Source organism: Scardinius erythrophthalmus, assembly GCF_964197995.2.
Source record: "Scardinius erythrophthalmus genome assembly, chromosome: 12".
In the NCBI taxonomy this organism is placed as follows: Eukaryota; Metazoa; Chordata; class Actinopteri; order Cypriniformes; family Leuciscidae; genus Scardinius; species Scardinius erythrophthalmus.
In genome coordinates, this window is record NC_138232.1 from 14,564,783 (window position 1) to 14,808,813 (window position 244,031).

General features: G+C 36.5%; 9 protein-coding genes across 16 annotated transcripts in view; 5 read left to right on the forward strand and 4 right to left on the reverse strand.

Moving 5' to 3' along the window:
• Positions 1-8,986, reverse strand: part of rgs4 (regulator of G protein signaling 4) — a 17,912-nt gene extending 8,926 nt beyond the window's left edge. Inside the window, exon 1 of the mRNA XM_081380574.1 lies at positions 8,706-8,986. The gene's annotated coding sequence lies outside the window, so the exon portion shown is untranslated. The remainder of the gene's footprint in view (positions 1-8,705) is intronic.
• Positions 8,987-16,208: 7,222 nt separating this feature from the next.
• On the forward strand, positions 16,209-118,483 carry LOC308700265 (carboxyl-terminal PDZ ligand of neuronal nitric oxide synthase protein-like). Its single transcript, XM_081381827.1, has 12 exons — positions 16,209-17,236; positions 17,461-17,532; positions 48,169-48,261; positions 49,932-49,990; positions 69,564-69,672; positions 75,280-75,421; positions 78,033-78,190; positions 92,636-92,797; positions 100,858-101,023; positions 103,569-103,718; positions 113,110-113,398; positions 115,797-118,483. Exons 1-12 carry the CDS (start codon positions 17,132-17,134, stop codon positions 116,356-116,358), a joined length of 2,067 nt encoding a protein of 688 aa, XP_081237953.1. The 5' UTR covers positions 16,209-17,131; the 3' UTR covers positions 116,359-118,483.
• A 16,873-nt stretch (positions 118,484-135,356) lies between these two features.
• uhmk1 (U2AF homology motif (UHM) kinase 1) lies at positions 135,357-142,370 on the reverse strand. The gene is made up of 8 exons (XM_081380142.1): positions 141,710-142,370; positions 140,358-140,650; positions 139,016-139,207; positions 138,786-138,880; positions 138,629-138,705; positions 138,451-138,549; positions 138,277-138,365; positions 135,357-136,725 (listed from the first exon to the last, which is right to left on the reverse strand). Exons 1-8 carry the CDS (start codon positions 142,008-142,010, stop codon positions 136,579-136,581), a joined length of 1,293 nt encoding a protein of 430 aa, XP_081236268.1. The 5' UTR covers positions 142,011-142,370; the 3' UTR covers positions 135,357-136,578.
• A 632-nt stretch (positions 142,371-143,002) lies between these two features.
• On the forward strand, positions 143,003-156,379 carry uap1 (UDP-N-acetylglucosamine pyrophosphorylase 1). Of its 2 annotated transcripts, XM_081381087.1 has the most exons (11): positions 143,011-143,136; positions 143,720-144,012; positions 145,036-145,240; positions 147,369-147,544; positions 149,015-149,187; positions 151,991-152,184; positions 152,659-152,799; positions 154,063-154,251; positions 154,559-154,600; positions 155,163-155,229; positions 155,368-156,128. In XM_081381087.1, the coding sequence occupies exons 2-11, from the start codon at positions 143,736-143,738 to the stop codon at positions 155,458-155,460; spliced, it is 1,557 nt and encodes a 518-aa protein (XP_081237213.1). In that variant the 5' UTR covers positions 143,011-143,136; positions 143,720-143,735; the 3' UTR covers positions 155,461-156,128. The 2 variants fall into 2 exon arrangements, with proteins under 2 accessions (XP_081237214.1, XP_081237213.1); XM_081381088.1 differs by lacking the exon at positions 154,559-154,600 and having other exon boundaries at positions 143,003-143,136; positions 155,368-156,379.
• A 2,073-nt stretch (positions 156,380-158,452) lies between these two features.
• ddr2a (discoidin domain receptor tyrosine kinase 2a) lies at positions 158,453-193,520 on the forward strand. 2 transcript variants are annotated; one of them, XM_081381780.1, is made up of 17 exons: positions 158,453-158,595; positions 173,544-173,651; positions 179,209-179,311; positions 179,610-179,838; positions 182,383-182,530; positions 184,177-184,279; positions 185,626-185,809; positions 186,058-186,298; positions 186,397-186,462; positions 186,813-186,949; positions 187,797-188,019; positions 188,103-188,329; positions 188,759-188,886; positions 189,246-189,443; positions 189,672-189,906; positions 190,083-190,232; positions 191,813-193,520. In XM_081381780.1, exons 2-17 carry the CDS (start codon positions 173,546-173,548, stop codon positions 191,942-191,944), a joined length of 2,610 nt encoding a protein of 869 aa, XP_081237906.1. In that variant the 5' UTR covers positions 158,453-158,595; positions 173,544-173,545; the 3' UTR covers positions 191,945-193,520. The 2 variants fall into 2 exon arrangements, with proteins under 2 accessions (XP_081237906.1, XP_081237907.1); XM_081381781.1 differs by having other exon boundaries at positions 187,848-188,019.
• Positions 193,521-194,138: 618 nt separating this feature from the next.
• hsd17b7 (hydroxysteroid (17-beta) dehydrogenase 7) lies at positions 194,139-202,181 on the forward strand. 2 transcript variants are annotated; one of them, XM_081380597.1, is made up of 9 exons: positions 194,139-194,349; positions 194,674-194,877; positions 196,817-196,909; positions 197,789-197,903; positions 199,042-199,236; positions 199,391-199,495; positions 199,602-199,658; positions 201,091-201,189; positions 201,441-202,181. In XM_081380597.1, exons 1-9 carry the CDS (start codon positions 194,315-194,317, stop codon positions 201,552-201,554), a joined length of 1,017 nt encoding a protein of 338 aa, XP_081236723.1. In that variant the 5' UTR covers positions 194,139-194,314; the 3' UTR covers positions 201,555-202,181. The 2 variants fall into 2 exon arrangements, with proteins under 2 accessions (XP_081236723.1, XP_081236724.1); XM_081380598.1 differs by having other exon boundaries at positions 194,158-194,278.
• A 2,819-nt stretch (positions 202,182-205,000) lies between these two features.
• serbp1a (SERPINE1 mRNA binding protein 1a) lies at positions 205,001-210,972 on the forward strand. Of its 2 annotated transcripts, none has more exons than XM_081380832.1 (8): positions 205,001-205,389; positions 206,602-206,785; positions 207,384-207,524; positions 207,615-207,683; positions 207,821-207,895; positions 208,177-208,348; positions 209,264-209,449; positions 209,882-210,972. In XM_081380832.1, exons 1-8 carry the CDS (start codon positions 205,137-205,139, stop codon positions 209,939-209,941), a joined length of 1,140 nt encoding a protein of 379 aa, XP_081236958.1. In that variant the 5' UTR covers positions 205,001-205,136; the 3' UTR covers positions 209,942-210,972. The 2 variants fall into 2 exon arrangements, with proteins under 2 accessions (XP_081236958.1, XP_081236957.1); XM_081380831.1 differs by having other exon boundaries at positions 205,007-205,389; positions 207,612-207,683.
• Positions 210,973-211,466: 494 nt separating this feature from the next.
• Positions 211,467-225,161, reverse strand: il12rb2 (interleukin 12 receptor, beta 2a). Of its 4 annotated transcripts, none has more exons than XM_081380827.1 (16): positions 225,024-225,161; positions 224,647-224,754; positions 223,677-223,919; positions 223,132-223,246; positions 222,823-222,998; positions 221,622-221,755; positions 220,594-220,735; positions 219,832-219,917; positions 219,213-219,411; positions 218,870-219,046; positions 218,663-218,761; positions 216,149-216,304; positions 215,847-215,984; positions 215,622-215,721; positions 215,459-215,546; positions 211,467-212,991 (listed from the first exon to the last, which is right to left on the reverse strand). In XM_081380827.1, the coding sequence occupies exons 2-16, from the start codon at positions 224,714-224,716 to the stop codon at positions 212,626-212,628; spliced, it is 2,289 nt and encodes a 762-aa protein (XP_081236953.1). In that variant the 5' UTR covers positions 224,717-224,754; positions 225,024-225,161; the 3' UTR covers positions 211,467-212,625. The 4 variants fall into 4 exon arrangements, with proteins under 4 accessions (XP_081236953.1, XP_081236955.1, XP_081236954.1 ...); XM_081380829.1 differs by having other exon boundaries at positions 224,647-224,864; positions 225,024-225,131; XM_081380828.1 differs by having other exon boundaries at positions 224,647-225,139.
• Positions 225,162-231,920: 6,759 nt separating this feature from the next.
• On the reverse strand, positions 231,921-243,523 carry il23r (interleukin 23 receptor; the record flags this gene model as incomplete). Its single annotated transcript, XM_081380586.1, has 15 exons — positions 231,921-232,539; positions 233,352-233,442; positions 233,702-233,789; positions 234,926-235,102; positions 237,258-237,413; positions 238,094-238,192; positions 238,355-238,537; positions 238,647-238,845; positions 241,164-241,246; positions 241,353-241,509; positions 241,598-241,734; positions 241,910-242,073; positions 242,221-242,338; positions 243,102-243,374; positions 243,460-243,523. The coding sequence occupies 15 exons, from the start codon at positions 243,521-243,523 to the stop codon at positions 231,949-231,951; spliced, it is 2,580 nt and encodes an 859-aa protein (XP_081236712.1). The 3' UTR covers positions 231,921-231,948.
• Positions 243,524-244,031: the final 508 nt, after the last annotated feature.

Below are 244,031 nucleotides of genomic sequence, written 5' to 3' on the forward strand. Positions count from 1 at the left end.
ATTCTCCTTCAAGCTCAATATGTTATACATCACCTCACAAAACCTTCTAAGTTCATACTTCAGTTGATGCACAGGCATATTGATCAAAGAACCAGACTCCAGATGAGAAACAAGCTTGTGAGGTGAGATCACCGCTCTTGGCTCAACAGTGTTTAATGTTGTTCTATCTCTCAGTCTATCAAATCATGAGGGAACAAAACTGAATGGTTCACCCAGAGTAATGTCATAACAAATCAGTTCCAGCTGCTACGTTTACACAGGAAATAGAGTCATGGTGGCCTTAGGTTATCCAGGTAATTTTTCATCATAAAACATTGGGGTTAATCAGGTTAATCAGAATACATAAATAAAAACTAAATAAAACAAGTAGATTTGTTCACCTGCTCCATTCCAAACCAGTGAGCTGCCTACAGAGGCAACATTTTTAAGGGATTATGAACACATTCAAAAGGGTAGTCATCTTATTTATAATTTAGCCAATTTGAAATTATGAGTCAGGATCACATCTACAGTATCTCCTTGTTAATCATACGTCACGCGTCACAGTTTCCGGGTCCAATCAGATGCCAAAAGCAAACAACAAACTGTATAAATATAACGGTGTTCTGCAATATTATTGAAAAATCATGATCCTGTAACCTTTATATCCATATGTCAGATGGACATATAGCCTAGTGATTAATCTTTCATGAATTGCTAAAATATTGGTGCCCGGGATGCTGTGAGGCCGGAGACTGTAATGCACACTGTGAGTTTTTAAAAGCTTATAGCATACATGTGTGATATGAAAAAATAGTGATCATAAACAGCTGTTGAGTATTCTCAGCTGAAGCAGTAGAAAAGAAAAAGTATTTATTACATCATGACTTTACAATGTGTAGAAGGCAATGCCAGAATGCATTGCGATATCAGAGAAAAAATCAATTTAAGATGGCGATATTTTGTTAGACTGAAAAGTGTAGTATAAATAAATAAAATAGTTTAATATACCACGGGTCTTTGGTGGCCTGCAGGGACATCATTCACTACCCTCGTCCTCATAAGTTTTTTAAAGTTAGACATAGCATAAACAATATAACAAGAATAAAATATCAAAATTATAAAAGCATGCCTGTTTTCCCATTCACTTTTTGTAAAAATTCTATGGGGTCGCTAACGACCTGAGGTGTGTAACAGTGTAAGTATATTTTTTTCTGCACAACAATAATTTAATATTTGATGACTGAATAAATGGACCTATAAATTCACCTTTATTCCACTAGGTGGCAATGTTTGATAGACAATGATGACATGACGTTTCACTCATAGTCGCTGCAGGCAGAAAACAAAAGAATAGGAAGTATCATTAGCAAAACGCAATCAAATATTAGTGTAACTGTCACTTAATGGTGGATCTGGTGAAGAAGCTGTCAGCAATCAAAATATTTTTTTTGATGATGTTGAAAATTATATTTTTGAGAATATGTTTGAGATCGCGAATATGAGCCAGATGCTGAATGTACTGTGAAATGAGCTCTGACTGTAATGTGCTGGAGAAAGCAGGCGAAGGCGAGGATCTATCTGCAGGGTTTTAATGAAATAACACATAGAACAAATAATAAAGAACTCCAGGGATAAAGAAACAAAACCACGAGAATGACCGAACTAGAAGCAACCATACATGTACAGCAACAGATAAAGTAACAAGTGAAACACAAGGGCTATAAATACACAGGGGCAAACAAGCTTAACTAGGAAATGAGGAAACAAGATACACCTGGGGAGACTAATCAACATGAAAAACTACATAGGACTACAAGACTTAGCACAAGACAGGAAATGACAAAAGTACACACAAAACAAGTGGAACACAAGACAGGAATCACGACACTGAGGAGGACAGTGAAGATGGTATAAAACATCTGCTCAAACTGAACCCTCTCAAGCTCCAAATGTAACAAAATGTGCTTTATTTTAGTTGTTACTTTAATATCAGGAGAGTTGTATATTATCGAGACAGGTAGAGATCCATCCGTGTTAGATATAGATCCGGGTAGCTAAAGATAAGAATATGTAATAATGATTGGCGAAACATTCATACATTTAAGAGTTAATGTATTGTGTTTCTTGTGTTAAAGATTTCCCCATGCAGACTTTGCACTGGCTCAAGTTGGTCACACAGATTCGCTGCACTGACCAACAGAAAGCTGCTTGATTTTAAAGTGAGTTTGTGTGTCACACACTACTGATTATAGACAATGGACCTTTTCTGCCTTCTAAATTTGGCTGAAATTCTGCTAATGTAACCGCACCTTGTGAATTCAATTCTCTATGTAGGTAGAAGGCAGCTTATAGCTTTTTAAAAATAACCATTTAGAAACAATAAAACATTTAGACAACACATTAGGTACCTGCCTTTACTTATATCACATCCTCCTTTGTTATGCTAGAGTTAGTCCATCAACGCCGCTTTTACGCACTACCTTCAGTACACATTTCTGCTTGAATGAGAGACAGGTGCTATTCGGGGTTTAGTCTTATCGGCCTCAGATAAAGAGAGTGAAAAACACAGTGCTCAACACTCAATCAACATCAGACTGAACTAGCTCAATGCTGCCATGGCCAGACAACATAATAACAGTCTTTCGTTGTCGGTTCAGAAATTTCATTGAACAGTCCATGAAAAGCTGCAGTGAAGAAACGTGTTTGCCAGAAGTTAATAAGTACTGGCTTCACAGATTGTTCTGACTTTATGCTGTGTCCAAGCCACTTTTTTTTTTTTTTTCTTTTTTTGTTATGTCTGTAGTTGACTGGACAGTTTTGTTCCAAAAGTAGTTTTAGAATAAGGTTGTAATTTAATAAGAAACTGTGATGTTTTTCTTACACTTATCAGATGTTAATGCCATATTGTGTGATCACACACAAATACACAAAGATCAGCAAGGACGTGATTATGTTCTTATGAGTAATGTAAAAGCACCCATGCCCCTTTGCTTTTATGAAAACAGAAACTATGAATAGTACATGTCAGGAATAGTAGAAAAAAACTGCTCAAAACCAATATTCTTCATTGTTCAAAACCAATATGACAGACTTTCTTCCATTCTTTTTTTTTTTCTTTTTTAAGAATATCTTGGCCAGTCTTTTAACATAATGAAAATAAATGAGGGCTGGAACTGTCAAGCTCCACAATAACATATAAACACCATAAAAAGTCAAATTCATACCATAGCTTTGTGGGAGAACAGACAGCAGTTTAAGAGCTGTTCATGAGAGAAAACAATACACATGTTCTGAGTTAAATCTTTTGAATCAGTTCACTGAATCTGATTCTTTCTAGAATCTAATCCACTTCTCGAGTGATTCACTAACTCAATGATCAAAGTTAACAGCACATTGGAGTGGAAGATTATGAGTGAATAATGACAGTTTTTTTTTCAGTGCACTATTCCTTTAAGACAGACACATCTTCAGCATACAACTGATTAAAAAAGGACATCCCATCTAAGCGTTTTCGAGTCTAAAGTTCAGCTTTTGGTTATCTGTTGTATTTCAAAGACTGATGACGTAACTCAAGACAGATGATAAATGTATATTGTAAAACAGGTGCCATTACTATATCGTTCCCAGGACTGGGACGTTTATGGCCATTTACAACCCTGTTTCTGAATGGAAAATGGCTTGTAAAATGAACGGTGACAGGAAGGTGACCTCTATTTATTTAAATTTTCTTTAAAATATTGAATTGATATTGATTTAAAGATTTTTTCAGAGTGAAATTCTGTCAAACTGTTAATGTAAGTTGTTTAATACTGTTGACGTGAATGGATTGTGTACTGATATACTTTTCCAGTAAGCATATCATCAGCTGATTCATGACACACTTAAATAATGACAAACAAACAAACTCCTTTGTCCCCCAACTGTCTAAGAGAGTGAGAAAGTGTTTGACCCATGCGAGGGAGCATGTGCGAGGAATTAATGTGGCCGTGTCTGTTAGCGGGAACATAAATAAACGTGGAGCTACGTGCCAAGCAGCACAGAAAGAGGTGAATATTTGGCCAGATGGCGTTCAAGGGCCCATTGCTCCTTTCAGCAGAGACCTGGACTGTTTATGTGTGTGTGTATGTGTTTGAAACCCACGCATGCTATCCGCTTTGTGTACTGTAAGACCAAAGAGATTGTTCCCTTAAATCAGAACATCTTCAGCACGCTTCAAAGCGCTGAGAAAGAATGAGGTTACGACAGGTTCAGTCTTCATCACTGCTTGATGCTGATTAGGCCTGTTGACAGAGTGAACTTCAACCTCAGCGTTACGAAATCATGTGATTTGAAAGTCCACAGTGTGTTTCTCCACACCACATTGTCTCATCAACACACTGCACACTGTATATGAGGGAGAGTAAAATTTGATTTAAATGTCTGTGATTAATGTTTTCTCCGAACGAGCATCTGTTTTTCAGTGAAATCAAGACTGACAAGATAATGGAATTGTTTTTCAACAACGAGGCAGTCCATTTGATGAATCAGTCCATTTCTACAGGTTAGAGGTGTGGATTCATTTATTGGTTTGAAATGATCAGAGGCTCTCTGTTATGCAGCATGTATTTTAGTGCATCATCTTTCAGGCCCCCCTGGCACTCCCTCCATTTCATAGTAATGTGGTCCTTTCAGGGCACATCTGCGTTATTAGCAGAGTGAATTGAAATGGCAGCAAATGCATCAGATAGTGAATGATTCGAGGCGGGAATGACCCCCTTTTATACTCGTCCTGAATTTTCTGTAGGAGATACATTAGAGTGACAACAATCACAAAGTTAGTTTTAGGTAGTAAGTCATATGACGCTCATAAAGTAAAGTTTTCAAATTTGTAAACAGAAGTGCTGAAAAGCCATTAATTTTAGTTTATCTGGTTTTGGTTGAGGAGGTTTTAAACTTCTTGTGCATCACGTAACTGTCAACGATAATAAATTCAGTCTAAATTCAATCTATTACAGTTATTATAGTATAATTACATATAGGATGTTATAGTATATTATAGTATATATATATATACTATAAATCATGTTATGAATGGCGTATTTAAATATGTAAATAAGTATCCAAGATTCTTATATTCTTTGAGTTTTCCGCGTACAGACGACACCATTGTCAAAACGACCCCCATTCACACGGATCCACGAAAACGATTTTAAAATGCTGTATTCTGCAGCCAAGCCATTAGATGGCGATAAAACGCTATAGACTGAACACGTAATACACACGTGCATGACGTCATCGTCTTTAGAGATTCGCGTTTTTTTGTTGTTTACACATACCGTTTTCAAAAACTTGCACCCATTTTTAAAAGTTAGCGTTTTCAGGCACCCAAAAATGAATGGCCAAATGCATGAAAAGTTTTCGTTTTTAGTTGAAAACGGTGTCGTGTAAACAGCCCCTGTTGTGTTGCATGTATTTCAGTCTCTCATATAGGCCTACATCTTTTCCACTCGGTACTGCCCATCTTTAACACTCAATGTATTCTTCAAGCTTGTGTATGTCCTAATTTAATCCAGTTATATAAAAAGAGCATTGCAGCTACTGTACATGTCACATGTCCCATATGGAACAGGACACATGGAGCACTGGATTCTTGACCCACAGTGGAGGTCTATGGGGGATCTGCAGTATAATCAAGCTTTGGCTGTGGGAGAGGGGCTGGGAAAGCTCTCTGGGCGGAAAGAGGAACATCAGGCTGGAACATGCTCAATTACAACGTGAAACCCGTGGATGACGCCAGCAGCACTACTATCATCCTGTAAATGTCAAAAAGACATGCATAGCCTCAGGTCATCGGCCAGAGTATTGTAAGTAATCAAGGTTACGGTAAAGATGTGTCATGGATCACGTAAAAACGTGAGATTGGTGTGCATGAGTGCATCCTATCAAGACACCAGAGGAGGAAGTCTCATTACCTAAAAGACTGGCCAATTCAGGTGCTGGTGGCTAAGCTTTCTGGGACAAAACAGAGAAAGTGTGAACATGAACAAAGATTTGACATAGGGCAATAAACAAACAAACACAGCTAATTTAGGCTAACAGAGAGAGAGAACTTCGAGTTATTAAACTTGTCATGACTTAAACAGCTAGAGTTTGTTTCTGCACCATTAACATTCAAGTAAATAGAGGAGAACCACAAACATAGACAGTTTGACAACATTGCAGTGTTTTAGCAATAAGGGCACCATCCCAAGAAATGTTGATATATTGTGGAAACTGTCATTACATCACTGTAAAAAAGTGTTTGTCATTGTTTAGAGAGTTTAAACCCAATTTTCTTCATCAGTGACTCCATTTAAAGTGGTTTAAAAAGTGAAACGAACCAATTAATTGCTACTTAAAGGCCCACTGAAGTTCCTTGAAACACGCAGCGTTTTTCGATGTGGTAAAGTGATTTCCACTGAAACAGGAAGACAGGGTAGGACATATCGAGCACCCCCTCCCCTTTTTTAAAATGGCAAATAGCGTTTCACTTATATCACAGCTTGGCCAGAGCCTCTGAGGTCGGCAAAGCCGCATTTGACAGCTTGTGACAGCCACAGTCTAATTGGGTGATTCCCAATTATTATAAGATCCCCCTTTAGATTTAATATGAAACTCAGTGTAGTTTGAAAAATATATAGTTTGTGTAGATGTGTCGTTTTGAAATTTACTGTATGTTGGTGCATGCATGGCACTGGTGTTATCTCTTACACTTGTCACTGCTGTTTCTTGTCGAGTCTGTTTAAACGTTTCTCCCCCTAATCCCCCCCATTTCACTATAATATCTGAGTAGAGTTCAAATGGGTCCAATATGTTTTGTGACCTGCACCAACTCACTCATATGATCTGCTCTGTGCTATCGTGTTTTGGATCGGAGCTGATTGTGTGCACGCAGTGGCGGTTCGCATGACATTAACGCAAAACAGACTTCATTCGCCCCAATGGAAAGCATATTTGCACAGTCTGAATGGTTTCCTATCTATCCCCTATTGTGCGCTTTATGTGCCATTCACCATAAAATAGTAAATGTGTGAACAAGTGACCAATTTAAGACACATATTGAGCATGTAGGGGTTGGGACGCTTCAGATTCTAGAGAGCATTTGATTAAACAGAAAATCTGATGAGAAGCTGAAGTGCAGGGTGATGTCATCAAAATCGTTGAATCATATTGGCGAAAGTGACTATAAGTTTTAAATGCTTATATCTTCTAAATGCGAATTCTGTCATTGTTTTGGAGCAGTTTAGCTTACAACATTTAGACAGATAGATAGATAACATTTGGGCTAACATAGGCCTATTCATAAAAGCCAAAAGCAATTCAATTTTGATTTTATGGGGACCATTTATCCATGCACTTATAGGCTACTAGTTATGTGCAACAAACTTCTGTATTCAGTAAAACCGATTGCATTGTTTCTGGTTCAGTTCTTATGTACATGTTACGTTAAATATGGAGCTGTTTTCCTCAAGATGACTTTAAAGGAGATGAGAATAACTGATATCCATCACATGTGCAGGTTGACATACAAGTTTTTTCTTCTTCTCGCCAACATTCGGATATTAAAATCAAATAAAACGGCAACAATAAAAAATAACTAGTTAGGTGTGCTGATTAGCCTACCTCAAAAGTCCATAGCTATCGCTGACAGTTCATTCATACTGTTGTTAACACTTTCTCAGACAAGCAGATTCGATGAAACCATTATGGTTCGGTTGAGCCTTCAAAAATGCCCTTTCGAGATGTAAAATAAATTTAACAATAGAACAACAGTGACACTATGTGGCCAAACATGCAAACACAGCCTTTCCCTGCAGAAATTTGGTATAGAATGCATAACTCAAATACACCATTAAATCATGAAGACTGTTTAGACATTTGGCATTGGCAACAATAAACCATCTGGTTTATTAAGGTCAAGTTAATAAAGCATGTCATTGCCTTGGATACTTATCTGATCTAGTGAAACCAAGCTATCTACTAGTGACCAAAAGCAATGACAAGGTCAACAATGTCATTATTTGATGGTTGAATATGGTTTATTACAGAGGGAAATTAGCCTTGATATGGCAAACCATTAATGACTTAATGACAGATTAATGACTGTTTTTGTGGTGTTTGACATTCCTGTTAGGCTATAAAAACCTGTTCAACCACCTTTACCTTGAGCTTGACCTAGCTAATTAACAGAGAAGCCTTCAGCATGCATAGAAGTCCAGAAAGTTTAATAGCCCAACGGTGACCTCAAAAAACATTTTTTGGCATAAACTTGGTGACTGATCTAATTGATTACAATCTGACACATTACTGTAATGTAGGTTAAGAGGAACAACGAACAGCTTTCACCATTAGCCTTTTTCATGTCCCCCAATATGAATAAATAAATAAATATTTGTTAGTGTTCAGAGTTGGTGTCTATATGCAATACACTGTACTGTATAACTAGGTAATAAATAACTAAACATCTCAAATCTGGTTTTCATTGCTGACAATAGTGATAACAATACTGTCTGAAAAGTTAAAGTCAAACAATAGACTGTTATTTTTGTAATTTGCTTTTCCAGCTGCTTTCTTGCACTGCTCTGCCCCTCTGTGGTTTATTATCGTATTGGAGTAATGCTAGAAATGACTTAAAGGGATACTCCACTTTTTTCGGAAATATGCTCATTTTACAACTCCCCCAGAGTTAAACAGTTGAGTTTTACCGTTTTAGAATCCATTCAGCCGAACTCCGGGTCTGACGGTACCACTTTTAGCATAGCTTAGCATAGATCATTGATTCAGATGAGTCCAGTAGCATTTCTTTCAAAATGACCAAAGAGTTTCAATATTTTTCCTATTTAAAACTTGACTCTTTTGTAGTTAAACCGTGTACTAAGATCGACGGAAAATGAAAAGTTGCGATTTTCTAAGCCTATATGGCTAGGAACTACTCTCATTCCGGCGTAATAATCAAGGAACTGTGCGGCCGTACCATGGGTGCAGCAGGCGTAGTGATATGACGCAGCGCCTAAAAATAGTCCCCAGCTCGGTAACTTCTTCCAACGTGACCGGGACTAAGTTTGTCTAACCTATTAGACCTATTTTCAGGCGCTGCGTCATATCACTACGCCTGCTGCACCCATGTTACGGCCGCACAGTTCCTTGATTATTACGCTGGAATGAGAGTAGTTCCTAGCCATATAGGCTTAGAAAATCGCAACTTTTCATTTTCCGTCGATCTTAGTACACGGTTTAACTACAGAAGAGTCAAGTTTTAAATAGGAAAAATCTTGAAACTCTTTGGTCATTTTGAAAGAAATGCTACTGGACTCATCTGAATCAATGATCTATGCTAAGCTATGCTAAAAGTGGTACCGTCAGACCCGGATTTCGGCTGAATGGATTCTAAAACGGTAAAACTCATCTGTTTAACTCTGGGGGAGTTGTAAAATGAGCATATTTCCGAAAAAAGTGGAGTATCCCTTTAAAGGTGCTGTATGTAGGATCCAGCGGCCTCTAGCGGTGATGTTTCAGATTGCAACAACAGTGCTCGTGCGCGTGCTCAAACTCAAGAGCGCGAACTCACTACCGGCGGCCACACTTTTCAACACAACGGAGAAAGCATCACACAACATGCTGGAAACTCATGTAAACTCCCACTGCAACATTACCATAATAGGATGTGGTGTTATCTAGCATTATTTTACTAACTATTTGTGTATCTTTCACAATCAGCAATGTCAATATAAGGTCAATGAATGAAAACGAAAACGGTTAGTCAACTAGACTGGACAATTTCAGTGTAACAATAAGACAGTAAGTAATATTACTGTACTGAACATGTCTGGAAATGTGTATTATAAACAATATGATAGTAGTGGGATGAGTGACGTTAGACAGTAGATCTAGAACATAAAATAAAAGTTACATCCTAAAGCACCTGCTTTTTGTTATCATGGAACAGTCTTTTGTATTCATTTCATGTCTTATGTATGTTATATTTTACCTTGCTATTTCAAAACGGAGGTCTCTCCACAATTCAAACGCTCTGCCGATGTTGATCCGTGTTTTCGTCCTGAGTCGATCCGATTGACGTTTGGCCTGACGAGCTTCAGCAGATATATATATATATATATATATATATATATATATATATATATATATATATATATATATATATATATATATATATTTTTTTTTTTTTTTTTTTTTTTTTTTTTTTGGAGTTTGTGTTGGAGTCTGTGTTGTGCTGGAGGCAGGTCGTTTTTTGGTGTTATCAGACTCCATGTCGTTAGCTGCAGTGCAGTTGCAATAGACTGTAGGCTCGGGAGCGCGCTTGCACGTCACATCTGGTGGATTTCGCAGAAAATCCGACCCGGAGACTTCACATAAAAATAGGAATACTGGCCTTCAGAGGTAATAGCAAAACACGAAAAGTGGATCAATGTAATGTGTGATTACAACCCCTTCACAGACGGGCAATAAAAAAAGGATTCATTTTATAAAAAAAGTTACATACAGCACCTTTAATATGATGTGTTAAATATCTTGAATTATCATTTATTTCAATATTAGTAGTTTTTTTATTTTTTATTCTACTTTCATTCATTTTCATATTTAAGCAGAATTAATGCGGTTGGCACTGTTTTAGTGTTGTCAGAACCAGTACATATGTGGCCTACATAAAAATGTTACTTTATCCTTGTAAAAACAACCTTCTGAGGAGCCAGCAGGCATGAACCAACAAATATGTCCTCGGCTGCTTTGCTCTTTGTACAAGAGTGTTTACAGTCCTTGTGTTTGGGCTGTTTCTGCTGCTCACGTGCCCCATATTCCTAGGGAGGCTTTATTATGAATTCAGATTAAGCATTTAAACATCCAGGCATTAAGATGCATCTTAACTGCTGACCTTTTGAACACCCACTGACTTGGCTACACAGAGACTAAAATATGATTTTCATTGACATCATAAAGTGGCATAGTAACTTGCCCAGTTGTTTTGTGATTGTAGCGCATATTGTGTTACAGTTGCAGGTAATCATTACATCTTTTACATAAATTACATGTCATTACGTCTATTTTCAGCCACAGTTCAAGGAGTTCAGGTAGTTCAAGTCCAGACTCAACCAAAGTCTTCATCAATTATTATTTGACATCCCTTTATGTAAGGATCTCAAAAGGTGCTCTGCTATTTGCGGGGTCATCTTTAACACTTTCCTAACTCTTGAAAATAAGGAGCCTCCAGCACAGACTGCAGCTCAAACGGAGCAAAGTAAAAAGACCAGAGAAATATCATCCCTTAATCGGTCTTAAAAAGAAACAAAACTATAAATTCTAAAATAGTTATCTTTGTCTTAATCTTTTTCTCTCTCATCTTCTTCTACAACATCTCATTTTCCCCCTATAACCTTCACTCTCTCAATAATCACACTCATTCCTTCAAGATACAATATCACACACCCTTATTTCACACAAAATCTCCTTCTTTCTCCTCTGGGCAAGCACAAATTGAGAGGCTGCATCCGAAATCGCATACTCTCGATTAGGTACTTTGAATAAGTAGGCCTAAAAAAGTATGTTCTATATAGTATGATCATGTGTATTAGGCTACCTAATTCCTAAATACCTAACATTCACCATGTTGTCACTGTCACGTCACGTGTGATCTACTACCAGCGTCAGTTGTGTTGCTTTCCTGCCATTCACAAATCCTCTCCCGTGGCCTTATGGGAAAGTAAAGTGTCCATCGCATGCACACTTACGAAAAGTAGCCTATTACTGTCATGTCCCTGGGCTGATCTGTCCAATCTCTGTTGTGTGTTTGTGTTTGTTTGGAGCATGTGGGTTCGGTTTGACAGTTCACCATGTGCTTCACTGTCATTGCAGTGTCTCCTCCCACTCCCTTGTTATCCCATTCATTACCTCGTTATTATTTGACTCACCTCACCTGATCCAATATCAATTAATTCCTTCTATCTCCTATTTAGTCTCCTCGTGTGTGTTGTCTGGTGGCAGATTGTTGTTTGAGTGATAGTTCCAGTTGCTTTGTCTTGTGTTCTGCTGTGTTGGATCTGTGCCAGTTTTTGTTTCTTTTTTAGTTTTATTTTCTCTACCTCCTCCTGATTTTCCCAGGCAGTTCTGCTGCATTCAGCCCTGGTCTCTGTCTCCTGTCATGGATTGGCTTTTTCTCTGCCCTGCTTCACATGCTACCTGAGAGCCGCCAGCCTCCCGCCTCTTCAGCCTGTCCCTCTGTGCTACACCGCTTTGTTCTGGCTCTTCAGACGTTGCGTCAATCTATTGAGGACGCTACTCTAAGTTCCTCTGAAATTCAGTCGGTTTTGAGTTCCTGTCTGGATTATTGACCGGCTTTTGTGTTTCCTATTTTGAAGAGAAATAAACCTTTTGTTGCCTGCAATTTGAGTCCGTATCCTAACCTGACAATTACATCATCCTGGTTCTTATTTGCCTGCTTTTTAATGACTACTGTGGATTCACACCTCTTTTGTCACAGTTTTTTTTTTTTTTTTCGCCTACTACAGGGATGGACAACGTCAGTCCCACTCTGCCGCTGTCCTGCTGAGTCTGAAAATTAAATGCTGTCTTCTGAGGATGCATTCTGAGATCCCTTCATCTGATGGATTTTTGAAAGCAGCATAGATATATCCTTCACTGCCTTTGATATCCCACAATCATGTGCTTTCCATTTTGTGACAGTTGAGCTAGAAAAATAAAGATAGCATCTGAAAGTTGTGGTTGCTGGTCCAGCTTGTGTGTACTTAAATGGGGTTTTTTACCAATGTTTTCCACTTCTGATTTTATTTCTAGTGAGAAATTACTATTGTAGTAATTAAATATTTGCCTCGCTCTATTTTGCTGTAGATCAATAACAGTTACGCTGTTAATCAGTTTCGTGAGGTACTTTCGTGCGCAAACACTGCCTACAAAGTCGTTGCCTAAGGCAGCGAGGCAACAAGTCAGCTGCCTTAATTTTTCGGACGCAAAGCCACTTAAGACAAGCCTGCATGGTAAGCAAAAAAAAAAAAAAAAAAAAAAAACCGTAACAACTGCTAACGCTGTGGTATGCAGGGAATGAGATCAGAGCCTGTTAATGGATATCAATGGAGGAGAGGCCTCAATACTTTTGTGGGAAAATGTCGTCTTATTTAATGAAACGACAGCCCAAACATTTTTGGATTGATCTATTTTAACTTTATTTCTGTAGCTGCGTCCCAATTCAGAGACTGCATCCTTCGAAGACCGCATTCAAAGGTCGATTGCGTCACCACTGCGCGACGAAGGCTCCTTCAAATGCGGCCTCCAAATGCGTCCTTCAAAGAATCCAACAGATCTTTCGCATCCTACCCCAGAATTCACTGTGCACCAATGACGACAGGATTTTTTTGAGAAATTCACAAATTACACTTTTAAACCTAAGTATTGGGTTTCAACTTACTCAAATATCTGATAGAAATGTAAAAAAAAAAAAAAACCTTAAACCAGTTCAAATGTTGATCTTACCAAGATGCGATTTTATACAGTTTATATATTTATTAAGTATCTAAATGGACTAAGGTGAACCTATTTAGACATAGTTAGTGAACCCTGTTTTGTTTTGTTTTTAGGCAGTTGAGGTCCAGTGCAAACACTGCCTCGGCACAGTCGGCAGCTGTCATAGTTGCTAGGCGACAAGAACAGTCCTCCATAGAGAGCCTAAGTCCCTCCCCTTCCGGTCGACCACCATGGGACCTTATTTCGGGAAAAATATTGTATGGTAGTTAATGGCGAGAGACAACAAATATTTTGATCTCGTTTGAATTGTGCCCTGAATTACACATATGATGTTTGTCAATTTAAAAGATACATTTTCAAGTCAAGAAAGTCGCAGTTTGATGTAAAACTGCTGAGGTATAAGACTGTGAAAATACGTAATTACAAAGACTACAAACCCAAAAGGCGCACATGTGACGTCATACCTTTTCTCTCAATGAATGAAGCTAACTTTACTGAAGCTAACGTCTGTCATTTTTTCTATAGTCTTACGTTATAATCGTAACGTTACGCCGTCATGCCTGAGTGTTTTGTACCAGACTGCACACATACGAGCAATAGATCTTGCTCGTTGTTTCGCTTCCCGGGTGATGACGAGAGATGTAGTTCATTGAGCGATTTTCACATAAAACTAAATGTTACTCTTCTGTTTTATGACAAACTGCGACTTTCTTGACTTTCATAATTATCTTTTAAATTGACAAATATCATATGTGTAATTCAGGGCACAGTTCAGACGGAATAAAAAGATAAGTTGTCTCTCGCCATTGACTATGACTACCATACATATTTTTTTCCGAAATAAGGTCCCATGAGCCGGAAGCGGAGGGGAGGGACTTAGGCTCTCTATAGGCAAGACCGTCCCATTTAACAGCGTTCAGTCCTTCGAAGGATGCAGCCTCTGAATTGGGACACAGCCTATGGTAAACAGTGATTGTCTGTCGCACAACTCTGAAAGAAATTCAATGATGTCAAGGCTGTAATGTGATTGGTTATCAAGGCACGCGTGATCCAAGTTAGCCATTATGCTTTCTCCAATTGACATTCACAGCAGCGCCATCTTTAAAGGGAATGAAAGCGAGGCTGAGAGGGATAGACATACTGTGAAAAATATCTTTCAGAGAAATTCAATTGACCAAAAAAAAAAAAGACCTGTGGAAAATTATAACTTGTGATCTAGGAGCTTTATACTGCTTTTTACAGCGGATGCCATTGAAAACACAGTAATTTTAATAAATAGTAGGGAAGTATGTGATCTCGGATGCTGCCAGTGATTAATTATTATTTTTATTTTTTTTATCCTTGCAGTAACCTGTGCTCATTAATTAGCACAACCCACATCAATTCAACCCCATAAGTGACCACCAGGAGAGGGTGAAATAGGATATTCTGAAATGGATTCTGTTCTAATCTATTCTATTTATTTTAACACAATCGTGTATTTGCTAACAACTTAATAACTTCCAGCATGCACTACCTCACAAAAACAAATATTTGTATTTCCATGCAACTGGGGGATACAGAAAAGGTGCCAGCCCAGAATGTCACTTCATAGTGCTCCTCACAACCTACATTGTCAGTCTTTTGTTAAATAAACAGAGCTAAAGATAATGCTGTACTGGAAATGAGTCCTTTTCTGTCTCCAATGGTTACTTTGTAACACCAGCATGGTTTCCAACCACGGTTTAAACTCTACAATACATTTAATGTTTAAAGGTTTGAAATGTTGCTGCAGCATTAGAAGCATGCTGTGGATTATGTTAATGTGCATAATAGCCTATGCATTTAGATATGATAACAAATTTGGGAAACATCCCTGGCATAAAGTGTTAGGTCTCTTAAAAAATAGAAAAATAACTATTTTAAAATTTAAAATAACTAAAGCACTACAACATTTCCCTTAGACGTTTCTCCTCTCTGCTTTGGATAAGGGAAACTAGAACTGCAATGTTTATATTGGCTGAGGATTCAGGAAAGCAAGTCGTGAACTAGTTGAGCAACTATATCACAATAATTACGAGATGAGAACCATCATATAAAGAAGGAATTATTATTATTATTCTTATTAAAGAACATAACACAATCATACTAATAAAAGAACAGCATCAAAAGGATCACTTTATGTTAGTGCATCAATGAACAATCCTGATACTACAGCAATATTGATGTGTTGCTCTAATCATCTATCAATTGGTTAAATGTCATTCAATATTGTGTTCATTCTATTGAAATAGCTTTTCTGACCTTCCTTGTGCTTATATAAAAACATATACTTAAAACCAATTAGTAACTTGACTACATGCATTCTATTTTACCACAAACAATCTGGGAAAATCCGTCCATTAACAATAAATCAAAAACAATACTTCAGAAAATACATAATTCATACATAAAAGTAATTCAAAAAGTAGTTTTGAAGTAAAAAAAGTGGTAAAAGTAGTAAAAACAGTGATTATCAATAACAAAAAGAAGAAATGTAAAGGAAAGTGTTCAATTTGAAGAAATAAAGTTTGAACTCTTTAAAACGGGTTTAACAGTTACGCCGAAAAAGTAGCATAGTGATATTGCTTAGTCAACTTTATCTTGGCCTGGTTTCACAGACAAGGCTTAGATTAAGCCAGGATTGGGCCTTAATTCAATTAGGACATTTAAAGGTAGGCTACGTTCACACTACACGCGACCAAGCGACGCGATACCATTAAATTTCAATGGGGAGCGGGCGACTTCCGGCGACATGCGCGGTTGCGACCGTTGGCGACTGAATGGGGCGTGTCTGGCGACGCGACAAAGTTGAGAAACGTTTAACTTTATGCAAATGAAGAGCGATAATAATAAACGTGCCTTAGAAAAAAAACATTAATGGTGTGCATTTTGAGACAAAACAATGTCAGTGACATAGGATATGCCCATGCAAGTTGCGTTCAGTTAAAACATCTCAAAAATGCATTTTAGTCTGAGACTAGGCTTAAACCTTGTCTGTGAAATCAGGGGGTTATGTATATTTTCAAGTTCTCTTGAAGCAACATTGCCAACTCGTCTCAGCTATATCCACAGTGTACCGAACTCTGCCACTAGAGGCCAGGCTCCGCTCTCCTTTGAACACTATTGTTGGGTGTTGAATGCGAAGCGAGGTGTTTTTCTCCTCCTCCTCCAAACCTGAAGCCGTGTTCCAATGAAAGCAGGTGGAATTCCCCCTTTCAACCAATGGCGCTCTGCCCTCGCAACAATCCCTTCGAAAAGGATGTGTGGGCTCGGTTATGGCGCTGCTGGCGTGAAGTTGTTGGGAACGGACAAGCCCAGGAAGCAGGATTTTGGCACTACTACACCAGCTAAAGCTTAGGGCTGCCCGCTTGAATGGGAACAAGTGAGCGGATCATTCATATTTGGTCAAACGTACACATTGGAAAGCCACTTCGGCGACGTCGGATTGAAGAAGATAGTGATTTCTACAAAAGTTGCTCTGTCAAAAGCGAGCACGCATGAGAAATAAGAGTGACCTCTGGCTAAAAAAAAGGCATGGATCGCAAGAGTTAGACTAAGTTCTGACTCCCCTCGAGCTGTTTGTTTTTTCAACTCTGGAGAAGGACGTAACACGGTAACCATGCCTGCCAAAACAAAATACAATTTAGTCGATGATGGACACGATTTGCGGATTCCTTTACATAACGAGGAAGCATTCCAACATGGGATTAATTTCGAAGCAAAGGTGAGTTTCTTTTGACATGAAGATGTTTTTCAGCAGCATGTTTTATTTACATCCTGTTGCAAATCCTGTTTCCAGTCTGTAGGATACATAAAGTTGTTTTGCCTTTGTTTACATTCCGTATTGTCAATTTAATTGAGCTCATGAGTTCTGATATCTAGTTTTACTAAGCCCAACTTGTCGACGGGAGATCTAATAGATTTCATCTCGTTGGCTTTGATTTCCAGTATATCGGTAGTCTGGATGTGGCTCGACCCAATAGCCGTGTGGAGATTGTTGCGGCCATGAGGCGGATAAGGGTGAGTTTTTATGGTTCCAGTTTACTTTTACTGCTTCCTAAAGTCGAGTTAGCTTACAAAGTTTACAAATGTCAGTCATTAGATGTATATAACTGCCTTCTTGGTATTCCAATAAAGCGCTACGACGAAATGACTCAGTCTCTGTTCCGCACGGGTGGTCTTCATGCCTCGAGCAACAATCAAAATACAAAAGCAGGACAGATCAATGAGCAAATTGCCTACAAAATGAAATGATGGGATATTGATAGCCCTGTCAAAGTTGCTTTGATAAACATACACCAGTCCTGTAAGTTATGTCGCATTTTGCTACCACAGTGTTTTGGGATTTCCATGTGTGTAAACAGAGAAGGGCTCTTTGAAGTGGGGGTCTTCTAAGTAAAGCTCAGTTTTGGCGCCCACCTATCACGGGCGATGAGAATGCAGTGGCTTCCAATGTAGACCCCCTTGATACAGAAATCTTACGTTTTGCTTTATTTTTGTTGTAATTGTGTTTAAACACATTTTTCCCAATTTAAAATCTTCACATTTAGGCTACATGTAGTAACTAACGTCTAACTAACGTCTACAAGCTACGTTCTGAATCTCAGGGTCCCTATAGTGTTCACTGCTTCAGTTCCTTCACTCAGTAGGTGATATCTGTATAAGTTCACTTTACTAGGCACAATTTGCTAATCGAAATGCCCTGAAACGTTTAAGAAAATATATGATGAAGATGAATGTATTATAAATTGTTTGTAGCTCATCACATTTGAAACCCCAAACCTTTTTTTTTTACTTTATTTGACTATATTTATTTATTTATTAACTTAATGACAGTATGCTCTCAAGTATGAAAGTAGAGGTAAAAATAGTATGGGATTAATAACTTTTTATTCCCTACCCTCAAGTCTGATCTTCAGGGCAACCTGTTTTTGTCAGTTAGCTGTAATGGCAGGTTCTCAAACATCCACTACTGTATTGCTGTCAGGGAGGTTTTACCTGAACATACTTCCTTTTCCTGGTATACTTTGCATTCTATGGCCCAGATTTCGCTATTACAGTGAAACTTATTTCAGGGAAGCGTGATAAGAGGTGATTTGAATGTAACCATTGTAAGGCATTTTTAGTTTGTTTTTGCAACATCCTGGTTTCCAGCATGGCAGCAGACACCAGTTGCAAACGATCCTATTAACCTTTTCAGTGCGCTGGACCCCCTGCAATGGTCTGCTGGCTAAGGGACAAACCATGCTTTTACAGCAGGGAAATATTGTGTGAACACAAAAGTTGCACAAAACCAATCATCCTGTTGAGTAGTTTTAAGTTCAAGCAGTGACAGCATTGTTTGAGCTTGCAGTAGACTGCCCTATAAAGACAGCATATACAGTAACTTATACAACACTGATTCTAATAAATGTTTCTAATTGGTGTTAATGCTCTTTTCTATAAATGTGAGCACAGTTAAGCCAATCCTTTCCATCACTGGATGGATTTTGCTAACTGTTGATTACTTAAAATTTGTAGTTACTGCATTTTGTTGTTGCACTGCAGAATATTGTGTGTGATAATTAGCCTACTTATCAGACCATGCATAAATATTTTGCATACAAAACATTGCATTTTGAGGAGAAATTGTATGCAATATAATGCTGCCAAAAGAGATCCTACTTGTTTGACTTTAAGTCCCATTCACCGTAATTTATTTGGCTAGCAGTTTCTCTGTTTTGTCTATTGTTTATTGCTCGCTGTTTGTTGCTATTGCGTACTTTAACAAAATGCACGCCATGGCATATGATTTGTTCCAACATACAGTAGGACATTTATTTTTTCAAGGAGTCATGTAACTACAGAATGCATTAATGCAGTTTGAAACTATAGATTGGTAATTTCAATGTGAAAGAGAGTAGTGCATAAGTAGTTAAATGTTTCAGTATAGTGCTTTCTGTTCTGTGGTATTTCACTTTGTAGGATCTTATGATGTGGTGTCTATGAAGGAATGGAGAACATTTCAATGGCTGTCGGAAATAATTTCCGTTTAATCTGCCTTTTGATCTTAATTGCCATCACCCTGACAAAGGAACTTGGGTCGAAGAGATCCGGTGAATATATTGGTTTCACTTCAAATCAGATAATGTAGGAGTGGAAATATTGAGGTGAGATCAGGAGCCTCAGACATTTTGGTCAATAGTTATGTTAAAAATTACAGACTCTGTTTGTGCAGGAAGAGGTGATTTAGAATTCATTGGGGAATTAAAAGGTTGAAGCCTATAATCATTGGTCATTTTCACCACACCCAGATTCAGTTTACCCAGTATAATGAGCTGGAGTCTGAAGTGTTTATAGGCTGTTGTCATGCTTTATTTGGTGCAAAAAAATGTTTGTTAAACACCAACTAATAGAAATAAAAGTGTAAATGAATGTCTTGATCCCCTATACAAGCTTATCTTGTTCCCTTCGCTGTCTGAACAGCAGTCAAGTATTGTAGTGGTTGATTGTGCTGTCAGTTTCTTAAGCTTCACTTTACTTCCACATGATCTCTCCCAATTAGCCTTTTTTATTTTTATTATTGAGCATCACAATATATGGCATCAAATCCACTTAAGCCTCAAACCTTCCTTGACTTCAAGCCTTTTTAGTGTCAAGCAGCAGAAGTGGTTTGTTTGACGCACATGTGTGACACAAACCCAAACCCAATGTGTGACCAGTGGACTAAATTATAGGCCTACCTTAATGTTTACTCTAGCTTCACTGATTACGAGATACCTCAGACACCTTGTATGCAAGAACCTGATCGTGACATTATTTTTGTGGAGATGATTAGCATTGAGTAGATGTTGCTGTCAGATTTGGAAAGGGAAAAATTTACAGTCTTGCAGTCCTCTTGTAAAAGCTTTTAGACTCTTTTGCATAGCCCAGCATACTTTGCTCTTATTGCTGTGTCTCAAATTTATTGCATTATATATTGTTAGCTTTAAGATGGTCAAACCTCACTCTTTGGAAAAATTGATGACCTGCACTTTAAAACAGCACCTTAATTAACTGACTGATTAAGTGATGTCGGAATGAATTCCTTCACATTGAGGTCTCTCCACTAACACTGTGCAAGTGGAAATGTTGACAACTAACTTAGTTATTTAATATAATTTTTAGGAATTTTCTTCCTTTTTAAGAATTGATTCAAGCTAAAATTAGGTGATATTTCCTTGTTGTGATTCACTGCTGTTGTAACTGGTGGATTCCAGTCCCAGCTGAACCCTGTCTGAAAAATGAATAGCCTTATGTTCATATGCTATTAAAGACATTCTCTGCATCCGAATGTGAAGACCATAGCTCCCTTTTCCCTTGATGTTATGAAAGTATGGTTCACAACGGATTTCTATTCTATTGGGGTTAGGAAGAGGGCTAGGGGCAACATTTGGGACATGAAACCTCTGAAGTTGTCACAGATGATTTTCTGTTCTCCTTTGGCTATGTTGAATGAAAGCAGAAAGGTCATGAAGAGTGTCACTAATGCCGCTTATTGATTCTTCCTTTCGGTCCCTTCATCAAACCCATTTGGACGTAACACTTAGTTTAGTTTAACTGTTCCCATTGGTTCATGTAACTTTGTTGTTTGAGTTTAAAGTCATGATGGAACAGAAGTAGCGACAGATCTTTTGTTCTGTATTGTGACATACAATTGTATGGAAGCTTGTTTCCGCCACTGAATAAAACATTTTAAAAGATAATTGCGACTTTTTATCTCACAATTGCGAGTTTACATCTCGCAATTCTGACTTTATTTCTCAGAATTGCGAGATATAAAGTCAGAATTGCGTGAAATAAAGTCAGAATTCTGAGATATAAAGTCAGAATTCTGAGATATAAAGTCAGAATTCTGAGATATAAAGTCAGAATTCTGAGATATAAAGTCAGAATTCTGAGATATAAAGTCAGAATTCTGAGATATAAAGTCAGAATTGCGAGATATAAAGTTGCAATTGCGTCTTATAAAGTCAGAATTCTGACTTTTTTTCCTCGCAATTGCGACTTTATATCACGCAATTCTGACTTTATATCTCAGAATTCTGACTTTATATCACGCAATTCTGACTTTATAACACATAATTGCGAGTTTATATCTCGCAATTCTGACATCTTTTCTCAGAATTGTGAGATATAATGTCCAATTCTTAGGGGAAAAAAAAGACGGACTTTTTTTTTTTTACCTTAGAATAGTTTATATCTCACAATTCTGACTTTATAGCACGCAATTGCGACTTTATATATCATGCAATTCTGACTTTATATCTCCCAATTGCGTGATATAAAGTCAGAATTCTGAGATATAAAGTCAGAATTCTGAGATATAAAGTCAGAATTCTGAGATATAAAGTCAGAATTCTGAGATATAAAGTCAGAATTCTGAGATATAAAGTCAGAATTCTGAGATATAAAGTCAGAATTCTGAGATATAAAGTCGCAATTGTGAGAAAAAAAGTCAGAATTCTGACTTTATAACACGCAATTGTGACTTTATTTCACGCAATTCTGACTTTATATCTCGCAATTCTGACTTTAAAACACGCAATTGCGACTTTAAAACACGCAATTCTGACTTTATATCTCGCAATTCTGAGAAATAAAGTCAGAATTGCGAGATGTAAACTCGCAATTGTGAGATAAAAAGTCGCAATTATCTTTGATTTTTTTTCTTGTGGCGGAAACAAGCTTCCATACAATTGAGTTAAACAGATTATCAGGAAAAAAAAAAGTAGAGCTAGAATAGTTGGTTCTATTCATCAGTTACGGATTGGATTTTGAGATGTGGGCTCAAAAAGTGGAGCCAGATGAACATGCACTTGATGTCCGTCATACTTCACAAGAGAGAAAGGTCACGGATGAATTGTTCACATTAATCTATATGCATTTAGAAAGTAGATGGGGTGAATTTTTGGCCAAAATAAAGCAAAAAAACAAAAACAAAAAAAAAACAGCATGGTTGCCAATTGTGTGTTTGGAATAAAACCTTGCCAGTTTTGTTTTATTTTGGCTGATCTCTGTTCCGGACTTGGACACAAACTGCATTGCAATAATTTCCCAAAATGTCATTTGTGTGGAAATATTAAGAAATCCGTAAACAGGACACACTGAAGACGGACAAAAGGAGGAGTGAAAATTCTGTGGCACAGCAAGTTCACGGTTCACAATGCCCTAAATATTGAATTGGGGTTTACATGTATTCTCTAAAGGGAACTGACTGTCTTTAGAAAAGTTTCGATGGCATTTTAATTTCCTCTTACCTCCATGTAATGACTAATAAAGTAGTGTTTATAAGTGAAGCGCTGCATTGTTTACAGCTGTGAATTTGCTTCTTTTTTTTTTTTCTTCAGCCTATCTGCGGTTTTTGTTTTGCACATGTATGTTTTATGTAGTATAATTTCACAAACCTAAAGTCAGACCATTCTGTAATGTTTTTGCTTTAAGTCTTGGAATTATACAATCTCATATATATCAAAAACAACTGTATTTGTGTAGCATCTTTGTTTGATCGTGATTAAAATGCAGTTGTTGCCTCGGGTACATTTTGTTTAAGGTCAAAGGCAACCCGTATCAGAATTGGGCCATTTGCTTGTAAAATCAGCAATCACAATCGACCGTTAAAAATATGATTGGTGCATCCCTAGTTAATTTTCATTTCATTCTGACTTCAGAAGAAAAAAAGAGGCTTTTTTTGTTACAACAGGCCAGTATTTGCCTATTTTCCTTTCTTTTAATCAAATGAGTAAAAATGGATATCCTCACCAATATTCACACTTTTTCATCTGAATTAAACTGGATGACATTTGACAGTGTCATACAAAATCCAGCCGTAAGAAAGACTTTTGGCCAGGATCCATTCTGTTGACGTGCCCCTCATTTTGTCTCCAAAGAGCCTCTTTAGATTTAGAAAAGCTCTCTATCCCCTCAAGAACTGAACATCCTCTGTGTAACATTGACTAGCGTCAGAACAACAAAGCCATAGGATACTCGAGCCCGTCCCCTTCTTAACCATAGTAACGGAGAACAGTAAATTGACTCATAACTCTCTCCTTTCTCCTTGGAGTGTCTTTGCCTTGCGATCTGTTATACGGGTTGTTTTCACCCCCATCAAGCACAGAGCTAAATTTCATCTTAAAAACATGTTTTGTGTGTGCGTGGTGTTTTTTTTGTTTTTTTTTAAATATACCTCCTTTTCTGAGACCTTTCATTGTAACAAATTAATATTCTGGCCTAATTTGATCCTCCTTTTTAATTAACGTCTCCAGTGGCTCAGAGGTATAACTCATTCCTTGTGATTTTCTTTCTGTGAGGGTAAAAAAAGGTCATTAAGCATCTCTGAGAAAAATCCAGCAACCCGGTTCTGTCGCATATTGAATTAAATTTTTTTTTTTAAAGCCAGGGCAAGCGTGATTAATAATGTCCTTGATGCTAAGAAAACTTGATCGCTTGATAAATTAAAGATTCAAGAAAACACCTCCATTTGATGCGGTTTATATAATTTTAATGGCCCCAGCGCATCACTCACTGTAATCCATCAATAAACACCACATCTGTTGATCTGTGGCTCTTTTTTTTTTTTTTTTTTTTTTTTTAATACTAAAATGTGACCCTGGACCACAAAACCAGTCACATGTCGCACAGGTATATTTGTGGCAAAAGCCAACATTGTATGGGTCAAAATTATCGATTTTTCTTTTATGCCAAAAATCATTTCATCATTTCAAATTTTTGTAAATTTCCTACCATAAATATATAAAACATTTATTTTTGTGAGTGAATGCAGCACAATCGTGAACATAGATGAACAACTTTAAAAGCGATTTTCTCAATGTTTAGATTTTTTTTGCACCTCAGATTCCAGATTTTCAAATTGTTGTATCTCTGCCAATTATTGTCATATCCTAACAAACCATTCATCAATGGAAGATTTATTCGGCTTTCAGATTATGTATAACTCTCAATTTCCAAAAAATTGACCCAAGTGACTGGTTTTGTGGTCCAGGGTCACAAATGAGTTTATCACATAAGTTATGTCCCGCCCGCACAATGAAGACTCTTCTTTTGGAGTGGTTCAGTCACTGTCTGTATATCGTGATTTAGTGCTTCTCTTTACAGCTCTCATTCTAGTGTTGTGTTTAACCCACTTCATACCCTGGGGTGATTTACTGTCTAGTTGTGTTTATTTGAATCTTCATAGCTCGAGCATTCTTTGGTTTCTGATCGAAGACATGGGTTGCCTCATCAGGACGTTAGAGCTGCCATTTTAAGATTGATAGAAAAAATATCAGCAGTTATATTACCATAATTGTGAGATTTTCAGTTTCAAAACATTTTTATGGCCTATTTAACCTTCTGTTTTCCAACGCAATATATAAAGCCCCTCACCACAACCCTTGGTTGTGACCAGAACCCTTTTATAGCCTACCTTTAGCTTTTTACTTCTGGTGACTGCATTCAAGCTTCAAAATTCATAAAAGTTGTGTTCATCTGTGATAATTATCTTGATGGACAAAATGGGCATGTATCATAAACTTTTGTTGATCACAGAGCTTGTTTTTTGCGATAATCCAAAAGCCAATGGGAAAATCCTATAGGGTTTTTGTCGAGGGAACCAGCGTGATGCTAACAGCCGGTTGGCCTACAAAGTGACGTCATACCTGCGCCACTCTATTGTGCTGGGTTAGATCCTACTCTGAAGTAGGAGATAATATAGTTCCCCCAAAAGGCATTCCTAGAACTTTGAAAAGGTTCTTCTGGTGCAAAAGCCCTAATGTTGGCTAAAGGCATACTGCATTAATATGCATTATTTGTAAAAGGCAAATTAATTGCCTTTCTTCACTTGACAGATGTTTATTTATTAATCAGAATTAAATAATTATCAGAAATTTGCCAAATATGTAAATGGATTTTTGCCAAGTGTTCATTGGTATTATCATTACACTTTTTTTTTTGCATTAAGTCCTGACAAGCTGTCATTAAATCAGGGGAAAGCCTTCTTTATGCTGCCGAAGTAATGAGCCTGTATGTGAACAATCATAACGGTGCACATTGTCTTCTGTCTAAAGTCTTTCCAGACCTGTCATGTCAGACTCTGTGATGCAAATTATTTGCACTTGCTTTAAAAATAATCTTTTGAAACATTAGTTGTCTGCATTGCAAACTCTGTTTTAATAATTAGCCTGAAGCATTTGTTTTTCTTATCCTTTAGTCCTTTCTCCATATTCACAGCTACTGTGGTCCCATGTTTTACCTTTGATTGTTCTCCTAACAAACTTTCATCTTCACTATTTGAAAAAGTCATGCAAAGAGAAAAACGGGAAGAGCGTTCCAAAATACAGTGATTTTGCACTTTAAAACAAGTTAACATTCAGAATGTGCCTTGCCTTTTTTGCTGTCATGTGATCTTTCTTACCAGGTTTATCATTGTGACGGCTCAAATCGTGGCATGTAGATGGAAATAGTCATGGAAAGAAAGAAACCAAGAACATGATTTGGGGAGTCTTTTAAGATATATATATATATATATATATATATATATATATATATATATATATATATATATATATATATATATATATATATATATATATATATATATATATATATATATATATATATATATATATATATATATATATATATATATATATTTGGTGAAATTAATTCAGGTCAGTAAGTTTTGCAGTATTCATGCATTTTTACAGAGATTTATCTTATTTACCTTAAAAATAGACAGATCTCTTGTTTGCCCTTGTGAACGGCAAGATCCAAAGTGATTACAAAACTACTGTTCAAGTATAAGAGTGGCAGAATGTTCAAGTATGAAATTAATCATTTATAACTGCAGCTGTACTGCTTATTGCAACGGCTCAAACCGTGGAATGTAGATGGAGTCATTCAATTTCAGAGAAAGAAAAAGAAAACATTTTCAGATATACAGTGATTTTTCCAGAATTAAATATTTATGCTCTTCACAGTTGATACAGGTTTTTGATGATGTCACATGATAATTTTTTATTTTATTTAAACCATGTCATGTAGTTGGGAAAAGTCATGCAAAAAAAGTTTGATTTATTCATATAGGCTACAAAAAAATCATATTGGATTTACCTTTTGTTGCTGTCAGATGATCTATCTTATATTGTTGTGTTAGCTCAAACAGTGGCATTTAGATGGAAAGAGTCATGCAAAGAAATAAATAAAATAACATGTTCAGAAAGTGATAAAATACTCATTTTGCACTTTAACACCAGTTAATGCAGCTTTTTGATGTATTCATATACAAAACATTCAGATTTGTCTTGCCTTTTATTTCTGTCACATGCTGTTTCTTTCCAGGTTTACCACTGTAATGGCTAAACTGTGGCATGTAGATGGAAAGAGTCATACAAAGAAAAAAACTGAAGATGTTCAGAAAATTTTTCATGTCATGTCTTTTTTTTTTCATGCTCATGTCATGCTCTTATCAAATTTAACATTTTGGCAGCTCAAGTCGTGGCATGTAGATAGAAAGATTAATGCAAAGAAAGAAAAAGAGAAGAATATGTTCAGAAATGCAGTGATTCTATTTCTGCTGTTCCTAAACCCAACCATCCCGTTGTTCTTTTCCTAAACCGAACCGTCATGTTCTTCTTTTCCTAAACCGAACCGTCATGTTCTTCTTTTCCTAAACCCAACTGTCCCATTGTTGTCCCGCGTATCATGGAAACGTAAGCCCACCCACAACCTTTTCCTTAACTTAAGGGGCCGTGTTCATTTCACGGAATTCTTCCATGGGCCTAACCTACTGTTAGAGAGTGGATTAGAGAATGTCTACATACAAGTTTAGTTTTGTATGTTTTCACAGGAACTTTCTTACCACATTTACCATTGTGACGACTCAAACCGTGGCATGTAGATGGGGAAAAAGTCATTCAGAAAAAGAAAAGGAGAAAAACATGTTTAGATAACATGAGTTGAGAGCACTGTTAGAGAGTGGATTTACATTTCCAAGCAGCCTGTCTGCCGTTTTTGTTCAGACCAATGCAACATTCTGACTGATTTGTTTATGCATTTGCATAAACATCTGTTCTACATTGGATCTGTTCTACATTTTAACCAGTTGATGAAAAATAAGCTAATGTGAGTTCTAAAAATAAACAGTTTGGATAAGTTATCCAGAATTGGTCACAGAGCACCTATAATCATTTATAGTTTTGACCTTTTAAAAAAAAAAATTTTTAAAGGCTGAAATGTGAGGTTTATAATTTTATTTAAAAAAAAATGTTTGTTCATGTTAGTGTCAGGTTTTGTAAGGGAAGGATGAGGCGAGGACTGCAGAGTTTTAACAGGCTTCTTTATTAATAATAAAATAAAACAAAAACTATCCTATGGGGGAAAACATGACCAACAGCTGGTCTGGGCAGGAACAAGCAAAGCATATAGGCAACACACCATGGGGACATTTGACAACGAACTGGGACAGGACTAAGAATAAATAGGAGAGGAAATGAGGTGGGTAACAACTGGAGAGCAGGTGGGGAAAATAAACCAATAATCAGGTAACAAGAAGGGCGGTGTTAAGACAATATATGACATCGGAGCACATAAACAAACAAAACAGAGCCATGTGCTCGCAAAGACAAAGACACAGCCAATGAGAGCTCTCACAGACTGCGTGTCCACGCAAAACAGGACAACACGTACCAGTGCTCTCAGGAGGACTTTTCATTTATTGCATTTCTCCCTATCTGTCATGGCAACCTGACATTTTTTATTCATCTCCTCATTGTCCTGGTTTTATATGAGTGGACTAAAGCTTTTAATGTGGAAGGGTTAAACTGAGGCAATTGATTTGATGGTTGTTCATCAGCTGAATAACGATCCTCATTATGGTTCATGTGGAGTTGTGGAGTTATGCAGTGCTGGGACTGACATGCAGTTTATGCTGAAGTAGACCTATGGAGAGGAGCTGTTGGGATTGTTGTATTCAAGCCAGTTGGGGAAATTCTTAATTTGCTTTTTGCTTAATTTAACCTTGAAAGGGTTGACAAGCATCTGTTATAGTAAATCATAATTGCATATGTTTAAGACACCAGCAGTTTTGAGACACCTATTTTGTTTTCCATATTTTACAACAATCGTAAAGTCGTCAAAAATAAGAATGATACACATAAGTATATAAGTATAGATATATGTAGTAACAAAAACAATCTATTATATATTTTATATTATTCAAAGTACCGCCTTGTACTATCTGGTCCAACTCATTCAATTAAAAGTATAATAAAATATTTATTTATGATAAACATTTAAGACCACTCAAACAGTTCTTTATGAAGACATCTGTAATAAGTTGTATTTATAACTTTTGATATTCATAAGTTCATATTCATGTGCCTAATTCTTTGTCCTGGAGTAGATAAGCCATAAATCCACTTATGATTTCAGTTATTAAATAAACTTGTCATAAGTACTTTTAAGTATTAATTATAGATAAATTGGTTTGAAATTGTCTTCTGTTCTTCATTCAGTTTTTGTAGTTACCTGAGCCTATTACATTTAAAGGGATGGTTCACTCAAAAAAAACATTCTGTTATTTTACTCATCATAAGGTACTTCCAAACCAGTATGACTTCTGTGAAACACGAAAGGTTATTCTTTTAAAAAAAATGTTGGTAACCAAACTTTCAAAAAAAAAAAAAATAATTCTCAAAAGAATTCTTTGTTTTCCACAGAAGTTATACAGGTTTGGAACTTCATTAGGGTAAGCTAATTAATTGTATTTATTTATTTTTCGGTGTGTGGTGTCTGGTGTCCCTAAATAGGGTTGGGAATTGTAAGAAATTTTCCGGTTCCGCCAAACGATTCTGGTTCCCATTCAATAAAAATTATTAAAACAACCAATCAAAATTAGTAGTAAGGGAAAACTGAGCAATCCTTTTTGTGATTATTTCTTATACTTGTCAAATGAGTTTAACAGACTGGTAATGTCAACAAAATTCAACATTATTTAGCAATTTTTGCAAAAAAAAAAAAAAAATGATCACCAGCCATGTCAATGAAACGAATTAATGAATATTAGCTTATCAATGCAATCTAAATTCACGCCTACGGTATCTTTGTAGAACTTCAAAAAAATGAAACAAAAAAGATGCTGCAGCCAATGAGCAGCCGGCGGGGGCTTGGCTGCAGGATGACTCAACCTCCACGGACAGTTTTTAATGTTTTATCAGACAATAACTACTCAATATTTTGCTTTAGTATAATTTTCGGGATAATTAGGGACGGATTCTGGATTTGCAACAGCTTAGATTTCGGGGATGTCCCGAAGTAAAGCTGTTTCATATTGACAACTGCTCTCTCTGGGTCAGCGACAGTGCAAACAGATTTGAATGTTCCGGTGTGAAGTTTTTGTTATTTAGGAATAAGATGCAATTTCTTTAAAATAAAATATCTCCCTTTGCTTTGAACTTTGAGTATTGTAACTTTGCAGATGTTGTTTATGCTCAAACAGCAACATTACACACTAACTAAAGTTAGAATAGTGAAATCATAATCAACCACCCCTTTAAAAGATAAGCTCCCAGCACTTCGCCCACACATCGCACCAGAACTGTTTTCGGAACCGAAACTTAGGAATTTTGCACGGTTCCGGTATTTTCAAAAACGCTGACGGTTCTGGATAAGAACCGATTATTGGTTCACAACCCTGGCCTTAAATAATAAACTTTGAATTCCATTGAAGCCAGAGTAGCAGTATGAACACCCTTTGTGTCTGAGCAGGTAATGACATTGGCAGATGCTCTGTGATTTATCACATACTGTTGGAATGAAACCGTAACCACCCTCCATTTACGCTACCCAGCCCCCAAACCATATGCTCATACAGCGTTCGTGGAAAACTGGAGTGTATGAGCAGGAAAGCTGGACGGGAGAAAGGAAGTTAAAGAACAATGAGACCAAGCTCACTGAGATGAGGGATGGTGTGTACATACCTACAGCAGTGGCCTGGGATGGTTATATCAGTGCTTTGGCCAAAATATCAGGCCTGTCAGGAAGGAAGGAAGGGGATCCACAGTTGGTCCACGCTTCGCTTGTGTATAGTTACACCAACAATAGCGACTGTACTAAAGACCACACCTATGTCAAATACCAGGGACAATGAAGTGGTTTGGTTGGTGTACAAAAGATTATAATGTTGATAGTTACCATTTGGAATTATTGAGCTATCACTTATATTTTAACCTCTTATTCTGTTTCATCTGTATCCATAACTTGCATTCCAGAAAAGTCTACAGGCTGTGTGTGTCTTTCCAGTTATATACTGAGACTGTACCAAGTACAGTGCTCACCGAAGCTGAAACAATTTGCCCTCAGAGTAATTGGTTGAAATGAGGGATTACTGCCCTGCCAGAACCTATTGCATGTCATCTGGGCAGGTAGACAGCCTTGCTGACCCCTCAAGGCATGTTTCTGCATTTAAGCGTCTCAATAGGCAAGGAAATTACAGGCGCCTCTGCCAGTTCAGGAAATAATGCGACCTATACATTTTAATGATGAGAAGCTCCTCAGTTCTGTGACTCTATGAGGGCCAGTGGTTAGCCAGTAATTGGTGTCATTTGCACAGCCTTAAATAAAAATCTGCCCAAAATGAAAATATCATCATTTACTCAACTTCATGCAATTTTATGCCATTTTTATTTTATATAGCCTATATATTTTTTTATTATTCATTTATTCCTGTGTTGTCAAAGCTGGATTTTCAGCAGCCATTACTCACAGTCTTCAGTGTCATACAATTCTTGAGAAATCATTCTAATATGCTGATTTGCTGCTCTGGACACATTTCTTTTTCAGTGTTTACAACAGTTATGCTGCTTAATATTTTTGTGAAAACAGTGGTACATTTCTTCAGGATTCTTTGATGAATGGAAAGTTCTATAGAACTTAATTGAAACATTTTTTGTAACAATGCAAACAAGTCTACTGTCACTTTTAATTAATTTCATGCATCCTTGCTGAATGATTTAAAAGGAGTAGTATTATAAGTATTAATAAAAGTATTAATTTCTTTAAAAATATATATTATTGATTCCATACTCATTTGTTTAAGGTTCCTGACAGAACAAAAAAAACATTTAAAGTAGTTCATATACAACTTAAATTTGAGTCTATTCCTAACACAAAGATACGACTTTAGAAGACTTTGAATATAGCACACAAGTTGCTTAGACTACTTGTTGATGATTTAATGGCCTTTTTTTGTTGTATTTATTGGAGTTTGGCCTTATCTGCGTGGACATGGACATTCTGCCCAATATCTCCATTTTTGTTAAAAATAAGAAAATATGTGAGCATATTTTTGTGAGCATATAATCTGAAATAGTAATGAAATCATCCTGTTACACTTGGTCTCATTCTTATAATTGCTGTTTTTTGTGCTGTGTGTGGTGACTATTTTCCTCCCATAAGTGAGCAGAGAAGGTAGTTTTTGCAAGCAGTGTAACTAAACGAACACAAGCCGAATATAGGCTCTTTTATGGCACTAGCTGATTCAATTTCTACGCGCCTTCTGGTGTCCCTCAAATGCTAATCGATTAGATGCACCAATGAAAGTCTCTAAGCCACAATAACTTTCCAGTGTAATGTCCTGCTGTGGCCACAATATTACAATGACATGGGCTTGGTGTTTACCATTGATCTTAAGTTGATTGGGGATAATGGCAATGTGACCTATGACTTTCAACCATCGCTATGATTAATGCCTTCATATTCTCCCACTGGCATATGCTTTCTGCACCAATAGTCCCATTTACTTATAATTATTTACACTTTCCTCATACTTGACTTGAATTGATGATACAATCAGTAAACGCAAATCTTGACACAATTTTTTTTGTAACGCACTGTGGTTGTATTTGAAACTATTATACTCGTTTATTATACTTTTCAAATTGAAACAAGGGCTCTAAGGTCTCTAACTAGATTTCAGAGCTATGCAATTAAACTTGATGAAATTTTATTTTTTGGTGAAAATTATTCCTATTCTGGGAAGACGGAAATATTTTGTGGCTTGAAGAAAAAAGGTATTTTTTTCCGCCTCATGGAGCCATAAATGTTTCTTGGAAGACTCTTACGACTTCCACCAGAATGGTTGCGTATCCCGGTGTTTGTACAGGCAGTGCACACAGTAAACTACCGCTACTCTTATCTGTCCTTTTCGGAGATAAATTGAAAATGAAACCGTTGAATTACTCGTTCTTTCACGCGCATAGTTTTATATCTTTAGATATTAAGGGCATTATAGTGTAATGTCATTAGATTGCTCAACAGGACGGCGGCAGCATTTGTTTCCGGCCCGGAACCATCTTTTCTGCAGTGGAAATGTGTGGAATGGTTCAGATACAGGCCAGGAACCTGCACTGGAACAGTGTCGGTGGAAAAGGGGTATCTGAAGGCAATGTTTGCTCATTGGCTAACAGATAAGATTAATTAAGCAGTGGCCTAGGCTGTCTTTGAACTTTCCATCAGTGCAGATTAAGCTGGATAGTTATTTTATTAAAAACTTCAAACTCAGACAATCTTAAACATTAATTGGGTAAATGACAATCTACATAGTTCTGAGAGCCAAAATTAAAGCAAGTTTTCTGAGTTTTGTATTGCTTATGCATTTTTGATGAGGCCACAGATGTAACAATTGTCAGGCATTGTTTTGGTTATCATTCTCTCTCTTTTTGTTGAAAGTACTGTAACAGTGTATTTGAAAATAGCTTGAAAAGAGAAGCCTGTTTTTGAATTTGGCCATTTTTAACAGTTGATTTCTAACTCCTGATGAGCCTCTGTATGATTTGCAACCAAATGTTTGCAGTCTGAAGGATTTCAATTGGATGGTCACTTAGGTCTTTATGGAGTTCACAGCATAGACATTACAGCATCTCAAGAGTAAACTAGCCAGGAACAGAATATTAATTTATCTGTCAAAATTATTTAAACACTGTTATGGATGTTTTAGCTGACAACATTGACATTGCCTAATAGTTAGTTTATAGTAATAGTTGATTTATTGCTGACTCATACTCTGTTTGAATTTTAAATTCTGTATAGAGAAGTTTGTTTATGAAAAATTATTTATGGCTTTGTGGTCCTTTTTACATGCTGGAAGTGCATCGCAGTAGTCTGTTATTTTCTGTTTAAACTAAACTATTTCAGTTTTTTTTTTTAAACTGGATTCATAAACTTTTTGCATTAGTCTTTATTCTCTTGTAACTTTGCTGTGTTCACTTCTTGTGTTTTTCAGCTATGTACATAGTGACCATTTATGAAGACCCACAAATGCGTTCTTATGAACCTTATACAAGTAGAAAATTTCCTCTTTATAAAGGTTTCTGTGTTTGATATCATGTGACTACAAGGCTCAGGAGGTATATTGAAATCTAGAAGATGATTATAATGGGAAATGGGGAGTAACCATGGAAACCTCACAAAAGTCTGTAGAATAACAGTAGGAGTTACAGAGAACAGTGTGGAACAGCTCAAGCCTCTTTTGATTTACTCTCAAGGCAGAGATACATCATAACACTCGAGGAGAGCATTTATTCAGTAAATCTGAATGGTTTCTTCTGAAAGGGCCTTCATTCAACCGCAAAGGACATTCCAGTCATGGTGAAGTCTCTTGATCTTGAATTACATTTTACAATGTTTGCTTTCCGATTAAAGCTTCTCACTTGTTACAGCCACACATTTAGTATCGGTATTATTAAAACTTAATTTTTGCTCATTTAGTATAAAGGCTTTGCTCGTTTGTTCATAAATGTCTGTTTCAGTGCCTTTCGAAGGAAATTGAGCTGAGCACTGAGCCTTACAGAAAATGTGCATATATTTAACATTCAGATAGCCTTGGCTCTTAACACAGGCTCAGTGTCAAGAGAGCTGCTTCATCCGTTTGCAGCAGGGTAAATCCTGCCTGCTGACTTCTTTGATACATTTACTCACTCACAGCATCGGGGGCATTGAAATGCACTCCAATTACATGCCTTCCATTCAAAGGCTTGCATATCTTCATGCTTCGTCTGTTGTGCCGTGTCAGGGCTCCGTTTAGGGAGAGGAAGACAAGGAGGACTGGATGATGGTATAACGCCACAGGGTAATGTCTTTGTCAACTGGTAGCCTCTCAAAGGAGTTTATGGCATCTCAGGGTTTTGCCAATGAAAGTTTGTTGTTCTATAGTCAATACAACAAGGTCCAGTTAAAGAAGCTATATGCAACCTTTTCCCCAAAATAAACGTAACAATAGCCTTTTTATTTGACCATTTATGACTCAAACCTCTCCTGATGAGCATACTGACACCTTGTCAGCTCACAGTGGGTGCACCTATAAGCCTGTATCCTATTTTTCCTATTTTCTGTCGGGTCGGATTTTTCGCACGCTGTCTGCGGATGTGACGTCAAGCGCGTTCATGTTAAACGTTTCACATCACTCTGCCACCACCGCTAGTCAGCAAACAAACTTAGTTTCTCAAACAATATATGTATTTGACTGTTCTTACCTCTGTAAACATAATGTTGACTTCTTTGCAGCGGATGACTTGTGAAGTGTGCATGTACGAGTTTAAATTTCAGAAAATCGCATGTAGGCTCTTTAAGTGAAATAATGTGAACCAATCATTGGCGTAACTTTGTTTCAAAAAGTATGTGTGGCGGGAGTTGCTAATACAATGTTATATCAGATATACAACAATTCCTATGAGAGAGCGTTTCACCACTGATAACAGTGGCAACAAACACATGATTTCAAAATAACACCACATTCCAGCACCAGATCGCCTTATTTAACACAAACAACTATCAACTATCGTTTCATTTGCCAATTGTTAAATGTTATAGTGATTAGTCGATCAGTTTCAAATGTAGCCTAAATGTATTCAATTTAGGCTGAAATTTTTAACCCATTTTATTTGTCTGGTATAAGTAGTGGAGTCTGTATATATCCTTTGTAAGAAAATATTTAGTTAGTGGATTAAATTAATAAATAATTGAATACATTTATTTTGTAGAACTAGGCCTACTGCTGAGTGACCTTACAAGTCATACTTTCTTCTTTTTTCTTGTCTGAAATAAAATGATTTTATGTACAAATCATATGAATACATTTATTAAAATATTGTTTTGTATTATATAACATCCTCTTTCCATTGCATCACAACTAGCCTATGATGTTTCTGGTATAAACATCTAAGGTGGTAGTTCACACAAAAATGGAAATGATGTCATTTATGCACCCGTGAGGTATTCCAAACCCATAAGACTTTCATTCTGTGGATATTTTTTTATTATTCACTTAACCTTTTCCTTCATCCATTGAATGTCCACATATTTGGATCAACATGGAACATATTTTATGCATCAAAAAATACAAAAAAAGTCTTCTGAAGAGACACCATCATAAAGAAAAATTATCATATATTAAATATATAATTTGTGTGTGCCAAAAATGAACAAAAATCTTATTGGTTTGGACTGACATAAGGATGAGTAAATGATGACGGAAAAAACTATCTCTTTAAATCGTCTTTTGTTTCTAATTATATGCAGTTGTAGTGGGTTTCTGTTATAAAATGTAATATGGTTATTTTCCAGAATATTTTCATTTCGAGTCATCAAGTTTACAGCTAATCGTGTTACTGCACATTATATGATGGCATGAATGCAGATTTGATGCTTTCACTTTAGATAGAGAACAAATTCAAGTGCATACACACCTGAGCTTAGAACCTTTTCTGCGTGCATGCGTACAGAACTTGCATGTAGCCATTTGTGAATGCGGCTCATTTGTTACATCCTTATATTTCTCTTATATCTGTATCCGAGTGGAGCGATTGGAGGTTAGGCTCCTTCTCAATTACAAACTAATTCTCTTGACTGTGTTTCTGATGAGGTTTTCAGTCTGCTATTATTGGCCTGCTATTAACCAAGAGTGAAATGTGAAGATTGCGTGCACCAAGATTAAATTGTATGGGGATAAATATTCATTAGCTTTTTCCCCTAATTTATTTTTTCCCAAGTAAAGAAAATTAAGCACCACCTGGTCACCACCACATTGCACACTTTTTTTTTTTTAGTTCAGTGTTTTATAATTATTTCGGGCTGTAATTCATAAGAACAGTATAAAGCCTAGCATTCACAGCATTTCTCCGATTTGCACCAACTGCAATCTATTTGCATTGTGAAATTGCTAAATTGTATACTCAATTCATCACCCTTAACGCCATTTGAATTTCTGTATGTACGTTGCTAAGCCACATGATGATGGCACCTGAATGTTAGATACTCTTCATCTCTTTATATTTCATACAGAAATGAAACCTCTTTACAGATGTCTGTTGCAGACTCTTTACTAAAATATTTAACAAGGCACTTTATCAGAAATCGTTCTCCATCCATTCTAAATGACACCATTTGATGTCAGCTCACATAGCCAGGAGTGATGTGGAGGGGAGAAAAGATAAAAGTTTTGACCAAAAATCTCTTTAATACATCCATCGGTGTCTGATGGGAAAGTTATTTGATTTGACTGCCTTTTTTTCTTCTTCTTCTTTTATATTATTAATATTTGACTTCATTCCATTATTGATTTTGAAATGATGAATAATAACATTATTTTTAGGAAACTCTTCAGTCTTTCAGCAGCAATTTACATAATTACATTGAGATTTATGTAGTTGTTAACTCTATTATCAAAGACCAATAAACACAAACTGTAGAATTTCTTTGTGTAACAACATATTGATTGTTTTCATTTTCTGTTTGATCCAGGTGTCATTTGGATTCTAGAAGCCAAAGCCTTAACATAAGAGAAAGATTTCATCAAGGATTTTGTCCTGCCTTCATTCTGTTTCCTCTGAGACCCTTTTGCTATATGTGACCCTGGACGACAAAACCAGTCACATGGGTCAATTTTTCGAAATTGAGATTTATTATGATTATTATCATTATGTTATGATAGGAAATATTTGGCCGAGATGCAACTATTTGAAAATCTGGAATCTGACTAGGGTGCAATAAAAAAAATTCAAAACATTGAGAAAATCGCCTTTAAAGTTGTCAATTTAGCGCGATTTTGCTGCATTCACTCACAAATATAAATGTTTTATATATTTATGGTTGGAAATTTACAAAATATCTTCATGGAACATGATCTTTACTTAATATCCTAACGACTTTTGGCATAAAAGAAAAATCTATATTTTTGACCCATACAATGTATTGTTGGCTATTGCCACAAATATACCCGTGCGACTTATGACTGGTTTTGTGATCCAGGGTCACATATCTCTCTAGAGATAAGCTTGCGAATAAGGCAGGTCAACTTCAATCATAAAAAACGCCAGTTTCTCAGAGGGACGGGGAATGCTGTGGTCATCATTTTTATTCCCACAGCAGATCCCTGTGGCTTTCGTGGTTTTAAGTGTTGGATTTGATTTCACAGCAGAAACGTGGTGCTGTAGTGTTGAAAGGGCCCTCGCTAACTTTATGAATTGCAGCAAGCAGATTGCCAATAGCCATCCAGGCTCCAAACTAATAATGGCTGTGGAGACACTCACAACATTTGTGCCAAAGGATAGATTTATTTATCCTGCCTTTTACCACTCAGCTCAGCGACCACACAGCCATTGTCGCAATACCAATATTTCAAATTAATAAACTTTTATTAATTTATTTTTTAAATGCATTTCATTTTTAAAAATATGATATAACATTATTGTAGCATAAAAACAGGAAGGCAGTACATAGCAAGAAATATGTCGCTAGATTATGGGGTGTATAAAGCTGAAAGTGGGCACTTTACAGAAGTGATACTTTATTGCATAGCAATTTTAAAATGCATAACAATAGAACCTTATCGGTTCTGTCTCCCAAATAACACTTCATCTCTCTTACAGTGGAAATTGAAGACATTATATATTCATAGCAGCTCAAAATGAGAAACTCATTCAGCTGAGAGGGCCATCAGAAGGAAGGATGATGGCCATAATGGCCATTCTGTTTATATAGATAGCAGATGTGAGAGTAAGGTCAGAAAATGGTAAGATTTCATAACTTTTAAGGGAGAAAGCATTTAAGAGATTATGCCTAGAGCAAGATTGTGTTTGCTCTGCGCAACCCTGGTCAAAATCTGGTGTGCATTACGACTCCCACACGAGGAGAAATTTCCCAAGCAGCTTTTAATTGGCTATGCCATGAAGGGCTGTTATCCTGATCTTAAACAATAAAGGCTCCATCTTTATTTATAAGAGGGATTTCATCCAGATTAGTCTTATGTAAAATCAGAAAAATGATTAGGACCGCCACTTATGAATTTATTTTGAGAGTGTTGTGAGTAAGCATGATGCAAACAGAAGTTGTGCAGTCTTTCAGTGTGAAGTGAACAGAAATGTTCTGTTCTGTTTATCATTGGAATATTGTCATGTCATGCCTGTTTGGATTATGTTGTCCTAGTTGTGGTGTTGGTGATTATTTTAAATTGAATTAATTTATTTGGTTCTTTGTTTTTCTGCATTGCTTTCTGAAATTAAGGTTATACTTGATGGACTTGTTTTGGGATGCACTGATATTTAAATTCTGTCTGTTACTAATAAGTAGGGCTAGGTTAAAAATATTGATTTCTCGATTCTAATCGATTTTCATTTTGATGAATCGATATCGATTCTTAAATCACAAGAATTGATCTTTTAGCTTGGTGTTTTTTAGTTGATGAATGAACAAAACTTTGTAGCGTGCATCACTGCCTCTCATCCAATAAATCGCAATAATCTTTGCGCTGTGAGTCTCAGCTTTCAAATTCTGCCAGTTTTTAAACCATAAATACTGCTTTGACGCTCTTTAATGTGGCGTGACTGATCACTGTAGTGCCTCAGTTCAAGCAAAACGGCAGCATTATTAATATTATTATTATTATAAAAATGTCCTTATCTGTCATTTGAATGAATAGGTAGCCTATACAAATCAGTTCATTTTAGCTTTTAATATTAGTTTACAGCATTATTTGAGAGAGATTGTTTTTCCTTGAGAAAATTTGCCATGTGCTGTACCTGATACATTACCCCTATTAATCGATATCAAAACAAATCGAAATCAGAATTGAATCGAAAGCTTATTAATCGATTTAAATCGTGAAATTTGTGTCAATACCCAGTCCCATAAAAAGCTGAAATTATTTTTGTGTTATTACCAGTAACTGATAAACCATTATGAAAGGGTCAAGCAAGTATGTTTGAGATCTTATATTTGATGTGCTGCATATATGTGTGTTGAGAGTAAATGATGACTGAATTTTCATTTTAGGGTGAACTATTCCTTTAAAATTAGATTCTGTTTAGCACTAAAAACTAAAATCAGCCGTTTAAGTGATTTTAGGCATTACAACATTATGTAAATAATGAAAAAATTATATTCATTTTGAGATTTGCTTACATTTATATTATAAGTGTTTTTAAAGAATTACTTCAAAGGGTTTAGATTATCTATATGTAAAAATTGTTTAAATGAATATGCACAATTACATATTCATTATTGGCTGATAAATAAATAAAAGGGCCAATAACTCATGGTACAGAGTATAATGTGCATAGTTTTGCTTTTCACCGTTTCACATTTATTGGCCTTGCTATTTGTTTCAAGACCCTCACTCTTGTGTCATTAATATTTTTTCATATTCAGAATTAGTGGGGAACTTGACTCAGTCATATCTCACTGTACAGTCATTTCAGTTTCCTGTGGTCTTGGGAGATTCATCTTGTTTTTCTTAGAGAAGTAGTGATTCACAGCACAGCGGTTAAATGTAATCCCTGCGTACCTGTCAGAGACTGTTTCTCTGATTTTCCTTTGAAAGGAAGGGGTGTGAGGGCTGTGGTTCATTCTTCCTCTTTCTGTTTTTAAGCCACATATTCAACTTTTTCCCCACCATAGGTTTCTTGAGAGGTTTGTCTTTTGTTTTCACAATGTTTGTTAGTTGTCTTAAATGTTAAAGACTGAAGGGTCAAGCTGTATCACTCCTCATTTACAGCACACCAAATTTTGATTCATTTTTCCAGCACAAAACATTGCACAAAGTCCCATTCAGTTTAGTTTATTTGCACATGATGCTTCTATGCATTTTTGGCTTAATTGTTTAACTAAAGACATAACCCTCGTGATGCCAACATATTTGTGTGCATGGCATTTAGTGTTTGCTTTCAACCCATGCTCATTATGAGACTTGTTTACTCTCAATAATAACATCCCATCCACGCAAATACACGCTCACAGTCTGTTCTTTATTTTTCTATTTACCGCAGTTGACTCACTGCTATATTGAAAGAAATGGCAACAAATGCATCATTCAGAAAGCCATGTTTTGAAGAATGCTGAGATCAAATGATCAGTGAGATCAAATGTTATCAGTGTAAATATTTTACAAATATTATAATGCAATAGGTGATGCTCCCAAAGATTTTTTACCTAAAGTTTCAGTAATTGAACTTATGTTCGTGGTGGCATGTTCTTAGGAGATAAATTTTAAAATGTTCGTAGTAAAGTTCTTCAACAACAACTTTTATGTATTGCTACTTTAGCATTGCATTTTTTTGTCACAGTGAAGTGTTCACACTGATTATATGTTGTGTGCACTAAATAGACACTGACGTGGTCAAAACGAGTCATCAGAAAAATTATTACGGCCATCCAAAATTTGTTTTGGCCGAAATGAATTTCATTATTTTCTTCTTTTCTCTCTCCCTGTTTTGACCAAATATTAGGTTGTCAATTTTGGCTCTGTGGTGCTTTCAAAACATTACATTTATGTGGAGCATTTCAACACAGTGACATTGGCTTGACCAATGGTGTGAGTTTGGGGCGGGACTATCTGTTTGCTTGACCAATAAGAGATGAGGGATGGTGTTGGAGAAAGCTGTTTGAATATTACTTGCACAATTTAATTTGGTAATGTGCGTTTCTCACTTTCAGCTTTAAATTGAAGTGTAGCTTTGTGTTAATTCCAGAACATGTGCATGAAGATAATTTTAATACTTAATAACCCTCTGGATTTTTACATATTAGTGCAGTAACAAGTCCAAACTGTTTTGGATTACTACTTAAACAGCATTTCCTTAGAGTGATGAAATGTGCAAGATGAAATGAGAGTGAGGTATTTTCCACCCGGCAACGGTTTGAGAAATGGTCTTATGTTTGTAGGTCAGCCTGCCATTGCTTCTGTAATGAAACAAGCCATTACCTGTAAGTTACAGCTGTGTCACAAGGCTCATCATCTTCAGGGGTCTCTGACGGTGGTGAGAAAGAGAGAAAAAGAAAAGTATGAATGTGAAGACGCTGTATTCCCCAGTGGGCTTTTTATACTGAGAGGCTCTTCACAGCCAGCCTAATTATAATGTTCAGAGTCATTGTGTCATTGTGCCTCCTTTTTTTTAGGGAAAAGCAGCTATGAGCCAGAAGCTAGTGTTTCCTAATGTGTTTTTTTATTTTTTTTTATAGAAGACTGTAGAATAGATCATGGTTTATACAATTATTATTATTATTATTATTATTATTTTTTTTTTTTTATTTTTTTTTATTTTTTTTATGTGTGTGTGTGTTAGTGTTACGTTTATTTATTTTTTATATAGGGACCTGAGTGTCATAGGCCCTGTTTACCCCTGGTATTAAGGTGTTATTTATTTGTTCAGCCTAGGCTCTGAGATCTGCACACAAAAACAAATGGTTTAGCCAAACACTCAAAACCAAAACAAATAGTGTTCCAACCAATCACCAAATCAAAAAGCTGGCTCAAAACCTCACAACACCCTCCCCCTGTCGGTGATTGGTTGGAACACTATTTGTTTTGGTTTTGAGTGTTTGGCTAAACCATTTGTTTTTGTGTGCAGATCTCAGAGCCTAGGCTGCCTACAGAGACGCGTTTTTTGACGGCATGCTTATGGGGCGGGCAGCTAGCGGATCGTTAGGAAAGATTAGATGAATGTGATAAAAATATTTTTGGGCCTGAAATCACTGATACCACCTTTAAGTGCAAGTGGAAATATAACACAAAAGATAAAAAATGTTTATGGATATATGGATTAAGAAATGTTTCTTAATCAATATCAAGAAAGTATACTATAGCTAAAATATTCAAGACTTCACTGGTATTACAAGAGTGTCAGTTGAAGACCCAAGTTTGGTGAGCTTTTTTTGTCCATTTGATCGAAATATCAAAAAAAAAAAAAGCCCATATGTTTTCCCACCCATAGACCCTCATTTCTAAGAAATCAGGACCGAATTTGTTGAAATTGGACAAAAGAGATTGATTAAAACACCAGGTGCACGGAAATATCTCCCTCATCTACTTGTGATCCGATTGACCAAAACGCATCTTAATACCAGGTGTAAACAGGGCCATAGAGACTAGTGCACTCTTTTTAGTTGAGCTAGGAAACAGCCACCTTAGCTATCATTCACAATACCCTAGTAACCACCCTAAACCACTTAGCAACCACAACCCATCCTTAAAATTGTTGCAGCATTTTTTTTTTTTTTTTTTTGTGGCACGGAAATGTAATAATTATTCGAAAGAGATTCAGTGTATCACTTTCTGCTTTTCATTTTGCTTAGACGTTATTGTCTATTAAGAAAAAATTGTTTTTTATGACATTCAGAATTGTTTTGTTTTTTGTTTTTTGTTTTTTTTTTAAGCAATGAAACTTGGTTTACTCCATACAGATTCAATAAACTGATTTTGTTTCCTGTATCTCACTGAAAGTTAATGCTAGACTAAAGATTGGTTATTCTGGAATAATATTTCAAAACGATTTGCCAGTCATTTTATCAGAACTTATCAGTCCATCAATTTATTTTCAACAATTTGGTTGTCCTTGGGCGCCTTGAGGACATCTTTATAGGTTGCTATGGGAACGCCATTCTTGATAGTATCTTGTGTGGCCTGGACACTGAACGAATCTAAATGTTGTTTCAGAGCATGTCTGTGTCTTTCGGTATCATGGAAAAAAGACTTGTTGACAAAGTCAAAGTTGACTTACTGCTGTGCCAGAGTAAAATGTTGGTGTCATATATCGTCTGGATATAGATTTCAGATTTTCTTTTTCTTTTTTCTTTTTTTTTTTTTTGTCTGCGTAAACTTGCAAGACAGATGTGCTTCTACCCTGCAAGAAATGTCTGATCAGAGACCTTTTTCTCCGCTTGCACCTCGACTTTTTGATAAGCTGCAGAAATTGTCATCAAGATCCTCCATGTCTGATGATTAATGCTGACACATTGTCTGTCCCATTGTGCTGCTCGAGGACTGTACGGACAGCTATGTGACTCATTTGCTGTCTAGAATGCAAAACTCTTTCAAAAGAGGTGTGGTAAAAGAGCCATGAGACAGAATGTCGTGACTTCTTTTACCCTGGAATGTACAGATCGCATTGATTTCTATCCCTTTCTTCCAAGAACTGTCAGAATGCCCTTGGTGGGAAAGTTATAATGTAGCCCACTGTCTGATTTAGCCTTTATCTCACACAATAGCTTGTTTTAGGCATCTGTAACATCTTTGAAAATCCGTTAAAAATATTATATTTTAGATATCAAAGCTCTAAACACAAATTCATCTCCTTGACATTCAGCATGGCTGTAAATTGCAGCTAACAAGTATAGTTATATTTTTCTTTTTATTAGATAATCCACAAATTATTTATCTTTATATAATAGATATACTGTCCTTGTGTTATTCATTCCTTTATATTTTTAGTTTATTTGTTTTTTTTTTTACAAAAGGCGGCAGCAGGTTTCCTTGAACTTTAGTACTTTTAAACTGAAAGTAATAATTTCTGAGTCTGATGTTAATTCAGAAACTGCTCTGACAGATTCACTATGGATTCATCAGACCAGAAAACCTGAGTTTGAGTCGTTTTGAATGATTCATTAAAAGAATCGACTTCAAGGATTAATTTGTTTCATGAATGGGATCAAACTGATTGTACTGTAAAATATGATTCATTTTGTCCTGCTGCTGTAGATTTTTTGGTCTTTCATGAAACATAAGCTAAATACATTTGTGTAAGTTGTATAAACAAAAAACTAAACAAAATTGCTAGGGAAATTGCTTATTGATTTGTGCAACAATTGTTTTATGTATGGATTTATGAAAGCAGGTTGCATACTTCTGTGTTGTCCGAATAACTTTCTCCAGATGGGTTGCATGTGCAGTGCAAACCCAACTAATCAATTATGTAATTCATTATTGAATTTTTCATGGTCAAATTGTATTGATTAGTTTAGCTTATTTTAATTCTTACCCACCTCCATGATCAGACTATCAAGTCTGCTGTGTAAGTGATGTTGTCTTGGGACAATACAAAATAAAGTGTCGCCTATGATGGAGGATGACATTATGATGGATCACTCTACCTCTCTGGGTTGTTCAATAATCAACCCATAGGCCTAATCTTACATGCTAAGATAGAATTAATGTTGGAAGTAGGAAGTCATTGCCCCAGCCTGTGTATGTGCATGTAGCTGTCACGAGTAACCCAGGATTTGATTTGTAGATTGCTGGCATTGAACGATTTAACCCACTGAATCTCCTGCTCCCAGGAGGATTACTAAAATCCTAATCTAGCCTCAACAGCGCGTGAATGTCACTCTGTTGAAAGATGCCATTTCTCAAAAGTGACCGATATTGTGAATGCTGTTGCAATGAGCAAAACGAGCTTGTCATTTTAAAGGTGTGCTGTAGATCAAATGAATGGCTTATGCTCTGTTACTTTGCTCTGTGCATTATTATAGCTGAGCAATATCGTCCTTGCCGTCTATGAAGTTTATAATAGATAATAGCAATTGTTATCCTCTAATTTTTATAGCAGAATAAACATGACTTTAGGGATCCATTGGGATTGGTTAATATGGTGCCTGCCTTATTATTAGTAAAGAGTGTTCATAGTTGTCATAAGCTGGAAGATTTTATGCATTCCAGAGCTAAAGCTATAACATAATGAACATCAGCTTCTTGAGTCAAATTTGTATTTTTATTTTTTTATCTAAAGAATAATATGATGTCGAGAAGAATAAAGTGATTACAGGATGTTGTTTTTGCAGCAGATTCCAAGAGTTAAATGTAACCTTCAGTTCAGTATTCATTAAAGGAGTTAGTTGTCTGATCTATTCATTCCCAGATCCAGACCAGTGTTTCAGATATACACTACTGTTCGTGTGTGTGTGTGTGTGTATGTGTGTGTGTATATGTGTATTTACAGTGCTATGCATAAGTTTAGACACCCATGCTAAAGTTGACTAAAAAGAGGAATAAAAAATCATCTTTTGGAAATTGAACTTAATGCCTTAATTTAAAAAATTAGGAAAATCCAACCTTTAAGGACACCAATTTTCTTTGTGAATGAATAATGTATCGTAAATAAATAAATGTTCTTCCTTAAAATACAGGGTGCATAAGTTTGGACACCCCTATGTTAAATTCCCATAGAGGCAGGCAGATTTTTATTTTTAAAGGCCAGTTACTTCATGGATCCAGGATACTATGCATCCTGATAAAGTTCCCTTGGCCTTTGGAATTAAAATAGCCCCACATCATCACATAGCCTTCACCATACCTAGAGATTGGCATGGTTTTATTTCAGTTAGCCTAATTGCTGGTTTAATTTGCATTGAGAGATGAGCTTATGGAAAATACTCCATGGATACTTAAATACTTATGGAAAAGCTGTAATGATGTCCAATTTGTAAGTGAATAATTATTATTATTTTTTTAATGAAAAGAGGTTGGTTTACAAATCTGTCTAAATGATTCCTTTGCGGATGTTTATAAAGTAATCACAATTGCTGTATCTGCAACTACATAACTGTAACTACATGTCATGTGAACAAATTGCTTCATTTTGATAAGTACTGATAACTTGCAGTTCAACAAGCGAGTCAGATTTGTTAAAAAAAAAACATCTGAGCAATTCAATGAGTCTGTTCAGTGATAGATTCATCAAACCGATAATTTGTGAGTTTGAACAATTTATTAAAATAACCGGTTCACAAGTCATGTTCATAAATCGGACTAAACTGGTGGGGCTATGCTTGTTTTTGCATATCTCTATAGTTTCAGGATTTGTTTATTTTTAGTAAATAGTCTTTTGGTCTCATCATATTCAATTCAACTCATCTTTGCCAAAGGTTTATCTGTAATTCAGTGCAGGAATGATGTTTTATCCCATTACGTGTGCTATAGAGTATTTTCTCAGTTTGCCTTGTAAAATATTTGTCTCTGAAAGCACTGCTAGTTTTCTGGTCTGGTTGTTTGAACTTTCCTGTGACCTTGCAGGTTCAGCTCAGAGAGGAATTCAAGATAAGCTCAATGCTCCTCATTGTTATATGATTATGCAGGTCTTAACTTCGCTCATATTTTAACACTGGTGTAAAATTTTGCCAGGCCTGTAATGTGCATCTTGAACAAATCCCACGATGCTGTGTCTATAGGCTACACCTTTTATTACTATTTAGTACACTCAAAAAATAATGTTGAATCGCAGAACTTGTAATAGGTAGAGTCTGGTGAAATGGGTTTATATTGTGGCTTAATCTTTCGAATACATTTCTCACCGACAGCAGTGTCTGTATCTTTTTTTTTGACCCCAGTGTGTCAATACTTGATGAAATTCCACTCAGCACCTGCTGAGAGACATAAAATGGGGTCCAGGTGGCTGAAAGAAACTCAATTAAAATGAGACAGGAAGGCATGACTGCAGAGAGGGGCTAGGTCCAAATTGTGGTTTGTCAAAACAGCCCAAAAATGAGTCATAGAATCCACTTTTTCTTTCATATGCATATCTGAAAGCCGGAAAACACATATGAAGCAAACTTTCTCCTAATTTACTTCTCATTATCTAACATTAGCCAGTGAATAAACAAGATGCAGGGTAGCTAGATGACTACTCTGCTATATTTTCTTGACGGGGAATGTAGCTTTAAAGGATGTTAGGCTTGATGTTGACATTATGTAATTAAACTATAAATTAAACTTTCCTAATGGTCCAACTTGGTCTACATTCTGACAATATTGTGTGTATATTTGTATACTGCGCACATGAGTAGGAATGAAAAATGAGAACATGCTGCTCTTCATACTGTCCCTGCAGAGACTTGTTTACTTGTGCAAGTGTGTTTGCTCACAGTTGTTTGTACCAACACCCACATCCATACATCTCTAAGCAGGCTAATGCCTTTGTGAATTTTGGAAGAGCGCTGCATACTGTACATCACAACTGAGGAGCCATAGAGTAGAGAACTCGATTCTACCCTGAAGCACTTCAAAGGCTTTGCTGTTCTCTTTCTGATTTCCACGCTGTTGATAAGCACTTGGCTCATTTAAAAGTTCCAATCTTGCATTTCAATTGTCAAAACGTTAATGGCATTTGAGCTCGTTCTCTACAAGTACATATTCGCCAATAAAAAAGGTGAAGTTATTGATGTTTGCTGAGGACAGACCACACTATTTCTATTTAAATGGAGGCCAAGATTGAATTTAATTCCTCTAAGTATCCATGGGTGTCCTTGAGGGGTGGAAAATTAATTACTCTGTATTGATATTTCTTCCCATAATGATCTCTACCTCTCCTCTACTCTTTACAGTATGAATTTAAAGTGAAGAATATCAAAAAGAAGAAAGTCAACATCATCGTGTCCGTGGACGGGGTGAAAGTAGCGCTGCGGAAAAAGAAAAAGGTAATGTTAATTAATTAGTTAATTAATTTGTTAGTTTAAAGGGTGAAGCTTCATTCATTCATTCATTCATTCGTTCATATTTATTTTATTTATTCATTTGTTCATTTTAATTATTAGTCTTACACAGTGGTATAGTGAAAATGATATTTTTATTATGGTTTTTCAAACATCAAAAAGAGACCCTTCATATAACAAAAATCTGTGCAATGTGCAAAATGAAACAAAAATAAACCAAAATAGGAGGATGATGATATACAAGGCCAACCTCTCTTACAAAGTATAATCACAATAATTACAAAAAGGGAATTCAGATCCTGCAGAATTCCCAGAAATGGTGTATCTAATTCTTTCCAGGTGTAACACAGTGAGTCCGGATAGTCAGAAAAGAGGAACGTAGTATTTTTCTTCCACAAAAGCAGGATAACTTTCTTGGCTACAGTCATAAAATATTGAACAGGTAATCGTACCTTTGGACTGAGAGACTCCAGTGAGTCTGACCAACCAAGAATTGCTATCATTGGGTCAGGAAGTAAAACACAGTTATAGAACCTTGGCAAAAAAACTGGAACATTTCTAGCTAAAAACTCTGAATTTGTGCACAGAACCAAAAAAGATCATGTGCCAGAGTACCCTCTGCAGCTTTACACTTCACATATTGGGGAGACAGAAGGATAGAATTTGCTAAGCTTTATTTTAGAATAGTGTCTAAGTCTATGTAGATTTAAATCTGTAATTCGGTAATTCAAGAATAATACTTTTACTATGCAAAGTATATTGTTTGCAATACTTTCAACTGAATGTTAATGTAGGATGATGATGCACATGAAATGCACCAGGAACTCTGTATCAGTATTTTCGTGTGATGTTAGAGATTATAGAGAGTCTTTGTAATGATGTATAATTGGCTTTTAAGAATAAAAATATTGTGCTATAAATTGTTTTTGGGCTGTACAGTACAAATGTTCATATTGGAAGTTAACACTTGCACTAAATACATTTTATTTATTTCCTGAAAAATAAATAAAACATAATATTTCGATGAACGCAAGCTGCAAGATATAACTTTTGGGGGGAAATTCCGGTGGCGTTATATCACGCAAGTGCTTTAACAGCGTCAATACAATGCGCATGAACTGCTGGAAACACATTTCCGGTTAATTTGTGTCGATTGTAAGTGACGTCACAGGGAGAGGAAGCGCTGGTGTCTGAGCGTGCAAGTCTGAGAGTGCAAGTGCAGGTCTGCAGCTTTTTAGTAACAACTGCATGTCATAATTTAGATGGGGAGGATGACTATAAGCTTCAAGCAGCTTTAAGCTTAGACTAAGGGTTTGATCCTGGAGTTTTTGAGATCAGTGGAGAATAACAGGCATCACAGCTTTACTGTGTTCGCCCTTTGGCAAGACACTTTGCCTTAAGCTGGTTTCCAGGATGGTTTTTTCCTTTGGCAAAATGCTTAGCTCAAAGTTAATGGGTACAGTCAGCCATCTTAAGTTGCCTTGTGCTGTACATTTAAACCTAAAGTATTGATTTGCACAGGTGCTTTGTCTCTTGGTTTAATTTAGAGCTGGAACTTAAATGAGAAAATTGATGGAGCAAGTTTCTGCCTCGGATATATTATCATTAAAGCCTGGCTTGTGGTGTACTGAAATGATCTCTTTGATTTCCTGCAGAAAAAAGAATGGACCTGGGATGAAAGCAAGATGATGGTGATGCAAGACCCAATATACAGGTGCGGAGCTTCATAAAATCACTCTTTTATTTTAACTGCATCCAGCTCTTGACCAATGGATCTGTCAGTCCTGAGAGTAAGTGAGTCATACCTTGTGTCAGCCCTCAAGTGGAGGCTTTCAGTGGGAAAGGTGAATAAAATGATTGTGTCATGTTTTCCCTTAAACCGTGCTCCTAAATATATCACCTTCACAATCACAATGGCAGTGTTCGCACAGTCAGTGTTTAAGATTGACAACCGTTTTACGATCAAGTGTGAATCTCAGATTGTTTATACAACAGATTGTTGTGATCAAATTATGTCAGAATGGATTCTTTTTGCATTATTATTATTATTTTAAATAGTTGATTTGAAGTACAGATCTGTGTCAGACGTTTCTCATTTTTTGCTGCTGTGTGAATGTAGCCAATGCGATTTTGCTGTTACTAATGTTTTGTTCTCAGTCTAATTCTCCATTTCATTCAACCTGTCCTTGATCTGTCAGATGCGTCCTCAAAGTCTAGTTTGGTATTTCTCCCCATGAGGAGACTTGCTGTGACTGGCTCTCAAATTTCACACTGTTTATGTGCTACATATCAGATAATAATTATAAAAGAAGCCAAATAAAGACTCAAATGACACTCGTAGTCAGAGCGACTTACAGAATTTGACTTTCTGCTTCATAGGATTGTGAAAAAGGCTTCAGTTACTGACCAGAACAATTTAATAAATGAGACTGAGAGATTTAATTGCACTCTATTTCATTTAAGTAATTAGACAGTGGGAGGCTCAATTAACACCAGATTAGTCTTTTGATTATGCAAATTAGGACAGCGAGTGTTTTGCAGATTGGAAAAATCAATGTACTACTTTATCTCAGTGTATTGAACGCAGCCTTTAATATATTTTGGACTTTCTCAAGGGGAATCAAAGTGAATTTTGCGGAGCAGATCAGTTTGCGTGCTGTTTGCCGACTGTGTCTGCCAAATCCTGGATCATGAGATGTTGTGGTTAAGAGTTCAAATCTCTGGATTAGTCGAAGGAAAGCAGCAGAACCCTTGTGGTGACTGTCATGTTGGGACGGCAAGGTCATTATTACCTTACAGCCATTTCATACACAGCCCACTTACTGTGTTCCTCTAAGCTTTGCTGAGGAGGATGCAGGATCCAATTTACCAGTCGCTGACAGACTTAATGAAAAATGAGGGGACTACCACACTATGTCATCAGTATTAATCTTTACTTGCACTTACGCCCTGATGCTAAGCATCAGATTGATTTAGAGCTGGCAGGGAACAACTGCATTGTCACAAAAACATCTACCAGCGGTAACCACATGACAGTCTTATAAGACTCAAAGTAGAAATGATCTGATGGCCGAGATGCAATCTTTTCCTTGTATCCACAATAGCAGCCACCTGCAGTACGAGTATTTTATCTAGGATTTAGTTGATCCGTGTGACTCAAGGGCATTCGGTGAAATGCGGTCGGGTTGGTTTGTCTTTAAAAGGCATAGAAGTACAGTACAGAGAATAAAGAAATCGGTTTGCACTGATTCTTTCATGAGTCTGTCTTTGGGTTGGGAACAATGTGAGAAATTATTGATGATTTTAAGTGGCGATGGAAGTAGGGGCTATTAATGAAAGAAGCTTTTCTTTCAAGCTTTTATTAGCCACAAAGAATTTTGAGTTTTTGCATTTGTTTGAGATTGAAGATTAAGCTCTTTGGATTTTTAGGTCATGAATATTTCCATTTAGAACTTTTTAGATAATTTTGTCATTTAAAAATTCATGAAATGCTCACCTTTTAAAGATTCAGTAAAAAAAGCATATTCAATATTCAGATTTTCTTAGAATTTTTTATACTGTGTGTGTGTGTGTGTGTGTGTGTGTGTGTGTGTGTGTGTGTGTGTGTGTGTGTGTCGTGGGTCAATAAGACTTTTTTGATACATTTAATCAGGACACATTCAATTTAAAGTACTTTTAAATAAATAAAAAAATCTTTTGATCAATTTAATTGATATTTTATAATGTTGCAAAAGATTTTTATTGGTATGTTAAGAATGTTTTCTAAAGTATTGTGACACTGAAGAAAAAAAATCAGCTTTGCCATCACAAGTATGCACTACATTTTGAAATATATTAAAAACAAGAAAGAAAACTGTTATTTTAAAGTACTAATATTTTTACATTTTGTTTTTTTACACAATTTTACTGTTTTTACTGTAGTTTTTATCAAATAAATGCAGCCTTACAGAGCATAATAAGAGACTACTTTCAAAAAGTAGTCCTTTACCCCAAACATTTTAACAGTAATCCTAATCTGGTCTATTGTACAGTATTTCACTTTAAAAATTTGCCTCTTCGGTTTCATTAGCTCAGTCAGAATCGAACGATCACTTGTAAAACATTTGCCAAATGCATAATGTAAACATAAAATGTTACATTTTATGTTTACATTTTATGCATTTGGCAAATGTTTTATCCAAACCAACTTATCATTTTATCATGCTCATGTGTTCCACTGGAATCAAACTCATGACTTTGTTTTTAGCACAAGTCTATACTTTTTAAGCTACAAGAATTCCTATTCAACATGCTTTTTTATCAGACTTTTGTCATTTAGTATATACTGTACATATGCAGCAATCACAATCTAATTCTGAACTTTTTCAGTGATAAACTTATACACTTTAGTAAAAAAAAAAAGTCTGCTTAATACTGAGCAGATGTTAAAATTCAGTCTTAAATATTAAGGCATGCAATAATTTTGTTCATCAACTCTTCATCTTTCCTGGATCACAGTGTTGGGATCGGTCCAAAGCAGTAGCCAATATCTACATCAGCACTGCTGAAAAAGCCCCAGAATGCTTCATCTCCCAGGCAACATATGAGCGCAGCGTCCCCATTCGAATATGAAAAGCTTTCTCGGTCGTCCTTGCTCAAGGGTATGTGTGTGAGCACGTGTGTGTTTGTTTCTGTTTGTTTGCGTGTTGAGGACACACAAACCATTAGTGTTTTTCTTTTTTTCTTTTTATGAATACACTTCCATTAGTGCTGGAGTATCCACCGCAAGCAGCCGATAATTCATGACTCCATGATTAAAACCAGCTCTATCATAATGGATACCATACTGGCATCTTCATGTTTATGCAAGTTTTCCAGAATTGGCAGGCATGTGACTCCCAAATGCATCTCTCTCGTTCTGCAGATCACTCGTACTCTCTCTTGTTGTGTAAAAATATGGTTTTGGGTGATGTTTGGCGGTGTAGATGTGATAATTCATCCATATCCTCACATTCCCTTCAGTATCATTGGTGAAATAGTTCGCTAAGTCCCAGCAAGAGGCGGAATACATTACAGTATGTACTAGGCAAAAAGCACGTAATCTCAGGATGATGAATAATGTGGCTGGTTTTTGTACTTACCGGCTCTGATCAATGAGTTTATGAATCTACCGCATTGCAATGTACACCTAAACCATAGAGTGTGTGTGTGTAGTTGATTGCCATCTGAAAGAATAGACCAGCATGTGAATCAGACCACCCATCTCAATTATAAATGAGACTTTTATCTGATCAGAACAAGACAGGGACTACACTGTTTGTATAGCAAACCCTGCAAGGCTGGATAGGCTGATTGCCCAATGGCAGGTTTTGATAATTCCTGGTGCATTGAAGAGTTGAATTAAAATGTGAGTTTCAGCTTACCTTACTGCATAATCACAGGACTTTATGTGATGTCAAGATTTGAGTCATGTATGCATATCTTGGGAATGTTTGTCATCTGATGGAAATTTCATATTTTGCTCTATGTACAATTTAACTAACCCCCAATATAGTTCAGGTCCCAATTCACAAACCTAAAACCATTATTTGCTTTTATATTGCATGTCTAGTTGAAATTTTACTGTATATTTGGATGAAATGCTCCTTTAATATAAAATTAATTATATAATTAGGCTACATCTCCAAGTCATTCTGACCAGTGTTCTTTTCTTTTCTTTTCTTTTTCAGTTATACCGTTCAAAAGGTTGTGGTCAGTAAGATTTTTTAAAATGTTTATGAAAGTCTTATATGCTCTCCAAGGCTGAATTTATATGATCAAAAATGCATTAACTGTATTATTGTGAAATATTATTACAATATACACATTTTTATAGTTTTCTATTTCAATATGTTTTAACTTGATTTATTCCTTCCTGCGATGACAAAGCTGGTTCAGCATCATTACTCCAGTCCTCAGTGGCACATGATCCTTCAGAAATCATTCTAATATGCTGATTTGGAAACATGTATTATTGTTATCAATGTTAAAAACAGTTGTTTTGCTCATTATTGTTGTAAAAACCATTTTTTTTTATTTAAGGATTCACTCTCAGAAAAAAAGGTACATAAGCTGTCACTGGGACAGTACCCTTCAAAAGGGTACTAATATGTACCATTTAGGTACTAATATGTACCTTTGAGGGACTAATATGCACTCTTTAGGTACAAAAGTGTACCTTTTGAAAAGGTACCGCCACAGTGACAGCTTTTGTACCTTTTTTTCTGAGAGTGTTCCCTGATGAATGGGAAGTTCAGAAAGCATTTTTTGTTTTTATTAGAAGTGTATTGTACTATTATAAATGTCTACTGTCACTTTTAAACAATTTAATGTTTCAATTGAAACACACACTCGCCACAAATCCTGCCTCTGTATTCACACCCCCATTAAGGCCTGCATTGGGCTCATGCTTTAAGGGAGCGTTTCAGGATGTAGACAACCAAAGTAGCTAATCCTCATATTCTCTCTCTGTAGTGTCGGCTAAAACAGACTGAAAATGTAATTCTAAATGCCATCTCATGCCTTCATAATACCTATTTTATTAGCTTCTCATTCTCATGCTGTAGCCGTGGACTTTAATTGGGTGGGTGTTGGAGAAAACCTTGTGTAAGCCATACCTCTGCTGTTCGACTGTTACAAAGCAGAGACTTATTAAAATTGAAATTCACAAAGACATGAATGTCTATTCCTTTAATGAGTGTTACTGTGGTGATGCAGTTTCACTTTATTGTTTGCTTAATTTAATGTCCTACACACATTAACCTGATTAAGCAATATTTCAATGTTTTTGTTCAGTTCCAAGTTCGCCAGTTATTAACATCTGTTATCTGTCAGACAGATGGTCGATTACACCTGGTACTGACACGCATCTCAAATGGTGAGCAAGCCGTCAAGTCTGACATTTATCAGGACGGATTTACATTTATGCTGCAAATTCTGTGATATTTGATATGTGCGTTTCAATTAGTGCTGCACGATTAATCGTATCGCAATCGCGATGTCAAGCCTATGCGATTATATGACGCAAAATGTTGCGATTTTATATTAAACAAATTAGCGCTGTTAACGCACTTATTAATGCAAATGCTTTTAAACCATTCATGCGCGATAATACATAAAAGAACGAGCTGCCTGTGAATGTCCTCCACACACACACACACACACACACAGATAGACGCGCCAGTATCAAGTTCTCTTTCGCGGTAGAACGAACAACACACGAATGCCAAAATGAACGCGCTGCCTGTGAATGTCTGACTGTGACACACAGAAAGACTCGGGCTAATATCGTGCGTGCGCACAAAACAGCATGCCAGAATACAGTTCTCTTTCGAGCTTGAACGAACAATAACACACACAATTATGCCAAAATGTCTTTTTGTCGAGTGTCTTCATAACATAAGAGTAGTCTTATGATGAACATGAAGAGTTGTGATGACTCGTGAAAGAATGAGGCGCGTGTGAGATCCGCGTCTCTGACAGCGGCTGGTCTTAAAGGGACAGTACACAGTAGCCACTAATTACATCTGTCGCTTAAGTTATTCTATTTTTTATTTTATTTTTTGCCTTTTTTTTATAATTTTTCTTTACCCCTGACATGTATGGTTATATATACTCTTGTATGTAAATTATGTTTTGTTCTTGTTAAAATGCAAAAAAAAAATAAAAATCTGTCGCTAAAGTTAATCAAAGAACAAAGGGAACAGAGAAAAACACTCACTGCTCTTGACTAAAGAACTTTTTTCTTTAGGCTGATTATCACTAATCTGTGTGTGCATTTATTTTCCTTGAGAACCAAGCAAGTTGACTCATGAAACCATTTGTTTATTATATCGCATATCGCAATCGTAATCGCAATATTGACCTCAATTATCGCAATATGACATTTTCCCCAAATCGTGCAGCCCTAGTTTCAATTTACATGTATATTATGTGGTTTCAATTTTTGGATCCGTTTGGACCCAGTTTACAGCCGTGCTTGTGATCTGATCACTGTGTAAACAAGGGCTCAGATAAGGAATTCTGATTGTATCATAAAGACTATTTGCCCAATAGTTTGTGTGAGTCACTAGGGAAAGGGTGTGAAGAACATGATTAGTGGCAGTTTGATTTTAGTGTAAATGTAGTAATGAAGCAACGGTTCACGTCACACCCTTTGGTATGTGCTAGTGCATTTAATGTTATTTCCTTTTTAGTAACACGATCTGCAAGCATATGGCATCACTGTTAAATGTTGTTCTGAGCACACCCTGATAACAGTTATATTACCCAAATTGTTTCCTACACATACAAGCAATTAAACCTTTGATCACACTAGTCAGTCAATGCAACTGTAACTTTAGTTCAAAGAGAAACTATTTCCATAGTTTTTCTCCTTTATTTGCATTTTCTACTTTGCTGAAGTAGCAGCTTTTGCATTTTTAGTTTGATGTTATTATGTAAAAGTGTTTTCCACTTGTCTATACTAGTAACTACCGTTCAAAAATGAGCAAGGACACATTCAATTGCTCAAAAGTGACAGTAAAGACATTTATGCTACAAAAGATTTATTTATCTTTAATTGAATTCTGTATCAATGTGCCAAGTTGCCATACTACTTGGCAACCGTTCACAGTTATTTAAGCTAATGAAATAAATTACTTGGCAGAATTTTTTCATTTATTTTGATTATTTTTATTCAATTATTTATTCATTGAACATTTGGTTCATTAAGATCAATTAGCCATCATTGTCATGTTACAGTAATTCTTCCATGCTGTGCCCCCTTTAACCATGGTGAAATAATGCACAGCCTCGAGTGGCTTTTTGCTTTAATAACCATCTTAGAAGAATTGTTGATTTATGTATTACCTGTCACAATCATGAATTTTGTGCTGATAATTAATTGTCATACAAATAATTGCGATTGACTAGGCTACTTAATTCTGTCAGTTCACTTAGAGTGTAAGCCTTATACATATTCTTTTTACTTGAAATTGTATATAATATAAAAATTCATAAAATAGGCCTATGTGATAAACTATAATGCTGTGTTAAAATAATATTTATTTATTCAATTATTTATAATATAATATGATATAATATAATATAATGTCATGCAGTCTGAATAAACCCACAAACCTTATTTTGTCAAATTGCGATTAGATTGAATAACTACGATCAGACGATTAATCAATAATTGTGACAGGCCTATTTATGTATTTGACATTTATGGCCAGATTTACTAAATGGGGCAAATTAACATGAGCACAATTCCAAAAAAGCACTGATGTTAGTGGAAATTTAAGCGGATCATTTCCATAATGAAAAAACGCAATCTACCAAGAGCAGTGCAAATTAGCGTCTGGTTTAGACATGGTTTTTGGGTGTTAAATAATGCCGCAAATACCAGTAAATTGACTTGCGCAGACCTTAGTAAATCACCTTGCATGATTCATTTAAATACTCCCATAAATTTTGCAATTGAAAAGGAAACTCCTTAAATCTGGCCCTTAGTCTGTTGTTGTGTTGTCATTTTTAACAGCTCTGTCTAGACTGACATCCAGTTTCCTGTTTTGGTAGTATAAGATGTGCCGATATAAATGTGTACTCGCAGCAAGTGTACACAAAGTACAAAGTATCTGCAACCTGGCAGGAACTGTTGGTAGCTTTCTGTTTGAGTTCTGTACAGAGATGCATAACCCAGCATGAGCTGTTGAAGAGTCAGCAATGTACATTTCCCAAAAGCTTTCTTTTATTTAGTTCACTTTTCCCAGATTTCTTTTTTCTAAATCCTGCTACCCTTTATCAGTTAAGTGTGCAAGAAAGATTGTAAGCCCTTCTGGGAAATCTTTTCCATACTGACACAAGGGTCTGGTTGTCTGTGTCTTATTAAAGTTCTCACTTGTTTCCATCTAAAAGTTGATCATTTAATCATTTCCTTCAGTGATTCCTGCCTCTTCTCAAACTTTCTCTAACTAGAAAAGTGTTGACATTTTCCCCCCAAGTAACCTTTGTAACTGGGTTTTCTTATACTTTAATTATTATTTCATACATAGGAATGATTCATATTTGATTGCTGCAGTGATATGCATTCAGTTTTCTCAAAGATTTCAGTGAGTTGCCATTTTAGTAGTTTAATAAAAGACATGAATGTCAGAGTTTAGTTAGCTTTGGGTTAGCTAGTTAGCTTTTGCGTATTAGCCTACATGTTCAGTCTATAAGCGCGTAGCATTTCTTTACAAAGTGACCACTGGCCTGGCATGCATAATACAGCGTTTTTTTTAGTTTTCGCAGATCTGTGTGAACGGGGATCATTTTGACAACGTTGCTGTCTGTATGCGAGAAAAAAAAAAAAAAACGCAATGGAAAAACCAGTTTTAGTGCATCGTTGGTGTTGCACCCTACATTTTTTTAATTTATGCAATTAACACATTTCGCTTGTTATTCTATCACAGAAGTACTGGGATAAGTTTATAGTCCTGATATAAACACTGATGTCCATGGACACGATCAAAATAGATCAAATCACCTTTTGAAAGTAACTTGACTCTTCAAACGACGATGTATCAATTAAATCGTTACTCCACCAGGTGGTGACAAATGACTGTTAAAAATTTAAATATGTATTTGTCATTGAATCATTCATTTCAGAGATATGTTCATGCTGATTCATCCAGTAATGAAACAATGTATGAGTGAGTCATTGAATCATTCATTAAATGTTTTTTTTTTTATAATTCATTCAGATTAATTAAACATTTTAAATAGACTGCAGCAATTAAAATTTTGTCAGAACCTCTAGTAAATTACATGTTATTTTGTTTAGTTGTCTGTTTAGAATCATGGGAGAATCACAATCTCTGTTTGAAGCAAAAAAAATAAAATCGTGATTCTCTATTTGTCTAGATTATTATTATTTTTCGGTTGAACAAAGATTAAAAGCATTAGGTGATATTTTTAAAGACTTACTAGATGACAGCATTTATCAGTAAACCCGTTATTTTGATTGATTGAGTGAGTGTAAGTGTGAATATCTGCAAAAATACCGCAAGTATAATTTTGTGGCTGGTATGCTTTCTCACAAAAACGTACTGAATAGCATTATTAGGTCTGAATTGCAGATGTCTCTTGTGGGATGACCTTGGTGCTCTTTAAAACTCTGAACTTATTCAGCAGACATTTTCATCAGCAGAGTAGACAAGGGAAGGCCAACAGGAAAACTGCTGACACACTGGCTGATTGGAATTGATACTGGATGGCATAGTTTTTGCCAGGCAATGCTTCTCTCACCATTGACACAAATGACCTGGCTTTAGCACTGCAACATATTGAGGAATGCTATTGCTAATAAAAGTTCAGTTTGATTTAAAGACTTATACGATCCATTCCATATTGCTCTATTTTGGCATATTTATTATTCCTTACAAAGAAAGCTTGCTTTTTGGAAATGTCCTGCCAGCTAATCATGAAAGGAAAGGCCTGAATTGCTGTTGTTGTTGTTTTCCTTCTGGAAAGTAACAGATGAATGCTATCAATTTATGTGCCAGACGGATTGCATATTTTTTTTAGCGCTGTATCCGTGCTGCCATTTGCGTAAACCTCATTGCACGGCACATTTAGCTTGTAGCACTGCATCCGATATTCCATGAATACATAAAAGGTCCACCTCATTGGTCGTCTAAATGAGCCACCGGAGGGCATGGAGGGTGTGAGGTGTGTGGCTGATGAAGTATGTCGAGCACGTCGTCTGTTTGTGGGTGATTACTGTCAGAATGCTCTGAATGGCTGTAGATAAAGCAGAAGCGGAGGCAGATATGCCCTCAGAAAGACGTATTGCATAGACAGAGGGTTGTATGTTTTCCTCTATTTGGTGTTAAACTCAATTACAGGAGGCTTGGAAAGTCGTAAGCTATAACTTTTTAGTGGAGGGCATCCCTGAGAACGGTGCATGCACCTCCAGAACATCTGTATGTGAAACTAGGCTGTTTAAAGACTAACCTAGAGGGATGCACATAAAACTTCCTAATATCCAACACCGTTTGATCCTTAGCCAACCTTGAAGTAGTTTAACAGAGCTGCTCGTACAGTACATGCAGCTGTCTGCATCATCTTCACTTTGGTGAATTCAGTAAAGGATACAGCATATTGAACTTTGGAAAAGCACCTTAAAGGGATAGTTCACGCAAAAATTTTAATTGTCTGAAGAGACTCATGTGAAATCATACATGAGAGAAGCCAGTCAGTTGAGTTTGTGGCAAAACCTTTTACAGTGCTTGCGTATTGTTGTCTTTCAATGCATATGATAATTCATACTCGGAAAGTAGAACTGAAATGGCATTCATTACAAGATGATTAGTTAAAAGATTTCTAAAGCACCTGCAGACTATTTTTCCAGTCATGAATTTTGTCATTGAGGATTTAAAAAAAAAAAAAAAAAAAAAAAAATCTTGTCTCGTCTCGTGACCCCAATCCTCTCTCGTCTCGTGAGCTAAGTGTCTCGTCACAGCCCTAGTATATAAGCAACTTTGTTTCATTTATCATGTGAATTCCTTTATACAGAAAGTCAGACGTTCTTGCCTACAATGAACCAGAATACATTTGGAACATTCACAAATCATGATGCTCATCAGTTTTTTAAAACTTGTAGAGTTTGCAGAGCTCTAAATAAGTGCTGTTCTCATTACAGCAAAAGAGGGACAAACCTAGATTTTTTTGTATTTTTTTTTTTTATTCAAAATTATGGTGATTTAATGATTTATTTATTGATATTATCCAAACTCAAGCTTGACCCAACCATTAGAGTCCCTCCTTTTACTTTTCTTTTTATCTTGTTCTTTGTTTTTACTGAGATGCTTGAAGTGGGGTGACAACATTTGTCTTAGGAAGGAGACAGTTTTGTGTGCTTGCAGATTTCCAAGAGCAGAGAGAGGTCTCATTAGACGTGTCAGTGGGAGCTCAGAGGAATAGACGGATGGCTCTTAATTATTGACCCGCTTGGCAGCTTACGACACTGAGATTTAGATTCTTCTCGCCTTTCTCTCTTTACTGCCCCGTCACTGTGTACCCGACACATCCATTCAGAGTCTGTCAAAGCTGCTGAAGGAAACAGACGTTATTACTGTACAAACTCACCTGTTACTTTTAAATAATAGACATTTAATGGTGATTATATGTGTCTGTACTCTACAATGAACAGACCTCTTGATTAAAATCAGGACAGTTCCATATTTTACATGCTATGTCCCGCTCCACAACAGAGGTTCAGTCAGGTTGCCATTTGTTGTAATAATTGGTCTGTGTTTTAGTTTGATTGATTGATATTAGCTGTCATTTTCATAAATGGAGTTACTGACAAAGATGGTTGTTGACAGGTTTGGTCAGTTGAAGGAATAAATGGCCTTCTTTTATTATTTTATTTTAAAATAACAAAGATAATACTGTTTGAAACCCAAAGTATTATAAGTCTGAAATACTGATGATTAAAATATGATGAGAGAAAAGGAACATGGCAATATATTAACTTTACACATCAGATTATTGCTAGCTATTGTTTATTTCATTTTGAAAGAATTATTGACTGATCTTTGTCTATATTGCATTTTGGCAGTTTTTTTTATTAATATGGTCAATTTAAAGCTTTTTTGTCGAAAGACAAGCTTAAAATAATGAACATTTTATGTAGTTAATTGCCTCATTAATATATATTTTTTAAATACTGCATAAAGAACTACATCTGTTGCTTCCATCACAATATTGAGATGGAAGTTGAAAATATCTGGTTTATGTACTTAGATGTACTGTACCTGTATGTACATGCTGATATCCGTCAGGTAAATTATCTAATATCTTATTAAAACAAACAATCTTTTGGAAATCTAATAAACCATTTTGAGTGTTTTTGTTCACCCACTGTGTTGGGGCACATGCAACACACGTCTCTGACCTGTCCTGATGTTCTATTGTGGCCATCTGCTCACTCTATTCTCTTCCCGCTTCACGTGTGTGTGTGTGTGTGTGTGTGTGTGTGTGTGTGTGTGTGTGTGTGTGTGTGTGTGTGTGTGTGTGTGTGTGTGTGTGTGTGTGTGTGTGTGTGTGTGTGTGTGTGTGTGTGTGTGTGTGTGTGTGTGTGTGTGTGTGTGTGTGTGTGTGTGTGTGTGTGTGTGTGTGTGTGTGTGTGTTTGTGCACACATGTATGTGTGCCAATGGCACTTCAGTTTTGTTGGATGCAGAAGGGCTATAGCAAAGACAATACCAATCAATAGGTATTTTATTTATTATCTTTCAGTGATCATAATTATAGCTGCATTAATGATGGCAATAGTTTTAATAGGAAAAATATGCAATAAAAGGGTTTTTTCTTTTCCCCATGTTCAAGTTATAGGGATAGCAGAGTGAGAACAGGAAATGTTGACAAGAATAGAGGGGATCGGGTTCAGGAAATGACGCAAGTCGGACCTGATCTCCCGTTGCTAGCATGGGAATGTGTTGGAACTCGCACTAACTGCTAAGAAAAACATTAAGTCAGCTAGTGTTGTGTGCTGAAAAGGCTTTTGTCATTGTTATGCTTTCCTAATGAAAAGTTTAAATGGCTGTGTCAGCTTAAGACCTCTTTCCCTCCTTCACTGTCAAGAACGTCTTTCTCCCTTTTCGTTGTTTTACTTTCTCCCATGTCTTTGTAGAACAGCCAAGTCAGAAAAGTCAGTCTAGGCTTAAATTCTCTCATCTGTTTGACAGCACTATTAAATAGCACAGTTAGAAAATAAATGTGATGTTTGCCGGTAGTTAAGCTACTGTTTAAAGAAACATTATGTATTTAAATATAGAGTTTGTTAGTTCTTAAGTTGATTGGATTTCAGGATAGATGGTGTACTCCTCATTTTTTCAAATGCCAACAATATGCTGAGATTTAACATAAGCCCATAACTTGCAGCTTCTTCCATATCTACATTTCTTGCGTTTTTTTCCTGTCACTACCATTTTATTTCCTCGTTCATATCTTTTATTTACAAATGTATAACAGAGGATTACTACATGATCCATTCCAAGCATGATGGGACCCCACAGTTCCAGATTCGGCTCAGGTTTGTGTTATTTGAGGGTGTCGTTGGGTTTGAGCCTGTAATTAAATAAAATTACATTTATTATTGTTTGAGCTTCAACTTAGCCTAATGTCTGTGTAGAGTATACCTTTGCCTATAAACAGTTTGTCAAATGTAAATGTGGTACATTTTTGTGGTGTGCATTGGACAGGACTTTTTGACACATGAATATTCATTTTCAATATTTTCATACCACATAGTAGATAAAGGAATCATTCAAGCGACGCTGCATGTTGAGCTATTAGTTTTCTAATCTACTACAATTATGACAAAGTGAGCAATTTTACATTCCTTTTGTGCAATCATAGGAATTAGGCAGTAGACCCAACATGCACTTTGTATTTGCATGAATGTGGTAACATTTCACTTAGAGATACTTTAATAGCAATTGTGTATCCCTGAAGAAATTATCAATTTGGATGACATGTAATTTTGTGTGTTTAAAGTCACAGTACAAATTGTGTTAGGTCAGCGTGTGGCAAAAGGACACACAGCTTGTGGTTGTGAAAATGAAATGATGCAAATGAAATGCAAAGATTGAATGGAAATTAGAGCGGCAGCCAATAAGCTTCAGGAGAAGGTGCTTAGAAGTGTTTGTTCTTTGCAAAGCCTTTTAGCAACGCAGTTGTTTCTTATGCTACTGCTGCTGATGGTAACGGTATAAATGTGCAGTTAAAAATCCTGTTTGTCTGTGTCCTCAGCAAATGCAAAACCGCATGAAAGCCTAATCAAAACACATTAATCATCTTCACTGAAATTTGCCGCTTGAACTTGACAACATGCCCATGAAATCCCCTGACTCATTGGATGAGGCAGCTGACATGTCAGGACAATATTTATTTTTATCTGGCAGACATGAAGCCGTAAACGATTGGGGTCCAGTGGCCCTCTTGAATCTCGGCATTTCGTTTTTAAACATTTTGAGCTAGTTGAGTACATGGATGAAAAAACAGTCGCATCCTAAATCATTTACATGAAGATAACACTTGAGTTTGACTATAGAATTTGAGTGTATAGTTAAGTGATTACAATGATTTTGCTATCCAGAAGCCTGCTAAACAAGGAACAGCAACCCCAGGAGGCACTTGACAGTGTGTGATTGCAAGCTGAAGAGACTGAATAATGTGTGTACTATGGGACTCTCTTGGGATGATGGGACTGGGGCCGTGTCAGCTCTAAAGGTGTGCTGTTGCCCCCCTACTGAAGAGCAATGGTGACATTTGTGTGCCTTTATTGTTGCCCAGAGCATAAACTTGGCACCAGGAGCAGGGAGAACTGGCCTGCTGTTATTAACAGGAATATAATAAGAGACATCAATAATTCAGATCTCTCATTTGTTGTAAAGTGCAGAGAAAGTCATGGCTCATCCATACTGTGCTCATGACTGCACTTGCCTGTGTAAAAAAACACATAAAAAAATTCACCAGAGGGGCAGTGGAGTTTGGAAATTACGTTACAAAGGTAAGTTATGACTTCACTTCAGTACATGCCGAATGGAAAAACATTATGAAGAATTGCTCTAGTAATTACACATACACATACGTGTCACATATGTTAAAGGTCCCGTTCTTCGTGATCCCATGTTTCAAACTTTAGTTAGTGTGTAATGTTGCTGTTAGAGCATAAATAATATCTGTAAAATGATAAAGCTCAAAGTTCAATGCCAAGCGAGATATTTTATTTAACAGAAGTTGACTACATCGAACGGCCCGTTTGGACTATATCCCTCTACTTCCTTCTTTAATGATGTCACTAGAACCGTTTTTTGACTAACCTCCGCCCACAGGAATGCTCCCTCAACTCTACCGAAATTTGTTTATCGTTTATTCGTTTGCAGACTTCTTATAACTTACTGTGTTTACTCAGCTCTTACGGTGATTTTCTGAAGTAAAACTGATGCTTCATCTTTTGTGTAATGTACAATAAACTTTATTAAACTCATCAGTATATGTTTGATCATCATTCAGCAGCAGACTTGTAGGCTATTAATAAATAATGGATACATACAAGCAGATGACAAATACGTTATAATAACCGTAATTAAACAACTAAACTATACCTGATTCATCTCTATACAGCACTCTGACTCTGTAGGCATTATTGTCCGACTCGAAATGAACACGTTACTGAGAGTTTCTGATATTATCATCATTCCGTGAGATGAAATTGTCCTGAGAGACTGAGCGCGAGCTCGTGAGGCTCCGCCCCCTGGGTTGTCCAGCAGCAGCTCATTTGCATTTAAAGGGCACACACTAAAACAGCGCGTTTTTCTGTGCCCCAAAAAATGACAATTTAAACATGCTGTAAAAAATGATCTGTTGGGTATTTTGAGCTGAAACTTCACATACACACTCTGGGGACATCAGAGACTTATTTTACATCTTGTGAAAAGGGGCATAATACGGGACCTTTAATACAGTTAGCTTGTTGTTGATGGTTGTCAGGGAATTCCTAGGGTATTTTGGTTGGTTGCTCTGATGTTGTTGTGGCTAACTGCAATGGTGTATCTAGAAGGTGTTGTGAATGGTTACTAGTGTTGGTTGTGTTATTGCTAAGGTGTTCTGGGTGGTTCTATGGTTGCCTGTGTGCTCTGGCTGGCTTCTATAGCATTGCATGTTGGTTTGTGTTCTGGGTAGTTGCTTGAATAGTTGCGTTCTGGGCTGGCCCAAGCCAAAACAGCCCACCCCAAGTTTGTGATATTCTGGTTCTTCTAATATTACTTTAATCCACTTTTCAATTCACATCTATTGTTTTTGTTTGTTTTGTCATCCAGTAATTTGAGGTATCATTCATGTCTGTAGCATAAACTGTGCAGGACGAGTTACATGGAAATGTTTAATATCGGCCACCATATGTTCATTTTTAATGTTATCGGCTTAAGAAAATTTGGTTGATATCTTAAAGCAGATAAATAATGTATTATTTCCTTCAGCTGAGACACTTCAGAGGCACACTATTCAGAGGCACACTCATTATAATAAAATTATAATGAGAACTTCATTAAAATTGTGTGCTTGGGACATGGATTTAATGGTGAGATATTGTTTATGTAATTAGTCTTTTTTTTTATTTAGATTTATCTGCCAATATATCGGTAATCAGCCTTCAAATACTGTATAAGGAATTATCAGTATATTTAATAAGTTTAATATTTAATATAGTTAGTAATAGTGATGCCCACCTTAGTGAACAGAACTAATAATGTGCAAACGTACAATGTCCTACATATGACTAATTTTTTAGCTAAGCCAGGTATATCCCCAAAAGTCATAGTACTTTGTCACTATTGATTTTTCATTGAATCAGGATGAATACTTTGAGATTTGAATGCTAATGGGCCATCTCTCTAGCCTTTTCTGCCTGTTAAATATGTGTGCTTGCCTCTAATATAGAAATGACATTACTTAGCCTAGTCATTGGCGTCTGAGAGATGAGCAAAGCAGCATTTTACCTTCTAGTATAATATGCTCATTATATTCTTAAAATAGGCTATCTCTTAAGCAGAACAACCCGTTAAATAAGGCTACAGGTTGTGTAGTAAAATCACTCTCTTTCTATTTTGATGAGCGAAGAAGTGTGCGTTACATATACTCATCAGATATTCCAGCTCCTCATTTTGCTTTCAGACTTGATAAATTAAAGTGGCGGGGGGAAAAAATGCTCTTAAACAGCATGTGTCATCTGTGCAAATCGCTGATGCAGCATGTTTCCCTGAAGTGTCAACAGCAAAGAGAATTAAATTAATGATCGGAGTTTCTCTTCTCCCATCTGTCTAGGACTGTGCGTCAGGATATATCCTTGAGTGGACTGCTGGGTTAATATAGTTCAGATAATCGTTGTCTAGCACATCTCTCTTACAGGGTTTATTCGATCCCTTTGTATCAGTCACTGCATGTATCTGCAAGCCCTGACAAGTAACATGCTGTCATTCTCTGTAGTGTGTGTGTTTTGGATCCATATCAAGTCTGCAATGGTCCAAATGAAGTCTAAAGCGATAATAAATAAATATTTCCCAAGCTAATTCAACGACGATACAGGGCATTTGTGAGCCATCACAAAAGGTCAATCTGCATTTGCTCTTTATTGGTGAGATCAAAATAGTATCTGCTTTCTAATGTCTCAAATAATTAGAGATGTGGGATGCATATCATGGCTGATATTTGCGCAGATAATTGGCAAATTTATATTAATATCAATAATCATGAAATCACAACCAAATTGTAATCGATTTTGATTATATATTTACCATATATTTTCTGTGTGTGTAGTTTTCCTGCAGTATAGTGTTTGTTTGTTTCCATGTTAGCATGCAATACTCTCTATTGTATTGTGTTTAGGGTCATTTTAATCGAGATGAGTAACTACATTTTCCATATTCTATTTATTTTTCATCAAGTAATAAGCAAAACGCTACAAACAAACATCTGTATATGTGTTTATTTGTGGGACTTAGGGACCCCTCTCACACATTCTTTGTCTGCAGAACTATTTACACAAGTGTCCAGTGGATGTTTTTGTCACACATCTGTGTTTTTTATCATCTGGATGAGAACTGTTTTAAAGATGGTGTCAAGTTTAAAACTAAACACACATTCTTTTGCTAAAGGTACTTTGGTAATTAAAGTAAAATACATCATTTATATAATCCATTTCAGATATTTAAAAATACCAGACAGGACAGGGTATTTATAATGTACATACAGAAGTGGACACACTTTTTCTGCCCGGCTGCTTTACAGATATTGCACGATACGCTGCATGACCTTCCAATCTGTGTGATGTTTTTGCAGGTTCCTATGATTCCAGTATTTAATTTTTTTCATTCCCAGCCCTTTCATTCCAATTCTTTGGTCATTTTGACTATATAAGGTGTTTTTTTTTTTTTTTTTTTTCCATTTGATAGAATGAGGAGTCTCAGGGAACTATCAACTTTCTTTCAAACCCACAGTGTGATGATTTAAGTGCCGTTTAGGCTTCCTGCTGCCATTTATTCACTCTGACAAACCCGCAAAGCAATCTGAGATTGTGCGTGCGTGCGTGTATGTGCCTACTTGACTATATTTTGGGGACAAATTTGTACCCAGAAGTGACCCCCTTCATTTGTAAATCTGAAAAAAAAAAAACAAAAAAAAAAATATTAATTTTTTATTTATTTTATGTCAAAAATGCAGAAAGTTTTCTGTGATGGTATAGTTTAGGGTTATTGTAAGGTGATAGAATATGCAGTTTGTACAGTATAAAAACCATTACGTGTCAGTGTTTCTCCCTTGTCTGTACAGGTTTATTCAATAAATAGCAAAATACAAGGTGCCGGCACAGACCAAACCAGCTTGCTTTTTCTTGGTGAATGTGTCATGTTGTCTAGCAATCTAGCTATTTGTCTATAGTTTTTTCTAAAGGTTCTCTGTGGATGTGCTTGAAAAAAGTTGCAATTGACATCAGTGTGTTTTATTCATCTGCGACAAAGCATTCAGAGTTTTCTGCTCAGGATTTTCCTCAATGCCTTGACAGCTGCATTGTCATTTTTATGAAGCTCAGTCCTCTGCTGTCTTGTGGAGGAAATTGATCCAGATTTGCATGACGTCAATTATTTATCTTGTGGTTTATTTAGTATTTACACTCTGATCTGCATTGTTACTTGTTCATTGCTACAAGTTCTGTTTCCTTTAGGGTAAATGCACTCACTATTGCTACAATAGAACTGAATGTGCTTGTGATTCATGTTGTTGCCATACTAACAACATTCTTGTTTAGATGCCCTACCAAAATAAATGTCATTGTCAATGTCATTCATAAATGTCCTTTCCACACAACATTAATGGATTATTGATAAAAGTGCTGAGCACTGCGGTGTGATTGAACCAAAATATAACAACAAAAATGAACCAAATGCAGGAATAAAAGCTTTTAACTGTCCCAGAAATGTTCCTGTTAATACATTTCTCCTTTTATCTATTTTTGCTCCACTTGAATCTACTGTCCTTGTAATTTGGCCAAGTACCTCACAAGTTAGACTGTAAATAAGGGCAATGATTTACCATAAAATTGAGTTTTTATTTTTTTATTTTAGGTTTTCTTTTCTTTTTTTTTATTAAATGTAATTGCCTCAGTTTTTGTGGTTGTTGTTGATTTCTTACACAAGGTTTAATATGTTTCTGAATATCTTCCCTTTTTTGTTGTTTTTTACAGGATATTCTACGTATCGCACGACTCTCAAGATTTGAAGATCTTCAGTTACATTGCAAGAGATGGACAGAGCAATGTGTTTCGATGTAACGTCTTTAAATCAAAGAAAAAGGTATGCCTCTCTTGATCGCGTCTTCTAGTCAGGACATTGAGTTGGTTTCCATTGAGTTGGAGCCTTGTCATTGAGTTGGAGCCTTGTCATTGAGGCTCCAAGTGAATGAAAGCTACTGTTTGTTCCTTCCATTTTCAGCACATGTATTTTACTTAAGGGCATATAGTTAAAAAAAAAATAATAATAAATCATGCAAAAAAAGGAACAGCAGCCGTTGGCCATGAAACTGAAGTGCACTTTTCAGAATGGCTATATTTTTCTTCTCACTCTTTCTAGCATGCAGAGCAGAACAATGATATAGCAGCGGAGCATGTAGATGATATACTGACAGGGTTTGCTTTTAGTTCTTAAAGCTGTCAAATTCTGATCCCTTTCAAGCTTCTGCACTGGATTTGAATCAGTGGTAAATTTAAAAGCTAAAGACGCCCACCACTTCTGAGAAGGATTTGAATCTAAATCTGTTTTTCTCTGCTTGACTGGTTTAAATATTTATTTTTGATATTGGCAATTAATCTATAATGTCATGAGAATCAAAATACGATTTTTTAGAGAGGGAAAATTAGTAAAAAATGTCCTCTCCAGTACTGGTGCCTACAGTCTATACATATAGAGAGGAATTCATGCTAGGAGCTAGTTGTCAGAATATCACATCACATTATCACAGAAATTTACAAGGATCTCTGACTAATTAGAGCTTTGATAGAAGAGTTTGCAAAGACTTCAAGTACATATATGTAAGGCATATGCATACTGTAACAGACAAATACAGTATGACTGCATTAGGTCACCACATATTTTGTTTTCTCATGCACTGTAAAAAAATATGCTGTTTAATGTACAGTAAAAACAACTGTAGCTGTGTTTGCCAAATTCAACTTAAAAAATAATGACATGTTTCTGGTATTACGGAATGGCATATTATTGGTGCCTGTAAATTGTACAACATTGTACTGTATTTTATCATGTGATATAATTTTAATATATCAATCTACATTAGGTTGTTTTGTTAAATTTTCAAATGTTTTTTTGCATTATTTTAAAGAAAATATAATGTGTCATTCATTCAGAGACTTCTGGAGACTTCTGAAGTTTTTCACCATATATTTTCATCGTAAAAAGCATGTAGTTTACATTATGTAACAGTAGAATTACGTATATATAATATGTTCACCATATATGGATATTGTATCATATCAGTTACCAGGTTTTTACAGTAGCAATTATTCTGTAGACTTAACAAACATTTTTTTACAGTGTACTTTGTACCTTATTTACACTTCAGCAAAGCAGTAAAGTGAAGACCTACTGTATATGCAAATTAACATCACTTTTTTCCTCTGGAACGAGTCATTGTTTGTTTGTAAGTCTGAATAGGCCTTTCACATAAAAGGCTGCGAAAGACATAACAGACTCTAATTAGGCCTAATCTGAATACAACTTTCCAGTCGTCTTCAAACTGACTTTGTTTGGTTTCATTCCTTATTATTCTTTGGATGTGAAATTGCAAATAGCATACAGAATGAACACAGTGTAATAACATTGCCACAATACTAAAAACTAGGAAAACTGTAGAAGACTGTTATTTTGAAAGCCTGACACATGTACTCAATATTTTTCCGTTCGTCATGAAAATGTGGGATTTCCACAATGGCAGTTGATTATAGAGCAGAAGTTTGGCTTTGGAGAAAGGCGAGCAAGAAATAATTATTCTTTATTTAACAGATTCTTTAGAAAGAAGTCGCTCGATTGAAAGCCCTGTCTGGTCCATTTCTCCCCGGGATCCCTGTTCATTACAGACCAGGTCATTCAGAGCTGCTCCGGGAAATAATTGTACATCAACTGCTCAAGTGTGCTCAATGCTCTTCAATAAAATGTGCTCTTATTTCTCCTTTTACTTTCTGCAGATTCAAACATTTTATCGTTCATCAGCTGGGAAAAAAAACATTCTGAAAGTGATTCCAATAATTTTATTTCTCCATGCCATTTTTGTTATAGGTGTGGTATGGACTCTGCTATTCTTTTTCATTTAGAATGATTTTTAGTTCTAGTTTAGCTATAGTGGTCAATATGAAACTACAGTACTATCTGATAGAGATAGAGGTGCTAAAGATAATTTTATTATTTTACCAAATGTATGTGCCTGTTGTTCACATTCTGCCATAGTTTATTGGTGACAAAGTAAAACTGAAAATTAATTTAAAAAATCCATCAGTTTAATTACATTTCTTTCCATATTTCTCTTTGATTACCACATTGCTTTTGGGACACACTATGTAAAATTATTTTGATTGTCTGCTTGTATGATTGACAGTATTCCATATATATATAGCCAGCAAATGTGGAAAACAGGAATGCTGCCAATCATACAAGGATGGATGGATGGATGGATGGATGGATGGATGGATGGATGGATGGATGGATGGATGGATGGATGGATGTGATATATACAGTGAGGAAAATAAGTATTTGAACACCCTGCTATTTTGCAAGTTCTCCCACTTAGAAATCATGGAGGGGTCTGAAATTGTCATCATAGGTGCATGTCCACTGTGAGAGACATAATCAAAGAAAAAAATCCAGAAATCACAATGTATGATTTTTTTAACTATTTATTTGTATGATACAGCTGCAAATAAGTATTTGAACACCTGAGAAAATCAATGTTAATATTTGGTACAGTAGCCTGTGTTTGCAATTACAGAGGTCAAACGTTTCCTGTAGTTTTTCACCAGGTTTGCACACACTGCAGGAGGGATGTTGGCCCACTCCTCCACACAGATCTTCTCTAGATCAGTCAGGTTTCTGGGCTGTCGCTGAGAAACACGGAGTTTGAGGTCCCTCCAAAGATTCTCTGGGTTTAGGGTTGTGCCGATAGACGATAGTATCGTGTATCGACGATAGACAGAGATATCGCCGATGGCAGATGCCTTTGACGATATCAATACGATAATTGGCTCGTTTTCCTATTAATGTATTAAATCATTATTATTATTATGAAGCTAGTATAGTTACAATTATATTTGCCTTGCCTAAATTCATAACAATAACCACACTTGCGACATCACATAACCACACATGCGACGTCACCGACGCGCGCGTATGAGTTGACTCCTCAAAGAAAATATTTTTAAAACAGACAAAAAAAAACTACATCCCACAACGAAATTTAATTGCAAGGTGATCCATTCACAAATTGCCAAGAGTGCTTGTTTTAACAGACGCATTATTCTTATACAGAGCCAAGATGAAGACGCGGCATCGTTGTTCGTCAGTATTTTGTTTCCATAGCACATTAACAAAATATTTAATGACAGTAAAAACACTAAAAACAGTACAATTACAAAATATTAATTATAATAATAATATCAATAAAATTATATAGGCCGCCTAGGCCTAATAAAGTTACACGAAGCATCTGTTGAACTCTGCCTGTGAAAATCACAAGCAACTTCAAACTTGTTTAACAAGAAATATTCTTCTATTTTTTTCACTGTCAATAATGTAAGTCCACAAGAGAAATATTAAGCCAGTAAATTAAGATGCTGTAGCCTACCGTTATATCCACCGTCGTCTCTGAGAGAACGCGCCGTTAATGCAGTGAAAGCGCAGTCCGTTTCTGCTTTCACTTTCAGGGAATGAGCGCGTTTACATGCACGTTATTAACTCGATTATGCTGAATAAACTGACAATGCATGTGGTCATGTAAACGGATTAACCCATTTTCCTTTATCAGAGTCAAGTCATAAGTAAGTACCGATCGACTTTTAGATTTTTGCCTCTGATTTCTCCCGGCATTTAAAACCCGCGTTATTTGGGCTTATTGAAGTGCGGTGCGCATAAGTGAAGTGCATCCAGACAGAGGAGGACATATCGCAGACTCCGACTCTTTCTTGACCCAATAAATTAAAACGTGTTCTCATGATCTCGTGCAGAAGCAGCCTACAGTCAAAATGCTGCATCTGTAACGGCATGAGAGGATAATGTGTGTCCGTAAATTTTTTTTTTACCTCACTATACCAGGAAATAACCTGATTTAGCCTATTAATAAACACTCCACCTTTGCTAGCAAAATAGAAAAAGATTCTCATTTAAAACGAAGTAATAAAACAAGCAAATTGATGAGTAAATAAGCAAGTTAATAATCAAATAAGTAAGCCCCGCCCCCCTCACGATAATATCGTGTATCGCCGATCTCACAGGCTGACGATAGGACGATATGAAAATGGAGCATATCGCGCAACCCTAATTGGGTTTAGGTCTGGAGACTGGCTAGGCCACGCCAGAACCTTGATATGCTTCTTACAGAGCCACTCCTTGGTTATCCTGGCTGTGTGCTTCGGGTCATTGTTGGAAGACCCAGCCTCGACCCATCTTCAATGCTCTAACTGAGGGAAGGAGGTTGTTCCCCAAAATCTCGCAATACATGGCCCCGGTCATCCTCTCCTTTATACAGTGCAGTCGCCCTGTCCCATGTGCAGAAAAACACCCCCAAAGCATGATGCTACCACCCCCATGCTTCACAGTAGGGATGGTGTTCAGGGGATGGCACTCATCATTCTTCTTCCTCCAAACACGTTTAGTCGAATTATGACCAAAAAGTTCTATTTTGGTCTTATCTGACCACATGACTTTCTCCCATGACTCCTCTGGATCATCCAAATGGTCATTGGCAAACTTAAGACGGGCCTTGACATGTGCTGGTTTAAGCAGGGGAAACTTCCGTGCCATGCATGATTTCAAACCATGACGTCTTAGTATATTACCAACAGTAACCTTGGAAACGGTGGTCCCAGCTCTTTTCAGGTCATTGACCAGCTCCTCCCGTGTAGTTCTGGGCTGATTTCTCACCTTTCTTAGGATCATTGACACCCCACGAGGTGAGATCTTGCATGGAGCCCCAGTCCGAGGGAGATTGACAGTCATGTTTAGCTTCTTCCATTTTCTAATGATTGCTCCAACAGTGGACCTTTTTTCACCAAGCTGCTTGGCAATTTCCCCGTAGCCCTTTCCAGCCTTGTGGAGGTGTACAATTTTGTCTCTAGTGTCTTTGGACAGCTCTTTGGTCTTGGCCATGTTAGTAGTTGGATTCTTACTGATTGTATGGGGTGGACAGGTGTCTTTATGCAGCTAACGACCTCAAACAGGTGCATCTAATTTAGGATAATAAATGGAGTGGAGGTGGACATTTTAAAGGCAGACTAACAGGTCTTTGAGGGTCAGAATTCTAGCTGATAGACAGGTGTTCAAATACTTATTTGCAGCTGTATCATACAAATAAATAGTTAAAAAATCATATATTGTGATTTCTGGATTATTTTTTTTTTAGATTATGTCTCTCACAGTGGACATGCACCTTCGATGACAATTTCAGACCCCTCCATGATTTCCAAGTGGGAGAACTTGCAAAATAGCAGGGTGTTCAAATACTTATTTTCCTATATCTATATATATGTATGTATATGTGCAAACATACAGTATATAATGAATATCCTTGTATTATAAATTCTGTATGATAACTATTACCATTTTTCGGTTTCGAATTTTGGTTCATCCAAGAACTGATTTCAGTGCATTAATAGTACTAAGCTCTCCCTGATTTCTCTGTAGAGCCAAGCCATGCGGATAGTGCGGACAGTGGGTCAGGCTTTTGAGGTCTGTCATAAACTTAGCCTTCAGCACACCCAGCAAAACGCAGATGGCCAGGAAGACGGTGACGTTGACAAGACTTGCACAGATTCTGGAGTAACAGGTACTGTAATGAATGGTATCCACTTTTCTTTTCATTTTCTTACTTGAAATCAGTGTAGCCCTCTACCATGTCAGGTTTTTATTCTTCAGACTCCCTCTAATGGCGCTTTTCCATTACCAGTACCAGCTCGACTCGACTTGACTCGCCTCGGCTCAGCTCGCTTTTCGCTCCGTTTTCCATTGCAGATAGTACCTCCACAATAGTACCGCGTCGTCATAGCGACGCCGCAGGAAACTGCCGTGACTTAATCTTTTACGCGAGACACACCCGCTACCCACACACACAGGACAATGGAGGAAATCGAGTGTATGCTGTTTTTGGATGTTTTTGTTTCCAAATGTTTTATTCAGGATACTCCGTCTGGCGCGTGCAATGATGACGCAGTGAATAGTGACGATTCTCTCTGACCAATCAGCAGTCTGCCATGTTTTCACGTCACATTTTAGTATCGCCTCAGCTCGCTTAGAACCTCGCCGGAGGTGGTACGAAAAAAAGTACCTGGAAGCAGGTACAGGTACAACTTTTACACAGTGGAAAACCAAACAGAGCCGAGGCGAGCCGAGTCGAGGCGAGCCGAGCCGAGGCGAGCTGGTACTGTGTAGTGGAAAAGCGCCATAACTGTCTGTTTGTGCCCCTTGAACTTGGTGTGTGAGGATTATGGATGAGTGATGTTTCTGCTGATCTGTGACACACTTTGCATTTAGCAATCCATGCAGTTGTTCGAGGTATTTTAGTGCAATCCACTGCAGTGTTTGAGGAAATCTTTGTGCGCCAGGGCTTTGATAGGCAGGATGGAACAGCACCTCTGATTGCTTGTGTCTGTGGGGCAGATCTCACGGTGCATGGGCCATGGGTTCAGGCTGATCATCCTCCCACAGCTCCCTCTGGACAGGTTTTCCTTTCAAATGCAGATGAGCTCCCACTCACCCACGCACTGCTTCTAATCTGCACAGGGTTCCCCAGCACCAACACGCTGCGGTGTCACGACAGGGAGACAATAACTCACACAGGAGAAAAAGAGAACAGGCCTCAGAACAGCCAAGCCCGTAACTGTTTCAATTACTACAAAACCTGCCAACTAATAAGCGTTGTGCATTGCGGCCTTAGTTTTTTGAGTCTTCCGAGTTTTTAAAACATTTAAAATTGTTTGAGTGTATTAATCCCAGAAAGAGAAGCTTTAAGGCAGCTGTCTAAGATCCAACAAATAATTTATAGCAAACGTGTTTTTTAATTTATTTTTTATTTTATTGTACAGTAGATGTTAGAGGGGAATATAAAGTGGCTAGAGTTTTGCCAAACTCAGTATTTTGAGTTTTGTACAATCTTCATGCCATCACGAGTTGCTTTTTGTGGCTTCAAATTTGGTTATTAGTTATATAAATATTTAATGAATAGCAATACACTCTCACATTATATTAGTTAATATTTTATCTTAGACAGATAGGGAAAATATATGATCTTGTGCTGATGTGCAGTATACTGTACATATGAATGAGATTCGACAACTTTGTTCATAATAAGAGTAATCTAGTTTTTTTCTGGTCCAGAATGACCTTTTACCTTTTTTCCACGCCAGTGGAAATGCCAGTGAAGATCTGTAAGGGACTGTACATGTAGTTCAGTGTGGAGTAAATGCCTCCGACCTCAGTTCTATTTCCTTTTTTAACTCTCGTGTTATGTTCAGTAATACAATACACAGTTTGTGATCTGGGTCAAATTGTCACCCTAAAATAGCCATAATCCCTACAAATTGCATGTTAATTTAATGACAGTGAACTTATGCAATGATTTCTTAGTTCTTTTTACCATGTATAAATGCAAATATTTTTTGGATCACCCATGTATTTATTTAATTTGTTTGCGCAATTTAGTAAAAATAAATTTTCTAAATGATAAATATTTAGTTTAGTCCCTCAATTAATGTGATAAAAATTCAATGCTTAAAATCTAATTATACAAGAATGATGTTCAAAATAGTTTTAGATGTAGTATAGCATGTCACACCACAGGACACGGCTGTCACTGCTTGACATGTCATGTCAACTACTCATTTCCAGAAATACAGATCTGCTGTACAGACCGAGTGAAGGTGTGGTCGGAACATGCATGGGGTCCCGTATAGGTAACACAATCCCCCCCACAGGGGATCCACAGCTTACATGGGAAAACATCAGTGTTTAGTCAGAATATCTGTTTCTGTACATACATTTGGAGATAGGCAAGTTGTGAAAAGAAAAAAAAATCTAATATTCTCACTAACAAACATTGGTCCCTTCAAACAAGTGTTATTTTAGTATAATTTTTATACTTATAACGTGTTTTTTTTTGTCACTTTTAATAATTGTTTTTTAAAATATATCTGTATAGTTTTTTTTTTTTGTTTAGTACATCAAGTTAAACTAAATTAAAATTAGAAATGTTGCCTTGGTTGTACGTGGCATAAACCTAACAGAAGTAAGGCTCATGCTTTAAAAGTTTGTAGTGGCATGCCATGAAGGTGAGTAAATAATGAGATTTTTTTCTTTCAGTGAGCTTTCTCTTTAATCACTGTATCATGCTTTCAAGCTTTGGAATGAATATTTAACAAGATAAATTGTTTCTCTCTCTAAAGAGCGGGAGCTCACAGGGGCCGAAAAGCCAGCTCTAGATGAGACGGACATTGATGCAGAGGAGGTTCCCCTCCCCGACAGCACAATGGACGACTTCAGTCGCGGCGTCACTGACCTGGATGCGCCCAAGAAAGAGGAAGACGTCACCAAGGACAAAAAGGTATCCAGCTGCAGCTCTCTTGCCCACTTAATTATTCAGTTTATATCAATAATTAACCACAATCTTCCATAATATCAAGCTCTCAAAGTAGTTTCAGCTTTTAATCAGCTAGTAATCAGCTTTTACGCACACATCCCTTGCACTGTATCTTCCAGTCAACTCTAGTAATCGAGGGAATGATGTTCAATGCATATTGTTTTGCAGATTTGGTTTGATTAATGCTCACGGCTGTGTTCATCCTGGGGCCCAGATGCAGCTATAAGCCTTTTAGCATAATCTTTTAGTGTGAAAACAGCTGCGCTGCAAAGGATTATTTAATGATACTGTGACCCTGACTAGCTGAGACATTCTTCGAGAGAATTATTATGGTAATGACAGCTTAGTGTTGATGAGAAGAAAGTGGCAAACAAGGTACCGGAGTATTTGTTGACCTGGATTGTCGTCACTGCATGGAATTCATCTCCATTGATAAGTTTCACCATCTGGTTCATCTAAATGACAGGCATTCTTATAGAGTTGGACTGAGGATTTGAGTCAGCCTAAAAATAGCATTATGAGTATTCATTGTGTTGAATGCTGGTTTTCTGTTGTCCATATAGCTTATTTGTTCTACCTCACTGGAGCATGTTTATCTTTCCGCTCAGGCGTGATTTTGTGGGTTTGTTGCATCAGTGTCTGGGGCGATGAGGCTGGAGTCATGTCTGAGACTGATAAGACATTCCTCTCCTCAGGAAATTACAATGTCAGAAATATTTGGGTTGTCTCTGATGATTGTTATATGATTTATAAGCCAGTCAGAAACTTTTACACTGCACCAGAGAAATCTCACATGCCAGCCTCAGAGGTTCACTGTGTCCTGTTTTCGTTTGGATTAAAAAATTGTTTTTGACCCAAATGGAAAAGTTGCAGTCCAATATGAATTCCAAACTCAAATGAGGTGTGGTGGTAGTGTGGTGAGGTCAGTGTGGTTAACAAAAGCAAGGCCCTTTTAAAACAGTCCTTGAGCATGACTCTTGGAATGAGCTCCTAGTCAAATACTAAAATCAATTGTATTTTGACTGTATTCCAGATACTCATATCGTGTATGATTTTTCTTATTGGTCATCATACAAATTCATACTTGTCCTGATTCCATGAAGAGACTATGGCTACACTAAAGAAGAATATGCTTGTCCTGTTTGTTCAATACGTTTATTTAAGGGATAAACAATATTTTTTTGGTAAATTGATTCAGAGTTTTTGTTATCTGTATCCTTTGATATTGTATATATTTCTGTTGATTTTGGATATTTAATTGTTCATGCTCCTTTCCTCTATTTTTATATTTCCAAAACCTTTGCTATCATCATCTAATAACTTCATTTTTATATAAACAAATAATTTAATAATAACACTAAGTGCACTATCTGTACATATACTCAACATTTACAATGTTGTGATGCCTAAATCAAAACCAATTGCTTGTAAATCGATTGATTTTATTTTTCAGTATTTTCTTTTACTTTCCTTATTTTAGACAAAAATAGTTATAATCTGGATTTATAATATCGGCTATTTATCACTTAACGGTCATTAATATGTAAAAAGTTATCATCCAAAATTGTAATGTTTTACATCCCAAGTGACTACTTTAAATCTGGTTGTGACTCCCAATAAATGTATATGTGCTGTATGAGACCCATTGATATGCAATATTTACTATTGAAATCTGACACTATCGTGGTTACTGACACTGTTTGAGTCTTTGACTTTGGCTACTTGATAATACTGGCAGTAGTTGATCCATCTCTGTCTGCTAGTGTGGTAAATACAGTTTGAGTAAATATACAGTTGTCAATGCACTGACACATAACTGAAGAGAGTCTAATGCCATGTTTTCTGGCACTGCAGAATAATTCTTGCTTCTGGTTTACAAAGAAGTGTCATTTTTGTAAAAGAATCTTACACGTGTGCACTTGGTGCTTGTAGAAAAACTATTTAAATTTAGCATTTCAGCAAATGTCTTCATGAATAAAGCCTTTGAGAGCATGCTGTCATACTCCTACATAAGCAGATCATTTCAGATTCTTGTGCACTGCAGTACGGGGATACTCATGCCATCCTCAAGGACTTGTGGAGCGGAACTGGACTGGTTGTGTAGGAGTTCATGCTGTTTTTAGGGCTGGTACAAGTGTCAGAGTTGTTCAGTAAGCCTGCAGTCAGTTGTGCTAGTGCTTCTACTGTCAGTCTGTCGACTCTATGTGCCTTTTGTGTCTCTCGTTTATGAACATGAGCTCAGAGTGAAGTAATTATGACATTTCCTGAGCCCAGCCAATTATAAGACTATACATTTCTCACTCAGTAGATGAAGCAATGTTTTCAAATCACAGTGCATGCTTTAAAGAGCACCTTTCCCTGATTCATGGTTGGAGACTTATTTGTAGAATTGATTAGCAAGTCCCTGTATGAGGCAATGTTTGTAATAGCGTGCGGAAAAGCTTTCGGTCTATATTGAGGTCATTCACCCCAAGTCTGAATCAATGGATATTGGTTAGTAAGCGGAATAATGTATTTATTTGTACCTTCTGAGATTTGTTCACTGATGAATGTGACCTAATCATTTTTAATGCATTTTTAATCCACATTTAAAATTTTGGGCCGTGTCACATTATAATTGCTAACCAGAATGGGAATAAGACGGGGAAATAAATTACACATACTCGGTTTAATTTAAATTAAAATTTCAACTTTTGATTTTTTTTAGAGAAAGGGGTTTAGTTTTTTTTTTTTTAGTTTTTTTTAATTCATTTCATTATATTTTACTTTATTTTAGTTATTTTATTTTACAACCCTTTTTTGTTGCATCAACTAAATTAAAATGTTATATATTATAGTCATGGCTTTACCTTAATTCAAAATGGCATTTCCAAAAGTGTGTGTGTGCTTGTTTAATAAGCATTGTAGAACAAATTACCATGTTTATTGTTTCCTTTCCAGTTAATTAGAGCAGCAAATCTCTGTTTCACCCCACCATATTGTTTCTAGGAAATTGGCAGATGCTTTCTAGTAAGATGAGAAGTTTAGAGTTTCTATGGTGTTCCTCTTTGAGCTTTGATAATGAATGGGCAAGGGACTCTTGGTGTGCACAAGTGGTTGCATCCCATTTTATAAAAGACCGCAGTGTGCTTTTGAGGATTTCTCCACAAAACGGTCACTGAATAACTAATGAAAGCAATTAATCCTCCTCCTCAACAATTCTGAATCTTACTCAATACCAGACCTCAGTACCACAGTCCAGAAACACTGTGGCAGGCACTGTGGGAATTTCACATATTAAATCTAGAGAAATGAGGCTACTGTGTAGCTGTGATCTTATCAGACTATCTGTGCCAGGCAAACAGCCAGGTTCCTTCCAGGAAATAGTTCCCTTTACTTACAGGGCACATCTCCTGGATGCTGCTAGAATAACTCTAAAAACCAGCCGGACCCCGAGGAGCTGGACATCACAGACCGAAAGCTGCGAGACTGTGTGTAAATATAGCCCTGTTTCTTCATTTTGGAGAAGTAGTGTCCATCCAGATCAGGCTGTTCATGTGAAAAGTGTCTGGAGATGGGATTTTGGGCAATGGTGGCACGGAGACACGCTCTCTAGAGCCCTCAGGTCTGAAGTGCTAGATGGTGCCCAAAAGCCAGAATGTATTTCAAAGCAATTTCGGTTTCTCTGGATAATTCATGAAGAACTGAGTTCAGCCCATGTATCTGTGTAAGAGGCAGCTTTACTTTTGCCCTAATGCTCAATTTCAGAAATTCCTCCCCAGTGCATCGCTGTTTGCAAACTTTGTTGTTTTTACAAATAAATAACTCATAACTCATAACATCATTGAGCGATTTGCTCACTGTGTTGTTTACCAGTTGGGCAACAGAAACTCAATGCCCTTGTTTGCACACAACAACACAGGTGCTTGCAATGCCAAGGTCATGGGTTCAATTCCCGGGCAACTTGTATATTGGAAAATTTTTTATTGTAAATGCACTCTGAGTTGCTAATAATAGTGTCTGCCAAACACGTACATGACTAGATTTATATAGATTTTATGTATTTATGTATAGTGTTCGTATTATTTCAGGGAGACAAGTCATCCTCTCTCATCACATTCATTTCAGACTGCAAGCTCACAGCTCTAAAACATCATTTTTTTCGTGGCGCTGTAGCCATGTTCAGTCAGCATTAATTCAATCCAATAATGAACATCTTTTTATTTGTTTTGCTTCTAAACACGTTTCATTGCAGCTGAGAGGAGACATTAAAGAACAGACTCTGAAGAGGAAAAGCTTTCTGCTCCAAGAGTCTCTACAGTCAGTTCAGTTTTATCACCTTTATCTTTGCCTTGGTCTTGATCAATTAACTCAAATCCAGTCTACACTTTTTACGCCATTAAGTGTTGCATTTAACACAAATCTTATAGAATAATATGTGTTGTGCAGTTTGTTTGTATAATGTTTATATTTCAACTTTGAAAAACATGTGTTCTGGCATGCCAATGGATTAGTGTCATGAATGAAACAGAAAAGCAGTAAGGACCTAGCCTGGTTAAAACCAGACCCTTCTCAGTTGAAACTGAGTATAGGGTCTGGAGAAGCTATGTAGACAAATCATTTCCAAAGGGGCGTCACCAACCGACGTAGCTCAGCTTGATTGACAGGTGATCTGACCAATCATACTTCGCCATCCGCCATTTTGTCCGACAAAGCATTTAGGAGAGTAAATTAACATAGGAGGATTTGAACTTGAAAAACGGAGTGTACTGACGCCTTTCCGTGGTTAAAACAACATTCCTTCTTATGTTTGTTCATGTTTATTTGAGGCTATAAATTAACTAGAAGGAAGAGATGATCGGTTCACAAGAACAGCTTTAACTGATGCTCTACAGCGATCTGTCACGGCACATTAAAGAGCAACAAAACGGTATTTATTGTTTAAATTTCTTTTAAAAAATTACCACATTTGAAAGCTGAGACTTTGTTTAATATGTTTAATATCAAACGTAACCGAAAAGTAGCCTGCTCTGTCCTGTCTGCCAGCGTGTTGTCAGTCTCATCTCTGCTCCGCAATGTATTTTTCACTGCGTGAGAACTCCTTCAGCGTCGCTGCGCTGTCGTCATCATGTAAATCCCTCCCCAAACGTTTCTGATTGGTGCCGCGATTTCAGCGGCACAGTAATGAGTTTGAATGGGCTCTTCTCCAGACTATCCTGAAGAGAGAATTAAAATTCGCCGGAAGTAGTCTGGGTTTTCCCAGGCTAGTAAGGACCTTTACCAAAGAATGAAATTGAAAAGAAGAGATGGACAGATAGAAAGAAGAAATACACTTTTACTGTTGCTTTAGTATTCATACAAAACTGATATTGAATCGTCCCTGCTAGGTATCAATGGATGCTTACTACAAATAGCAAACTACAAATGAATTTCAAAAGAGTAACTTCGACCGTGCTCAGATGCGTAGGCTAAATGCTGATAAAGCTTTGGCATTTCACTCTCAATGATCTTTCAGATATTATAACAAAGCCCTTTTGTCTTTGTAATTCATTCAGTCATAAATTTAGATCGTGTTTCAAAAGGATGCGCGATTATTCAATGCATGATTAGTTCATTCACTTCTATCCGTATGCTAATGTCTTACAGTGACATTTAACATTAGTTTGAATGCATGGAAGACAATAAAAGCCAACAGCTTTATAGTGGCTGTTAATCATCTTTAGTGCTAGTTAGTTAACTATTTAACAGCTTACACCTCTGGTGATTCTCCTTCAGATGGTGTCTGACAACCATCCCAGCACACAATATTTAATGCTAACCTATATTTTTCAAGGTTCTGAATGAACCACCACAGTGAAAAATGGATCCTTTATAAACTTGCTTTCAAAAGACGTTATTTGAGATTGTTTGATGTTTCTAGTCATTGTACTATATACTCTATAAACCCTGACATGTCAATGGAGGAAGTCCATGTGGACTGTGTTTTAATAGACACACAAGTTTTGTCTGATCTTTTTAAGCTGTATCATTGTCTAGGGTGTGCTGCTACCCTCAGGCAACTTTTAGTGTCATAGCTATAACAATGCACACTGTTTTCCCTTGCATCCTTTCAGACATTATTGAATAGAGTCTGTCATGTCAGTGAGAAAGGTAACAGTGCTCACTCACATCCTGAATGTATTTGTAGTTAAGATCTTTCAGCATTGTATTCCAATCCCCAATGTCATGTTCCTGTCCTCAGGGCTACTCGACTTTGGAAAGCTCAGGAGCCACAAAACCTCAAGATCCCTTTAGCTTGAAAGGATACGCTCTTGATAGTTCAGTAGGACCAAAATCATGGTTTGAGTAGTTTTATATCACAGCAATGGTATATAATATCACAAGTGTGCACTTGTCTGTGAGACAGTCTGCTGTAGGCTATAGTTTTTATTTAGGAGTTAAAGTGATTTTGTTCTTCATGTCAAGTATCGCTGACTTAAGTTAAGTGTTTATGCTTGCATTTCACTTAACTACCCTTCATGTTTAATCCCACAAGAGCTGTCCAAACCTTTCTACATGTTATTTGTTATTTTGTAACCATCATTTTTTTGTCCTTCTGCTTATACCTGGGTTTAAAGGTACTGTATAGTTCCCCCAAAACTGAAAATTTTGTCATGATTTACTCACCCTCATGTTTTTACAAACCTTTTTATATTTTAAAGAATGTTGGTAACCAGACAGTTGACGGCACCCATTGACTTCCATGGTATTTATTTTTTCCTTGTCAATGGCTACCGTCAACTGTCTGGTTACCAACATTCTTTAAAATATCTTATTTTGTGTTCAACAGAAGAAAGAAACTTATACAGGTTTTGAACAACTTGAGTGCAAGTAATGACCACATTTTCATTTTTGGGTAAACCATCCTTTAAAGAGGGGTTTAGAAAAAAAAATGGGTTTAAAAATGATGTCCTTGTTGGTTGGGTTGATGTGAGTTTTTAGTGAAAAATAGGTTGTCCAAGTGAATGGCAGAGAAAGGCATCACTGCAAGAGAAGGAATGAGCCACTTTTGTCTAACAAAATTATTAATGAATTAATATTTTTTATGTATTTATATAACTTTTATTTATTGAACAGAGTTATTATTGAATACATTATTTGTAATTTTATGTATTTTGTTTACTAAAATAATTTAGCTATTTTTTTTTATATATATTTAAATATATTATTTTATTTTCAAAATTAGGCAGCATGTGCATCTCTGGTTTATTTAAAACAATTTATTTGTTATAAAAATGTCTTTGCATTTACTTTTAGTAACAAATATTATCACATTTCATAATGTGCTTGTCAATGCCATCACTAAAACCTTCTTAAACCTAAAGAACGTCACTATCTATACTTCTCTGATGCTGTCAAGGACTTCTCAGAAAAAGAAGAAAAAAATGGTCAATAGAAAGGAGGCAGCAATCTACCTTGTAGAAAAGCAATGAAGGCATCTGTGTGGGCGCTAGCAAATCTCACTCAGCCCAGCTGTGAGCTGAACATTGCTTTTTTTTTTTTTTTACCCTCGAGGGCTCAGTGCTTTCCGCTAGGGTACAACTAACACTTCACATTCAGAACGGTCGACATATTGCGCAGGTTCAGGAGAGGCAATGTGTCTAGTGTACAGACATGAGTTATAGCGGTTTGCTCCCAAGCTTGTTGTATTTCATGTGCTGCTGAGCAATTCAGTGTGTCGTTTTGTGTCTGACTGGAATATCAAACAATGTTTAAAAAAAGCTCCTGCTTTACATTCAGGTCTTTAAGTTTGTTTCTTGTATAATGAACACGCAGCACTGGATTGTTTCGCCAATTATCAAAAAGACCAGCATAATAATCGTGTGCTTGAGAAAGGCTTACGTTGTAATATTCAGCATATTTTCTTTCTCATGCAAGATATGCAGATGTTCTCAGGCAGCGGTGGATGAGTGTGTTGTTAAATCTAATCCACTTTTAAATGCTTTGCTTTCAAGTACAGAACATCCATCGTGGACTATCAGAGATCTCAGCACATTTTCATCACAGTTTTGCGTGCTAGATAAGAAGTTTATTTGATGTTTAGCAGGAATCAACATTTTTCCAAGAAATTGCTGCTCAGGATGACAGTCAGCTTATCTGCTTTGTGAAGTCTTGAGCTAGAGCTTTCCTGTTGCTCAAACAGTAGAACGTTGGCGCTTGCAACGCCAAGGTCATGGGTTCGATTCGCAGGGAAAGCAGGAACTGATAAGAATGTAAATGTGTACCTTGAAATACAATGCAAGTTGCTTTGGATAATGCATAAATGTAAGTCGATATACACTTTTAGACAGTTTTCTGCAAACTTTCCACTGATGTCTTTTGACTAGTAGATGTGTTAATAATCTCAGCCTCAGATGGACCGCTTACAGTATGTTCACTGGCCGTCTGATGCATATTGTACAAAAAAATAGCAAGAGCTGGCTCAAAATCAACTGTTCCAATTTGATTGGCTCACTTCCTCACAATTTCACCAGTTTAGGGTGCACCAGTGTACCTAGAGACAGAACTTTTGAGTATAAAGTAAATAGAGCTAATCTGCTCAATTTGTTCAAATCCACTAATATTACTTATATTACTTTATACCCAAATATTCAATTTTTCATCAGTGATGCACTAAATGGATTAAAAGTGACAGTAAATACTTTTTATATGGCTACAAAAGATTTATGTTAAGTGCTAAATATTAAGCAGCACAACTGTTTTCTACATTGATAAGAAATGCTTCTTGAGAATATTAGAATGATTTCTGAAGGATCATTTGACACTGAAGACATTTAAAAAAATCTTGCTAACCCCAAACTTTTGAACAGTAGTGTAGTTGTAAAAAAGGTTGTGGATGTGTATGGACAGAAATATCTAGGTTGGAAATTGTTCATGTGCAGTGGAAAAAAAGTGGAAATGACATTCTGCTTAGTTTTCAAAAGTCTGGCGATACAACACAGTTTGTATGACATATGAGTCAAGAGTTTCTTACAGTTGTTCAATATACTAGCCCTCAATCAACAGTCTGTGCAAACTTTCCTTAACAACAGTTGAAAAACACTGTAATAATGGCTTAACATGGGCATAAATGCGAAAATTAGAGCAAAATATCTTATGATATTGTTATTCTCCACCTTGAGGTCTGAAGGATTGAATAGGCTGAGACAGCAGTTGTAGAAAATCCAAGGCAGAAAATGTAGAGATCTATATGTAAGATTCTAGATTCTGCTTCTCAGTTTCTAAATGGTTTGTTGTCCTCAGCAAACAGCGATGTCATTTTTTTCTAATTTTAAAGATGTTAGAAATTAGCACAACTGATTGTTGTCATTGTATTGCTTTAAAAGTCATCATAAGGAATCTTCTGGGCCACGTCCACCCCTAACTACAACACGGAAACCAAACACAAAAACAAGGGATGCATCGATTTGCTGCTTCGCAGAGAATCCCATGTGAAGCAGCCTTTAGGGAGTCGAGTTTGTGCAGCATGGCAGACATTTCCATATTCCTCCTCATTGCCCTTTTTCTGCCACTATAGATCTGCATTTTGACCCAGACAAAAACATCATGTTTTCATGGATCCTGATGACACTTGTCGCTAAAGTAGCACTACAGACTTTTAATAGCCGATTACACATCCATCACATAATCACGGATGAGGCTTATTAGGCTTTTCTGCAGCCGTTAATTGAAAGCACTCAAATGAACAGCACTTCCCTTGATACCTTTTAACAGATGTGTTTTCTTCAACCTATTACCAAAGTCTGTTCTGCATTGTATTTTGAACAGAACAGATGATAGTGTAATTATTCCCTGTGGAGTGATGGAAATATTCCAGTAACCCTAATAGATAAACTATATTTGCATATACAGAAGGAAATGCTGGTGCTTGCTTAGCAGCAAAAGCTTAAGCCCTTTATGTCAAATTAAAACAGTCATAAAATTTGTTGCTGTCATAATGACCTATGTCTTGTTTTCTGTCGGCAGTGCATGGTAATCAATGCACAGTTTCTGTGCCACCTTTGCAATGTTAGCAGCTTTAGATTGTTATATATATATATAGAAGACAGATCTCAATTCAATATGCAAACAAATCCAATGAAGAAAACCATTTGCAAGTATTATATCTTTGCTTTTGGTTGGACTTTGAATAGCAAACAGTAATATTATATAATTTAGTTCATGCCAACCTCGTTAAATATTTGTATTTTTGGATCATTTGCTTAAACGTACAGTATGGGATTTTTTCTCCACTAGGGGTCGCTAACCTCTTTACAATAACAAAGGCGTAGTTTGATGACGCAACACATGCTAAGAATTATGGATGTTGTCGTCAACGTCAAGCCGGCCGATCTAATAATGTTTATGGTTGACTGAATACATCGATGCTTTTATCATGACTGTGATATGAAGCAGTTCGGGATTGCTAAGAGACAGCTATCAGCTCCACACGCGACGAGAGCTCCCGCGGATATAAAAGGAATATGGACATTTCATTCTACAGAGCTACACGCAGAATAACTACTCACAGGTCAGTTTATAAGACAAATAAAACTTGTGAGGTAACGCAGCGATGTTTCACATGGTCTAACGTTACACTAGCACACTAAACTGCATTTGAATGTGTTGAAAAGTATGTGTTAGTTTGTCTGTATGAGACTAGCAGTAAGCTAGATCAACATTAGAATAACATACAGATCATATTCTAACATTTTATCATTGTTGAACTAACGTTATATAACATTGATTAGTTTTATGTAAATGTGCTCACCTGTTTAATAAAGTACATGTAGAAGCGGTCGAAGTCTCGGACGTGGAGCTCTCGTTTATATACTGTCTATGGGAGCTCTCGGCATCTCGAAAACACCGCGCTGATATTGATTCTCGTTTTAGTTCTCCTTTTTTATCCAAAGTCTGCTTGCCATGGTCCATAATGTTTGAACTAAACAACAACAGCGTGCAAATAGACATTGCGAACTCCACAGATGTCTGCGTCTGTCGCTTTGGTTAATCAGAGGGCTCTGCTCATAGCTCTGGTTACCATGGCACCATAGGCGGAAACCAGGGACAACGCAGATATGACGCCATTGACTGCGACATAACGGAAATAAAGACACGGTCCGTGTCTTCGAATTAAAATATTAATTTCTCTGGATTTAGAAGTTAATTGGAACTGTCGGGATAATGTAAATACACAACTTTAAAAAATATATAACATAGATATAGTGATTTTTTATATTTTTAAAGCAAAAAAAAAACATATTGTGCCTTTAATTTTAACTCTTTCCCCACAAGCGTTTAAAAAAAAGTTTCCCCAGCCACCCCCAGCATTTTTGATCACTTTCACACAATTTTCATGGCCCCCATTTTGTTGTTGGTAAATTTCATTAAAAAAAGCAAAATCGCGTTTTTGTCAAAGACTACATCTGGATGGGATTCAGAACGATGATCAAAATAGATGGAGTAGATCGAGTCCATCAACACTCCCCAAGCTTCACAGTCCTATAGCTCATCCTGGGTCGACATTTCATTCAGTAACATTACGCAGTTTTGATTTATATGCTGTTTAATGTTGATGATCGCGTTATTTTACGCATGCATATGCTTGCATATGCTATCACTTGTTTCTGCTGATTTTTGGCCTGTGTTTTGATCAGAGGATTCAGGAATCTTCTTAGAAGATGAGTAATAGCACCCCCTACCTTATAACAGTGAAAACACGGAAAGCCTGAAATTGCAGTAAATGGGAAAGAGTTAAGTAAAATGCCAGTGAAAAAAAAATATGATATGTGGAATTAAGTAGAATAAGTTTGATTTTTTTCAAAAAAAAAAAAAATTTGTCTAAAATTGGTGACAAGTCAATAGAGGTAGCTAAAAATCAGTTTTAAACCATCCTTGTAGTATCATTGTCTTCTTAATCGTAGTTAAATGCTAAATTTGTAAATTTATATCTATTGGGCATATTACAATTACATTTGTGTCTGACTGTTGACATGCTGAGTTACAGCAAGAAAGACACATTTTGTGAGTATGCAAGAAGCATACTTTTATTTCATCATTTCTATAGCTTGTTTTGTCTCATGTTTGAAGTCATTGACAGCCCTTTTAGAGCATCTAAACATCAGGGATCTGTTTCTGCAGCTTTTGTTGAGTTGTGAACTAGGATTTTAAGTGTGTAAAATATATTCATCAATGAATTATTCATTAAGAATGTGCTAATTCATTAAGAAAAAGTTGTTTTTCTTGCAGTGTGCTCTGTCCAGACACTCTGTTCATAACAAATGATTTCATCCATGATTTATGCTTTGTGATATGATGACTTTAAACTTGCACAGCACAAAAGTAGCAAATATTTTATCAGCAGAGTCATGCTTATCTTTAATTTTTCAGTTTACATCAGAAGATGAGCAGTAATATCATTCACAGAACATTTTCCCCAGGCGCACTATGCAGATTTTTCAAGCTATGAATTTAGTGGATGTCACCGGTGTCTCCGGCTGAGGTAGATTCACTCAGGCGCAGGTGTTGTTTACAACGTGCCATTCTGCAGCAATGCCCAAATAAACAGCTGTCAGTAGACACACAGAAGGAAATCCTCATGCAGCCCACCTGAACAACATGTGAGAAAGGAAAAATATGAGAAGCTGAGGTGAACAGATTTTCCAATATACTGCACGCAATCTTGTTTGACATCAGATTAGCCTTAAGTAAAAATCCCTATACTGGATGTTTTTTGGTTTTTTTTTGAGAATATAAAGAAAAGGAGAATTGTTTAAAGGTGATGCGTGTAATTTCTCCGTCACTAGAGCCAGCAAAAGACGAATAACAGGCTACGTTCACTAATAATTTCATACAATTTGTATTTTAGAAAAGCTACTTGTTCCATTCTCAATGACGAGTTAAAACAAACTATTTATATATAAGCCTACAGACTACATGTGATAATAGTAGTCTTTACAGACTTTCATTTGCCAGCTTTGCATTCATTCCAGGCTGCATTAATTCATGTTATTATTATTTTTTATTGTTACTTAGAAATACTCAATACTTTTGTTTAGTCAGATTCTAATAGTATTATACACTACTGTTAAAAAATGATCTAATATTAGAATGATTTCTGAGGGATCATGTGACTGATGCTGAAAATTCAGCTTTACCATCATAGAAATAAATTACATTGTAAGATGTATTCAAATAGAAAACAAGAAATTGTAATAATATTTTGCCATATTACTGGTTTACTGTATTTTTGATCAAATAAATGCAGCCTTTGTGAGCAATAGAGAATTCTTTTAAAAACATTAAAAGATCGTACCAACACAAAACTTTTGAATAGTAGTGTATATTATAAAATAAATAGCATAACAAATTGTTTCTAATGACACCAAGAGTATATAATTTTTTTAAAAGGTTTTAAGTGGTTCTAAATGTGATCATATATTTAGAATAAACATCCCATATTTCTTTCTGACCTGCCCTGTCCTCCATTGTTGGGACAAACAGATAATCCTGCCAAAAACTTTCAATTGTTTGATGTCGGACTATTCCAAAAGCAGTGTTGTGAAGCATGACAGAATCAGCTTATGGACAGCATTCTTGTCATTGTCCCTGCAAATCAAACTGGGATAGGAGAACATATTTAACTTTGAAGAAAAACATGACACGTGAAATCCATGCTTTAGGCTGTCCATAGCAGTTGTACATCTAGTAGATGCTCAAGTTTGATTTTTCAAACAACTGAGCTCTGGTTTGGTGCGTCTAGCCCCTCATTTAGTGATTCAGCACCAGGCAATGCCAGAATATTTCAAAGGGCTCTTCGCAGCACATCAATCTCAGCCAAAATCAGTCTTATATCTGGCCACTGCTGCTGAGGCGTTCATACTCAGTCCCTCATTCTGTATGTGGGAGGTCAATATCTGACAGCTGGCATTACCATATTTTCATCCCTGTCGGGGTATAAATAAGTTGGCTGTAGGGTAAAACTAACAATTTGTCACAGTTGACTGCCTCCCATCCCTCGGAGCTGTGTTTGTTTGCACAGCTACACCGACTGCAAGAGCTTATGTAATTAAAATCCGAGCCTCAGTAGAAGCATCTTTGACCACAGAGTTGGTCAAAACAGAACATTGTTTCCTGATTGCAAACATGCAGTTGTTTTTAAGTGTACACACCATTTCAGCGCAGGAGCTGAAATGGAGTTGGCCATGCACTAATGACTTCGAAACTGGCTTGTTTTGTTATTTTGCTCTTTGTTAAAGGCCTTTGCCAATTCTCTATTGTCTGTTTTTAATGCATTTTCTACTTTTTCTGCGCATTTCATGCTGTTTCTTATTCTCAGACAAAGCTTCCTTTGGTGAACATGTAGAATAATTACCGATCTTGACAAAACTTGTTCTCTCTCTTTTTCTCCAGCCCTCTGAGGAGCCCAACATCCTGCTGGCTTCCCCTAAGTTGCTGCTTCCATCAGGCAGTCAGGTCCCAGCCAGCACTCCCCTGTCTGTGCACCATCAGCTCCAGCTGCTCCAGCAACAGCTCACCCAGCAGCAGCAGCAGACACAGGTGGCCGTGGCCCAGGTGAGATGCTGTCACTGCACTTTAAATGGACAATTTAAAGACTTGTAGATGTAGTGGGATTTAGTGTGCTGCAGCATTAGTGAGCTGTGAGCTATTGTGGTTATTGTTGTCATTCTGGGCCAAAAAAACGAAAATGGTTTTCTTTTTTTTTTCTTTTTTTTATTATTTTAAATGCGCTTTTTTTTGTATAATTTTATTCATCCTAGACTTTTAAAATGATTTTCAATAATTTGAATGATACTGAATTTAAAAAATACAAGCCATTAAAATAAAATAACCACACTTTAATTGATACTAACACTAAAATCGGACAGAAAATAAGCTAATATTAAAGGGAACTTTTTCAAATTTTTACATCAAAAATTGTCATAATTTAGAAATAAAAGGTATTTTTGCTGTTTGAAGTCTGCTATGAGACTTCAGTGTAAACGGCCACTGCTGTGATTGGCTAACATCTTTCCATATGAAATAGCTAGTATTACATGTGGAACTCTCTCAAAACCTTTATTAACCCTCAGGGGTCTGAGCTGTTTTTGGGGCCCTTGAGATGTTCTGACATGCCCTGACATTTGTGCTTTTTTCAGTTGCTTATAAACATATTAATGGCAAAGGTGTAAATTCACTCTATAAAGCACAAACAGGGCTACCATAATATGTGAGCCACGTGTATGTACATGTTTTCATTTTTGAGAGAATAATGTTTATGCATGGTTATTGAAAAAACTAAAAACTAAAATTTCTGAAATAAGGCCACAAAACACATAGTAAATATGTGTCAATAAGACTTTTGAATAATGGATGTCCTCGCCTAGTGTTTTTTCTTCAAAATCATGTGAAAATAGTCTTGCTTTATCGTTCACATAAAACCATACATTGATTTAAATTGATGTAAAACAGGTTTTGCTTGGAAAGCCAATATGCGAGGAGGCGTGAACGAGGAGTGGTTTACAACTTAGAACACCCACTCTGCATAATGACTCTGTATAATGATGAGCTATTCACACAGGTGTGAAACTGGCTGAGCCACAATGCAAGGACAAAGGATATTTAGAAGAAGACTTATATTGATCATTTAAGATTTTGCTTACATCTATCTTGTAAATATGTTTTGCCATTTTATTAAAAAGGTTACAATTACAACAATAGTACAATTTCAACAATATTTCAAGTGTACTCTTTCTTTGTAAAAAAAAGAAAATGATTATAGGCCTACATTTTATCTATGTATTCATTACTTTCATATTTCGCCTGACTGTAACGTTGTTTTCATGAAATATTAGGGCATATTGTTAATTTGCAGTTTAATACGTTGCTTATACAAATAGCCTACATTTTATTTCAACATATTTCAGTCGATTTTTACTCATCTCAGTATAGCAATACAGTTTGCTGAAACATCATCATTCATTCACACACGCGATTTAAATTAAAACTGTCTTTGCCAGCTGTGGTAAACAGCGTGCATCTCTGCCGTTCATTCATTCATAAACAGAAACCCACGTGAAGAAATTCACGTGAGAAGGAAAAAAACTTACTAGTATTCCTCAGCTCGCTCCTCGATATACCCGCACTTCTGGGGGACATTTTCCATTATTATTCCTCACAGCTGCAAGACGGTGTAAAAAGTAATGATCTGAATAAACTTGTGTTTTCTCGCGCTGATATGTGGGCGTTCACAGGTTTGCGCGGATTGCCTCAGTCATTTGCGTTTGAATAGCGTGCGCTCTCCGTGGGCGGAGTCACATTACATCTGAATTAGATGTAATTAGCTCGACTGGAATCGCTCTCTTTTAATACAGATTTCACAAGACGAGAATATTTGTTTTTTATATAAATTACTTCATTAAAAAGAAGAGAATTCAAGCTTCATGCCTGTGTGACTGTATGCCTGTTTGACTGAGTATTCGCTGAGTTATTGTTCATTTTCGGACGCGTTTCAGAATGGACTACACTGGCAGAGAGAAGGCAGAACTCGCTTCGTGTTTATTTTTCTTTATTTGGCAAAAAGCACAGCACTTTGTTTTTATTGTGAGTATACACAAAAATAATACACATTTAACAGAATCGATTGATGTATGAAACTTGTTTTGTAAAATCAAATTCAAAAGAGTATTTCGGGTCTCAATTCAACTCATAAGGAAAAAAGCGAGCAGATCACGCCGGCGTGATCTCCGACCTCTGAGGGTTAAAGGAGAACTTGGTAGCTTTTTTAACTTAATAAAACTGTCTAGAAATCATTTGTATGGTTAAACAACCTGTTCTGGTGATATTGGTGACTTTCCCCGCTCCCCCCAGCGTTCCCAGGCGGAAAACCAACCTTGCAACTTGTTCACTACCGTCCCGGCAAGATAGAAATTGGAAGTCTCGTGAGAAACGAGAACGAGCGCGAAACACAAATTGCTTTACGGCAATTCGACATAAACACACACGCATGTATGATGTATTACCAGATTACCCACCTCGGTAGACATAACTCCACACGATACAGTTGGCTTGCTCCGATCAAAACAAACGCACATGAGCAGCGGTAGAGAGGGGGAGGAGGCCGCCGCAAGTGAGTTTTTTACGACTGTGTTGTGAAATATACGCCCCACCACAGCTGTAGGGGGAGCTCGTGGGGAAAACATGCGACAACAAAAGGGAAAATCAGCGAAGAAGTGACTAGAGTTCGCTAGAGTTGCCGAGTTCTCCTTTAAGTTTTTTACTATTACAGCTGTCGAGAGCAACTAATCGTGAAGAGTGTTGTTTATAGCATTATATTTAGATCTATAGCATAATATTTAGATTGTGGCATGTAAAGATTTTCTCATATTTACATCTGTTTTTATGTTTTAAATAACAAAAGTGATATTTTTAGCCAATAATTTGCGGCGGCAACTTTGATTAATGCATCCTTGCATTTTTTCTTCTTTTTTTTTTTTTCAAAACTTGCTGACCCCAAACTGTTGAACAGTAGATTTTACAGAAATGTTATATTTATGTATTGGGGTGTGACAATATATCATGTCCCAATATATCGCAATACAAAAATGCAACAGTATGTATCTTTGACAATATATAGTGTATTAGTTCACCCTAAATAAAAATTACTGTGTAAGAAAAAAAAAAAAAGTTTTAGTTTTAGTGTCAGTACTACATTAAACTACTATATATAATGTTGAATATAATGTATAATAATGCAATGGGGGAATATTTGTGGGTCCTAATAATGAACAAATGTCTTATGCTACCAGTAAAAAGTGGCGTACATAATTTAAAATATATCTAGTCAGTGACAGAGTGCAAGCATATTCATCTAAAATAATTCTGTATTTTCAGCTTCAGAATCATAAATATTTTTATTCTGGTGTCACCATTGTCCTCTGCATTGGGTTACCAGCATCAACTCCAAGCCTATTTATTTCCACCCACAATGTAATATTAAATTTTGTATTTTAATCAACAGTTTATTTTTTGTTAACCTTTTATCATATGTTTTGGAGTATCGCAATACTATCGTATGTTGAGTTCAGTATCGTGATATGTATCGAATCGTGACATCAGGATATCGTTACACCCCTATTTATTTATAAATTGAATGGATTAATTTTTAGGAGTGTTTGTTGAGAGGTTAAAAAGCTCTAGCTCATCTCATTTGCCAATATAATTACATGTATTGTTCTTTTGAGGACAGTTTTATTAATGCACATTGTGCATTATGCAAATTCTGTTTTATTATGGTTTAGGTGAGTCTAAATGTTTTGTTGTCTGCTCAAACAGATAAACACAATACAAACAACAGCTGTTCTGCAGGAGTCTCATTCAGCTCCTCCAGTAATTTATGAGCAGGAAAATAGGCTAAAACGTTCCTACACTGATGAATTTTATATTTTTGACCTCGACTGGATCCTTTTTAGATAACCGAGCTGCTTTATCAGACCGTTTATTTGAGATATTCTTGAAGTTTGAAATTATTTAATGGCAGTCTTAATTGTGGCGTGAAATGTGTGCGTTCACCCACCTTTTTGTTAATCTGTGAAGAATGTCTATTTCTTGTCTAAGTAGCGCTTTTTTTTTTAAATGGCTGTTACTTCTAATGTGAACCACAACGTTAGAACTGACTGTGAATGGCTTGGAGTGAACAAAAAAACCTGCAGTCTTGTGTTAAGCATTTTCATTCTCTCCGGCACTAGACTGGTTTATTCAGCCTTTGAGAGCCTGCGGTTTGCTTGTTTAGCCACAGTTCTACACCAAGTGTTTGGCGAGAAGAGAAAGCGGTTGTTTTTCATAAGCATATTGCTGAGCCAGAGGGTATGCTCTCTCTTAAAGTGTTTTTTTTTTTTTTTTTGCATGGAAGACACTTCACTCTTCACAAGTTTGAGAACGGACTCACAGGGGGTGGAATTTCGTTCCACGCTCTCTTGACCCACGTCTTTGTTGAACAAGCATGGCTCTGTGTTGCTTTGAGGTGTAGGATAGTACTTTCTGTCAGACCTCTGATAAGCAAAGCCAGCCACTGCAAATCAGACCTTGATTTGCAACACAACACAAGCTTTGGCTTTGCTCTGGCTGCTGTGATGTCTTCAGTCACTGAAGAAGAAGAGACACTTTGAAGCCCGCTATCAAAGCGACACACGCGAGTCAATCGTCGCTTATTAATTTATTTCTCAATTTGTTTTGCATTGGCCCTCATCCTTAGGGAAAATGATCTGCAGATGAAACGATATTTGCTTTTCTGAAGTCTGGATTAGTGGTTATTTGCGGAGGAAGGTTTTTGTGTGTTTTGTGTTTCTTTTAATCATATTCTGGTGGAATATTCTCCTTTTAGACAGTTCAGTACAGATAAAATGAGTCAAAAACATTTGGCTCCCACCACTTCCAGAAAACGATGCCTACGTCAGATCTCCAGAACATCAGCTTTATATATCATGTCTGTACATTTCAGATTCTTTATGATTGCAATTCAGGCAAAATGTATTTTGAATCAGTGATTGAGTTATAGTTGTGCATCCAGAGTCAAATGAATGTATTTTCTCTCAAATAGAAGCCTTATGGTTGCTGGAGTGTTTTTTTCTGTGTAGAAAAATAATATAGATGTATACAAAGGGTTTATGTAGTTTACGCACATCCACGTCCAACAAAACAGCGAGAAAATGACCTCTGCAAAGTCTTCGTATTTCAGCACTGCTTGATTTCCACTGCCCTCTTGCAGCTTTCAATGGGGTGTGTGCGGAAAAATCAACACTGAAATATTTGATGTAATTACCTGGTGCAGTTTGAGGGCAGCGACAATGGAATAAACAGTCAAATAAAAACCTTGTAATGACTGCAGTGCAGTGGAAGAAAAAGAAAGATTGCCTTTGTGTTTTGAAATTACTATGGTCATGAAAGTCTCCACTGTGATTAAATGGATTGTTAGAACATGAATCACACACATTTTCTTTTTTTTTTTTTTTTTTTTTTTTTTTTTTTTTTTTTTGAGCTCTCTAGGTTGTGTCTGTGAAAGTGAATCATTTGGTGACATTCTAGTGTTATTAAATTTGTCTTGAGAAAGCATGACAATTTTTTTAGAAAATAGTGGTGTATGTGAGTAACAGCATGTAAACCTTTAACTCTCCTTACCCATATACTTGGAAATAAACTTGGTTTTGGTTGTTTTGTTTTAGTTTTTAGTCACGTTTGTTGTGGTTGAGTTGAGTTTGGTTGAGTTGAGTTTGGTTGAGTTGAGTTTGGTTGGGTTGGGTTGGTTTGGTTTGGTGTAATTTAACTGTAGTGTCCATTTAACTTTTCATTTATTTTATATAATTTTTTTTTACCAAAGGTACCTTTGTAAAAGGCCAATTTGGGGTTTAAAAAGTAACTAAAACTTGTCATTTAAGAACAATTGAGTTTGTTTCAACCTGTTTCGAAATGCAATACTATACCGTGATAATACAGTAACATGATAAATAGCTTGAGGAGTTATCAGGATATGAGCTATTGATACCAGCACATAGCTAATTGGACTTCACCTTAGACTTTGGACCTGACTGGACTCTCTGCTTATGTAATGTCACAGGCTGTTTGAAAACTGAAACATTCCTGGTTAAATTGTTCAAATTCATGTCCTTGATGTTGAAAGAGGCTCGACTTGTTGCATTTACTCCTCATAAACCTCTGCTTTTTTTTACCACAGCACTGTAGCTAATATTTCTCTCACTATATGCTAATGTTAACGACAGCAATTATTGTCGATCGTTCCCATCGTACAATCAGAGATATTACTGTTCTCACTCTTTTCATTTTCCCAATGTAATTGCACACTGAACTTTTAATTGCTTAATTAGTAGACTTGAAAACGAAACGAAAAATAACTGATTGCAATGGCAATGCATTGACGTTAAACAATTCTTCACTTCTGCTTTTGTTGTTTACTTTAAGACAATAATAAAATACTGAAGAAAATGAAAGGAAAATAATGATCATCAAAACATTTGGGCTACTACATTTATCCTGACTTGCATTGGCTTATGAATGTGCCCCACTCAGAGTGAGATATAAAACTATGACAGTATGAAATATGAGGCTTGTATACATTTACATCCTATACCCTTTTGAAAACAACATCTTTTGTCATGGTAGGCAGCTCTTTTCCCAAAGACAATCACTCTTTGTCAGAAAACACGCACACACATGCATACAAGCATGTACACTCAAGAACTGATGGCAAACGGCTCAACCTGAACTAAGCTTTCAGTCCACATTTACAGTATGGTAATTTTTTTTTTCCCCTCAATTTTTTGCGCTACTCCCTGTTGGCCTGATCTTGATGGCTCATTGGCTTTGTCTGGAGAATGTATTGTTCTTAAGGGCAGGCAGCACGAGCGGGCACGCGGTTTAAGCTGGGTCATAAATCACCCCGAACCCCTCGGAGGCCAGCCGCTGTGACTTTAGGAGCAAACAGACACTTAGACGGTGCTCAAGACAAGACACTGCGGAAATGGATTCACCCTCCTAGCGCTGGGTAGAATGATAGGACTTATGAAGGACACTGAAGAGCATCATAATCACTTTGAATACCTTTACAGCTGGCAACGTTTGTCATTAGCAGGACGTACCCCAGCAGTATTTCATTACAAAATGTATGGAGGTACTGCCTTTTGTGTCTGGTACTTATGGGAATGGGACTATTACAGATAATTCCTTTATCTAGTTGAATTAGGATAATAATTACTTGACCAAACAGCTGTGAAAAATTCATACTGAGGGTATTTAGTTAAACAAACAGCCATAATATTTAATTGATTTATTTATGCAAACACCTTTAGCATTGTTTTTATGTCACAGAAAAATATGACTGATTTAATTATAGATTAGATAACTGGATGGATTAACTGGATAATTAATCTCATGAATTTAAATGTATTACTTTATTCTGAGTATTCACAGCCTTAATCTGGACTGAAATATTGAAATACTCATAGTACTTGTATTATTGTATAGAGGACTGTAAGTGTGAAAACTCCCAGAGAATGAAGCTGGTATTAGATTCTAACCTCCAGTATATGATGTCATCATTAAAGTGGATGTGAAAAGAGGCGTTTGTCCTTCTGCTGTTGCTCTTCGGGTGTATTTTAAGAGGAATGTCAGGGACATGAAAAACGCTAAAAGGTCTTTCATGATGTGGTGTTAAAGAAGCTTTTTGAATGAAAGCGCTCTTTAATTTGCATGAATGGCAGCTACCCACACAGTAAGTGAAATGACCTTCATAGTAACACTTCACAAAGATTATCATGTTCAGTATAAATCCATTCAAAATATATTAAATAGAAATGCATACCAACGTGCATGAAAGGATGCATTTACAGAGCTTTTAGAGATGTCCGACCTTAAGAATATGAATAATTTCAAGTAGGACTTTGAAATGCTCAGAATAACAATGATAAAAATAATTTTAACTTTGAATAATCCTTTAAGTTGAAAAGTAAATGGAGTTTGAGTCTTTTGTTCCTAGCAGGGAACTATTCTCTATTTTATTTTCTCCTTGTCCGTCTATATTGGATGTATTTAAGCATGCACACTATTGTTTATGTGTTCCTCAGGTTCATCTGCTGAAGGATCAGCTCTCCGCAGAAGCTGCGGCAAGGATTGAGGCTCAGGCTCGAGTTCACCAGCTGCTGTTGCAGAATAAGGACCTACTGCAGCATATTTCTCTCCTGGTCAAACAGGTTCAGGAGCTGGAGCTCAAGATGGCTGGAAATGGCTCTAGTGAGTATGATTTCTTGTGTTCAGCAGTGCTAGAGAGTAACTTCTAAAACCTGTGATTTGTGACAAATTAATTGTCATAATAATGAAAGAATAAGCAGGAGTCTGTTTCATTAAAACATCTTTATTAGATAGTTTGTTATATATTAAAAGAAAACAAATGCATTAAATATTGAACACATTTTGGTATGGAAAATTTATTTATAGTCAGGTTTTTTTTTTTTTTTAAGTATTATTAAGTAGAAAGAGGTTATCATGCAGCAATTCACTAATAATTTTTAATCTCACAGTCTCAGGCTGTATAATACATCCATGCGTAGAATAGAGCAGTATTGTTGCAGTATTCTGTTGTAATTTCTTTATCTTCATGCTAGCAATAAACAATTAGCCTAGCACACCTGCAAATAATTGATAGGCGTAGGATATAGGCTATTGCCAAAAATACAGCTTACACTGTTCACTTCTAACCTTCACTTTAGAGCAGTTTATGGTTAATAATTAAAGAGGATGTGAGAAGAGATTTGAAGAATTGTTGTTTATAGCCGTCTCTTAAAGGGTGACCTTACAGGATTAGTTCACTTTCAAATAAAAATTTCCTGATAATTTACTCACCCCCATGTCATCCAAGATGTCCATGTCTTTCTTTCTTCAGTTGAAAAGAAATTAAGGTTTTTGAGGAAAACATTCCAGGATTTTTCTGCATATAATGTACTTCAATGGCAACCAACGGTTTGAAGGTTCAAATGTCTGTCTCAATGCAGCTTCAAAGTCTCGACACGATCCCAGCCGAGAAATAAGGATCTTATCTAGCAAAACGATCAGTCATTTTCTAAAAAAAGTTTTAAATGATATACTTTTTAACCACAAATGCCCGTCTTGTACCATCTCTGAGATGTGCCACGCATTACGTCACCATGTTGGAAAGGTCAACTTTCTTATTTCTTATTCACCATTGAAGTACATTATATGTAGAAAAATCCTGGAATGTTTTCCTCAAAAACTTTAATTTCTTTTCTACTGAAGAAAGAAAGACATGGACATCTTGGATGACATGGGGGCGAGTAAATTATCAGGAAATTTTTATTTGAAAGTGAACTACTCCTTTAAGTATGATGCTTGGGACAGAAAAGGATGGAAGCTCTTTATCATGCAAACTAATGGTAAAAACAGCACTGTTCTGCTGGTCTATATGAGAATGTCTTAAAATGAACTGTTTTAAAATAAGCCTGAAATTAACCCCTGTGGGGAATGTGCATGCAATGATAGGAGAGAAGTTAAAAAGCCAAGGGACATTAAATGTGATTTGGGAGAGAGAAGAGGAACAGATGGGAGGGTCTGAGTGGAAAGACAGAGAGTGAAGGAGAGCTTCTGAAACACATCAGATATATTCAGAGAGGGCAAGTGAGGATGCGTTGCAGGGGTAAGAGCACCGTTATTAACCTGATGGAGTAAATGGGGAAATAAAGTGGTCCAGAACTGACATTATGAAGTCTTATTTAATATGAAGGAGGGCAGATGACATCCACAGAGAGGATAAAATGGAAAGACTGAACACCAGATTTGGGAAATATTCTTTGAAAAAGTAGTATGAAAAGGTACTAGCAACTCTGAAGTAGTTAATTAAAAAATTTGACCCTAAGAATGCTAGTTATCTAGTTGGTCAGTCAGCAACTTACTGTAGACTACATTTTAGCTCATTCTGTCGGGGTGTAAGAAACGTGGCTCTGATGTAAACACTCTAAAACCAGCCTGTTCATACAGGGATTCTTTAAGAACTTGACAACTAGACAGGGTTTCAGGAAGACCACTGACTAGTCCATTTTGAAAAGTTCAAAAGTTTGTGGTCGGTAAGATTTGTTGTAATGTTTTAAAATGTATTTCTTAAGCTCACCAAAGCTAAATTTATTTGATAAAAAAAAAAAACATTAAAAGCTGTAATTTTTAAAACTCTTAATATATTTTAAAATGTAATTCATTCCTGTGATTGTAAAGCTGAATTTTCAGCATCATAACTCCAGTCTCACATGATCCTTCTGAAATTATTCTAATATGCTGATTTGCTGCTCAAGTAACATAACGTCTTATCACAGTTGAAAACAGTTGAGCTGTTATATTAAAAATATATTTTTTACGGTGCAAACCGTGATACATTTTTCTCAGGATTCTTTGGTGAGTAGAAAGTTCAAAAGAACAGCATTCATTTAAAATATATATTTTTTGTAACAATACAAATGTTTTTACTGTCACTTTTGATCAATTTAATGTGTACTTGCTGAATACTTACTGCCTCCAAACTTTTGCACAGTAGTATTTTACTCATTTTTATTTATGTATTTATTGTATTTTCCCATCTTTTTTCTTTTTACTTTTCAGTTTGCTTTAAAGTTGCTTTGGAGCTTTATTTTAAAATTCATGTGAAGCGCTCTCAGGCTCTTGAAACGAACCAAGTGTGAAAATGCCCTCAAGCTCTCCCTCTCCCTCTCTCTCTCTCTCTCTCTCTCTCTCTCTCTCTCTCTCTCTCTCTCTCTCTCTCTCTCTCTCTCAACAGTGGGCTCTCAAGACAGTCTCCTTGAAATCACCTTCCGTGCTAACGTGCCCCCAGTCCTATGCGACCCCACCACCCCGAGACCAGAGGACGCCATCCTACCTCCGATCAACGACGGGACGCCGCTCTCCCTGCCGCTGTGCAGTCCAATAGGTAGGGACCAGTGCTTGATCAAGTTTGAGTGTTTCCGCTTTCTCCCTGGACCACCCCAACAGGATGAGAGCCCCGACACGTCATCCCAAGGCGTCTCGCCCTCATCACGGGACGAGCTTCTGGGTAGCCTTGAGCTGCTAAAGTTCCGCGAGTCGGGAATTGCTTCCGAGTACGAGTCAAACACAGATGATAGTGATGAAAGCTGGGGAACGCAGGACGAGAGCAGCCTGCGTCTGCTCAATGTCCTGAACAAACATGCCCCTTCTGACTGCTTGGAGGACGAAATTGCTGTTTAATGTGATTTTTTGCACACGGCTTCGAAAAACACTGCTTGATGCTCTGCTTAAACGGTTCAAGTCAATCAATGTCAAAATTGTCAAACCACCTTCTGCTGTTTGTACTGCTGATAATTCTGGGACACCAGGGCGACTTTACCCATTTGGTGGCTGTTTTGTTTGTTACCTTTTATGTGATGTATTGAAGAGGAAACGGTCCCAAGCATAGTAAATGCTGTTGTCTCCATTTTGAAGTTTAGGGACAGACATTAGATGTCAGATTCTTGTATCTCCTCTAATGGGACTTTCATAAAATCAGCGATTCTAGTGGCAGTATTGTTGGTCATAATGGCCGCCCCTACTTCCGAATACTTCAGTGTTGTTGGTGGGCTGTGCAACTGACCATAACTTTTGATCACAAGTTAGATATATTGCTTGGGAATATAAGATTTACTCTAATTTGACAAATAAACAGTTTTTTGCTTCTAAAAGTTGACATTCACAATTGCAGCAGTGCATAATGCATAATATGAATAAGACGGATCATTTTTGACATGTTAGTAACACTTCATAAGATCAATTAACAGTGAATAATTTTATATATATATATATATATATATATATATATATATATATATATATATATATATATATATATATATATAGTAATAATATTTAATGATTATTATTATTATTATTAGTCTATATATTATACACTATAAAAAATGATTAGTAATAATGCAATTTAATATTATATTGAATAATATTTAAGTGTTTTATTTATAAATGAACAAATTTAACATTATTCTAAAGTCTTAATTTTATATTCCTTCATACACTGTAAAAAAAAAGTTGCTACCTTAAACTAAGTGCAATCAACTTGGATGTTTAAGTCATTTCAACTTAAATTGGTAAGAGTTGAATCTTGTACACCTTGTTTAAAATTTCAAAAAATTTTAATTGAAGTTCAAAATTTCTTAACTTATTGTGATGAGTTAAAGCAATGTAAAAACATATGTTGTCATAACTTATTGAGCATATTATTTTTTACAGTATATGGCAAGTGACGAATATAGAAAAGTTAAATCGCTCACAGAAGGCGGATCATGTCAAACATTTTCACTTCTATTGGTAGCTGCCACATCACATTGATGCTTATTTGCATTAAGTTCTAAACTTTGTTGCATCCCTGGAAACCCTTGTCGTTGTGAATCGCTGTACGTGTTAACGCTCCTTTAGAGTCCACAAAGCAATTGCTGGATATTCACAAATAAGTGATTGTTTTTGACTTCAAGAGAAACAGTACATCTAAATGAAAAGAACTTTACAACAAATTTTATACATTCGCCTGTGATATTGTATCTATAACATCAGTTGTACAGTTGCAGGTTTGTTTCTGGGCCGTATTAGGTATGTATGTACTGATATGCTCAGCCACTTAGACCACCTTTCATCAGAAGTGCTCAGAATGAAGACAATTACCCAGCTACATCTGTTTTAGCATGCACGACAGAACAGACTCTTAATTGAATGACTGTGGACTGAGGACGCTACGCTAATTATACCCTAAGGGTAACGAGGCGCCTAAACCGGTCAGATCTTTACCAACAAGAACCCCAATTAGTGTGTCAGAATTTTCACAACCCACATACTTTATTCATTATTTTCATACTCAGAAGAGCTTGTCGTGTCTGACTGCTTTGCATATGTTTTGCTTTCTTGCATTCATTTTCTTCTGTACTTCTAAAAAGTGATATTTCAATGTCTTACCTGTACCTCTCTGATAAATTTATTTGCCTCTTTAACCTCTCTGTTTATATTTTCCCGTCCCTCTTGTGTTCTCTCTCTCTCTCTCTCTCTGTGTGTGTACTCAGTGTCATTTAGAGCCAGACAAGTGCACACGATTAGCTTGGTAATAATAGGGTGGTAAGCAAGTCTTCCCACACATACAGGATTTTGAAAGCATTGTTGGTCTTAAATGTCTGTATTTTACTCCATTTATGCACATCTTTTTCTTTACACAAAACTAAAATTAAGTATTTACCATCTTTAAATCTCCCTTAGGCTTGTAACAAAATCTTCCCACAGATTCTTGGCTGCATCTCTGAGGGATTCATGACCAGTCGTGTTGTCTCGCAGCAGGTCTGGAGGCCAAGACCCAGCTGTGAGCTGTGGTCTAAATCCTCCTTAGGGAAACGTCTTGTTGTCTGAACACAAGAAGACTGGTGTTTTTCTTTTTTCTGATTTCTCCTCCTTCAAGGACACAGTACATTTGTATTAGTGGTGTTTGCTTAAGGCACAAGCTTCACAGTTATTGTTATATGCAAGTTGGGGATTTGAGCAAGTCAAAATAAGTAGTATTAGTGCATAATTCATCCCACATAGTTTTTGTTACAGGCATGATTGATAACTCAAATCATGCAGCTTTTTGATCAGAAGTGTGATGTTTTTTTTCTCACCAATTACTAAGGATTTTTTTTGCAAGGTGAACGATAAAATAAGTGAAGAAATCCCATAGAATTACATTGAAGTCATGTCTATATTTTATAGTTTTTTGCATAGCCCAGCTTAAGTTTTCATTTGTATGTAAATAATCAAATATTTGAAGTATTAAAGGGTGAGTTCACCCAAAATGAAAATTCTGTCATTAATTACTCACCCTCATGTCGTTCCAAACCCGTAAAACACAAATTAGGGTATTTTCTGATGAAATAATAGACTGCAATGTTATTACCATTTCTCTTCCGTGTCAGAAAGCTCTCGGATTTCATCAAAAATATCTTAATTTGTGTTCCGAAGATGAACGAAGGTCTTATGGGTTTGGAACGACATGAGGGTGAGTAATTAATGACAGAGTTTTCATTTTTGGGTGAACTAACCCTTTTAATGCTCGTCGTCAGTCACTTGGAGTTGCCACACAGTGACAAAGCCGATTGTAGGCTGATCAATGTCATGGATGCTTGATGAAACTGATCTACAATACATTTTAATTTTCTAGGTCTGTTAGTTCAACTTTGCAAAAACCGAACTGGTATGATTTTTCAGTAAGTCTTAAGCTTATACATTACATATTTTGAAAAAAAAAAACATTATTGCTTTATTATTTGCCGCCATTCGATCAACAACCTATTTATAGAACAATTGTTAGTTCCCACCCTACTTTTTTTTTTTTTTGATAGTCTGTTCACTCAAATGTATGTCATAATATGAAAGAAAAGATCTGTTGCTACTTCCTTTTCGTTGAGCACGTTTACATGCACACCAATATGCTGATCACTCCCAAAAATCAGGTTCTTGAAATAACCCGTTGTCCCGGGTTACATGAAAAACCTATAGCCCTGCAATGCAAGTAAACTGCGTTTACAAGACTCTAATAAATCAGGTTATTTCCCAGTAGTGCATTTAAGCATAAAAAAGTTTTCTAACATGTCAGCAGGAAATTAATGAACTTGTATATTATACTCTCATGTTACAGATGCAGCATTTCCACTGAACGCTTCTAATTCAGCTACATGAGATGAAAGCATCATTTCTTATGTCAAGAAAGAGTCAGAGTTTGTGATTATATATTTCCTCGAAAGGCTCGCTCTGTCTGGGTGTGCTTAAATCTGCAGTAAGGGTGCTTTTTCTGTCACATATCACACATGCACACTTCAATAAGACAGCAGAACGCAGCTTAATGTATTTACATGCCGAGAGAAATCAGGGTAAGGTGCAAAAATCTAGCTGTGTTGATCAGTTTATGCTTAAGCCGTTTATGGGCTTACTCCGATAAAGGAAAACAGGTTAACATGTTTACAAGATAACATGCATTGTCGACTTAAGCGCAATTGGGTTTAGAACGTGCATGTAAACGCACTCACTGTGACTTTAAAGTTTGTGTAAGCGCATTTCTAGAACCTTGGCGGTGGACTCCTGATTTGAAAAGTAATTTGCTTGGCCCTGCCCGCAAAACCTCTATAGCACTCTATAGAAAACCACTCAAAACATGAACATTTTTACACGAGCATACTCTACTAGAAAAATCTTTTATATGGTACTAATGCCTGAGGAATCATTGCTAATTATTTCAAATGAATTAATTTGCCATTGATCTTGTCCTTGATTCCTAGCCACTGCTTGTTTTTGAGAAAAAAACATTTTTTCCACAGTCTTTGGTGTCATGATTAATAAACCATCACTTGTCCCTCCTGTAGTTTACTGCAGGTTTTCAAAGTATATGACTCATTTCAAAGCCATTTACAATGAGTTCTGTCATTTTTAAGAGCTTTGCAGTGCCACTGCGTGACTGTGTAACTCTTCATTCAGTGTGAGAGTCATTGTCAGTGAATGTTCAGTGACATGCATCAAGTTAAATTACTGGATCAAGGTGTTCTTTAGCTTTTAAAAACGGCTATACAAATTGGCATCACTTGAACAGCCATCTCTAAGTGAACAGTTACACGTCGGCCTACAGTATATCGTGAATATCACAGTCGATTGACTTCCCTAGTTAAGATGAGGTTCAATCCTTCTGCTTTTCCAAGAATCGCTGGCACACAAATGAAAGCACTTCAGATGCCATATGCAAGCACAGCTGCTTCAAGAAATAGAAATAACCACTAAAACGTGTGCTCACAAAACCAGCAAGTGCAGAGAACACCCTCTGAATCGCTGTGTAATTTAACGGATGCTCTGGAGCATTGCTGTCTCATCTTTGCACGCTCGGGGAAACGAGCGGCTGTCGGATTGATCCTTCTCCCTGCGGCGTAATTGAAATTGCATAACAATATCACATCTCATTTCAGTACAGCTGCCGCTTCTGAGAGAAGCTGTTGGAAACTCGGGTGCCTCTGAATTAGAAGCTCAAGCCCGGGCCAACCTGTCTGAAGTGTTCAGCTCCATCTATTGTAGAGACCGTAAACTCTCATTCTATTTCCTTTCAGGATTACAAGAAAAGACCTACAAAGGTCCTCAAGGAGATGTGAATTGTGAAGTCCGGGGCACTGACCTATTTAGATTGTCGCTGCACTTGACTGGAGAAAAAATCCTTCATGTTATAAAGTGAACTCCAATACAGTTCAGTTGATTTGAACTCCTTTATGCCCTAGAAGGGTGACACACCATGAAATTAAAACTGCCCTTTAAATAAAGCAAATTAATTGGCTATATTTCACAGAATGCTCTGTTACGGTCCTTTAGTCAAATCTGGTTCCAATGATTTATTCAAAGACACATGAGCGTCGATCAAGTGGATAAGCTGTCATTGTCTTGCATCACAGTCTATTGCTTCAAATCCCTACATTTCATCGGTGATAAACTTGCAGATTGTTGCATTGCATTCATGTCCCTGCTTGACATTGATGTGACAGAGCCTTTGATTAATTATTGATCTGAGAAGTCGAACGAAAATGGGGGCATTGTCTCCCATTATGTTCAGGTTTTTTTTTTTTGTTTTTTTTTTCGGTGGCAGAACATTGTCATAAAAACATCCTCAGATCTATATTTTATGTGTTCAGTGCCGGTTTTGGTCTCACCTTAATTTTAACACTGTTCTGATATAGTTTGAGATTTATCATCTTTCAAAAATCCTTTTTTTTTTTTTTTTTTTTTCAATGCATTTTTATAAAGTGCTGGTGTGGCTTCCAATACGCTACTTAACATACAAATAGCTATTGACCAGAAGGGTTTCCATGCCTCCAGGTTTTTGGTGGTGCCGCTTTTGTTGCTCTTTTGAGGTTTTATTAATTTATTTCCTTTCCACCCTTAAATGCGCTACAGTATATCTACAGTACCAAGGAGACTAGTCAGCCGGCAGTGCTGTTCAACAGAGATAAAGTAAATGGATAGTCCTAACAGTGCATTTTACTTGTGGAGTTCTCTGCCCTTTTCATTTAGGAGTCCTGAGATTGATGCTTTTATTCTGGACCGCTGTGCCATTATAGCTCTCCACCTCGTTTGTGTTAATGATGGAGTTGATAACAGGGATGGTGAGTCAGATGGAGCAAATGCATTCTGAGTTACTCCACCTTGACCCTCTCATCATGTGTTATCCAGGGCTAACCTATTTTACCCTTCCCCCTACCCTTGTGTTTAAAGATTCATGCTAGAAAGGGGGTTCAAATGAATTATTGATGTTTGGACCATCTTCTGCTGACCTGAACACCTGCTAGGTCAAGCAAGTTGGAGATAATGGGTTAAAATGCTTTATTTATTCATTGTTATTCTCCAAGTGTTGGAGATGGTAGTGGTTTGGCTTGGGGTCTAGATATATTTGCTCTTTGTTCAGCAGTTCATTTTTGATTCTTTACCACATGATGTAGTGCATCATGAAATATAAAATCTGGCCACTTATGATTATTTTTGTACAGTTCATAAATATAGGGGTCTTGATCATCAGGGTTCCCTCTGTAATGGAAAACTGAGAAATATGTCTTAAGAATTAGTGCTGTCAAATCAATTAATCGCATCTAACAGTAAAAGTTTTTGTTTATAATATATGTGTGTGTGTGTGTGTGTGTGTATATTATATTTATATACTGATGTGTGTGCATGTCTCTGTTTACTGTGTGTGTATATATATATATATACACACACACACACACACACACACATACACATACATATATGGGTGTCTACACACACAAACCCATATATAATAGATAATAATATTATACACGCATGTATTATATAAACAAAAATGTTTACATTCGATGCGATTTAATCACAATTAATCGTTTTGACAGCACTCATAAATATCAATGATATCATATTTGAAATAGAAAATAAAATTGTGAAAATATGAATACACTAAAATATTTTATCTGTTAAAAATGATAAGAAATGTAAAATGATTTTTAAAAATCATTATGCACTAAACTCGAACGACTGGATATATCATAGAAATCCATTGGTCATAAAAGAGTGGGAACCCTGTACCATGCAGCGTGTGTGTGTGTGTGTGTGTGTGTGTGTGTGTGTGTGTGTGTGTGTGTGTGTGTGTGTGTGTGTGTGTGTGTGTGTGGGTTGCACACCCTTGGGTCCAGAGGTTTCGTGCTGGGACACATCAGGAGCTCATAAACCAGCCCAGAATAGCAGCGTGTCAGACACCCTCCTAGCATTTGCCACTTTGGTGGAGCCTGACTGAGGTATTTATACTGCTGCCTCGAGCTACACGATTATGCCCAGCCCTGTGGAGAAGGTTCAAATCCGATGATCACTGCGTCACGCTCTAAATTGAAAGCTGATGATTTGTTATACATCTTTCCCACTCAAAATCTAGTCTCACAGACCCATACTTTTGATTTTACCTCATAAAGCCTTATCCAGTTTGCACTTATTCTGTCCAAGAACTAAACCAACCACAGATTGCTTTGTTTTATGTGCTTTTTAGGAGTAGATGAATCTGAAATGGATGAAATGGCACAAAACAGACTTGTGGCTGATACTACACAAACATAGTTGAACTAATCTGGGTATTGTAACATTACCTGATGAAATAACATGTCGGCCATTGAAGTGCATAGTAAATAATGTCCCTGGGATTTCAGATGGCTTCATTACTACCGCAGATCAATATGTGCAGTGATACAATCACACGAAACCACAGACAAGTGGCTACTTTTCTCCTGCTCATTTCTCTCCAGAGCTCATAATAGCAGCATGTTGTGTGCTTGTTTAAGCCTCATAGTAAAATGTATTCTGATGACACTTGAAGATCAAACCTGTGAATTATAACTCGTCTTGTTACCCATTGGTGTGCCTGGAAAAGAAAGGCAGACCCGTCACAAATGGCAAGTTGTGGGGTTTTTTGTTGTCAATTTTTTCCCCTGATTACCATGACAACAACATGCTGTTTTTGGCACACAAACTTCCCTCATTCATCTGTTTGCCTTGCCTGCAGAGCAAAGACATTGTCAGCATCAAAATAACTTCCCTTTGTCAAATATTTGTGTAGAAGTCTCTCTAGTCTCGTATGTGGCCCGTGTTTGTCGTCAACAAGAGACTGTCACCAGCTAATGAGAATTCTTACTCCTCCATGAGCAAGTGTTGAAACTGTTTGAGTTTAACAAGCTGGAAATAACTATGCCACTTCAAGAGTTTCTTGAAATCACATTTGATTAGAGCCATACAGCTTTTATTGTGAACTGCTTTGAATGGCCTAAATTGAAGCTGAATTTGAAATGGAACACCGTGTCAGGGCCACTTTTGTTGGCAAATTGCTGTTTCTATCTTTCCATCTTTATCATTGTCGGTCTACCTCTCTTCGGTCACCTTTTAGGTAAAAGGTAAATTTTCATTTCCTTTTATATTGTGATGTAAAAGTTCAAAGTTGCATTTAAATACTACTGTAGTTTCATATTTGAGCACTAATATACAGTTTTTTAAAGAATATCTGTATAAATACAAACAATAAATCATGCTTTCTTTGTCACTTTGAATGCTAACCATGAAATAATGGTTCTGAGGTAAGAAACATGACGTTGTGACTTGTTGTTGATTTTCTGCCCATGTTGGTGTCATTGTGTTGTTTTTTTTGCATGAATTTGTGTCCATTGTTCAACATTTCATGTATAAAATGCTTAATCACCACTGCATGAAAATAGGAATGCACAATATATTGACATGTCGTTTAAATGTATTAGTTTTCTTTTTTAAATTGGTATCTGTTGCTATTGATAATATTGGCAAAAAATTACACTGTCATTTTTTGCCAACCTCAAAATGAGAATTTTGGTGATGCCCAAATCCACTTGTAGAATTTAGAATGATTTTTTTTATGTTTTTTATTTTAAATGTATCTGTAAAATAGGGTAGAAATTTCAAAATCATTATTTATCAGTTATCAGCCATAACAAGATAATTAATAATAATAATGATTATAAAAAAGTGCATCCCTACATTTAATCTGATGGATTAAACAAGGTTAATTTTAGGAATATTGGGTTTATGTTGAACAAACTGGTTAAATGAACACTGTCTAGCAGTGTTGTGCTTTCAGTGTTAAACAGTCATGCATTTAAGTCTGTAAAAAAGCTACTGAAGACACAGCTCACTTTTAAATGTTCATTTAAATACAGTAAAGTTCCCCAATGCCTCACTTTGTCTAAAAACCTTTTTGTTGTTTTGTTCTTTAGTGGACCAAAGCATGTTTGAGAACTGCAATGCTGCGGAACAGCCGAAGCTGAACTTTCGTCCAGCAGGCTCCACAGACACGTCTGCCCTGGCAGGATCCAGGACGGGTGGCAGCCAGCACCTAAAAAACGCCCTGAACTTGGGCAAAGCCATGGGTGCGAAGGTAAACGACTTGCTCCGCCGAAAAGATCCCAACAGCTTTGGAGACATTGGAGTCACAGAGGTGAATAAGAACGTGGAGCCAGTGTGGTCCAACCTGACTGAGATAGGACACAATACAGCAAAAAACAGGTAAAGATTTCAGACTCTCAGCTGCAAACGGCAATGACCTCAATACGCTCATTATGTTCAATTGACTTCATGCTAAGAATAAAATTGCTTGGAAATTGTCAGGCGTTGCACTTGCTTTTGACATTTTAATCACCATAGTGCTTCTACAGAAGCGGATTCAATGCTGGACTGCGATATGTCCCAATCTGATACTCCCTTTTTACTGTCCTGTCTAACAAATGTCAAATAAAAAAGGAAGTAAACAAAATATTCCTCTAAACATGGGGTGATTGTTGATGTAGTTCCAGTACACTTTCATCCACTAATGTTGAGTGAATGTATTCCATCCAAAGTGTGTTTATGAAGTCTGTATATATGCAGACCTGGTCAGAAGTATTGGCACCCTTGGTATATTGGTATATATATACATATACATATATATATATATAAAACATATTATGGCTGACAAAAATAACGTATTAGTATCTGTGATTATTAATATGTTCACGTGTTAAAATATTTAATGCAATTAATGCAGCATCCAAGGCCAGCATCTAAGTTCAATTCAATTAAAAGTTATACATTTTAAAGCCTATCTACATTTATCTAGCCTATCTACAATCCTGTCTACATTTTAAAGCCCATCTATCTTAGATTTAGCATCTAAGTTCACTTAAATTAAAAGTTATACATTTTAAAGCCTATTAAATATTAAAAAAAATTACTGTTATATGTTGAATGGCTATAATTACTAATTTCTTCCAGAAATTGAGAAAAAAAAATTAGTATATAATATATACTACTAATATATTGATCAGTTCATTCAGTTACAGACCGTCATTCATCGTGACAGATGGCCGATCATATTGTTCTGTTGCAGTTCACATCTCTTTCAGCAGTGAATGTGAAAACAGGAGAAATGTCTTTGAACACTGTTATTATACGAGAACCCCATGGGTTACTGCTGAGATTTGACTGACATCTCTGAGAGAGAGAAAAAAAGTCTTTTCATGAAGGCAACTGTATCCGCCATCATTATCAGCAGCCTTCAAGAGAATGTACATGTGTCTGTGACTCATTGTGTTGCATCAGGCAAACTTTGACTCGTCAAGGGTTTGGTTTAATTGGCTGAAATCTTACCAGTTGTGCAACATCTAGTATGCACATTCCTTCCAGCTTTTTTATTATACCTGCTTATAAATTTTATGGAAATAATGCATTAATGATCATGATTGTAGTGACAATCGTTGAAAGACATTACTAGGTCTCATACTTGGAGTTAGCGCTTTAAACAAATGCCTACTTTTAATGTTATTCATCCCTGTGTTTAAACGGATAAAAAAATATCCCATAGACTTTGATTCTCATCAACTTTCATATCTTCAACAGACCAAGTGCAAATTCCACTATCATAAAATAATAAATGAAATGATGCATTTACAAGAAACCAACTTCTTATCATCTCTAGAAAGGCTATTATTGCATAGCATGTGACATTATTGAGGGAATTGTGCAGTTATCATGGGAGATTTATGGTAAGTTCACAATTACGTAGACAAGAATTTGACTAAATGACTGTGAGCATCTCTTGTGACTTGAGAAGACCATGACATTATTGCATCTAATGTTCCTATCCATGGACCTTTTTAACATAATTTTATAATATATTAACATATATATTATACTCTACCATTTACAAGTTTGAATGAGTATTTTTTTTTTTTTTTTTTTGAAAGAAGTCTCCTCACCAAACAATCGAAAAATACAGTAAAACTAAATACTATTATGATTAAAAATAACTTTTTTCTTCTTTTAACACATTTTAAAAATGTAAATTATTTATATGAAGGCAAAAGCTAAATTATCAGCAGCCAGAAACATTTCTTATAATCAATGTTGAAAACAGTTGTGCTGTTTAATATATTTTTTGGAAACTGTGATAGTTTTTCTTTTTCAGGATTCTTTGATGAATAGAAAGTTAAAAGGAACAGCATTTATTTGATGTAACTATAACTTTTGATTGATTTAATGCATCCTTGAAAAGTATTATTTCTTTCAGACTTTCAGTCACTGTGTTTTACCTTCTATTTTTTAATACATTTTATTAAAAAGGTCATGTATAATTATTATAAAAGAATTAGCAAAATGCAATTAAAACTTTTTTATAGAGAGTTTAATGTCAGCTGTCAACTTTGAGGCAAAGCATGAATTGTCTTCTCCTCATCTTTTTATCCTGCCCAAAAATGATCTTCTGAATTCAACAGTAAGACCGAGTAAGAGAGATGATGTAGTCTTACGAATCTTTTTTTTCTTTGTTAGTAGTATCATTTTGGACCACCATGCAAGAGAACTGAAGAAATTCAGACCACATATTTGCTCTGAATTTTCATTCATGCTTTTTTTTTCTTCGCTCACACAGTCACATGTCCCTGGACTCCTTCCCTCGGCTTGATCCCCCACCTCCCACCGGTAAAAAGCGTCTCCCACGTGCCCTGAAGACCACCCAGGACATGATGATATCCTCTGACCCCGTGGTGGCCTCCCCAGAATCCTCCTTCGTCTCCTCACCTGACAAGATCGCCAAAGATAAAGCTGAGCTTGAGTCTGAACCGAGCCTTGAAGAGTCCGGCCTCGAGAACCCTTCAGAACCCGGCGACCGCGTCGACAGCCAGATGGAGAAAAGGCCCGGATTAGAACTAAAAACCGAGCCCACAGCTGTGGTGACGGATGAGAAAAATTCTGAGGCTGTCGATCAGTCACAGCTGCTGCTTTCTGTTCCAGATCTCATTCACAAAGACAATCTGGACCCAAAGAAACTGGCCAACTCGGAAATTAGAATGGCTTCCACCCCGTGTCCAGGGAAAGGGAGCTGCCGCATCAGCGTCTCTGAGGGGGAACTGTTGGGGAACGGCACTGTGGATTACCGAACCCTTAACTCGGAGAACGAAGAATCCCACCCTGACCTGCTGTCATTTGAATAGCAGGCTTCCACAATGACAAAAGAGAGGCCAAAGTGGCTTGAATCAGTCATTTAGACTGCTTTCATTCTGCATTTCATATTTTGCCTTTATAGCAAAGTACCACTGATTGTACTTAGTTATTTCATAGATATAATTATTCAGATGATGAAAATCACAGTTTTTTGGAATCATAGCAGCATAATTCTTTGAAAGATTGTATTTTAAAGTATTTGTGGACCTGTAATTAAAAAAAAAAAAAACATGATGAATCAATTAACAAAAACCAAAGTCAATACTACACTGCAAAAAAAAGTATTTCTTGACTTTTTTCCAGTCAAATATTCCAGTAGAGTTAATTTGCTTGAAAAGCAACACTGCATAAGATATTAAGACGACTTCCCGTTATATATTGAATATTAGTGTATTTCGTATTTCTCTCTGCAACATTTTTGCAGATTTTTTTCACACAAGTATAAACAGTACAGACAAAACATGTATGTTACAAAAGATTTCTATTTTATATAAATGATGTTTTTTTTTCAACTTTTGATTCATCAAAGAATCTTATTAAATATTTTAAGCAGCTGTTTTCTACATTGATAATGATACTAAATGTTTCTTGAGCACCAAATAAGCATATTCAAATGATTTTTATAGGATCACTATAATGACACATAAGACTGAAGTATGCTGGAAAATTTAGCTTTGCCATCACAGGAATAAATTACATTTAAAAACATTTTCAGATAAATGTTTCTGCTTTTTTATCAAGTACATGCAGCCTTAGTGAGCATAAGAGACTTCTTTCAAAAAAAAAAATCATACCAACTGCAAACTGAACGATAGTGTACATTCTTATTTATGCAGTGTTGTAAAATTTGTCTCTAAAAAAGTATGTACATTTATCTGCTTTGAAGGATTTTTTGATATTTTGTACTGGAAAATTAGACAAAAATACTCATTAAGAAATTTATTTTCTGCAGTGTTACTGTAATACCTCTGAAGCTGTCTTTTACTGTTGTAAAAGTGGGCAGCATTTCATGTCTTTATATTGTTTGTTTTTGTTTTTTTGCTTCATTTCAATTTTACAAGCTTGACTTTATAGATGCTAGTGTTGTGTTTTATGACCACAACTCTGACCTTGTGCTCAATGTCATAATCACATGGCCATGAAGCAGTATGCACCTAACGGTAGCCGTATGTACTGCTTCCGTGTTGTTTTTGACACTGACCTCTAGATCAACTTTCAAAGTCTCATGCAGAGTCTAGGGTCATACCTTAGCGATAATCGTCAAGGTGCTGATGGCTTGAGGAATGTCAGTAATGAGGCTCAGTCAACATGAAGGTATGCAGAAGGGTTCTGAAATTTCCTGGAATGCCATAACTCGACACTAATCTCGATCCTCGTCCTCTTGTTTGTGTAGACAGCCCGACTCCCGTGACATTCTCTAAGGCCTGTTCTTTATCGCACAGAATGGCTCCTCTGGAGAGATTTCTGGCTTTTCCGTTGCTAACAATGCCGCTATTTACGCTCCCATTATTTATAGAGATACACTGTCAGCCTGCATATATGTACGGATGTACTTAGATGTCGATTGCAATTCACTTTATGAATGTATTTCCGTACCACATGTTTTGGTTACACTACCGTTGTCATACTATGTGCAATCATGCATAAAAACTACATGCATAAAAGTTTGGACACTAAAATAAGAATTCAGAGTGTACATTTGCAGGTGATGAGTTGAATTAATATGGACCACTTGTACTGTTACTGGGCCATCAGATATGAAGTCAAAGTATTTTATAAAACGCCTTTATAACTTCTATGTATAAGTGCTGGCAAAACAACAGCTGAATGAATGAAATAAAAGGATATCTATCTTATTGTTTAGCTTTTTTAGACGGTGTTTAGAGTTGAGAAGATTCTTGATGGAAACTTAACATGGCGGGAATGTTATTACTATGTTTTCTGTGATGATTTATGTATTTTAATTGCAATCAAAGTGGTCGCATCATTGTCACGGTTTGTTTGAATGAAGGAAAAACAATGTTGAAGGAAAAACGCATGTATATGAAGGTTTTCGGTGCACTGAAATGTATTTTGAGAAGCTGGATATATTAAAGTGATTTCCCATTATACAAATTGTCTATTCATGACACATTTTGGGTCTGGGTGCCGTTATTTTCAGGAAATGGATTTTATGCGACTTATTTTTCAATTCAAAGGGAATTTACAGGGTCTGTAATAAATGTAACAGCAATAAAGCAGGACTATGATGATTGCAGTGCCTCTTGAGACATGCCACTAAACCTGCAAGCTTTTGTTTATCAGAACTGATTCTTAACCATGAAGCTGCCATCACCCTAAATCCACTAGTAATGCATGAACTAGCTTTTCTGCATCTGAATCAGGAAACTTGTTCTGTAGCTTAGCAATGTTTCTGAGGTGGAAGAAGGTTGTTTTTGTAACACATGAAATATGGTTTTCGAAAATCAAGTCGCTGTCTAGTATAACACCCAGGTCTTTAACTGTAGAGGATGAAGTAACAGTAAATCCTTCTAGATGCAAATTGTATTCTAAGAGATTGTGTACAGGTTTTTGGTCCAATAAGTAATACCTCAGTCTTATCCGAATTTAATTGAAGAAAATTACTGGTCATCCGATGTTTTACACACTCTGTCAACTTGGAGAGATTTCTTGCAACTTTAGAGATTTTATCTGGTCGTGATGAAATGTATAACTGAGTGTCATCGACATAACAGTGGAAACTAATTCCATGTGTTCTTATTATATTACCAAGTGGTAGCATATATATTGAAAATAGCAGAGGGCCTAACATCGATCCTTGTGGCACTCCATAATTTACTGACGTTATCTTAGATTTTTCCCTGTTTAAATAGACTAAATGGTAAAGGTCTGATAGGTATGATCTAATCCATTTTAATGCCTGTCCCCAATAGCAGTGTAATTTTGTAGTTGATCTAAGTTAATTATATCAAATCATATTAAACTCTTAATTTTGACAAGCGTATGGCATGCACCTATAGGAAGAGGGAAAACAAGGAAACTGCCTGTAATTGACCATTGCAATCACTTTTAACTAAATAAATAAAAGTATAGTGTGATAAGACATATAATATAATTATTATTATTTATTAAATTATTTATCTATTTGGAAAATGAATGACTTCTGATTGGGTGGGCCACAATTCAACCCCACAAAAAGTGGAGTAATGATGCTGAAAATTCAGATCTAACATGACAGGAATAAATCTTTTTAACTGTATTTTTTGATGCAGCCTTCTCGAGTACGAGAGATGTCTTTCAAAAACAAAAAACCTTACCGACCCCAAAAAGTTTGAACAGTTATCTATAAAGTTCTTTCAGACAAAATGTCTCCACAAAGAATTGCTGATGTTGAGATTTAGATCAAATGAGACATTTTTCAGATTGGATGTATCATGTCACAGGAGGAGGAAGAAGGGATACTTTAATTTAGTGCTGGATTTCTTGCGGGAGGTGAAAAATGCAATGTCAGAATTCATTTGGTGTCCTTGTACATCTCTCTGCAGAGATTTTTTTACAGTGTCTTTTACAGTCATTTGAGTATTTAACTTTCTGCATCCCAAAAGAATATGAAACAGGCCTGAATGATCCCTTATACAATATTACTACTACTACAAAGTTACTACTAATAATTTACTACTATTCTTCCAGTATCCAGTTTAAGATAGTTTATTATAAACAATACTTGAATCTCTGGTCATTTTGTTCCTCTTTTTTCTCTTTTAAGTTTTAAGATGGTTGAGATATTGTGAAATGATCTTTATCTGCACATAATAATGGTTCCTATAAGAAAGTTTTGTATTTTATGTTGTTAATGTAAGTGGGGGGAAAATACACAAACACAGAGATGTCACAAAGTTTCCCAGTATCACTCAATAGGGTCCCAGTGAATGAGACAACAATGAATTGCTATGTTGGCTTAAAGAGCAAATTATGTAAGGTAAGAGAAAGTTTTTCAACAGTGAAACTCTCAGATCAGGGATTAATACGTCACTCACCTGGAGCTTCTGGCAGTTCTCCAGGCATTGTTACACTTCCATTCAAATCGAGTGCTTCCTGTTGCACACTTAACACACTTGCTTTTGGCAATGCAGATAAAAGACTCCGTCTCTAAATGGTCATCTAACAAACATATCAGATTCATGATTATGAACCAAATTCTTGCATCATTTGCATCTTGCAACTTGCAGGTCAGCAGCAGCTGATGAGTGACACTGACGTTTGAACTGGACTTTTTTGAAAGTTATATTAAACTGACTGAAAACAAAACAGGGTTCACAAACTGTCTAAATATGTTCACCATGGTCCATTTCTGTACATAATAAAGAGTTTAAACTATATATAATCGCATCTTAGTAAGCTAAGTCAACATCTGAACTGCTTTAAAGTGTTTTTTTTTTTTTTTTTTTTACATATCATTAGATATCTGAGTAAGTTGAAACCCAGTACTTGCGTTTAAAAGTGTAATTTGGCAATTTCTCTCAAAAATCCTGTCGTCACCATTGCAGAATGAATACTGGGGTAGGCAAGGCCGCGATGGATCCATCTGCTGTATCCTTCATTTCACGGGAAACGAATGACGCATTTGGAGCCTTCGAGTTGGGACAGTCTTGGTGACGCAATCGACCTTTGAATGCGGCCTTCGAAAGATGCAGCCTCTGAATTGGGATGCATAAATATATCGGCTTCTCGAACAAGAAAGAAATTTAGGGCGGGGCTTAATTTTGTCCATTGGGAGCTGATTGGATGTTTGTGGTTTGCTATTGCTGTGATGTCGTGTGAGTGACAGACTGTCCCACCCTAAAACACATCATCAGAGAAGCGAAGAGATTTCACTGCAAGAGAGAGGGGAAGTTATTTTGATTAAAGATTACGAGGGCAGATGAATTAAAAAATAAATAATTTATAATAAACACTCCAATATTCCATCAAATAAGAACGGTCCATTTGGATTTAAGCAATGGTTTGCAGTCTATGTATGCTAATATGATAGTTCTGAATTTACATGACAATGACCTCCCAGATAAGGTGGCCTAAAACCTCATGTTGGCCTACTTTGATAAGCATAACTCCCTTACTGCAATAAATGAATGATTTATTCTTAATAGTGTTGAATATTAATTCAAAATGAAATCTGTGACCCATAATCATTTAAAGTTGAATGCATACGTGCATGGATGAGTCAATGAATATTGTTAACAAAGGACATTTCATTTACATGAGGATAACCTCTGCTTCTTCTACATCTGTCATGTATTATTTCATATTTAAGATCATTTGAAGCAACACTTCTTTTTTCTTGATGCGATTGAGAATTATGATGGTATTCGTGGATTGGCATTAACTGCCACATTAGGCTCTTTGTTGTTTTCCTTGTACATGTTCTCTTTGTGTGATATTAGCAAGCATGTCATTAGCATTTGAAGGCCACTTTTCTAATGTTTCTAATTCATAACAGCGTTTTCCCGTCTCATAAATATAAGTTACAAAATATCTTTCTATTTGAGATGCAGAAAAGGTCAAGACTTGATTATTGTAATGTACTTTTGGCTGGATGCCCCAGTATTTCCATAAATAAGCTGTAGCTTGTTCAAAATGCAGTAGATCAACTAAATCCAGAAAATATGATCTTATCAGTCAGTCCAATATTCTCACACAAATGCAGAAGCACCATTTTTATTTATTCTACACACTGAAGACTCATTTGTTTAATCAGGTTAAATGAAGTGTGCTTATGACCTGCTGCAGATCTCTTTCTTTCCACTATTACTTTACCTTATTAGATACATTAACATCTTTTTTCATTCCTTCTCTTTACCTGCACCGTCGGACACCCAGATCTAGCCAAATTCACAATTCAAGACCGAAGCTTGTGATAAGACAGTTTACACAAAAATGAAAATTCTCATCATTCATTCACTCGTTTCAAAGCTGTATGACCTTCATTCTTCTGTGGAACACAAAAGAAGTTATTTATTTTTCATAGTGATAATCAATATTGTTTGGACCCCAACATTCTTCAGAATACCTATTTTTTTGCAGCCTGGCAAGACAGACCTACATCAAGATGTTAGGTCTGGCAACTCACCATAGACACGGCTCAATCCGAGCGGCGGGATAAACGGCTGTCTTTCAAATTCCCTCTGCACGCAATAACACAGCGCTTCAACCAACCAGAGCGTTTTCCCAACAGTGGAGCGTTGATAGATTCAACTTTTGAATCTGGCCGGCAAAACTACGAACACATCTTCTTTTTTTAAGAATGACTTAAGTGCCGTTCTTTGCTCTTTTCTCAAAGAAAAACTTAACTCCAAGTCCTCCAGAGTCGCGGCCAAAGCCGATTCGAAAGACTGTTCGCCAGAAGCATCAACTCTTCTTTGTTTTCAAGTAGCAGGAACAGTTGCAACTCTGTCGTCATTATGTTAAAGGACAAGTTCGGTATTTTACACTTAAAGCCCTGTTTACAGATCGTTTCTGATGAAATAGAACAGTTAAGATTAAAATTTGGACACATGCTGCTGTCCCGAGAATTTTAGGTTTCTTTCGCTTTCCCCAAAACCTCTAGAATGGGTGTATAGGTGCACTGGAACAATCTTTCATAAAACGCATTAAACTTTCGTTTACAAAGACGTGAAACTCACCGAGTGGTCAGGGGTGTTCACTGATATGCTCACACAAAAATCGCTGCAAAAGATGCTTTCCAACAGGTTTTATCGTAGTTTTTGTCCAACTCCATTGACTTATATTGGGTGAGCTGTGTACGGTATTACTCCGCCGCTTCTTTTTCTGTGTATTCAATGAAATGCCAGCGGTTTGCTTGCAATTGGCAGAGGTGCATTATCGCCACCAACTGGGCTGGAGTGTCTATTATTCAAGCTCTCAACGGAAGAATCTACGGGTGTGAGACGTTTGGAAAAATAGGTCCACAGTTTTACAACGAATGGTAAAACACCTGTTGGAAAGCATCTTTTGCAGCGATTTTTGTGTGAGCATATCAGTGAACACCCCTGACCACTCGGTGAGTTTCACGTCTTTGTAAACGAAAGTTTAATGCGTTTTATGAAGGATTGTTCCAGTGCACCCATTCTAGAGGTTTTGGGGAAAGCGAAAGAAACCTAAAATTCTCGGGACAGCAGCATGTGTCCAAATTTTAATCTTAACCGTTCTATTTCATCAGAAACGATCTGTAAACAGGGCTTTAAGTGTAAAATACCGAACTTACCCTTTAAGCCCGCCCTCTCTATACACGACGTGATTGGCCTGACCCCATTTAGGTTTTTCCAGCACGAAAGTCAATTTGCTAGACTACCCTGGCTGCAAAATACATTTTGCTGCCGCTAGGATGCGTCTAGATTTCTAGGCCAATTTTTTTGTGTTCTGTTGAATAAAATAAAATGCATACAAGTTTAAAACAACACACGACTGAGTGCATGGTGAAAGAATTTTTGTTTTTAGGTGAACTTTCCCTTTAAGTCTCCAACTAGTTTGTGCCTAAAAAAAAACAAAACACAGAAACTCCATTCACAATTTCAATCTAAAAACACAGATAGTATGTCATAACCTTGCGACTTAATTTCACATCATGCATGTCCACAGACATGAGCAATGAATACTGTATTTGTTCATGTAAATTTCTCTCTAGCCTACTGCGCCCCTCTCTCTTTTCAAACAAACTTCTCTGTCAAAGTAAAGGAAAAGGAAATATCCAAATTGAAAAAACCTGTTCAGAGTCCTTACCAACAAAATCATTTCATTATCAATATCATCAATTGCATTATTAGTTCCTGTGAGTGTATTGCAGTAACATTTTGGAACTATAGTGTTTTGTTTTTGTACTTGTTCATTCAAGTTTTGCACTCAGAAACACTTTATACAACATTCTATTGATAGTGAGCATCTAGAGCAGTGAAGTGATGAATTACGAGGCTGATGTACTGAACAACAGACACGATTTTCTAAAAGTGAGCCCTAAGATAAATAATTTGAGTATATCTGATCATACTTAAACCTTTTTGCATGATTAGTGAGCATTCTAATGCTATAGTCTGTCATGCACTGAAGTGAATGAATATTTGGTATATTCTTAATTTTCAAATCTAAACCTGATTAAACATCATGTAAAGATCAGTCTTTCCTAGATGAGATGGCTTTCATTTTCATGCTGAAGGTAAAGGATCTTCATTATGTATGAATGATGTTTTTAATGAACATCATCCCAGGAACCTAAGCCAGATCCGGGAAAGTTACGTTGAACAATAATTAATACTACTGTACATGCTATCTGGGCTTGCTTCTAAAAACATACAATTAGGAATGGGTTTCATTTGAAAAATGTTTCATGTTTGGGTCAAATATGGACAAACCCAACCGTTGGGTTTAAAAATGTAATTAAAAAAATGTAAACCAACGATTGGGTTTGTCCATATTGACCCAAACATGGGTTGAAACAACCCAGCATTTACTAGAACATGTCATAAATAATAATATTAATTAAAAAAACAGCAGACATCAACTTGAGAAGCTACACAGGTGCTCAAGAACACTATTAGTGCCAAATAATATTAATAGTTAAACATAGCCATAAGCAGTAGAGTTTCCATGTCTAAGCACATGGGAAAAAGAGCAGATCATTTCTACAACTGCCAAGTGAATCCTAAAATAGCCGACTGAAATAAAATAAAATAAAAGTTTGAATTTAGATTCAAAGTATCTGCCATTATAAATTACATAACTGTAAACGTGGTATGGCATAAATGTTGGATATTCATATCTAATTTGCTTATATTCTTAATGTAGACATGTATTAAAGCAGTAATGAAATATAGGCCAAATTACAGACATTTTTGTTAGAAGGTAGCAGTTTTGTTCATTTGTATTTATACTAAATATAATTAGTTCATAGACTAATTACCATAATGTCGTTCTAGTCCGGCCCCCAGGTGTGTCCAACACAACATCGAATCAGGCCCCCTTTAAAAAAGTTTAGTCACCCCTGACTTATTCTTTTCAACATTTCTGTTTTTTTAACTAGAAACTCCAAAGTACTTCCAATCACACTTTAGCATTTGTTGTAGCCCTGGCTCATTTCCCCAGACGCCCCACATAGTCTTCAGCCTGCATGACTCTTTATTCAATAACAATATCAGCTAGATGTCCAGTGTGTAACCAGGAGGGTTATTACTGTGCGATGTAGAAAAATAATCATGTCACCGGCAGGGTGCTAAATAAAGATGACATGCTGCGCATTCACAAATCCTGCCTCCTGTTTACATTCCAGCTCCCGTTCATCAGTCTGCCAAGAGAAGACCCAGAACACTGTTTGTGTAAAGAGACTCTGCAGGCACAATCCTGAAGAACAGAGTTCGGTTTGTTAGTGTGTTACTATGGTGACAGTCACTGCTGTGCCTTTCTGCAGCCATACTGAGCAAAAGCCCAGGCATTTTTGAAAATCAAAAATTACCCCTTGCATAAAAAGCGATGTGAAAATAAATGTTTGTTTTGACAAGAATCATCCAATGAACAACGATGCCTAAGGAAAAATGTAGAAGAATTTAATTGTTTTTTGTATACAATTAAGGGGCTTTTAAACTCCAAAAAGTATGGAAAACCACAATAAAAGTATCATAAAGTAGTCATTTGACTCATGCGCTATATTCTAAGTCTTTCTAAGAAAGCCACATGACTTTCTCCCATGACTCCTCTGGATCATCCAAATGGTCATTGGCAAACTTAAGACGGGCCTTGACATGTGCTGGTTTAAGTAGGGGAACCTTCCGTGCCATGCATGATTTCAAACCATGACGTCTTAGTGTATTACCAACAGTAACCTTGAAAACGGTGGTCCCATCTCTTTTCAGGTCATTGACCAGCTCCTCCCGTGTAGTTCTGGGCTGATTTCTCACCTTTCTTAGGATCATTGAGACCCCACGAGGTGAGATCTTGCATGGAGCCCCAGTCCGAGGGAGATTGACAGTCATGTTTAGCTTCTTCCATTTTCTAATGATTGCTCCAACAGTGGACCTTTTTTCACCAAACTGCTTGGCAATTTCCCCGTAGCCCTTTCCAGCCTTGTGGAGGTGTACAATTTTGTCTCTAGTGTCTTTGGACAGCTCTTTGGTCTTGGCCATGTTAGTAGTTGGATTCTTACCGATTGTATGGGGTGGACAGGTGTCTTTATGCAGCTAACGACCTCAATCTAATTTAGGATAATAAATGGAGTGGAGGTGGACATTTTAAAGGCAGACTAACATGTCTTTGAGGGTCAGAATTCTAGCTGATAGACAGGTGTTCAAATACTTATTTGCAGCTGTATCATACAAATAAATAGTTAAAAAATCTAACTATTTTTTTTTCAGATTATGTCTCTCACAGTGGACATGCACCTACGATGACCATTTCAGACCCCTCCATGATTTCCAAGAGGGAGAACTTGCAAAATAGCAGGGTGTTCAAATACTTATTTTCCTCACTGTATGTAGTCATCTAAAACATATACACTGTGACAAATAAGTTGACAACATGTTTTTACATTGCTTCTTCAAATCATTAAAATAAGTTATACAAGATTCAACTCATTTTTTAAAGTCAGTTTAATGTAATTTAAGTTGAAATGACATTAACATCCAAGTTGATTGTAATAAAAAATTTAAGGCAGCAACTTTTTTTTACAGTGTAATAGCTTTGTAGTAAACATTGAAATAATAATTGAAATCAGTGAATCAATAAATACAGAAGTTAGCAGCTCACTGAAGGGGAACATCAGTGAAGAATTACTTAAATTTCTCATACAAAGTTGTCAAAGGCTTCAGAAGACTTAAGTCATATGGACCACTTTATGATATTTTTATGAAGCTCTTGCGTCTTTTTTGGGGCTTGAAAGCTACAGTCCCCATTTGTTGTAATTATATGGAAAGATGACGAATACATTTCTTCAGAATTTCTGTTTTTGTGCTCTATCGCATAAAGAAAGTCATGTGGTAGCAACATGAGGGAGTGTAAATGACAGAATGACAATATTCATTATTGGGTTCAGTATCCTTTTAAACTTAAAACGCAAAATCCAGATCACTTACTGGAACTTCTTACCAGAAATAGGGAAGAATGTCAGGACTGGGAACTGATGGACAGTTAGATAAACGTACCTGAGATCTGGAGACAGCGACGTCGATAACAATCAGCCATCACTGAATGCAGTGTGCTATAATGCATAAGACTCCTGACCATGTGGGTATGGCCATCTTTCCCTGTAATCACAACAACCATTGATGTTTGGGTCTCACACAGATTCCCATCAGTGATATCCTGACCTCCGAGTGGTAAAGAGAACACAATGAGACTGCATGACTCAGCTTCAACCCACTCAGTTATCATTTATCTGTCTTATTGATCGTCACAGTACAGCACACACATGTTTGTTTCAGATAAGGAGCCATGTTTAGTAAAGAGCTTTTTCTCCAGTAGGTTTTTATCTCATGGGGAATATAGTATTCCTCTGGGTTTGCATGGTTAGGCTACGTCTGAGTTAGAGGGTGAGAGAGTCGACGGAAGAGAAAGAGGGTGTCTGCTCTATTTTTAACCAATTCAAAATTGTCAGTACAGTGAAAATAGCTGGCATTAGTAAGAAATGGCCAGGGTAATACAGCAGCAAAGTAAATCCACTCTTCTGGCTGCCTCAGACCTGTGCTCTGTAGTCCCAGCAGCTTACGATTCCACCCACTATAACCAAAGGCAATGTTTTACATTTTTGCTGTTCAGTCAAGAGTGGTGAGGCATGAAGCTCCAATATTTCATTCAGGCTTGGGTCCAGTTCTAAGATGCAAGATAGACCATAGATGTTGTGGTGCTTATAAAAAAGCACTAAAATATTTGTTCTGTACAGTTTTCTCTAAAAGTGTAAATACATTTTTTTCTGTAGGCCTACTCTTTATTTTCTACATTTTGTGATATAATATAAAACTATGCAAGACTACTTAGTCTGAAGAAAAGACACAAAAGCACCATACATTGAATGAATGATTCAATGACTCACTCATAAAGACTTCACTTGTTTCATTGCTGGATGAATCAGCTTTTTTGAACAAATCTCTGGAATGAATGATTCAGTGACAAATGCATATTTAATAATCACTTTTCACCACCTACATCTATCCTATTCATGACAATTTTAATGTTCCGCTGTGATCGTACTTGTCAAAGCTTTAAAGGTTTAATAGACAAAGCTGAATCGTTATAATTTAGGAATTCACATGGGAGTTTTAATCAAGATTGTGATGTTTTAATGATTAATCGTGAATATAGATATTACATATAGGCAAAACTATTCAGAATTTCAAACAGTACACAGACCCAAAAGCTCCATAAAGTTTCATAAAAGTATATATATATACACCAAATGATGTATTATCATATTTTCTATATTAACAAAATAAATGAAATAAAACTAGGCAAAACAAATAGTTCAACTTTCCTCAACAAGCCGCATAATTTGAGGTTTCATTTATATCCGTGTCAGAAATGATGCGGTATGTGTGTGCTGCAGATGATACAAAGGTTAAGGGGTTTACTGAAATCTAGGACCACAAGTGTGAGCTTTAGAAATATTGATGCTTGCCTTAGCAAACACCACTAAAAATGTATGGGCTTAGACTCTAGGAGCAGGATTGAGAAATGCTGCACTATGGTATGATTTTTGAATTGGATATCCCTTCTCTCAAAATAACACAAAATCCACTGAGCGAAATACAGCCTTGTGTTGTACAGCTTTTTTCCTGCTATGTTTCAGGCAAAGCTTGTTGACAGGAAACAGGCTTAGGATAGAACAGTATGTTGGCATAAGCATGTTTGCTTTTAGGGAACATGCGAATTGTGCAATAAGTCACAGGTGCTGTGTAGATGCATGTGCATATCTTTGGTGTGAACATAAACACTTGGGGATCCAGAAGGCAGTGAGCCTAAACCATAACATCCTCTGGATTCCTCTGTCATTCTGCCATACATATTCCGAAACGAGATTGTGCAGCCACGCATGGGTGTTTTGCTAATTCGAGTGGGAAAGACTGCAACGCAGGTTAGCATTCGCTTTCAACACCACGTATCTTTCACTTCGCCTGGATGTGAGCAAGCTCTCCTGCACTAATTAATACCGCCTCATTGAAACAGCTCCTTTTGTAATTCATTCAGTTGACAGTGTTGGGAAACAGCCTACCTCAATGAGAGCCCTGTACAAGGCCTCTTTTATTAAACTGCAGTAAATTGCTGAACCTTTATACTGGCAGCAATGTGGGGCTATAGAGAACTGCAGGAAACTGACAAAACAGATGGGGGTCTTTGGAATCTACTGTTCAAAAGTTCAAGGTTGTTAATAATTTGTAATGTTTTTGAAATAAATCTCTTATGCTCACCAAACAATATTATTTTTGAAATATTATTAACTTTTAAAATAAAAAGTTTATTTTAAAATTAAATTTATTCCTGTGATGGCAAAGCTGAATTTTCAGCAGCATTACTTCAGTCTTCAGTGTCACACGATCATTCAGAAATCATTCTAATATGCTGATTTGGAGCTTAGGTAACATTTCTAATTATTATCAATGGTGAAAACAGTTTTGCCGCTTAATATTTGAGTGGAAACTGTGATACTTTTTTTCAGGATTCTCTAATGAGTATCAAGTATTTAGTCAGTTTTGTTCAATTTGATGCATCCTTGCTATAAAAAAAAAAGTTAAAATCTTGCTGACCACAAATCAGTGTAGATTCTTATATCTCCATGTTATTGTCAACAATGATGGTAAAATTAAATACTTTTGTCTTTAAAAATTAAAAATAAAAACTTCAAAAGAATATATGTTTCTTATTGATATTTTTTACAGGTATGATATGGATATGAATAAATCCAGAGGCACACTTTCTAATGCCTCAGTAATGATATCCGATTCCACACTGACCTTAAAAGAAAATGCAATACACTTTTAACAGTCTGAAAGGAAGTGCTGCCATCTAATGGCCAATAACACTTTCATCAAGGATTTGATTCTTTCATGAAGTTTGGAGCATCCACTAATCAGAAAAAAAGCCCATGAAATAAAGACACAAGGTCATGAGACGGACATTAACATTTTATTGAGAGAAACATGAAAATTATTCATTCCCTCCAGAGCTTTTAAGTCACAGTTTCCCGTGATCCTTGGCGGACAATCATCTGCTCAAATTACATTTGACAAAAAACATCAACAACATCTTTCTTCTCATTCTACCTAATACATAAAACACTCATCCTTGCACTCAATGCTAGATTCAAGATCATTTTTTTCTACTTTGTAACGTTCAAATTCAAGTTTAGGTTTGTTTTCCCTGCTACATATTATATGGACTTTAAGGCAGAGCTTTATTATCTTAAGTTTCCCCCAATCACATCTCTGCCTCAGGCATAAGAAGACTAGGGAATTGAGGATGGTTATACAAGGACACAAGGACAAGGATTGTCTTAACATGGAGCAAAGAAATGGCAACACAGGCCACCAGCAACACACCTCTGATGTATAATTATTATTTATCTGCAATTCATTTTAATCTCATGTTATTAAATTTAATGACTTTAGACTTTCGTTATATACTTTAACTGATCTGCATTTGCATCCATAGTTAATTTATCAAAAAATATCTATTAAAAGTTTTTAATGCTTCGGAGGGAATTTTCACTGTTGAAAATCCATATTTTCAGTAACAAAGAAATCATTGGCAAAGCTTCAATTTGAAAAGCACGTTTTAAAGAGAAGCATTGTATATTGAATCGGCATCTAAAACATTCAGAGACATTTCATCAGAATTCGCATCATTCTCCTTATAAACCCTGCACGTTTCCCTCTGTATTGTACCACAAATGTACTGTAAACGCTATTTTTGCTAACTTTTTGACCATGTTACTATATGCAATTATACTCCTTTTCCAAGTAAGCATGTTTACCGTGACTTCACTACAAACAGATTCCACACGAAACTCAAACTCAGTTCTGTTGTGTTTACACAGCATCATCTATACCTCTGATCTTGTAACAAAGCCAAACGCAGTACAAAAAAGCTGCCCAATCTCCATAATAAATCTTTCTTGATTGTTTTTCACCTTAGCAAAGCCACATATCCAGTCTCTCTCTGAACTATAACCCATATATCTTAATATCTATACATGATTCATGTCAACCTATGGCCTCACTGCTCTTGAAGTTCACACTTCCTCATTAAATGTCAGGTGAGTGAGTTGCCTTGCTCTTTTACGTCAAGAGATATATGTGATATGTATGACTTCAATACAGAAACCAATAAAGCAGCAGATTCAATTTATATATCCAATACAGCCTATTTTTAAAGAGGGTTACAAAGGAAATCATCTTAATATATATGAAGGTAGATGACAAGGGCATTTGCAAGCATTTTCTCTATTCCTGATCCAATTAAATACCTCTCTCGCCATTCAAGCGGCCATTTAGTTCTCCAACCTTTCTGGAGTTATTAAGACCCAAAGAGCGTTTCACTCCCATGTCTATCTGTGGTTACACCCTGCAGTGTTTTCTCTTGGGAGGTCCATTACTCTCTACACAAACACAAAAGCCAGCCAAACTCCAGCACTGTGCTTTACTGTTCATGTGATCTCTGGCATCCAACTAAAAGGTTCCTGGACACATCTAAAGGCATTTTCATGCATTTCAACATATGGCTTCCCTGCAGAGTTAGTATTTCTCCAGGGTTGCTGGTGGGGGAGAGAAAAGGTGGCTTCGAAACAATTTTGGCACTTTTCTCACAGTCTAGCGTTCACTGACTGTGACATTATTACAACATACAAAATAATTAAGGCAGCATGAAATGATCCCTGACAGACACCCATCTCTTCTATGCAGTAGTCAGTTATGGAAAGAAATCTCTGTGCTTTCTGAAAGAGTTAGAAGGGGCCTCGAGGCTCTATTTGAGGAGCTTTGATGATATTGCTTGAGGAAAAACTAGGCCTTCATCCTGATTTTATTTTGGATCACCGGGCTGAATTCAAAATTTTGATGGCTCGAGTCATAACTACAAGATACACTTGAACTGACTATTGCTATTCTCGCATCTATGTCAATTCACTAATCTATAAACTGGATATGCATCTTTTATCATCCATTTAAAGGTATAGCGGAGGATTTTCTTTTTCCGGGTGGGTAGTGTAAACTATTGGTCCACCTAAGTGTCAATCATTCTGGTGATATGTAACGTAAGGCCGTCGTACGTGCTCGTCCTTTAGTTTTCGCTTTCTGCGCATGCGCACTTTCAGGTGTTTATGTGTGGTGGTGAGCTAGAGTTACGGTTTAAGCCATTCATTGAAGCTCGCCGTTTCACCGGGTCCTTTGAAAATGTCTGAGGGTCGCAAGAGAAAAAGTTTGTACGAACTGTATGAGAAGAAGAGAAAGGCCTCAGAAGAGAGAAACAAGATCAGAGTGTTTTTGGGAGATTGTTTCACACGATGGCGTGCGCTGAAAACACAGGTTGGGCTTCCCACTGATGCCTCAGTCGCGAAGTTTCTACTCGACAGGTAAAGTTTGGCATGCTATTTGGTGAAAAAGTGCAAATCTTCTTTTGGAAAGTAATCTTGTATGAGTGATGCCGACAGCAACTTGTAAACAGAGCGTGCACGAGGAGAACCTCGCACACGTTTAATAGGCGTTCCCTCTCGGGAGCATGTAGTGTGTTGCGCATGTGCATTTTTTCAAAAAGTGGAGAGGGCGGTTCTTATCTAAAATTCGGAAAGATCCTCCGCTATACCTTTAAGACTTTGTATCAAAATCAATCTGAATTGTAAAACTGGAATCTTCCTTTTCACACTTATAGTTTCACATTAGATAATTTTCCATTAGATATACACAGCATTCGCATACAAAAAATCACTTCCAATCTGTTTCATAACCAACTTTTTAGATTCATCATAATATAAATTTGGCATTGTAGTTAGTATTATAAATGCTTGTTTCTGAGTAACTGAGCAACTCAGAATTATTCAACATCTTAAAAGTCAATTATTTGCTCAATGTAGGTGTTCTCTAGCTTAAACGGGAAGAGGAATAAAGCAAGACAAGGAAACAGTCTCCTTATTGTAAATCAGTAGCCACGGCTATTTCATTTAGTTCATACATACTGGCTCTCTTTGTTTTTTTTTTAAAGAGATAGTTCACCCAAAAATGAAAATTACTCACCCTCATGTTGTTCCAACCCCGTAAGACCTTCGTTCATCTTCGGAACAAAAATTAAGATATTTTTGATGAAATCTGAGTGCTGTCTCACTCCTCCACAGACTTCTAAGGGACTGAAACTTGCTGGCCCAGAAAAGTTATTAAAGAGATCGTTAATATAGTCCAAGTGACTACAGTGGCTTAATCTTAAGTTTATCAAGCGACGAGAATACTTTTTGTGCGCTAAAAACTAACAAAAATAACGACTTTATTCCACTATTCATTTCCTTCTCTCTGGGCCTCTAGAGTTAACGTAGTGTTTTTGCGCAGCGCATCAGTGTTGCACGTCACCACGTAGGCTCACTATTGGCCGACGCTGGTCATGTGTGTGACGCGCTGCGCAAAAACACTACGTTAACTCACTCGAGGCCCAGAGAGAAGGAAATAAATAGTGGAATAAAGTCGCTATTTTTGTTTGTTTTTAGCGTGCAAAAAGTATTCTCGTCGCTTGATAAACTTAAGATTGAGCCACTGGAGTCACTTGGACTATATTAACGATCTCTTTAATAACTTTTCTGGGCCAGCAAGTTTCAATCCCTTAGAAGTCTATGGAGGAGTAAGACAGCACTCAGATTTAATCAAAAATATCTTAATTTTTGTTCCGAAGATGAACGAAGATCTTACGGGGTTGGAACAACATGAGGGTGAGTAATTACTGACAGAATTTTCATTTTTGGGTGAACTATCCCTTTAAGTTTATCCAAACATGTAACGCATATAATTAGTATCCCAATGAGCATTTCAACACAGACAAGCTCAAATGCTTAGTAACTGAATCTTTGTAAACAAGAGCCACTTTTTTCCAGTGGCAGAAATCCAGATTCATATGAGCAGGATGCTAAAATATCTCTTGCTTGCCATCTCCATTATTCTCTCAAATGTCATCGCCATTCAAGTGAAAGAGTCAGCGAGAGAGAGATATAGAGTCTATAAAATCAAGATCACTCACAATTTCTTCAATGCTCAGAGTCAGTCAGAATTTCAGTAAATTGCACAGATCTGGAATGACACACACTCATCAGTTCAACCAAAGTGCACTTTTCCTACATTAACACTAAAACATTCCCATCAAAAGGAAGAAAAAACATTAATAAAAAGAAAAACTATTGGCCACAATGCCATCTAATCCACACCTCATCTAGAAAGTTAGAAGAAGAAAAAAAGAATTGGAAAATGTTCAAATTCTTTAACATCTGAATATTGAAAAACAGCCTGTTCTTTCCTCACATTGTCTTGTGCACTTATAATATTAGAGCTCACAGCAGGTGGAAGTTAATTTTATGTTTCTAGACTGCAGGACATATATATTAAGAACAAATTAAGAATTCGTTCCCTCGCTTTATTAAATTGTGGCCACATTGAATGAACCATGATTTAGTAAAAAGAGGGAACAAATTATAACGCAAGTCATGGGAACGTTTTGTTAATTCATGACTAAATGTAATTTTTTTCTCCTCATGCCGCGTGGGGTTCCGTAGTATTGCAGTTTGGACGGTAGAAGAAAAAAAAAATCACCCTTCAGACAATATTCATAAATGAGAACGAGCTTAGAAACAACTGCTCGTGTGTCAGCTCTGAAGTACTCATAAAGACTCCACATATCATGCAATCACAATGATACCAGGAACACTAACTACAACCGGAAAACTTTAAATAATGTTTGTTAAATAATGACTTCAAAATCACTCACTATTGTTATATAGTCAAATCCATTCAAATAGCTGATACAATTGACTTTAACATGTCTGCAGAAGGCATTTCAGCTTTAACAAGAAGCCAACAAGAGCCTTTCTGAACTAATATTAAATGGTGTGCTACACAATTTGTGTTACTGTGTATTAGATAGTAAGGTAACACAGTTGTATGTTTTACAATAACAGAATTACTAATCCATGTGTTAGGGCAGTCCAGCTTAAGGAAGATACAGAGTAGATAATTTGCTCCTGAATCTTCACAAATGTGTGCTATGAAAGTATGAGTTGTGTGATATACCATTTCACACACTTTAAGACTTGAGTAGTTTCAGAAGAAGTCAAGAAGTCCACTTGACATGCTCTCGATGAGTTTCCAGACACAACTAATATTATACTTTGGAATTCGAGATGGAAACTGTAAAACAACAGTATATGGTTCAATAAAGATCTCCAGAGAGATTTTGAAAAACATTTTGGTAGAGACACAGATTGTGGCTTTTGTGTTAAACATGGAGTCTCATTCCAGTCAACCCTGAATAAGCAAAGAAAAGTCACTTAAGAATGATCTACCCACTGTCGTATTTGTGCTCTTTCGGCAGATGCTGATGGATTTCCGTCTTCGCTTTAAATGCGGTTAAACAGCTTGATGGTCAAGTCGAACATAAATGTTACCCACGGCACAGTGCATGCAGGCCAGTGTATTTCGCCAGTAGTTTATAAATATGTGCGTAATTACTGGAAATTCCCAACATACCATCACTAAAACTAACAACGGAAGAAAACAGGCCACATAATCTGCAAATTTTGGAATTGTAGACATTCAAAGAGCATGTAAACCTAGTCTCTAAAGTGATCTGTTGTTTAGAAGGCAGTGTAAACCAAAGCAGTGCATCAATACCACTTCAAACAAATTAAATAATCAAAATGACAACGCATGGAAGCATAAGTATTGAACGTCTGGCAACCAGCTATCACACGGTAAATATAATTGTCTTATTGTGGTTTGATATTTTAGTAAAAAAGTAGGAAGCAGGCACTAAAACTTTTCACCTTGTTTTGTCCAAGATAATTGCATGTGTGCCTATATTCACAACGATTTTGTGACTAGTGACACAAGTACATATTAAAGGTAGCACAATAGATTAATACACACAACATGATCTTAAAAGCAGTCATATGTTTGTAAGGTAATTTACACTTTTTGTGTGGAGATGTGTGTGCAACCTTACTGCACGGTTTGGTATAAGTAACCTCTCTTATAGGCACTCAGTGGATAAAACGTAGCGACCACAAACTTGCCATCAAATGTTCGGCCTGTCAGCAGTCTTTGGGCTTCTTTGGAGTCTCCAGCATTTGCATACTCCACAAACACCTGCCAAGACAAGATGAATGATGAGTCTTCAAATTCATTGTATCATTTTTTTGCTAACGTCATTATTGTAGTAGAATGTAAATCTTCCTGCTTCAAATTCAATCAATAACTTTTTTCTAATTTGATTTCTTGTGTTACTGTTGTGTCGGGTTAGAAAGCAACATGGGATTGTGTCAAAAATTGCAAAAATCTACAGTTGTGGACAGAATTATTGGCACAATGACAAGAGGTCAGAGACCATTCCTCCATACAGAATCTCTTCAGATCCTTCATATTCTCAGATCCATGTTGGCGCTTCTTCTCTTCAGTTCAGCCCATTCATTTTCTATAGGGTTCAGTTTAGGGGACTGGAATGGTCATGGTATAAGCTCCATTTTGTGCTAAGTGACCCATTGTTGTGTTGATTTTGATGTTTGTTTTTGGATCACTGTCCTGATGGAAGAACCAACCACGGCCCATTTTAAGATTTCTAGCTGAGGTTGTCAGGTTTTGATTTTTTATCTGTTGGTATTTGCTAGAATCCATAATACCATGTATCTGAACAAGATGTCCAGGACCTTCAGCAAAAAAATAGGCCCACATCATTAAAGATCCAGCAGTATATTTAACCTGGACATGGGGTAATTTTTATCCCTGTTTGTACTAACCCCATCTGGTGGGTTTGCTGCCAAAAAGCTCGTTAGGCCACTCAAACTCTCCTCCTCACTGTGCATTGGGACGTTATAGACACATGTCTTCTTCCAGGAAGAATCGTAACATTTAGTTGATTGGAACTTAATTATTTCCCTGATGGTGGAAATGGGAATTTTCAATGCTTAAGCTATTTTCTTACAGCCACTTTCTATTTTGTGAAGCTCAACAATCTTTTGTTGTACATACAGTAAGAACTATATTCTTTGGTTTTAGTCATTGTAATGGACGATTAACGAAATTTGGCCTTTGTGTTTCCGCATATTCATACTCCCGTGAAACAAGAAGTCATAGCTAGATAATTTCATTTTCCTAGTCACCCTGGTGTGCTAAAAAATGTAAATATTAATGTAATTAATTTTTAAGAACACACCTGCTCCAAAAATTCCTATTAGAATTTTTGTTTAAGGTATCAACATTTGTCGTAGCCATTTATAAAAAGAAACATGTATAATTCAGATGTAATAGCCTATAAGAAATACCCATTAATGTAATTAAATAACTTCAGAGATATTTTACTCATAAAAAAATTCTAGGGGTGCAAATATTTGTCATTTAAATTTTGTCAGATAAACAATGAATGTTTTCTTCCCTCATAGTTAAAACATTTAATATATATATATATATATATATATATATATATATATATATATATATATATATATATATATATTCCTCATATTTTGATGGTTTAATTGAGCTTGTAGAGTCACTAAAAACAAACACCCGCTCTGGACATCAATTTTGGCCACTATTATACACACCGAGTGACCAGTGTCATTTTCTATACAATGAATTTATTAGGTGAAGAAAATATCTAGACTCATTTATATTCACTTTTAATCCATGATTTTTCCTCACCTGTCCCTTTCCAGGATTCTCTTTTGGGATCAATAAGGATACCACCGTGCCATACTTCTGACATTCTTCTTTCATGTCCTCTATTATATCTAAGAAAGACAAGGAGTACATGTGACTGAGATCTGCTAAAAAAAGTATATTTGCTATAAAGAAAATGTAGAGACAAAGACTCACCTTCATACTCATCCTCGTTATACAGGTGACTGTCATCTATTACGTTTAGAAGTCTCAGGACAGATGTAGGCAGAATAACCAGATCTTCAATATGAGGTGCTGAAACCCAAAGCAGTCTCTCACTCACACAAACACCAAGCAATGCAGACAATGCTTTTAGATGCTGAGTGATACAAACCAAAGGGAATGCTGAAGAAAGGGTTGATTAGTGCTGCCTCAGCTGTGCTTCTGAGTTTCGGGTCATTGTGAAGCATACTGGGAACGTAAATATACATATTACTTACTCTAGTCATGTCTAAAGAACACACAACTGCACTGCTTAGTTTACTTCCTACCTTTTGATCAGATCCCTCAAATGATAGACAGGGATAGCCGGGTAAACCAAAGCATTGCTTGAAAAGATATGGTCTACTATTGCAGAACTGTTATCCTGCAGAGACGCAACACAATCATATTTTAGCAAGAACAACATTACATTACACAGAGAAAATTATTAAAATAAATAATATTCCAGGTCATTTTCAAGGTAGAGTTCAGCTTCACAGCTGCTTGGGTCTCTGCTGACCTTCCATTCCTGAGACTTCACAGTTTCTTTCAGTTTAATTCCTGAGAACATCTCCAGAAGAACGATGCCCAGACTCCACATGTCCACAGCAGTTGTGCAGCCAGAGTCGCTCTGCAGACCTGCCTGGGCCAATGAGTTCTGCAGCTCAGCTTCAGGTGCCCGGTATCCATCAGTCTGGATGTACTTCACATCCTGTGCGGAACAGACAAGAAACCCTGAGGCTCACTGCAAACCTATATCTACAAATAAGACACATCAATGCTAAACTACGCTTCAAAAGGTTGCAGTCAGTAAGATTTTGTTCTTTTATTAAAGGTAGGGTAGGGAATGTTTTTCATAAACACTTTTTTTTTATACTGGTTGAAACTGTCTTCACATCCTGATAGCAATCAATAATAGAAGTGGTCTAAATATTACAAAATGTACATATATCCTCTGGACCAAAAAATATTCGCCTAATCTTTGCATTCGGTCGCTATGTCGTAACCGTAATTACGAGATGGCAACCCGTGATGTTCTCATCCTCAGACTCGTATTGATGCGTTTCTATGGCAACATTATCAATGCTGAAATGAATCTGCAGCAGTCAGGTGGTACAAGTCAGAGCTCTGTAAGTTGTATACATTCATTATTATTGTAATGTTATGTGCTTTGAGGTAATTTGACGCAGTCTCTCGTGACACTGCAGAATCTGCTCTGGCTGTGCTCGTTCATGTGTTTTGGAGGAGGCGTGGCTTTGGAGACGCTCTGGAGGGAGAGTGGGATCTTACGCTTTCAAAGCTAGATTGCTATTGCTAGCCTCTCTGAAATTGCCTACCCTACCTTTAAAAAAATGTATCAGTTTCCAAAATATGTAAGGCAGCACGACTGTTTTCAACATGTTTTCTTGAGCACCAAAATCAGAATTTTATAATGATATCTGAAAGATCATGAGACACTGAATACTCAAGTAATGGCTGCTGAAAATTCAGCTTTGACATTTTTAAATAAATTTTAAAATATTTATTTATATTTCATTTATACAAAAGTTTTAAATTCTAAAACGACCGTAAATAAACATCTCCAGAGAGGTTTTGACAAACATTTTGGAAGAGACACAGATTGTGGCTTTTGTGTTAGTAATAATAAACAGTTATTGTAAATTGTAATAATATTTCACAATATTACTGTTTTACTGTATTTGTAATAAATGCAGCCTTTGTGAGCATTAGAGACTTGCTTCAAAAATATTAAAAAATCTTACTGACCCCCAACTTTTGAACTTTATTGTTTGTTTGTGCATGTCAATAAATTCTGACAGCAAAAGATGAGGTGTCTCATGCCAACCATTTCAACTCCTCACCTGGTGTCCCTCTTTGAAGCTAAGGCCGAAGTCAATGAGCTTAAAGCACTCGTCATCAGCGCTCCAGAGAATGTTGCGGGGCTTGAGGTCAGCATGTACATAGCCTTCTCCGTGCAGGAAGCTAAGGGCCTCCAAAACATCACGGGCACAGTGCTGAATCAACCACATGGAGTGTCCCTGATTACTCGCCCTGACCAGCAAATCTGACACACTCACGTCCAAAAGCTCCAACAACAGGCAATGAGTGGCCACACCGAATGGGTTGTGATTGGTGAACATTCCATACAGCGCCACTAGAGACACAACAGAGAAAATACCAATGTTAAACTTGGGATAAATGCTGGAAAATAACAGCTTTTGGATCTTAAAATCTAACATAAAAAGTTTATGTTTATATATATATATATATATATATATATATATATATATATATATATATATATATATATATATATATATATATATATTATAGTGTGTGTGTATATAAATATATATGTGCATGTATATGTATGATATATATATATATATATATATATACACACACACACGCACACACACAGAGACAACCACACATATATAAACATAATATATACACACACATATATTATATTAACACAAACTTTTATGTTAGATGTGATTAATTGATTTTACAGCCCTATTCAGGAGTCATGATCACTTTACATTTCAAGTTTTAAATGCCATTGTGCTCCTCTTCTTAATTATTAATATCTATATATGACCACATTAACTATGAAATTACACAACCAAGGAACTTAAACTTTAAAGCCTACCGATAGTCCAGGACTAAAATGCATGTGCTGTTTTATATTTGTTTGATCTTTTTGCTCTAACAATTATTTAGATATGGATGAGCAGGATGAATGTGTAATGTTAAATTTGTATAACAATCATGGTGTTAAAAGGGCCAAATAATCTTACATCACAACTTTTGAAAGTTTTTACTTTTGTGTAATGGAGGGAAATCACACAGTAGTTTACTACAAATAACTGAACTCAAGTCAAAATTGTCATTTTGCATGATTTTAATACCAATATAGTGGTATATAGAACTGTTTAAATCAGTGGTTCCCAACCTTTCTGGCGTCACCCTTTGTCCAAGACAATATTCGAAAGGCCCTCATATCTATGCTGATATGTACTTATGGTACGGCTGTAAAAAAATAAGATGTCAGTTTTATGTTTTACATATCTATTTTAGTTTTTTTGATTAAGATTATGTTAATAATAACTAATGTTAATGATAACTAAATGTAAATCATTTTAAGACTTGTTGGGTAACCACTGGTTTAAATCTGTTTCTTAGCTGGTCTTGATCCCCTGTACGTGGTTACCGATATTTTTATGTCCCTGAATCTTCTCCAGCACAGAGCTTTCCTTCAGGTACCCGTAATCTCCACCCTGCGCGTCCGCCTGAAACTCCTTCACTGCGGAACTCGCCCTGCCGGAGCTCACCCGGTACACCGAGGCCGAGACGCCCTGACCCAAACGAGCCTGCACGTTCCAGTTCTTTCCGTAAATCTCAAATAACGCTGGGCTCGTCAAATGATCCACGGCCCCCGGGCTCACCGTCGTCCCCGGTGTGCTTACACTTGGACTGGACATTTTTGCATTGGAGCCAGAACTGCTAGCCATAAGTAATATTAATGATAATGTGAGTTAAATACTATATCAGGTTCATAATAAGTAGTGTTTGCTTCATTAGTTGCCCTTTGCAGAAACCTTTTCCTAAAATGATCTTTGCACAGTGCTTGTCTAAAAGCCAAAGTTTACAGCTGAGGTAACGTTAACGTTAGTTAATAACTATCAACGGATGACGAACAAGAACTTAAATGTACTATTTTAATGCAAACGCATAAATTGGTGCGATCTGCCGCACCATAGTCGCATCTTAAAGATCCGAAAAGCCGAGGTGGCGTCTCAGAGATTCAGCGAATCCATGAAACCCAGTTCTGTACCGAGTTGATCAATTCTTGCCACTGTTTTGGTGGCCATGATACCGGAAATGACGACATTGTTTTAAAAGCCGTGTTTTCTTCGGTCGAGCCAATGTAAAAATTTAATAGTTAAATTCTATATTTAAAATGTAGAGCATTTAAATCCATATAATATAATGCTTTTTGTAAAGCGCTTGTCTTTTTAATACAGTATATTCAATTAATGGATAATGTAGTCAACTCCAATATTATTAATCCATTATTAATCCTTTTGTTGTTATTGTGTATTGTTGTTATGGATGTTTAAAAAAAAAACATTTCCCACCAATTATATGAATTAAAGTAGTACATTTGTATGATAATAAAATTAATCAATTCAATAAATAATTCATTAATTATTGTTACATTTGTCTCTCCACAATGTGCCTTCAAAATGACAAATCTAATCAAAAACGTAGGTTATTTCATTATTACATTTGGGACTTTGGGCAAATATATGAATCGTGTAACAAAAAAAAAAAAAAAAATCCGCGTTGTAAGTCCCGCCCTTGACCTGATCTCTGCCTCACTATTGGCTATGATGATATGAATGACAACTTGCCTGTCTATTCAACGGCTGCATAGAGGCAGTACTATGGAATATGGGCGTTTCATTTGGTGGTTACGTCACGGTGTGTGTCCTGCCACGTCAGTCTGACGGATATCGGAGGAGGATCTGACTCGGGTAGTGAAGGAAGGCGGAGCTCTCAGGAGATGTATCCGTGTCTTTAGTCCCACTACAGAAGTGAGAGGAAAGTATTGAATGATCAGCAGCTGCTCCAAAGGTAAGAATATTATGATGTTGTTAAATTTACCGTCATAAAACAATTCGCAAGGCCTGGCTCTGCAGAGAGCTTAACTGTTGTCAAGGGGGGCGGTCCACGCGACAGTGGCATTCCTCGCAACTCTTTATCAAACACTACTTTACCAGTCTATCGATTTGTATTTGAGGGCACAAATGGGCCAGATATGGGTAATTCTTACAGGCTATTACATCTGAATACTATATGTTTCTTTTTATAAATGGCTATGACAAATGTTGATACCTTAAGCAAAAAATTTGGAATAGGAATTTTTGGAGCAGGTGTGTTCTTAAATCAGGGTATTGTGTCAATCTTTAATCAAACTTGTTTATCTATCAAAGTTGGTCTATGTTGTGTCCCAGCCATTTATGTTGATCTTTGAGTAAAGATATCACACCTGACCTTAGACTTGGCCTACTTTGAGTTTATTTGAGAGAGCACGTACACAGAGTGGTTATCAATTTATGGGTGTGATAAAATGGGTGGACCTGCCAGGAGTTCTAGAGATCCTTAGATAATCAGTGTCACTTTTCTTCTGCCTCTGTTCCACCACTGACTCGTCCAGATCTAACGGAGAGACCATGGACATCAGCAAACTGGCTGAAAGACTCGCTGAAGCCGGGCAGTCTCATGTCCTCCAGTTTTGGGATCAGCTGAACCCTGAGGATCAAGCTGAGATTAGTGTCGATCTGGAGAGCATGAACTTCATGGAGATCAATAGCTTCTTTAAAACTGCCATGAAGACATCTGGGCAGAGCTCCCAGGAGAAAGTGGACACCAGGATGGAACCGGTGCCCCGGGAACATTTGGGGAGTGTAACACGTGATCGTGAAAGTCTTAAAGAATGGGAAGAAGAGGGTGAGTTCAGATATTGTAATGTTTCACAGGACTTCATCTCAAACATATAAGGTCCCTGAGGTCCTTTGCTGGTTTACATTGGTTTAACTGCTCTCTCAACCTGGCCAAACTGGGGTTTAGCAGGTCAACTAGTTGGTTTTCCAGCCTGGCCAGGTGACAAATGCCCCAAACCTGAGTAAAACAGAGGCTAGGAGACCAAAGACCTTTTAGCCATTTACAAAATCGAATTTATGTTAGTCTTTGTTGAGTAGAAACAAATGTTGCTTAGAAATATTGCACAACAAAACACAATGCATGATGCAATATCTTCAATGCCAAATTGGACCCCTAAGAAATCATGACCCCTGAGAGATAGACGATTTCTCTCCAGTGTCAAGCCAATCGGGAACAATAAGTTTCAGATTTGAATAAACATTGTTTTGTCCCTGTACTCCATTTTTGGGAGGATGCTTCAAAAGGGCTTGAAAACATCTGGTTCTGGTTAGATCTGACGTGATTTCTTTGCTGAAGTCATGTTGAGGTCATTCAGAATCACATCATCTTTAATCCGACCACATTGTATGGGACCCAAAACCTTCTTTGTTCCTTCTGTCTTCTTTGTCCCATTCATTTTTTTATTTTTTTATTATTCATTTAATTCAATCATTTTGTTTTTAATAAGTCACATGAAAGTTAAATTTGATCATGTTCAAGGCTGTGTGTGGGTAAAGTAAAATCAAACATAAAAGTCATTTATGTAAGATAAAGTGGGCCTCATAAAAGTCTAGGATAATCGCCCCTGTTATCTGCAATTATTGAAAAGCAAACTGTTGCTTAAGAAGCCAGATATTTTATACAACCTCCATCACTAATCTCTGCTTAGTTTGGATACTTTATTTTTGTAAAAGTAATTAATGCCTTATATTTTACATTAAGGACTCATTTAATGGCAACAATGACCTATTTTTGTTTATGCCTTGAATAGTATGACATAATATTAACACCTATTTGCTAAGTGACCGAACCTCCCTTCATTCCACACAGGCCTGCGCTGTATATCAGAGAACAAAGTGGCGGTTCTTCTGCTGGCTGGAGGTCAAGGGACACGGTTGGGTGTATCATATCCAAAAGGCATGTATGACGTTGGCCTCCCTTCCCACAAAACCCTCTTTCAGATCCAGGCAGAACGCATCCAAAGACTGGAACAGCTCGCTGAAAAACAGCACTCAAGGAAGTGCTGCATTCCATGGTAAGATGATCATTAAACACAATTAAAGCTCATTCAGTTACAGTGCACTTACAGTAAAAGCAGTGGATAATAAAAAAATCTGTCATTTTCAATCTCACTGGAAAGGAATTTGAGTTAACCATTGTTGAATCTAATTACTTGGATTAGTAGGCTTGTTTTGATCTTGAGGAAGTTTCCCTGATTTTACCGTAATGAAGTGACCTCCCCACTGTGAATGTCAGTGCATGGTTTAGTCAGTGTGAAATTGGGCTGACATGAGACCAGCATGTCATCCTGAGGAACTTAGGCCAGACTTCACGAGAAAAATAATTTTAGAGCCAGTCTCTTCCCAACAGAATTGACCTTTGACACAACACATACACATGATGCCCTAATGATCAGCTCTAACTTTAACTCATTATTTAAAGACAGATTATAAAACTATATCACTGTATGATCACCATAGTCTTATGCCAACATACTTTAAAGAACGCCATAGTGTTACCATTATTTTAGTATCCAAAATGTACCATATCCAAAAAAACAAAAACATTCTAATCCCATCATACTGCATTTATTTACTATTCAATACGCATTTATTTGTATAACGCTTTTCACAATACATATAGTTTCAAAGCAGCTTTACAAAAAATGTGTGTTTCTACATTACGATTTTGAGTAATCTGTTATCAGAGGTGACTGTGTCCTAGTAATATCCACATTTTAGAAATGTACAGTTCAAGAAAATAAAAAGCATGCAATTAGCTTACACCATGTATTAATTTTAGGCGGAAAAAATGAGCATTTTAAAGCAATTATTACAAGCTGTGATCATTATTACAATATATAGAATATTTGGCAGGTGTGTATGGTGATGTAAAAACTTCTACATTTTTACAAAAAATTTCTATTTCAAATAAATGCTGTTCATTCTTTTCATCAAAGAATCATGAACAAAAATGTCATGGTTTCTACAAACAAAATTAACAGCACAACAATTTTCAGTTTTAAATATTTATTACTTGAGTAGCAAATCAACATTAAAATGATTTGTGAAGGATCATGTGACACTGAATACTGGAGTAATGGCTGCTGAATTTTCAGCTTTGCCATCACATGAATAAATAACATTTTAAATATATTAAAGTTCCCCTATCATGCTTTTATGAATGTTACCTTTCATGAGGGCTTTTCACACTGCGCGTAACCCCAGGTTATCGTCGTACTAAACACCGTTTTTAACCCTGGTTAAATTAACATTAACACTTGTAATTTAGGGGCTGTTTACGCGACACTGTTTTCAACTAAAAACATAAAGCTTTTTATGCGTTTTACACAACAATGGAGGTTTGGGGCCTGATTTTTTTTTTATCTTGGTCGTCTTCGTTTAAACTACAAAAACGCGAATTTGTGAAAACCGTGATGTCATGCACGTGTTCAGTCAATAGGCGCGTAGTGTTTCTTTACAGCAAAGTTTACAAGCACCAACTACTGGCAGTGGCATAATACAGTGTTTTTAGCCGTTTCCGCAGATCCATGTGAACAGGGATCGTTTTGACAATGGTGTCGTATGTACGTGAAAACTGCGATGGAAAAACGTTCCCATTTTAGTACATCGTTGTCGTGTAAACGTACCCTTAGAAGCGGAGTTACCGCTGCTTTTAAAGGGTTAGTTCACCCAAAAATGAAAATTCTGTCAGTAATTACTCACCCTCATGTTGTTCCAACCCCGTAAGACTTTCGTTTAGCCACTGTACATTGAGCAACCCTGTAATGTTGCTCAACCTGCGCTTTTCCATGTTAACCCTGCCCTGCATTGCGATGCCAAACTGGCACAGTGTGAAATGATGCGGTGTTCGAATGTTACAGCTATGACAGACAGTCAATCACGTTCTTACGTTTGCATTCTTTGGACGTCACGGAAACACTGCACATTGTCTATAAACAGTAAATTCAGTGTTTTTGCATAATATGGGCACTTTAAAATTGAAAAGTTAGTTTGTAATTATTTTGCAGTATTACAGTTTTTACTGTACTGGTTTATTTTTGATCAAAGAAATGCAAAGAGACTTCTTTCAAAAACAAACTTTTGGACGGTAGTGTATTTATACTTTAAGCAAATGACATGGTTAATTTTTTGATACATCAGGTACATTATGACAAGTGGCAGAACAATGGACATGACCAAAAACTTCTTCAAACAACACAACTACTTCGGCCTGAAGGAAGAGAATGTTTTTTTCTTTCAGCAAGGCATGCTTCCCGCTGTAGACTTCAATGGGAAAATTATTCTAGAGGGAAAAGGCAAACTGGCAATGGCACCAGGTGAGTTTTTAAAAACAAGATTAGCAACTCTTATTGACAACTACTTTTTTTCTTTTTTTTTTTTCTTTTTTTTTTCACATATATTGTTTGACTGTAAATAGTTTACAGCATGTTGTCGAACAAAACGTCAAAGTCTCTTTAAAGGTGCCATATGTCATGTCTGGCAAAAAAAAATCAAGTCATACTCCACATTCCATACCAGATGGGGGCAGTATACCTCCAGAAAGTGAATTGGTCTATGCTCCGCCCCTACCTTCTTAGCTGCACATATACAAGTTAAAATAGGGACAACATCTATTTAGAGTGTTACGCTGCCCGCCTGAAGCTAATTTAGCAGCATATATCAAGTTTGATTTTCATTAGCAATACCACTTCTAGCTAAGTTATCATTAGTCACCAAAAAACATTCGGTCTCATTACACCTTGCAATGTTTTCCGTTACGTTTCGTGCGTCCAGGGTGTGTAAAGCAGAAGCAGCCTGGCCAGCGGCGGAGTATGCGCGATCCGTGAGTGCTGAAGACGTTCTGCACGGCTTTGATGGGTGCGCAGGAGGACACAAATGGGCGGCGACAGCTTCTTCCAGTGGCTGGAGCTTTTTCCTCAGCGCCGTCAACAGATAGAGCGTTACTAAAACTGTATACACCGCCGCCGACTTGAGCTGCAAAGAAGCTCTGGCCGCCCTGTCAAGGACGCTTGTCAAAAAGTACGGGGAAACTTGACCGCTCTGAATATAGTGAGTGAGTGCGCGCGCGCGCGGCCGGGGCTCGCTCTCTCTCTCTCTGCTAGTTCTTAGAGGCAGAAGAGCGCGTGCGCGCTTAAAATGTCATATTTTGGTATGATCGTTCACCCACCAGTGTGGCGGATAGCTTTTTGAGATTTTATTTGTGCTTCAGAGCGCGGTTTTTTCCCTGCAGCGGGTGGTGGTAGGGGTCTCTTGCCAAGGGCTTCAGCCATCCTTCCGCTCTCTTCCCTGAACTGAAATGTAGTAGTGGGCTGTACTTTCCACATCAGGTTCAAGTACGCCCACAAGCCGTGCGAGTTATTCGTGTATTGCATGTTTGGCTGGTGGTTATGTTGCCCGTATACCGCCTCCCATGGCCGAAACTGGTATTACGACACCTGTCGGGCCGTGGCTAGTAATGCTAATGCTAATTAAGGTTGATATCTCTGCAGCACTATAACTTGACATTTTTTTAATGACATCATCGCCCTTATTTCTTCTCATTCTTTTGATGTGTGTAGCTCATTTTTGGGATATTTTTACCTCAATTGTTACATATGGCACCTTTAAGTAATCTTAACCACAGACCTTATTTTGCTCATAAATCAAAAAACACTTTTCTAAAAACCGATTTGAAATTTCCCAAAGGAACTACAGGTTAACTAGCCTTGCAGTTAGCTTACCAAGAATAGTTAGAACTACTGTGAATATTCAGCACTTGTATGTTTTCTCTGAATGTACATATTCAGATGGAAACGGGGGTCTGTACAGAGCTCTGGGGACTCAGAACATTGTGAAGGACATGGAGACGAGAGGAATCTCCTACATCCACGTCTACTGCGTAGACAACATTCTTGTGAAAGTGGCCGACCCTGCTTTCATTGGCTTCTGTACACTTAAAGGAGCAGACTGTGGTGCAAAGGTCAGTCTTTAACATACCTAGCCCTGCCCTTAAATTCATTTCCTCTTCTATGCATAATGCAGAAAACATGCAAATACATTTCTATTACAAATGTTTACTTGGTGCATTATCTTTAAGTTTGTGCACTTTTTTGTATCTGTATTTGTGGTCTATTATTCCTTAATATGATTACTTTCTAAGGTTTTTTTTTTTTTATGGAATGTAAAAGTGCCACATATTTAAAAACAAAACATATTTTGCAAGTCCACTAGATGGAGCAGCTGCTCAAAAAAAAAAAAAAAACAGGATGTACAGGAATTTACGCTACCATTCAATAGTTTGGGGTCTGTACGATTGATTAAAATGAATACTTTTATTCAGCAAGGACACATTAAATTGATCAAACGTGACTGTAAAAATATTTATAATATTATAAAAGATATCTATTTCAAACAAATGCTGTTCTTTTAAACTTTCTGTTCATCAAGGAATCCTGAAAAAAAAAAGTATCACTGTGCAACACAACTGTTTCTTGAGCACCAAATCAGCATATTAGAATCGTTTCTGAAGGATCATGTGACACTGAAGACTGGAGTGATAATGCTGAAAATGCAGCTTTACCATTATAAAAATTAGATATTAAAATAGAAAACTGTCATTGTAACTTGTAAATTGTAAAATGACTATATTTTGAATAAAATAAATAATCCACAAAAAAAAAAATCTTACTGGCCCTAAACCTTTTAACAGTATTTTTTTTTTACACATTGGAATGAATTTGCATGGTTTAGTATGGTTTTGAAAGACGAAATAAGAATTTTATTCAATACTGATATATTCTCAATTTCTTTTTTAGAGACATTTTAAGTACCAAACTATTCTCATCTAATTGTTAACCTATTTGTTTAATGATGTTTATACGTTAGGAATGTTTTGATGGGACCCTGGGCTTAGCCGCACATCCTATAGCAATGAATTGTGGTTCCTTAAAACGTAGTTTCAGGTAACACGTTCACATGTGCTTTTGCAGTCTGCGTACACAACAGCAAGAAGGGGAAAATACTTTTACAGGGAACAGTGGTTATTCTGGACATTTTAAATGGTCTCCAGTCAGGAGCTTAATTGCCTTTAAAACTCTTATATAACCAGCCTGGTGATGCAGGATACCAATTAATTTAGCCATTATTCTCAGTGTAACCTCACAGTCTTTGACGTATTGTAGTGGTTATTATGATGCAATGAACACCAAATTGCTAAGCTGATTTTTATCATACGTTTAGTGTTTTTTGTGCACTTCCCATTTAAATTATCAGGAAATAAACATGTTTGTAACAGTCATTCAACTCAGATATCCAATACATATGAAATGATTGACATTTGACTGTAGGTGTGTTCCTGAAGAGTATGCATTAACACAAGAATGAAGCTCACCATGTTTTACTTGTGTGACCAGTTAGTCATGTAATGACCATAGAATTCTGGAAGTGCTTGTTTTGTTACGTCTGAACAAATATTCCTTTATCGTATTCTTGCTGTATTTATTCTGCTCTGATTTTGATTATTTGTCTCTGTTCTCTCTGAATTTGGATGTTTGTATTGGTTGTTATTTGAAAGTGAAGAATCGGTTTTGTATTTCACAGTGTGAACTAAATGCTTTAAGCTGCCTTTGATTCCGCCTCAAACTGAATCGTTGGCGTACGAAATGTGATTCATGAAAGCATTTGCATGTGATATTTGGTTCAGACATAAATACTCAACAGCTGGTTTTGAATACTGAGCTTTCTGAAGCTGCTAGTAATTAAACGGTTCCTGCGTGACAGGGGGACGATGGTAAGAAAATCTGGACCCACCCACCCCTCATAATTTCTGAAGCATGCACTTAAAGTGGCTTTAGCTCGAAGCCTCTCCTCAATGCTAACCCTTCATCAACTGAGAAGTTTGTAATTTGTTACTCGGATGAATGGAAAGGGTTTTCTGCTTTTGCCTCTGCTGTAATTTAACACAGACCTCAGGCAAACACAGCACACAGGGGTGTGTGGGCTGTTCAAACACTGCAGCTAGTTTAGTACTTGACATTTCAGTGTTGATAAATAATTTAAATTCATTTAAATGTTAATATATTAACACTTGTGCTGCTGCCGATAATGATAATTCTTCAGAAATCATTCTCATTTGCAGATTTGGTCTTCAAGTAACATTTCTATTTATTATCACACTTAAAAATAAGTTGAGCCGTTTAATGTTTTTGTAAAAACCATCATACTTTAAGTTCAGAATTCTTAGATTTATAGAAAGTTCAAAAGAGCAGCATTTATTTTAAATATATACATATATTTTTGTTACAATGTAAAATTCTTTACTGCCACCTTTGTTCAATTTATTACATCCTTGATGAATGAAAGTATTTTAAAAAGGAAAATCTTCCTGACGCCAAACTTTTGAACATTAGTGTAGGTTCTTTAGATATTCATGTTATTGCCGATAAATGGCTGATAATAAAATTGTGCACTATTTATTTTAGTTCTATAAAATTTTAAAAACACTAAAAATGTAAGCACCAAAACATTATAAAACTGGATGTGCATTTATATTGGATTCAACACTAATTCAATTGTTAGTGTTATTAAAGTGTTAGTGTTTTTAAAGATTCACTTTAAGTGAGTGCTAGATGATCTAAATGGAAAAAGAAGAAAAAAAGGAACATGACCTAAGGCAAACTAATGTTGCCGGTATTGCATGTACAGAAAAGTATTGAATACATTGACATTTTGAAATGCCTCAATGTTGTGCTGAAGTCACGCATGCATCTACTTCTGATTGGCAGGTTGTGGAGAAGACCAATCCAACAGAGGCGGTGGGCGTGGTCTGTAAGGTGGATGGGCTTTATCAAGTAGTGGAGTACAGTGAGATTACCTTGGCAACGGCAGAGAAGCGAAGCGCCGATGGTCGACTTATGTTCAATGCTGGCAACATAGCGAATCACTTCTTCACCCTCACATTCCTCAAAGAGATTGTGAGGTTAGTCAATCCTCAGAGAGTACCTCATGAATTATATGAGTCCACTATTAATGTCACTGTAATTTAATTAATTTATATATATATATTTTTTTTTTTTGGCCAATTTTTTTTTTATTCATCTTTGAATCTCAGCTTTTTTTTCAGCATTTGATGATATTTTGTCGCTAGGCAATGATCTCTGTAACATATTAAACAATACAGCTATTTCTATTAGCTATTTCCAATGAGCTTTGCCATCTTGTAAATACTAGACAGGATGGATCTGACTTTAATGTGCACAGAGAATGAGGTAAAGTCAGGAGAGGAACATCTGCAGTTTTTGAGTGTCTGGTATTTTAAACACAGATGACTTTGCCAGACGTGTTCTCTTATTGTCATTTTTATGAAATTTTAACTGAAAGAACATGTTTCACATGTCTGTTACTGTCTGCCCGTCCATCCCTCTGTCTTTATACCTCTCTATCTTTCTTTTAGGACTCACGAGCCACAGTTGCAGCATCATGTGGCACAGAAGAAAATTCCCTACGTGAACACACAAGGGCAGCTAATCAAACCTGACAAACCCAATGGGATTAAGATGGAAAAATTTGTCTTCGACATATTCCAGTTTGCCAAGTTAGTGTCAGGACTTTTTGTTCATTCCTGTTTTCAGTATGTGTGCTGTTGACTGGAATGGTCCTCATTTACCCACGTTCCAGTGAACTGACTGAGTTCAAATAGATTCTACAAGTTTTACACAATATGCACATTGTAGACAGTGCAGTTTTTTTCTTTTCCTTTGAAACACAAAAGTAGCTATCAAAATGTCAAAACAACTCTTTTTTAACGACACCCCTGCTCTGGCTCACACTATTATGAAATATGAAGATCCAGAGAGCCTCCAAAATCTCTTAAAGACTATAATTAAAGCTAATCATATACAAAATAAGTGTTATTTTTAGCATCTTTTCGGCATGCTAAAGAAGTTAAAATGATATCTTGTGAACTGGCTTAAAATTGTCAAAGTAAAATAAAAATATCAAACACTTTCAAATTATACATTTCTTAACCAACCTTTAAAAAAAAAAGTGGTTCAGGGATGACGTCAAAACCCGGAAGTCTAATTTGCCACTGGTACCCTCGAGATTTTCCTGTGGGGTTTTATTTTTAATTTATGAGAAAAAGAAAGCCCGTTAGTGATAAACTTAAACTAAACTTAAACTAAACTTAACTAAAATGATACTTTGACGTTTTGTTCTGCAACATAAATTACACACACCCATACCAAAATTTTACATTTTTAAGCAGTTATGTTTATTTTTTTTAATGTATGTTTCTAATAAGTAAATAGATAAGACCGTTTGGGGTGTGAGTGTGTGTGAAGTTTGTTGTAGAACAAAATGTCAAAGTATCACCAAGTTATGTTTACCACTGGCTTTATTTTACTCATAAACTGAAAAACCCCTTTATAAAATCCCATAGGAAAATCTCAAGGGAACCAGTGGCGAATTAGTCTTCCAGGTTTTGACGTCATCCCTGCACCACTCTTTGGAGGAGTCCCTCCAGGTGGGCGTTACTGTAAGGGTGTTACATCACGTGAAAGCTATAAATGATTGGAAATTGTCTATCTTTTTTTTAAAAAAAAATTCTATTTGACCTAATTTTATCAAGCTTGTATATTAAAGTTCAGTAATTTCACTTAAATGGCAATGAAAATGACTTATTACTTGTCATTTAAGTGAAATTACTGAACTTAAATATACAAGCTTGATAAAAATGATCATTCTAGAAGAAATTTTCAGATGTCAGGCTTTTGCATCTGAACTCTTCACTTATTGCTTCAGGCTTGTTCAATTAGTTACAAACTTATTGAAAGTTGTTTTTTTTTGTGTATGACAGAAATTTTATGGTATATGAAGTTCTAAGAGAAGATGAGTTTTCTCCGTTGAAGAATGCAGACAGTCAGGATGGGAAGGACAATCCCACTACAGCCCGTCACGCTCTCATGTCCCTGCATCACCGCTGGATCTTAAATGCAGGAGGGCATTTCGTTGATGAGAACGGAACCCGCATACCTGCTATACCCAGGTGAGACAAACACTCAGGAATAAAAATTATCTCCGTATTTACCCACTTTGGTGTTGTTTTTAAACTCTACGGTGTCATTTTTTTCCCCCATGGAACACAAAATGAGAATTTCTGAAGAATCCTCACACAGCTCTTATCCATATGGATGCAGGCCTTTGGATTATTTTTATATTTTACTTTAACCTAGATTGTCTCCAGTCCACTCTTTTATGTTTCAAACATTTCATTTCCACCTGTGTTCAGTTTAACTCCCATTTATCTTCAGTTATAGTGTAACCACACTATATTTCCTGTCTAACATTTCTAGACATGGACCAGCAGGGACAGTCACTCCTGAAGTCAGCCAGAAGTAACTATTCTCACTGTCGTATGTAATGCATGGTGATGGGGCTTTGCTCTTAGTAGATTCCGTGTAGCTGTTAGAGCTCAGTGGGAGAAGATGTCCAATCCCAGACCGGCCGTAGTAAAGGTTGGCATCTTTTAACTGGCTCTGACCCGAAAAGCAGCTACTAACAGGCAGAATAATATGCATGTTGGGAAATGGGCATCAGGCATGCTGAACAGAACAAGGCTGCTCATCAATATAACAAATAATCTGGTGTAGGTGCTTATAATCAAGTTTTCTTGAATTTTGAATTATGAATATTTAAATGCATTAAAATGGTTGCATTTTGCATAAAGTGATTGTGGACGTTTAAATGGGTGAATCATTTGTAATGGGATTTTTATATTTTATTTTATAAGGTTAAGTCTAATCTTCTAAGTTTTTTATTTTATTTTTAATTGATATGAAGCGTTTGATTTTTCTAAAATCATTTTATATCATATATGAGATGATTAATGCTTTATCTGGCATAGTCATTAATACAAATAAAAATCTATAACCCATTTTGGTGCTCTGCCTATCACAGCCTGAAGGATGGAACAGACCTGCCAATCAAATGTGAGATCTCTCCTCTTGTGTCCTATGGTGGTGAGGTAAGAGTAATAATCCCAGAGTTACTTTACCTGATATATGGTTTTGGTGCAAGGGAAAAAAAAAATACATTCTAAGCCATATACTCTACTTTCTATTTCAAAAAAATGAAGAATTAATAGTCTCTCTTGATTCCATAGGGGTTGGAGCATCTTGTGAATGGGCAAGCTTTCCAGTCCACTCTGGTCATTGATGAGAAAGGCGTCCATGAACTCGTGAAGAACGGCCTGTGAACATACAGCCGGCTGCTGCACTTAAAACCAAAATGAAGACTCTTGATCTCTTTATCTTCTTCATCTCACTTGCTGCCAGGGTGGAGGAAACTGTGAAATTATTGTTCAATAAATTGAAGGAACGGGGGCAGAATGCTAATCACAATCAAACCATTTTATGATCAAACTATTTATTTTGCAAAGACTTATTTTTATAGCAATGTGCAGTGCTTTTTTTTTTCTTGAATTGGTACATGAATTTAGCTGTTTAATTTGTACATCAAATGACACACAATGGATACTGTACTGCAGGTTGCATGATTGGACACCGCTAAGATTCTTTTACAAAATATAGATGCATGTAAAACCTACTCAAAACAAAGTGAATGTCTGTTTTTAACAGGTATGTTTCTCGACCAGAAAAAGTGAGTGAGAATGTGACATTGCATCAGACTTTCCAGCACAGGGTTTATGGGAGATGTTCTGATTGGTTGGAGTCTCTTTCTGCTTTAGAAAGTGCGCACTCACTGAGACACCAACTCTTTCTCCTCTCTCTTTTACACTCTGTCTCACTTGCAGTCTTTAGCACTTCTCTTCTCTCACTTCCCGATTAACCATTGTCTGCATCATCTATGTTAGTTTATTTGTGCATATTCATGTATAAAATAATTTATCATGTTGAAAGATTCATTTGTTTGTTTACTTTATTTTCTGCATACTCATTGCTTTTCCCATTAACCATTTATAGGAATTTCTTGATTTACATTTGTACAAGATGCATGGAAATAGGAGAGTTATAATTTTACATTTGAGAAAATAGAAATGTCCACATTGCTGTAATTTTCGCATTGACTTTGGCCGAGACAAATAGATTTAAGCATGTGATAAACATAAATATTTCAAGAGAATAATGTTAGAAATAAAACTACTCTTGCATCTCAATGATCGCATTACATTTACAGGATCTTTTCTCAGCAGCGGCGGAATTTTACTTTGCTCCGGTTAGTACTGCGCCGAAAAGTAAACAGAACAGAAGCGGACTACAGTCGGGACGTCTAGCTAGCTAGTAGTAGTCTCGGTTGCCTAGGTAACTTATAATATCACTCCGCCACTGCTGTAGACTGTGCTAATAAATGCAGGGAACAAAGTATAACTACTGCAATGCGATAACAAGGTAGTTTGATTTCTAACATTATTCTCTCAACAGACATTTACATCGATAGTCTGGCGTTATAATTTATTTGCTTTTGGTGTACTGTGGAGTAAAACTGTTTTAATGGCAGGCTAGCAGTTAAGTTACCGTTGACTCGCGCTAGCCTAGCACCGGCGAACTATGCAACTGGGAGGACTTGGTGAAAATTTTTGAAAACTGTCTCCACTGATAAATAACACACTGGCTAATTTGGAAATGAGGTCCGATGTCCAAAATCCTGAACCACCCCTTTAAGCATTATTCTCCCCCACCCCCAATTCGACATTGAAAATATTTTGTTGGAATTCTTAAATTTGCATTGCTTTATATAACTGGCAATGAAAGTATCCGTTTTGCCACTTCATTTGGTTCTCCATTAATTCTGAGATTATTGCTGTGTACACTAATACAAAAAAAAAAGCTCAATAGAGAGATGGAAAACATATTTTGAAACGTAGGCTATCTGTTTATACTAATCACGTGGTTGAAAATTATTCGAAATATGCCTTGACCTAGATGCATCGATCTCAATCATGATTATAAACCCCACAAAGCTTGTGGCTGGGAAGTTAGAGAAGTCGTCCTTGCAAATGAATGTGCAGTGTTGGAATCAAGGGGATGTTTTAAATGAAAGCCCTTTCAGATTTAAATCTAGGCCGCTCGCACAAATGTTGATGGTTTGGGATCAACTGTAGGCAATCTGTGACTTGGAATATCCTCTTCGTATCCTTTCACTTTTGTGCCCTTGAGGAAGAACATCAACCCAGGCCAGGCAGAAGGTTGGTGCACTGTAGCTGGCTTTAGTTAATGACAAGTAACTCTGAGGCCATTCTTAAGGCTTTTAATTATGGTGAAATGTTTGCTTTTTAGTGCTAACCATATGAGGTCATGTCAGAACAGTTTCTTTAGATCAGTGGAGAAGTTTTGAATTCTTATTGCACACATTTTCTTTTATAAGAGTAGTTCTGTATCAGTTTTCCATCTATAAATTATTATTGAGTATCCTGTCCCTAGCCAAAGCTAATGGTGAAAAAAAAAAAAAAAAACGGTGAAAAAAAAGTTGGGACTGCTTTTCTCATTATCTTGCAGATTGATTTTCCACTATAGAGATGGAGGAGAAATTTAAAGGGGAAGGCAAACCAACTTCAAAAAAGTCTACCTAATAATCACAATTTCTTTTTTTAGAGTTGAAAAAAAGATAAGTGTATTTTAAATCCCTCTTACTATGTGAAGCTCAATTGATAAACAATTCCAGAGTTACAACCAGAAATAACTGAGGTACACCATACCCATAGTTCTCAAATAATTAATTAATACTTTTTATAAAAAAGATTGGCAAATAACAGTTTCCGAGATAAATGCAAACAAACGTACACGAAGAAAGAAATATTCAATACATTTCAAATGACTGCATCCTCCTAGCCTACTAACATTAATGAGCGCCAACACATGGCAGTGGAAAATAACTGATCATATGAGAACATAAACTTACTTGCTGTTAATTGTCACTTATCACTTCACTTCTGAATTTTTATTTATTTATTTATTTTTATTGTAAAAGCTGATTGACTATATAAAAAAAGAAAGAATATTCAAGGAAAATCTTCTCTGATTGGTCACAGGAGTCTGACTTAATTGAAACCTTCTGCCTGGCAGAAAGAATTCTGGGACTTTGGCATTTTCCCAAGAATCCTCAGAATGTTCGTTTTTTAGTCTTTCGCTCTCTCTCTGTCTCTCTCTCTCTCTCTCTCTCTCTCTCTCTCTCTCTCTCTCTCTCTCTCTCTCTCTCGCTCTTTTTTTTCCTTCATCCAGCGGTGTCTTACATCAGCTTACTGTGTCTGAATGTGAGAACTGAGAGAACTTCGGAGAGAAAGAAAAATCCTAGTTTTTATCCTTCTATTACTCATACAGTACTTGGACTTAGAAAAGCCTTGGACAAATGGTTTGAAAAAGCAACCCAAGCAGTAAGTTTGCATTATGTCTGTAATTTTCTTTATTTTATTTTATTTTATTATTATTTTATTTAAAGAAGTTTGGTTATTACCTCTGTTTGATTAATGAGAATGTGTATTTGATTGAATGTGATGGTTTTAAGATGATTTAATGTGTATCAGTACTGTGCCGTTGTCTTTGTGTTAGGCTTGCATTGGACAGTCACTGTTTGCATGGCAGACTAAAATAGCGGATAGCAGAGCAACTTGATCCAGTGACTTTTGCAAACCAGCTGTTCTGAATTTACTTTTTTAACAAGCCATCAAACATGTTCTAGCTTGTTAAATTTCATATAAGTGTACTTAAAGTATTTGATTCTGCTGGAAAATTATACATATTGTACGGTATTAGTTTCGCCTGTTGTCCCTCAGGACTTTCTTTTTCTAAATACAGCTTTGTAAAGTTGTAAATATAGCCATTTTTGTAGTTGTCAAATTAAGAATACAATATTTGTATTATAAAAACTCTTTAAGTTAAGGTGAGGCATTAAAGCACAGTAGCCTACCCCTAAAATGTATTTGGATAGTTGAGTCAATCTTAATGTACACTTCAATGTAAATAGTTTTTTGATATTTTGATAAGCATGCCTTTCAAGTCCCAAAAATGTTTAAGCTTTTAAATTATAAAACATGTTGTTCATTAATATTAGTATAGATAAATTATAAATTATGAATTACACTTGTGGTTACTTTGCTAAAACAACTTTTGAACTTTATACATCCTCTAAAAATGACATTGAAGCCAACTTGGTTAATCATGAGAAAAGGTCCTTTGTTTTGACATTTTTTAGTGTGATTTACTGTCCAAACGCTTTTGGGAACACTGCATATCCTCCCACTGTGCAAATCAACCTGGTTCGCGTAGGACGTGGTTCATGAAATCACTACCGGCATTACACAGTGTTGACCTTTCCGAGACCTCAACACATGATTTATCTGAACTGCGAATAGTCAGTTTATTCTTACATTTCTGTTAGCATTTATGTACGAAGACGCTAGAGCTATGTTTGCAGCCAAAGCTTTTGTGTGCTATATTTCTAAGGTTTTGTTCTGAGAACAAAAACACTATAATGAGCCCCTTTAGTGGATAAAGAGACTGCGCAGAGACCCCCTGCTACATACATAGAATGTTGCATTCAAGCCAGGCCTATAGTAATACATATTTTTTATGATGCTTACATTACAACGCTATTATAATTATTAATTCTTAAGTGATACTTGTACATTACATTTAACTATTTTACTCTGAAACCATTAGCTGAAGTTCACCCTAAAAATATAGTTTTCAAAAAAATTAAATTCTGTCATCATTTACTCACCCTCAAGTTGTTCCAAACCTGTATGAGTTTCTTTCTTCTGCTGAACACAAAAGAAGATATTTTGAAGAATATGGGTAACCAAACAGTTGTTGGGCACCATTGACTTCCATATTATGGAAAAAATTACTATGGAAGTCAATGGTGCCCCACAACTTCTTGGTTACAAACATTCTTCAAAAAGTCTTCAAAAAGAACAAATTTATATAGGTTTGGAACAACTTGAGGGTTAGTAAATGATGACAGAATTTTCATTTTTGGGTGAACTATCCTTTTAACTTTACATTTGGCTGCAGTAATTTAATATTCTGTGTGTGCTTTTTAGATTTGTTTTACATCTCAGTCTAGGTACACTGCAAAAAAATAAACATAATAATTGGATAAAAATGTATCCGAATTAAGTGAGTTTATGCTTAAAACAAGAAAAAATATGTCAATAGAGTAAGAAAACTAATCTGGTTTTCCCTTTGAATTAAGTTTATTTTTCTGACCCCCACTGTTAGATCTTTTTTCTTTTTTAATCACCTTGATTTTTTTCTTCCAAACAAGACTTAAGATATTAAGTCATTCTGGTTCTTAAAGGTATAGCGGAGGATCTTTCCGAATTTTAGATAAGACCCGCCCTCTCCACTTTTTGAAAAGTTTGATTGATTCACCAGAATGATTGACAATTAGGAGGACCAATAGTATAGGCATTCCACCCGGACGTAAAAAAATCCTCCGCTATACCTTTAAGTAGGCTAAATGTATCTTGTTTTAAGATTGTTTAGATGTTTGTACTGGAAAAATACTAAGAAAGATTATTTTTTTTTTGCATTGTATTTATTTTGGTTCCCAAGCAGAGGCAGACATTTTGTCATCTTAGCTAACTGGGACAAATTTTGTTCAATTGGCATTAACCTTTCCAATTCATGGGAAGTCAATAAATTGCATTAGTCCCACTATACTAGAAATCCCAGCTCATGTGTGATACCACTTCTCTGTTCAATGTATTACTGTAAAATCAGAAACGATTTCACTTTTCTCACTGTTACATTGATTCAAGATCTCGATTGGATAACAAGAGAGAATATGTTTATTAGTGTCCATATATCTTACACTCTTAAAAAATAAAGTGTCCAAAAGAAGGTTTTCGCAGTGATGCCATAGAAGAACCATTATTGGTTCCCCAAAGGACCTTTCAGTGAACAGTTCTTAAAAGAACCATTTTTGGCTGGTGTTGGAACAGGAGGAATGTAAATGCAATACTTTTGTCACCCACTGGTATAGCTAGTTCACTTTATAATCACAACCCTGTTATTCATAATTCTATTCATATTTGGAAACAGTTAAAAACACATGTTGTCGTTTTTGCTCTCCATCTCAGCTAACCCCTCCTTTTGCCATTCTATGTTAGACAGTGCATTTGAGATTTGAAAAATGTTAGGGTTATGAAATATAGGGGATTTATATGTGAATGGAAAATTTGCTTCCTTTCAACAGCTGTGTGAGAAATATAATATCCCCTCTAATAATTTCTTTAGGAACCTTTAAGTTAGAGACTTTGTGAAGTCTTACATTCCCAATGTCACTGCTACACCTATGTATTTGGATGAGTTTTTGGAAAGACGTCATTGAGATGGTATACCATCTCCTTTCTATACAAGGCTTTAGAACAGGTGAAAATTCCTTCTATGGAGAAAAGTAAATCTGCCTGGGAAGAGGAACTTGCGGTGGAAATTCCTATTGAAATATGGGAACTTAGTCTTGAACTTGTCCACAGGTGTTCCATTAATGCAAGACGTTGTCTTATTCAGTTTAAAGTACTTCATAGGCTTCATTATTCCAAATGTAAATTTAACTAAATATTTGTAGAAGTGTCTCCATTATGTGACAAATGTCAATTTTTAGATGCTAACCTGTCTCATTGCTATGTTATGTGTCCAATATTACAATGCTTCTGGAACAAAAATTTCCATTTTCCATTTCATTTTTCAGATACATTTGGACGTACGTTTTGAACCAGATCCTACATTAATTATATTTGCCGTTTCTGAATCATTTTTGAGACTTACACTGGTTGCAACAACAGTTTGTTTCATATGGGTTAATCTCTGCAAAAAAAATTATTCTTTTGTTTAGGAAGAAAGTTCCAACTCTTAAAATATGGCTGACAGAGTTGACTGGGACACTACATCTAGAAAGAATTTGGCCTAAAATACAAGATTTTGTTATTTCAAAAAGTTTAGTCCCCTTTTATTTATTTTCTGCATGCTTGCGATTAGTATGTTAAACATGCCTTCATTGCCTGCTTTTACCACTGGATAGATTTTATGGGTTGAGTTTTTGGGTAGGGGTTGTGTTTTCTGTTTGGTTAGTAGTGTTTTATCATTTTTTTCCTAATTTATTAATTTATTTACATTTTCTATAATTATTATTACCTTTACGTCAACTTTTTTTTTCATGCATATTTGTTAGGATTTAAGTTTTATTTGTAAGTACATAGTATGTTTTAAGTACACACACACAAATATATATATATATTTAAAAGTTGATTAGCAATTATGGTTTTTGAAGAGAGTGATCATGGCAAGTAAAATTGTTCCCTCGTTAATGTGTATGTGCAAATCTGCTCTTTTGGAAATATATGTACATTGACTTTTTCAGTAAGAGAGCGCCCACTGCTTGCTTTTGAGTCTTGTATGATTCATGCAACACTTCATAAACTGACTGTTGCTTTTCAGAAAGGAAATAGAAAAGGATTTTTCCACTGGCGGAGTTGTTAGGCGTAATTTAAGTCTGAAAGCTCAGGAGAGAGTGTATGTTACATTCAAGTGTGTTTTGTGCAGGTGCACAGATGAAGTTCACCATTCAAACTATGACCCATTGGACCAGCTAGCTTTAGCACTCTAAAAGTCTGAACGTGATCTTCAACTCTAACTTAAGAATTCTCACAGCTGACTGCTTATTTCATATTAAATCATTTTAAATTGCATATGATTGTGCAAAGCCCCATGGCTCTGTTGTCTCACAATGAACCTTTCAAAAACCTTTTTCATAACAAATAGCTATTTCTTTTTTCAAAGCATTTTCTCACCATCTAATATTAGCAGACTTTGTATACTGTTTGTGGCCTTTGATTCTTTCTTTTCTAATAGCATCACTATCCAGTTATGCTAACTGTACAATATATGACACCTTTGTCAGAATTACATTTTCAGTCACCTGTGCTTTTAGGTTAGATTAAAAACATTTGCTCATCACAAAACCTCATGATTCTGTTACATGTGTCGTTGCACTTGCATCTGTTTTTGCTATCACTTGGCTCCAATTCTGCTGGAACTGCCATTTAAATTCGGATTTATGTATTTCCATGAAAGTAAAATATCTGCAATGCTATGACCATTGCTTTAGGGAGGAATGAAAGAGGTTTCAAATGAAAAACACATGGTCTCTTCATACCTAAATTTACAGGCGTGTGAATATCAGCCTGGCGAATAAGATCCATTAACGTTGAATGCCAAATAAAATGCACTATTTTACACTGTGAAAAATGAATGAAGTTATGACAACCTGTGTTTTTACATTGCTTCAACTCATCAAAATAAGTTAAGCAACTTTCAACTGTTTTTATAAGTTATACAAGATTCAACTCATTTTTTTAAATGAGTTTAAAGGTGCATTAAGCAACTTTTCATGTTAAAAATACCCGTTTTTCTAACCCATACATGCTTAAACAATTGCCTGATGGGCTGAATGAGCCCTTCTCTGATCACTGCGATTGCCTCTATAATCCTGTACAGTAAAATAAATAAGAGGGATTCGGGATGGAATCGACTGGGCGTGACGTCATGCGCGTTCACGCTCACCTGTTCGCCGCCATTATCCGCATCAGCGAAGACAACTCAAGCGACTTTGGCAAAAGTAGAAGATGGATTCAAAGAGACCGGCTTCTAGTTCATCCCAAACCCCAACGCAAACTCCACGTAACCGCGTGCACAACTCTGGTTGCAGTTTCGCATGTCGCCAGAAGGGGGCATAGTTCTGCAAAAACTCAGAGACTTGCGCAATGCACCTTTAAGTTGATTGTATTTTTTAAATACACGCTTCTAATTTGAAGCTGTGGCAAAGCGATAAACTCTTACAAAAATGTTTGAAATTAATGTCTTTGTCACAGTTCAGTTTGTCTTATACGTTTACACGACAACGATATGCTTAAAACGGAGAAGTTTTTCCTTTGAGTTTCTTCCATACATACGACTCCATTGTCAAAACGATCCCCATTCACACGGATCCGTGAAAACGACTGAAAAAGCTGCAGTCTGCTGCCAAGCCGTTATGGCGATGAAACACTACGTTATACGCATGTGCATGACGTCATCGTTTTCACAGATTCGCGGTTTCTAAAACGTACAGTTTAAAACCCTTTTTTCTAAAGTTTGCTTTTTCAGGCAATCAAAACATGTAACTGAACGGCCAAAACGCAGACATTTTTTTACGTTTTAGCTGAAAACGGTGTCGTGTCGTGTTGTTTTCATTCGTCTCATGTGTTCCTTTGTTTGATTTTCCCGCCACTCCACACACTATGGTTACTGTTATAGTTTATTCTGTTCAGGTGCACGTAGCCTAATTTAATTATCTTGTTTGAGTCTTAAGTTCTTCCTTCACAGTCTTTCAGCGTTCGGTCATGCTTACGTTTAATTCCAACATTAAACTTCATGTTGGAACTCTCTTCATATTTCATATTATAGGTCTGTTTGCCTGCAACCACCCGTGACAGTCCTGAAGTGGCACGAATCATTATGAGCACTGCCAGCATTTTTACAGTATATGATTAAAATCTTGACAGTTCTTTAGTGAGGCTCTAAAGCGTAACCGAAAGTGCATAGTCGTCTTGACAGCACGTTTGAACAGCCCTTCACTGTCATTTTCTGGTTATTTGGTTGGTTAAGTGCCGATCCCAGATCTGGGAAAGCTCTCGCTTACAGGGCCACAAATTGAAACCAGATTTTGACACTGATGTGTGATGATATTTAATTGAGGCCTTTAGATAATGTATGACCTGTCTGTCCTCCAATCTATGTGAAGCTGTCATTAGCTTCTCTGCTATATTCAGTAATTAAAGACTGATTAGCTAGGAATTGTTTATGTCCAGAACAAAGCTTATATGGATATTAAACCTGCATAAACTATTATATTGTAAATGATTGTTAAAAATGGTTTTTTGTTTTTTTTTTGCGGGGAAACAAAATAAGTGTGATACAATATAATATAAAATATATTTTAAAGACAATGTAATGTAAGCATCATATAAGTAATTACATTAATATGATACTCCTTTTCAGTCTCTCTCCACCAAAAAGTCCTTGACTTGAAAAAGACATTATTACTATTCATGACTCAATATCCTCAATGTGGCACAGGAAAAAGTGCATAAAGATAAAAGCTTTGCTTATAAAATGCGATTTACTCTTAATTGCTGTGGTTTTCAGAGCACTTACCTGTAAAATAAAATAAAAATTGCTGTAAAAATGGACTAGCTTTTGCTTAGAAAGTTGTTGCGTTACCTTGCTGTGAGCCCCACTGTGCATTTAAATTCAAAGAGCACACTGTGTCCTCATTGCAAAATCACAGACACTATTTTTGACTTTCATTTCCTTTTTCCTGATATGGGCCTCATGCTGTTTATGAGGTAACCAGGCTCTGTGCGAGGCCACGTTTTCCTTTAAAAGTGATCTTCACCTATCGCATGTGAATCATGTTGACTAACGTGCCTATAGAAGACGGCATGTAACGTGTAATTGACTCGTTTTGCCAGGTTGCACTGAAGAGCCAGTATTGTGGTTTGGAATCAGCTAAATCCAACTATATTTACACTAAGAGGTCTCGCGAGGGGCACGGCCTTTTTTTGCACTATTGGCGCTCTGTGCTGTGAAGTGTTATGTTTAATAAGTTCCTTCAAATCACCGATGGTTTCTCTTTAAATACTGTGATCAGATAAAAAGGTGTTTGTTTAGTGTGATTGTCTGGAATTAGTGATCTAGCGTGTTACTGAGAGTCTGTTTATGGTTAGAATCTCTGGGATTGTTGCTCTTGGGAAAATTTATTTCTCACCACAAAACTTCTGTTAAATGGACAAAACACATATGCATTCCCTTCTAAGTAAATGTTTAAATGCTTTACTATTTAACTATAATAATAAGAAATATTTTTCTGAGCAGTTGAGCATAATAATCTTCAGAATTAAGGCCAGTCCAAGGACGATAACTATAAAGTTCTAAATATAAACGAGGCATGAAAATGGCAAAAACTGCACAAAAGTTGAAAATGGCTGACTTCCTGTTGTGTTTAGGGCTACGCTCCAAGATACTTTTTTGTAGGTATTAGGTCCTTACATGTATGTACCGAATTTCGTACACATACGTGGAACATAGCGGGAGGCGCACTCCGTTGAACTTTTATAGGTGGCGCTATCGAGCAATTTTGCCCCACCCAATTCTGAAACCTATATCAGATGTAAATTTTCGCCAGTTCTGACGCGTGTGCAAAGTTTCGTGACTTTTCGAGCATGTTTAGGCCCTCAAAAATGCGATTAAATGCGGAGAATAATAATAATAATAATAATAAACAGAGCAATTCCAAGAGGGTCCTCACACCATCGGTGCTCGGGCCCTAAAAATAGCAGAGTCCAAATCACAACGATGACGATAACGGCACAGAGAAACGATATCATTGGAATTACTTTTAGAATGATTTTTTTTCCAGTTGATTAACAATAAAAACATCGGCAGCCAATCAGAATCTATTCCGCTTTGAAGAGCTCAAGCTTTTAAGTGGATAAAGAGAGAATAAACAGAGCGTTGTCGTTCATTGGTGTGGACGCTAATACAGTTATCACTATGGTTATCTTTATAGTTATCGTTCTTGGTGGGAACGGCCCTTTAAACATATTTGAAAGAAATCTTTTTAATGGCTACGCTCGCTGCTCTTTGCAAACTTGAGCCCACCAAAATGTTTAATTCGTATTTCATATAATCAATCATCTTGTTAAAAACTAATGCAATGTTCTTGTGAGACTGTTTAAATACTCAACTTTTAATTTATTTGAAGCATTTTAATGTGAAGCCTTTTTCAAACTTTTGATATTTTACTCACAAATATTTTTTTAGGATGACATTTAGGATGACTATTATTTATTTACACTTATTCGTATGACAGACACTTTTTCCCCCCAAAGTTTGCAATATACATTTTATGAGTCCATGCACACCCTGGAATTGACCTATGACCTTGTCATTTCATGGCACCATGCTATTCCAGCTATGTCTATTTTATCTATTCCAATCCTAATGTAATAAATATAAGCTTAGAGAATTAATTCATTTTATGCAAGCATCTTAGTCTGAATCAAACAGAACTTAAAGGTTCCTTTAATACACTGAAAGTGGATCTCCATTTGAGTTTTAGTAGAACCATCATTTTATCTAAGATGGCAAAAGGGATTTTTCTTAAAAATTCCATGTTGTAATGTGGAATTCCTCACATTAAGATACTTAAACAAATATAATAGGGTAAAATATCATGATGGATCTTCTTTACGTTGGTGTGGCAGATGTGCTTTCACAGAGAGACAGAGGCGCACATGTGGGAGAAACAGATTTGAATCTGCCCAATGTTGTGTCCTGATTCCAATCCCCTTTTCTAATGCCTATGTAGCATAGTGGCTGAAACTCAGTGCTAGACAGTTATTGGTCCAAACCTCTTCAGGGAGATTGTCACAAGTGTACAGTATTTAACCTACCATTCAAAGGTTTGGTCGGTAAGATTTTTTAATGTTTTTGAAAGAAGTCTCTTATGATCACCAGGGCTGCATTTATTTGATTACAAATACACAATTTAATTATTGTTACAATTTAACACTTTTCTATTTTAATATTTGTTTAAATGTAATTTATACCTGTGATGGCAAAGCTGTATTTTCAGCAGCCATTACTCCAGTCAGTGTCACCTGATCCTTCTAATCATTATGCTGAGTTTGTGCTTAAAAAACATTTCTTATTATTATCAATGTTGAAAGCAATTGTGCTGCTTAATGTTTGTGGAAAGCATTTTTTTTTTTTTCAGGGCTCGTCATTGAAAAGAACGGCATTTATTTGAAATTTTTTACTTTTTTTACTTGAACAATTTATTGCATCTTTGCTGAATAAAAGTACTTTTAAATTTTATTGTACCCCAAATGTACCCCAAACCTTTGAACAGTAGTGTGTGATTTAAGTACTTATACTTTTAATGCAGACTATATAAGTAATAATGTCTTCTTTGAAGCCTGAAGTATGACGCATGGCAGGTGATTTAGAAAGCTACAGCTGGAGCTTTCTTTTACAATTCCTTAGAGTCGCTGGTAAAGTGATTTTAAACATTCCAATGTACTTGGGTGCCACAAATGAGAAACTTTAAAAGTTGCTAAATATAATGTGTCAGTCTGTCTGAAAGTCTGCAATGTCTGAAAATGTAAAAACCATCCATATTCTGAACTGGTTGGGTACTTTGTCTTCTCAATTTATGTGATTAGGTCATGACAGCTTCATAATGCAGTATACCACAAGCGTACACACACCGACTGGTTTAAGAGACAAATCTCTTGTTACTTGCCCCGTCTACCCGTGTCCCCTTCTATTATTCTCATCTGCCTCCTTGCAGAATCACTGTGTGAACACTATGAAATGTGAAATTTGAGGAATGGCCTCGTTGGGCTGGTACCAATTTCAAACACCACAGGCTCTTTAATAATATATTATGCTGTAAATGTGTGGAGCACATGAATGCTTCAGAGGCAACGGTCCAGTAATTCCATATGTGACCCTGGATCACAAAACCAGTCACATGTCGCACGGGTATATTTGTGGCAATAGCCAACAATACATTGTATGGGTCAAAATTATCTATTTTTTCTTTTATGCCAAAAATCATTAGGATATTAAGTAAAGATCATGTTCCATGAAGATATTTTGTACATTTCCTACTGTAAATATAGAAAAAAAATATTTTTGTGAGTGAATGCTGCACAATCGCAAACATAAATGGACAACTTTAAAGGCGATTTTCTCGATTTTTTTGCACCCTCAGGTTCCAGATTTTTAAATAGTTGTATCTCGGCCAATTATTTTCCTATACAAACCATACATCAATGGAAAGCTTATTTAATCAAATTACCCATGTGACTGGTTTTGTGGTCCAGGGTCACATATGTTTACTACAGTCTCACTGTGACCTAGATCATCTCTGTTCACACTCTACCTGAAATATGTTCATAAACTGAGGGACCTCACCTAAGCTACGGTATGTTTCTGTGCGGTACAGGAATACCTTTTGAAATGCCTCTGAGAGTAAAAAACTCCCAACATACACTGCTGAGCAAATGAAAAATGATTGTGGGATTTACTATACACAGACTATTGAGGTAACACTGCATTTTGGATACAAATGACACCTTAATGTCATCCATTATCAAATATTTACCAGCTTTACTAGATTGAACATGCATTTATTGATTAATTTGAATTAGAACTTGAAATTTAGCACCAATTTGTATTCATAAATATGATACAAAATGCTATTTAATAATAAATACAATATTAAATTGTATTTGCAGTTGCATTAACTTACGATCTTAAAAGATATCTCTGAAGTTGATTGTTAACGAAGTGTTAAAAGTGTTTTGAACTTGAGAAAGTGACTTTGGGAGATGCTGGCAGAATAACACACCAAAGAATTCTCTCCCCACTGCGCCGTAACCCCGGTATGCACTGCAGCGAGTAATTGAGGGTCCTTGTAACCCAGGTCATGACTGCGCTTTACCCTGTGTGGTATCCCCATGCTTGGGAGTTCACAGAGAGGTTTGCAGAGTCACACGTGTTAACCAAATAGGGTTGTCCCTGGGGAGACAAAGTAAATTTATAAGAGACACCATAAAAAGGAAGAAGTGAGTTAGTTGTTTCTCATTATTGAGCTCTCAAAGCCCCGCAAAACTACACCAGGGTTCTTCATTGATTGTTACGCAGTTCTTTCTGGGGTTTTTAGGCCATTAGATATTTTGTTCTGTTAAAGCAATAAGCCCCCAAGAAGTCGTGGTTTATTAGTGAACTCTTTGTAAATGTAGTTTAAGTTAGGCACAATGCAGGGCCTACATTAGCAAGATTTCATAAAATAAACAAACTTCAATAATTTAGTTGACAAATAATAATTCTTCCACCAAGCAATGTGGTCCTTATGCAACATCATGCTTATGAAGCAACACAAATACTCCACAACACACAGCATTAGCACAGTAAAGGCCCGATCACACCAAGAATGCTAACTATAAAGACAACTGCAATTCTGTCATGACAACTCTTGGAGAGATTGGTATGGTAATAGACATTGGCATGGTAATACTGAGATTTGCAGCCAGTACTATTTCATAGTATGATCAGTTAAGGGGGAAGTGACATTTTGACTTAACTGGTCATTCATACTGGCACTAACACACTCTCTGAGGTAACGTCTGACCCACAGTCAGACAGTCCACATCCCCTGGTCAGTTTTTTGTTTTCTTGCGATGTCAAGCCAGAAACATACTCTGCAAGTAGGTACGTTCAGACATGAATGCTCAGCCAATGCACTGCAAATGAGCTATCCCTATACTAAGTACTCAAGAGGCGATAAAGTTACATTCAAATCAAATGTCTGTGTGTGTCATTATTCAGGTTGATCGCTATAAACATGTTTGCGGCCAATGTTTAATGCTGAGAATGTAATTTAGGAAAGAAACGATGCATGATCAAGTAAGTGTTTGCATTCACATTATTTTGTGTTTTACCATGAACTAAAAACAGAAAACCTTTTATGCGTTTTGGCCGTTCATTTACATGACAATGGTGTTTTAGGGGCCTGAAAACGCAAGCTTTTGAAAATGATACCGGTACTGTCTTCATGTAAACTACAAAAACGCGAATTTGTGAAAACGGTGACGTCATGCACATTTGATTACGTGTTTAGTATTGGCATGTAGTTTTTCTTTACAAAGTGACATCGCCAACTACTGGCCTGGCATGCATAATACAGTGGTTTTAATCGGTTTCACGGATCCATGTGAACTGGGATCGTTTTGACAATTTTGTCGTCTGTACGTGAAAAAAACGCAAAAGAAAAAAGTTTCCGTTTTTAGTACATCATGTAAACATAACATAAAGCCCTATTTTGACGGTAGTTGTTTCTCATGGGGACGGAAGGTATTTTCAACATTTACAGGGGCTAGTCAGAGATTTTATTGCTGTCAAAATCCAGAATTTTCTCCCACCACCCACGTAAAAATCCTCGGCCGAATTACCTACTGTTTTTTGACAAACACCAAGGTCGTGTGGTAATTTAATTGCCGTCCGAATCCACATCTCTGAGTTTGCAAGTAGAAATAATTTCAAAATTCACTGTTTAAATCCTTTTTGACCACTGCGGAGCACCGTACGATAACTGTTGCACTTCACTGTAATTTGCATGCATTTTAAAGATGTACACTTTTATTACTGAAATGCTGGAAAGTATTTAAAAGAACAATATTTGATCACCGCACCACCTCAGCGAGTGGCGAAAAAGCATGTAAACATTTGAAATGGGCCGTTATTGTGGTAGCAATGTAATGTAAAAAAACAATTATTTTAAATATGTAGGCCCTATTATATACAATTATAGGCCTATACATTAAAAATGTATTAAAAGCTGCAAAAAAAAACAAGCAGCTTTGTTTACCCACATGTATAAATAAGAATTTCCATATTTTTAAAATGACATCCATCATTTTGAGATAAAATGCAAGACAGAAAACCATTTCAAATATAGTGTAGCTTCCTATTTTTAAACAGGAGATTTAAATAATTACATAATAAATAGGACATTATGAATTTAGTCCAAACATATGACAATTTTATTTATAGCAGACAATCATGTGACTGACCACGGTGTTTTTGGGTTTGTAGGATCACAAAAACTCGCTCCTCCACCGTGAATAAATCGCCATCCGAATGCATGAGTTCTATCTCTGAGGTGCCTTGCAAATTTATTTTTACAGACATCCACAGACATCCATGAGAAACAATTGCCATCCAAATAGGTGTTAGGTTTGGTTTTCCCTGTTTCCGTTTACCTCAGTTCTACTTCCTTGTTTGTTTCCATGGTTTCTGCTAGAGTTACACATCTGTTCCTTGTTCTGTTAATTATCTTCCCTTGTGTATTTAAGCTCTGAGTTTTCTTTAGTTCCTTGTCCAGTGTTAGAGTTTAGAGTTTATGTTCCTGTTGTTCATTACACATATCTTAAATTGTCTTCCTGCGTTGTGCATCTATCTTTGTGGATTATACACAGCAACCTGTAACAAATATGAACTATTTAAGTACCCTTGTGAAAAAGAAGTACACTTTAGCATACAAAGTGTACTTATTAAGGAAATAATATTTTAAATGAATATACTTAAGTACAAACTGAATGTAATGTTTTCAGAAACAGAATTGCATGTAATTGCTATTAAATGCAAATGTGTTATTAAATAATATTTACATGAAATGCAGTTACTTGAACTAGCTTTTTGGCGCACCTAAATAGAACTTATATGTATATATTATATTATATTTCATAATTTCATAATAAGAATTGAAGTACACTACAAGCACATTCAATAAACTGTGTTTTGAACTTGTTTATTAGTAATACATCTCATGTGTCACAAGTTTATCATGGAGGTTTGCTTCTTTACAAAATAAGAATATGATTTTATTTGCAATGTTCTGTTTCTGTTCTAAACTTTTTTTATAGCATAATTTAAACAGAACCATCTGCATACTGAATTTATGTAAATATGAATGTTAAGATGTGCTGGCTAGTTTTATTGTGTGTCTGTGTTTGTTCAAAAAATGTACAAAGCAGACCTTCATAAAAGTTTTGATGGTCAGTAATTGAAATAAACCCAGAGAGCAAGTATTTTCTCTTTGAACTCAGAGACTTTGTAAATTTTTTCAACTCTAGCCACAATGCCTTGTGAAGTTTTTCCCAACAATTGCTGCTGTTCTCACGTCATTATAACGAATATATGGAAATTCCATTATGCTCTGCAGGCAATTATTACATCTTTATTGACCAAATTAAAACCATTGCCTCAAAATAACAACAACCTGTTTTCCCATTAAACTTGTGTCATGGCTCAGTGCCTTTTTGTAATGAAAGAATAAAAAACTGAATGAAAGGATGAAGACCAGCCATTGACATGAGCATTTGGGCAGCATAATCATGTGTTAAAAGCACTCTATGCCGTTCCTTAAATTACTTTCTTTCTTCGGTGCAACGCGAAAGAAGATATTTTAAAGAATGTTTTGGATTTGGCTTTCATTGTATGAAAAAAAAAATCTTCTTTTGTGTAACACCGAAGAAAGAAAGTCATACAAGTTTGAAACGTCATAAATATGAGGCTGAAATTTGCTCAAGGGTTGATTCCTCTCTTAGTTGAGTTTTATTTTAAGCAGAAATCATGTTAAAACAGTTCCTGAATGTCTGTGGTGAAATGAAGTCATGAGTTTTTTCTAACCGTGTGTCTCATTCTCCAGGAATGATGGTCCCATCTCCGCCTGAGATGAGGCAACTTTGGAAGATGCTCTTTCCGCTCCTTATTCTCCTTTACCTATCAGGAGCTGTCAAGTCTCAAGTAAATCCAGGTAGTTATGTTTTTTGTTTTGTTTTTCTTCATTTTATAAAATGAGATTAAATGACTCAAGCTGTAAACTGTACAATATAAAGTCATTCAGCTGATAATTTTATCCAAAGTGACTTGGAATTGAATGGCTTACTCAACAGGACAATGATGATAACTCATGAATTTCAGAGTTTGAAGGAACTCAAGCCCAAATCTTAACTAGTAGTCTTCAATATTATATTAACTGAACAACATTTGGTGACATAAATTTGCTATGGGGTTAAACTCAAAAACTTTATGAGACAAGTCGCTATGGAAATCAGTTGTTGTGGTACCACTAACAGCATGTGGTCGCAATCTCCGAAAATTTTAAATTTTATTGTCCATGAATGTTAAGTTTTTCTGAAAGTCAGTTTGCTGCAAATTGCAATGCTATTTTTGACTAGGTTTGAAACAGCCTTGTACTGTAGTGGCGATCAGTCTAAGATTGAGGTCTGAGAATAAGGTTTGGAAGATGCCCAGGTTCCATTCTGGTTCTCATGGCTTCTTCTCTTTTGTCTGTGTCTTTCAACTCTGGCTTTTTCTCTCTAGCATGGGTGGTTTGTGGGGAGGAAAGTGTGATGTCAATGTGAGGTTCAATTATATTTTACAAGGAAATCAGAAGCCAGCTCATGGTGAGCAGCCGTACAGTAGAGACTAAAGCATAAGTCTGGAAAGCGGCTAATACCACCATGGCTTGAGACCGTTTCTTCTGGGATCCCCCAGGATGAAAACCACACTGTGCTCTTGTACTATATTGGGCTGTGTTCCTTTATGAAGCAGATGAGTTTGATTAACCTAGGTAACATTGCTTCCTTCCTCTGATCTTGTGTCAGTTGCTGTTCCATGTTTTAAAAAATGAAGGCAGGCATGACTTAGCCTAACATTGTCACACGCCAATGCAATAAGGCAAGAAATGCATAATGTTCTTCAATGGTTTATTTTTAAGCCATATTGTGCTTTAATGTATCGTAGAGGAGGATACCAGTCCACCCGGATTGTTTAATTGTCGCTTTGCTTGGTCGAACTACAAAGTAATGTTTGGCTTGTTTCAAAGTAAACATGGAATATGTAAAATGGTTTGTTAAAAATCCTTCTGTGTGGTTTATGTAAAGGGAGTCTGAATTGTTTAAAAGCCTTGTGGTACATGCAAAAATAACAGAATTACACTCAGCTGTTCTGTTGCTGACCGAACACTCTGGATTGTTACTTTCCGGTTTGAAAGTGTCAGAGAGGAGTGGGTGAAGGAGTCATGAGTGGCCCTGCCAAGCATTTTCACCCCAGAATCAAAAGAAAGAAATGAGGAAAGAACTTATGAGGAAAAATATGCTTATTATTAGGAACATTAAGATTTTAATTTGTGACTTTATTTTCATGACAATTAAAGTAAAAAATAAATCGCATTCTAATGTAATGGGAAATAAAACTATACAATATTTAAATCATTTACATCAATTATTTAAGTACAATAAGACATAATCCTAAGAAGGATCGTCATTCAAAATAATTAAACATAAATGAAAACAAAACTAAAGTAACACTTGCATGCAATGAATTATAGTTGTTGTATAATTGTCTTGCTCCATTTTTTTATTAGTCATTCATTCATTCATTCATTCATTCATTCATTCATTCATTCATTCATTCATTCATTCATTCATTCATTCATTCATTCATTCATTCATTCATTCATTCCATCCATCCTTCCTGCCTTCCTTCCTTCCTTCCTTCCTTCCAGAAACATGATCTTGAGAAATGAATCTCAAGAAAGTCTCATTAGAGTTCCTGTGTAAAATAACTAACGGTCCTAAAATAAGCACAAAAAATGTATATATATATATATATATATATATATATATATATATATATATATATATATATATATATATATATATATATATGAAGAGTTCAGATGCAAAAGCCTCTAAATGCCATCTGAAATTTTCTTCTAGAATGATCATTTTTATCAAGCTTGTATATTCAGTAATTTCACTTAAATGACAATGCATAGGTAATTTTCATTGACATTTAAGTGAAATTAATGAACTTAAATATATGAGCTTCATAAAAATGATCATTCTAGAAGAAAATTTCAGATGGCATTTAGAGGCTTTTGCATCTGAACTCTTCATATATACATACATATATATATATATATATATATATATATATATATATATATATATATATATATATATATATATATATATATATATATATATATATATATATATATATATATATATATATATGACATGTTGGAAATAATTATCACAACATGCTCACCATGCATTACCATTTGCATGTTGTTGTTGTTGTTGTTGTTTTTTGCACTGTGCTTTACAGTTTGGATCAATACACTACTGTGCTTTGAAACACTGTCTTAGCGATATATCATGGTATCCCATAATTGCTGCCTAGTGCCTAATATTATTACTTATCATCACAGACACTTAAAAAATTTTCAGTTTATATATTTCTTTTGTACAGGCTGGTGGTTAGAAAGGAAAGAACACCATGCTAAAGGAGTGGTGAAATGTAACGGGATAGAGTCCATCACTCAAACCTCATTGAACTGCATGTGAGCTCTGTGTGTGGATGTGACCTTGCTTTGAGTTTATTATTAAATGTAGCAGGAGCGCAAGCATGATTCTTTACAATGGATTCAACAATCAGACTGGAGTCTGTGGCTTGTACATACCAGACATTTTGACAACAGGAAAGAATATCGAAACAGCTTCTATTTCTTACTTTTTCTTTTCTTTTCTTTTTTTTGCTCCAAGGCTTGTGTGTGTTTTTCAGATATTTGTTTCTGCAGCTCATAAGTCACGGCAGCAGTCTTTCTCACATTTACAGTTTGATCGTTTTGGTGTTCAGCTAGTTGACCTTAGCGTTAGCGACAGAAGTTAATGACAGTGTTTCAGATAAATTGTATAAATTGTTGCTTTCCATTCTTTCCAGGAGGGAGATGCTGTAACCTCTTTAAATATCAGTTTTGCTCCTTCATATTTCCGCTGGAAATAAAGCCGCATTTTTTCCTACTTCTGGAAAAGTGTGTTGCTGAACTCGGTAGCTATCTCCTCTGCCAACTTTCCTCTGTTTAAAATTCCCAAAGACTGTAGTTATACCATCCTACTCTCTGCTTTTTTCCACTTTGAGTTATAGACTCTTACTTTTTTCTACTGTAAAAGAAAAGAAAGAAAAGAAAAAAATGTAAGTACCTCCTCCAGCAGTTTACATGTGATTAAAAGTGTGTGTATGTTACTATACACGTTTGTGTGTGTGTGTGCAAGGCTTTGGACCATGCAGTTAGACAGCAAACATGGTGGAACAAATGTGCCATTCACAAGGATTAAAGATGGAAAAAAAACGGTTGGCAGGAGGGGGAAATAAGCGCCACTCGGACCAATGAATTACTGCACAAGACCAGAGTGGCCCATGAGAGAAAGAGAGAGAGGAAAGACCAAAAGCCACAGTTTCTTCACACAACATGAGTATTTTTCCACCTTTCTGAAGTGAGGAATATTTTTAGACTGAATATTTTACTCCATCTGATACTGAGGCTATAACCGTCCACTCTGGGAGAGTAAAAAAACAGAGACTAAATACACAGTGCTGTGAATGTATGAACAGAACAAACTTTCGTTACAAATCTTATTTTATTAATCCATTAGTCTTTTTGTTCATTTCATCATTGAGAATACACAATCTTATGTTCATACATTTGCGTATTATTTTACTACCTTGCCGTGCTTTTTCTGATTGTGACCTTGTGAGATCATCTGTTAACACGTAGCTAGCCCTGAGTCTGCCGCCGAACAGTACTGCATTTGAAAGACATTTTATCTATGTGGCACTCTTGTGTCAATCGTCTAACACTGCTTTGCCTGCGTTCACAAAGCTATGATGAAAACTCAGCCCTGAATTACAAAAGCACATTCTCTTTCTCTTTTTGTGTGTGGATATTTTAGCTGAGTGATACAGCTAAAATTATTCAATTTATGAAAACCGGTATATGTTTTATAATATATAAAAACGGTGTGGGGTATATATACAGCATACATATATAACAATAATAATATAACAATAATATATAGAAAAATGTATATAACATAATATGATAAAATAATAAAATATATTTATTTAATATTATTAAAAAAAAGGATTTTCAATCAGAGAGTTTAAACCATCAGTCATTGTTGTCAAGAAAAATATATAATTTAAAATAATATAAAAAATATATATAAGAAATTACCTACATATATTTTTAATAAACATTTAACAAACATTGAATACATTAAAAATAACATTTATTGCAATATTTGAAAAGTGCATTAAAATATACACAATATAAAATATTGCTTAAATTAATGTTCCCTGAAAAATGTAATACTTTGTTAGTATTCTCTATATTGCCCAGTTTTAGCATGTTAAAGTATATCTGCCTCTTTTTGAGCATGAGTGCATGTGTGTGTGTTAAAGAAAGAGAGAAGGAGTGATGGGGGAGGAGGATGCCTTTCTGTTACATCTGGAAGAGCTTTTTGTTGGGGGATTCAACTCGTTTTGGATTATATCAGCTTGTCATTGCCAAAACCAAGCCTCTGAGGTTTCCCCCATCTTGACTTTTAAGCAAACATTTGGAGGAGAGACAGAAAAAAAATGAAAAGAGAGACAAAAAGTCCTTCACCACTATCCTTGCTATTGCTGGCAGGATCACAAAGCCTATTTTGTTGAGATGGAGGGGCCACTTGGAATAGGAGTGTCCTTGTACACTTTATTTTTTACATGTCCGGATCTTCACACAGACACTCAGAGAGATATTACGAGAGATTAAGATTTATATATCCTTTCTTGCTCAGCAGTATTATGTGATTTTGCAATCAAAATAATGTTTCTAATAAATCAGTGGGTGGTGGTCTAAAGCCCTACACTTCTCTTTACACAGGGGTTCTTCAAGGCCAATCCCTTCTCACATGGAACATTTAACTATAAATCAGTACATTTTAGAATGTTTAAAAGAATTTACTGAATTTATTCTTGTTCAGCTTTTCACTTTTATACTTTTTTTCAACCAATCATCCACTGTTGCCAAGTCCTGTAGAATCAAAATAAAATGTAAAATGTTTTACATGCTATTTTTGAACACAATATTTATGAATATGAATCAATATAAATATTTGATCTTTTTATCATTTATAATGACGATATATTGTAATAAGCATTTTTCTGTACATATTTTGTTACTAAAACATCATAATCTCAACCAAACCCTTTGCATTTCTGTCTATTTCTCTCATGGAGTGAATCAATCTGTAATATTAAATATTATTCATAGAATTCAGGTGCAAAAAATGTTTAAATTTGAGTAATTATCAATTCTCTACTGTTAATGTATAGGCAAATAAGGGGAAGCCACTGAAACGCATAGGAAATAGGAATAAAAAAAATGCTATATAAAACTTATGTGTGAATATTAAGTATTGTCTGCATGCTTATGATTTGTGAGTGTTATTTGCATATAAAAGTTGATTTTTTTACAGGTGTGTGTCGGTCCCCGTTAGGAATGTCCAGAGGCCAGATCTTAGATGAAGACATCTCAGCTTCTAGTCAGTGGTCTGACTCCACAGCAGCAAAGTATGGCAGGTATGAACACACACACAGTGTTTTCCATGAGTTGTAGTGCAGGTTATCTTGGTGGGAGCAAACCATCTGGGGAACTGTGGGTGGCCTCCTCTTAGCCTCACTAAAATGATGTAATTATGCTTCCTCCATATATTGCTTCTGCATTTTCACTGATTTTAAGTATTCCAAACACATTCCCCTTCGCCCAAAATGAACCATTTTAGACTGATTTATGATGCGGTCCAGAAACCAAAGAAAGACTCAAAGAGATTGCTGTAAATGAAACCGATGTTTAAGCGAATTTTTCTGTGTGTCTTAGGCTGGACTGTGAGGAAGGAGATGGCGCATGGTGCCCTGTAGCAGGAGACCCTGAGAATATGAACGAGTTCCTGCAGATCGACCTCCGTTCTCTGCACTTCATCACTCTGGTGGGCACACAGGGACGTCACGCAGGGGGCATTGGTAATGAGTTTGCCCAGACATACAAGATCAAATATAGCCGCGATGGCAGCCGCTGGATCTCCTGGCGCAACAGGCAGGGCAAAGAGGTACGTACTGATGCACTGGTCGGTGTTTCAAATCTGCTGCAGTCGTTGGAAACAGTCTCTAAGTGTGTTCAGTTCAGTCTTAGAATGTTTCAACTAGTCTTTAAAGCTACATTGTGTAATTACTTCTACCAACTAATCAAGTATTCTCGTAAGCGTAGAATCTGCCATTTAGAATACATACGAGCGTGTCGCTCGAATGGCGGCAGCCATGTTGCGCCTCCATCTTGAAAATACATTAGCCAAAGAGGGACATACCTGGAAATTCAAGCTTCGCCTTTCGCGTTTTGACACTCAGTGGCACCGTGACGAATGCGAGGGGGAGATTACTCGCAACTGCCGGCAGATTTGAAATAATACGGCCACCGTAGGAGTTAAAAAGCCCTCGTAATGGGAGGGGCTAGAAAGTAAGGGTGCTTTCACATCTGTAGTTCAGTTCATTTGGTCCGGACCAAGGGTGAAAAATGATACTTTGTAGCATTTTTCCGGCGTTTTGGTCTCTTTTCACACCAGACTGATCGCTCTGGTCCGAATCAGTTTATGAGTTGATAAAACGAACCAAAACGCAGTCATGGGACTACATCCATCCACATCACTCGTTGGCCAGATGTGTCTTGAACGCATTTCCATAACTGCACTTCGTTTGGTCAGAATTAACGTGCGGGAAAATCCGGCAGACAACACGCCGCTGTTTACTATGGAGAGACGACTGCGTGGGCTGATTGTATCCTTGGTCATATTTTATTATATAGTTTGTCTACATCACTTTAGTCAAACAAGAATATTTGAGAATGAAGCGAGGAAGCGGCTGTTAATGATTTCTATCAGGCTCTGCACCTCCTCACAACTTCAAGTTTGTCCGCGAGCTGCCATGCTTAAAATGCAAACTGTCAATCAACAAACATTTATCCTCATCCCATAATCACAGCGCAGCTGACTACGGCAACTGGTTTAGTCCAAAAATGCGCAGTTCTTTGGCAGTTGGTTCTGTTCAAGGTCGGATCACGTTCTCACCACAAACGAACCGCTCCAGAGTTCGTTTCAAAGCGTACCGAGACCTCCTCGAACGCTTGTTTGGTCCGCTTTTGGTGCGCACCCGAGTGCGATTGCCGCTTTCACACCTGCCCAAACGAACCGCACCAATGGGGAAAACGAACTCTAGTGCGATTCAACCGAACTAAATGAGGCAGGTGTGAAAGCACCCTAATATTCAGTTGGTAGTCATAAACAATTTCACCGCTATATGGGAGAAAATCAGTGTAGCTTTAAGTGTGTCCCCGGCATTATTCAGCTGATTACATATTACTATTAATATATTATAATATTATATTATATTTCAAAATAAATTATTAATATTTCAAATAAATGCTGTTGTTTTGAAATTTCTATTCGTAAATGTCAAAAAAATGTCATGGCTCTGCTCTTATCATTGATACATATAAAAAATGTTTCTTGTGCACCAGATCAGCACATTACAATGATTTCTGTAGGATCATGTGACACTAAAGACTGGTATAATAGCAATTACTAGTATAATATTATATGATATTATAATGTTATATTATATTATATTATATTATATTATAAAAAAAATACATAACTCATAAGTAACATCTGAATGTGATGTTGCTGTCAAAAACAACATGGCCAAAAGTATGTGATTGACTTTTTCTGCTACACCTATTACTGAATAATTCTGACTTGTGATGCAGCCTGAATCACAATCACACCATGTTGGTTCGTTGGCCAGAGGACAACTGGCCCCTGACTGAGCCTAGTTTCTCCATTCTGTCACCTGATGGAGTTTGGGTTCATTGCCTCTGTCGCCTCTAGCTTGCTTAGTTGGGGACACTCAATATTCAACAATTTTATTGATCTTTATTGACTGTACGGACGCTGTTGGATGAGAAATGAGCTGGATGATGGCATATTGTTTTGCAGAACTGCTTTATAGATGAAATGAACTAATTTAATAATTGATGATCTTTACAACTGAATTGAATTGAATCAATACTGAACTGACATTAACTGAACAATAGCCGTAATGCATCATTTTCCTGTTATCACTGTAAAGCTGCTTTGAAACAATCTGTATTGTACAAAGCACTATAAATAAAGGTGACTTGACTTGACTTGACTAACACATGTGCGTAAAATCAAGCATCCTGTACATGAAATCTCCGTAGACCTCTTTTCCGGATGGGACATAACTTTCCTGTTCCAGTACCACTGTACTCAGTGAAGTCCATCTAGTGTGGAGACCTGAACCAAATGAAACACTTCTGGGATTAATTGGAGCGTCAGCTGTGAGCCAGGCCTTGTCGCCTAACATCTGTGCCTGACCTCATTGATACATTTGTGTCTGAATGAGAGCAAAGCTGTCCCAGAAGTGCAACTATTAGAGAGGACCAGCTCCCTATTAATGCTCATGATAATTGAATTAAATGTTAAACAAGCAATTTGCTTTCGTCCACATTTTGGCCATGAGTACTGTATGTCACTAAAATGTCACTGGAGAATCTAAATGTAAGTTTTTCTGTTGTGAAGGTTATTGAGGGGAACAGGAATGCATATGACATTGTGCTGAAGGACATGGAGCCGCCCATCATTGCACGTTTTGTCCGCTTCATGCCTGTCATCGATCACTCAATGAACGTTTGCATGCGTGTGGAACTGTATGGCTGTGAGTGGCTGGGTAAGTCTGACAAGTGTTGACCTTAAAGTGAGTTAAATGCTTCAAATAATTTTGGTTTTGTCTAAAGGTTGAAAATCAACTAATGCTTAAAGGGAAAGTTCACCCAGAAATGAACATTTACTCACCCTCATGTCATTTAAAACCTGCATGACTTTTTATTTTGTTTTGTTGTTTTTTCATACAGTGAAAGTCAGTGTGGTCTCACGCTGTTTGGCCACCAATGCTCTTCTTTTTCTTTTTCTTTTTCTTTTCACAGAAGGAAGGAAGTCATACTGGTTCATTTTTGGGTGAAATATCCCTTTAAAGCTGTATTAAGCGATTTCTGAGAAACACTGTTGATATTTAAAATCAACCCAAACAAACACACCCCTCCCTGTGGAGTGGACGTCTCTTTATCATAGCTGAAGTGAAGCAAAATAATGCGAAGATTATTTAAGGACCAAGACAACAACAGAGTGTTGGCCCAGATCTGGATTCCATGTGTACCAGATGTGCGACGCATATGGGCTGACACTATGTTGCTGTCTGGGGAAGAACAAAAAATGAACAAACCGTACACAAGACTGAGTATATACAAGCAATAGTTACTAGTTAGTCACCAGCAGCACATCAGGTCCAGAAAAAACAATGACACTCAAAACTGTCCTGACAAAAACAGCATATCTTGGTTCTGTGAAACACAGCAATCCAATGTTACTCACGTATGGAGTAGAAATAAAGCTCAGAGTCTGTTTTCAGGCCTTCCTTCTTAGGTCTCTCCAGCGGTGGAAAGCTTCTCCTTCTTAACGTGGGTCCTAAAGCTCTTGCCTGATAATAACCCTTCTTTTTCCAATGATATTCCTCTGACCTTTTCTCTTTTGTAATGTCTCTCGGCCATCTCTCTATCTAGTCTTTCTTCAAATCTCCCTCTTGCTCACTCTCTCCTCTCGCATCATGAGTGGACACGCCCCCTACTGCTGATTGGCTACAAGTGTGTTGTGGTGCTCTGTCTGATTTCTCAGAAATCGCTTACTGTACTTTTGAGGACGCAGTTTAATTAAAGGCCCATTGCGTGATGCGGTTTTCTGTCCTGTGTTGATGTATATCCTAATGAAACTGGAAGTTTGGGTGGTGCAATATGAGTCATCAATTTTTCTGGAAAAGAAGGACTGTAAATTGAACATATTAAATATGTTAAAAATGAATTTAGGCAACATTTATGAGTACAATAGCATACAGATGGCCTCAAAGCTAACACATTTACATTAATGCATGTCACACGTTCTTTAGATTACTAAAATGTTCTTCACACCAAGAAAAAAAGAAATTTCCATTGAAGATGAATGGTTCTTCTGTGGCATCACTGCGGAAGCCCAATTTTGGAACCTATATTTTTAAGAATGTATATGATATTGATGAGGATCTTCACAATCTCTATCTATTTCTCTCTCTCTGACATTAGATTTGCAGTGATTTGTTAAATGCTGTTATGGAAATTGTTAATGCAGATGAGATTTTTTTATTATTTTGCAATGACAACTTTAATGTCCTTCAGAGGGATGAATCAGCATTATAATTATAGCACAGAACCTCCTTCAACGTTTCCATTATGGGACACCTGACAAAAGAAAAATGAGTTGACAATGTTCTCCTGTGGCTGTTTCTAGATGGCTTGGTTTCATATAATTCTCCACTTGGCCAGCAGATGACTCTCAATGGACAGTATATTTATCTCAATGACTCTGTGTATGATGGAGCCATGAGTTACAGGTCAGTACACTTTTCACAAGCTTGAGAATAAATGAGGAAGATACTGGATACTCCTACACACATTATCCTTTAGAGAAGTTTGAGTGTAACGTATAGTGAAATTACTTTAGCTTTGACATGGAGATTTAACATACAATATATGATGTATGAAAGTTAAACCTACGACTAAATGACAATATATCTCCGCTGATGACTAATTCAGTATCAGTATGGTTTGAACTGACCGGTTTACCTGATGCCTGGAAAATTTGATCCCGAATCAGTTACACAATTCAGGCTAACTACAGCTGGCCTGTTATTGCTTGGTTGCTATGACGACAACAAGGCGCCAGGCCCAGGACCGGAGAGAGTCACAGTGGTTTCACAACGTTCACGGGAGAAATTGACTCAATGCTCCCTGAACAATACCTTCCATGACACAGTGCAAAGTCTGTTTACCTTCTTGTGTGCGTATGACAGAGCTGGCAGAAAACCGCAAAGCAGAAATCCAAAATTAAACTATCACAAGAGCGACAAGTGTCATTGCTGGGAAAAATTAAGATAAAGGCTCATATAATGCCGCCATCTAGTGGTGAAATTATATAAACAGAGCATAAAATACTGAAATATGCAAATAAGCAATCTGTAAGAGACCTGCTAATGAGTAATCCGTCACTATAATTTTTTTAGAATTATTCTTTTATATATTGAATTAATGAAATACAACAAAAAGTAGCCTAATGGATTTATATATTTTAAAATGTAATTTATTCCTGCGATCATGGCAAAGCAGAATTTATTTGATACGAATATTTTTGTGTGTAAATTGTAAAGTGAATGTGAAAGTCTTCACTGTCAATTTTGATCAATTTAATGCATCCCTGTTGAATAAGAAAAGTAACATTTTTGAATGACTTACTGACCTCAAACTATATATATACTAGTGTTGCTGTCGCTGTTTGGATTTAAATAGGCAAGTCTGTGATTGTATTATTATTGCAGTGATATTGTGTTTCTAGCATGTTAACAGTTCTTTTAACCCTAATTGATGTAATTTGTAGCTTTTCAGCCATGTAGGAACACACATGGACACACCATGGCCATATTCATCAGGCTCAAATTGTGAAAGAATTGTTGGGAGAGAGCATAAAGAATAATTTTCACACGTGTATTGGCACCTCTGAGCCCAGTCTTAAATTCATTAAAAGTCTTTGGGATGTGCTGGAATAGACTTCACAGAGTGCTTGACTCTTGCATCGTCAGTATAAGATCTGACCAAAAATTGATGCACCTCTTGATGGAAATAACATCACGATATTTATACATACACACAAAAACATACACTCTATTTTTATTCTCCCCTGTAGTATGACAGAAGGACTTGGACAACTGACGGATGGCATGTGTGGTCTCGATGACTTCACACACAGTCACGTGTACAACGTATGGCCTGGTTATGACTATGTCGGCTGGACCAACGAGAGCTTTCCCAATGGTTATGTTGAGATCATGTTTGAGTTTGACCGCACCCGCAACTTCACCACCATGAAGGTATAAAGTCAGATCAAAGTACTGTCATGTACACCGCTAATTCTTTCCTCTTCTGCCATATGAACTTACTAGGAAAGCAAGCATAAGAGGGTGTTATTAAAGGTGCAATCTATGTAATTGCTGAAACTGAACTATAATTAAGCTTATTGTAAAGATTAAAGGTTTAAATTACTCAACTCTTCCTAAATTACACCCATAATAATGCTTTTGTATTCATTCTCTCTCCCTTTTAATCCCAATTGATTCAGGTGCACTGTAACAACATGTTCTCCCAAAGGGTGAAGACCTTTCAGAAGGTGGTGTGTTATTTCCGCTCAGAGTCAGACTGGGAGGCCACACCTATATCATTCAGCCCTGTGATGGATGATGTCAATCCCAGTGCCCGCTTCGTCACCGTCTCACTCTATAATCACATGGCCAGTGCTATTAAGTGCCAGTACTACTTTTCTGACATCTGGATGATGTTCAGTGAAATCACCTTCCAGTCAGGTTAGTAAATGACCATGCAAAGAAATCGACCCTGTTCAAAATTGTTTCGTAATGGCGCAGGCATTGGGTAAATGACTGTTTTAACTCCCTGATTTCAGATACAGCCATGTACAACACAACTCTGGCTCCCCCGAAGCCCGGTACTCCCACCAGTAATCAACCAGGTCAGATTTCCCACTGATGTTGAGTCATATGTTGAGAACCAGCAGTTTCTATCAGGGACATGCACAGACATTTTGAGGGGCAATGGCCCAAATCAAAAAAGGGCACTGAGGGAAGATTGCTCGGTCGAAATCATGTTTACCTGGTGATTTTGGGGTTCATCCAGCCAAGGGTGGCACCTCTGCCGATGAGGGTAGTGGGACAGGGGCTTAGCCACCGCGCCTCTCTCCTGTGCACGTCCCTGAGTTCTGTGCCATTTTTCATCAATAATAATATAAGTTTAATTTATATAGCACCATTCCATAGCTCAAGGACACTTTGCAGGTTATTTTTCTCTTTTCCTCTTTCTTAGACGATGACCCCACCCACAAACTAGATGACAGCAACACCCGGATCCTGATTGGCTGCTTGGTCGCCATCATCTTCATCTTAGTGGCCATTATTGTTATCATACTATGGAGACAAGTGTGGCAAAAGATGCTTGAGAAGGTGAGATGGAATTAAATAAATGTAATATTTAAACCATGTAGACTATTTTATGTATTTGTGACAGGCAGAAGTTTACATAGCTTTAAAATGTGATTAAATAGACTTCTATGACCTACACTACCTTTTAAAAGTTTTGAGTCATTGAATGAATTTATGTTTCAAATAAATGCTGTTTAAATGCATTTTAAGCTTTCTATTCATCAAAAGAATCCAGAAAAAAAGAACCACAGTTTTCACAAAAATCATCATTGGTTATACAAAAAAAAAAAATTCTTTAGCACAAATCAGCATATTTCAATGATTTCTGAAGGATCGTGTGACACCGAATGGCTGCTTAAAATTTAGCTTTGTCTTTAAATTTTTACATATATTCAAACAGAAAAGAGATCTATATAGAAATTAGTATTAGTATATAGTAATAATATTTCACAATATTATTGCGTTACTGTATTTTTGATCAAATAAATGCAGCCTTGGTGAGCAAAAGAGACTTCTTTCAAAAAGACCTTTAAAAAATGTCTGAGCCCAAACTTTTGAGCAATAGTGTGTCCAATCTTATCTAATTATGTGTAGAAGTCTGATTTTAAATCATGTCTATGTCTCAGAATATTCCCACATGAACTTCTTGCATAAAAATCTTCCATTCTGCACCAGACCTTAATGTAATAAACAAGGATGAGAAACTGTTATTGTAGTCTGACTGCATGGCCTCTGAAACAGAGTGATGCTATTAAGGCATGCGTAAGTGGATTGTGAATATGATTTCATAGATGCATAATGCTTCAAACTACTAGTAAATATTTTAGACTTTTTTTTAGCATTCTTCACAAAACATCCTTCATTCCAGGTGTCTCGGAGGATGCTGGACGATGAACTAACTGCTAGTCTGTCAATACAGAGTGAGACCTTCACCTATAACAACAACAACAACAACAGCCCCTCCTCAGTGTCCAGCGAGCAGGAGTCCAACTCCACCTATGAGCGCATCTTCCCTCTGGGACCCGACTACCAAGAGCCCTCCCGTCTGGTCCGCAAACTGCCGGAGTTTTCCCAAACATCCGAGGATACCGGTGAGTTCCAGAAGCGAAATTTTGAATATATAAGGAGGGCAATAGCATATATACATATACAGTATGTTTGTATTTTTCTGCAGCATCAACAAGTACAGCTTCCAAGTCTGCTCCAGTGAGTGTGCAAGAGGGTGTCCCACATTATGCTGAGGCAGACATAGTCAACCTGCAGGGTGTGACTGGGGGAAACACCTACGCTGTGCCCGCCCTCACCATGGACCTGCTGTCAGGGAAGGATGTCGCTGTGGAGGAATTTCCTCGGAAACTGCTTACCTTTAAAGAAAAGCTAGGAGAAGGGCAGTTTGGAGAGGTCAGTTCTGTATATTTTCGAAAGAATGATAATACTCATTTGATTTTTTTTTTGTATAGAATTTGAAAGAATTTCCTGTTCAATGCTTTATCATGTGTTTTATGGTACATTACTGTTCAAATGTTTTTAAATGTAATGAATTCCTGTGATGGCAAAGCTGAATTTTCAGCAGTCTTCAGTGTCACATGATCCTTCATAATTCATTCTAATATGCTGATTTGGTTTTCAGGATTCTTTGATAAATAGAAAGTTAAAAAGAACAGCATTTATTTGAAATAGAAATATTCCGTAACATTAATGTCTTTACTTTCTTTTTTATGTGTTCTTTCTTAATAAAAGTATGATTTTTTTTTAAATCATACAAAATTGCAAAATCATTAAATGATATCTGAATGTAATAAATGGATGTTTTTGCTGTTTTGTTTCCAGGTGCATTTGTGTGAAGCAGAAGGCATGCAAGATTTCATGGATGAGGACTTCTCCTTCGATGTCATTGAAAACCAAACAGTGCTTGTAGCTGTTAAGATGCTTCGAGCGGATGCCAATAAAAACGCTAGGTTTGCATGCCCAAATGTCACAATCGTGACTCCAATAAATTAAAGCAAACACTGACACTACATCCTAATCACCATCAAATGCATGCAAAAAACAAAATACAAAAGCCGTAACAGTGCTTACACAAACTTTAATATTATGAGCAAAATTTTCAAGATATACTACACACAAAAATGACAGTTCTGTCATTGTTTCACATCCATATGCTGTTATTAGTTTTATGACAGAAAATATTTATTGTTTTTGTTCCACAGATGAAAAAAATAATTTCATTTTCATTGACCCATCCCTCCATCTGTAACATCTAAAATAAACGCACACCTGCCAAATAGCCATAGCTCTTTTTCCCAATACCTTACAGGAATGATTTCTTGAAGGAGATAAAGATCATGTCACGATTGAAAGACCCCAACATCATCAGGCTGCTGGCAGTGTGTATGAGCTCTGACCCTCTGTGTATGATCACCGAATACATGGAGAACGGAGACCTTAATCAGTTCCTGTCTCGCCATGAGCCTGAAGGCATGATCGCTCTCCTCAGCAACGCTCCAACAGTCAGGTTGATACCAAATCTTTTTAAACATTTACATTTAAGTATAGAAATGGCAATTGGAAGTGCAATTATAGTGGTGGACTGGGACTTTAAAATCCCAATGAAAAATTAACACATTATTACAAAGGAAGTGTACGGAATAGAGTCAACAAGTGACTTTTCATTGCTAAATTTTATTTTAAGGAGTGATCTTAACCAGGTTATGACTCATATTCTATGTTTTTACTGTCTCAGCTACAGTAACCTGCACCACATGACCACACAGATCGCTTCAGGCATGAAGTATCTATCTTCACTAAACTTTGTCCATCGGGACTTGGCCACCCGCAACTGCCTTGTAGGGAAGAACTACACCATCAAGATTGCAGACTTCGGAATGAGTAGGAACCTGTATAGTGGAGACTACTACCGTATCCAGGGAAGAGCGGTGCTGCCCATCCGCTGGATGTCCTGGGAGAGCATTCTTCTGGTCAGACACACACACACACACACACACACACACACATAAACTTGACAAAGGAAATAAGTGTTGTATTTTCTGGCTGCAAATACATTTCTAGTGACTTATTTTTCATACATGCTGTAGGTTAAAACAGATTCTGTGTCTATAAAAGTCTGACACGGGATGATTTGTGTACTTTACAGGGGAAATTCACCACATCCAGTGATGTGTGGGCTTTTGGCGTGACACTTTGGGAGATGCTTACCTTCTGCAAAGAGCAGCCCTACTCACAGCTTTCAGATGAGCAGGTCATTGAAAACACAGGGGAGTTCTTTCGGGATCAGAGGAGACAGGTAAAAGAATGCTTAAAGTGATAGTTCACCCAAAAATTAAAATTCTGTTATCATTTACTTATCTTCATGTTGTTCCAAATAGGCCTGCCACATTTTTTATTAATCCTCTGATCGTGTGTGGATTTTTTTTTTTTTTTTTACATTTTGCCAAATAATATTGAAAAAACTGTTGTAAAGTACATAAAGATAGTCAAGGGTTTTCCTTCATATGGAATGAAGGTTTGTGTGTTTAATCAGAATACATTATATTATATGACAGTCAGCATTGGTGGTTGCAGCAAACATGAGTTGAGGCAGGATATAGATGCAGCAGTTAACTTTAATTAACAATAAATCGAGGAGACTGGAGGAGTGGGGAAGGACTAGGGAGGAGTTCCGAGGCAGGTGGGGTCACTGGAACGAGGATTGATGATGGGAGGATGTGGGCTAGGGAGGCTTCGGCTGAGTGGTAATGTCCTCCTCTTCCATTTCGCCAACTTTAACAATAAACAAAAAATAACAAACACACTTGAACACAGGAGCACACAGGAGAAACACAACCACACTTTACAGCGACGAGAATGGACAAAGAATAACTCAAACAGAGGACTACAGCATATATACAGACAAGTTGACTGAGGGAGAAAACAAGAGAGAGGGGCTAATGAATCAAACAATGGGTAACTATGACAACAAATAAGAAGCGGGAACATAGGAAACAAAGGCACAAGGAAAACCTGAAAGTACAAACATAAACCTAATAATTATATTATATTATATTATATTATATTATACAAATATACATTTTCATAACATTCAAGTAAACACATGGGCCTATTTTATTCAAATTTGTATTATTATGGACGATTCCAAGTAAAACAATAATGTATTAGGATAATAAGTGACATGAACAAAACAGAATTAAATCATTAATTTCAATTATCTGTATGACAATTGATCATCACAACAAAATTCATGATAGTGACAGGCCTAGTTCCATACTCATAAGACTTTGGTTTAGCTTTTAAACAAGTAATATGATATTTTTAATAAAACATCAGAGGTTTCTGTCGGCCCATTTTCATCCCGGGATTTTAATGCCCAAGACTAACCCCGACAAGACACCCCCTTATTTTTTACTCCTATACTAAATACTATTTAATAAATATTTACATACTAAACTATTTTTGCATACAAAAGCAAACATTCAACAATTAAACATATTATTATGCATAGCTGAAAAATGACCATGCTCATCTATGTTACACTGTTTTTAAAAACATTGATGGATAATTCATTCCCCTCGTTTCATATGGATTTATGGTTTTTACGATGCCTGAGTTTTGGTTAACTAGACCTTTCAGTGAAGGAACAGAAACCTCTCATGTTTCATTTAAAATATCTTAATTTGTATTTTGAAGAGTAACTAAAGTCTTATGGGTTTAGAAGGAAAGGACATGAGGATGAGTAAATGATTATAGAATTTTTTATTTTTGGGTGAACTAACCCTTTAATTGCTAGTATGGAGAGGTGTATGAGATTAAACTCATCCAATTAATCTAAACCACGTCTTATAGTTTGGAGTATTTCCTTATCCTCAGATATACCTGCCCCAGCCGCCAATGTGTCCGGACCCCGTCTACAAGCTCATGTTGAGCTGCTGGCACAGGAACACCAAAGAGCGTCCATCTTTCCAGGAGATTCATCACACACTACTGGAGTGCAAGCCGTAGTGTCCACTTACGTGCCAACCTTGGCACTCTTAGAGACATTTCAGTTCGCCCACAGGACTCCAGTCAACTACACACAGCAACACGCACTTAAACATTCCCATGTATAGGAAGTTCGATCAGAATCTATAATTTTTTTCTGTAGCTATTTTCACTGTGAGTGTGCAAAGGCAAACTGATATATATGTGTATATATATAGTATGATTGAACTATACGCCCCCTAACTAAGTGCCTGCGGTTGGCATACAACACCTGGGCAGCACTAGGCTAAAGAAAATTTAGCAATGAATTTAGGCACCTTTAACACAGAAGAATTGGATTTTACACACTGTGTATTTTCTTCAAATAACTTTATTCTAACTGAAATATCTACAAAATATCTTTTTTCTGAATAGAAAGAGACATTAAAACATGGTACTGGCTACTAATGGGCCTTTTATTATTTCCAATTTAATGTTGTTTTCAGTATTTTGAGGCCGAAGACAGCTTGAATGTAAATAAGAATCATTAATTGACATTCAGATTCACCTTTGGTTTTTATCTTGATGTCACTTGACGTTTGTGTACATGTTCATCTCATTTATTGAAAATGCTAAAGTATTTAGTTATTTTGCATATTTTATTGTTTTTTCTCTGTAGTAAACTGCAAAGACCACTTCCAACCAAGTGGAGTAATAGAAAGTTTATCTGGTTGCCACAGAATTTAAAATTCAACATCAGAAAAAATTCAATTAAAATTGTAAATGTAAAATGTATAGTTATTCTGCAATTACCTATATATGTGTTTATATTTAAGTGTACTGCTTTACAGAAGTGTTTTGCTTGTTATGGTGAAAATGGTGATTATTTTTCATTATTTTTCTTTGCTCAAAACAACTTTTGCATCAAGAAACAGAAATTTCAGCATAATGAGCTATAAATAGCCATAATCCTTTTACAAAAAATCTGTTACAATATTTGCATGAAGTTGGATGAAATCCGATATAGTAAAATGACTTAATAGTAATTGTAAATTTTTTCATTTATATTATTCCTGTGTGTTCATCTATTCTCAAAGTAGGCCCGAATGGGGCTGTAAGTATCAGTTTTGTTGATCAAAGATGAAAATAAGCTTATTTTAAAGCTGTTTGTCTTTCTTTTATTTTAGAGTATATTCTAAGTGGTGCTGAATTGCTAAACTGTTGGATAAATACTGGATTTGTATTGAACAGATGCACTATGATGGTTTACAGTAAGTTGTGATGTGTTTTCGCATGTGAAAAGTGCTGCAAATGGGACACTCAGAAATCTGTTTTGTAATTAACTTGTATACTTGTAAATCATTTTTGTACGGTCATTGTATATGACTATAATATTGAAAATGTGTGCACCTTTTGGGGTCAGTTGAGATATCTGCCATTCTATAAGTGTTTTGGTTGTGGATTTGAAAGTCTCTATCTACGTGTATAGATTAATTTTAACATTCTTGACATGACTGATGAAGTTGCATTATAGATATGCTTTAATTCTAATTCCGCACTGTTTAAATGTTTTATCAGATGGTTTTCTCAGCAAGTCTATTAAAGTTTCTTCCTTCAATTTTTGAGTTTGTTTACAAAAACCTGAAAATATTCGACATTCCACTTTATAAAAATTGTTCTGAAACATCGTCTTTGTGACATATTCTTTTTGATATATATTCTCTACATTGACAACATCACAATATCACAATGAAGGGGAAACTGGATTATTTTTTATGAATATGAAAAATATACTGCATTTTCTTTCTTTAATCGTTTGATGCTCTATTCGTATCCCAAAGTTTAAGTGCTGTATTCTTTTAATAGCAGTCTTTTTTTCCCCCACTAATAACATTTTGTACATGTAGGCCTATGTGTTAGAAATTTGTACATAAGATATAATAAATTGATGAATCTCTAAACGTTGTCTAGATATTTTATAATTATAAAAACAGATTTCATACTTGCACAGTAATAAAATGTGTATTTGTGTGTAAATTTGACGTTTGTGTGCACCTTATTCATTTTGACGTTGTCTGTAGGCTACTCGTTATTTGCTTTTTAAACGTTAATATTTTTTCATGGAGTTTCTAATAATAATGCTCTGCTGCTATCACATTATTTAGTTTTCCGACGATTGGTTAACCTGGTCTGACAGTAGCTAAGTCTTGATTGGTCAGAGTAGATGTCACGTCACAGAAAGGAAACAGCTGATTGGCCGATAGAAGTGTGACCTCCAATCACACCATGGCGGCTGTGCAAACTCCATCCGCACACTCACACACCGGCGAAATACCACATTAGAAACTGTTGCGAAGGGAAAGTACAATATCACAGGTAGCGTAGCATATATTGTATGAATGTAAAGATAGGATGAAGAAAGTAGTGTTGGTAACCGGTGCTAACAGGTAACGAAACTGTGTGTATTTAATTGTTTTCTTCATTTAATTGTTTCACATCACTGTTATAACTTATAATAGTTAGACATCAGTTTTAAACTTCATTCTGTTGTCATTATAGTGATGGAAGCCTTTGGTTCTTTTTCAATTATCTTTCTGTTTTAAATAACCAAAAGACATATTTGAAAGAAATACATTAGAATTAATTGCATTATTCTGTATGTGTTCTCATTATAGCCAGTAGTTGACATGTTGCACAATGCATCTCTTTACTCTGCGAGAGTGCAAGCTAATGTTCACTGCATATAACCTTGTTTGCTGTCATGTGTTCAGTGGCATTGGCCTTGCCCTGTGTGAGCGGCTACTAAGCCAGGATGCCCAGCTGCAGCTCTGTCTGGCCTGCAGGAACATGCAGAGAGCTGAAGCTGCCCGACAGGCTCTTCTAGTGTCTCACCCTCAAGCTCAAGTTTCTCTGCTGCACTTAGATGTGGGCAACATGAGCTCAGTGCTCAGGGCTGCTGAGGAGTTCAAGCAAAAGTAAGACATCCCAGTCCCTGTTTACCAAAATACATTCATTTTTACTGAAATACAAATCATTTTTATGGACTTCATGCTGCTTATACTGAATTATTTTAGTTTAAGCATACAGTGACCAAGCTCTAAAAAGCATCATAAAAGTAATCTGTATGACTCATCTGCTATTTTCCAAGTCTTTTGAAGCTATTTTATAGTTTTGTGTGAGGAACAGACTGAAATTTTAGTCTATCACACAAAAAAAATCCTGCCCTCTTAAATCTCATTTGCGCATATTCAAATTTAGTGCACCACAGTCGGAAAGCACGAACCCAGCTTATTATGTCATGAAAACGTTATTTCTGAATGTTCAAAATGTCCGGTATTTTAAAGGCAGGGTTGGTGATTTGTTCCAGAAATTTTTTTTGTTATGCTGGTTGAAAGTCTCTTCACGTCCTGATAGCAATCACTAAGTTAAGTGGTCTAAATGTATTTATATGTATATCTCGTCTGTGCAAGGAATTGCAATCATTGCAATCAATTCCAATCATCGGTCCGAATGACCCTGCTCACGCAGACATCACACGTCATCAGCGCGTTTTAATGCTATATGAGTTTCATGCTATGAGCAACCAAAACATCAGCCATAGTTCCTCCTGAACCAAAATCAACAAGCTAATGCTGCATTCACACCATAACTACTGTAATTTGGAAGATATGAAAACCCATGACACAATACTGTGACGAATTTATGCGTTTCTATGACAATGTTATTAATGACGAAATGAATCTGCAGCAGTCAGGTGGTACAGGTCAGAGCTCTTTAAGTTGTTTATGTTCATTATTATTGTAATGTTATGTGCTTTGAGATATGATGTACTTTAACACTTTCTTTCGTGACGCTTTTGTTTGCTCCTTGCTGTGCACGTTCATGTGATTTGAAGGAGGCGTGGCTTTGTAGAGCACTCTTAAGGGAGGGTGGGATCTTATGCTTTCAAAGCTAGCTCGCTAATGCTAGCCTGTCTGAAAACTACCTATCCTACATTTAAATGTTGTAACTTTTTTTTTTTTTCTTGATTATGTGAATGTTAGAGAAAACATTAGGGGAATGTTTTGTCTATTTTATCATTTTGCAAGTATTATGGGAAAATAACTTTTAAACTATCTGAACAAAGTAGTAGATAGTAACATTTAAAAAACTTTTGACTAACATCTAACTGTTTTATGTTTTGAAAAATGTTCCATGAATGATGTACAAATAAAAAAATGTTTTGCTAATGCAGAGGTCTTCAGCGACTGTCCTGCAGAGTTTAGCTCCAACCATTCAAACACACCTAAACCAGCTAATCAAGCTCTTTGGGATTGCTTCAAAATCGCAGGCAGGTGTGCTGAAGTAGGTTGGAAATAAACTTTGCAGGGCAGTGGCGGTGCATCTGAAATCGCATACCTACTGTATGAGTAGGTACTACTATTTGAATATACTTAGTAACCGTTAAAAAACATAAATACTACCCTTTTGGCATACTGTTTTTCGCATACTATATAGTAGAGAAGTATACTATTTCGGATGCAGCGTGGGCCTCCAGGATGCCAATGTTTTGGTAAACTCAATAAAGACAGATAACAAATGTTCTATTAACATTAACCTTCCCAGAATGTTAGCCAAAGTTCTTAGATTGTTCCCTGTTGACTGATGCAATTTGGTGTTATTATACAACTTTCATTGCTCTAGTAGTATTCATGCCATAAACCAACAAAATAAGATGAACTTATATGTAAAGAAAAGTTTGAGTACTTTTTAAACCTCTTGGAGCCAATGCAAGAATTCACACAAAGTTAATCAGATTAGTCAATCAATACTTTCGTACTTGGTATTATATGACCAAGTGAAGCACATTTGGAGCCCCCAGTTTGATAAACGTAGATTAAAACGTTATTTAATATTTTATACTTTTTTTAACAGGTACAACAGATTGGACTATCTGTATCTCAATGCTGGAATCATGCCGAATCCCAGAGTAGATCTCAAAGCCTTTTATAAAGGCTTGTTTTCTAGGTACAGTATTTTTTTTTTCTATTTACACTACCGTTCAAAGGTTTGGGCTCAGTTACTAACTTTTTTTTTAAAGAAATTAATACTTTTATTCAACAAGGATGCATTAAATTGATCAAAAGTCAAAGTAAAGACTTTTCAAATGTTACTATTTCAAATAAATGCTGTTCTTTTGAACTTTATTCATCAAAGAAAGTCCTGGATTTTTTATCATGGTTTCCTCAAAAATAATAAGCAGCACAACTCTCTTTAACATTGATAATAATACGAAATGTTATGCATAATTAGAATGATTTTTGAGGGCTCATGTGACACTGAAGACTGGAGTAATGGCTGCAGCTTTGCCATCACAGAAATAAATTACATTTTAAAATATATTAAAATAGAAAACTGTTATTATTAATAGTAATAATGTTTCACAATATAACTGTTTTACTGTATGTTTGATCAAATAAATGCAGCCTGATGTTAACGACCCCAAACTTTTGAACAGTGGTGTATAGTTTCTATACCACAGAAAATTTCTAAAATGTTTGTGCCCCAACATTACTTCCCTCACCTGTAAATATGATATTGCCATCATATTATTTATTACACTTGAAAAGAATACAATACAGCACACAAGCTATGCAAATTTATTTTATGCATGTAATTAAAAAAATGGCTTGTATGTAATGCATCCATCAGCCAGTGATTCAGTAAAATACATTTTAAAACATTGATTGTTACGTACTTAGTACTGTGTTGTATACTTCTTTTAAAGTTAGTATGCAGGTTATAGTATATACTTATGTCATAGACAGTGTGCTGTTATATTATAGTATATTCTATGTTGACTATAGCAGAAGTCTTTGGTTATAATTCATTTTATCTACCCATCAGAAATGTGGTTCACATGTTTGCCACGGCGGAGGGTATTCTGACCCAGGAAGATAAGGTCACACCCATTGGTTTGCAGGAGGTGTTTGCCACTAATCTTTTTGGTCATTTTCTTCTGGTAAGTTGATGGATAAGAACTAGCGAGTGTGTTTCAATGACCACACATAAAAATAAACCGAACATAATAACAAACAGAGACAAAACTAGTGTTTTTTCACCACTATTTCAATGGGAGCATAATTTGGCTGTGGTTGAACAGTATTTCTATCTTTTCTGAGCAACACTATCAAATCATCTGCCTCAAAAAGATCACCAAGAACAATATTTCATCCATGGATGCCACAGCATTCATTTCACTCTTGTCAACAACCTGTTCCCTTGGCAGCTGCCCGATCAATAATTCATCCGAACGTCTCTAGTGCTGAAGTTATTTTGAGTCCTCAAATTGCAGCCCTGTGCTTCCTTGTGAAGTGTTGCTGATGTTAATTGAAGAGCTTGTTCAATTGCACTGAGGCATCTGGTCATCAGCGCTGGAAGTCAGAGCAGCAGAGTTCACTCCTCATGCTTCTCTAAACAGTGGAGTTATTGTGACTCCGGTGGCTCAGACATTAAAGTTGCATTAGATATGACACTCCATGTCCTCAAAGGCTAGACAAGACATATCGATTTTCTGCTGAGACGGCACAGAGTGAGGGGGATCAATTGAGGCTTGTGTTTCTAGTCAAGTTGCCCTCTGCTTCTCTCTTACTCACACACTTCTAATCTTGTTTTGGTTATTTTAAAAATATATCAAATAGAAAAATAACAAATATATATATATAAAAAAAAATATATATATATACAGTACCAATCAAAAGTTTGGGTCTGTAAGATTTTTTAAATACTTTTATTTAGAAAGGAGGATGCATTAAATAAAAAAATAAAAAACATTTATATTTTTTTTTAAAGATTTCGATTTCAAAAAAATCGAACTTTCTAATGAACATTTATATTTTTTTATTTATAACCATTTGACCATGTTTCATTTGTCAGCCATTTTGTTCTTCACTGTGTTTTTAAGACAAAGTGTGTGGCGTCATTATCATTTTTTTGAGTGTCCTGACATATCAACTTTTGGCTCGCCTAATGGTGATAGTTTGGGGCAGCATTACCAGTATGGCCATACAATGGAACACAAAAACAATTAGTGTTTTTGTAATTCTGTTAAGTATGCAGTACATTCCCTGATCCAACTGTATTTTTTGCTCCTGTGACAGGTGAGGGAACTGGAGCCCTTATTGTGTCAGACGGACCACAATTCTCTAATGATCTGGACATCTTCCAGTAATGCCCAGCGATCAGCCTTTAGTCTAGATGACATGCAGCATCAGAAAGGCCATGAGCCCTACAGCTCCTCGAAATATGCGTCTGATCTACTTAGCTTTGCCCTAAACCGTCACTACAACAGCCGGGTAAGTTCCCAGTTCCCTGCACAACTTGAAAGCCACACTCTACAACTTCCAAACATTTGCATGACATTATATAGAGTATCATAATATACCATAATAATTTATTATTATTATATTATTTGTGAATTATTAATTAATACTTTTGATCCGTTCTCAGGGTTTGTACTCATCAGTGATCTGTCCTGGTCTGGTCATGACTAACCTCACCTATGGAATTCTACCATCATTCTTCTGGACCTTCATCATGCCAATAATGTGGCTTGTAGGTCCCCAATTTACTTTACTTCTTGTTCATCAACATAATAATTGGAATGTCACACAAATTTAACAATGTGATTATGTCCTAATGTCCTGTCCTGTCTCATCAGATAAGAATATTCACCAACACCTTTACCCTCTCACCTTACAATGGAGCGGAGGCTTTGGTATGTAATAGCATCACCCCAAATGGTTCAGGCATCATCAAGTTTAACCTTGAATAATTATTACATTACACTCACCGGCCACTTTATTAGGTACACCTGTTCAACTGCTCTTTAATGCAAACATCTAATCAGCCAATCACATGGCAGCAACACAATGCATTTAGGCATGTAACCATGGTCAAGATGATCTGCTGAAGTTCAAACTGAGCATCAGAATGGGGAGGAAAGGTGATTTAAGTGACTGAATGTGGCATGTTTGTTGGTGCCATGACAGGCCGGTCTGAGTATTTCAGAAACTGCTGATCTATTGGGATTAATTTAATGCACAACCATCTCTAGGGTTTATGGAGATTGGTCCAAAAAAGAGAAAACATCTAGTGAGTGGTAATTCTGTGGTAGAAAATGCTTCTGTGGTAGAGATGTCAGAGGAAAATGGCCAGACTAGTTTGAGCTGATAGAAAGGCAACAGTTACTCATAACTCATAACCACTCGTTACAAACGAGGTTTGCAGAAGAGCATCTCTGAACTCACCACACGTCAAACATTGAAGCAGATGGTCTACAGCAGCAGAAAACCACAGCCACTCCTGTCAGTTAAGAACAGGAAACTGAGGCTTCAATTCACAGTCTCACCCCAGTAGAAGATTGGAAAAATGTTGCCTGGTCTGATGAATCTCGATTTCTACTGCAACATTCAGATGCTTGGGTCAGGATTTGGCGTAAAAAAAAAACATGGGTCCATCCTGTCTTGTATCAACGGTTCAGGCTGATGGTGGTGTAATGGTGTGGAGGATGTTTTCTTGCTACACCTTGGACCTCTTAGTACCAAACGAGCATTGTTTAAATACCACAGCCTACCTGAGTGTTGTTGCTGACAATGTCCTTCCCTTTATTACCACATCTTCTGATGGCTACTTCCAGCAGGATACCGCTCCATGTCACAATGCTCAAATAACTTCAAACTGGTTTCTTGAACATCTCAAATGGCCTCAACAGTCACCAGATCTCAATCCAATAGAGCACTTTTGGGTGGTGGAAAGGGAGATTCCAATGATGCTATCATTTCAGTATGGACTAAAATCTCTGAGGAATATTTCCAGCACCTAGCTGAATCTGTGGCACGAAGAATTAAGGCAGTTCGGAAGGCAAAAAGTGGGTCCAACCCAGTACTAGCAAGGTATACCTAATAAAGTGGCCGGTCAGTGTATGCTGCATCTCTTTATAGAAATGAATTAATTTACTGAAATCTTTGACTAGGAAAAAAATGTATGTTTCATAGTACAGTACATGGAATGGAAAAAATAAAAATAAAAGTGAAACCACTTTGACTAATAGTTTTTGAAGCTTAGTGTTGAAAGTCAGTTGGAAGAATGACTTGGCCTCATAGATTTCTCCTGGTCTCAGTTTTCATCTATTGTTTTTTATTTCACAGTTTTGGCTGTTCATGCAGAAACCTGAGTCACTGGACCCATTGGCCAAATACCACAGTTTGACCTCTGGGCTTGGAAACAATTACACCCAACCACGCAAGGTCAGACCTGACAAGCGGGTTCCCTCACTCATCTATTTTTATGCCAATTTTAGTCCAAGAATTGTAATTCTTTTAAAATGTAGTTTTATATAGGAAATTATAGTCTACAGAGTTTAAATTCTTTGTGATTTGGTTAGTTCTGCTAAGAAATGGTTGGACTTATGTATCTCAGCTGTTGATCCTGTTCACATCAATCATTACTCATACCTACATAATTTGACAGTAATGTCTTTTTTTTTTTTTTTTTTTAGATGGACATTGATGAGACTATTTCAGAGGCCCTGTATGTGAAGTTATTGGAACTTGAGGATAAAGTGCGTAAGAAACTGAGAGACGAGGATCTAGATATCAAAGCAAAAATCTAAATGTAAAATATGAAGAAGTCAAAACTCGCGTTCTATCCATCCCCTCAAAGAAATCTTTAAGGAATTCCTTAATATTTGTTTTTCATGAAGATCAAAACACTTTATATGAAATGATTGTGGTAGTCCAGCATTGTTATGAACTGTCATGTTCTTTACAAACAAGTACTTCCATTCATGTATTTGGCAAATATCACTTATATCCAAAGTGACATTCAAGGCACACATTTGATCAGTTATTGCTTTCCTTGGGAGTCGAACCCATGAACTTGGGGTTGCTAGCACTATGCTCTACTTTTTGAGCTACTAATTATGAATGGCTAATTATTGTGATATTTCCGTTAGTTTTGTTGCAGTGTATTCCAAGGTGAATGGTTTTTTACCATTGTAAGTACTGTGAACAGTCAGCAGTCTCTGACTCTGACAGAAATGGGATCACAAATCTGACGTGTATTTATCTATTCCATTTTTATTTTGTCACCCAAAGGGCCTTCTTCCAAAATGATTTGATTTAATAAGAGTGTACTGTATAATATAAAAGGCTAGTCTCTGTCATTTCTTTCCAGTGAATAATTGTGTATGTGTGGAACTGTGTAGATTTTTATGATTAATAAATTGCTTTGCAATGTACTAACTGTTTAATGTGTCTTGAGATTTCAGTTTAACTTAACTTTGAGAGATCTAATCCTCTTTAAACAAAAAATGGGTTCTTCTCACTCCGATACACTATGTATGTACATTATTTTTTCTTTGTTCAAAGTAACAAGTGCAGTTGTAACAACTTATTCAACTACACAGCATTAAATAAACATACATATCAGAAACTAATGATTGTAATTCGAGCTTTATTGGCATGACAAATTGTACATTGTATTGCCAAAGCATTTACATGAGCATGACAAATAAAAATGAACAAAACAAGTGTGGAGAGTTGAAAACAAATACAGCGAATGTACTTTCAGTGGTGTGTGTGTGTGTGTGTGTGTGTGTGTGTGTGTGTGTGTGTGTGTGTGTGTGTGTGTGTAGCCTACAAGAGTTTGTGTGAATCCTGTAATTCTCCAGATGAGTTAGCAATGTATGGGGGTTGCAGGTATTGATGGGTTGCCATGGCGACGAAGATCATAGAAGCACTTCCCTGTGTTAACAAATAAACGATCATGCTATAACCAACTTAGCTTTCTGTGTTTACCAATAAATTTGTTTAGAGATTTTTGATCACAAACAGTTAATACCACAGTACTGGCTCGTCAATCTTACCTCTGTGTTGAAGCTGGAGTTCTCTGGTACTCTGCACAGTACGCGTGCAGATGTTCAGGTAAATAACTTATGAGCCTGGAGCAAATTGTTTGCTGTTTTCTATAAACTTCAAAGTATGAATCCACAATATAGCACGAAGCGATGTAACTCGAGTGATCCAGACATTCGGAGCTGGTCAGATGTAGTGTGTTGGATGTGTCTCCACATCTTCAGGATCTGCGAATATTTGTTGCAGAGGGACTTGTGAAAAACTGCTCGTGTCGCACTCTGTTTCTTCAGCGAAGCCACTGAGTTTAGGGTTGCAGAATGCCCAGACCATGCCACAAAAGTACACAAAAAACGCTGACATCACCAAAAACATGAGCACATAAGACTCAATAATCGCCTCCGTCACCACATTCGGCATTCTTGTTGTGCGCGGAAGATTGGTTTCTTCAAATACATAAACAGTTATGGTGAAAAACTTAGCTGAATGTCTATGAATCACAGTCGCCTTCAGCCCAGTATCCCATCTCAGCTGCTTCTGCCTTGTGACAGTGAGTTCATGCAGCGTTTCGCACTTTGCAATAAAGATTGCATAATCAATATTCTGAAAAAATAGATATATTAATAATAACTTAATTGGGACCAGAAGAAAGTCATATTTCAATTTAACACCTTTGAACGGTATGATGTGGATTTGTTTTGTCCTGTAGAGCCAATTAAAAATAAAAATAAAGTAGTATTTAATTTATCCACAAACAATGTCTTACATTTGACATACATCACTGCCAACCCAGAAGAGTTGGCCTTTTACCCCGGCTTCACAGACAAAGTCCCGAACTAAAATGCATGTTTGAACTGTTTTAACTGAAAGCAACTTGCACTGGCATATCTTAGCTACTGAAATGTCTTAATTGAACTAAAGTTTAATCCGGCTTAATCTAATTCCTGTCTGTGAAACCATGGCCCGGTTTCACAGACAGGGTTTAGATTAAGCCAGGATTAGGCCCTGTTCATTTAGGGCATTTAAGTAGCTTTTATAAACATATAAACATAAACAACATTACTGATGTGCATCTTGAGACAAAACAATGGCACTGACTTATTTTAAGATATGCCAGGGAAAGTTACTTACAGTTAAAATAGCTTAATATGCATTTTAGTCTGGGACTAGCTCAAGCCTTGTCTGTGAAACCGGAGGCATGAGTCTCAAATAATGTATTGTGGAAATTATGATGATTGGAAATTTTTTGTTAAAAAGAAATAACTGATTTCTTATTTGTCTTGTTATATAAGGATAGGCTAATTAAATAGCTAAAGTAAGTAAATGCACACAATTAAAAAAATCTCAAACTTGATTGAAAATGACGCTCTATAAAGCATTCTGCTCAAGTGATTTTTACCTTGATTTTTCTTCTTCACACATCAGGTGTGTACATTGTTAATTATATAATTGTTAAAGTGGAAATTATGCCTGTTTTACATTTTCTAATAGACTTAATAGTTTATAGTTCACCGTGTCATGATTTACTCACCCTCATGTTGCCCAAAACATGTATGACTTGTGTAAAAAAAAAAAAAAAAAAAAACTATAGCCTAGGCCTACATAAAAGTAATTTGAAAATAGTAAATAAATGATGAAAGCACAGACGATGTGACCTTCATAAAAATGTATACACCTATAGGTAAACAAATATATCACTGACCTCTTCAAACTATTTTATTCAGCCATTATTCTAGGTCTATAGCCTATCTATAAATAAACTGCCAAGAGAATTCATGCTTTCCAGATAATAATTAACTTGTGACATGTAACATTTTTGTCACAAAGACAGCTGAATGGTTGCTAAATGGGTTACTCCATTAGTCCAAAACTATTTTGAGCTGTTTAGAAGACTTGTTCTCCGGTCATGGGGCCATGACCTGCCTCAGGGGCCCTTACTGTCACAAAGTTTTGACTGTAAGAAAGAAATAAATAAATTTTTTTTACATAGTTTGTAATATATGTATGAAATACTCAATAAAAACACTATTTAACACAATATGTTTTGGAACATCATTTATTGTGTAAAATGTATTTGTGAAACAAATTTTAATGGCATTGAAAAATGTTCAAATTAGCAATAATTTATTTATGCATTATGCAATAAAAATGTATACATTATTTATTTCTGGGGTAAATAATGAGACTACATGTCCCATACTGCTTTGCGGTCAGAGTCCCGGATGTCTTTCACGCCGGAAGAGAAGCATGAGTCTTTTCCAGCCATCTTGTGGCATCTAGCAGCGAAGCGCTCGCACAAGCCCCGTAGAATCGGAGGAGAATCCTGCTGAAAGGGGGCCATCATGCCCGGACAACTGCAAGAAGGCTTCGGCTGTGTCGTAACCAATCGGTTCGCCCAGCTATTTGATGATGAAGATGATCCGTTTGAGGCATTAAAGCAGGCGGAAAAGAAGAAGGACGCGACCGCTCCTGGTGCCGCCAAGACCGCCGCGCAGGCTGCAAAGCAGCTCAGAAAGGAGACACAGAAAGACAGGAAAGTCCCGCTTCTCGACAAGAAAGAAGAGACACAAGCTCCCGTTCCTCTCAAGAAAGATGGTAAATATCGCTTGTGTTAAAGTCGTTATTTGGTCACTCTTTTCTCAAGTGAGCAGTCTGCAAAAGGCGCTACTAAGCCCATGAGGTCGCGCACAACTCTATTGTTTATGAAACTGCCCGACACCTCAAAAACCTGCAGCTCTTTCAGCTAAATTGATTTTTACCTCCATACATTGTTTCTAAGTGGCGCATGTAGTAGAACCTATTGCTACTTAACGTAATTCTTTTCTAGACCCTTCATGAAGTGCAGGCCTAAATGATAACCATCAGTCTGTTTAATGTCGGCTATATTTGTGCTTTTTACTCAACAGACTAGTATAAATCTCCCATTTATTAATAAATAAAAAATTGTATTGACAGTCTCCGAATGCACAGTCCGTCCGTTATCACGTGGTTTTTAATCAGCGCTCGAGCGTTGCAGCTCCAGCCTCGTGTTGTGAGGCAACATAGTCCGTCCTCTCAGACATGACACTCCCCATTTGAAAACCCTCCTATTTTTATGTACCTAAAGCCGGTTTTACCTTCATTACGTGCTTAAAACTCGCGTCAGACTGGCCAATTTTAAAGGTAGGGTTGTCAAAGTTTTTTTTCCGGGTGTCAGTGGCCTTGTTTGATCTGGATGAGGAGGCAGCGGGCTCGTGAACAGGTGCGCGCGCGGGCGGGTGCGTGATCAGCTGTTGGGCTGAGCGCGATCGCGAGCGTCTATTTCGGTAGGTGGAGGGTGGGATCAGTCAGTCACAAGAGGCGCAAACCATTAGTTTGGAGACAAGAAAACTTTATTGCCATGCTAATGTAAAACCAAACTATTGATAAATAGACTTCCCCTATGCAAGTGAATAAGATACAGACAAAGAAATATCACAATAATTTGTATTTACATTGTTTCAGAGTTTTTTGGGATTGGTCATAAATTAAGTTGCATTTATCATTTTCTCATGTTTTAAACCTTTTTTCTTGAAATACAATGTTTTTATGCTTTTTTGAGTTACTCTAAAGAAGAGTAACCGTTTTGAAACAACTTAAGGATAAGTAAATGACAAATTCAACTTTTGGGGGAACTTTCCTAATAGTGTTTTTACCTGCACACAGTAAAGTGCGTTTAATTTTGCCTCGCCTAAAATGATTCACGTTAAGGGAACACCTTTTTGTCTAAATGTTTTTTTCTTTTTGGTAATGGTGTTTGGTTGAATCTGTCATGTTTCTGTTTTGAAGGCATGAAAAAAATGGGCCGCCGACCGGAGCAGCCAGGACAGCCGGGACCCCAGCAGCAGGGAGGTCAGGGGGAGGGTCGCCCACCAGCTGACAGGCGGCCTGACAGGAGGCCACCACGTGAACGACGCTTTGACAAACCCGCTGATGAAAAACCTGCTGAGGGTGGAGAATTCTCCGTGGAGAAGTCAGTCAATTCACCCTTTTTGTGTTGTAAATCCTTAAAGTTTTGTATTGAAAACATTTAATTTGCCAGCAGAAGTATACTTTGGTTTTTATACTTTTTGGTAATGCCTGTTTGTTTTGTTTTTTTATCTCTGATAAAGTCGACATGACATTTAAAAAACTTTTACATTTAAAATAATTTTTGACCATATATTCTTTATACAAAATGTCATCTCAATCTTTCGGTGAACACGACAGACTCTAATGATGCATGCAAGACTTCTCCAATCATTTATTATGTTTAAACTCTGCCGCTGCTAGCTCACATTCATCTTCCTCCACTTTTCTGTTCACATCTCAACATCTAATCAACAACCAATGCATGGAACAAAGTCCCCGTCCTACTTTCTTTTCTTTTTTTTTAAATGTATTATGTATTACATTTGGATGTACGCCACAATATGTAAGAACAGCTTTGTCGCTGCTTCTGTTTCATCACGACTTGTTTTACATTCTTTTCCCTGCATAAAGATCATTCATTGAGTAGCAGAATCCCAAAAATTGAATCATTTTAGCAAACAAGACTGACATCTAACAGCTACATTATCTCTCCTCCTCAGGTCTGTCAGTGACAGGCCGTTCCGGGGTCGCGGAGGTGCCAGAGGAGGACGCGGAGGCCGGGGCAGAGGCGTCGGCAGGACTGACGGCTTTGACTCGCGCGGCAAACGGGAGTTTGACAGACACAGCGGCAGCGACAGATCGTAAGTTATTTGCATCCGCATATTGGCTACAATGATAATGCCGACCGTGTGTGACATTTCAAAGCTAAGTGTTAATTTTTGTTTCAGCAGCCTGAAAGCAGAAGAAAAACGCGGAGGAGGTGGATCTCATAACTGGGGCACCGTTAAGGATGAGTTGAGGTCAGTGGAGCAACAGACGCTTTATCTGCCAAGATTGAAAACGCAGATGAATTTGATTCACAGACTGGTCAGTGAGGGTGTTTTGCTTCATTATATTAGATTTGTGAAATTGGATACATTTCTGTTTCCCTTTACAGTGAGCTTGACCAATCAAATGTCACCGAGGACACCCCTGAAGGAGAGGAGCATCCACCTGCTGACTCGGAGAACAAGTGTGTAGAACACACAGAGAACACTTTAGCTCTGAATTAGCACGGCTTTGCGGAGTCATTGCTTTCTATCTGCTGCCAGCACTATAAGCATATGTTGTCGCCTGTAATTAGAAAAAATGTGGAATGCTACATTAGTAACATTTAGGAACAATGGCTCTTTTAAAAGCATAACATACGTTAAGTCTTCAACAGTTACTAAAGGAACAAAGTACTACTACTTTGATTCATGGACTAAATGGGTGCAGAATTTTTAGCTTAATTTTCATGTGATGTTTTCACAGGGAGAATGAGTCTGAGGAGGTTAAAGAAGAAGGCCCTAAGGAGATGACTCTGGATGAATATAAAGCCCAACAGGATAAAGAGAGAGCTAAAGTGGAATTCAACATTCGTAAAGCCAACGAGGGAACCGATTGGAAGAAAGGATACGTTCTGCACAAGTCCAAGGCTGAGGATGTAAGTAAAACGACAGTGTTTTTGTGTTCCATTGTTTCTGTTTCATGTGGATTGCAAGTTTTTGCTACCAACCATTCTCTTAACTTTTTATTTATTGTACATTTTTTAATTATGCTTTTAAGTACCCTGGAAGTTTTGTTGAGAAACCTGATTGTTTTCCCTTCACTACTGTGTAGTGTTATCTACTGGAATTTTAAAACTTCGATACAATACTTTGACAAATATTGATATGCGAGACTGTTTTCGATATCATGGGAAAACTGCCATATGTACTGCTGTATAGATTATTTTTTATCTCATAGTGTTTTGATTGTTTGGGTAATTTTGTTTCAATAGCACACAGCACAGGGTGGCTTTATTTGAAACTTTGACCTAAATTTACAAATAATACAGTAAACAGTCATTAATAAAATAGCTAGTAAACAAATTGCAAACTATAGCACAAATATAAATAATAGAATAAACAGACAAATGAAATAAACATGGCTTTAAAGATTTCAGGTCGGGTCTAACAGTAGTATTTGGGTAAGAAATACTACAGAAATTAAATAAAGAATTAAATTGTAAAATAACACTGGATGGTCTTCCGAATTGTCGTTTAAGTGCAGTAAGCCATGAAAAACTAAATTTTGTTCTCTCGAGATATTTGAGAGGCGGCTTTGTGTGTGCGCCACTTTAATAGATCAGTGGTGCCCATGCTTTTGGTGTGAGCGTGAAACCTGCGGGTACGAGTAATACAGCCTGAGTTCAGGCTGTGTATTATGAAGACATTTAATCACATTCATTGTCTTTTGTTGCTTTTAGTCCTTTTTATCCCAATTAAGAATTGAATACTAATAGTTTGTTGGACTATAATCTCTGTTTAATGGAAAAAGGCGATTTTATTTAGTGTACATGTTCACTTCCTTCCTGCAGGCCTCTGGTGATGATGCCGCTGAGGATCACCACTTCCGCAGGCCAGCTAATGACATTACATCCCAGCTGGAGATTAACTTTGGGGACCTGGGCCGCCCAGGGCGTGGTCGTGGGGGACCACGAGGTGGCAGAGGTGCCCGTGGGGCCCCGGCTGCCAGACCACCTCGTGAACGCAGGCCAGACAAGGTATAGTCTATGCATTTGAGTATCTGCAGGTACGCATGTACCACTTTGGAGGAGTTCACACATCTATCCAGAAGTTGATTTCATTCAGCAAGGATGCATTAAATTGATCAAAAGTGACAGGAAAGATATTTACATTGTTAAAAGAAGTTTTTACTGCGATATTTAGCACAACAAAGGTTTGAGTACTAAATCAACAGATTAGAATGATTCCTAAAGGATGATGTGAAATCTCTGTACGTGACTTGATTTAAAAGACCAATCAGAACATAAAACAGATGTTTATTAGGATTGCAAAACATTAAGAAGCTGGCCTGATGGAAATCAAATGACTGGCTGTAACATCTATGGCTGGTATTGCTAGATGACCTCAGAGATTAACCATAACCTGAATTCGGACTCAAATGGCCTGTTTTTCCTGTTTCTGCTTTTTAGGCTGGTGGAGTGTCTGTCCCTAACGTGGACGACCCAGAGGCTTTCCCAGCCCTGGCTTAAGCTGCCCAGATGCCACTCGGCTCGCCCAGGAGGAACACTCCTCCACGGGTCCTTGTCTACGAGGCTTGCATGCTAATGGATCCTTCAGCAGATGAAATGATGGAAGACTGTCATCCATGCGATTCACCCCTGAGGACTGAATTTTACCTGTTTTAGAAAAAAAGATGAAAAAATAAAAAAAACAACAAAAAAACAAAACAAAGGACGGACTTCTTGCTATCCTGAAGCAAATTATTGGTTGAGGTTTTGTATTTAGAAATAAGGTAGCAGGGAAGTTTTCATACAGTGTTTCTTTTGTTGTTGTTTTTTTTTTCCAGCAAATATGCCTTGTCCATGGATACTTTTTGTACTGCTGCTTGAAAATGTATTTCCAAAAATAGGTGTGAAGAATGCACCAGTTTATCATAAGGTGTCCCGTAGCTTGCTTGCTTTTTTACACACAACTGCCTCGAAACAGAGCAGCCCTTCTCAGATAAGATCTACCTGTTAGTCTTAAGGTCACTGCAGGTTCTGTTCATTGTTATTAAACACCTCTATTCCCTGAAAGCGGGCCTTAAAACAGAATCTGCTGTCATTTTGAGTAAATGTACAATTCATGATTGACACCTTGCTGCCAAGATATAATTCAGATGACGCAGTTGCACTCGCCACAAAAAGTGTCTTTTATCAAATGACCACTGTAAAGTAAATAATAGTATCTTTTGATACCCTTGATTCTGGTGACTCAGGATAGTATCATACTCATTACACAAAGTTCTAGTATAAACACAAGCAAGTTTACACACCGCACTCCTGTTTACTGCAATATGTGAGCCAGGTTAGGGATAAATCCTTTTAGAAATGACATTTTCTTTCTGCCCCATTGCTTTACAACATCTCTACTGCATAATTGATCTGAAAGAAACACCTTCCTGTTCAATGTGGAACAGCTGAGTGCTATGATGTGTGAATTCCTACCCTGCTATTAGACCTCTGTCAATAATTAAAAGATGGTCGATTCATACAGTGTTGTTGTGTGGCCTTTAACTTCAGAGAGGAAGTTGATTCTGACTTGTTATTGTCTGATACGTTGGTTCTCATGCAGATTGGTCTTGTAATGATGGTCTAAACTACTCCGAAAAAAATATTGATACTGGTCCTGTTATTAGCTGTATAGGGTCTTTAATGCTATAATGTAGTTAAAGTGGTTTCAGATTGATTTTGGCATAGAAATGATAAAACCGTACAGAAACTGCTATTTGTTAACATTAGTTGATGCATTAGCTAACATGGAGGTCACAAGGTCAATGACTGAGGCCGTACTGTAAATGGTTACTGTAATAACCAAACACTTGTTTAATGATTCCTTGAATTGGTTAATTTTCTCTTTGAGTGGGTTTTAACTTGCAAGTGTTCATTTTGCAAAAGCATTTGGCAAATATCAGTGTTTCTATTGCTCGTGCTTCTGCTCCATTTGATTTATGAATATAGTGCATTAAATTGTGCGGCTTGTGGAGGAGATATGCAAAGTTCCACTCTAGAAAATGTAGAAATCTAGTTTATTAGGTTTAGTTTTGCAGTACACAGGAACAACTATTTTATGGTTGACTGGTGAAAGGTCCACTCCTATAGACCAAAGTTTTCATGTCCATCTCTCCACAAACCAATTTACCATTTCATTTTAAAGTTGACATGACAGGAAACCACACAGGTGTTTTTTTCTTTTTTTTAAGTACATTTATTTATTTTGTCCTTGATGCTTTGACTTTAAAGGTTTACATGCAATTAAAAACATTATATTAGAACAGTATTCAGTTGAGCTGATGAAAAACTGATGATGACAAATGTATTTGTGTGATTGGTCAAACATCTCGCATTCGAGTAGTAGATAAGTTGTAGATATGAGTACTGTCTGCCACAATATTGATGCTTGTGCAAGATTACTTTATTGTGAAACAGTTCAAGTGAATAGTGTTGGACAACTGCTAAGTGTTTTGGTGGAAAGAATAAGTCTGTAGAATATCTCCTAAAAACCTTTTCAACTAACATTCATTAAGTATCCTTACTCTTGATAGGCTGATACCAGTCTGTTAGATCAGCATTTCAGAGACAAGTACCTGAGGCAAACCATGTGTGCTGAGGAGAATACGAAGTCAACCTTGCTTTTTTTCAACCTTCTGTCACGTTCCATGAAGCTTATTGCCACATCCCTCAAACACAACCATACAAGCTTTCTTAATGCAATGATATTGATCTTATTGTGAACGATTCGTCCATTTTTCTACCTACATTTTTAATTAAAATATCACTCGATCATCTAGTGAAACGTCAAACTTCTCTCTTGTAACGTATGCCAGACTAATCCAATCATATGGTCTGTTTAAACCCCTCCTCTTTCTTGCAGTCGACTAATCTCGCATCTCTGCCTCCATCCAATCAACAACAGAGAGTTAGAACCAAGTCCCCGCCCATCTTTTCTCTTTCATCTGTTTCACTCAGATGCACGTTACAATATGGAAGAAAATATCTGTTGCTACTTCCATTACAGCTTGAGCTCCTCGCGGTTGTGGCTGGGATTCAGCTCAAGATGTTTAAAGATAAAAGTTAGTCTTTTGACTGACAAAATATCTTTGAGATGTCCATGGTTATTTTTCAGCATCCATATTACAGTCACGGTCAGGTCAAATTTTAATGCCTGTGGAAGATCACGTGCAATCCAGAAATTCACTGCAGTCTATTTTCACTACATCCAGTGTCAACTTTCCTCCAGTTAAAACCAGCGGTTCCAGGAAAGGGCTGTGAGTGCTTGGGAAGAATTCAAATTCGTCCAAACATGCCTCTTCTTCCTCGTCCTCTTCCTCCTCTCCTCCACTTATTGCGTGAGTGGAGATGTATTCATCTGTGACTGTGTAATCTGTGGTCTGGGTGGCGTCAGAGGAGCTGGACTCCTGAGAGAAGCTCTTGATGTAGATGCAGGTGAAGCTGTGGTTGGGAACTTCCTCCACCTCTATATTTTCGGGCTCCTCACTCATGCTGGGCTCATATTGGTGAAGATATAATTTAGTTTCACCCTATGTGGAGACAGGGGAAGAGGAACAGATGGGGATTGATTAATGAATTACATTTGTAGTTCTGATTTACCCCATTCAACAATTCCACTACTGCAATATGATTGGGAAAATGAGAACACAATTTATTCATCTTTAAGTCATTACAAAGCTATCTTTCTTCTCTGAAACACAAAAGGAGAAAGCTTTTCTATACATAAACCATATAGTGACCGAGGACCCCTTATGAAAAGAAAATATATTTCCCTATATATGAATGATCAATATATTTAATGGTTTAACAGTATATTTGAAACTATACAGAATAATATGTTGTGTTAATATATATTAAATAATACATAGGGAATTGCCTCTTTTCATATATTGAAAAATACGTGACAATATATTTACCAATATATCATAATGCATGTAATTTATATCCAGTAATACACTTCATAATAGATAGATGTATATGTGATCAGATTCGGTACCGCATGTGTAAAATATTGCAGATACAGTGCTATGCATAAGTTTAGACACCCATGCTAAAGTTGACTAAAAAGAGGAATAAAAAATCATCTTTTGGAAATTGAACTTAATGCCTTAATTTAAAAATTAGGAAAAATCCAACCTTTAAGGACACCAATTTTCTTTGTGAATGAATAATGTATCGTAAATAAATAAATGTTCTTCCTTAAAATACAGGGTGCATAAGTTTGGACACCCCTATGTTAAATTCCCATAGAGGCAGGCAGATTTTTATTTTTAAGTTTTTTTTTTTGTTTTTGTTTTTTAGGATACTATGCATCCTGATAAAGTTCCCTTGGCCTTTGGAATTAAAATAGCCCCACATCATCACATAGCCTTCACCATACCTAGAGATTGGCATGGGGTACTTTCCATAAGATCATCTCTCAATGCAAATCAAACCAGCTATTAGGCTAACTGAAATAAAACCATGTCAATCTCCAGGTATGGTGAAGGCTATGTGATGATGTGGGGCTATTTTAATTCCAAAGGCCAAGGGAACTTTATCAGGATGCATAGTATCCTAAAAAAAAAAAAAAAAAAAAAAAATCTGCCTGTCTCTATGGGAATTTAACATAGGGGTGTCCAAACTTATGCACCCTGTATTTTAAGGAAGAACATTTATTTATTTACGATACATTATTCATTCACAAAGAAAATTGGTGTCCTTAAAGGTTGGATTTTTCCATTTTTTTTTTAATTAAGGCATTAAGTTCAGTTTCCAAAAGATGATTTTTTATTCCTCTTTTTAGTCAACTTTAGTATGGGTGTCTAAACTTATGCATAGCACTGTATATAATTACTCATGCAGCATAAATACACATATATAGAGAAATATTTAATTTTTTATTATTTACATTATAAATGTTCCATATTTTCAAGCTAAAATATAGTAATCATAGTCTTAATGGTGTTTGGCCAATTGTCAACCTCACCACAGGCTCTACTCTTCAGCACAAAGGTAACCCCAAAAACTCAGACATACCAGAAAAACTTTTAAATTCCAAAATAATAGAACATTAAACACCAACCGATCTCCCCACTATATTTATATTGAGCAAAACACATCAAATAACACTTAATTTTAACTTTATGCTTTTCTTTCAACAGTCAGAAGCAAAGAATGCTGTGAACTAGAAATCTGTTGTAACTCATTCCGTGAATGTGTGTGCATATATACGTGTGTGAACATACATTCACATTTATATAGGAACATGTATGTGCAATATATGTACACAATAAAGGATACAAATTTGTGAATATTATATGTAATGCTATTTTTGTCTTCATTTATAAATATTTTATATGTATTAATATATATAGCCATTAATGGTCAATGCATATTGCAGTATATTGAAAAAATATAAGCACTATGGAAATGTATTATGTAATATATCGCATTATGTTTTGCAGTATATTTTCATATATTTTTGTTCTGTAAGGGTAGCCTGGCAAGCCAGACCCACATCAAGATTTGCTGCCGCTAGGGTGCGTCTAGATTTCTAGGCTGCCGTATGGGACTGTTAGGATCCAAAGCCACAAGAGCAGGAAATTAGCATTTTGATGCTAAGTGTGAACAAAGCATATTACTGGTATGAGCATGTGAGCGGACTCAAGAAGTCTGCTTTCAGCCAATCATAAAGTTCTGATGAAGATGATGTGATTACTAAGCACTGTTTACATAGAACGAGAAACAAAAATGATTCGATTTTTTATCTGTTTACTTGTTGTGTGTCATGTGACCATTAACCAACATCAGAAAACCAATTGAATTATTGAAATATTAATTTGAAAGGGGTTCGGCTGACAATTTTTTTGGGAAGCACTGTAAATGATGAATCATGAATTTCATTTTTAGGTGAAATATTAATTTTACTTGGATGCCCATAAATGCTTTCCAATAAGCTACTGTAGCTCACTAGTTTTGAAAATACAGCCTGAGTGGGCATCTCCATACATTTACCTGGTCATCAGTGTACGTCTTTGCACAATTGCTGTTTGCTGGATCTGGAATATCTGTAGGCTGCAGACACTTGTAACAATTTGAGAATCTATTGAGCAGAACAGACATGGTTTTAAATAATAATCTTTTCTCTGTGGATTTAAAGCATTCTGCTGTTTCTTACCTTCTGTGCACAAAGGGGAACTGACAAATGCAAATGAGGATTAGACAGGTCGAAAGTACTGCTCCACCAGCCAAGATTACACGGGACAGTAGTTCCTCAGCTGAAAGAAGATGACACAGGTCACTTATCAAAACGGCTGAGAGACATCTTTTTTCACAAAAGCGAGTTGTGTGTTCCGTGTCTAGTGCTTTTATTTAGCTTATGTTTTCAGTGCCAAATGCATACCGTCTGATAGTGTGCAGAAAGGGAGATCACTTCCTTTGGGTCCCTCCCCAGCATCTGTCCAGGCAGTGACCCACAGATTGTAACACTGTCCTGGTGACAGATCTCTAATAATATTCTCTCTCTTTGGATAGTCCACATCTGCAATGAAAGTTAGGCATCAGAAAGCTCCTATTAAAACACACTAATGTTGCTGAACATCCCAAGCAATCAGCAGTCTTATGTTGTGTTGCTTTATAAAAGAAATGTAAAAATAAGCATCTGAGAGGCAACAGTAAATATCTAGACTGCTAAATTAACCTTACTGTAATTCTTTATATCTTCCTTCAACTTGTCCATCAAGTAGACGGTGTATTTTCTCAAACAGCCTCGTCTCTTCTCATGAGGGATTTCAGACCATTTCACCTGCATGCTCTCACTCTTCTTCCAGTCTAGTTGAGGAACTGGACCCTGTTCTGGAGCTGTGAAATCCAAGATACAGGGATTATGATCAGGAGAGTATCTATCTATCTATATATACACACTATATATATATTGTGAACAGTAATATTGTGAAATATTATGACAATTTAAAATGACTGTTTCCTATTTTAATATATTTTAAACTGTCATTTATTCCTGTGATCAAAGCTGAAGTTTCAGCATCATTACTCCAGTATTCAGTGTCACATGATCCTTCAGAAATCATTCTAATATGATGATTTGATGCTCAAGAAACATTCAAGAAAAAATTCTTTGATGAATAGAAAGTTCAAAAGAACAGCATTTATTTAAAATAGAATATTTTCTAACATTATAAATGTCTTTACTAGAACTTTTGATCAGTTTAACTCATCCTTGATGAATAAAAGTATTGATTTATTTTATTTCTTTCCCCCAAAAATAAAATTAAGATTCTTACTGACCCCAAACTTTTGAATTGTTTAATTCATAATTCATTAATTCAATTGTTTAATAACATTGTTTAATGTTACAAAAGCTTTACATTTCAGATAAAAGCATCATGAAATAAAAATGTAAATAACTGTTTTCAACATTGATAATAATCATAAATGTTTCTTGAGCATCAAATCATCATATTAGAATGATTTCTGAAGGATCATGTGACACTGAAGACTGGAGTAATGATGCTGAAAATTCAGATTTGATCACAGGAATAAATTACACTACTGTATATTCACATAGAAAACAGCTGTTTTAAATTGAAATAATATTTCACAATATTACTGTTTTTGTTTGTATTTTTAATCAAATAAATGCAGCCTTGGTGAGCAGAAGATACTTCTTTTAAAAACATTAAAGGTCCCGTTCTTCGTGATCCCATGTTTCAAACTTTAGTTAGTGTGTAATGTTGCTGTTAGAGCATAAATAATATCTGTAAAATGATAAAGCTCAAAGTTCAATGCCAAGCGAGATATTTTATTTAACAGAAGTTGCCTACATCGAACGGCCCGTTTGGACTACATCCCTCTACTTCCTTCTTTAATGACGTCACTAGAACAGTTTTTTAACTAACCTCCGCCCACAGGAATGCTCCCTCAACTCTACTGGCTACTTGCGCACTTCTTATAACTTAGCCTACTGTGTTTACTCAGCTCTTACGGTGATTTTCTGAAGTAAAACTGATGCTGCATCTTTTGTGTGATGTACAATAAACTTTATTAAACTCATCAGTATGTTTGATCATCATTCGGACCTGGTCCGAAACAGCAGACTTGTAGGCTATTATTAATAAATAATGGATACATACAAGCAGATGACAAATACGTTATAATAACCGTAATTAAACTACTAAACTATACCTGTTCCATCTCTATACAGCACTCTGACTCTGGAGGCATTATTGTCCGACTCGAAATGAACACCGTTACTGAGAGTTTCTGATATTATCATCATTCCGTGAGATGAAATTGTCCTGAGAGACTGAGCGCGAGCTCATGAAGCTCCGCCCCCTGGGTTGTCCAGCAGCAGCTTATTTGCATTTAAAGGGCACACACTAAAACAGCGCGTTTTTCTGAGCCCCAAAAAATGTCAATTTAAACATGCTGTAAAAAATGATCTGTTGGGTATTTTGAGCTGAAACTTCACATACACACTCTGGGGACATCAGAGACTTATTTTACATCTTGTGAAAAGGGGCATAATACGGGACCTTTAAAAATCTTACTGACCCCAAACTTTTGAACGGTAGTGTATATGGTGAAATATTTTTTTATGTTTTGAAAGAAGTCTCTTTTGCTCTCCAAGGCTGCAATTATTTGATTTAAAAACACTCTAAAAACAGAAATATTTTGAAAGATTATTACAATTTAAAATTACTGTTCTATATTTTAAAATGTTATTTATTCATATGGTGGCAAAGCTAAATTTTAAGAAGCCATTTTGCAGCTTATTAGAAATCGTTCTAATATGCTGATTTGGTGTTTAAGAAACATTACTATTTTCAATGTTGACAACATTGCTGCTTAATATTTTTGTGGCAACCAATTATTTTTCAGGATTTTTCAATGAATAGAATGTTCAAAAGAACAGCATTTATTTGAAATACAGATCTTTTGTAAAATTTTAAATGTAATTACAGCCAAGTATTTAATGCAATACTTGATGAATAACAAATATTAATTTTAGAAAAAAATCGTACTGACCCCAAACTTTTGAACAGTAGTGATATATATTTATATATACTGATTCAGGCCCAGCACCTAAGGGGGGACCTCTCTTTCAACACCCCCAACCTCCCACCGATATTTCAACGGAGAATACATTAAACCTCTTTGATGAAGATTTCCGGATTGGAGAATGAGCATTAAGCCTCTAACCTGACTGCCATGTGAAGATGTCTCTAATGGTTGCCATTGTGGGACCAGATGAGCTCAGAGTGGTAACTGCACCCTGATAGCATTCTCGAGGCTGTAGACCTGGACAGACAGCAGAAAAGTACAAGGAGAGAAAACGTTTTTATTTCTCTTGAAACCAACCAGCTAATTTTGACTTAGTCTTAACTCATATCATCCAATCAAACTTGCCTGTAATGTTAGCTGTGGAATCCAGCACTCGAATCCACTGAATCCCCTCAATGTCTCCAACTGGATACCAATGCACTACATACTCAGATCTATTGCCTGCTATGGCAGCTTTCTGCCAGGAGAGGGCAACGCTATGATGATTCAATAGTTTGTGTGGCTGCAGGAAACCCGAATGGACTGTGAACACAAAAAACATGGCTTAACTTTGCTATATTGACCAAATTGTTAGCATCTTTTACTCATGAGTTTGAGTGAAACCAGTTATTTGGCTCAATATTGATAATGTGAAAACCACAATTATTTCACTCACATTACCTTTACTCTCACATTAAAAATTACTTACCTGGAGAACGCAGCTCAATAAATTTGCCAGGAGATTGACCCTTTGAGTTAACTGCAGACACTGACACAGAACAGTCAACGCAGCAAATGCTCGTATTTCTGCTGGGTGGAAATACATTTGAACTGGTCTTCTTGTTCTGCTCCAGAACACTTATATTATACTTTTGAATCTTCCCCTTGGCATCTGATATACTCAGTTCCTAAAACAAACAAATAAGGCTTTTTTTTTAATCATGCAGTTCAATATTTCTGAATGCAGTGATCTAACAAAAATATGTGAGTCAGCCATTAAAGACATGAGGCACAAATATGACTCTGAAAGAGAGAATTCTCAAATCCATCATTTCCTCTAAGCCACTACTCTTTTTGTAAACTGAAACTGACTGTCAAATAACTTTTGGTTTCAGAGTAACAATGTGTTTGGGAAGGTGCAATTCACACTAAGGAAGCCATCACTTAGTGGTGGTTTGACCTTTAAGGGCCTGTGTGAAAAGCAAAGTGCAGGGGGGAGGGGGTTGCGTAATGACCTGTCCGTAGACGTAGAGGATGCACCGCTAAAAAAAACATGAAAAGAAAATATAAAAAGAAAATTGTAATGCTGGTAGAAGCGGGGTACATACCTTCCAAAATATGCGGAAACACTTCTTTTCAGATTGTGGGGGGTTCGGTTCTTGGAGGTACCAGACGTCAAGCTCCTTGTGAGGAGCTGAGAGAGAGAGAGAGAGAGAGAGAGAGAGAGAGAGAGAGAGAGAGAAGAGAGAGAGAGAGAGAGAGAGAGAGAGAGGGGGGGGGGGGGGGAGAGAGAGAGAGAGAGAGAGACAGAGAGAATAAACAAAAACATTTAGTTTACAATCCGCCATTCTTTTTTTGCATGAGTTATATTGAGTTAATAATAGTATATATATATATATATATATATATATATGAGTTAAATGGAGTTAAATGTTGAAGATTAATATATTGTGGGATTTATTTCTCTACAATAATCTCCACAAAAAAATGTTTCAACAGAAGTCAGTACTTCCCGTCAAAATTGAAAGTCTTTTCTGTAATCACTTTTCCAGTAACGCAGTAATATCCAGTAACACTGAAAGGTTATCAAAAACCTTTCACCACTCTATTTTTGCCGCTATTATTTTAAACACCTGAGGTCTGCTGACAAAGAAGTGTGACTATACTACGTCAGTAGCGAACTTATCTTATAACACCATCAAGTACTCTTTCCAGAGCACGCGCAACTATACATTCATTTAATCCCTTTCTGTTGACTTTAAAAGATTTAACTACACAATACTGCACAAATTAACTACTGCCTTCAAATCCCATAATTACAAAAACATTCCCAAAGAAGGTCTTTACAAGAAATGCATGTAATAACTTACCTTCCTCTTTGGTTTTTGCTTCCTTAACTTTACTCCAGTCACTCCACAAACCTACTGTATGGTTTATTTTCCTCCTGATTTGGAACTTGTACATGATATCTGGCTGCAGTTTGGATATGTTTAAATTCCTCCTGGCATTAGTCTGCGGAGACAGCATAATATGATATGTTGTGATATCTTAATTATGAAAATCTATCTAGTTTAGTTTTAAAACTCAGTAGTTTTAAAGAATGTTTGAATGCTTCTTTGCCATTCCTATGTAATCTGCATTTAAAGTAAAAGCTCATCCCAAAACAGTTTTGTCATTATTTACTTATTACCTACTTTCATGAAACACAAAAGGAAAATAAAAAAATGTGAGCTTCTGTTTTCCATAAAAATGTAAGTAGATGGAGTTTAAAACAGTTGTGCTGCTTAATACTTTTTGTGGAAACCGTTACATAGGTTATTCTGCATTATTTTATGAATATATATACACAGAATAAAATGCCATAATATATTCATAAAATTATTCAGAATAAAGAGAATAAAATCATTTTAAGCACTCAAATGGCAGAAGCACTTTCACTTGAGGGAAGCATCTTTAGGTTTAGAATCATCAAGTCCATCTCTATATTTTTATATTTATATAGATTATTAAGAAAATTGTTTTGTATTCTTCCCAAGCTGGCTGTACTGTACTTTATTGAAATCATTTCATTGATAAAGATACATCAAGACATACATTGTGGGAAGAGCAACAGTCAGCGGTTCAGTTTCCTAATGATAAGATTAACTTTCTTGACATTTCTGATTCCAATTTTGAGTCATCAAGGAGGGCTTGTGGTTTAGCGACCAAACTAATTTGTGAGGTTTTTGTGGGTTTTATCTGTGCCATCAGTCGACTCTTTGCAACTCTGCATTTTTCTTTATCAGCTTTACCAAGACAGAAAAGCAGATGTGGCTTGATTCTGAATACCACTTCGGTATGATCATAACCTAAGATTTTGAACAAGAAAATCCCCACATTTTAGAATCAGACGTTTTACCTGGAGATTTTTCCAGTTTCCATTTTCCGCTCTGTATTGGACTTCAACCAAATCCATGCTGTGATTGTCTGTGTGTAGGTGGCACCATTGGGAGGAGCAGTTCACATGAATGATTTTAGGCACTGAGGGTTTTACTGTACAGAAACAGAGAAGCAATGCATCTTTTTCAGTCTACAGAACTCTACAGCTGAAATGCAGAACAATTCTTTATGTTTTTAAATAAAAGTCAGGATAAGATCTTTTGCTGCATTCGTCTGTAATAATGACGTCAACTAGTGGGTTGGTGTAAAAACAGCCAACTTTGTCAAATTGACCCAATTTTGATTCTTTGGAATCCCCCAACCTACTGCAACACTGCAAAATGACGCAATAAAACAAATATTTCTTCCATGTTAATTTGAGTTTATAGTCATAAATAGCTAACACTTTGTCTATCCTTATGTTTTTTTCTTCTTCTACGACATGGACAGGGTTTTAAATGTGGAAGTTGAGAAACATCTGATATTATGTGATGTAAATCTCATGAAAAGTCTGGAGACGCTTCACAGAAATTGAGAAAATACAAGTATTTGTTCTAGTTTTTCATTCTTTAGTACAGTGGTTCTCAGCCACCTCAGCAAACTTCCAAGGGGGTCTCAAGATGACTTAGATTTCTTTAAAAACTAATTTCTTATTTTAATTCAGCCCCTCAGTCTCATATTTCCGAACTTGGAAGATCCGAAGGAGAATAATTTTAAAAGTGTGATCTAGACTTAAAAAATAAAATCATAGAAACATGGCCATTTATTTAAAATGAATATGCATTTTCTAGTTATACCATATCTAAAATATTTTATCAGGTAAAAATTGTAAGTACAAAATATTTTTAAACATCCAGGCCTTCAAATATTGTTGTGAACAAAGGGGGCCTTGGAGAACCGCTGCTTAAATGTGTTGCAACTTAAGCCAAGTATGCAAACAGAAAACACCTCCACACACTGAATGACTGCCGTTGATTTTTTGCATCGCATAGCATTTATGCCTTCATTGCGGACAGAAAACGGCTTGTCATTTAATGATTTTTAAGGATGAAAAAAGTAATAAAACGTAAACAGACTGTTGCCACTTTTCTATGCAGAAATGACAAAGTTATCAGTTCAGTCACCTATTTTAAAAATAACTAAATGCAAATTAACGATTTTGATATTTGAAATTTCTTTACCTATATTGCTGAGGGTGAAGGTGTGGGGACCCGATGTTTTTGAACCCAGGCTGTTAGAGACATTGAGTGACACGATGAGCTGTGACATTTTTGAGCTTTTGATGGGGAATGTGGACCAACAAAATCCCGTAGAGTTCATAACACTCTTATAGCCGAGGTGCGGGTCACCTTGAACCCTGAAAAAGCACAGGTAAAACATCATGCGACATAATTAATGAAACTTTTACATGTGTCTCTGCTTTGGGTTGTGTCATATGATCTATAAACTCAAAGATCCTCCTTGAAAAGATTATTTGACTCTTTACTAACCGTAACTGACATGTGGTCATGATTTTGGTATCCCTTCCTGTTGTCCAAGTGCAACTGACATTGCCAAATTTCGTTTTTCGAATGCAGGTCAGATTTTGTGGAATACCTGGAGGGTCTGAAAAAGAAGCACATGACTGTCATGCATGAGTTTTCACTTCAAAGTTTCATAGTCTCCACTCTTCCCAAAGGGCGAAACAAATCATACTGCACTTTTCCAACTAATTCGGTTTCAGTGATTAATTTAAACTCTTCATAAGCATTTGTTTATCTCTCTTGTCATTATTTCTCTGTGTTTTTATTTTGCATCTCACATTACAAGCTATGTGAAGTAATGTGTTGTTATGTAAAACGGTTACTACACTTTTGGACCAATGAACCTCCCAGACTTTTGAGATTAGGATAAAATCATCATATAAAGATTGCATTCACAAAGAGCAGCTTCTAGCTGATTTCAGAGCTCAGAGTAACTTGGAAAATGCATCTAGACTTTCTATGTGTGTGGGAACCCTCAAATAAAGACATGTTATAGAAAGTTAGAAGCTTACATCCTGGAGTGATGTCAATTCCACATGGCTCTGGATCCTCCATACACTTGCAGGTGAAGATGCTCAACGTTGTTAAATTCTCGACATACACAGACACCTCATTTGAATTGGGGAACTGTTTATAAATTTTTTCATCCCGAAACATTTGTTTGGTGCATTCCTTTTTGAAGACGCAGGAGATTGTGAAATTGGAACCTAAAAGGACTTCTTTGCCTCTGCTTGACCTTACAGTGCACACAGTTCCTGTACGATGCAGAAAAACAAAGGGAGCAACAAAAATTATCATCACGGAATAGCACAGGATAATGTTTGCACCAGGGTCATAACCAGACATTCCTCCTTACCACCCAATATTCAGATTAGTTATGGGTTTATTGATGGTTAATTCTTAAATGATTAAACTTTGTTTACATCCTTAGGTTTAAATAGTGTCATACAGAACAATTCCTGAAACTAAGACACAGAATTAAATTAAATTAAAAATAAGGGATAGGCCTACTAAAAGAAAATAAAACAAATTTGAATGCAGAAGCCAAATAAAATACAAATTTAGCATGTCATATTTCATTCTTTAAACATTCTTATTGACGATGCTCTTCTAAATATTACATTTTGATATTTAAATAAAATATAATCTCATGATGTATGGGTGTTTTTTGAATTATAGGCAGTTTTATCCAACAGTCAATACATGACATGACAATGATAAAAAAAAAGCATTTTAATTTTTTCTTTTTTTCAATAAAATTGTTTAGTCTTGCTGGGGCTGTAATTTCATAGCATTAAATATACCAATTAAAAGTTTTCATGCTTTTTGAAAAGTAGCAAAAATAAATGACATGAAAAAGTATCCAAGGCCTTCAAATAACGGAGAAAACTTTGTTTGAATAGTTCAATCAAATCCTGAGCCATAAAATTGCCCGAAGTTGAAGAAAATGTTAAATTCAAAATAATTATGTCACACTCATACCTCCATGTGCACCTGCAGCCAGGATGAAGCACAACATGACGAGGAGCGAACACGTACATTCAGAAGACATCGAGCTCAGTGCTGAAGATCACAAACTCACAAGACCCTCTGCGGACAACCATTCATGCGATTATAAGCGTTGCCTTGCCATTTTACTTCCTTATTGAGAAATTCAACTCACTCTTGAATCATATAGACATGTGGAAAAGCACTTCTTTCTACAACAAAACGAAGATATCTACAGTTCAGCAGTGCATAAACGAAGTAGCCTATGGCAGAGCGTTTGTCGCGTCGCGTCTTTATCGCGTATTTTTTTAAAGATGAAGACCAGCATACTTTTAAAGATTTGGTGGTATATAACATGACTGTATACTTACCCCTGCCCATGGGACAAAAATGTTCTGTTTGGCCATTTGTGCTGATTTTGGGTTTTAACGGGGCAGAGCCGTCACGCGCATCTCCTCTCTCTCTTCTCTTGAAGAACTGAGAGCGCGCGACGTCTTGCTTGATTTGCGTGAGCTCGAATGAGTAATGAGCGTTCGTGACATCAGTAACCTCCTGTATACTGTAAGATTAGGTTACTATTAGTCAGGAATGTTTTTATTAATGTCTGCAGTTTAAAGTAGGGGACAGATGACGGTAAACATAACGGTCTTTACTGTTACAAAGTGCATTTTGTGGTCTGTAAAAAATATATTTCTTATGAAGCTCCACTTAAACTTTTTAATTAGGCTATAACTTATACAATTGTGAGAAAATTATCCTAGGGTATATATGATGGGGACATGTTCCTGCACAACAGGAATGACTATGACACTTAAAATCAAAGCCTCAATAAACATAAAACACAAAAACAGGTCTTCGGGCTTCCCTTGCTTCAAAACAAGGTTGAATAAAATTCATCATGATAAGTGTTGGGTGTAATGCATTAGTAACCAATTAATTACTGTGATTTAATTACTTTTCCCTTTGAAAAAGTAAGGGGATTACTCTTAATGTATCTATAATTTAATTACAGTTACATCTGACGTAATTGCATTAAATACTGTGGATTTACACAAACAGTGGATTTAACAACAACATTTAAAGTCTAATGATACAATTTATGTCTTTAATGCAACCTTCTACATTTAAATACTTTGGTCAGGTTATGAATAATTTATGCAATTTTATATTATTACTTGTTTAAAATAATTAAAAGAGCAGTTTCATGTATATCCTTGTCGAGATTGATATGGGTGATAATAATAATTCAATACTTTTTAGAGAGAGAGTAATTAGAACAGCAATCTTACAATAAGCTATACCTGAATATAATTTACATACATAATGAATTGGCGTATATTTTTTGCCTCAATATTAATAGGTTAAGGTCTGAGAAACTAAGAAGTCATATTAATAGCGCAGAATATATATATATTTTTTAATATAGTATTGATATAGGAAACCTGTCAATATGACATTTTATAACAAGGACTATATAACAATAGTTGAGGAATATGCCTTCCAGGCTGTGTGTTGACGAAAGTGTTTTCCAAGTGATTGGTAAGCTTTCTCAGGATTGGTTAAGATATTCCTTGTTGTCTCTGATCTCAAGCATTTTCTGTGCTATCAAGTGCAAAATATGGCAGTACTATGCTTCACATTAATTTATATTACATGCATGACCATACTCATAAAGGGACAAAATAGGCCAGACTGTGCCCACCCACCCTTAAAGACCCCGGATATCATATTGAAATGTGTCATAAAGTGTCACAATAGTGGAATATTTGTACAGAGATGTGCTGTGAATAAGTCGTTCACGTCTCCTCACGTGTGAGATGTTGAACTGTATTCTAAAGGGTGACACAAGAACTTTCACAGGAAGTTTTAAAAACAGCTTTGCGGTGCAGGTGTCTCAAAGCATGATGGTTAACTGAGAACCAAAATTAACCTCTGGCTAATGGTATAAGTAACATATCAGGTTAACAAGGTTTTACATGTCAAACGCAGCTTAACATGTTTTTAATACATTCTACCTCCCATCTGATTGTGATAAAGATTACAAGAAGTTACATTTCCAACACAATAATGCATATGCATTAGATTTAAATCATTTATTGGTTAAAAGATTCATTGATTAAAAAGCTTTGTAATTCCTCTAGATGTTAATGGTGATTTGTCTTTTTAAATAAGTAATGAAATCACACCTCTGGAGTACAGAACAAAGTGTAAATAAACCCCAAACTTAACATCATTCCTGTAAACATAAAGGTGTGGCTCCTTCTCAATGAGCTTTGAAACATCTGCAGTTGTGTTGCAAAGAATTTCATTTTCAGTTCCTCTCATATATCATGCAAACTTTTTTTCTAAAAAATAGATTTTGAGGGCCTACACACAATCCGGCCGTTCTTTGTGAACTCAACATGAGCTGAATGTCACATAGCCTATAAAAAACAACTTAATCACCATAACATTTTGGAGACAGCTTGTTTTGTGTTTGCTGTAGTCACTCATCCTTTTGATCGCTTTAAACCATTGTTCTTCAACCCTGCTCATGAAGGACCCCCAACACTGCACGTTTTTTTTGTTGGTCTCCCTAATCAAACACACCTGATTCAAATTATCAGCTCATTTTCACATGGGTTAATAAGCTGATGAGTTGAATCAGGTGTGTTTGATTAGGGAGACAAAGAAAATGTGCAGTGTTGGGGGTCCTTCAGGAGCAGGGTTGAAGAACACTGCTTTAGACAAGTGGTTCTCAATTCCAGTCCTCGTGACCCTCTGCTCTGCACATTTTGTATGTCTCCCTTATTTAACACACCTGAACCAGATCATCAGCTCGTTAGGAGAGACTCCATGAACTGAACTGAGTGTGTCAGATAAGAGAGACATACAAAATGTGCAGAGCAGTGGGTCACGAGGACTGGAATTGAGAACGATAATATTTTCCTTTCACATTTTCAAAAATTTGTTGAATTAATCACTTGTCTTTAGGGTTAATATTTGATCTGATGACCTTTCATCTGAATCACCCTAAAAAAGTACACCTTTATTGCAAACTTTTAACAAGAGTACTTACTATGGAAATAATTTACTGTAAAATAATATTCTTAAGTGTGAACTAAATGTAATATTTCTTGACACTTAATTGCAAATACAATGTAAATTTATTTTTAATGCAATTATCTGAACTTTAAAGTGCTTCTTTGGCCCACTTAAAGGTGCCATATGTAACAATTGAGGTAAAAATATCCCAAAAATGAGCTACACACATCAAAAGAATGAGAAGAAATAAGGGCGATGATGTCATTAAAAAAATGTCAAGTTATAGTGCTGCAGAGATATCAACCTTAATTAGCATTAGCATTACTAGCCACGGCCCGACAGGTGTCGTAATACCAGTTTCGGCCATGGGAGGCGGTATACGGGCAACATAACCACCAGCCAAACATGCAATACACGAATAACTCGCACGGCTTGTGGGCGTACTTGAACCTGATGTGGAAAGTACAGCCCACTACTACATTTCAGTTCAGGGAAGAGAGCGGAAGGATGGCTGAAGCCCTTGGCAAGAGACCCCTACCACCACCCGCTGCAGGGAAAAAACCGCTCTCTGAAGCACAAATAAAATCTCAAAAAGCTATCCGCCACACTGGCGGGTGAACGATCATACCAAAATATGACATTTTAAGCGCGCACGCGCTCTTCTGCCTCTAAGAACTAGCAGAGAGAGAGAGAGCGAGCCCCGGCCGCGCGCGCGCGCACTCACTCACTATATTCAGAGCGGTCAAGTTTCCCCGTACTTTTTGACAAGCGTCCTTGACAGGGCGGCCAGAGCTTCTTTGCAGCTCAAGTCGGCGGCGGTGTATACAGTTTTAGTAACGCTCTATCTGTTGACGGCGCTGAGGAAAAAGCTCCAGCCACTGGAAGAAGCTGTCGCCGCCCATTTGTGTCCTCCTGCGCACCCATCAAAGCCGTGCAGAACGTCTTCAGCACTCACGGATCGCGCATACTCCGCCGCTGGCCAGGCTGCTTCTGCTTTACACACCCTGGACGCACGAAACGTAACGGAAAACATTGCAAGGTGTAATGAGACCGAATGTTTTTTGGTGACTAATGATAACTTAGCTAGAAGTGGTATTGCTAATGAAAATCAAACTTGATATATGCTGCTAAATTAGCTTCAGGCGGGCAGCGTAACACTCTAAATAGATGTTGTCCCTATTTTAACTTGTACCTTTAAAGGTGCCATATGTCATGTCTGGCAAAAAAAAATCAAGTCATACTCCACATTCCATACCAGATGGGGGCAGTATACCTCCAGAAAGTGAATTGGTCTATGCTCCGCCCCTACCTTCTTAACTGCACATATACAAGTTAAAATAGGGACAACATCTATTTAGAGTGTTACGCTGCCCGCCTGAAGCTAATTTAGCAGCATATATCAAGTTTGATTTTCATTAGCAATACCACTTCTAGCTAAGTTATCATTAGTCACCAAAAAACATTCGGTCTCATTACACCTTGCAATGTTTTCCGTTACGTTTCGTGCGTCCAGGGTGTGTAAAGCAGAAGCAGCCTGGCCAGCGGCGGAGTATGCGCGATCCGTGAGTGCTGAAGACGTTCTGCACGGCTTTGATGGGTGCGCAGGAGGACACAAATGGGCGGCGACAGCTTCTTCCAGTGGCTGGAGCTTTTTCCTCAGCGCCGTCAACAGATAGAGCGTTACTAAAACTGTATACACCGCCGCCGACTTGAGCTGCAAAGAAGCTCTGGCCGCCCTGTCAAGGACGCTTGTCAAAAAGTACGGGGAAACTTGACCGCTCTGAATATAGTGAGTGAGTGCGCGCGCGCGCGGCCGGGGCTCGCTCTCTCTCTCTCTGCTAGTTCTTAGAGGCAGAAGAGCGCGTGCGCGCTTAAAATGTCATATTTTGGTATGATCGTTCACCCGCCAGTGTGGCGGATAGCTTTTTGAGATTTTATTTGTGCTTCAGAGCGCGGTTTTTTCCCTGCAGCGGGTGGTGGTAGGGGTCTCTTGCCAAGGGCTTCAGCCATCCTTCCGCTCTCTTCCCTGAACTGAAATGTAGTAGTGGGCTGTACTTTCCACATCAGGTTCAAGTACGCCCACAAGCCGTGCGAGTTATTCGTGTATTGCATGTTTGGCTGGTGGTTATGTTGCCCGTATACCGCCTCCCATGGCCGAAACTGGTATTACGACACCTGTCGGGCCGTGGCTAGTAATGCTAATGCTAATTAAGGTTGATATCTCTGCAGCACTATAACTTGACATTTTTTTAATGACATCATCGCCCTTATTTCTTCTCATTCTTTTGATGTGTGTAGCTCATTTTTGGGATATTTTTACCTCAATTGTTACATATGGCACCTTTAAAGGGTTAGTTCACCCAAAAATGAAAACGATATACTACGTAAAAAGACTCGAGGCCCAGAGAGAAGGAAATGAATAGTGGAATAAAGTCGTTATTTTTGTTTTGTTTTTTTGCGCACAAAAAGTATTCTCGTCACTTTATAAACTTAAGATTGAGACACTGTAGTCACTTGGACTATATTAGTGATAGTTCACCCAAAAATGAAAGTTCGGTCATTAATTACTCACCCTCATGTCGTTCCAAGACTTTTGTCTATCTTCGGAACACAAATGAAGATCTTTTTGATGAAATCTGAGAGCTTTCTATCCCTCCACTGACAGCAAACCAACTACCACTTTAACACTTCAAAAAGTTCATAAAGAGATCATTGGTTTAGTCCAAAATCTTCTGTAGAGACTCAATCACTTTATATGATGAACAATTCAGGCTATTATTCACATTTAAACATTGATCAGTGGACATAAACAGAAGCTCAACCGAACTGGCTTGACGAGCAAAAACAACCCTCATGGGTTCTTGCAGAAACTCAAAAGGGCTGCGTAACACACGAGAATAAACCTCATTGGTTGTTGCAGAAGCTCAAACGTGCTGCGTAACACACAATAATTAACTTAATTGGTTCTTGAGGAAACTCAAACGTGCTGCGTAACACGAGAATGAACCTCATTGGTTCTTGTGGAAGCTCAAACGTGCTGCGTAACACGAGAATGAACCTCATTGGTTCTTATGGAAGCTCAAAAGTGCTGCGTGACACGAGAATGAACCTCATTGGTTCTTGAGGAAGCAAAAACTTGCTGCGTAACACGAGAATGAACCTCATTAGTTCTTGCTGAAGCTCAAAAGTGCTGCGTGACACGAGAATGAACCTCATTGGTTCTTGAGGAAGCAAAAACTTGCTGCGTGACACGAGAATGAACCTCATTGGTTCTTGAGGAAGCAAAAACTTGCTGCGTGACACGAGAATGAACCTCATTGGTTCTTGCACGTCAAGCGAACATGCTAGAGCTACTGTTTACCACAACTGATGTATGAGTTAATAAATGTTTGTATGTGAATAAATGGCTAAATTCAATCTGTTTATCATATAAAGCGATCTTTTTGAAGCGTCAAAGTGGTAGATTTCTCAGATTTCATCAAAAAGATATTCATTTGTGTTCCGAAGATGAACGAAAGTCTTAAGGGTTTGGAAAGACATGAGGGTAATTAATTAATGACATTTTTATTTTATTTTATAGTGAACTAACCCTTTAAGTACATCAACCTTTTAACTTTATTACAAGTGCACTTTTTAAGTGTGTTAAGAAACAATCATTAAAGTGTATTCTCTTTAAATACACTAGAGTGGCCTTTTATTTCAATATTATATTATCTGCGACTGCAAGTCGTTAAAAAAAGTACAATACAAGTGGACATTCAATACAGTTAAGCGTACTGCTTTTTCCAAGGTTTCTTAACGTTTTGTCCATAAGATATATATATATATATATATATATATATATATATATATATATATATATATATATATATATATATATATATATATATATATATATAAAAGATTATTTAGGCAAAAAAAGTGCAATTTGACAGCTGTGTGTCTTTTCATTTGTATCAAAACAGTATTCAAGAGGAAGAAGTTACTAAGAAAAAGATAACTCAGCAACATACAACATACTTGTATGCGAAACCAAAGTGATTCATATGCATCTGACTAAAGCCACACATTGGCTGAAGTGCAGACAATATACAGAAAATAGAGTATCATCACTGTAAAATCATAAAAAACCTTAATGCTTATGTACAAGATGGTCTCATACAAGTGCTTGGATATGGTTGTGTTTATCCCGGAATTACATCCATGGCGATATTCAGTTCAGCAGTACTCTTGCCCGCAAGATATTTCTTAAAAACGTGTTCAAAAGATCGTCTAACCCTCTTCTGGAATTGAAAAACTATGGCAAAGCCCTTGTGGGGAGTATGGGCTGGAATTAAAGACAGGCTGTCTGAGGCAGCTCTCCAGGTCAATGGGAAGTACAGTTTGACTTGTGAAAGTGCTCTGCCCTACATCTCCTGTTCCCACAGTCCTCTCATTCTCTTCCACTCTACCATCCTTCTTGGAAGCTATCTGAGGGGAAGAGAGGAGGCCTTCAAGAACGCCCAATCCGAGTGCTCCATCCATGGCTAAGAAGCTATTAAAACGCCCATGTATCACGGGAATACGGGTTAAATCCCAACTGAAGTCATGATGTGATGGAGACACCAACAAAGGGAACTGGTCCTCCTCCTTTAGTTCTTCCTCTGTAGTCTCAGAGACGTCTTCATTTCTCTGTGAAGCGGTCAATAACTGAGGTTTATAAGGAGAATCAATGCAAATCACGTCCGTCGTGGACGTTTCTGTGACGTGAAGAACAGCTGGATAAGAGTCTTGCCTCTCCCAAGACGGATCAACTTCCTCAATGGGAGTTAAGGGAGGATCGTTGTCTCCAGAAAGAGGTCCCCAGGGGCCATAGCTGTCATCCTAAGAGGAACAAAAAGGTATTGGTAAGTATGAAGACAATGTCTAATAATAGTTGCAATAACAGGTGCAATTCCATATAACTGTAATGCACTTTGACTATAATCAAGTATGTTGAAGGTATTTCGATGTTTACCTTTACAAAACTGCATAATGTCAATGATAGTTTTAGACAGTGTTGTCTGCTTTTACACTCTTTTCTTAACTCAATTACAAACAGCATGTTGCATAGTCATCAGTGAGCTATAATACAGGCATGAACATGGGGTAAGGCCTCTATAAAATGTAAAATTTGTTTTCCTTCAACCATTGTAGAAGGCTTATGACTCTACAATGACTGTTACAATATTGTACAATAACAATTCAATGTTGACAGATTCTGAGGACATCCATAACCATGTAATTTCTGCTACAGTGCCTCATAATGTTTTTTTTTTAACTGATCATCTGTACCCATACCGAACTGGACACCTCCTCATTATGCTCGTCCAGTTGATTTGTGAATGCTGTTTTTTTGTGTGTGTGTGTGTGTGTGTGTGTGTGTGTGTGTGTGCGTTTTAGTTTTTGCCAATACAATCAATGCGTTATCTGTTATGTTAAGGTTCAGTGACCTTCTGAAGTTCAGTATGTTTTTCTATTGGAGATGGATGACAGCTTCAGAAGAGTGAAAATGCCGTTTTCCCATTTGATCACAATGTATCTAAATTACGGTAATGTAATCCCTCCAGCCTTGTGAGATACTGACCAAACCCACTTCGCAAGATCTCATTGACATCTCATTGATCTAAAATGACATTGTATAAATAAACAATTACCTTTAGTAGTTTTATAGCATTGCTGTTATCGAATTTCGGTAAATTTTCAAAAATCCAATAGACTCCCATGGACATGCACATTTTCATCATTCTGTTAAAAGATTTTTTAGGAAATAAAAGTAAGTTATACACAAACAAACACTCACCTAACTTCACCTAACAACTATACATTATATTAAGCTTATTTTAAATAAAATGGCCATTGTTTTATCACAACAATTTGCTCTGAACTCTCCACTTCACACTGGCTGTGACTGTAACATTATGAAAGACTGCAAGCATGAGCCACATTGTGAAACTACTTGCACAAATGAAAGTGCAAACACCATCAAAAACCCCTAGCATGTCACCTTTGCCGCACACATTTCAGGTACATCAGGTTGGCCAGGATCACTAAAGGAACAGCAGCAGCCAAACAAATTCCAGCTATCATTCCACCTGGAAAGTACACATTAACATGAAATGGTATTGTTAGAACAATTCTGCATTAACTGTTTATAATATCTTTGAAATCACTTTATAAGTGCATGCTTTGTGAATAATGCATGAATATGATTCAGCGTCTTGTGTATGCACAGTATGCAGCCCTAACCCATACCCTACACAATGAGTGATATTGTAGTCAAAATGTGCACTGAAACTCATACTGATTCTCTTAAAGCGATAGTATGACTTTCGTCGCTGGAACGCAATTTTTGTTTTTTGTTAAGTCAATGGGGTCCAGTGTTGATTTGGATCTCAATGACTTTGACTTAACAAAAACAAAATATCTTAATACAAGTACCAGGGAACGACATGAATATGAGTAAACAATGATGACAGAATTGTAATATTTCAGTATAGCAACACTCTTCACATCTTTTTGTCAAATACTGTATTTAAAACATATGCATGCTTGTAATTGATTGTGGTCAAACTAATGTGATTTAAAGGATTAGTTCATTTCAGAATTAAAATGTCCTGATAACTTATTCACCTCCACGTCATCCAAGATGTTCATGTCTTTCTTTCTTCAGTCGAAAAGAAATTAAGGTTTTTGAGGAAAACATTCCAGGATTTTCTCCATATAGTGGACTTCAATGGGGTACAACAGTTTGAAGGTCCAAATTGCAGTTTCAATGCAGCTTCAAAGCGCTCTACATGATCCCAGCCGAGGAATAAGGGTCTTATCTAGCGAAACGATCGGCCATTTAAGAAAAACAAAAAAACATTTATATACTTTTTGACCGCAAATGCTCGTCTCTGCGATGCACCACGCATTATGTAATCACGTTGAAAGGTCACGCATGTTCCGGTTCAAAAAGGTAGGGTGAAGAAAGAAAGACATGAACATCTTGGATGACGTGGGGGTGATTAAATTATCAGGAAATTTAAATTCTGAATTGAACCAAAGTTTCTCCACACAGTTAATCCCCCAGCTAACAAACATTTTATTAACGTTACTGGAAGAATGGTTGTTCATAACTATGAGAGAACCTTGCCAGAATGTTAGCAAAGGTGCTAAGTTAGCCAAAGTACAATGCTTGGTTTTAAAGATCCTTGACCTTTCTCGTCTATTTCATTAGAGAATGCACCTGTTGTCTTGTCTGAACTGGGTTGATATGATAGTTTGCTGGGACAACAGCAGGTGGCAGGTTTTCCTTTGGGCCCTTCACCCGCAGAATTCCATGCAGACACCAGAATATCGAAACATTCCTGTGGACCCTGCAGCTTCCAACTCAAACGTCTAGGAAATGTGTAAGGCACATTTTCTGCAAGCAGAGCACACACAAAACACGAGGAGATGACGACTGTTTCTTCCTTGATGTTTTTTTCAGCAGAAAATAATATAAAACATTTAATTTGCATCACTCTCTGTTTAGTTTGTTTTAGCAAAGACTAGATAGCTTCTCTTTAAAACAGGTTTCATGATTCAGGGTCAAAGGCATAAGCGTAACTCTGTAGGATGAAACATGACATTGAACTGTTCAGCAGGGTGGAGATATTTAACACAGAGAGAAAGACGTTATGTACGTTTTTGTCTCTTCTACATCACTGTTACACCACAGGATCATAACAGACATGTTTTAGATACTGTTGTCTGTTTAACAGTTTGGTTAGAGAAGCTACGTTGGAGACAGAAACATTTGCAATAGCCACATGCTTTCCGCTGATGCCTCTACTTCCTGTCATGCCAAAAGCCACATGTTAAGAATAGCTGCTGTTAGGTCTCATTCGCTCTATCCGAGCTGTAGCACCAAGAACGCACAGAAATTACATAGAAGACAGGAAGAGATTCACTCTAGTGAATATGTATCTACAATGGTGCACAGCAGGGATGAAAGCCCATATAAACCGCAATTTTCTCTCTAATAATTTTAACCGCAATCATCTCTCTAATAATTTTGTTCACCAGAAGTCTTTTTTTTTTCTTTTTATAAATGTAGAAACTGAAAGTCATCTGCCATAGTCCTAAGCATGTGAGGCCCATCAATGAATAGTTTTCAGTTTTAGTTAAATCTGACATATGGGCCTGTCCCTTTGAGAGTGACATCTTTTTTCCAACACTTGTACATTTAATTTTCTCTTGCAATAATAAAATATTAACTCAACACTGCCATTAATAACAACAAGCTGCAGTAGATCAAGTTTAAGTCATCTGGATTTTCAAAGGAACTTTTTGAGCCTTACTGGCAAAGCAAAACGACCCCAAAAAAAGACCAAAACCTGCACATATACATAAACTGGTGGAACTACACTACTGTTAAAAGTATTATTCTTTAAAAAGATTTATTCTGAAAAATCCTGAAAAATGCATCATGATTTCCACAAAAAGCGGCCCAACATTTCCAACATTTATAATAATAATAATAATAAATGTTTCTTGAGCAGCAAATCAGCATATCCGAATGATTTCTGAAGGATCATGTGACACTGAAGACTGGAGAAAATTCTGCTTTGCCATGACAGCAATAAATTACATTTTAAAATATAAACACATTATAAAACAGTGATCTAGTATTGTAATCCTATTTCACAATACTGTTTTTCCTGTATTTTTGATCAAATAAATTAAGCCTCGGTGAGCATGAGAGACTTTGTTCAAAAATAATATTACGACCCCAAATTTTTAAACAATAGTGCTATCCCTGATGAAAAAAACTGTGTAAAACTTTGTTGTTGCATCAATGTATGATTTAAAATCAGTAGATAATATCTCTGAACGAAAATCTTAAACAGCCTGGTCCAGCTGGTCTCTTGGTTGGTTTTAGAAGGGTTTCTAAGTAGTTTAGAAACCCTTCTACTTTTTAGTAGATCAGCTGGCTGAACACTAGCTTGTCCAGGCTGGGAGACCAGCGAAAAACCATCAGTTTAGGATTAGCCTATTATTTTTTAAGAATATTGTTAAAGAATAATTCACCAATGCAACAACAACAACAAGATATAAAACCGAAACCTTTTAAAAGTGGTTCCCATGTTAGATGCTTCCAAAATCAATTTTACACTTATTTACACAGCTTATTTACACTAAAAGTTTTAACGTCTGTTTTAGAAGTGTAATGTAGAAGTGTAGGGGAGTGAGTTTACTGGAAGAGGATGTGAACTTTTTCAGTAAATGGTGGAAAACCCAGCTGCCAAACTGTGGGTGTGACAGTGATGAGTCTCAAACCAAAGACAGGTAGTCTTTCCACTATGCTAAATGCATGAAGGTGCACTGCATCACTTGTGGGGTGAGGTTAAAGACACCTGAGGTGTTTTGGAAGAAAAAAACCCAACAACATTGCTTTTATGTCGAGAAAGTGTTAATAAAAAAAAAACAAATGTTCTGATTCTCTGTGTACAAACCGTGTGACTCCTCCCCTCTACCACATTCAGACATAAACCACAGCCCAAGTTAACACACTCACAAACAACTGTTTTACTTACGGTTCTGGATAAGTCTCTTGTCTCTGTGTCTCTGGAAATAAATGGTGTAGTTTGTGATAAATCCCCTTTGTTTTTCTTGAGCGAGCTCGTCCCATTGGATCAAAATCTGCTTTTCCCCTACGGTTGTAATCGATACATCTGGACCGGATAGAGGCTCTAAAATAAAAAAAAAAAACAGAAGAGGTGCATTAAGTGCATCTTCAATCACTGAGTAGCAAAATGTTAAACAATTGATATAACTCTTTAACTTTTTGTATTTACAACCTACCCATAAACTGACTAACTTTTGACAAATTTTCTGTTACTGCCCTCTTGTGGCAATTTCGAGGGAAAGAAGGGATTATTGCTATACTTTTTGGTTTTTATTGTTCTTTTGTAAGAAATTTTTATCCTAATGTTTTAAAAACATATTAGTAAGTAGTACTTATATTACTAAATTAAGTAATTGTAATATTGTTAATCAAATGTATAACTTAATAGAGTCAGATATAATTAAACTACTAGTTATAGCTATAGGCTATATTATAAATATGAAGAAAAAAAACATTTTGAAATAGACACCTCATTCACACTTATATGAGGTGTAACATGAACAGTTACAGTGTGTACAATGTTTATGTGCACTACCGTTCAAAAGTTCTTGAGCAATAAATCAGCATGATAGAATGATTTCTGAAGGATCACGATGTGACACTGAAGACTGGAGTAAAGATGCTAAGAATTCTCCTTTGCCATCACAGTAATAAATTACATTTTAAAATCTATTAAAATAGAAAACAGTTATTTTAAATTGTAATATTTTTAAACTGCAAATATACAAGTAAACATGAACTTACTCTTTTCCCTGGCATAAACCTGAACAAATGCAGGATCTGAAACTCCACTGGCTTCTTCAGCATATAATGAAATGTTATACAGGACACCGGCTTGCATACCTGCGAGTTCAGAATTGTTTAAGGGCTTTATAAATGGAACTCAGATAATGGACATCATTATGTTAACTACAGCAATCTACATAACATATTAAAGGCTACTGTGTTTTTCAAACCCTTTTGAATTACTTTAACCCTTAGATTTTAAGATCAATTATTTCTTACCTTGTAGCAATGTAAAATTATAGTCTTTTCCTAATCTCTTCCATTCTAAGTGCACTGGGCTTTGTTGCCACTGTACAACAAAACCCAGAATGCCCTCCACTTCCTCATGAGACATGTCCCATGCTAGAAGCACACTGCCCCCTGCTGCTGGAACTGAATATGTTATCATGGGAGCTGGTTTATCTGTGACGCAAACACAAAGAGAGAAATGTAGGACTTTCTTACAGACGAAGATTAAGGGTGCTGCACTTTCTGTGTCCTACAAAACTCAAATAAATCAACTGTTTCTCACCTGTCCATCTCAAGCTCACAGGTGTGGGTGGGGAGGACCCAGCTGATGTCACAGCACTCACGTTAACCTCTGCTACGCTCAGCTGAAGTGTCTGATGGGTGACACGAGCTGAGCAGTTCAGTTCGTGGATCTTGCCTTCTTCTATATAAGATAACTTGTAATATAACAAATCTCCACTGTAATTTTCTGGTTTATGGTGCTGGAAGATGCAGGAGAAATACATAGTCAGCAAGAGAGTTAATGTTCAGGGCAAAGGGCTGTGATGTTCTTTCTTCTTCATATATGACATTACAAATCATTCTTTTTAGTCAGTTCTTTCAATGACCTGCCTGATGTGGTTCACAAATGGGACTGAATGATTCATTTACAAACTGGACTGACCTGGTTCATAAACTCACTAACTGCAGCAGTTCTCGAGTGGGATGGAAACATTTAGTTTCAGTCTGTTCCTCACATAAAGCTATTCTAATATACAGTGAGTGTACAGATTAATAATACCCAGCTAACAGGGAACATTCTCAGAAGATTCAGTCATGGTTCTCTTAAAGTTATGACCAAATGTTCTTCCAGTAATGTTAATAGAATGTTTGTTCAAAGTTATCTGGTCTTTATTACACCCTTCTGCTTTAGATGTGGTACAGAAGAAGAGAAACAATATTCTACCTGGTTGTGTCCTAAAGTGAAGGTGTTTGGGGTGCAAGTATATGATATTATATCACAGATTCATGGAAATGATTTTCCAATGGACCCAGAGGTGTGTTTAGTAGGTAATTCCATTACGCTTACTGAAATGTTGTTGATAATAGCTCAATTTTGACACTGATGTGCCGATTGGATTGTGGTTGTCAGAGGTTTGTAGCTGTGTACTTTTAGAGAAGATCGCATATTCAATGAGGAGCAGGAATTCATTATTTTATAAAATCTGGAAACCCTTTTTTTCCTTTGTGCTTTGTCTGATGTTCGTTGTCATTATTGTGATATTTAAAAAAATCTAAATACAATTTTCAGAAACGTTACCTGGTCTCAAACCGTTAGCACAAAAACATTATTTATTATGGAACTTTTTTTCTGAAACGTATTAGATGTTCATCTCACATTTTTTAAATGTTACTACTTGTTTCAGAATGTTCATAGAACATTCAAAATGTACATTCCTAGAATGATAAAATAGAATGTTCACTTAACGTTCAAAATCAAGACAAGAAAAAACATTTTTAAAACATTTAAAAAAACTGGACATTATGATTGTTAAGAGAACATTCAGAAATACATTTTTTATAACTTTTTGGGAACGTTAGCAAAACATGTTACACTTTATTTGAAGGTGTCATTGTTACAGTGTAATTATATATTTAAGAACGAAGTAATATTAATTAACAATAACTTACTATAGGGTTAGCGTAGGATTAGGTTTTGGTTGAGGGTTAGTTGCATGTAATTATGCATAATTTACTGTTATTACTATGGTGAGTACATGTAACGTATGCAACAAGGACACAGTGTTACCGCAAAATGTTCTTAGATTTGTGTTAGCTGGGTTAAATTATTTGAAGCTTGGCAACTAATCTCTTGTAAGGTCAAGTCATAGCACAAAAGCTCAAAAGAAGGTCAAAAGAAACAATAAAATATTTTAACAGCCATTGTTATGTCAACAATCTATTCAGCTCTTCAAAGAATTTACATATTCAAGGGATTCTTTAAAGCTACTTCTGAGAATAACACTGAATAATCTGTACATTATATTTCGTTCAAAATATCCAGTGGGGTCCAAACGTCATTGCAAGTCTGGGATTCACAGTCTACTTTAAAATGGAAATAAACCAAATTTCAGGACTTTGAAAAAATAAAAACAACAGAAATTTCAGAAAATTAAAATGAATAAGACTTAAGATTTCTAGGTCACTAATCATTAAGAAAAAATGTGACAAGGACCATGAAAAATCCTTTGTATATAAAGTCAATTTTTATATAAAAAGGTAATATTTAAGGTGCTGTTTAAGTAACAATGCATACGACCGTTCAAAAGTTTAGGGGCAGTAAGATATTTTCTTTAAAGAAATGAATCATGCATTAACTAAATGTTGTTCTTTTGAACTTTCTATTCTTAAAAGAATCATGAAAAAGTATCAAGGTAAATATTAAGCCTCAAAAATATTCCCAAAATATTTTTTCTTGAGCAGCAAATCAGCATATTAGAATGAATTCTGAAGGATCACGTGACACTGAAGACTGGAGTAATGATGCTGAAAATTCAGCTTTGCCATCACAGGAATAAATCACATTAAATATATTAAAAAAGAAAACTGTAATTTGTAAAAATACTTCACAATATTAGTGTTTTTACTGTATTTTTGATCAAACAAATGCAGCTTGGTGAGCATAAAAGACTTTAAAAAACATTTATTTGATAAAAACTTATCAACCCCAAACTGTTGAACGGTTGTGTATTATTGTAAAGTTTTTCCTTTGAAATCAACCACCTTTAATTTCATGATTTTTTTTGTCCAGTACTGTTACCTTCCACAACACGGTGACATTCTGAAGTCCATGTGTTCTGGTCCTGTTGATGACTCTCCACACATCAAGTTTGTGTGAGGGTGCTAGAGCATTTAAAAAAAAATGTATTAAACCATTTGCAGGTAAAACACATTTAAACTAACTTCATCTGACTATTGAAAATGTAAAAAAGAAATGTTAAGGAATTACCTATCCCAGGGCTGGTTATATTGAAGGGATGACTCCACATGCTGCAGTTTGTTGAAGTAACACACACTCTCAGCTCAAACTGATAGAGCATCAGCGGCTTTAAAGTTTCCTGCATCAAAATGCATCCAGCTAGGAGCTCTGTTACTCTTCCCAGGTCCTGATCAAATACAAGAGCAAAATGCTCTACTACTTGCTAATGGACGACTTGTTTTAAACCAGTACACATTTTTCACAAATCCTCTCACCCAGTCCTGGTCATCATGCGCTCTTCTGAACCTCATACTTGGTTTCAGTACATCTTCTGAGCCAGTCCAGTATATTGTAGGAGAAAGAGCACCATTTTCAAACACAACTTGTGTTATCTCTGGAGTGCTCGGAATCACTGAACAAAATCAAAATGTCATAAAATCAACATATCATTCAGGCTAGACAAATCTATGCATATTTGGTATGTCAAAACATTATACCGCTTTTACTGAGCAGAAGAAAAAGAGATCATGATATGATCAAAATGAGAAAGTGCTTCAGAAATGAGTGTGTGTAGTTTAGTCTCTTACCAATGTCCCAAATCGAGAAGGGGAAATTATAGTGCGACTCTCCTAATGCATTTTGACCTCTTACGTGGACTGTGTAATTCATGTTCTCATCAAACAGCGATCGTGGAATAGAGAAAGTACAGTCCTTGTCCGTCTTATACAGGAGAAACGGAGATGTACTGTTGCTTTGCAAAGAGAGAAAGACATTGAAGGAAGATAAAATAGAAGAACGGCTGTTTCGATCTTTAATATGTTTGAGAAAGACAAAGTCGCATATAAAATGTACAAGACCGCCTCGATGTTATCAAAATGTCCAAATAGGTCATACTTACTGAAATGTCACTCTGAAGTTTGTAACTAAATGTGTTTTGGTTGTGACCGTCAGAGAGCAGTTAACAAACTCCGAATGTTGGTATGTGACGCAGCTGATATTCGGTTTACCTGGAGGGTCTAAAGCAGAAAATTAATTAATAGCTGGATATTATTAACCAAAAACTGTTAATTGTCACGTTCACAACTATCTATAATTTTTAACAAAAGAAAAACAATTAAGATAATTACTATTAGCATCATAACAGCATTATTACATTATACTTTCACGCATATGTTACAGAACTTCAATTCATGCATTTCCTTATATATTTATATTTCATGATCTAGTTAACAAATGTGGGGGTTTTTTTTCGGTCCCACTTTATATTAAGTGGCTTTAAGTACCATGTACTTACATTGAAATTAATAATTTGATACAATATACTTATTGTGTAACTACTTGTTTTTACATTGTACTTACATTTGAAAAATTCCTGCATGTAATTACAGCTGTAATTAATTTATGTAATTGCATTTGTAATTACACAGTTGACCCTTCCCCTACACCTTAAACCTACCCAATCCACCACACCTGTCCCTAACCTTACCCGTATCACACCTCAATAGCAGCAAAAGTGTTTTACAATACAACATGAACACAGTACATTGTACTTATTTTTTGATGTACTGTAAGTACATAGTACTTAACGCCACTTTAAAGTGGGACCTTTTTTTCTTCTTTTAACCCTTAAAAATCATTTACATTTAGTCAGATTGATTAAGTCAATACATTTTTTGACTTGAATAAAATGAGTTAATGGAGATGTTAATGTAATAATAAATGGGTCCTAGCGTCTATATGGTGCAGAGCGTGTGAATACAGATAAACATACAAACTTACAGCCGGCTTGGAGATCTCTGCCGCAAACACTGTGCCATGTGTCTCCCTCCTTCACCTTGCAGAGTAGTGAAGAGTTTGGCCGATTGATGACTATTTGTGTTTTTATTACAGAGCAATTCGTTGCTTCGAAAACTGTCTGTCTGTTGTAATCTATGGCAAAGAGTCTGCCACAGTGCTCAGTGTTTGACTTGCAGACTACAGTCAAGTTGGAGCCCATGGGGATGACATCTGAGTCTACTATCAACTTTCCAACACATCTGATTCCATAGCAGTCTAAGCAGAGAGAGAGAAAACACTATTAATATATAAGCTTGTTCATGGAACTAATTTAAAGCAGCATCACAATAACTTAACTCACCACAGAATTTGCCACTAAAGAGGAGTAAAAAGACCACCTGCCAGACTCTGAAGACAAAATCCATTTCATGCCTTTCTGGGTCTCTGCTGTGATTATCAGTGAATATTGAATCAAATATTTTTTCCTACACTTCATGCCTGGTCCTTAAGTTTCTTCTCCTGCCTTCTCTGAAACAAACCAGCATGTAGTCAGAAAGAAAATGAGGTTACCTTGCATACAGTCATCCCTTTTTAAAGATGTCACATAAATGGGGTCATTTAATTTCAAAGGCGGAAAAAAACCCACCAAAGTAGAACATTACCAATGATACGCTTGCGATACGTTTATATAGTCAGCATTCTCATGAGCGATAGGCTACTTAATGTCACAAGCGTAATCTTTTTATGTCAACCTTGTTTTCTCAGACTTGCTTTGCTCTTTTAAGGGCCAAATGACCTAGATCTGTGGTATTTTTGCCTGTTCTGAAACTCTGAGCATCTGCTTCAACAGTTAGGCATCCTACTTTTTAAACCACCTGTTTAGTCAGCACCGTTTATTTATTAACTGCTAGCAAACAGTCAGACTTCACTGTA

Bases quoted from the DNA above. Each gene is read 5' to 3' on its own strand.
- LOC308700265 (XM_081381827.1), top strand. From the start codon at position 17,132: ATGCCTGCCAAAACAAAATACAATTTAGTCGATGATGGACACGATTTG. The intron at 48,262-49,931 runs GTAATGTTAATT...GATTTCCTGCAG, and splicing joins CGCTGCGGAAAAAGAAAAAG to AAAAAAGAATGGACCTGGGA. The intron at 75,422-78,032 runs GTACTGTAATGA...CTCTCTCTAAAG, and splicing joins CACAGATTCTGGAGTAACAG to AGCGGGAGCTCACAGGGGCC.
- uhmk1 (XM_081380142.1), bottom strand. From the start codon at position 142,010: ATGGCTAGCAGTTCTGGCTCCAATGCAAAAATGTCCAGTCCAAGTGTA. The intron at 140,651-141,709 runs GTAACCACGTAC...TTGTGTCTCTAG, and splicing joins TCAGGGACATAAAAATATCG to TGGCGCTGTATGGAATGTTC. The intron at 138,550-138,628 runs GTTTGTATCACT...TTTGGGTTTCAG, and splicing joins TTTCTTCAGCATTCCCTTTG to CACCTCATATTGAAGATCTG.
- uap1 (XM_081381087.1), top strand. From the start codon at position 143,736: ATGGACATCAGCAAACTGGCTGAAAGACTCGCTGAAGCCGGGCAGTCT. The intron at 145,241-147,368 runs GTAAGATGATCA...TTGATACATCAG, and splicing joins AGGAAGTGCTGCATTCCATG to GTACATTATGACAAGTGGCA. The intron at 152,800-154,062 runs GTTAGTGTCAGG...TGTGTATGACAG, and splicing joins GACATATTCCAGTTTGCCAA to AAATTTTATGGTATATGAAG.
- ddr2a (XM_081381780.1), top strand. From the start codon at position 173,546: ATGATGGTCCCATCTCCGCCTGAGATGAGGCAACTTTGGAAGATGCTC. The intron at 188,330-188,758 runs GTCAGTTCTGTA...TTTTGTTTCCAG, and splicing joins GAGAAGGGCAGTTTGGAGAG to GTGCATTTGTGTGAAGCAGA. The intron at 189,444-189,671 runs GTTGATACCAAA...TTACTGTCTCAG, and splicing joins AGCAACGCTCCAACAGTCAG to CTACAGTAACCTGCACCACA.
- hsd17b7 (XM_081380597.1), top strand. From the start codon at position 194,315: ATGAAGAAAGTAGTGTTGGTAACCGGTGCTAACAG. The intron at 199,496-199,601 runs GTAGGTCCCCAA...CTGTCTCATCAG, and splicing joins TCATGCCAATAATGTGGCTT to ATAAGAATATTCACCAACAC. The intron at 201,190-201,440 runs GTCAGACCTGAC...TTTTTTTTTTAG, and splicing joins ATTACACCCAACCACGCAAG to ATGGACATTGATGAGACTAT.
- serbp1a (XM_081380831.1), top strand. From the start codon at position 205,137: ATGCCCGGACAACTGCAAGAAGGCTTCGGCTGTGTCGTAACCAATCGG. The intron at 207,525-207,611 runs GTAAGTTATTTG...TTTTTGTTTCAG, and splicing joins CACAGCGGCAGCGACAGATC to CAGCCTGAAAGCAGAAGAAA. The intron at 208,349-209,263 runs GTAAGTAAAACG...TCCTTCCTGCAG, and splicing joins ACAAGTCCAAGGCTGAGGAT to GCCTCTGGTGATGATGCCGC.
- il12rb2 (XM_081380827.1), bottom strand. From the start codon at position 224,716: ATGTCTTCTGAATGTACGTGTTCGCTCCTCGTCATGTTGTGCTTCATC. The intron at 219,412-219,831 runs GTATGTACCCCG...TGTTTGTTTTAG, and splicing joins GTTTCCGCATATTTTGGAAG to GAACTGAGTATATCAGATGC. The intron at 216,305-218,662 runs GTTAGAGGCTTA...TGGATTTCACAG, and splicing joins CATCTTCACATGGCAGTCAG to CTCCAGAACAGGGTCCAGTT.